Here is a 288,358-nt window from a genome sequence, read left to right as displayed (position 1 = left end):
AAACAAACAAAAAAGGTTATTGGTGCCTTCACAAGCAGTTAGACAAGAACAGAAAATATGATCAGCAGAGCCCAAAGTACACAAACATCACACACACTTTCCAAAAATACACTAAATGACAATTATCACACAATGATCACACAAAAAGCGCTTGGAGAAGAGACATACCAGCTGCAGCCAGGCATTTGTGATCAACACTTGGTTCTTTTCATCCTGGAAGGGAACAGGAGGAGAGAGAGAGAATAATCAGCAGCAAGTAGACGTGGCTGTACACAGATAGTGAACGAAATGATTCCTCAGGGTGAGAGAAAATAAAAAAATAAATCCTGCATGTCTGGTAAACATGAGAGGAGATTATGAGAAGGATCAGCAATGAAGTCAAACTGCAACCCAGATGACTCAGAGCTGGTGTGCTCACTGAATGACAATGATGCACTCCAGTTTTTTTTTTTCTTGTAATGTAATGCAACAGAAGCCATGGTTTGGCATTTTTAACAATCCTGAGATCATAAATAATAAGTAAATGAAAAAAAGACAAATAAAAAATAGAGAAAACAACAATTTCACACATTGGAAATAGACAGTGACACTGAGCAGAAAGTATCTTCAACAAAACGATGAGTTTACAGCAGTTTACAGCAATTTCCATCAACGTCATGAAAACAAACTATAATACACAGATTCAGTGGCTCCAGCTGCACTTAATGATGTTTCACAAGGGTCAGTTCATGGTCAAATTGTCAAATTGAAGGAGGGGTGAGAGGAATGTAGACTGACAGAGAGAAAGAAGCTGAGCAGACAGAGACTGAGATTATTCATAAGACTGCGAAGACAAAAAGAACAAGGTCAGAAGCAGTGACACAAGAAAGATAAGAAAAAACCTGAGGGCATATTTAGAGTTTGTTTTGTAGAATCCTACATGACAGCGACAGGTTTTGCTCCTTGTTACACACTAGTTTGCCTTTGTGTCTGACGGGTTACCTCCCCCTTACCACTGAAAAGAAGCTTGACAGTTAGCGGGTCACAGCAGCATCTTCTTTTCTCTGTTTCTTCCTGGATTAGTCAGTTTTTGCTTTTATAGAATCACTTAAAGGATTTATCACGTTATCTTCTACCCATGACCAAAGCTGGAATAACACCACTAGTAAAACCCTTTGAAAACTTTTCCTTTAATGTTTCTGTGGTAAAATCAAATCATGAAATCAATTTTCTCACTTTGTTTCTTTCTATTTCTCATCGCGGCAGACCTAATCTATAGTACAGTTTTTTATCTTATCACAGAGTTTCATACTGTTCTCGCTTTTTTCATCCTGCTTTTTTCTGTCTCTCATGAATGAATTTCAGAGGTGGAACTTGAAAAATGTTACGTTGAGAGACAGTCACACAAGAGTGTGCTTAAACTTAACCTTAACTGTGCACAAGATAGTTGAATATCTGGTTTCATAATCCTTTACTAAGGGGCCAGGAGCCATATTATAGTTGTCAATCATGTTGTGAAACCCTCTCCTTATAGAATCAAATAGCTTATCCAAACAAAACTCATCAGAAAAACACTTGAACATACATCAGTGTGATAAGAACTACCTAAAATGACAGAAACCATCTTTGGGAAAAATGTATATGACGTATACTTTGATTTTTTTAATTTGCCCCATCCGCTAACATGGAGGGGGCAAGGTTTATGACGTATACTGCTGCCAGCCACCAGGGGGCGATGGAGATGTTTTACCCTCTATGGTTTTGCATCAACCTTTGGGGAGCTGTCATGTCATCCATTTTTATATAGAGTCTATGGGCTATATCAGACAGTTCTCATCTCAGGGCGTCCAATACCAACGTTTTCAGAAAAAGTGACAAAGCGTAGTTATTTGACGCTAAACGTACTCTTCAGCATGTGTGTGAGACGCTCTGGGGCGTCTCATAAAGACTGTAAGTGCTAGTACATTCATGCTGAAGGTGTTGACAGCCCCCCGAAGCCCTCTACCCTTACCAGTCCAATGTGCACAGCTGTAGGGTTAGCCTCCTTTGTGTTGCTGCGACGTAGCAAACGGTGGTGTTTCATACGGACACTGAATGTTACCTTAAGCGTAAAATAATTACACTTTGTCCCGCTGTCTGAAAGCGTCGGTAATGACTCACTGAGATGAGAACGTGTTGGCCTTTTAAATGCTTGGTAGTAAGGTAAAGTATGTACAATTTGTAGTTAATGGGAAAAAAACAGGTGCTTGAGTTTTAAAAAGACATATAGAGGATTCATTTGTTAATCTGTACTGTACTAAGTGATTGATAACAGCTTTTTCTAGAAATAAAGGCAGCATGTGTGGAGACCGTCATCAGCACTCATCCCTCTGCCTGTTAGTTACCATAAGTATAACTAATGAAAACTAATGCAGTCTAATACATCAGTTCCGCAATACATCCTCCCTTCTTGAAGGTTATAATGTTCCATTTTTGCTGAAACTGTTTTACAGAGGTCTTGATCCAACTTTATGATCATTTTGGATCCTTGTGGTTCTGGAATTGTATTGAGTTTTACTGAGATGTGCAGGGTGCGATTTGTGTCCCCTGAAGAGGAACTGTGGATTGATTGCAATGTTTAAAAAAGTTTTCTCCCACTGTTACTAAATAAATATGGAGCGATACATCACGATTCAGAGCTGCACGGAAGACACAGAAAATGCATGCTGTATTCAACTCTAAGGTGACTTGAGTGGGAAGTGAGTGATTTAAAAGCCGTCACTTTCAAGAGTGTCATTTAGTGAAACCCTATAGCTCAGTCTTCGAGCATGTTCACTGGTGTAACATGGACAGTGGGCTGCTTGTCATCATTGAAACAGATCATCAGACTGTGATGTTTATTGCAGCTTCAGTAATATCGACTGCCTTTACCTTTGACACACAGCTCCGCTGCTCGCCGCAGCAAATATCTTATGACTGTTGATAGGCTATTTTTCGCGACTTGTAACCATCAGATGCCTTGAGCGGGATATTGAACATGACAAAAGAGTAGTGATTACAGAAAGAGGGAGGCAGCTACATCCGAGCCAAAGTAACGCATTTTAAAATAAATGTGGGTGTTATAGTGGGTGTAACAGGGCTGATACTGCCTATGCAGCTGAGCGAAATAGAAAGAAAGAAAGGTCAGCCCCCCCCCCCGCAAATCGCACCCTGGAGATGTGTAATATTGTTTGTCCACCTTCATTGATTTAAGAGCACTGCACCATCTGTGCCTCTAATGAAAGGAGTGGTTGTTCATATCTCACTCATAGGATGAGTTCTTAAACATGATTTACCTAATAAAGCCCAATATTGATCCAGTTAAAGGTATTCTGTACATTTCATGCCACTATTATACTTCTACTCCATCACATTTCAGAGGCAAATCTGTATTTGTACTTTTTACTCCACTACACTAGTTATTTTTCAAGTTAAGACTTTACAAATTTATAAAATAAGCTACATTGCTAAAGACTAAAAAACTGCTTCCTCACCTTGTGACCCCTCAAAAAAGCAGTTGGGGTCCATGTCACATTTTAGATACTGTATCTAACAGTTCCCCAAAGAGTGATTTAAATAAATCTAAAAATGGTTTCATTTAACTAAATATTTAAAGCCCAGGGGTCTGCCTTTGAAGGCGCATTGCTATGCCTTTCTGGTGATCTGTGGAATAGCTTGAAACAAATTGCAGGATGCAAATGATGCCAACAACTTGCTTGCACGCAAACCTGCTCACATGAGCGCGCTCGCACGGATTCACTCTTGCTCTTGTGCACAATAAAAATAAAACAGGGTCACACTCTTTACATAGCTCCATAGTGCTTCTACTGTTGAAAAACTCCACAAGGTACCTTTAACTTTGACCAGATAATAACTTTTATGAAGTCTGGGGTTTTCATGTCCGGTAAAATTTTGCGTTTCTCTCAGTCCGGTTTCCTACCATTATCCTCTGATAAAAGGACTTTTTTGACATGGACAGTGATGCAATAAAAATTTTAAACATGGGATTTGGGATCACTTGTTTTTGCAGTCATATAATTGTCAGATTTTAAACACCTATACCTATACACCTATACAATTTTCATCATTACAAAGATGTATGATCAACTTCAAAAGGGACTCAAACTCTGTCATCAATGACGTGCAAAGCAAACTCCCTGCTCTTACTTCTTGTGAAGTGAAAATCGATTCCCGCCGCTCCTCACCACCTCCCTAACTCCCTCCACACTCCAATCTTATCTCCACCTGTCCTTTCTGATCTGTCCCTCTTTTAAACAGCCTCCTTTCTCCGCTTCTGAAATAGAACAGCCTCCCATTGTGTGCTTCACAAAGCAATATTTTTAAGTCCCTTTGGTGTGTGTGCGCACCATCGAGGTTGGAGTGTTGTGGCTTTGGTTTGGAGGTGGCTGTGTTTTCGCTCTAATTTGTGCCTGACCTTTCTTTCTTTCTATTTCGCTCAGCTGCATAGGCAGTATCAGCCCTGTTACACCCACTATAAACACCCTAATCGCTTCATTTCATCTCTTTTCTTTCAATCTCGATCAGAGGGTCAGTGTTTCAAATATACTGGATCAACAAAAAGTGAATACAAGAAATCCTGAAAACAGGAGTCATATCTCAGAATCATCTATCATGCTTCCTGCTCTTGGCTTCACTTTAGATTTTCATAAATTTCCTGAAAGACATATCTTTAACAGGCCATTGGGATATAAAGGATGAACAGGATGCCCTCTCGTTTTAATGGTTCAACAAATGCGATGGAATATCTGCTGCACCACAAGAGTCTGTGCAGACAGGGTGCAACGCAGCCTGGTTTAGCCAGAGCACAATGAGAAGTGTCTGTCTTCATATACTTTCTTGTGTTTATATTGATAGAATCAATATAAGCACATGCAGAGAACTGCCAGCTATATTGTGGAAAGCAGCATTTATTAAGAGGAATGTTTCTGAATCTTCACCAGCAAGGCTCATTACCAGTAACAATATGATCCCTATGCCAAAGCTCTTGATGTATACCTTTTGCTTCTTTGACTGTTTCTTTCATTCTTTTTTTCTATACTTACATGTTACTTACATGTAACCTTGGAGGTGGTACAAGAAGTATTTCAATCCTTTACTTAAAGGAAACATTTAGGGAAATATGCTTATTCGTTTTCTGGCAGTGAGTTAAGACCCATTCGGCCTGGATTTATTTCTCTAGAGATGGGGTGATTTTAACATTGCCTGGTCAGTGATTTTAATCTCGTCTTGAGCGTGGGTTAATGTGGGTAATTTTTCACCCCCACACCAGGAATACTTGCAGCTACAATTACATACTGAGTTTTTCATGTGGAAAGAGTTGCTTTTCCTTGCACTGCATTTTATCAGCTCAGTGTGAAATGAGACTTTTGCGTATAAATGTAAGTCGAAAATGTTTTTGATAATCTGAGAAGCATGTTAACTCCATTATATAGGCCTATTTGGAAACCAAGACAACAAAGGAAAGAAAGTTAAGCAGGAGGGCAAGACCTTGTAAGCTCATCAAATAGGCTTTTGTAATCTCAGCTACAGCTAGGCACTGGTATTCTCTTTTGGCTTTGTTTTGGCTTATCCCACCTCTGCCTGTACTGTTAATACTGTCTAAATGGAGCTATAGATGAGAAGATTATATATGTCTCATGAGAAGCTAGGGCCAGCAGCTGGTTAGCTTAGCCTAGCATGAGGACTGGAAAGAAGGGGAAACAGCTAGCCTGGGTCTATCCAAAGTTAACAAAATCTCAGACCAGTACCTCCTTTGTTTAATCTGTACGAAATGACAATGAAAAAGGGTACAGATGACAATTAGCCGTTTCATGGGGGGGTTGTTCTGGATTGTTTCTTGGCTCTAAGCAAGGGTGTCACTTTGTGTTGAAAAGTGGTGGGGACATAGAGGCTCAGATGAGGGTTGTGAAGAGACACAAGAAATCATGATACGTGATATTAGGTTCACGAGAACAAGAGGAAAAAATCCTTAAACAGTGTTTTAAAGATATCCTCAATGCCGAGATATATGAGTGAGGGTCTGGAAATTTTGATCATTAAACAGTTAATTTTCTGCATTCTGGTAAACATTTCTGCACCAGTTTATGGTGGAAATGTTTTTATTTATGTGAAAGGAAACACAAAATTAAGGTGGCAGGTGACATTTCAAATTATATAAATATAATAGAATATAATACAGTGCAGTTCACAGACATTCTGTGTTTCTTTCAGATGTTTCTCCTGTAGATCAACTTTTCTCATGTAATATCAGGCAACACGTATGTAGGCATGATTTAGTCTTTCCTCCTCTTTTGTCATGTTGTTGTTGTTGTTAAAGTTACTGATTGGTGCATGCACGTTAAAATAAAATACAAAAACAATTTAATGTAGGAATTTACTGAAGGGTTTTACAGGATTACTGGATTTTGTTACCTTTGGACAGAGCTAGGCTGGCTCTTTCATTCCATTTCCAGTCTTGGTGCTAAAATAAGAAAACCAGCTGCTGGCTGTTCCCTTATATATAATGAAAATATATAATACTCATAATGCCCTGTTTGTTTTTACTTTTATATTACATTATTGGATAATTATTACACCTGTATTAATGTGCAAGTAGCATTTTACTGTTGTAGTTGGTCTAGGTCAAGCTAATTTCATATATCATCATCATATATTTTGTATGTAAAATCTTCAACTATAAAGTAACCTGTAATTACAGCTGTCTAATAAATGACATAAAAATGTAATTCAGTATAAATATAAAGTGGCATGAAATAGAAATACTCAAATACAGTACATTCACCTCAGATTTGTACTTTTTCACATTTTACCACTGAACCTTGGTTTCTTTTCAAGCATCATAAGGCACATGGTAGCCCTTCCCATACTGGATGGTGACTGGTGTTAAGCTCGTCTGTCAGTCTGTCTGTGTATCTGTCATTATTCATGGTGATGAACCCAGTCTGTGAACATGAACCTGCCCCAGTTCCCTGGTTAGGGAGTTACCCAGGAGCAGATGGAGGAATCAAAGGCCACATTACACACGCATACACACGCACTGAACAAGCTTTACATTATTTACAACTGCCCAGTAAGCATCAATTCACATGGTCTTGCCAGTTTATCCATTATGTATCGAGTCAGTGAGCATTGTAGCATACACACACACACACGCACATACATTTAAATAACATGTTCAAAATCATATATTCAACAACTAGGCAATAATTTAAGACAGAACATTATTATTACATACATTAAAATCTCCTTCAAAAAAAGTTCTAAAAGGTGTTATGTGTTATGTTCTCTCTGAAGATCGTCTCGACTCAGCGTTTCCAGTCTGTTGTTTGCAATCTCTAAGAATACATTAAAATGTTGTTTCATATATGCTGTAGGAGACATGCCCATATTTATAATAGAATGGGAATCCTATATTATGGCCAGGCTTTTACCACCATGTAGTTATCATTAGAAGACATACATGTCTTGTGACAGGGCTGGCTCAGGGATGTGACGGGGTGTCGGCTTGGCTTTTTTGGATGAGTGCTCCGGCTGTGTGTTGGGGCTATCAGGCAAGAGGTTGTGTGTGGGCTGGAGAGTGGATAGGTGCATGAGGTACAGGAGGGAACACACAACAAAGCACAGGGCAAACACAGAAGGAATGAAACAGAAAATAGGATGTGACAGAAAATCTGCCCAAACCACAGAAGAGTCGGTTTAAGAGCGGAGGGTTTGACATGAAAAAGATTGAAGAGCAAACAGAGAAAGGGATGATTATGGCAACATTGAGGTAAATGGGGTTTCTGTGTGTTTCTTGGTATATTTGCATGTGGGCGTTTGTGGGTGCAAAATATGGGACACACAGATAAGAACTAACGTTTTTAACAAAGATTTTTTCTTAAGAAACCACTTTAAATGGGATACATGCCAAACAGTTGTATTGTGTCCAGGTTTTGGAGAGTTTACAGAAAGCGTTTACAGGAATAGTCTGACATTTTGAGAAATACACTTATTAGCTTCCTTGTCGAGAGTGTTAGTAGAACATTGAGATCACTCTTAAATCTGTATGGTAAATATAGCCAGTTAGCTTGACCTTAGCAGAAAGACTATTGAAACTGTGGGAAACAGCTACGCTGGTTCTGTCAAAAAGGTTAAAAATGCTCCTACCAACATTTCTAAATGCACTAATTAATACATTTTGGGTGACTGTATTGCACTCAGATAGTGCCACATGAAAGTAGAGGTATAAAAGCACCAAAGACGCACTGAGGGCGGATTGTCGACCTCCGGGAGTGTTCTGGGAAGAATTGTGACCAAGCGAGAATCTTCCAGTCTGAGACGTGAAGTCAACGCGGAAGTCCCTTAAACCTGCATTCTATTCAATGGCCAGCAGGGGGCGACTCTTCTGGTTGCAAAAAGAAGTCTAGTTCTATTAGAAATAATGGTAAAATGACCCTACTTCACTTTAGTAATGACTTTATGGTCTCAATCACTAGTTTCATGTCTTGTTCAACACAGCATGATGTTCATTTAGTAAATTATGGTCCCATTTAGAGGAAAATAGACCATAAAGCAGAGTATGCTTCAGGGCAGGATTGATAAGTTGTTATCATGGCGATCTGTCAATAAAGCTAGAATGACTCGTACCCACAGCACTGTGTAAATTTAACCAGCGCCGTTGAAAAAGCTTATTAGGAGTTGGCTGGCTCTGATGAGCACATTTAGTTTTAAGACTCAGCTCTGTTAAAATGACAGTTAACGTGAATTACAGATGAACCTAGCTAAGCAAGCTAGCTAGCTCCACACACGGGGGCTAGCTCCACCGTCTCGTCCAAATATGGTTACGTCTGGTGCCGCTGGTTGCAAAAACTCAACATGGCTGCGCCCTATTGGCCAAACCCGAGGCTTCAAAACGGCAGTCCACAAACCAACAAGTGACGTCACGATGACTACGTCCACTTCTTAAATGCAATCTATGATTGTGACCACATGGAACAGAAGTGTAAATGCAATTATGTTGTCAGTCCACATACATCTATGTGGAGAGAAATTTGACTTCTGCAAATAAAATCAAATGTTTGACAGCACATACAGGCAGTGTGTCCAGTATTGTACATGAACGTGCAACATGGGTGTGTAATCCATGTAGGAAAACATCAGTGGAAAGGCCCAGAGCTCAGAGGCGGTTCAGAAAGTTATTATACAGTCTATATGCAGCGTTAACCTCCGCTTAATGTTTTTAGTCTTCAGTACATATACTAAGCTAAACCAACCATCTTTTAGCTGTAGCTTCATGTTTAATGGACTGAAATGAAAGTGGTAATGATCTTCTCATCTAACTCTCAGCAGGAAGGCAAATAATATTTCCCAAAATGCTGAACTATTCCTTTAGAGGAGATGGCACATGGAAATAGCTGTGATTAGAATGGAAAAAAGGGTCAGAGAGGGAGAGAGAGTGAGGAGCAACTCAGAAGGAAAAAGAGGCAAAAATGTGAGAGGGCATATCTCAATACTGAGAATGAATTTTCTTGTTGAATGAAAGGAAGGACTCAGGGTCTGTCGTGCCAAGAAATGAAAAAGGATCAAGGGGAGAAACAAAGAACTTGCTCTTTCAAAGACGAATATTCTCACTTGGTTGGGTGCTGCCACTGGTGGAAAAACAGTCTTAAGTTCAGAGGAAGATGAAATACAGTAACCACAAGGCAAGTGCATTAGCATGCACCACAGTGACTGCAGATAAATCAGATTGAATGCCTTTAACAAACAAAACAAACATACCTGAAAAATATGCAATATGCAAAAAGTTTGACAAAAAGTGCTCAACTTAACTTTCACTTACTCACTCTCTGTGTTCCGTCTTGAAACATACTCTATACCCTCCTCTTGCCAAAACACACAGGCCCACACACTCACCACATCAATGATTTGTAGCAGTGTGAGGCCGAGTTCCACCACAATGGGTGCAGAGTCGTTTTGGACAGGCCTTTCCAGCCGATTGTAGTTCACCATCAGCTCACGGTACAGCTTTCTCTGGTACACACCGCCATGACAGCCTGGAGTAATAAAGGGAAAGGAACAATATCAGTGAGACAAAGGGAAGGATGAAGGACAGGAAGGAGTTGAAGGATAGGAGTCGTTTGGGGCCCTATACGCTCACCAGCAAGTTGCGGAGGAACTCCAATGGAACTCACGCTTTCTAGCAGCAACCTCTGCTGGGACCAGTCCAGACAATATTAATGGGGGTGATAGCACGCCTCATAGCTGGATGTAATTTTAAAACATCACAATTATCATCCACCGCTCAGTCAAGGTGACAACTCTGGAATAATTCAAGATGGAAAGTAATGGATTGACACTGACTATTGATTAAATATTGAATTTAAAATATTGATTAGCCAAGCATACTGGGCAATATGGACGCACATTTTTCAGTAAATAATAACCGTTCAAATAGGTATTCAGCCAAGCCAGAGTATAAACAGTATTAAAAATAAACAGTAAACAGGGGAAGCCAGTTTGAATGGGCCTGATAATATTTCTTACTCTAATAATTAAAAATGGTTGTCCCCTCATTTTTTTCTACTTCAAGCTCTCCAGATGGACGGAGCAAACTGTTTTAAAGGAGGGAGTTTGTAGTGGGAGCACAGTCAGATGTTACTGTGTGATAATGGCAAATGATTTACATGGCTCACAAGTCAGGTAGGTGGGCACCTTAGCAGAAGTTTGCTTGGGGCCCCAGGGAGGTCAGGACTGGCTCTGGCAGGTAGTCCAATTAACGTTACATTAACCACACAAGTCAATTTTTAATCATTTTAATATTTGCCGTCAATCAGTCTAGATACAATCTGGACATGCTAAAAAATGATTTGGGCCGGCAGTCTGAACAAGACCTGTGTGTAAGAAAACGTCCTACTTTGGTGCCCCCAGTGGTGCTACTGAAAAAGTCACTGCAACTGACAGCAATGTACGACCAGGGTACAACAAGATGAAAGGAACACATAATAATTCAAAATATGCTATAATCACAAACAAGTCTAAACACTGCGGCTTCAAGCTATCATCCTCTGAAACTGCAGACCAGATTCTTCTCCCACATAAAGGTGATACCAGCACAACATTCACAAAAGCTCCAGACTCCCTCATCCTTCAGTGTCTCATCTTAGCCAGAATTGAAAAGGTCTCAGACCACATCTCCCCAGTGACCCTTGTCCAAATTAGATGTTGTCTAAACATATTCCAGCAATTACCAAGTGACAGCCAAGATGTGAGTGCACCCACAATGACTGAGTGGATGACTAATTAGCAAATGAGACAAAAACAAAGACAGACAGCTCACTGTGTGTTTGTGTGTGAGGGTGTTGGCGAGTGTCAGATGGGGCACCCCTAAATCTTGGCACGACAGGGAATCTGCATAATGGGTGAAAGTGGCAACCAGCACAAGTGTTGAGAATCAATGGAGTGAAGCGAGCCCAGCCAAACCAAGCTGAATAGAGTTTAGCTCACCATTTCAGCGCCCTGGCACTGAGCCACATCTCTGAATGGGTTAATCTATAATAGTAAATTTAAAGTCAATCCACCTACATCCTGTGTTTCCATTGTTTGTAGAAAAATGATACATCCGGCATTTGTATTAAAACATTTTCTTGTCCTTTAAGTTGCAACACTCCATGCAAAAACCTCCTGTTCCTCCTGCACACGAGACAGAGGATGGCACAGTCAAGTGCAGTAAGTTCTGAACAATTTGTTTTCTGAGGTTCAAGCAGAGACACACACACAGGCATGGCAGGTTTATTTGTCTAGTACCTTTCAACACCAAGGCAATTCAAAGTGCTTTACATACAGAAAGGCCTTAAGAAAAGATTCAGTGTGAGCTACTAACAGGTACAGCAGACTGCACTAGATACATACAACATGTTGTTAGTTAGTTGTGATGACTTATTCCAGAGCGTCCTCAGGCAGTGGGTCTGTGTCATTAGACTGGGCTTTGGTTTGCATTAAGGCAGCTTTCCGAGAGCTACATGTTTATCCCCACAGTGTCCCATATCTGATGCTTTGTGTCAGTAGTTCAGTAGTTATGTAATGTCTCGCTTACTCACAACTTATTCTGTATGCCTCCTTCTTGTTAATGTGCTGAATGTTTGTATTTACACAGCGCCTTGCTGAGCATGTACAGTCTACTAATATATTGTACTAGTTGGCCCCTTATTTAACATCTAGATGAAAAGACTGGCCTATCAATACCTTTAGATGCTAGCAAAATTTACTTTGAAACAGTCACATTTAAAGCATAGCGTAACACTGAAAATCTTGTTTTTGTATGTAGGCATGATTTTGTCATGTTCAAAGGGAGAGAACGGAAAACTTGTTGTTGATATTGTTAAAGTTACTGATTGGTGCATGCATGTTTTTGGGTCATTTTTATAATCAGTAGCTTGTTTTTTTAGCTTAGGTTACTTTTTAGGACAATGCACATTTGTTTCTTCTATATTTTAGTTGTACTGCCTGTTTTCTTAATGTGCAAATAAACCTTTCTAAAGGCATATTAATTTTTTATTTAATTGCAAGCTATATTTCAGAATTTTCTTTTAACAAATTATGCAAACTCAGCCATTTCAAAAAGTGGTGGCAGCCTCCCCAGTGTAAATGACACCTATGGTCAGCATACCACAGCAACTGACCACACCCAACCACAAAACATCTGAAATGTTCAACCAGAGGGCAGTGAGACACTGCTTTTCTGCCTGGTGTTGAACTCATATTAATCTTATTTAGCTGAAAATATACAGATCAATATCACTTGACAAATTACAGCACAGAAACCATTACCATGTACAGAGGAAGCTAGATGTCACAACCATGCAAAGGGATGCTGTAGCATGATCTTTCTATCAAACATGTAGCCTCTTGTTTTGGCCCTTTTAGGTCAGGATGTTTTTTTGTGTTTTTCACATGTCACATTAAACCTGAAGGTGTTGTGTGGAACAGCCTTTGTTTCTGTTGTAAGACCAATCTTCTTTTCTTTTTGCAAGGTCAAGCCATGTAATGTGGCGTGTGTCTAAGATAAAGATTGCCAGGTTTCCTGCACAAAACTGCCAACAGGAATGTATAGGGTCTTCTGTAAGTCTTTTCTTTCTGTGACAACTTCACAACTTTACAATCATTTAGTTCGAAAAGTTACAGCAATATGGCTTTTATGTCTTCTGTAAAAAACTCTTACACAAAAAACTGGCCTTGCCTCGCTTGTTTTGTACATTCCATGCTGTTGCACAATAGGAATTCATATAGCATGGGAATGAATGGAGGCACAGACAGATGATTAAAATGATTCATTGGAACGAATGAAGAACATCAAAGCCTCAGTTCTCATGAAACGGCTGGGGAAAGTCCTGCTGATTGTTGTGAGGGATGAGAACAGATAGCTCATCACTTGTTCAACATGAGTTTCCTGCCCAAGTGTACTTGGCTGACAGTGTGACCTGTCACGTTAAAGGTGGTCACAGGGGTTTTAAGTAAGACCAGATTACTGTCTCCTTATGTTGTGTAGCCCTAAGGGTAACTATGGCAGTGTGCAAAATGTGTGGGAAAAAGTCACTCTTTCTGCACTCTGTGTGTGTGTGTGTGTGTGTGTGTGTGTGCGCAGCTGCAGCTAATGGATCGATCAATGAACAAAATACCCACTCACAATTTATGGATTCTCACATTTCATTCAAATACTCACTATTCCGTTATTGTGAAGGTCTTACAGTACACATGTAGTCATTATTTAGTCATTTTAGCTGTGATCTGAGATTCGTTTAGAAATGTGACTGGGGAAATGAATGAGCAACACTCTTCCCTGCCTCAAAACCTGTAACTCTGATGAGTCAAAGTTCTACCTCAATATGGCCTGTGGAGACTAGAGAATAGGTATTGGCATGTACTCTATATATACATGTAATGTATCTAGCTTTTTTTAGCTTCGTTTCTTATGCTGTTTATTTCATCCATTTTAAATAGCTCTTTATACTGTTTCTTGAAGGACGATGCTTAAAAGGCTGTTGTTGTCATGGGCAGCATGGACTGCGCTGTAAATCAACATAATGCTCACAGCACCATTACAAAAAAAAGAAAATCAATTGACCAAAAGTTCAAGTACTAAATATAACAGTCAGCATTGCATTTTTAAATCAGTCCAAATTTTCATGTCACAATGATTTCTACATGGAGACATCTGCACCTGAAATGCATGAAAACACAGTACAAAGTACAAATCTTCAGTGTCACTGAATTCACTTCAACTTCAAATACAACACACTGTTTTGTTTCAGGGAGGGCAGTGACTAGTAAGTCTCCATACTGCAATGTAGGGCTGCGATCAACAATTATTTTATTATTGATTATTCTGATTCTGATATTATTCTTTTCTCAATTAATCATTTGGTCTATAAAACATCAGAAAAATGTCCGTCACAGTGTCCGAGCTCAAGGTGATGTCATCAAGTGTATTGTTTTATCCGTCCAACAGTCCAAACCCCAAAGATATTTAATTTATCTAAAAGCAGAACAAAGAGTAACAGTAAAAATGTAAATCATGAAATGATTGCTAGAAAAAGCACTGAAATTATTAATCGATTATCAAAATAGGTGCAGATAAATTTCTTGTCTGTTTAATTGACTAATTGTTGCAGCTCTTCTGCAATACAACAACATAGTATTTTTCAACCACATTCAGCAGCACATTTCAGGGCCACTAAGCTTAGTACGGCAAAGATGCGCACCAAGTGTGCTCTTTTTTTAATTCTTAATGCTCATGCCTGCAGTGTATTTCAGTTGCAAATGTTTTTTTTTGTAGGGTTAGAAAATGTGACGCACTGTAGCAGAAGAGATAAGGTACCTTCACATTATACTTCTCTCTCCCTTTTACTTCAACCACATTTTTCCTGTTCAGATGCAATCTTCTGGCCATCTCTGCCAGACTTGCAAGTAAGTGTTCACCTTTGTTAAACTTGCTTATTTACCTGATTGGGCAATATAAATACTGAAATAAAACTGATACACTGTGTTTGGGAATGAAGACGTTATTAATATGTGCCATCGGCTTGTTTTATACAACACTGCACTGCCAGGCTATCATCATATCCCATAATTTGGGGGTATTTTCAGTGGACAGATGGCTAATGTGAGCCCACATTTAGACACTACCTGGACAAAGATCCATTTTCAAAAAGCCTTAAGATCTCATTTCACTTAACACAAGGCATTTCAAGCTCCACGTTAGGTCTTCTTCTCCCTATTTTTCCTGCAAAAAAACTCATCCTCCAAATATTCATCTTGCCTTCGGAGCTTCCCTCTGACATACAGAATTTTCTGTCCCACTCTTTCACGGCCAAACCACATTTTCACTTCTACCCTCTTTTGCATCTCCCAGATTGCAACAGTTTTTTTCCTCCAATTTTCAGCAATAAAACCAGCCCTCACTGATTTGCTACATGATCCACAACCTTAATATATACGCTGAACATACCAATACAAACAGAGCCCTAACAGCCTGAAGGCATCTATCAATTTCAAATGGCTACCATATATCTCTCTCATCGCATTAGTAACCTCTCGTATTTCCATTTCAGAGCCCACTGGGGGCCTTGTTCGATCCTCAGTCATTAAAGCTTAGTTGTATTGTATAGAAATAAAAAGTGCTTATTTTATTGCTGGGAGGCTGCGGCAGTAGACACTCAGGCAATTCACTTTATGAGTCGTTCACCCTTGAAAGTACTCGCTGCCCTCAAAATCATTTTTACAGACCTGATGTCCATGGTGTCAAAGACAATGACACTCACAGGTGTAACAAATCATTGAGGCAAAAGCTGCCGCAGATTAAGTATTACCAGGAATAAAATCAAATCTCAAGTGAAACAGTAAAACAAGTAAAATTCAAAAATCCCCTTTTTGCTTTATGGATCTATTTGACTGCTTGTAATTTGGGAATAGTCATGCAATTTCATAACAACAATCTTAGTCTATTAGGGTTATTTTCTCAAGAGCCACATTAGAATTTATACAACTGCTCTCACAAGCTGAGTGGGACTGACCAGTAAACTGATTTTGATGTTTCTGCAGAGTGCTCAGGTAATGTACAAAAAGATTCATTTTCAAAGTAAAACAGAAACATCTAAAGGTGAAACTGCCCACAAAAGCACCTTGTAGATCGGTAAGCATACCAACTCTTCCTCCCTCTACTCAGCTATGCCAAGTGATATTTATATCTGGAAATAAATTTTACCTATACTGTACATCTTTGATACACAAAGACAGAGACAGTGCTTATTTACTAGTTATTTACATGAATTATTTGCATCCACAAGGTGTTCCTACTGAAATAAAGCACATACTGAGTATACACTCACCTAAGGGATTATTAGGAACACCATACTAATACTGTGTTTGACCCCCTTTCGCCTTCAGAACTGCCTTAATTCTACGTGGCATTGGTTCAACAAGGTGCTGAAAGCATTCTTTAGAAATGTTGGCCCATATTGATGGATAGCATCTTGCAGTTGATGGAGATTTGTGGGATGCACATCCAGGGCACGAAGCTCCCGTTCCACCACATCCCAAAGATTCTCTATTGGGTTGAGATCTGGTGACTGTGGGGGCCATTTTAGTACAGTGAACTCATTGTCATGTTCAAGAAACCAATTTGAAATGATTCGAGCTTTGTGACATGGTGCATTATCCTGCTGGAAGTAGCCATCAGAGGAGGGGTACATGGTGGCCATAAAGGGATGGACATGGTCAGAAACAATGCTCAGGTAGGCCGTGGCATTTAAACGATGCCCAATTGGCACTAAGTGTGCCAAGAAAACATCCCCCACACCATTACACCACCACCACCAGCCTGCACAGTGGTAACAAGGCATGATGGATCCATGTTCTCATTCTGTTCACACCAAATTCTGACTCTACCATCTGAATGTCTCAACAGAAATCGAGACTCATCAGACCAGGCAACATTTTTCCAGTCTTCAACTGTCCAATTTTGGTGAGCTCTTGCAAATTGTAGCCTCTTTTTCCTATTTGTAGCGGAGATGAGTGGTACCCGGTGGGGTCTTCTGCTGTTGTAGCCCATCTGCCTCAAGGTTGTGCGTGTTGTGGCTTCACAAATGCTTTGCTGCATACCTCGGTTGTAACGAGTGGTTATTTCAGTCAAAGTTGCTCTTCTATCAGCTTGAATCAGTCGGCCCATTCTCCTCTGACCTCTAGCATCAACAAGGCATTTTCCTAATAATCCTTTAGGTGAGTGTACATTCCCTATTGACTAAAGGTAATTTGCATGTTTTTCTATGTGTAAATGTCGACAAGTTAACAGTGTGACCTACCATTCGTAGAACTATAGAATCAGTAAATGCTACACTGAAATCCAACCAACATTACAAATGCTGCATGAAACTAACCAGTTTACGCACACCTTCCATGAACTAAAGTTATAAAATGCAACATGGCACACCCATAGATTCCCTGTAGTATTCATGTCAAGGAAACTGTTTGAGTACAATAGAGAGCAGCTGTAGACAACTATACAAAATTATACACCCCTAAGCGAAATCCTAATCTGGGTTTTTCCCATCTTTTTGAGCACCATATTGGAGACTCCAAGAGCCAGAAGGAAACCCCTAACAGCTCGCTGCTCGCGGCAATATAACATTTGAGGACAGTAGGACAATGCCAGAGTAGAGTTGAGTCCATCTTTAATGTCACCAAGAGGCAGTTTGGTTTACAGACAGTGGTCAAAATGAATATCACAAGGAAGAACAATTCTGTAAATACCCAATAAATAAAAGACAGACATTTGAGTGAACGTAATGAAAACGAGAGACAACCCGCCATCAATATTAACAGGTACCAGGCACAGCTTGTTCAAAAGGCATGTAGTTGATGGGATAAAGCACAAAACCCCTGAGATAGTTTCCATTACTTACAGGTTGCAATGTGCAGTTTGCAATACACTTATATATATTGTTTTCATAGATAATGCATTTGGCTTACACATGATTACGTTTTCCTTTACGGATGTTCCCATCATTTTTCACATTAATTTATCCTTTACATTATCGTATTAGATGTGTTATTAAAGTGTTCATCTCGAATGTTTCTCCTTTCAAGATATGCCTAGCTAAAGAACATTACTAATAAGCGCTTGTTAGGGTCTAGGCTGCAATCTGATGAAGGAAACATTACCGGAAACTAGATACCATTCAACTCAAGAACATGACAACACTCAGAAGGACTATCCCACCACAGAGACAGATTAAATATTGATTAGCCTCAGGCACTCTGAACATCGAGGAGACTTGGCCAAATTTAAAATCGAATCACATTAAAGCAGCTGGTTCACAGATATCTGTCTAAGATCAATACATAACCAGAATCTGAGAAGCAAATGAGACAGTAGAACAGAATCTGATCGGGTCAACTTATTTTCCTCCAGAATATCAAACAAGGTCACTTCGCGGAAATATGTTTTAAGAAGCTTTTCGTCTGACTTAAGAGTGCATACAAACATTATTCTTAAATGCAGAGTGGTCTCATGCATCATGCAAGTTTTCCTTGTTACATATTTGCTTCACATTTACAAGAACGATACATTTATGCTGTGGTGCAGCATCATTTGTTTTTAAAAAGTTCCCTTAAAACTGCATTCATTGATTTTATGGCCACTTGTGGACACAACACGTACTATCATGTAATAAAGTTGTGATGACACCATATGTTAGCCAGCACATCCAGCAGGAGCAACATTATAATTCATTTGGAGTCATGTTTCTGGCCACCTGAAGAATGAAAGCCCAAAATTCACACTCTTTTTAGCTCTGTTTTTTCAACTTCTCCCTAGGGAATTACCTGGTACGCCTGGAGACGAGGTTGATTAGAATCATAAGACTGAACCAGTAAACAGTAAAGTTGCCGTCCCAAAAAACAAAACAATGAGCTGAAAGACACTAACACGCTCAGCAGAACCAATGGGAACTGCAAAGGGAATAATAATTTGTTCCAGAAACCCCTTCCACACAACACAAACACTTTCTTTCCTTATTAACATAAAACTATTGATTAGTGCATGGTGACTCCATTCATTTAACTCCACCCTTTAACTCTGGCTATAGAAGCTTGATTAAGGACAATATAAAAGGCCAACAAGCACATTAAAAGGGTTTTAATCAATCATCCACATTGTCATTAGGGCAATTAAGGCTGTTGAATAAACTTCAAACTGTTCAGCAGAAGGACATTTGTCTTAGTCACCCTGGACGCAGACCCATGAATCATTCAATTCCAGTTTGTCATTTGCATGCGTTTACATCATGGTTTACATTAATTGATATAGAATATTGTCTTCGAGGTGGTATTTTCAACACGGGTCATTCCTAATCAATAGCAGTAGCAGAAAATGATTTAGTTCACATTTACATATGAGCAAAATAATTTACAAAATTTAAACACGGGCTGGCAGGAACCAATTCAGGTATGTTTGAAACTAGGACACACATTTTACCAACTTTTCTGGAAAAGCAATTACACCCATGTTGGAGCCTTTACAACAATAAGAAAGAGTGTGCGTTTTGAGCCTGTCTTTCCTCCACTTTTATAATGAACAGTGAGGGTGTTATAGTCAGTGGTTTCCTGGGTTGTTTCAGAGGAAGAACTCTCATTAACAATCACTGCTGAAAACATCTGTGACAAGTCAACTGCAAATTCAGATAATCACAGTTCAGCGAGCAATGACAAGACTGTGTCCAGGCTACATTTAACACCCAGAGAAACTAATTGGAGGGACTGTGTCTGGAACAGAGGGTGGACATAACAATACAAACAGCTAATTATGTGAACATCAGGGAACACGTGACCTTGCACTTCTAGAAGAACTTGATCTAGTCGTAGAAATTCTTACCAATGTCTAGTGGGACGCCATATCACTCCTCAAGAAGGGAAGAACCATAAAAGAGGTAGAAATCTACTTGATACGTTGCACTCTGGAAATTTTCTTAGAAGGTTCAAAGATGTTTACATATGCTGATTAGGGATCACTGACATTTTGGTGTCTGTGAAATTTATTAAGCAGTGGGCCATAGGGACAACTACGCCTACTGCTGTAGCCGTTACACCATACACAGAGCACCTGCCTTTGTAATTGCAGTTTATTCACTTCAGGGTAGAGTCCTTTTTAATCTAAATGTTAGTGTCCAGTGTCATTCCTCTACAACCTGTTGGGAGAACATGTGAGGACAGTAACACGGGGAGGAGGCCTCTGTCTGCATGTGAAGCTTATTGATAAGGAAATAAACCCTGCTCCATTTAAGGGACACTTACAGTAACAACTCCAGGTAATATTCCTGGATGTGTAATGTGTCAAGACCTTCTCTTTCTTCTTCTTGTATACTTCAGTCAGACAGAGGGAAGGTAGTAGTCCCCCCAAAATAGGTTCTGTCAGTAAAAAATGACTGTGTAAGTAGAAAATATCATAATATATTTTTCATTCATATCCAGAATAGGTCTAGAATGTAAACCAGGGCTTCAAACATAGCTATTACAGAGATTTAACCTCCTCTCTAGCTCTGGTCGACTATAGTCACGCATTTATCAATCCGTTAGCTGCAGATTACACTGAAGGGATGAACCCATGAGCACAAATGTGTTTCATGCATCAGCACTGGGACGCAGTCCTTATTCTGGACCAGATGTTGTCGGACTATTAAAGAAGGCTCATTCGCGTGCGCGCACGTACACACAAACACCCACTGACCCACGCACTGCAAGCTTGCACATTTAAGTAATGCAGCAGCGTATTAAACTGTGGTGATCTTAAGGGATTCAGCAGCCTTTACACATATTATAACACAAGTAGGCTATAAATTGTTGTATAGCTGTAGTCACTTACCTATTAATTAAGTTGCCTTTCTGAAAGAACATTATAGGCTACTATATATTTCTTAAGGAACCTTTCAAACAAAACGATCTTGTTCGGGCAACCCCAGAACACGCATTTGCCAGTCTCCCGTCAAGCCAGATGTGCAGTCGAACTAGTATTAAGTGTGTCTTAACTGCAGCTTTCGTCTGTCTGACAAATGTAAATTATGCCAAGATGACAAAAAAAAAATAACGTCAAAGAAAAAGTGCCTGGCTGCATCTTTTTCTTTTGGTCTCTGCATCTTCTGACACACAGGAAACAGACTGAAGGCTCCGCCAGTGACCCACCTTGACAGCAGAATGTCGCCCACAGGTAAACACCAATCAATACAGATCCGGCACACTTCCGAGGCTCCATGGCAGCGGCGGAGCAGAACTCCGTCTGTCGTCCGCTGGGGATGTCAAACTTCGAGGGAGTGCAGCTTTGTCAGACTGCTGGTGCTCTCTCTCTCTCTCTCTCTCTCTCTCTCTCTCTCTCTGTGTAGCTGGAGCGCGCGCACACACACACCCGATGTCTGTCTGCTTGTGTTTGAGTCGACTGCCGCGTCAAAAGTCACTTCGGATCCTGCTCTCCTCCCTGCTCTCTGCGCTCAGCTGTATTTTATACACCGTCTGGAGTTTGTCCTCTGCGTGTTTCCTGTAGTCTCAGTGTGCGGTGACGATGACAGCCACCTGTCCGCTGGAGGGCTCCTGCGCAATTCTGTCAACTTCGTCAATGTTTTAGACTATACCCTCCAGTCACTTCTGGGCTCATCCTCATCTGCTGTAAGTGCGATGACTAAAGGAAACACGAACACGCACCATCTAAACACAAGATCAGAGGGCGACATGGCCCCGCCGTCCTCGACTTTGAAAAACTTTTCTTCCTAATGTTCAAATAAAATGAGTCCAAGCCTTGCTCAGCGCATGCTCAATAGTAGCATACATTTGATCAGCAGGATGTTGACGGCATCGCTGTTTCACGCCTCCCCTTCCAACCTAAAGTATGGGTACAGGGATCATGTGACTGCCTCATCCTTGTCCTCTTTCCCTCCTACAGGTGGGAAGGTTGAGATGAATGCTACTGAGCAACAATAAAGAATTTCCATTTCTTTTTATTAAAGCTCACAAATTAAAGAAAAGGTAGGAATTCCCCATCTCTTCATTTTTCATTGTGGAATCCTTCTAAAAGAAACCCCACTCAGTCTTGTCGCTCTTAAAGTATTCTCTTCATGTACCTTCTCTTAATCGCTTCCCTCATCTTCTCTCTGTCAGCAGCCTTCGCCTCTTGTGTGTCAGCCACTTTTACACAGCACACTCCTATTTTCATTACCCCGTTTTTCCTCATAATGGTGTTTCTATCCCTCCCTCGTTTCATCGTCCTCTTGCTTCATCCTGCCATGCTGTTTCTCCTCTCCACTCTCTATAATATCTACAGTCTCACCTGTAGTATCCTCAACTTTCTCCTCCAGTTACTGTATGTTCTACCAGCAGATAGAGACCTGTTTGAGTGTTGGTGTTCATCCATTGCTTTAAATGAAAAACAATGTATAACACCACAATTTCACAGTAACTGCACAGCCATTATGTAAAAAAAATAGACATGCAGGACAAGAGAAAACAACTAAAAAGGATTGTTTCAGCTATTTATGAGCTGTAAGGAAACCGCTGATGTAGGTCTTCATGCAAACCTGAAATAAGTTTATAGTCATTGATGGTAGTTTTTGGATGTATCCAAACACAGAGGCACATTCATTTAAATAATAACCGCTTGCTCAGAATATGTTAATGGTTCTACTAGCCTGCTAATCAGGTTCCCATGACTGCATGTGCATTAATGTCTTTCTCTAGCCTGTTGCATACTGTACATGGCATGAGAACAGATCATACTGTACATAAGCCATAAACCCCTGCAGGGGGCAGAGAAACTGTTGAGTTATTGGTATTGATCCCTACGACATTATAATCCTGTTCTCTGTGGTAACAATCTCGTCTCCCTCTTAATTTGGGTGCTTATCCTTACAAATTGTGGCATGTTAACGTATACTGCTTTTTCCTACATAAATTCCCTTGGAATTCTACCCTTGTGATTTCTAAACAGCTCAAACCTTATTTTAGTGTTACAAATATCAGCTGACATACTCTACATTTTACCACAAGGTCATTATGTTGCTATTTATAGAGAGCAGCGGCGCAGATGAGGAATTAAGTTCATAATTTCACGCACGCACCACTGAATTTGTTTTCCTATTCTGTCCAGTATGGTGAATTTTGGTGAATGTGGCCAGTTGTTAAAGCAAATCGCATCACATAATCACCTCTAATGAGACAGCCTGAGCTTCAGCGTGGTGCTGACAGCGGGGAAGGAAAACATCTTCAGGGCACACAGGCAGCACACCTTACATGAGACACGAGATGGAGTATTATTGTGAGTTTGTGTGGGTGCAGGTGTGCATGTTGGAGTCAGCGTGTGGCCTAATTAGTTTGTGTGGAGATGCTTCACTTGGTTAGTTGGTATGATGCACTGATGATCTGTTTCCCGATCTGTTAGCTTACTCATCTGCCACCCCTGTCTTATTTACATCATGTTCTTAATGTTCTTTCTCTCTTTTTGTCATCCTCCAAGTCACCCATTCACCGACTCTCACTTCCTCTAGTTTTCTCCTTTCTTTTACCCTCTACCCATCTGCCATACCCACCCAGTCCATGTTGATCTCCCTTTCTGTCCTCTCTCCTCCTCCTCAGGCTTCCATCTCTCTTCTTCCCCTCTGTTTCCTTTCTTCCACTTCTCTGTCCTGTTAGTCGTGCAGTTCTGCCTGTGAGCATCAGATACAGTGATGTCCTCAGACCATTACGAGAGAGCCCGCAGCGCTTCTCTTGCTCTCGCTATCTATCACTCTGCCTCTCCCATTCGCTTCAGCCTCAGTGTGTGCCCCCCCCCCCCCCCCCCCCCCTGCCTCCCTTCCTTGCCTTTCCGTCTCCCTTTGGCTTCAGTCTGGACACAGTGTTGTACATGTATGTAGAATGCCATCGGCTCATTAAATAAATATAGTTTTGGCAGAGCCTGCAGGGATTTGAGTTGGTGCTATGTGTGTGTATTTGTGAGTATGGGCTGTGCACCTGATTATTCACAGTGCAGTCCTGTGTATGTGTGTTGTCCCTCTAGTCCAACTAAAAGAGACCCCCACCCTTTTACCACACACAACACATTAACATATAGCATAGTAGCCCCCAAGCCCATGCCATAAATATCAAAAACACATCACAGCGTGTGATTTATTCTGAGGCTTATGCCATTGCATTATGTCTCAGCATACGTTGCCATGTTAAATCAAAATATACATGCATGTGAAGAGAAATGAACTGAATGCAGCTGCTGTCAAAGAAAGTATTAAAGCAAATGACAATGTGAAAACATTGTGACAATGTGAAAAGGGTCACTCACAGTGATGAACATACAGAGAATTATCACGTGACTCTGCAGCTCCTCTCAGCATTAAGAAACTTTATAGTGAGCGTCAGATCATTGTTTAGCTGTCGGGACCAAAACTGTACCATCACTCACAGTGTCAGGAGGCATCTGTTTTCGGTGAAAAAAGCTCTAAAAGCCCACTGTACTCTACCTGCTCAGCACCAAACAGCAGACAGATACTGTTAACCTCTAGCTGATAAACACAGTGGAGCATTTAGCAGCTAAAGAGCCAGTATTTCCCTTGGGAGTTAGTAGAAACCAAAAGCCGACCTGAAAGAGAGTGACTATTGGATTTTCGTTTACCAAATGTCCAGAAACACGGCTCCAAATGATTGATAGTGTTGCTTTGTACTTTAACTGCTGGATGTTTAAATAAGCAATATATGTTTGCCATATCAACTGAAAAGGTGATATGTCACTGTCGTGTTCACAGCTTATTTCCGCTGCCCCCAAGACCCAAAAACAGTAAAAACGTAATTACAGGTTTGAGAAAAAGAAGAAGCGAAAACCAATACTAGCTGCTTACAACAGTCCTCACACATCAGGATCAGGAGATTACATACAAGCAAGAAGACTATTAAAGGCCCCTCTTATTAAATAACTTTTTTACCTTGAAAGACTTGTTGGCAGAACAACAAAAGTAAGTCTAATGTTCACTCTCCTTTAAGCTCTGTTTTGGACTACACCAATTCCTGAGGGAAATATCATTGCTCTTAGATGGTGAAGCAGCTAAATGCTTCACCATGTAGTTGCTAACGTTGTCTCTCTGCTCTGTGGTACTGGGCCTGTAGCATACATTGCGTTTATCTGAGTTGTTTTTTTCTCATTTTTCTTCCCGCTGCTGTTGGAAATGTGGCCGATGAGAGTGGTGATAGTGAACCAGAACAGTAAAGTTATCTTACTTTTCAGTTAACTTTACACAAGCTAACTTCACTGTCCCTAAAAGCCAAAATAATGGGCTGAAAGATGCTTAAAATTCTGTAAAGCTGAGGGGAACCGCAGAGTTAGGTTATTCTTTGCTGATTTGTCTATACAACACCTTTCACATTGTTCGTGTCATTTTTTTTCTTTTTTTAATTATAAATAACGCTTTAAAATCCACTGTCCCAATGTGACCATATCTACCATAGCTACATACACAGAGTATGTGCTCTGTAGTCTTGTCTTAAAATCCTCAACCATTAAGATCGTCAGTGTACCTTATACAGTACAGCAAAGGCCAATCCTTCAGAAATCACTTCGTCTTTGGCTTTTATAACCATTTCTTTGCTAAATGAACAAACAAAGAAACTTTACCCATGTTTTCAATCAGACTGTACTCTCATGAAAGAAGATGTAAAAGGTACAATTCATGTTTAAATCGGGAAGTGTTTCCTTTGAAGGATCACACCTTTAAACGAGGAAGCTGAGGTGAGCTACAGAGCATGTTTTGTAGCACCTACAATAACCTTTTCACAATGTTGTAGTGCTACTGGCTGTCTGAGTCACGTAGTCAGAAAGTGACAAGGCTCTATTTCTCTCTCGCACACACACACAGTTTGTATGTGATATTTTAAGGGATAACACAGTCATCTCTTATTGCTTTGCTCCCTGGTAGTTCAATCAGTAATTGGATGTGTGACCAGCTCTTTCCCCATTTCCCCATGATGCACACCCCGGAGGTGCTTCATTAAGAATATATGTGAGACTGACCTTGTAAAGAATGTGTGTTTCAGCTTTTCCATGCAGATGAGCTTCACTTCACCGCGGTGATAACAGGTGTGAAGCAAAAAATGGAGTCTTACAAAGAAATTCCCGAGAGTGGACCCATACAAAAATGCACACTCTCTGAATGCTGCTCAGTCTGATCTTTCATTGTGCATTTCAAGCCTGTGTGTCTCTGTTAAGCAATGCCGTGACTTTAAATTGCAATACCTGACACATAAATGCAGGTCAGGCTGGATTCACTGGACTGTATAGGATTGAGTACAGACAGTTCACTCAGACGGATAGAACTGCCATACGGCATAAGGCAAATACTACAACTAAATATAAAAGAAGTGTATGTTGACTCCATACAGATCATAACTTGCTTGTGCCCTCAGATGTATATATGTATTACATCGGATAAGTACTTCTTGGTTTAATTATAAGTCACGCTGGCAGCATGGCTGTAGAGATGGCGATGTACAGTCTGTTGGTCAGTCCACCACCAGGCTAAAATATCTTACCAACTATTGGATTGACGGCCAGGAAGGTTTATACAGACATTCATGGCCCCCAGAGGAAAAATGCTACTGACCTTGGCAATTCCCTGACTTTTTATCCAGTGCCACCATGAGGTTCACATTTGTGGTTTTAAAGAAATGTCTCCTGAACTATTTGGATGAATTATCATGAAATTTGGTACAAATAAGATGGTGACCACAGTAAACATTATACCAGCTAAACACCTGCATGTTAACAATTTAACTTAAGTCACTACTGTGCCTTTGTAAAGCCACAGAGGTACTACAAGCACTTAGTCATGTTTTAATTATTAATTTATAAAACTACATTTGTCACATTACAAAATTACAATGGTTGCGTTCTTATTTAAAAAGAAGAAGTATTATGATTTTTATTAAGGTTAGGTTCAGCGTTTGGTGCAAGTGTAATGTTTCGTAATGGTTCACAGCTTTTTGCTCTGTTGATACAAATGACTGATTTTCTTTTTCATACAATTTAGTCTTATTAAATTATGAATTTCCCATCCGCACTAGAGAACATAAGTACACGAAATATGCTTTTGCTGGAAAGATGAGTTCCCTTTATAATATTTTGGCTGTCTCACATACGGTCACAGTTTTTTCTCCATCCACAGTTTATATATATATATATATATATATATATATATATATATATATATATATGTAGAATCCTTAGGGGTTCACACCCTCCTCTGTCATTGTCTGTCTGTGTCACACACACACACACACACCCAAACGCACACTGTGCCCTTCTCGTGCACTCTCATTATGTCTCACCCGGACGTAGACATACCTATGCACTCACAAACACATGCACACACACACACACACACACACACACACACACACACACACACACACACACACACACACACACACACACACACACACACAAACCTGTCTGCCAGAGTCAGATCTGTAGCTGTGAATAATAGAAGAGTGGGCTGAGGTCAGACTGTTCAAGTGCAGGGGAAACAGGGGGGAGGCTCTCACTTGAGCATGGCAGCCATTTTTAAGAAGTCAGAGAAAAAACTCATGCCACCCAAAAACTAGGCCAAAGCACAACACACTATGATATCAGAATCAGAAATAACGACGGAGCAACTGCATCCCAATACAATACTTGGTAGGTGACAAAAGCCTGAAGGCTAGACAAGCAAGTTACAGCAGCTAATAACAGTAAGGAAAATAAGTGAATGAGCCACTGTCTCCTGCTGTAATTACTGATGTGCCCTTTGATGATTAGGAGGGGTTGACAGTACAGAATAATACCACATTGCCACAAAATATGTTAAAAACTAGCAAAAATCTCAACATAAATTACAAATGATCAACTTAATATATATATTGTTGTATCTAATCTTGTTATACGGGTTAATATTCTAATGTCCCCTCTCCCTGTATGTCTGCACTGCTCTGTTAGATATGAATGACTGTAACCTTCTCCCATACAGCTATTTATCCAGGTTATTGCTGAGAATGAAGATACATTAGTATCTTGATCTAAAGTATTTGTTTAATCTTTCTAATATTTTCTACATACTATTTTATACTTTATTATTTTTGTTTATTATTATGCACCAAAATACCAAGGCAATTTCCTTGTATGTGTAAACCTACGTGGCAATAAAGCTGATTCTGATCACAACATCATAGTGCCTAAATACTGATCTGTGTCATGGCATCCCAATAGGTAATGTGTCTTTGTCTTGTTAATATCTTCTTATACCATGTTTGAAATAGTTTTTATCACCTAATTATTTCTGAGGCAGGTTACCTGATGCAAAACCAGCTGTTATGTAGCAGAAAAAAGATGATTGCTGCCGTTTAGTGGTGAAACTGTGTCATTACACCCAACAACTAATTGTCCACTCCATTTGGTCTACCCCATTGACCTCTGTTTCTCCTACTCACTTTGCATTGTGTGTTTCTTAGTAATTAACACATTTGTGGCTAATTGATTCAGAAATATGCATCATGTCAGCAAAACACCCCTACAAAATTTTCTGATGGTTTTGTGCTGAAAACAGTATTACCAAACACATTTGCAGCTAATCACATTAACACAAACAAATTGCCATGTCGTGAAACCTGCAGTCCTCAGCTCCCCTGGGGCCCTTGGGTAAATGCCCACTTTGCCTGGCTGTAAGCATCAGGTTAGTCCTGAAAAAAGGACCACACAATTGTTTTTTGTCAATCGGTTTTCTTTTAATTATCAGCACTTACAGTGGAGTACAGCTGGCTGGGCAATGTGGTGCATGTGACACACAAAATAACTGATATGTGATATTGTGCATGTTGTTGCATGTATAATTACAATGTTACAGTTATACAAACATGGTTATTCAAATTATACACGCTACTATAACCTGCTTATTGCTTTCACTCCTTTGCACTCCTGTACATGCACCTTTAAATGAAGGACAAGTTGCATCTAGAACATTACAGTTTCCAGTGATCATTGCAGGCTGCAAACCATACTGTGGGGAGGTAAACGTTTGTTTCCACAATATAAATATACTTGTGAATGTTTTATTGAGCTTTATCAATAAACCATAACCAAAGACAAACTGGAAACAAGAATGAGAACATTGGTGTGTGTGTGTGTGTGTGTGTATGTGTGTGTGTGTGTGTGTGGGTGTTCATCAAGGTGTGCTAAGGTACATCTGAACAGCAGGGGTGAAGATTAGGACAGTTCCCAGAATAGACACTGTGAGGAAGGCCCACAGGAAAATCCTGTCCAACACCTGAGCCACAAACTTCCAGTCTTGAACAACCTGAATGAAACAGAGAGGGATAGACAGACAGAGCAAGAAGAATAAACAACAAAGAAGAGTGAAAATCTGTCAGCCTCAAGCACTTTTGTCACAGTGAAAACATCCCTCATTCAGGACACAAGCACTACTTTGTATCAGTTTGATAAGCCATTATAGAGCAAATGAGACGGGGGTGAAATTTTAACAAGCAAGACGCTGTAACAGTGTAAGAAATTCAAAGAGGATGTAATACACATGCAATGACTTTCATCCCACGCCTTCCCTCATGTGCACACTCCCACACCTCTCGTATGAAGTGCTCCTTTTTGATGTGACGGCTGATGTAGCGAACTGAACTCGTGGCTTTCTCCAGCATGGCCAGCCAGGCTTGGTTCTCGTCCTCCTTCCCTGCGAAGGGGCCTCTCTGTTGGCCGCCACTGTGGCCAGGAACCCCCCTCCTCCCCACACCTCTGCGGGGCTTCAGCTCAGGGCTGTGCATCTCCATTTCTGGGTAGTGGTATCTGAGGAAGATAGAAACTAACTGTTTTATTTATTTGAATTATGTGTGTACTGGCGGACATTAAAGGAATAGTTAAAATTAAAAACAATTATTTGCTTTTTTGCAAAGAGTTAGATGAGAAGATTGATGCCACTGTCATGTCTGTGTGCTAAATATGAAGACCAGGAGACTAAGTGGCCAGCTCACGGGCCACTTACAGTCTCCTGGTTGTAACAAAATCCATCTACCAGCACATCAAAAGCTCATTAATTAACACATGATGTCTTGTTTGTTTCATTTTTTACCAATGACAGGGGGGGATTCCACTAATCAGAAGGTTGGCGGTTTGATCCCTGGCTCCTCTAGTCTGCATGTCAAACAGCCTTGAGCAGATTGCTTGTGTTAGGGGTTTAATGTTAGTTGTGTTCCGTCCATGAATGGGGTGAAAGTGACATGATCTGTAAAGTGGTTGGAAGCGTAGTAAGACACTATATAAGTGCAGTCCATTTTCCATTTAATGCATATGAAAACCGAAGTGTGAAAATGACTATTCGTCTTTTTTTTAAGGGTTATTTGTCAGACTATTTGTTGGCCACAACCAATAACATCATGTGGTCTCACAGGACCAGTAAAAATGGATAACATCCAGTTGGCCAGGACCAGTAACGTCTCTCAGTTGCCAGGCTAATTGCCTGCAACTGCTTAGATAGTTAATAGGCCAGATGTTTCCCTCCTGTCTCCGTTCATTATGCTAAAATAAGCTGATCTTCACCTCTAACTCTTGGAAAGCCAGCGAATAAGCATTTATCCCATATTGTCGACCCATTCCTTTAACTACAATTGATCTTAAATTACCTGTCAGTGTGCCCCCTCATACACAGCAGTCTTGGCAGTTTCTGAAGGAAGAGGCTCTTTACCCAGGGGGCCATGGGGTGGTAAGTAGCAGAGGACCGGTGGTGGACGTTAATGACAAAGACGGTGACGATGATGGAGAAAGTGACAAAGATCATGATGAAGAGCAGGTATTCTCCGATCAGCGGGATCACCTAGAGACAGAGAAATGGTTAATGAATCAGTTAACTGCTTACTTTCACCTTTGAATACCTATTACCTCAGAAACTCAGGATTAGAAATTTATGCTGACATTTTTTTTTTTATCAAATCAACCACTCAAAATATTAAACCATACACATTGTCTGCTTCTTAAAGAGCCACTCCACCAATTTTTCCACATAGAGTTCAGTTTGCTCTTCACAGGGAGCGCTACTCAGCCTGTGAAAACAGTTGTATAATGTTTACTGTGGCTCTGGAGAGAACTTTCTAAAGTTTGTGCCCCTTTTAAAGTATTCATTTTTATTAGATAAGATTTTAAGAAAGGGACACCTGATGAGAGACAGAAGAGGGGAAAGGCCAGGGTGACAAGTTAAGCAAAGGGCCACAAAAGTTTACTACCATGATCTAAATAACTAAATAAACAAGACCAAAAGCAGGTAGAACAGTGCTTTGAGCTAAATGCTAACGTCATCATATATCACATGGCCACAATAACATGCTGATAACATGCTGATGTTACGGTAACATTTTGGTAATATTTACCAGCACTAAACACAAAGTACAGCTCAGCTGGAATGTCATTCGTTTTGCAGGTAAGTAGGCTATTGGGAAAATTAATTAAATTTGAAGTTAATGGATCACCAACGTGATTTGAAATGATCCTGCAAAGACCATAAATGTTAGTAGCAAATTTCACAGCAATCCATTTAATAGTTTCCAAGATTATATCTTGTGGTGGTACAAGAGGAAAAGTTTGAGGATCACCAAAGTCAGTTAATCCTCCTAATTAGCGGGTCACACACAATGCATGATGTTCAGCAATTTTTATATTGGATTGTGGGCTAATTTAAATTTGATTTCTTCTACATTGAGTATAAAATAATCCACAGTAGTGAATATGAAATAGTGGAGTATACAGTATAGTAAAAATTCTGTCTTTTTTTGGTCTGCTTTTTCTGTTTGAGCTCTGTATTGCACTGAGATGTATTTGATGTCTACAGCTTGTTAATTGAGTTGACATGCAGTTTAAGCTGCAGGTAATTGAGAAGGCTGTGGTTGTGATCTATGTTAATTAGGGCATACTGCAATTAAGATTACAATTAGGATAACTGAACACAGGAAAAAGCAGGATAGATTTACAAAGTGCAGCCCAGTAGAACCTTAAAAATGAACGGGCTTTGGCTTTAATGCCCTCAGGAAACCCACCTTTGAGGATGAAGGGATGATTTCTTCTATGACCAGGAGGAACACAGTGAGTGACACTAGCACAGATGTGGAAAGTGACAGTTTCTCTCCTTCGTCTGATGGCAAATAAAAAACCAGCACAGTCAGAAAGGAGAGGCCGAGGCATGGGATGATGAGGAAGAGGGTGTAGAACAAGGGTAATCTCTTGAGGATGAAGGAGTAGGTGACAAACGGGTACCAGTACATCTCATCCCTCCTACTTCCCCTTACTCCTGTGGCATTGAGGATCTCCCATTCGCCGTTATCGAAGAAGTCTTTACGGTCTACATAGTGATCCACCAGGACCAGGTCCACCATGTTTCCATCGTAAGTCCAGGAGCCGAACTTCATGGAGCAGTTCTGTCGGTCAAAGGGGAAGAATGTGACATCCATGGTGCAGGCGGACTTGTAGCTGGCAGGTGGAGTCCATGTTATGGTACCATCCCAGCGCACAATGGCTTTGGTCATCAAGGAACCCTCAAAGCGACCATCCGCACTGGGAGAAGATAAGAAAGAAAAGGAGAGGTGGTAAGAAGACCAGGCGAGGTAAAACGTACAGTGTGAAAAAGTACAGTGGGGAAGAATCAGGTGGATGAGACATCAATAAAGGAAAATTTATGTAGTTTACAAATGCATAAGAGTTACCAGGCACTGCCTCATAAAGTGCTACTGATGTGTGCAGAGTGCTGCATAACTCACTTTTCATACAGGACGATGTCAGGCAGCCATATAGTCTCTGAAGGCACTCTGATGGAGGTAATTCCTCCGTAGTCGTCTGGGTTCCACTTCAACTTCACGTCAATCCACTCCTTTAAATAAATAACAACACATGATAAGTTACCCACTATAATACATTAGGCCTACATTTTAGTACGATCCTGTGATGCAGTTGTGCAAACCATTAGATTTTGAAAAGCTTAGTAAGTGCAGCTTGTCTATTTCAGCACCATGGACAACACCGGACTGCTAACTGAACAAAGCCCATGGAAACTACATTTTCATTGAAACGTTGTCACGAGTTTGCTTGTTCCTTTTGGCCATGGCCATGTTGTGTTGTGTTAAAAGAATCAGTCCCAAATCAATCCAGAATGAAATGAATCCAGATGTATTGATTGATGTGTGAAATATTTATTTGTCCTAAAATATTTTATTTATGCCTTTTACAGTTATATTTAGATAATATAGAACAGGGCCTGTATTTATCAAATGTCTATGAATTACACTTAAGAATGACAGAAAAAAAAGATGAAGACTGAACTGAAAGTGAAGAATAAGACACATTTAGCAAGCAACTTACTCCTATGTAAGTATAATGTAGGAGGAACATATAACAGGAGTAGCCTGAGCAGGAGTAGCCAATCAGAGACAAAGATGTTTTCATATGCTTAACAATCCTTACATTTTACTCTTTATATTATTCTACAAAATGTAAAATTAACAAATTGTCTGGATCAAGATTTATAATATGTAGAAGGGATTGTTAAATAGGGGTTAATGCTAGGAAATTAGCTGAAATGAAGATAAAAAACAAACAAACAAAGAAATGCAAATAGTATGCTAAAACTGTCCTAATTTGAATTATACATATTACTTCAGTTAACATATAAATCATCATGACCAAAGATGATATTTTGAGCTCTTTAAATAAAAATCCAACATTTAACTTTTCGCAGTTTAATAAATATTATTAATATATCTTCATATTGCACGTCTTAAAATATTTACATTACATTTATAAGCTCTACTTGAATAGTCCTTCAGTAAAATCTTACTAAACCATAATTTTTTAATATAGGCTACAGTAGCACATTGCAGCTAATGAATCACGCTCTATCAAACTGTGTTAAAATGAAGTTATCATAGCCTAACCCCTCTACTTATGGAGAACCAAAATGTTGCACAGGACCAGTGTGTAGGATTTAGTGGCATCTAGCAGTGAGGTTACAGATTGCAACCAACTGATAACCCTTCCCGTCCTGTTCCAAGTGTGTAGGAGAACCTACTGTGCCCGCTACACTGTTTGTTTTGTCCATTCTCCATGAAAGAGGACCCACTCCCTCTGTACATATAAAGGGCTCATTCTAAGGTAACAAAAACACAACAATTCTTATTTTCATGTGACTATACACAAATGAATAGTATAATATTGCCAATATCCCCCTAAATCTTACACACTGGTCCTTTAAGAATTCATGCATGTGGTAAAATGGTAATGTTAATTTTTACCTGCCAGAGCCAGACATTTGTAGTCATCAGTTGATTCTTTTCATCCTGCAGGAAGACAGGGAAGAAGTTTGGTTTGCTATTTATACATCTTAGTGGTTCTCACTGTGAACGATAAGAGAGGCTAATGAGGGGGTGAGGAGTGAACCAGAAGCTGGAGACAAAAAGTTGAGTGGGTTGAAAGAAACTACTTAAAAGTAGTTAGAACGGAAGATTTTCTTTTCAAAGTGGGTTAATTGCTTCTCTTATTTGCCACTAAGAAAGCACATTGAACAGCTCAGGGGTTAAGTTTCTTGCCTGAGGGTAAATCCACACCATTTAACGAGCTAGAAAAGCACAAGTTACTCTTCAGTGACCACTATCACTGGCAATACTAATACAGGTACTTCTGCCTAATAAGAAGTATTGACACATACTTACACAACAAAAGAAAGAGGCATGGAGAGATGGGGATAGAAAGGATTATGACCAGGAGGATAAAGACAGTAATGAATTACTGGAAGTCAGAAAGGTTTTCAATGTAAACTTTCGAGTTTCTGTGCAGTAAAAGCCTTGCAGAAACATGAAAAGTAAAATTAGAGAAAATTTATGGAATAGATTGTGTTGTTTGTGTGCTCTCGAGAGGCGCAGAGGTAAACCTGATTGCATACCCATCCTCTCTGAACAGAAATTGATCTCAAGTGTGATTTTATAAATCACAGTAGTTTAGTTAGAAAACCACAAGATGGCACTCTTCTAAATGTTATTTTCTGCATGGCAGAAGTACGAACATCAAATGCTGATGCAGTCAAAATGTGGCCCTCTGTGGAGTTGTGGGAGCAGCTTTGTGTAGGTGTATGTGTGTGTCCTTGTGTAAATAATAAATGAAAGATGGTTCCTCTCAGCCCGATGCCCTCATTACTACCTCTGCTGCTCTGAAAGACCACTTTGGACCTCTCTTTTAACCTTTCTTCCTCTATCTTCTTTTCACTCTCTCTTCCTGTATTTGCCCCTTTAAATCCCTCAGCTCCTTACCCTCCTCCTCATTTATCTTTAAACGTCTGTCCTCAGTGTAGCTTCTGTACTATAATTCCTCTGATGACCTCTCATAATAGCCGACTTTTCCATCTTTTACACTCCTAAACTGCCTTTGTATTTGTCCTTATTGGCCCTGGTTACCTTTTATCATTTCTGAAATTGTAACCTTCTGCCCCGTCCTAAACAGATGAAGCCACCTGTGAACAATCTCTACCAAATTCTTTTCATTCTTTCCAAATTCTATTCCCTTGCTATCCTCTTTCTTCTTTCAAAATAATCTTGTACTCTATATTCTCATGCGCCTTAGTGATAGCGAGTTCCACTTCCTCCCCTCCTTCCTCCTTTTCTTCATTTCCTCTCGTTTCAAAACATAACCCCCCAATCCTCAGAACACTTTAACAGGATTTTATTAGAATCAGAATCAGAATCAGCTGTATTGCTAGGTATGTGTACATATACGAGGAATTGGACTCAGGATTGTACATTGCTCATGACAGCTGTTATTTAGCTTTTCAGCATAGCATCTCTTTGCAGCTTTGATCTCTTGAGTCAGCATGTTCCTGGCCTGGTTGTACAAGACTCTGTCCCCACTTCTGAAGGCCTCCTCTTTGGTGTGACGAAGCTGCCTGAGTTTCACTGTGAACCAGGGTTATTGGTTGTTGTATGTGCGGAAAACTGATGTAAGATGTCACAGTGTCAGTTAGTTCGTCCAGGTTTGTGGCTGCAGCCTCAAAAACACTCCAGTCAGTGCAGTCAAAGCAGGCCTGTACCTCCAGCTTTGACTCATTGGTCCATCTTTTCACAGTCTTTACAACAGGTTTAGCAGATTTCAGTTTCAGAAAGTCCTAAGGCTGCACGGGGAACAGAGTGATAGGCGTCCTTTAATGTTGTGTAGCAGTGGTCCAGTGTGTTAGTGTCTCTGGTGGGACACTTAATATGCTGTCTGTACTTTGGAAGTTCATGGCTGAGGTTTGCTTTGTTAAAGTCCCCAAGAACAATGAGCAGGTAGTCTGGGTGTTTTTTCTCCACGTTAGTTATCTGGTCAGCCAGGTGTATGTATTAACCATGTTATATAAGGAATTTTAATTTCTGCGAGCTAAGAGCTTTCTTAACAGGTATACCCAACGTGTGCTGGGTTGGTCCTGGAAGCATTAGAGCCTCTATGTCTGTTTCCACTTTGCTCAAGGGTGCTCAGGTTGGGATCACAGCAGAGACCATTTAAAATACCCTCATCTATCTAATATTAATATAATATATAATGTATGGTAAGGAGCTACTATTGAGGACATTGAGGTCATGTACTCAGGTTTTTTTTGTTGTGAATCTGTGGGCTTTAACAATGTCTTGTAGCCAGCCTGATTTGATTGGTTTTCCTTCTTTCATTCTTAATCTGTCAATATAACAATATGATAATAATAATATAGGATCCACAGAGGATACCATCTCCACTGCCCTTCACTCAGCCTTCACACACCTTGAAAATAACAACAGCTACACAAGAATGCTGTTGGTTGATTTCAGTTCAGCATTCAACACAACCTCCCCCAAGTACCACACTCTGCGACTGGATATTGGACTCACAAACAGACCTGAGACAGTTAAATGTCAACAAAACCAACGAGCTGATGGTTGATTTTAGGAAAAAAGGAGGCAAAGACAAACACCCCTGTCTTCATCAGCATCACAGATGATAAATGGACTATCTTCTGACCACTCAAAGGGCTTTACAGTACATGACACATTCATCCCATTGACACCCATCATTTTAACGAAATAAGCTGCCACGCAAGGTGCCAACTACACATCAGAATGGAACTTACATTCACACATACTGATGGCAATTTGGGGTTTAGTATCTTGCCCAAGGAAACACTGTACCTTCGTCCCAGAGAACCTGTCACGGTCATCTCACATCTAAGAAAAGAAAGCTCAGAAATGACTCTACATCTTAAGGAAACTTGAGAAGGCAACCCTCCTGTGCCAAATTCTTGTTACAGAGGTGCAATAGAAAGCATCCTGACTGGGATGTGTACTGTGGGGGAAATTTCTTAGTGGGCTTAATTCATGAAACAGGTGAGGTACGGCTTATGTACAGGTATTCCAGATTTTCCAGCCATAGTTGTTACTCCTTGCCAGCGTGAAAACAGCTGAGAATCTTATATGTTTACAGAACTGTCTCCACAGATAAAAATGCAAATGCAAGAGAGCATTATATTTCAGTGTGACGTAGGTAATGCACTGGAATCTGAACATCCATCAGATTTAGACCAGTTAATCAGCAGATAGGCTGTTTCTTAAAGACAGCCTTGTAAGGAAGGAAACTACAGGAAAGGCAGTGAAATATATTTTGCAGACCAAACAAAACGTTTCGTCAGATTTGTTTTGTTTTCAATAGACTCAGAGAACTTCTCACATTATTTCCACAACATGTCTGGCCCAGGACAGGAGGGCTCTGCAGCGGGGGATTAAAGCTGCTCAGAAGATCATTGGTACCCATCTACTGGGGATCAGGGAGATCGGTGAGGTGAGATGCTTTGGTCTAGAAGTATAGATACCCATCCCTGCTACAGCCCTGTTCACCCTGCTGGTCTGTCAAGAGATACAGAAGTGACCGCTGTCGTACCACCAGACTTAAGAGCAGCTTCTCTCCGCAGGCTGAGACATTTAAATTCATCAACCTCACTCCATCAAAATTAGTAGTTCTTTTGTTATGTTTTGCTCCGTGTTGTTTGTGTCGCATAAAGGGACTACAAATGTAAATTTCATTGTCCAACCTTTTGTTGTAAAATGAACCCCTTGAACCCTTGAACAAAGGAGGTATTTATGCAGGTGTTTGTGTTCTTGAGTGTACCAGGTGTTGTTTCCTCACCACATCAACCAGCTGTGAGATCTTGAGTCCAAAGCGTACAGTGATGGTGTCATTGGCGTGCTGGACAGGCCGCACCCACTTCTGGTAACCCCTGAAAAGGTTCCTCAGTAAGGAATCCTCCATCTCAGCCAGCGACACAAAGTCTTCCTGAGCTGGAAGGAGCCAGAGAAGAAAGTAGTGATGAGGACAAAGGAGAAATGTAGTTAGTTAGAAGAGTTTAGTTTGGTATACTGTTCATGAGAATGTAGATATTGTTAGAGATATTTCTTAGGTGGCTTAATGATGTAATAGGGAAATGGAGGGCCAGGTATAGCTTGGAGTCATTAGCTGACCCCACAAGTGTTCACTGATTTTCCTAGTTTTGTCTCTCACCTAACTGTCCTTGTTAGGGAGACAACAGTTAGACTGATAAGGCAGACAGTAGCTCAGGTGTCTGGCAAGCAGATATCGTGTTCTTTGGGAATCTTGCAAGGTTGGGTTGTACAAGAATGTTTACAAGAACTTACTGGCTCCAAAGATTAGAGTACAACTCATTGATGGTAATATATTCCAATAGTAGAAGGATAGCATTGTAGTCTAAACATCAGATAGATTTGTTGTTCAGGTAAAGGTGACCTAATAGGAAAATATACATGGGGGAAGACAAAAACACAAAAGGGACAAAAAGACTTTATCCTTCAGATTTGGCATTGGCATTTGATGTGTTCACATTTTGTGTGTGCAAGCACTGTATCTCCTCGGACAGGCTCAATAAACCATGCTACTTCTTCATCACACCTGAATCTGGCTCACAATATAACTTCAACCGATATGATCATAAGTATTGCTGAAATTAGTAAATTAACAATACACTAATCTGCTTTGGCAACAATTTTGATCATTGATTAATATAAAGGAAAAAAAACTAGATGCGTGTCTACACAGTTTCAGTCACGTTTCAGTCATTCATTTCACACGCATCAAATGGAAAAGACATGCTTTTCCTTTAATGCAGCCGTCTCCACCACCTGTGTAACAGCTTGCACTTTACGAGCATATACATATAAATGTTGATAATCCATCAAATGGTTGTTGAGATATTTAAGTCTGGACCAAAGTGGTGGACTTACTGACTGACACACATACATTGCCATCGCTACAGCCCTGCTAAATATTTGAGGACGCTACCTTCACTCAACTGTGACTGGCAACTGTGATGGGCATTTATCTCTATTTTCAAGAAAAAGAAATCTTATTTGCAGCCCTAATTATTTAGCTCACATGCATGAAATATTCATGTGCACAGACAGATACAAAATAGACCCTCTTCCTCAGTCATACATGGACAAAGTGAACCACCTCTCCAGAGCCTCAAAAGCAAGTGGAAAGAAAAGTAAGGGCCTACACATCATACACGCACACTGTCAACCCTGGACTGACAGCTGGTCATGACTGAGCGAATGCATCTGAACTCCCAAGGCAAAACGATCACGCTGACATGACCACCTCAGACAGAACAATTGCCAGGGGAGATGAGCTGAGCTTAGAGTGCTTTGTGCAGCCAGGCACAGGACATAATAGTCAGTTGATAAGTTGACAATGAAGGAACAGTGCTTCATTTACACACACCAGCCACCATATAAGTGCAGACAGCTCGGAGATATCAGGTATCTTATGTAGACAGTTACAGAAAATACACTGCAATGTTTTGCAGTTATAGAGCAAAAAATGTATGATGTATAATTTAGATGGGTTCAACTTAACTCCTAAGTTGAAAACACACAATCAGACAATACATACGTCTAGAAGTCAGACTGTTCAGAGACTCTTCTATGGCTGAGATGGCTTGATGAACTGAGAGCCAGTGTGCTCATCAAGAGCAATATGTCCTGTCGAATTGTCCTTGAGTCAGACACTGAACCGCTTCCCTGTTACTCATTGTAACTCACTCTAAAGGACGCAGATCAGATGACAGCAGCATTTGCTGGACGCTCAGAGCATTATGTGGTATTTGTACTTGAGCTGCAGAACAGAGCCTCCCACAGTAACTCGGTGGCTCTATCAGCTCAGTGCTCTGAGCACTCTACTGCATTAGAGGAGGATATTTGGCACTGCCAATGGCAGCGTTGGAACAGAGGCAGAGGCTGATAGACAGAAATGAGAAGTTTGAATCAGCAGCCCCTCAAACAAGGGGGATGGAGCAGAGGAATGGAGAGAGCTGATAAGGGAAGGAGTGAGACAGAGTGACCCCGAGCAATTCCCTTCAGTGTCTGAGAGACACAGAATGAGGGGGCAGGGTCGAAGTTGGTAGAGAAGAAGAATTAACTGGGGCAAAGGGAATGAGAACAGACAGCAAAACAGATTTCAACATTTTCAACACAAGGCCCTTCTAATCCCTAATCCACCATGCTACATATATTACTTAATATGATACTTAATCTTGGTACTTGATTTAGATTTAAATGTATATTAGTTGTAGTCAAATTTTTAAGTTTAATGTCTTCTAAGCATTTGAGGTTTTCGCCATCTTTGTTGTGTACAGTTACCATGGTTAGAAGTGTTGCTCTTGTCTATTGTGAGGTTTGTGGAAAAAAAGTATTGTTTACTTGTTCACATACAGTCCATGATAACTCTGCTCTGCACAGGGCTGGACTGGGACAAAAAATCGACCCTGGCATTTTTGGTCCAGGCGGCCCGCTAAAATCGGTCAGACACCCCTTACCAATACACCATCTTTCCATTTAAGGGCTCAGATTAAGGGTGTGATGAAACACCAGCCCATGAGATATAACATTGTACAAGATTGGGCCATAACAACAAGACAAGAATAGATTTTAATAGGAATACTATTTAGGAATAAAAATGTATTGATTAAATAGTTTATAGGGGGGTCTGGAGGCATTAAATACTTAATTTCCTGCATTCTGGGGACATTTTCTGCACCAGGGAAGCACAAAATTCAGGTGGCAGGTGACAATTCAGAATATAAAAATATAATATAATATAATGCAGTAATCAGTAGCTTATATTGTTGTTTTTAGCCTAAGTAACTTTTTTTGGACAACACAGTTTTCTTGTATATTTATATTGGATTACAGGCTTACTGTGCAAATAAACCTTTTTCAACGCATTTTAACGCAAGAAACAGAGAGCAGTCATATTTTATTTTATTTTTTATTTTTATTTTTTCTCCCACCCCTATTGGCTGTTAGGGTTCTTGCCTGCCTGTTGCTGGGGTTGGTGCGGCATGGTCGTGGCGTCCAACTCTCACTAACAACTACATTCTTTAACAGGCTTATGCGCACACACATGTACACACACACACACACACACACACATTCACCCACACGCACACAGACACATACAGTCTCACACATAGACACAAACAAATTTAGGTTGTCCCTGGTAGAATTATTCTTGATGCTATTCTTTCGGTTACTTATTTAAATTAAATGTTATTATTCCAGCTCTCATGGCTTTGCTGTGTTGCTTATTTGTGTCTGACTGTTTCTTGTTTTCATTTCTCTCTTAGTTGTCTTACTATGTCAGCTGTTTATTATTATATAATAATCAACCAACCAGACCAGCCGGACCAAATGCCCCAGGAAGAGAGCCGGAATAAGCGCTAAACTAACCCAGCTTGGATGAATTAGCTGACATTATCCACTCAAGACAGTATTTTGTAATTTGTCCGCGTTAGCATGCAAGCAAAAGCATGTGTTAGTCCTTCTCTCAATACTTTCTGACTCCTATCTGTCTGTGGCATTCAGCCCCAAGCCCATCTGTTCCAACTGTTCATACATATATACCACCATTTTTTAAAAGTTTCAGTAATTTCCTACAAAGAGCTGTGCACTGTAGTTTTTTAGCAAACATTAGTCAAACAGGAGTAAATTGTGGATTTTTTGGGGACTATTTTCAGCAGCGGATTTGGCGCTCTAGCAAATATTTACTGTGGCAGGACGGTATAAGTGGGACTGAGTCAAACTAAACTAAGTAGTGCCCATACACAAACATTTCTTACTAGTAGAATCCATTCATTGCTGGTTTTGGTTTTTGTTCACAGTTTCTTCTAGGTATTAAAACCAACATGGTTGAGGTAAGACTATCTACAGTTTTCATTCTAGAAATTGCTAAGAAGATTGGGGTCTTAGGTTTGATGTTATACTTGCTGTTATGGTAAAAGACTGGTGAACGAATAAAGCCAGTGAAATCAGGCCTGTGTGCATTGTGAGGAAAAAACTCAGAAAGTGCAATCTTGTCTCCAGTCTCCTCCTGTATCATTTTGTGTGTGTTGGATACTGAAGTTAAAGTACACCTCGTGTTCAGCCTTAGACAGATTACATCCCATTGCATCAGATCCCCTGTAAAGCACTCAGTTTGTAAAGGCTTGAGACGGGACGTCAGTACACTCAGTCAGCTGAATCCTTCCCTCTACAGGAAGCAGCTCTGTCTCAAGATCCTCATCAACACAAAACACAGGAGCCAGGAGGAGTCAAACACTGCAGGGATGGATTCCCCTAAAAGAGCCCACTCCCTCCTTTATATAGAAGCTGACTGACTCTGTGTGCACGTGCATGTGCATGTGCGTGTCTATGTGCGTGTGTGTGTGTGTGTGTATGTGTGGTTGACTGAGCAGAGGTGAAGGGGAGAGTATTGATTAGAATGTACAGCCTGATGGTTGGGGGGATGGGGTTGATTCTCTGTAGGGAACTTGTGATGTAGCATCTCCGTGCTTGTTTGAGAGTGTGTGTATGTTTGTGTGTAGCAATATATTTTCTATGAAAAGGACATAAAGTCTGTGTGTGTGTGTGTGTGTGTGTGTTTGTGTGTGAAAGAGAGAAACTACAGTTTGCCGATGGCTGATACAGATATAGGGGGATTGAGAGTTGAAACAAACACCCAGCCTCCTCCTTAGTCTAAAACACCCCATGGGCGACAGAGTGGTATGATCACGCTAACATTGCCACCATCTGTTCACTGTGAAACCACAGCGGGATATACCACTGAGAGGGGTAAAATAATGATAGTGAAAACAGTGGGGATCCCATTTTTTCTCCACACACTACAACAAGTGAAAGACAGTTTAACTTTGTGTTTTGGCTTTTTCTCAATGCAGCTGTTACTGCTTTTCAAGGAGATTCTTTCAGACAACTGGGAAAGGGGACATTTTTGAGGGCAAGAATAAAGAGAAGGAGGAAAGCTGCAAAATCTGAGTAGCATTAGTGCTCTAGTTTACCTGCAATGCAACAGGCAGGTACCTCTGGATAGACTTTTCACAATTGTTAACTACATGAGTCAATGCCCTTGAGGACTGTACTGTTTGTAAGCGTACATGCCAGCACATATTGACTGACCATCACATGACCAGAAGTGACCACGTGTGCAATAATACTGTACACTTTCCACCAAACGAATAGTCCATATAGAAACTGTCGTCAGTAAGGTATGTGGGTTATGCAGAGTAATAGGGACATTATTTTTGGAAAGACTTTCTTAAACACTGTGAGTGCCACAAGGAAAATTTCATTCATCTCCACTGAGTTCACAGCAGATATGCCGGGGAAGAATATCTCAAAACCTGGCTAGATAAAACCCATGATGTCTGCATGGCCCTAGAGATAAGTGAGAAAATATGAGGTTGTTTTTGTAATGTGGGTGAACCGAGCCTTTCAAATCCAAGCATGACATGGCATGCTAACCTGTTTCCAATTGGTGACATTAATCCAAGCTCCTTTGCAGGAAGCTCAGTGTCAGTTTAAAATGTGATTCCTCATGAGCTTAACTGTTGACTGACACTGGGACAAATAATTGGTCACTCAAGGTGGATTCATCAGATTAATCATCTTCATCAGCATCTCTCTCCTTCTGTCTTTTGCTCTCTAACTGGCACCCCCCCCCCCCTTTCTCTCACACACACAGCATAAATTTACATCAAGAAAGATTTACAGCATGTACTGCCAAGAGCTGTTCCATCTCAAGATTAGAGTGGTGTAAATGCTTTACAGTAAGCTGATATCAACATATTCTAACACACAGACAGGGGTGTAGCGCAAGTTTCTGGACCCTGTACATAAGTTTTCTATATGCGGCATGGTGGTCCACTGGATAGCACTGTGGCCTCACAGCCAAAATATTGCGGGTTCAAACTCTGGTCGTACCAGCCTTTCTGTGTGGAGGTTGCATGTGTGGCTTTGCTCCGGTTTCCCCCACCATTAAAAACATGTTAGTCAGTGCTATTGACCAGACACTGATAAACATCTGGAGTTGGTCCCTGGGTGCTGCACAGTGGCCGCCCACTGCTCCCTTGAGGTTAAATGTAGAGAATGAATTTTGCAACATGTATGTGACAATAAAGTAAAGTATCAGTATCACTGCTATTCATCTATAGCAGTGATACTCCTCACCAGAGGGCCCTGCCCTGAATACTCAGTCTAGCTACTTTTTTATAAGAAAACATATAAGTCAAAGATTATGTAAGGGCATTATTTCCCCAATAATTTAAACGTTTATTTGATTTTTTATTGTCCCATAGTCTTCTAAGTCACACATCCCCAGGGGGGCGCTGCGCTCCCATTCTTTAATAAATCATGGACGTGCTCATCTCACCTGACCCCATCGTTTTGTCCTGCTGTCTCCCGCACGCGTAGAAGTGCATTCACATCTATAAACACAATATTCCCGCTTCTTTATAAAACTCTTTTCCCATCAAGAAAAACATGACGGGCCGTGCTGGCTAATTAGTCCGTTAGATAAACGAGACAGTAACGGGGTGGGATTCTGTGTTTTGATCGATCCCAAATCCTCAACAAGGTTTAAATGTAAATGTTTCTGCAGTAAATTTACCCTTTGTTTTTGACAAATAAGATGCTACCCGGAAAACAAATAAGATGCGCAGCTTCAGCAGTTTAAAGACGAATGTGTTTCCTGATTCTTACCTTGCATAGTAGCCTTCCCGAGAGCGAGGCAGAACCACAGCACCGCAACCGCAAACTTCATGCTCTCTCTCAGCATCAACAACACCGACTGGATCTATCCACAGTGACGATCAAATCATTTTACAGTTCACACATCCCTGCAGGGTGCACCACTTCATCAGCCGAGTGGGACCTCCGGAGTATCACCGCTGTGATGTCCAGTTTAAAAAAATGAAGGACAGCCGCCGGTTGTGTGCTTCCCAATGTGGGGCAGCAGCAGCAGCAGCAGCGTGTGTGGTTTTCCCCCCAAACCCTTTCTCCTATTTTGTCGCCTGTTCTGTTTCCCAGCAGTCTCTTCTCGTGCGTGTGTGTGTGTGTGTGTGTGTGTGTGTGTGTGTGTGTGTGTGTGTTTGTGCGTGTCCCGGTGCAGAGATGGATGCTGCTGGAGCGGAGCCGAGCTGAGGGCGGGACAGAGGAGGACTGGCCCGTCAGAGGATGGAGGGAGGACACGGACTGGGGAGGACAGATAAGGTCCACATCCAGAAGGAAATCAATCGATAGATTTATAGATTGAAATCGCTTTAGAGTGGGATCTTTTTGCTGCCAGAAAGGAGAAATCATTACCATGAACAAAAACTAGCCTATTTATATGTAGAGATGTACTGCTTTAAAACGGACTGGAAAAATCGTGAACCAATAATCTAAGCCAGACAGGAAAAGTGGTGCTCAAAACACATGACATGACATCAGTCTTCATCAAGGGTCCAACTCAAGTTAGCCTAGTGCACAAAAGTTCATACACAGCCCTGAACTACCACTTTATATGAGTAACACTCAAAGATGTCATGAAGTTTAGTTGAATTAGTTTATGATAAATAGCTTAAGATCATCTTTCAGGAAGCAATGACCTGTAAGTTTCTTCTCAGAAGCCCGTCACACTGTTTTATAGGCAGTGCGTCAGCAAATAATCGTAAATCACAAGAGTGCAATTTGAGGCCTCATTTATTCAGACACACACTTTCCATGCCATGCCATGCCATGCCTTAATCTCTTTATCGTCACAGGGCTGAGGCCCTAAGCACAAAGAATGTTTCAAGCAAAACTGAATCCATACTAATGATATAAGGACACTCTGGAGTTAAAAACAGATCCTAGATGTCTGGAACAATACACTGTGCCACGTCACATCCCGAGACCAAATTTGATCAGAGCCCATAACGCAGGGCTATGTGGGCATCATAGACCTTGATTATAACCTGATTCCAGTACAAATGAACCAACAAGACTGCAGGTGGTTGTGCTATTGTTTTATGTATGTTGTTATTCCAAAGCTATCACCTTTCACAGATAAAAGGTAAAGTGGCGAGGGCGAGCACTTACTGTAGCACAATCTATCTAATTACCTGCTGTACAAGCAAAGCGAGGGATGTCATCTAGGTATCGATCTTACAGAGAGTTTCCGTACACCATTCCACGAGAAACTGAGAAATATCTCCTCTGGTTCAATTCAGTTACGAGTCAACAGTGTTGTAAGAGAGAGAAAATAGCACCCACGTGAATATAATCAGGCTCCACAATAGGCTTAGCTGTTTTATTTGCCTCCCATGTAATATAAAATGCTCTGTGTCACTGTGTAAAAGACATCTAGCAGAGAAGAGATAGAGTGTGAAGACTGGTAGTGATTTATGGAGGAGCAAAGGGCCAGCAGCCGGAGCAGAGAGCTGGGATTCATTTGCTTTGTGTCATTTATTCAGGCAATCAAATAAGCAGTTAGTTGACTCGTAAGGAACTCGTGGTGAGCTGGTGAAGGAAATGGGCTCTTGCTCTCTCTCTCTCTCTCTCTCTCTCTCTCTCGTAATTCATTTTGAGCTAACTGCAGCTGGAAGAAGAACTGCAAGGTGAATTGTTCTGCACCCCGCAAATATACACAAACATAACAAACAAATGCATGGGCTGCATGCTTGAAAACCTGCCACTTGTCTGCATACGTTGGCTTTGTGTATCTCATTAAATACTGTCTTACTCAGGCACCTGATCGCAGCTCTGCTATTGCCAAGACTTGTCCACAGGGGGAACCTAGCCTATCTGCCTCACACACGTACAGAGACAAACACACACACACACACACACACACACACACACACACACACACACACACAGACACATTCACCCACACGCACACAGACACATACAGTCTCACACATAGACACAAACAAATTTAGGTTGTCCCTGGTAGAATTATTCTTGATGCTATTCTTTCTGTTACTCATTTAAATTAAATGTTATTATTCCAGCTCTCATGGCTTTGCTGTGTTGCTTATTTGTGTCTGACTGTTTCTTGTTTTCATTTCTCTCTTAGTTGTCTTACTATGTCAGCTGTTTATTATTATATAATAATCAACCAACCAGACCAGCCGGACCAAATGCCCCAGGAAGAGAGCCGGAATAATCCATCCATCAAGTAGGAACAACATCCCTGCTTATTTAACACCCAAACAAACTCTGCCACTTCTGTGTCAGTGCACACAAACTGACAGTGAGTGCTTCAGCAGTCTTGGTATCCAGTGATTCTGGACAGTCTTTAAATTGCTACTACTTCAGTAATTAGTCTTATTCCACTTCCTATCCATGTTAATTAAGAAAATGAGAATTCACATTAAGGCCATCAGGGCTTAGGGCAGGTCTGGGGAGAAATATGTGTTTAATTATAAAAGAAATGTGAAAAGCCCCCAAAAGTATTTTGGTACACAAGACATGTTTGTCTTTCTTCCTTTCTTTCTTTCTTTTCTCTTCCTTAATATTTGCTGTGTTCCCCTCAATTTGTATCTTTTTGACAAGGAGTTTGTTGGAGTACTCATTTACTGTAGAATGGCAGCTGCACCTCTCAGCTAACCTTAATAGAATACACCTGACTGCCCACACCCAACTACCCACCCATACACAAACACACACATACACACAAACAAACTAACAACAAATGTATTCATGCTCTCTTTCAAACTGCGGTTGTTCCCACCAATACAGCATGTAATAGTCATGCTCCACTGTGTGCTCAGTGACCTTTTCCATCCCAACAGAGAAGTAAAGTTAAGCCATGGTTGAAATAGGAGAATTTGCCTGTGGCTATGTACATGTGTGTTTTTCCTTCCTATTGCATTGTTGGCTGGTATGCAAAGGTAAAAAACATAAAATACAAAATGCATAAAAGCATAAGAGACCATATAACTAAAAAAAAGCTAAAAGCTAGTCTAAAGAGGTGGGTTTTGATAAGTGATTTGAAAGAGTCCAGGTCACCACATTCTCTGATGTGTGTGGGTTAGGAGCTCCAGAGGGAGGGAGGTGCAATGATGAAAGCTCTGTCACCCCAGGTATAGTGCTCGGTCCTGAGTGGTGGGGAGAGGAGGTTTGTGTTGGAGGAGCGGAAGTTACGGAGGGGATTGTGGTGGTGGTGAAGGTCTGTGAGGTATGAAGTTACCTGGTTATGGAGGGCTTTGTGGGTGAGGAGGAGGATTTTCTACTGAATGCATTGAGGAACAGGAAGCCAGTGGAGATTCTGGAAGGAGGAGGTGATGTGGTCACGGGTGTGGGTGAGGTGGCGGGCAGCAGAGTTTAGGATTTATTGAGGTTTATTTAGGGCTTTGGCAGATAGAAGATGCTATGTAATAAAGGCGTGTTTTCAGCAGCAGAGAAGGTGATTGATGAGCGGAGACGGGAAATGTTTTTGAGGTGAAAGAAGGCAGTCCTACTGATATGGTTGATGTGGTGTTCAAAAGTGAGGTTGCTGTCAAAGATGACTCCGAGTTTGCGGATGTGTGGGGATGAAGACAGTGGAGTTGTTGATGGAGAGGCTGAAGTTGATGGTGTTTTTTGTGAGTGATGGGGCCGATGATGATGATGTCAGATTTATTGTAATTGAGTTGTAGGAAGTTTGTTTGCATCCAGGATTGTGTATCAGTGAAGCAATTGGTCAGTAAAGTTTCTATACTTAACTCTATCTTTATGAGAACCAACTTCAGTTCAAACCCCTCACAACAAGAAAAGAGAGGCCATTTTGAATTAGGACTCATATAAATTAAAGGGGAGATTCACCAATTTTACACAACAGAATGGGTTCACTCATGATGAATTGTACAATTCAGCATGAGGAAATAAAGCTTTGATGATGTCATTAGGGTTATATTGGCTGTAGTGTTAAAGGATATCAGAAGAGGAAATAAACGGAAAGTCTAAAACTGAGCGTCGACTTTGATATAAGTTACATCATTTCAATTTCCCTGAAACATTTAGCCTAATAAATCCCAAGACAACATGATCATATTCTGGGTTATTCAATAACGAACTTACAATCAGAATCAATAAATATAAATGCAGATAACATAAGTATTGTGCCAGTAGAAACGATCCTGTGCCACTGAGTAGGACATACAGTAACCTATAATTATTCATTTGCAGGAGTTTGTTAAAAAGGTAACAGCTAGAGAGAGAATCATGCTGCTCTGCACTGGTAACTGTGAGAGTTATCATTAGTACCAACACAGTGCACATGTGTGCAGACACAAACTCCATCAAAAGTCTCTACAGCTGTTAGAGCCAACTGACTGCTGATCCAGCTGTGTTGCGTCACGTGACGCTTCGGTTGAAAGGACGTCTCATGTCTCCTAAAAAATATTTCTTCTTTCCTTCTCTCCTGGCTTGGTTTCCATGTGTCTCTCCATGCATCCCCAGTGGGTGGGACTAAGACGCAAGGAAAAGACGCAAATGAGGGAAACGTTGATGCAATTAAGAGACTTGAGGAGCACCCAAGGTGTCACACGGGGAGGGTCTAATGAAAGATGATGTAGAATTGCATTATGGAAAATGCAAGATGAAGGGTTTCTGGAGCTTGAACCATAAAGGGGAATAAAAAACAGTAAATATCAGCCTCTGATGTGATTGTTTTTTAAAAAATTGGTCCCACGTAAGTCCTCTTACTTTATTGTAGTGACATAGGAAATTGCTAATCTACTCCTTGAAGGTTGAGATTAGGTACTCAAATGTTGTCATTTTAAAGTCCACATAAAGATAAATATAGGGATATATATAGGCCTTCATATGTTTTTGTGTGTGTGTGTGTGTGTGTCTGTATTTACTTAGCACAGTGAATGAAACATAGACATACTGGAAAGGCATGGTGTTGCGGTGCATTAGCCTGATAACTCCGAGACTGAATTTATGCATTGCTGTAAAAGCATATAAGCAGCTAAATTTCACACAAGATGATTTAAAGAAAGCTGACAAGATTGAGACTACGAATCCCTACAGCAAGAGCTAATACCTGGGACTTCAGCTGTCATCTGTGATACGGACGTTATGTCACGTTATTATCCTTCCCTCCCACTGTCCCTCCTTTTTATACCAATACTTCTTTATTTGTAAAACAGTTATTTCATCAGGAGGTTTCTTCATTTTCTTCCTCTTGAGATTCCTTTTTTCTCAATTATCTCAACAACAAATTTCACAGAGAAATACATATTCACACATTTGCCCGAGCGTCTGCCTTGTCTTTGCACACTTAAAACAAGCTTTCACTGGAACACAGGCAGGTGCAAAGCCTTTCCCCCCAGCAGTAATCCAGAATGGCTGAGTGACCAGCATCTCGAGCAAGGAACAGTGCGCTGGAGAATAAAGCTAAATCTTTCTCTCAGCCTGGTAATCTTAGACAGAGGCAATAGAGTGAGAGAGACAAAGGGTGGGAGATGGACAACAAAGGGATAGAGGACTACAGCCTAATTAAAAGTAAGCTGTGGATTTCAAAAAGAATTGTTTAGATCCAAAAGAAATGCAATCTTCATCGCTTGTACATTTTAATGCAGGTTAAAAGCGAATTTTCTGGTCTCAGACACTTAAACAGGAAATATACAACCCACAATGAGAATATTTAGAGGACAGAACAGAAATCACCACACTGCATGGACTGGATAGGTGAGTATGAAAACATGTTCTCAAACATGTAGCCTATACCGTTCTGTGGTGCTAATGGAAATTTCAAGGTGAAGAGCTCTCTCTATGCCGTGGTGCACGTATGTTTGCACATACATGCACGTGAAGACACAAACAGCATCTCAGATGCTTAAGAGGCTGAAAAGTGAGAAAGAGGACAAACAGATTTCAGTGCAAAATCATGCCTGAGAAAGATAAAATCAGAACACAGACAAAGTGGCAGACATAAAAAAAAGCAGGCAAAGAGACACAGAGGGTCGGGGAGATCGGAAACCACAATCCGTCGCTGATTATGACAAAGCAGTGAGTCTGATTTTCTGCCCCAGTTGCCGTGGCAGCCAGGAGCAGCTGCAGCGGCAGGGTAGCATTCGCTCTGCCGTTCCACTCCTCCATTCCCTGAGCCGGTCGATTATCAATGATATGGAAAAACAAGGAAGATCCTGCCGGGCCCGCTGCCCAGCACATGCTGGGGCCACAGAAGAGGAGGGTGGAAAGGGGAGGCATACACTGAGAGAATGGTTAGAGTGACAGAAGAGGACATATTGTTGGCTTTGTCAGTACACCAGTTCATGCTTACAGACATAACAAACAGATACAAAAAGGAATGGAAGAGAATCACACATGCACACATTTAGAAGGTAACTGTATCTACTCACATTAATTCCCTAGACACAAACATTAACTGCAGTGTTGGTCATGTAAGGGTTAAAAATACTGTGCATTGACAGATCTATCTTAAAAAGACATAACATCAACTTCCATTTTTACGCAGATGATTCACAAATCGACCGGCCCATGGAAAGAAAAGATGGTAGCTACCTCTTTAACAAGATTGTTTGACTGTTTTAATGATATTAAAGCCTGGATGGTCTTAAATTTTTAAGCTTCAAGGAGAGTAAAACTGACTCAGTGGCGCCTCTGATCACAAATAGACCTGGGCACCTTGGAACCTTATATTAAGTCTGTTATAACAAACTTCAGTGTTAAAGTGGTTTGTGATTTTAAAATGGAGAAGCAGATCAATTCTGTTGTGAAAGAAAGTTTCTTTCAACTTAGGCTTAGCTTCTCACTAAGCTAACACCATTTTTGTCCTTCACAGACTTCGAGAAGGTTATACATGCATTTATCACAACACGCCTTGAGTATTGTAATGCTGCTTTGTATGTAGGTGTTAGCCAGGCCTCCCTCTCTCGACTACAACTGGTTCAAAATGCTGCCGCTTGTCTCCTTACTGGAACTCGTAAGTGAGATCATATCACCCCTATTCCTGCCTCCCTTCACTGGCTCCCGGTTAATTTTAGGATTGATTTTAAGATTCTATTGTTTGTTTTTAAAGCCCTTCATGGACTAGCTCCAGTCTATATCACTGATCTATTGAAGCCACACACTCCTTCAAGGTCATTAAGGTCCGAGAACCAGTCGCTTCTTGTTGTCCCTAAAACACGGCTCAAGAACATAGGTGATCGAGCTTTCAGCCCCGAGACTGTGGAATAAATTGCCTCTTCATGTCAGACTGGCCCCCAGCATTCCAGTTTTCAAATCACGACTTTAAAATCATTTTTATTCCTTGGCCTTTAATCCAGCATGAGAGCTACTGTATATGTTGTATTTGTTTGGTGTTGTATTTTGTCTATTTATTGTTCCACGTCAATATACAGCACTTTGGGCAACCTGGTTGTTTTAAATGTGCTGTAGAAATTAAGTTGGATTGGATTGGACTGGAATATAACACAATAGCCTCTACATTTTTGTTGTGCGTACCAGTGCTAACTAACTTAAACCCTAACCTATCCTTAAGCCTAACCCTGAATCCTAATCCTAACCAAATACAAGTCTTAACCCCCAATTGCAGTGGTTTAACTTGTGGGGACCAGCTGCTTTTCACCAAATGGGAGCGACCAAGTCCACATAAGAAGGAGGCGGGGGTGGGTGGATGGGTCAAACACAGGACTCATCCAGGAGACTGCTCTTCATGTCCCATGTGAAACAAAAAGTCATGTGACGTAACTCAATTGTCTTAACTAATGTACTTATTTTATCCTGAACCATGAACTTTTCCTAAACCAAGCAGTGTTGGTGATTAAACCTAATCAAAACCTAGACGGTTTCACAAAGTTAACCACATGTTTATTATTGTTACCATGACGACAAAGGCAAATGACCCACACAGTGCACAAGTACACAGTGTTGGTCTGAAGGAAAGATGACTTGTAGAAAGGAAGTTATTAATAGTGAAAGTCGTCACTTCATTATCATTCATGTAACATCAGCTCTGCGGTGTGCAGTAACATGTCGAGAGCTGAAGTGACATTTCGTTTGTCTGAAGACAGCTACAGGACCTTTCAGTGAAACACAAACAAACTGGAGGGACAGGAGTTGGCATTAAGTAAAACCAAGTCTGTCATTTCCACTCTACCTCTCTGCCTCTTTTCTACTGAAGCTGCCAGAAAAATATTCTGATAGAGAGACAGAGATCTGACTCAGTGCAACTCAGTGTGTGCACTCGTGGATGCTGCGTACCTTGATGTATGCACCATCTGCACACATGGATGTACACACTCCTTTGTCTCCTCTACGACTGAAGTTGTCACAAAAATGTTCTGGCCTGCGAGTAAAAGGTATGACTCAATCAGACTCCTTCTCCCTTCCTTTTTTTTTCATTCCCTCCACTTACTGCATCACACACACACAAACAAACACATGCATACACTGCACATCCATCTCAGTGTATGCATGGTTATCCCCATGCACTCACTCACACACACACACACACACCTCGACACACCTACAAAGAAGTCTTCAAGTTAAGCCAGAAAGACTTTCAGATCTGACTCAGTGAGACTGTAGCGTTTCTCTGCCACCGTACAAATCTCTCTCTCTCCCTCTCTTTCTCTGCATCACACACACGGGCATGTACACACACACACACTGTGATCTACTCTATAATACCACCCAAGAACAGACCAGTTTCTGAAGCCCCTTTACTATCCTGGGGGGTATAATTGGAGCAGCTATCAAAGAATAATGATTCACCCAGCCTGCCTTAATATGGAATTTTCTTTTCTCTAATATGCTTACAAACACACACACACACACACACACACACACAGTACTTGTGGTATTACTGTATGCAGAATGAAAAGAAAAGAAACCAGTGGTCTGATTTGTAGCGATATCATACAAGTTTACCCACTATTACACTGTCTCCCACACTGGGAATTCAAGTTAAATATCAACACAAAAAATCTTTGTTCTCTTTATCTAACAGACAGGTTATGATGAATGCTTTTGGGAAAACAGACCTTGCTTTGTTTAAGTGTGCCTGGTAAATCTCAGCGGAGGAGATGATTGAAGCCAAAACTGTGTTGCAGAGACGCTAACGAATACTGTTTTTCATTACGTAGCTCTACTAGCAGACTGTGAATACAACACTTGTTCTGAAGTATAAAAAAGGAAGTAATGGTTCTCAAAGAGACAATGTGTTATTATAAAAACATATCTCTTGCCGCACACTCTTGTACTCTGAAGAGCTTTATCCAACGGGTCTATATTGAGATTTCTAATGAGTGAGTCATTAAAGATCCATTATGATGTCACTGCGCTCTCAGTAGCACTGCACTGAGTCATCATCAAGGACAATAGGCAGGATGAATATGTCATTGCATTTGTCTTAGAGAGCATCAGATCATACTGTAGGTCATGTGGATTCTCTGAAACATCTTGATGTAAGTGAAATCAAGCTATCTGGGAGAGCACTTTAATAAATGAGTAGCTTAGACGACTAAGTATCTTGATGTTAAACTGTTTGGATTTTTACTACTCACAACCCTTGTATGTTTATGTGCAATCAACGATTAAATTAAGTTGCTTCAGTGAATTTTCACTTACTGCAACCAATATTTCTGGGGGGTTGGTCAAATACATTTTCTTACAGTTCCAAAATGTTTCCATGTGTTGATTGTTTAGTTGTCTCTTGTTTTATGCCAAGTATAAGAACAAAAACACTATTTTAATGACTCATTTTGAAGTAAGGGCTATATTTCTGAATTTATCCACCCCAACCAGCACACAAAAACTAAACAAATTTCCCCTCTGGGATTAATATAGTATTTCTGAGTCTGATTCTGAAACTGCACTTGATCATTAGCTTGTGGGTCATAGTAGTTAATAGCAATAGCAATTCTGTATGAGGTGTGCCTTTGGATGTCAGTGTCATGTGTTAGGCTGGGTCCAGACTGAGGTGAGGACCCAAACGCAGACCACAGCAAGAAGGATACAGTTTAAACAAAAGATTTATTCAGCTACTTAAACAGGCTTACTCATGAGCACAGCAGGCAAAAGGTCCAAACAAAGGTATCTCCAAACAGACAGAGTAAAATCCAGAACAGGGCAGAGAAAACAATCCAAATGCAAGGAAGGGATCCATGAAACAAAGAAACAGGAAGGAACACTCAACATTAGACACAAGGACATGACAAAGACTGAAGACACAAGCAGGCATATATAAACACAGGGACTAACGAGCGGGGCGGGAGCAAAACAGGTGAAGGGGATCAGGACTAATGAGACAGAAGCAGGCAGAGAGACAGCAGGGGAAACAGACAGACACCAATAAGGCCATAGGGAAACTAAAAACCAGGAAGAAACAGAATATAAATAACTGAACCAGAACATAAGCAGACAGATCACTAATATACCAAAAAACTACAACTAACAGGGAAAACAGACTGAACTAAGATTAAACAGAACACAGAGCAAACATGGACAAAATACAGAAGTACACAGACAAGGTGTAGACACTAAGACACAAATAAAAATGCAGGACATTACTAGAATACGAGACCAGACAGATACTAAGAAAACTTAAACATGCGAATGAACAAATGACTAAACTTAGCTACAAAACCCTAAACATGACAAGATCAAATAAAGCTATAGAAACACAGAATCCAAAACCAAACCCATGAAAACTGATACCAAGTAAGCTAGGACATGTGAATGAATAAAATAAACAAGGCTACACAGAGTAACACAGAACCAAAAACAGACTAAAACAGCAAAGACATGATCACAAAACCACACTCCTAACAGTCAGGGGGAAATAGAAATAGAAATATGACTACTATAGCCATTTAAAAATACTGCTAACATGCTATACCTCATTTGTTTAATCATACACAAAAAAAGACAGGTTGTGGTTTACTGGGAGTTACGTTCTGTAACTATTTTTATGAACAGTGGCCAGGCGCAGTGACTTTCTGGAATCTATGCAGGTTAGGTCTAGGTTAGCTGTCCCCCTTTTCTTCCAGTCTTTAAACTAGCTGTGTTAATCAGCTGCTGGCTCTAGCTCCAGACTTGAGAGTGGTATCAATTGTTTCCCAAAATGTTGAACTAACTTTTAATAGATAGTTGTGTTTTATTTCCCTATGTTGCTTTTATGTTTAATGTAAAGCACTTTGAATTGCCTTGTTGAAATGTGCTATACAAATAAACTTGCCTAAACTTGCCTTCAATTAGGCTTGTATATTTGTAGTTTAGCCTTCATTTCTACCAGACATCATAACATTGCTCTCCCCACAGCAACATCGCTACAATCGAGTCTGACGGGAGACACAAGCAGGCAGAGAGGTTTGTGACATGGTATATTACCGTGTTATTATTATAAATAGAAAGGATAGTTTCACAGTTGCACAATTGCGAGAGCAGGACTTTGTGGGGGTCTCAAACTTTTCATGAAATCTGGAGATGCAGCCTCTTCCTTGTTAGTTCCATTGGCCTGTCTGGCTTGATGGCAGTAATGCTGAACTGCACAAAAGTACTACACACAAATCCACAAACAACACAAACATCCAGCCACTGTGCAAACTATATGTACTGTAGGAATACATTCTTAAAGAATCAACATTTCTCTGCTGCTCCAAAAAGACCCTTATAGTTTAGATATTGAACTGGAACCAGGTTCTTAACCCAACTGATTTGTCCCACCATCCTCTTGATGTTGTTGGATACACAGACGGAGATGGTGAAAGTCAAAGAGGTAGGTGGAGAAAAGAAAGCGTGTGGGTCTGCCTGTGGGAACCTGGGACACAAACTTGTATTTGATCCCAAGACAAGCACTCAACATGCCAGATTTTAATTCAGGGCATGTGAATATTTGATGACCCAAGAAAACACACGATAGAGCGGTAGATAGAGTTAGACAGTCTGAAAGGTAGTTAGACAACACTACTTTAGAAAGGCACACACGCAAAACAGATTTTTTCATTACATCTCATTCAGTGTTACTTTTATTCACAGCAAACCCTCCTTTGTTTCAAGATTCGATTTTTTCATGAGAACAAGCTGAATCACCTAATAAAGTTGTTTCAGTGACTGTGTTAGCCTATTCAGACCTCCAGCAACATTATCATGTTTGTATCATGTTGGACAGTAAACAACTCCATGCCTCAGTTTCTGTGGGCTTTAAATAGAGCGTGATTGGCTGTCGCCTTGTTGTCGCTTACACTGTGTTAGAGTACATTTGCACAAAGCCCAGGTTGCAGTGCTGGGCTACGTCCCATTCGCAACAAACTAGCTTTCTGTCATTATCCTAGTTTTTGAGTCTGTATGTTTAAGCAGCCCCTAAGTTCAGCATTCACTCTGTTTTAGCACTGTTTGGGTCTTTACCAACTGCTGAGGGAAATATCTGGTTCTTTAGCCTCTAAATGCTCCACTATGTCCAGCAGCTAGTGATTAACTGTGTCTGTCTACCATGTGGTACAGGACAGGTAGCCTGCTGCCACTGGAAACAAGGTTATTGCCAAATAACAAACCATAGAGCAGAACTCCAGAGTTAACTCCGAAGTAAAGTTTATCACTATTAGTGACCACTTACACCTTAGACATCATTTGACCCATTGTTCATATCAAAACATTATATAAACACTCAAAGATAAACACTTTAACTATTTAATTCCAAAGTGCCAGATATCTGATTTTTATCATGGAAATGATTTTATCCCCAAAAGTGTTACTTTGTTTTACATTATAAATTTACGCATATATATGTTGTAATGTTATATTTGGAAACAGCACCCAGTAAAATACCTTTTTGCTGTGAAATCACAACACCAACGACAGTATGCAGTGTTGTTGTACAGCTCCCTCCCACTGCTCTGTCTGAAGTGTGCCTGTGAGAGTTGTTCAGTTTAACATCGAACATTAAATCTTGTGATTTCCTGCCTCCGCCAGCCATCAAAGAAACGCCTCTCTGCTGCTGTGGACCGCATCTCTGTCTTTCTTCTTTCCCTCTACCTCTTCCTCCTCCAGTATCCCACAAGCAAACGGATTTCTCAGAAAGGCAAAGTCAGAAACGCCCTCATAAGAACAACTGAAAAAAGTAATGGATGGATTTCCACACATAAAAGCACCTTTTGTAAGTTGTGGCATCGATAATAAAGTCAGTGCACATGTTTAATACACGTGTCCTCCAACAGCAACACAAGGTTCGTAAAAAAAAAAAAAGAAAAGCTGAGACTTGTTGTATTTATATCTTGTCTGCATCAGGATCTTGTATGTATGTGTGTGTGTGTGTGTGTGCGCACGATTTTAGAGCAAATGATAAACTGTCTTTGTTTGCGAGTGGATATGAGTCTTAAATAAGCTTTCTGCATTTCTAGCCCCATCATAACTCCTAATACCACTTTATTCCAGTGTTCACAAAATGAAATCAACAATTCAAAATGAATTTAAAGCTGATGCTCAACTGTTTTCACTCCATGTCAGCCACTATATTAAAGTGAGCAATCTCTCAGAGTAATAGAGACTCAAATAACAACATTTGGGGCCATACGTTTGTAAACTTGTTTTATTACAATGTTAAGCTTAGGACATTTAACACAATTTTCAACATTGTCATCATCCATCTCATTCATTTGATCAAATATTCTTTCTTTTTTACCCTCTGCAGATACATCATAAATCCTTGGCAGCACAAAAAACGAATTATGTATATAAATATTCCACCAGCCAGCCTGAACCAATCACAAGGTTGCTTTTCTTCATCCGTTTTCACAACTTGGCTTTTCATAAAGTCATATGATTGAATATGCCAGTACAGAAGGGCAATTTTCTAGAGGGACTGAGATGTAAATTTGTATTACATATGGTAATGTTTCCTATTAGGATTGAGCTCCGTTCCTTTTTGCAAATCCCATGGAAAATAGAGCATGAATCACCCCATACAATGCAATTCCAATTCTGCTTGACATCCCAATTTCACTTGACCTCTGTTACTAAAAGCCTTCTATTGTAGACGGCACTATATAGTATTGTGTTATGCTACTCCATTAATGTTTTTCATTTCTCCATGTTTCTTCTGCCTTTAAGCATAGAGCTAAATTGTGAATCTAAATCAAATTGCATACTTGTGTACAAATTGTCAAATCAAGGGAGAGAGCACATAAAACCACTGCCAGTTGCAAATAATGGATTATTGATACTTTATGGCCAGATTACTTAATATCTACGTCACACAGTCCACAAAAGGGTGCTTTTTGGTTGACACTTGATTCTTTACAAGAAAATCAATTAATCACTGCTCAAAAAAAACTAAAAGGAGGTTCCTTTTTAAATCACCCAAGGTCAAACAAATATTTGTGTGTGTGTGCGCGCGCGCGTGCGTGTGTATGTGTATGTGTGTACTTGTATTAACCACGTGGTGGGGCCAAAAGTCTGATCCCCGTTTAGAAAGAAAAGGTGCTTACATGGTAAGCCATCAAATTTTAAGGCAAAAACTTGGTGAGGGTTGGGGTTGGACCAGTGCATGAGAGGCAGTCCCAGACGCTTCCCATTAAAAAGTGAACCAGTTAGCCAGACGTACATTTGCCAAACCAACCACTAAATCGTCGGTCTTACAAACCCCCCAAATACTGTATGGTCTCATTACTGTCCTCCTTTGGCCTGTGGTTGAAACAACTTCTCACAAACCAAACCACTCTCCAGAAGAAAACGTCAGCATTGGATGATTCTGCAAATCCAGGATTTCATTCTGTGGTGATGTTTTTTATTTGTTATTCCAGCACTGTGTGCGTGTGGAGCTGTTGGCTAGCCATCTGATGAAATAGGAACATTTTGGCATTAAAGTAATTTACTTCAGGATATGATACATCTGCTCAGTATATTTTAGTGTTAAGGAACATTGTATAACCTGGAATATGGGCCAAATAGATCCAAACTCTGCAGCTGTATATGGAAGTCCCGGGGCACGATTGATCTCATCTGGTAGAGCGCACACCCTATGTAGCCTACAAGACAAGAGTCCCTATTGTAGCAGCCCGGGTTCGAATCCTACCTGCGATCCTTAGCTGTGTGTTGCCCCCCCATCTCCCTCTCCATTGTTTCCCACCTCTATTCACTATCTTATCAATAAAGGTGAAAAATGCCCAAAATATGTTCAATATATTACTCTATACACTATATTCTGTACACACTTGTATCTTTTTCCTGTTTCATATTCAGGGTGTGATATGTATGTGGAGAAATTAGTAAATTAGTTATTCATGTCACAGTATAAATACTATTCAACACCTTTCTGAACCCCCTTCTCTGTGCAAAACTGTCAACAACTTTGCAACATCCCCACATGTCGCTGTCATTGCCCACTGAGGTCTCTCAGCAGTTAAAGATGAACACTGGGGTTTGTGCTGGATTAATTATCTGTAATGGAAGATGAGAGCAACCATCCTTGAAAGGGTCTGAGTCTAGCTTTTATTTTCACCACAACATGTAGGTCCTTTTCATATAATTTATTGGTTTTCAGACTAAAACGGCTATGCACATTGTTCTACATTTTTTAACATATCCAGGTTCCTGAAACTAATAAAACACATACAGTAAATAGGATGCTCAAAATATAGTGTGCATTAAGACATACTTATTCTAAATGTCCTGTTCATTTTGTTGCGATTCTTGTACGGATACCATACCAATATTTACATTGGTAAACTCTCTTTTCCACTGCTGCCCTTTATTAAAATGCTCTCTCTCTCTCTCTAAAAAAAATTGTTAAAGTGCAGTTCGCATGATTACAAGCCACAGGGGGCACCTTAGGATATTATGCTGTTGCCTTTCTCACCTCATATGAAGCCATTCATCTCCTCTGTGACTCTATGAGTCATGAGACACATTTTGCATGCTGAATATTTCTTTTTTTCATACCTATTGAGCCAACAAGGCTGCTCTCGTTTGATGCAGACTGTTGTGATGAACAATACATTTAATTTAAGAGCAAAATCTGTTATTTCTATCTGCAATGATTTTGGTTGTTTGACTTATGAACAAGCACTGAGTGTTGAATTATTTGTATGGAATTTGTATTGCCTAGGAAAGACTTTTTGCCAGTTCTTAATCCATCATCCACATTTTCACAAGTACCCTGTACACACAGGGAACCAAATAAACACCCTCACTTACAAATAATTACTGACAACAAGACCACACTGGGTCCTGAAACATTTCTTTAAGAGCCTTGTATTGTTATTATAATATTACTGTAACTGTTTGAAGGTTATATTTCTACGTGTCCATGCAGAATATAGAAAGGCCCTTTAATTTGGGTGTTTTATTAGGTCTATATCCCCTGGGCAACAGTTAGTTGTGTAATGCAGCATTTAGTCACACGCAGAATGTACACCACGTTCTCTTCTAGACCAGCCTTCATGTCCCTGTTAGCTGTCCCTGCTCTCTGGCACTGTTACTGCATCACTGAGGCCTCTCTAGCCTCTTTGTTTCACGCTTTGATGGCACCATAACTTACCATGGAAGAGATTATCCAGTGAGACAAACTGCTCTCTGATCTCTTCCATGTCTGTGTTTGTGTGTGTGCAGCCATGTCTCCCATAAATAATGTTCATACACAGCTATTCTGCATCAGAGATGTATGTTCAGCTCCAATGCAGGAGTTCTATGCGAAGTTACAAAAGAAAAAAAATACAAAATGTGTGAAGATCAGGTTGGTGGATGGCGTACTGTATGTTTGCTTTACAGTTCTCACCTTTCAGTGTCAGTCAAATACCACATCACATAATCTGTCCATGGCTGTATTCTACAAAGGGGTTCAAAAAGCAGCTGTTTATTAATATTTTTTCAAACGAGAATGTCTTCTGTTGTTAATTCACCATTCATTTGTTACACTTATGTAACTACTAATAATGTACAGTTTATTATTGTCAAGAAAAAGGGCTTTAAATTTGAGTTGTTACACAATTTTAGTGTTCTACCTGTCAACCATTTTGGCAACCAGTGATAACATGTTTGATTATGTATGGTGATGGTTGATTGAATCTGATTCCATGGGGTCAAAACATAGACTGTATATAAGAAGTGGACGTAGTCATCGTGAATTCACCTGTTGGTTTGTGGACTGCCGTTTCGATAGGATGCCATCATGTTGATTTTTTGCATCAAGTGGCACTGGACGTGACCATGTTTGGACGAGACGGTGGAGCTAACGGCCGTGTGTGGAGCTGGTTAGCTTGCTTAGCTAGCTGCATCTGTAATTCACGTTAACTGTCATTTTAACAGTGCTGACAATTTTGTCTGGTGAACAACAGGCTTAAAACTAAATGTACTCACCAGAGAAAGTGAACAGCCAACTCTTAAGCTTTTTCAAAGGCTCTGGTTAAATTTACACAGGGCCATGGGTACGAGCAGAGACACGCCACTCAATCACATCCTCAATACAACTCTATGGGGAAAGCCTGTAATGGCAAAGATGGCGGATATCCCGCCCCTTCTGCTAGAAAGCCAATCAACTGCTTTTAACAGCCAAAGCAGCAAACATATTATAGCAAATCGTGTGGTGCCACTGACGTATGGCTCGGTTTTCTGCGTCTGCACATGCGTGGTAGTAATGACGCAGGAAACGAGTCACTCTAGCCTGATTGACAGGTCGCCATGGTAACGATGTGTCAATCACGGATAATCCTGCCCTGAAGCATACTCTGTTTTATGGTCTATTTTCCTCTAAATGGGACCATAATTCACTAAATGGACATCATGCTGCATTGAAGAAGACTTGAAACCAGCGATTGAAACCATAAACTCATTAAGAAAGTGTTTACTGAGGGAATAAATCAGCTGAGAAGTAGGGTCATTTTACAATTATTTCTAAGGAACTGGACTTCTATTTGCAACCAGAAGAGTCGCCCCCTGCTGGCTGTTCAATATAATTCAGGTTTAAAGGACTTCCATATTGGCCTCAGGTCTCTGACCGGAAGCTTCCCACTTGGGTCAAAGCGATGGACTTTTATGCTAAAGCAAATTATACAGGAAGACATGTAAGAAGAAGGTCCACATAAACTAAATGTAAACATCAGCAGGTTTATATTGATCAGCAACTTCTAAGGCACAATCATACAATTTCAGACATTTCAATAGGTGAAAAACCGGAATAACAGAGAACAACAAGACCATGTGCATAAGGCTGAATCTATCAGCCTTAGGCTCCAGCAGGTGGGCCAAGAAGCTGAAAGGCTGCGAGACACCAAACAAGGCTTTAGGTACCCAGGTTGAGGTGCTTAAGGCTCGCCACCATGATGCAGAGCAAGATACTGCCTGTCAGGAGGAGAAGGTCAGTGAGCTCTCTACCAGGCTGCACACAGCGACAAAAGAGAAGATGTCTCTGTTGGGATGGGCAGAATATCTGACCAACTGGATCCACAAAATCAAGACTGAATCAACCGGCCTCAACCAACCTAGAGCCTGCCACTAAGTTCAAAGCTGGGGGAGAGGTCAGTCAGGCCCTCCAGAGAAAAACTGCCCAGCTGAAGGAGTCCCTCACAGTTTTACAGGCCCTCAACCTTGTGCCAGAGCCTGAATTCTGTTAACATGGTGACTTATGGATGGAAAAATTACTGTTTTAGGACTCTACACTATGGATCTATTATAAATACTCTACACCTGTCTATGACAACACAAAATAATGACGAATAATTAGTGTCTGAAATCTCTTTACTGCTTGTGAGCATCTATTATATAGGAAGTAGTGAATGAGTGATCATAATACATCTACAACGATTCAATAGAATTTAGATTAATGCCAGTGTTCAAAATTCAGCTTTTGTAGCTTGTTTAGTCACTGGTGTGAAGAAGACATGACGCTTAGCCTATTTACACCTGCAAAGAAACACACAGAAAGAGCGCGTTCTTGTATTAAGTTAGAAGACATGGTGGATATTTTAAAGTTCAATCAATGTTTCATTATGACCATACAATTGAATGGAACCCAGTGCGAATAGCCAACGTTTATGCTGGTGCTGATGGGGATCCTAATAAAAAAATAATTTTCCAATAAAGAAAAGTTACAAAGATGTTTGTGTATGCTGTCAGTTATAGTTGGTAGAAAGAAATTTTTGGAATCGGCAGACCTTTCAATAATCTGTAATTGGAATCAGCTAGGAAAAATGCAATTGGTGCATCTCTTACTAAAACTAACATGGCAACATTCCCCCCCCAGCTGTTAGATGAAATGTACACCCTTGCTTATGGACCTGGCTTTGTGCACGACATAACGTGTTCCTTCCCCAAACTGTTGTAAGTTCAAAGAAGACTATTGTTTAAATTATCATTGTATGTTCTGGCTTTTCCTCAATTGGAACTAAGGGGGGTATACACCAAAACATGACCCTCTGATACATAAACGTTATTATGTAGCAATGTCATGCATAGTGATGCATTTTATCTTAACCCTGGAATTATGTCTGAATAGCACTTAAATGTCCGGGTTTTAATTAGACGATGCAACTGGAGGCTTAATTACACCTCTGGTGGCTGCTTTTGTGCGTAATGGCAACAAAAATATCAGAGCAATTGTTTACGTGCGATGTCCTTCACAGGGAAGTGGCATTCTTTTAAAACCTCTACCAGCAAATGCTATTCAGCTTATCTGAAGAAATATTGCATTTATTTTAAGTTCAAAGACAGTTAGACAAAAGAAAGGCAAAGATCATTTGTACAAACATGTTTGCTCCCTTCAGTATTAGATTTCTGATGCATCATATAACCATAAAGGATGGGGATAAATGAAATGAAACAAATTAAGCAGTGCCCTCATAGTGCAGTAATCTGAGGGCAATGTATTAGTAGTCAAAGCAATAAATCTGTCATGCATGTTTCTTGCATGTTTACTCTTAATAGTAAACTTAATCATAAGAAGAGACAAGAAAATAAATATATATATATATATATATATAATAGCCATGGAATTAGATGATAGAATCCTCACATGAATTAATAAATGTAACGCTATTTCAGGAGCAACTAATCAAGTACCATTTAATCCAATATTTACCAGGCCAACCAATTACCTTCTAGAACATTAATCAGAAAGAACATTTATAAACACATGGTTTCTAATTACAAAAAGCACAGCCTGCCCTTATTTGTTAAAAGCACTGCCAAGTGCGGCAGAAATCTGAATTCTAATTGGAAATGACACAAAAAGCAGTGAGCGCGATTGACTCTAACGGTGAGCAGCTTGATGAATCAGCCTGGGTAGCGGGTGTGACAGTCATCAGTCAGCTTAATGGGGGCTGCAGGGTTGAGTCCAGTGTGGTAGAGAGTTTGAGTCATGTCTACTGAATGTGGGAAGTTCCCAGTTCGCTAACATCTGTTGGATGTTAATTCTCAGGTTCCTGTCCTGAAGGACTACTGGATGTGCCAAATTTTGATCCCAGACAGCATGTGAAATTTGTAGTAGTTACAAAAGCCGAAAACCAAACCACAGTAACTGCTCTGTATTGGTGGTCAGGCTGAAGTTACTATCTCTAACTTAACTTACTGTGACAAAACTATAATAAATAATATTATAAATAATAAAAATAAAATTTATTTTCTTGAACTTGTTCAAATAGTCGAGAAAGCTGAAAGAACATACTTTGTAGATACCATGTTTATCCAAAGGCAGGGTGCAGCCTTTTTTAGGAATTACATAAGTTCTATGGTAATAATTTTTAGATTAAAATAAGGCATAACAAACTTGTGTCTGTTACGCAGTCTACCAGCCAGTCTGAAAACTTTAAATAATTTTTCCTCAACTTCACTGTTTCTATATTACTGCTTTCTGAAAAAAGGCAAGAAGCAAAACCAGCACACCAAATAGCGCTTTAGGACTCAAAACTCTGAATGGTCAACTGAGAACTGAGAGTCAGCCACTTGTTCAGGATTGGTCGGCACAGGGTGGCATTTAACCCTGATCAGCTAGCAGTTACGAGACAAAGCCACAAAGAGGCTGGAGGAAGAGGCCCACGGTTCCCAGGACGCACACGGTCACAAACACCCAAAGGAAGATTCTATCGATCACCATGGCAACGTACTTCCAGTCATCTTCCACCTGTGAGCGACGGAGGGGACAAAACAAGAAGTGTGAGGAAAGTGTCAGTGGTGACAAATGAAAGATGAAAAGTGAAGAGAGTTTTTTTTTAAGCAGGCAGGGAAAGGTGCACGGTGAGGGGAAACGGTCGATTCAGAATTTCAGAGAGTGGGACGTTTGTGGGAGTCGATGGGGTGAGGTGAGTATTACACAGCAAGGATGGAGCGTAGGAAAGAAACAAAAAAACAGGATGAGATAAAAGAGTTGAACATTTCTTGTAAACCAACAGAAAATTGATACATAATGTACACAGGAGGAAATTACTATGATAATCACATTCAAACCACAGCATCAAAAGAAGCGACAGGCGTTTTGACAAAGCTGATTGAGCCACCAGCTTTGCATATCAAAGGCTGCTTCTCCCCTTTGGGAGATTTCACCCACTGTTTTTATAACTGGCAAAAAGAGGAGGGAGAGCTCTCAACTCAAATCTAAAATTGTTTGGTTCTCACTTATATTATTGTTAACTTATGGAGCAGGTTAGGATCTGCAACAGTTCTGCCAAGAATCATAGTATAGCTCCCCCAGGCCAACACTGCTCAGTGGTTTTTCATAATACCGTAAGCATCTAACAGACATGCTGTGTGTCTGCTTTCTATGAGCAGCTGTAGGTTTATATACAGTTTAGAAACAATTGGATATTATATCTTAAGGCTTTGTTAACTACAATTCCTAAAATGGTAAAGCTCAAATGGATTTACAGTAAGACTGCACAATGAGCATATATCTGTTTTTGGTGTTAAATTTAACACATACAGTCCAGTTACTAGGACTTTGTCTATAAGGGACTATACAATCAAGCTTGTCTTGTGTGATTTAGGACCCTTCAGTTGCTGCAGTTATGCAGTAGTGACTTTAAAAAAGAATTCAGATTAATAACAACTTGGGTTGTATTGTTTTGTAGTTATATAAGTATATATGTATTTCTATTGTTTATTATAACAGTATACTGAGCAAAATTATATCTGAGAACACTGCCATGAAAAGGGCCAATTATCTGACTGTTCCTACTAGATCTCAGAAAATCACACGGTGAGCACAATGTTATTATTACTGATAGGAATTATGTTCAAAAGACTCGGGAATAAACCGGGATTATCCTTATAGACGTAGCTTTGCGTATGTTTGTTTGTTGGAGGACATTTGAACAGCAGCGGCTCTTGATGAAAAGCTACATTTTACTCTTTTAGACACATTCAGAGTGATAAATTACAGTGAAAATAAGAATGACTTACCTCTTTGGCCTTGTTGCGACTCCTCATGTTCTCTGCGATGTACTTGACGCTCTCGATGGCCTGTTTGATCTCAGGTGACATCACAGAAAAGGCCACCACTGTGCTGATGCTCTGTGGACTCAGCTGACGTGTCATCTTCCCCGTGTCTGGTGTTTCTGGGGTCTCCTTCCCATGCTGACAGGGGCAAGGGCATTTCTTCCCAGTGCAGCCCTCCATGGATGAGAGCTTACTGTCCCCGAACTCCAGACAGTTGAGGGAGCCTCCTCCGACCTGCTGGGCATCACAACCACAGTTCGGATTAAGTTTCACATTGTGCTTCAACTCAAAGTCGACATGTTCAGAGAATAATTCATGTGAGATATTGGGATTTATTGGATACATCTCTGGGATCTTAGCAGTATAACTTTAACAAGGTGAATTCAAGGAGAGAGTTGTTCTTTCCAGTTTTTTGGGGAGTAAAACTTTTAATTAGAGTTCTTAGTGTTGATCATAAGGAATGTATTGGATCATACTGTATAGACATTGTTCATGAGAACACTCTTCTTTACCAGTAGAGAAAAGTTTTTTAGTGGATTCACCTGGCAGTACATGCAGGAAGCGAGTAGCTGCATCCCAAAGGGTTACAGCATTAAAGAGTAGATGAAGATGGAAGGCTGTTGTATGGTCCAACAAGCAAGCTATTGAATCGTTAGAAACTCGTTTTATTGTTGGAGGGGATCCAAGGTTTGATTCTCAGAAGGGAAAGTACTTTTTATACAGAAATATGTTTTGAGTATTACTATAGGAAACAGTTCAGTTACTTCACCTAGCCACTCTTCCATGCTATAACTGTCTGCTGGAGATGTAGCAAAATCAATGACGCTATGATGGCTCCCTGTCCCACAATGGAAACATACTGGGTAACATTTTTAGTAGTATATTGAGTTGTCTATCAGAGCTAAGAATCTGTTTTTGAGGGGGATAGGAAATTTAAGTCAAAACTACAGTGTACTAGTGAAATCTGGGTGCCTCTTCTCTCTAATTCTTCTCTCTTACTGAAGCACACCAGAACCAACAATATAAAGCAAAACAGAGTTTTAAAGTTTAGTTATATCTATTAATCAAACTTATCCCCAGACGGGGATGTCTTTCATTGGATAAGACCTCATTATGTTCAGTAACAACATTTTTCTTGTCCAAACCTGCGTGCTTTTCTTGATTACTATGATGTGTGCATGGCGAATGTGGTATGGTTATGCAAACAATCTATGGTTACCGTATGTGTAGGGTTACACAACTGAATCTCTTGGTTAAGGTTAAGAAATGTTTGTGGTTACAATTAAAGAATAAAGCATTAATTACAAGTTTATGATGCAACATGAACTCCTATCTTTGTATGAAAGTTGAACTCACTGCACACTTGCATGCTCATCCACTACCCCGACCTTTGCACCGTTACTTTTGATATCGCTACATAAAAGACACACTACGTCCTGCATGGTATCAATCGCAGGTATGGGACATAAATCGTGAGGTGCAGAATCATAAAATATGGATGTAATTCCCAGGTCTACAATGAATAGTTTGAGTTTTTACCTTGGTTGTTTGTCACCTTTTAAAAAGCAACCAATCAAGTCATCAGAATTCCTGCTGATATCCTGCAAAGTGGCGCATGTGGTGACGCATGATACACTTTACCTACAATGTGCTGTGTGTCCCACTCTGAGGTGAGCAAATCTCCTACCACTGATTATGAGCCTTAGGGATACTGAGAGCTTCACTTCCGTAATATTCAATAAGATACTGTTCAATTCAATTTTATTTATATAGCACCAATTCATAATGAAAGTTATCTCATTGCACTTTTAATACAGTACACTAAAAGTAGTGTAACCTAGGTTTTTTTGCTACTCCTCATCTTGTGTTGACCTTCCCCAGGTGGTGTAAACTAAATAACAGGTCCCAATATGACACCTGGGTCAGAGCCTTACTCAAGTGGACCAGATGTTTTGGGATGGGGACGCCTTACCTGTATCAAGCTATTCTTCCTTTTCTTCCCTCCTTTCCCTCCTCCGCCTCCTCCTCCCCCTCCAGCTCCTCCTGCCTCCCCACTGGTGTCCAACCCCCCAGCCTTGCTGTCTTCGTCAATCGGTCTCCGCATCAGCATAATCCTCGGCAGCACTTTAAGAAACACAGAGCGCACCCAACCCGGCATGGTGTGGGTCATTGGCGTGCGGTAGTGTACATTCAGCACGAACACAGTGATAACAATGCTGAGTGTGACGAAGATCATTGTGAAGAGCAGGTACTCTCCAATGAGCGGGATGACCAGTGACGTGGAGGGGATGGTCTCGGTGATAACGAGTAGAAACACAGTGAGGGAGAGCAGGACGGAGATACAGAGCGTGACCTTCTCTCCACAGTCAGACGGGAGATAGAAAACCAGCACTGTGAGGAAAGAGATGAGGAGGCAGGGGATGATGAGGTTGATGGTGTAGAAGAGTGGCAGGCGCCGGATGTAAAAGGAGTAGGTGATGTCTGGGTAGATCTCTTCACAGCAGTTGTACTTGATATCATGTTTGTAGCCTGGGGCATCAATGATTTCCCACTCGCCACTCTCCCAGAAGTCTTTCAAGTTCACCTAGGAGATGAATAATGATGTTAAAATCAAATTATGTAATAATTTAACACTACAACATTCAGGGTCAACTTACCATTCTTAAAAAGAATGTCAGTCAGTATGTTAGGACATCAGTATAGTTTTTTCTGATAAATATGAATTTGTAGAAAGGTGCAAATCAACTTTTTTCACCTGAATTTTATGTCCACATGCATCCACAATGTGTTGCTGCAAGAAGATGCTTATCACTGTAGCTTACAGTAAATAAGGCCCGTCTTGTGATGTCAAGAGCTCTTTACAGCTCAAAAAATTTTTGCACTCTCACGTGGTTGAGGCACTTGCGAGAGACCGATTTAAAAAAAATGGGTTAAGCTTAAAAAACACTGGATCTCACGATTCCCATAATGCAATCTCAATAACCTCTTTCATTGTGTCCTAAATACCCACCTCTTTTAAAACTCCTTCCCCCACTTTATTGCGTAGATATTTTTGTCAAATATTTGAAGTGTCAAGCCTTACTCAAAGTAACTAATGACATCACCGTGACATCATCAGGGTTATTTTCTCAGACTTTAGGGAGCTCCCTTCAGAACTACAGAAGACATTATAATACTGTCTTCACAGAATGAGTAGTGCTCTCCATTACAAGTAAACTAACCTTTTGTGTGTAAAACAGGTGGATTGCCCCTTAAAAGAAAGATCCCTACAGTAAACACACGCAGTATATAATCAGATGAGTGTAAGCAGTGCTTATCTTGAAAGTAGGAAAGAAATAAAACATGAAATAGATAAATAGTTGATAGTTACGCCAGACTTTGACACAGTCACAAACACTGACCTTAGACCCAATAAGTACCAGGTCAATCTTGGCTTTGTCATAAGTCCAGGAGCCAAACTTCATGGAGCAGTTCTGATAGTCAAAAGGGAAGTAAGTGATGTCCATTGGGCAGGAGGATTTGAAAATGGCTGGAGGAACCCAGGTGATGGTACCATCAAACTTCAGCAGAGCCTTGGTCTTATCCTCCACCAGGAAATCACCTACAGCACTGTATGTGACACGTGTGTGTGTGTGTGTAATCAAGCAGACATATTCCCATGGTAGAGAGAGGAGATATGATGCAAGCATATGTGGGTTTTAAATATGACACAAAAGATGAAGGAAAACAGAGAGATGTCAAACAATGAAAGGAAAGGCGAGGAGGAAATGAAAGCAAGAAACACAAGAGAGGGGAGAAGATAAAAAGGTGAGGTAAGGTAAGAAAGAAAGCATTAGGATTACAAGACAGAGGACAATGAAGCTATAATTGTGAAATACAAAATTGCCCGTGATTAACATTATGAGACTCTTGTAAGTAAAAAGAATTGAGACCGCAATTACGTGAATTGAAATTAAGAGACCATAGCACAGGACAAACTGACCCTGAACAAAAGACAATTACAGTATAGTCTGTTGCACGGTGTAGCAGCGAGAGGTATAAAAGACATTTGTGCTCTATGGAATCTAGCCTTTGATGTAATATTTTGACACACTAACAACAAATTCTCACTCCGACAAAATAGGGAGATTGTCAAGTGTCCCAACATGACATATAAGATCGTTTTCAAAACGACATATATGTCCGGACTGAAACCTTGGTAACCTGAGTGAAAGTCTGTAGTTTACGTGACACTTGACACATCCATCCATCCACCCCACCACCCTCAATACACAGCCTCTGTGACTTTTTATACTATGTCAACTGACTTTTTCTGAACGAAAAATATAAATATGGGTCGTACTAAATACAAACATTTTTCTGGTGAGGATTGGCATTATAACATCTATAGTTTTCTGTAGTTTTCAGTATTCAATAAACACATATTATTTATTTATTTATGTTCTTGCTGGAAACTACGGAAGCCCTAAGCAGCCATCCATTCAAATTATTATTTTTTTGTTTCCCATGATAATGGGATAATTTTCCTGTGATCTCGAGATAACAAACCATAGCTGAATACAGTGGTTGGCAGGTGTGTTTCTTCAGGATAATTTCAGAAGAATTTCCAAGGTCACTGATTAGCTGAGTTGGTAGAGTATAAGACATTGACTACCACTCTTTTGAGTGTTTTTTATCATCCTCTTCAACAAAGTTGTTATGAAGAGATTCAGGGGTATCCAATTTCGCAACGGCTATTTTAAAGGTTCTGAAAGGTTCAAGAAAATTATCCCATTATCACGGGAAAACGGAGTAAGAAAAATGTTTGATTGGATGGCCACTAAGGGCTTCCATAGCAAACAGCTGCTGCAACCTTGTTTCTAGCTGTTTGATAGAAACAAGGTTGATTAGAGCAGTGAGAGTGAACCAATACAATGGGCTTAAAGAAGCTGAAACACTCTGCAAAGCTGACGGGAACTGAAGAGTTTTGTGGTAATTCTCTGTGGGCTCATCACTATGGCTGAAATCTCATACATTTGATCCATTGCTAATATTAGAATATTAACTTGTGCAGCTTCAGGGTTAGAGAGAGATTGTGGTTTGGATTAAGAGAAACCAATGTTGGCAGTAAGTATGCAAACCAAGTCTTTGTTGTCAAAGTCAGACACTTTGTAAACAGAATCATTCACCTTGACCTCTCCTTAAGCAGGTAACTTTTCAGGAACAGGTAAACAGAGGAAGTTTTTGAACAAAGAACCAATGCTATCTTTTTTTCTGGTAAGGACAATCTCTATCAATGATTGCAGTTATAGTGAACAAGCAAATGTTAATGATGGTGACAATCTCACTTGTTGTAGAGCACAATGTCGGGTCTCCAGATCTTGTTTGATGGAACTCTAATGAACTCAATCCCGTCAAACTCTGACGGCATCCATCGCAGCTTGTAGTCATTCCAAATCTGAGAGAGAGGAAGAGAAAAACATTGTGAGCATACTGGGAAGTCAACCATGTTTTGTATTTTGCATTGTGCACTGCAGACAATATTAGTCACTGGAGACACCCGCCTTCATGGGAATATTTTGAAATACATATTTATACTGCAGGCAGAACTTCCTTTGATGTTTTACAGTGGAGCCAAATAAGGATATTGTTGCAAAATATGAAATTATAATAGACAGAAACATGAGTTTCACGGAGCATTTGAGTGCTTTCATTGCCTTTTCACTGAATATCAAGCAAACATGTATTTTTTTAATGCAATTCTTCCTGGTACAAAGGTCCAGTAAGCAAATTATGAGACATCTACAATAGTCACATCTGTATAAAGAACAGTCCAGAGAGAAGGGGTATATATGAGTAAATGACTCACTGACAAAAATAAAAGATGAGTGTGTTCACATTCTGTCAACATACCTGCGGGTAACATTTCATGAGCAGTAGATCCATTAGTCTTGGCTATTTGCATGTCATTCAAGATGAATTCATTCATTAGCAAGGCGGATTAATACCTGGGACCTGTTTAATTAACCACTTCATGCTACACTGGCTTTTTCATTTATCTATCCAGGGAGTTTACCATATGATTTGCTGGAGATGGAATTCCTGATAGGTCTAGGTTTGCGGCTTATTGTTTACAAAATGCAGATGATTCTACATTACTTTCTATGACCATGACATTCAAGCAATGCATTGAATGACTCTGTGACGAAGTGGGTTTGCTCACCACTTGTCCCATACAGGCCATGACCTTCTAGTTTATACATACTGTATATATTTATGTTTTTTGGTAATTTGCCATAGCTTGTGTAAAAGTGCACCACTATTCCAGGTTGTTTGTGTTTGTATTATGTTACAGGTGAGTGCAAAGCATATGATAAGTTAGAGTAAACACAGTCATAAGTTAGTTTCAGCTCAATTTTATTAGGTTGCAAGTTTAAACATGGTTTAATTGTTTTCCTGTGTTAATACTTACAATTGTTTGTTCCTTTGTTCCGTTCCACCATGCAGGATAATTGTTTGGGGAGGGGCTGGCCTAAGCATTTCCTGTTTTATAGGAATAGGGTGGTCATGGATGACATCACCGGGCCAAACCAAGTAGAGGGTTTTCTTTCTTTATAGGAATGTTTCTTTTGGTTGTTTTTGATTATTATGAATAAATGTGTGAATAACCCTGACCTGTTTTCTAGGCAGTGGGAGCAGAGTGAACTGATAACGAAGTTCCAAATATTAAGAGATTTCTAGATATAGATGTTGTGGAGTAGATCAACCTGCATCAGAATGGGATGGGCTGAAGCAGATGGGTGTGAATTGACCACCCTATATAAACAGGGGGGGGGGGAAAGGGGGTGAGGGTGTGCTGCTGTGAACATGTGCCTTGTGTTAGTGTTGCTACAAGTTTGATGCGTTATTTTTCTTTTGTTATTTTGGATTGAATTATCCATGGTCAATAAAATAATCACTTCTGCAAACATATGATGTTGGAGTCTGCCTACCTACCACCTTCCTAGCCACTCTGGCCAGGCTACACCACAGACGCACTAAAATATTAAGAATAATGAACATCTTAAAGACTCATTTATTATTTTTATTTATGGAGTGTAGTCTGAGTTTTTGGGGGAGCAATGGAGGACTTTTCCCATCATAATCAAATATTAGCTATAGGATGCAGATTTTGTTATATTTTCCAAACAGTAATTTCACATCTTTTAGCGCATATAATGTTCTATCATTATTGTTCCATTAAGCAGGTATTAAATTGGGGTACATCATTTCAAAGCCTTTATATTTTACCTTTCTCGGTTATAAATAGCGAAACAGGTTGTACCAATACTCGTATTTTAAGACCAACCAATCACAATTGTTGATCCCACCCCCAGAGGCTGATTGACAAGCAAGTGCCAATCTGAAATATGTACATGTGTCATGAAGTAAATAAAAGAGGCCTTCTTGTGGGAGTGAAAAGAAAAGAAAAAATCCTAAATAAAATAAAATAAAAGCAGCCATTCTGCAAAATGACTCTCGGAATTCATTTTTACATATATACTGAACAAAATTATGAACTCGACACTTTTGTTTTTGTCCCCATTCATCATGAGCTGAACTCAAAGATTTAAGACTTTCTCTATGTACACAAAAGGCCTATTTCTCTCAAATATTGTTCACAAATCTGTCAAAATCTGTGTTAGTGAGTACTTCTCCTTTTCCCAGATAATCCATCCACCTCACAGGTGTGGCATATCAAGATGCTGATTAGACAGCATGGGTATTGCACAGGTGTGCCTCAGGCTGGCCACAATCAAAGGCCACTCGAAAATGTTTAGTTCCACTGTATTGGGAGGGTCCGGGGAGGTCTGGACTCCAGTCAGTATCTGGTGTGATCGCCATTTGCAACACATCTCCTTCGCATAGAGCTGATCAGGTTGTTGATTGTGGCCTGTGGAATGTTGCTTATGGCTTATTGTAGAGAAATGAACATTCAATTAACGGGCAACAGCTCTTGTGGACATTCTTGCAGTCAGCATGCCAATTGCACGCGCCCTCAAAACTTGCGACATCTGTGGCATTGTGCTGTGTGATGGAACTGCACATTTTTGAGTGGCCTTTTATTGTGGCCAGCCTAAGGCACAACTGTGCAATACCCATGCTGTCTGACTACCATCTTGACGTGCCACACATGTGAGGTGGATGGATTATCTCGGCACAGGAGAAGTGCTCACTAGTATATAATTAATATACAGGATAAAGAACAGATATAGAAAAAATCATTTAAGAATCTTAAATTCTGCCTCTTCTGTGTTGCTAAGCATACTTCAGCCGATACATGTACAGCTTGGCGAAGATGACTTTACAAAGGCTGCCTGTAGTTGTACAGTATTTAGCATGCTCTAAAATTAAATTATCTTATCCCTTACATAAAAGTAGTCAATGGAGCTTGGTTACGAGGAGTATAAAGTGAACACATTTAGAAACACTGTATGCTGTTGCAAAAGGAATCCCCTGCAGTGTTACTGCAGAACAGATGCAATAAATTCATCAAGGGGGGCTTTCTAAAATGGCTACCACAGTAAACCCACTGGCAGCGAATCAAAGTCTTTATCAGTGACTGTGGTGTTGACACAGCTTCTCATTAGTGATGCCTTGTTATAAATAAACAGCTCAGCCATTACAAACAACAAATCAGCCTATATAGTCATTTCAATGTATTTTAATTGGAGAGCTCAGAGATCACAGTATCATTTTATCCACCAGGGAATCACATCAGCATCCAACAGCTGTTTGGCCATGTAGTGCAATTAGTCACTAGTTCACTTTAAAACGGCAATATCTACACGTTTATTACAAGTTGCAGCTTAAATTATACGTTTTTAAAACAGATTTAGTACAAGGGAAAGGATGAAAAAATAACTAAAAGGTATCAAAAAGTAGCAGTTTGGAGGACAGAGAGAAAATGTGTTATTTGGGAGAATAGCTGGCAGTGTGAGGTCAGGAGTTCAGGGTCTGTGGCTATAGATTTGCTGAGAGGCAGAGCGTGACTAACCATAATGCTAACATAGATCACAAACTGATTGCATTCAAGTGTCTATCTGACATATCTTTGTTTTCATGTTCACTTGCTCCCTCTCTTTTATTCCTTGTGTGTTTAACATTTCGGTGATGTATGACATTTACACACACCCAAACACACATGAACACACACGGAGAGAGAGGAATACACTGTGTCATCCCATATTGATGCCTCCTCAGTAGATATGTGCCAACATACCCCCCTCAGTCTTCACTCACCTCTATCTCTGTAAACCCCATGGGATTAAGTCAATGGAATTACTGATTCATGTTGTGTGTGATGTGTGTGTCTGTGTATGAATGTGTGTGTGTGGTGTGTGTGTACTTACATGTCTGAGCCATAGATTTGTTTCCATGATCTGATTCACCTCATCCTGCACAGACAAGGAAGGATGTTTGTTAGGCAGAAGAATGTTTGTTGTTGTGTGTGTGTGTGTGTGCATGTTAGAGGGCGCTACAATAAAATAATAAATGCATGCCATATGGAGTTTTAAAAGAAGAAATGGCCAGGAAACCAATCCATGCCGATTTTAAAAAGAAATGGACTTTGCCCTCTAATCTTTGTCCTCTAGAGCTGGAGTTGATTGACTGAAAAGGTCAACTGTGAGTATGTTAATAATAAATGGAGTGGTGCTCCTCTCTACCTCTCTCCATGAGCCTTGTTCAGTTTGATTTGCAGTCCTGAGATTTGGCCTGTGATACATCGGCACACACACGTGAATATACGTGCATAAACACACACATTGGGACACATTCATTCAGTGTACCCAGGCCCACCCATGCACATCCACATACTCACCTTTAGTTTAATCTCACCAAGCAGATATAGCTACATGTCAGTCCAGTGTGAAAAAGGCTCCTGCAGGCAATTTTTTCTTAATCTTAGGATTTCCATTCTGAGCTGAAAACCTCCTTTCACTAGGGGATGTGCAGCTACCCCTCCACCCCCCTCACCACCATCATCCTGCACCCACTTTAAACTTCACATTGCCAAAGCAAAACAGTAATGTATAACAACACTGTGGGACATTTTCAGAATCCGTGAAATTGAGCAGACTAAATAAAGACTGTATTCACTTTCGGCTTTCACTTCTGTTGTTCTGCAGCTTATCTTTTGATTTTCTGTATCAAAGGTAGGAAACATGATCAAGATGCTTGTAGGAAGACGTTTCAGTTCACACAGACTCTCACATACCATTGAGAGGATGCTATAAGTGAAACAATGTTTGGGTTACATTCACCATTGTTCATACACAAAACAAGACTTGTATGAAATGAATGCGCAAAGGTGCTTTAAACACCTTTGACATTATGTTGAACTGAGTCTTTACAAGCTTTGTGATTATGTTATGATTAGAATATCCACTCCTGTGTGTGTAATGGGTGTATAGCTTACAACTTTGACAAGCTGCGAGATGGAGACCTCAAACTCTACAGTGACGGGGTCAGAGACATTCTCCACTGGTCTGATGAACTGGTTATATCTTCGGAACAGTTTCCTGAACAGCCGGTCTTCTGCCTTGGATGGAAAGCAGTCTGAACAGACAGAAAGGGCACAGAGACAAAAAAAGAGAGGGGGCAGAATGAGGGATCAGTAACTAGATGAGTGTATGTGAATAGAACGAGAGGAAGAGACATAAAAGAAAAAGAAGTGATTGAAGAAAAACATGCAAAAACCAAGAAATCCAACTGTCTCCAAGAAGTCATAGATTTCTGAAACGCTAATACCGGCAGTGCTAATCAATCACAGAATCACAGTTATCATCCACAGGCCTCAAAGCCAATTCTAATCAACTTAAGTCATGCTACACATAACTTTAATATGGAACTGAGAGAAAAATAGACATGAGCCTCTTTCATATTTTTGAAGCATTTTGAGTTTGTGGATTACTGTTTTATGATATTTGATGAATCATCTATAAAGAAGTCTCTTTAGATTATAACTCCTCTGCTTAGATCTTGAGAGTTACTTTGAACAAAAGCTTTTCAGGGTGTTTCTTCGTGTGACTGGGCTGCTATAAATGGGCAGCCTCTGTCCACTCTAAATGTTACAGGTATGTCATATGGTAGGTAGATAGTCTGTTTTCTTAATTTCTTCTTCTTTCTTTCTTTTATTCTCACTGGGAATATGAAAAAGGGAGGACAAAGCAGCCTCGATTTAGTTCAGCAGATGTTAAACCCTTATTTAAGAAATCAAACCATAACCTCATCTATGCAAAATCAGCCTTTCTGATTTATTATATCAGTGAAACCACACGTATCACTTGTCTTCTTCCACTTGATCTTGATTCAGCTTTTCAACACTCTTTACAGCATGTTATCATATAACCAGTAAAGCCATGTTGGTATCCAGCATGCGTGGATCGATATGAATGTGTACTCTCCAATGAGCGTACGTCTACATTTTCCTCAGTTAGAGCTGTTATGCCTCAAGGCCGTGGCTAAATGCTTTGAGGAGAGTTTCAATCCAACATGGAAGCAGAGCATTTAGACCTATTTCAGTTAAATTGGCATCAAATATTATGCTTTTTGGCTTTTCCCTCTCCTTTAGTGAGTTATATATCTTTTTTGTGCATGTAAAGGTTTGCAAAGTGAAAAAGCCTAAAGTCCACCCCAAATGGAGTTACCATCTACCACAGAAAACACTGCTCGATTGTAGTCCAGCCTTAACTTCCGTAACCTATCTGCGTCACTATGTAGGGACGCAGATAGGTTACGGCTGCGCACGCTTTGTGTTTCAGCCTGCCCTACGTTATTGACGTGTTGTTAATTCATCCTTTTTGTGCTTCTACTACCTTCTTCACAGCACTCTGTGACCCGGTTTTTGTTAGTGTGGCACGCCCTTAAACCAAAATAATGTTAGATACCCTCCAGGCAGTCAACGGACATAAAGTTGTTACTGTGATGTAGAGACAATGCAGAGTTAAAACGTTACGTATGAACGATTAATTTGTTACAAATGAATAACTTACCACTGATATGTCTTGCTCCAGTCTAAGTTGCAAAGCTGGTCCGGGTTGTTCTGTGTTTTTGGATCAGACATTGTTGAAAATGTACGGCTGAACCAAAGCGACAGTTACAGAAGTCACTTTGCTTTGGATCACACCACCTTGCTTGTTAGGACCCTCTCTACTCTGTTTCTGATTGGCTAGTAGTCCTTACCTGGGTACTGCGCATGTGCAACTGCCAACAAAGATCAAATCTCGTCTCTTTTTTCTTTGCCTCTGGAGCTGTAGAGTCTGGATCTATGATTGCAAGCAACACACTGTGACTATGTTCCTGCTCGACACCTGCTGCTACTGCTATAATAATAATTATTATCATTTTTGCTACTGTTAATATTTTTTTATCAATATTTGCATTATTACCACTACCAATACTATGCATTACTATTATTTAACATCTCTACGTGGAACTTGCATTATCCTGATGTGTGTTCTCTTTTCCCACCCTGAGTATAGGTTCTGCTCGAGGTTTCTGCCCGTTAAAAGGGAGTTTTTACTTCCCATTGTTGCTAAGTGCTTCCTCATGGTGGGAATTGTTGGAACTGTGTAACTTATATTACAAAGAGTACGGTCTAGACCTGCTCTATATGAAAAGTACAATGAGATAACTTTATGAATTGGCGCTATGTAAATACATTGAATTGAACTGAAAAAAATGTTTAAATCAACTGCCTCAGTTCACTCCAAAGTGTCATTGATATTATAGAAAACCATTGTAACTGACCTGAATTCATGAATTAATTGACCACCGCTGCATTTCATCATGTAGGAGCAAACAAACTTTTGGTTGGATCACTTCAAAAGAACAAATTATTATTATTATTTAGGTAGCAATATGGGCAGGTGGTATATTACCATATCCAAGATATTCGAGAATAGAATTTCATTCAAGCACAAATAAAAATGTAATATCTAAAGGGAGATAAATCTCAATGACAAGCATGTCCTCTTCTCTTCTCCTGACTAATGGTAAATATAGATAGGTAGGTGTTGGCACAGGATTTGGGTTCATCCTGTATGACTACATAATTTATTATAATTTACCTAAAAATAGGTATGTCTTTGACTAGACTGCTGCTTAAGTGCTATATGCATAACCAAAATATGAAGGGTTTTATTTACTAATTATCCAGGAAGGAGCCTGGAAGGCCTGAGGCACAATATCAGCATGTCTACCGAATGGAAAATGCACTGCAAGCTATTTTAACATAGTGCAGAGGAGTTGTAGACTGACAGGAGATGAAGTGCTGAAATGTTTTCGAATCGAGTGGAAGGAACCACTCTACAACTGTTTCAAATTCACCATCCCATAGTTCAATCAAATTCATCCAAAAATCAGTTTAAAGTAACCCTTAACATTTCAATTAAACCAAACTATTACACCATATACAGTATCTCACAGAAGTGAGTACACCCTTCACATTTTTGTAAATATTTGATTATATCTTTTAATGTGATAACACTGAAGAAATGACACTATGCTACAATGTAGTGAGTGTACAGCTTGTATAACAGTGTAAATTTGCTGTCCCCAAAAAATTACACATCACACAGCCGTTAATGTCTAAACCACTGCAAACAATAGTGAGTACACCCCTAAGTGAAAATGTCCAAATTGGACCCAATTAGCCATTTTCCCTCCCCTGTGTCGTGTGACTCGTTAGTGTAAACAAGGTCTCAGGTGTGAATGGGCAGCAGGTGTGTTAAATTTGGTGTTATCGCTCTCACACTCCATCACAATGGTCACTGGAAGTTCAACATGGCACCTCAAAGAAGTCTCTGAGGATCCGAAAAAAAGAATGGTAGCTCTACATAAAGATGGCCTAGGCTATAAGAAGATTGCCAAGAACCTGAAACTGAGCTGCTGCACGGTCTCCAAGACCATACAGTTCAACAGGACAGGTTCCACTCAGAACAGGCCTCGCCATGGTCGACCAAAGAAGTTGAGTGCACGTGCTCAGCGTCATATCCAGAGGTGGTCTTTGGGAAATAGCCGTATGAGTGCTGCCAGCATTGCTGCAGAGGTTGAAGGGGTGGGGAGTCAGCCTGTCAGTGCTCAGGTCATACGCCTCACACTGCATCAAATTGGTCTGCATGGCTGTTGTCCCAGAAGGAAGCCTCTTCTAAAGATGATGCACAAGAAAGCCTGCAAACAGTTTGCTGAAGACAAGCAGACTCAGGACATGGACTACTGGAACCATGTCCTGTGGTCTGATGAGCTCAAGATAAACTTATTTGGTTCCGTTGGTGTCACGCGTGTGTGGCGGCAACCAGGTGAAGAGTACAAAGACAAGTGTGTCTTGCCTACTGTCAAGCATGGTGATGGGAGTATCAGGGTCTGGGGGTGCATGAGTGCATGAGTGTGACAAACTGAAACAGAGCATGGTCCCCTCCTTTCGGAGACTGGGCCGCAGGGCAGCAATGATAATGACCCCTAACACACCACCAAGATGACCTCTGCCTTGCTAAAGAAGCTGAGGGTAAAGGTGATGGACTGACCAAACATGTCTGCAGACCTAAACCCTATTGAGCATCTGTGGGGCATCCTCAAACAGAAGGTGGAGGAGCACAAGGTCTCTAACATTCACCAGCTCCGTGATGTCGTCATGGAGGAGTGGAAGAGGACTCCAGTGGCAACCTGTGAAGTTTTGGTGAACTCCATGCCCAAGAGGGTTAAGGCAGTGCTGGAAAATAATGGAGGCCACAAAATATTTGGGCCCAATTTGAAATTTTCACTTAGGGGTGTACTCACTTTTGTTGCCAGTGGTATAGGCATTATGGGCTGTGTGATTTTACACACATTTACACTGTTGTACAAGCTGCACAGTCACTACTTTACATTGTGGCAAAGTGCCATTTCTTAAGTGTTATCACAAATATTTACACAATTGTGAGTGGTGTACTCACTTTTGTGAGATAATGTATATGACATATAACAAGCTACATACTATCAGTTTTAATATTATTACTGTAGTGGTCAGTATTTTTTAACCAATAGCCATTTAGTTTATTTTTATTCAGCAACTGTCTCTTCACGAGGATTAAAATTACCTTCCTACATATGACCGATTGACAGGAAACTGTCAATCAGAGCTGTATTAAGCTACTGCTAATGCAAACCAAACATTTCCTGCTGCTGATGTTTCATATCAAAAGTATGCAACTAGCTAAACATGGGGGGGCTTTTATTGTGTGGCCGCCATAGGAAACGCAATGTATATGTCACCACAGTTGGAGGTGACCACAATTGTTAATCAAAGTGTATCTATACAAAAACTGTATTTTTATGTTTTGCATAGTTTGACTCAGATTACAGTGATTTAGTGAAAGTGCACTTTTACTAAGATAAACCAGTTGTTGTTCATGTATGCAGTTTTCAAAGTGAACCATATCAAGGCAGTGATTTAAAAGTTCCCCACAGTTTGCTGCCTTGAGGCGGCCAACTGAGTCACGACAGTTATCAGTCCTGCAGTTTGTGAAGATGATCACCAACTATTCCTTCCTCAAGACCCTCATTGCACTTAGAGTTGTCATGCAGAAACCCTGCTCGCTCCCCATCAACCTCTATATATATTTAAATCAATAACACATTGTTCTTTGCTGGGCAGTTGTTGGATGGAGTAGAGTGTGTAGGAGAGAGCTGGATTGGAGAGGGAACATGAAAAGGGACTAAGACAGCAAGCAAGAAAAAACACATCGAACACACAAAACCACAAAGACACAAAGCAGTAAGAAAAAGAACTTTCCAGAACTTGTGTCACCTCAAAGACACCAGCAGATTTTGCTTCTGTTGTTTAACTCTAAACTTTTTTTAAATACTAACTTCATTTGACTAAAACCAAAACTGAGTTTGGGATAGATGAGAGAAAAATCTCTTAATTAAAATGGACTTCACTCGAGAAGGCCTTGAAATCCTAATGATGAAACAGTGCTGACCCTATTACATCAAGATCCCTTCCTCAAAGGCAAGAGATAACCCTCTTCATGCAGACAACAATGACACCAGAATCCCAGCTGGTGCTGAACTCCCGGTGACAGCCCTCTGGAGAGAACGACAAGAGGAAGAGAGGAAAGGAGAGGAGAGGAGAGGAGAGGAGAGGAGAGGAGAGGAGAGGAGAGACGACAGACTGAAAGCAAAGCCTTCTTAAGATGTCAGTCAGCAGATTATGTGAATCCAAACTTCATAGCCTTCTGTCTGGTAGCTGCCTATGTGCTAATGCTATGCTAAATAGTTTAAAGGGAGGATGATACCAAACAGTTTGTGTAACGTTTGACAAAAAAAGGAAACATTCCAATGCACAATGTTGACAGCAGTATTTTTTGGATGAGCAGAAGCAATAGATTAGAATAGAATAGAAGGCAAATAGGTTGGAAGAAAGGTAATTTTAATTAAAAGATAAAGGAAAATAAGTGCAGAAATTAGATGGCCTAAAATGGACTGTCATGGTACTTCATACTTGTTAGTATAATTACAAAAGTCCACTGACTAAACCAGCTCTTTGATCAAAACAGGTCTCTACACTCATGCACTCACACACACATGCACACACAGTTAACATAGACAAATCCGTTACACATTGAGAATCATAAAAGAACCAATTATGACAGAAAATGAGACACAGGTTCTACCTACCTTTATCTGGATTAATCACATTTCTGTAATCTCTCTCCCTCACTCTCTCCCTCTAATGTCTACCAAAAATGTGTGTTTCATGATACACAAACCAAGATGTACTAAAGTGTGTAAAAATTTGTCTCTTGCCATCCACTACCACCAACTAAATAAATGTGAAAACATTTTATAGTTGGCATTTTGTCAAACCCCTCCCCCAAACAGCAATTGTCCAATCATAGCTTAGCAACCGTTGCCAGGCTTTCTCCATATGTTGAAACAGTGTATGTTGGGCTGTAAGAGAGATACCCTGCATTGGAGGAGTTTGGAAAGCAGCATCAGTATTTTTGCTTTTCCAAAATGCAATTCAGTGTAGCAAGCTAAAAGTAGCTATATTAGTTTGTGGGGTTATAAGTTATGTAAAAAGGAAAAATAAGCCCTGTTCATGAGGAGACGGGCAGTTTGTGATTACAGTGAAGTCAGCAGCTTGTACAGTTAATGTACTCAAATGTACAATATCAATTATTCAACACAATTTGCAGAATCTGTCAAAACCCACTTAGAAAGCTTGTTAGTTCAAATATAGATCCTGTGAGATACTTTATGAAAATAAAATAAAAGGAATATAGTCAAGAGATGACTGTCATTCAGGGCGATGATGGGGAGCGAAACAGGAGGGGAAGAGTGAATAAGTGGTGGACAAGAGGAGACCATTTTAAAGGGTGTTTGAAAAGATACTGTCAGAGAGCCATTTAGCCTCTATTCTCCCCTGAGCATCCAAATGCTTTTAAAGGAGAGAGAGAGAGAGACAAGGGTGAAAAAAAACACGTTTTTACATTTGCATCTTGATGATGTACGATGCTTATATTGTAAATACTGAATAAAGGAGTAGTTGCTTCGCTCTGAGCTGAAATTCTCTGCTCATACAGTTTGTTTTCCTTTTGTAACTATAAAACTGAGTTGGAACGAGCTGTAGTCCACTAACAGAGATTAAATGGGAGGAGAAGAGTAGAGAGAGGGAGAGGGGGACAGCAGAAAAGACGCATAAAACGGAGCACGATGAAATAGAAAGCTGATGACAACAGCAGAACCGGAGAGATTTGTGGGTGAGAAATGTTGTGGAATCAGGAAAGTGAGAGACAGGTGCAAAGAGCCAGAGAAGATAGGACTGTGTGTGTGTGTGTGTGTGTGTGTGTAAACGGAGTAGGAAAAGATGTGATGCCCATGACAGCAGAATGCTCTTTCTCATCACATCTACAACCGTGTCAAATCCGGCGAACAACTTTTTTCATTTTCCTACATTCTTTCTTTGTTTTCTTTCAGCGGATATAAACACTAATAAAGATCCAATAGTACAATTCAAAGCCTTACAACATTCACAGAAGCCTGCACATGTATCTGTGTGCTCACACATTTTCATCCGAAAAGAAAATGATTTCTTTTCACCTTCAGAAAGAGCAGATCAAATAGAAATAGCTCGTCTTTCCCTCAAAGCGCGTTCCCTAAGAAGTGGGTTACATGAATTTGAATATGTTTCATTGAAGAGAGTCATTCAACCTTTGTAGTTCAATATCTCAAAAGTTTCTAAATGTACATTTTGTGGTGATTCGGTGTAAATGAGACCCTAAAGTGGCCACATTCTTCTCTCTGGGGTTCAGGAAATGCCATGTTAACCTTGGAGAAGCCAGAGGGAGAAAAATTCGGCATCAACAAACTGTCTTTTTAGGGATAGTACACCTATCATGTTACATTAATTAGGAATTAGTGAAAAAGTGTAAAAAAGTGAAACCTGGGTTGGCATATGTGTTGCTTTGCTAATGATTGATGTGGAATGTGTTTTTGTGGAAATGAAGAAACACTTGCTCTGGTAAAACTGTGAAATCTAATGGAGCTGGTTGGGTGTTCATAAAAACAGGCAGATGATTGCAGCGCTGTGAAGCGAGCACTGCAGTGTGAGGTGTTCTCAATACATTAATCTGTGACTCAGTTTGTGTTTAGCCACGCCCCCTCTGCTCTATAAATGTTGCTGTGATATAAGCCTTGTTACTACACACTCACCACAGTTCACTGACCGGATCATCAGTCATGCATTCAGATACATTAGGAGAGCAGCCTCTATTTCAATAGAAGGTACAGCAAAGTGAACTACAGGCTGAGGTAACACATTAGTAGTAAAACAGTGAAACCACTGCAAACAGTATATACCGTATAGATGTATGTGTACATGCTATTTACTCTGTGTGTGTGTTCATGTATTTTGAAAGCAGGGGTCTATGTGCATCTGAGTTGGCATGTGTATGAGGCTACAATTGCAACTAAAAGTACGTTCGGCTTCGCCTTCCCCAACACTTAGCCCTGAAAAGGGATGTGATGTTACAGTTTTGATGTAGGTAATAAATATGTGTTGTATCAGAGGATTTCTAATCAGTCTTAAAGAACAATGCTACAGTTTGTTGTCTGGTGGTGAACTTAACATGGTGATTACACGCCTCTATAACAATCTCTAAACAAGGTACAAGGTTGTATAATGGAAATAAAGTTTGTAGTCCCTTCATGCTACACAAACAGCACTTAACAGATAATTAAAAGTATATTAAAATATGATAACATATCAAATAAATAAAAAAAAATAAAACAACATATAAAACAGTTATTTATATTTGTATAGGCTATACACAGGACTACAAATATACAGCCAGAACATTACGGAGTGCATTTTTTGAATTTGCATCAGGGGTGAATGTTAGCAGCAGCAACAAGAAGATAATATGGTTTTCATCGTCACATAAAAATGTCTGACATTTGTGAAACTGTGCCCATTTTGACCATATTTTAGCATCATGCATCACTGATGTAAAACACAGTGCATCACGGTGCATTTTTATTGGCTGACCCCGCTAACCTACACGGTCAAAGTTGAACACCTGTGAACTGAGCTGCTTGGAGGTCGTATCAAAACAGGAAGGGCAAGCTTAAATTTAGGTGTTGTTCAGGCTTCTTTGTAAGTGAATGGGAGACAGAGCTAATGTTGATGTAGTGGGGGCGTGACCATAACTTAAATCACTTAATTTGTGTGTAGAGTTGTGAATATGTATTTCAATCCGTAAATGTGACCTTGGATTTGTAAATGTCTTTAATTCAACTCAACTAAATATGTTTATGCTTTGCCAAATATGTTATGGATGAAACATAATAACTGCACTGCAAATTTTTTTTGTGAATTTGTGAATTTGTAAAATAATCTAATTTGTAAGCATACTCAAATTTAGAATTATGTAGATAGCTAACATTAGAAGGCGCCCCAGTAAATAGGATAAAAGTGTGAGCTGCTAAATGGTGTTTCATTGTTTTTAAAACAGAGAGAAAGATAAATTCTATTCTATACCAAACTTACTTACCAAAAAACTTACTCCCCAGGAGCAGTGTGTTTGAGTTGCCTATAAACTTCTGAAAATACAGAGAGTGAGTAAGAGAGAGAGAGAGAGAGAGAGAGAGAAAATAGAGAGAGCGAACACACACACACACACACACACACACACACACACACACACACACAGACACCTCCCAGCCAAGAGTGTCACGCATGGAATAAAGTATGTGTAGAGAGCCTGATAAACTATAAAATAGCCTATCTGCCACCTTAAATCAGATAGCTGCTATTTATGCCCTTGAAGCAAATGTTTATGTTACTGCTTTGAAATGCCGCCGCATAATTAAGCTACCGTCTCTGCATCTTTCCCACAGATTGGCTCCGGGTCACAGCCAGGCTCTCTGGAACAGCTGCGGTCAGTGATTAAGTCTCTGGGTGCATTTCGATAACGCCAAACCCTCCTTTCTTCTTCTTTCCCGTGCCTTTCCTCATTCTTTCCAGTAATCTTTCATTTTTCCTCCTCTGCCCCTGTCTTCCCTCCTGTTTTCCATCTTTCATTTCTCCCTCATTGCATTTCTTCCTTCCTTCCTTCCTTCCTTCCTTCCTTCCTTCCTTTCTTCCTCCCTTCTGCTCTTCCTTCTGTCTTTTTCCAATCAGTTTCAACTCACTGTCTACAGACAAAGCTGCTCCCTAGCCCTAATCTCAGCCATCAATATAACGATGATGTACATAATCCTAATGCTTACACAACCTGTAACCCTAAATATCCATTTTGAAAAGGTGAGGATCCATCAAAATAACCTTTAGACATACTTCCATCTTTTCACAGGGAGTACATGAACAAACACACTCATGACAAGTCAATACAACTTTTTTTTCAAACCATAATTGGGGAAAAACGAAATAAGGTTATCAGCTTTCCCCCGAAGAGGCACACTGCTATGAGAAAGGTTTTTATCTAATGCCTGCAGACGGCCAATCTCCCCTGACTGAAAACCCTCTGTCTGAATGAAGGCCCTGAAAATCCCGAAACACTCTCTCACCAGCCGCAAACAGGAAAACAGATCCTGTAAACAAATTCTAATCTGTTTTGGTTTCCTGAAATCACGACGCCCCTCAAAACAAAATTTGCATTCATCAAAATGCATTTGCCTTTTTTTCCCGGATTCTTCTGCATTTCATTGTGTTGGCCTAGTTAACACCGAGTTATAGATGAGGTTTATGACACGAACATGTCGAGAGAGAAAATAAATAAAATCAAAAGGCTGAAATAGACAGTTGGGCACCACATCATCAGACGTTTAAATGACGATTTTTCAGAATGATAATAAAACTGAAAAAAAGTTATGAGACTGTTTGTGGATGGCTGAGGAAGTTCTTTGGCTTTTCTGCACTAGACAGAAACTCCACTACACCGCTGCTGACGTCTCACAGCGGAATTCACAAGACAAACTTCTTGAAAAGCGTTTGACTGAACCATCAAGTTACCTGTCAGGGCACTGACGGGTACACCTCACACCTCGCCTACTCTTTTAAACCACACGATCAAAAATAGTTTCTATACCTGAAAGCACCACTCTACATTATACAAGCTTACCTCGGATAAATCCCACTTACCGTGCGCCATCAAACCCACGAGAACAAGCAGCAAAGTCCATCTCGCCGCCGGCTGCATCTTTCCACCGTGTCGTTTGGGGAGCCTTTTCACTTTTTGGGTTCAGTCGATGCGAGACAGAAATAATGTGAAATGGCATGAAAACGTGCGTCTCTCCCGTGATGTCTGTCTTGGTCTGCCGGTGCGCTCCTTCCTGATCTGATCCGAACTTGACTTCGCTCGTCCCTCCCCTATGAGCGCAGAGCTCCCCTCTGGCGCATCCATACGGACTCCACACAGGGAGGAAAAACCGCCCTAACACTTGCTCTGAAGGATGATAGGCGTAATTTGATGCCGTGGATAACAGGAAGAGAAAACAGATGTATAAATTCAAATTGGAGCCAAGCTAAATTCCGGATGAATGTTTAGCACCGGTGCCTAGTAACTAAAGGCAAGTGTTGCACTCACCATGGTGTAGTTTGTTTAGGCTTAAACAGAGCAAAGATCGAATAATAGATAGCCAGAACTTACACTGGGGAACATTCAAATGTCCCTTAATTTGTTTGTGGTTGAGCCAGAGAATCACAATAATAAAATAGGATAATATCTGACATAATAACATTTTGTCATCAGCAGTTTCCTCGCTTTTATACCCAGATCGTCAGCTGAGAGAGACCCGTTAGAAAGTTTCCCTTTGATGGTAAATGCAGGAGTGAATTCTTTCCTTCAGCACCACGGACAGCGCCGGCGAGTTTCACTGAGAGCTGTCCGTGGTGCTGAAGTGAGCTGCGCACTTGCATGTGTTGACTTTAGAGGGATATTTCATATAGTATTGACATTTGCACCATGTTTTGCCCCATGAGACTATTACATGTTGAAGTACCTCTTTTTGAAACACATCACTGTGTCCTGATGAGTTAAAGTACAACCGTTGCATTACTTCAGACAAAAAAAATCCAAGATTAGAGATAGATCGCTTAACATGCTGTGTCTTTCCCCAGCCACTAAACTGCAGCACTGCGCTGCGCTGATGAGGAAAGTTCAGCTGCTCCGAAACACCCTCATAGAGGAGCTGCTTGTGTTATGAGCTCCCCAGGTGTCTGTTTACCAGCCTACAGGTCGTGCTGATTGAGTTTAATTTTAGCCCGTGATTTTTGAGCACTGAGCATTAAGCATTTGAAGTAATCAAGGGAGTAATGCTTAGCTGAGCAGAACTGAACCGAACTGAAGGTGAACAAAACCTTCAGTGAACAAAACCTTCAGTGGTTAGTGGGGGACAACGACAACACTTGGAATCAATTTGGAACTCCTGCCATTGCAAGTTAATTGATTATTTCATTATTATTATTTAATTTACATTAAATACATTATGATACATCCCCTGGCATCAAAAATACATCAACAAATCAACCATTCAATACACCCACTAGAGACATGCTTGGTTTAATTTAATATCTTTTTAATTAGTTAATAAGATAATGAAACAATGCAATATAAGACTGGATGAAACAATTTCATAAATCATTTTACAGTTACAATTTTTGAGTGAAGCAGCAAAATGGATGGCGTTTTTCCTCAGGTGAAACTCTACCAGATGTGGCATGCGAGTTATATATCCTCTGAATATATGCACCATAGGTGTGTGTGTACACTGGTGCTTACACACACATGTCCACACACACACTTTGTGTCAGGACCACCTGTTCACCCTCAGGCCATATCACACAGGACAAATACGATCAACCTTCACAACAATGTCTGAGTGTTGTCACAACAATGAGCATCCTCTCATTTCAACACAAGTAGAATCATCAAAACATTGTGCATTTCTCCTTCTCTTCCTTATTTAGCCATTGGAAGGAGTATACAGAGTCTAATCCCTGCAGACAAGCGCTGCATGAAAAGGACAGATGAAGGGAAAACAGAATAAGCACAACGGGGATAATGTGCTTTTGCTGTTGCTGGTGTCGGCATCTGACAAGCGCTGAGCTCACAGTGTGGCGTCATGACACGCTTGTCTTCAGCAGCCTTATTAGTGAAGCAGTTTAGAGGAGGAACTAGGTGAGAATCAGTGTTTCTGCCAGGATTGTTTAGCGTGACGCACCATAGCCTGTCCTGCTGCTCTGCCATGGGCAATGTTTAATTCATGTTTTTCGTAAAAGCTGTATGCACTGAGTCCAAAAGCCATTAGTGTCATCCTCTTTTTTTTCTCCACAGCAACGTCGCTCCATTTTTACTTCCTATGCTCTCAGTCGTCGTCCCAACACTACACCAACTTTCAATCCCTCTTTATCCTCCTTTTAATACTGTTGTTTTACTAATTTTCCCCCTTACTTCCTAAATACATTTCTCCCCTTCTGTGCTTTCCATGACCCTTCCTCTTTCACCTCACATACCTCGAACATGCTTTCTCCCCATTGCACCTGCTCTCATTCTCACAGCGCACATTGGTGCCATCTTTCTGCCTCAAGCGAAACACAACACATAAAAATATCTCCTTCCATCGTTAGAACTTTTAGACCATCCTGAATTATTCACGTTCACATATCTGCACCACATCTCCTGACCCCGAGAAAAGTGCTTTTATTTTCAACCCCAAGTAATGAAATCTGGATGGCCTTTTTTATTCTCTCCGGCATGATCGCCTCACTGAGGTGGGTTTAATGGAGCGGAAGTGATCAGAGGCTGCTGGAAGCTTCCAGGAGAAAGGGAGGTGGCTATCATATCTCTCATATATGGCGAGAAAAGAAATAACAGTGGTGGTAGAGTAAAGAGGTCAGGGTTGCAACATGGACAGAGCGGAAGAGTGACTGTCTGAGAGATTCAGTGCTGCTCCATCCAGGAAATCACATCAATCAGAAAGAATCACCAAGCAACAGGCCACATGGTAATACAAGACATGCACTTAAGCAGTTGATTAAATAATGATATAAGCAGAAATTGAATACAGTTTTGACTGTCCGATTACTCTCTCTACTTTAGTGAAAAGCGACATGTGAACTGAAAGCTTTTGCTTTCTGAAGACAAAAAGTAGGTCAGGATATTTGCATTTTATCACATAATTGTTTATTTCCCAGTTTTTTAAATTTCCCCATCAATAGTGACTTGATCTCATGGTCTCTTTACACTGAAGTGATTCATTTATTTATTGTAGTTTATTGGGTACACCTTGCTACAGTTTATCCAGTGTAATCCAATGGAAAAATTGCACAGAACTGGGATTTTATGTGGGATAGAGGGAGTTAAATCAACACCTCTTGAGACAGTCTTGACAAAAACTGAATATACATTTTTTGTATGATTTTTGCAAGGCAGTTGTTTTGGATTGTAATTGGTGTAGATGTGTGTATAAACTAGTTAAATGTGTTGGACAACTCAGTTTGTTTCAGAGCTGGAGCCAATTGAACCAGATGTCATATTTAGCCTAGTATTAAACCGCAGGTCCTGTTAACCACTGATGTCGCATTTCATCCAAGACCTAAATTTGAAAGATTACAACTTTAAGAAGGACCTTACACACAAACATTTGGGATTTGGATTTATGAACAGCTGGTGCAACCTGTTATAGTTGAATAACGGTAAATAAACGCTATTTTTCTCAATGCGATGGTTATTTTAAACAAGTCGCTTTTCCAATGATCTTTCTCGCTAATGGATGCCTAAATTAAGTGTTTCATTCAATCAAAACTGAACTGGGTGGCTGCATTTCAAATGGCTAAGCAGGTCGACCATTGATTGTCCTCCTGTTCCATGTGTTGAATTGTCCTTGCGGAAGACAATGAACCCAGAGTGGCTGCAATATTTCTGTATGGGGAGCAAAACACCATATTAATGGAATAACCAGGGGTCACAAACCCTACATGCAACACATCTGATGTTATTTTAACCTGTTACAATGTGTTTTTTAATTTTTTGAAATTTTAAATTCAAAAAACAAACAAAAAAAAAAAATGGCTGTTTAATGCTTCACTGATGGCTTAATTGCAACCACTGAATAAACACACTATATATAAAGTATATATTCAGACCACAGTAAAGACTTTTTTTTATAAATTCCATTAACTTATCCGTTTGTGTCTACATAAAATGAAATGACGTCTGCCAAAAGAAGCAATCTTGTTCCTGAACGAAGGATAATCAGCTTAATGCAGACACACACATAGATAAATGCAGGTGGATGAGCACGTGCACACACCTACACACATCTGCTCATTTGTATGACTAAGGAAAGCAATAACTTGATTGACTCTGTTCATGTAGATCTATAGCTGCATAGCTCTATAGTGTGAGTGTACTATTATGTTGCTATTTCCACACTTTTGAGTGCAGCACACCTACATAGGGATGATAAACGTCAGCAGCAGGTTCCATATTTTACACTGGAGCAAAAAAAGTGACAATACACACAGAAACACACACGTGCTGGTTTTGCAAAACAAATTTCCCCAGGGACACTAAATGTCATACGTTCTGGTGCATGTAGTCCTAAAATTGGTTATCTATGCTTACTATAGTAGCAAATAATCAAAATGGGGACACCAGTTTTTGCATCTAATTATGTACAAAACTACTGAAATCTGCCCCCATATGTGGCACATAATAGTCTGCAGATGCACACGCACACACACTCATGCAAATCACTGAGCTCTGCAGGTCTCACTGTGAGGAGAATGCAAGTCAGGGATTGCAAACTGATCGGTATAAATCTGAAATAAGCGTGGCAGCTCACCACTCAGTGGCAATTCTTTGACTGTTACAGCTTGTGATAGCGAGGGATGGAGTATCTGACACTCATACGTACTTGAGCCACAGGCAGGAGGAATACTTAAACAAGTTCAAACCTCTGTTAGTACATCGTAAGTGCTGTCTAAGAGCATCGCCCTCATTATCGTCTGCAGAGCTGGATATCTTTTATTCATCGCTGTGGCGGCAGAAGGGGTTGGGGAGTATAATTAGAGACCAAATGTACTGTCAACACTGGGGATGTTTGTACATGGTTTAGATATCCGAAATGAACTGAAAAGCCAAACTTAAAACTTAGCTGCCAAGTACAGTGCATCAATGCTGCGCAGACTGTGAAATATCTGAAAAGATAGGCCTTTTCAATATTCATAGTTTGCTCATAGGACAGAAAAGTTGGGCATTCGTATTTCGTCTTGAATTTCTTACTCAGGACAGTGTTTCTGTGCTGGTGTCCTTTTTGGTCATCTTCAGCCAGCAAGCCGAACATACACACACACACACACACACACACACACACATGCAAGCTGACGAATCAAATATTGTGTGTTGCTGAAAGTGGGTTATCCTGTGGGACATGCTGACTTAAGCCATCATGCTTAGAAGGCGATATCTAGAGAAGCCACAAAGACACAGTGAAAACTCAAAAAGTACAATACTGCAGGGTCATCTGGGAGTGGCCTATTGCTGCACTGGCACAACTTTAGCTTGACTGTCTCTCTCTCTACTACTAGTTTTCACTGTGGACTGAAGAATAAACAATGTTGTGGTCTGTTTATTTTGCAGTTCCACACTGGTAACAGTTAAAGCTGTTAAATTTAACTTCACTAAATAGCGCAACACGCAGGTGGAGGAATACAAACACACAGGAATCCACGCTGAAGGCTGGTATCTGGCACACAGCCTGTCCCATGTTCTAACCTATTTGGGCGTGTAGCGTGAAAAAGGACAGATAATTGGGTTTATCACCGGCGTATTTTTAGTTCCCATTTCTCCACACGTAATTTACAAAAGACTGAAAAGGGGTGGGGGTGGGGGGGTAAGGCAGTGGAAGAGCAGAAATAGAGAGAGGAGGGGAATAAGGAGGAGGGGAAGGAGAGGAATGGAAGTTAATGAAGGGAAGCGAAACAAGGAACGGGCCACAGACTTGGAGGCTGGCACGTGTCCAGGTTCGGTGGAGTGTGTGTGAAGGAGCAGTAGTGTTTCCGCCCTCAGGCACCAGTGCGGGTAGACGGAGCATAACAAGCCCTCTGGATGATTTCAGGGGTGCCTGACAAACCCTGCTTATTTAGGAAAGCAACCTTTGGAAACTTCAGCAACACAGGGAGCGAGATTTCCCACCATGATGCAGACCTCTGTTAACACTGGCATGAGAATATAAATCTGATGGTTGTTGTGTGGCTTGAGGCATCATATCATGTTGATAAGTGAGATGAAGAAAGAGTTAAAAGTGAGTACTAAGAGATTATAAATAGTTAAATGTGAAGCTACAGGCAGTGGACAGGGGGAAAACAGCTAGCTCAGTTCAGTCCAAAGGTAATAAAAATCCCCATACCAGCACTTCTAAAGCTCACTAATTAACACGTTAACACAGCTAATCTGAACACAAGTCAAAATGTCCAATTGAGGAAACGACACGTTGTTGTTTTGCGAGAGGTTTATCTTTTAACAGAGCCAGGCTAGCTGTTTCCACTTCCACTCTTATGCTAAGTTAAACTAACCATCTCCAATCTCCAGGCTGTTGCCTCATATTTAACACAGACATGAGAGTGGTATCGATCTTCTCATCTCACTCTTGGCAGGAAGGCTAAAAAGCATATCCCTTAACCCCTTAGCGCCGATTGTCGCAAATTCGCATCACACCTCTTCCTTTCAGGCTGCAGCTGAGATAGCATTTGTATTCCCCAAATGCCCCAAGTGCATATTCGATACATACCTGGGAATCTTTTGCAAGCACTGGTTTCTCATTTATGTCTGCTAATTTGCATCATACCTGAATTTATATCTGTTCAGTGTTCTATAGACAAATAACAATTTCCACTTAATTTAACATCAACCTGAAAGCAAATGAAAACAGAAATAATTTTTACATTTTTTTATTGTAAATAAATTCAGGCATCAAGGGGTTAAAGTATTCTTTTAAGCCAGCTGAAACAATGTGTTCAAGGTATTCCTGAAAATTAAAACCAATCTGGTGATTGTTGCACAAGCTAAATGACCAGAGTCTACATCTGTGCACCAACTGATTTTTGTCCCTAAGCATTTCTATATTAAGCTGCTTATTTCTATTCATGACCCCTTCAGGTGATATTTGGCTTATACCAGGGATTTATTTTCCACAGAGCTAATCATTGAAATTTTCAGTCTTTTAAAGGATTTTGGGAAAATTCATGACAGCACATTGAATATTCACTGGGAACTATGGATAACACCACAGTTACTGTACCTTAACAAGTAGACAAAGGGCTCACTGTGTGCAAAAAAAAGCTGATCTGAAAAGCTGTGTTCACTTAGATTAATGCCGCTGTGGGTCAGCTCAGGTCACCTCTGCCAGCAGAGATCAGACGGGTGAGGGTGAGGGGTGGCTGTGGAGGGTGGCACGAAAAGGGGAGATGGAAAGAGATCAGTTAAAAAGCACTGTCCTGGAAAAGTGCTGCTCTGGGAAAAATTCACAGCAGGAAGCAGTGACTATTGTTAGCTTACTGCTGTAATTGGTTTGATAACACTTAAGCACATGATAAGTTAGCTCATATCACAGAAATACTGTAACACAATAATGCATGATTAATAATAATTAAAATTACATAGAAATGAATCATTAAAAAATGCTTTGAGCAGCAGTTCATCATTAAATGTTTTCTAAATGCGTAAGCTTCATAAATATTTATGGCAGCAGTTCCCAAACCTTTCAGACACACCCTCACAGCCCATCATGTTCCAAAATCTGTTTATTTGAACTGATTTTAAATGATTTACTTAATGAAAGTCGATTCTGTTAAAATATTTTTTCATACAATATAATTGTCATGTTTAGGTTGCTTTGGTCAAATTCGCATTTGTACTATCGTGGCAGAAGATGGATGTTTCAACCATTTATCCATTACTTTTAGATGACTCTTTGAAATGTTTAATTTAGCTATATATTGCATCCATTTATTACTTTTAAATAAGCATTTCATTTGTTTATCTGTTACTTTTGGCTATCCATTTTAACATTTTTTTCAATTTAAGCAAACCACTTCAACCAATTATGGATAAAACTACTAATCTTCTGTTTTTTATACACTCTCGGTTTTTACAGCTGCACATTTACGTAATACCATATTCAAAGTTTAATATAACATATGTTTTTGTCAACCTTATGGTAGTATTCATAGGTAAAATACTATACACATATTCAAGGGCACGCTATATACAGCCCCTTGGTATGTGTTTCTGATGTATTAGCTAAGTTGCACAGACCAACATTACATTATACAATCCAATTCTACAGTATGACAGCTGGCCTGCTCTGTTCTTTTGTGCCTTTCCCCCAAACACACCAACATCACATCTGTCACCTTTATGCTCCAGTCAACCTCATATTGATAGGTCGGGACACCTGGTAAATATCACACACACACACACACACACACACACACACACACACACACACAAACCAGAGGGGGCACAGTAAATATGGGTTTTGTCAATAGCTGTCCACCACAGTGGAGGCTCATAGTATTTTTGCTGATGTGCTGACTTCAGAATTCAGTGCTTCACTTTTGCTGAGATAAAGGATTTGGGCCAGTTAAATCTTATCATAGTCTATTATGTGTGTGCGTGGTCATTCAGCAGTAGTACATAAAAAGTAACAGTGTGCTCTGTCTTCAGAAGCTGCTGACAATTGAAAGGTGAAGTTATTTTCACCTGATATTACCTTTTTGACGGCAGACAAATTTGGGCACATGCACTTGCAAACACACACAGGCCTGCTATGGAACAAAAGCACATTAGTGCTGTCTAGCACATTTCCTCTTTTGTCAGACTGAGGAAGGAGGCTTTCTCGTACACGCACATGGACACACAACAAGCAGGATGTCCATTAACAGGATGTAACCCTGCATCTAGTTTCAACCTTTTTCCACTTCAGATAGATCCACTGACCGAGCAAAGGCTTAAAAGGGGTTTTAATTCTAGTGTGTGTGTGTATGTGTGTGTGCACTCTCACAAAAAAAAGTCCATGACATGTCACTGTGGTTTATTTTATCACTGATGAACAAATATAAAATTTTAAACAGCACAAATGCATGTTGTCTGAATATGTATTTCTCAGGCAGAGTAACACTTACTAATAAATTTGACATCACACGCAAAACACACACAGCTGCTTGAGTGCTGTCCTCTGATGCTGTTTGATCAACACATGAAGAAAACAAGTTTGGGAAAAGTTCAAAATGTATTTTGAATGTATTTGAGGTCATCCAGATAAAACACGTCACAAATGACATATTAGTGCCATTATATCAACTTTTAAAAGGAATAAAAATAATTATACTAGTTTCTGCTGACCTTGTCTGCCCCCTTCTGAGTAATGAACACCTCCTTTTATCCTGTACTGTCAGGACTCAGCTGAGTGTTTTCAGAATGTCACTTATCCCATCCGCAAAAGCAATTTAGCAATTTCTCCTCCACCAATAGTTTCTCCCCTCCTCTCTCTTACTGAGAGAGTGGTTCAACTAAATTTAACCTCAACTGCAGAACTCCTGCTGTCAGCGTTGCTCTGAGTAAGTCTGGCCAGACAGCTGAATTGTATAATACAGTACAGACCCGCTCTCGTGTATGACATGATGACACGGTCTAAAAGATTCTGAGCTTGTAAAATTATGTTTGTGGTTGTATATCACCTTTTGTGCTCCTTTCGAGAAACGTAAGAGAAATTCAATTTTGTGAATGTAAAAAAAAATAATGTTTGACCGACTTGTGGTTGTAGAGGCATTTGACATAAAGTCAATTTATTCTGAGTCATTCTGATTTCTTTTATATTTTACTTCAATTTTTCTTTTCAGTAACAAATAATGTGAGGCTATGCAGTCTTATTTTTAGTAAGTATTCTTTTTATAAAATTTTTATTAAGTTGGTGAATGTGGTCATTGAAAGAACAAACAAAAACAATGTAATCTCTCAATACTTCTGACTTTCCCTGTCTGTGGAGCGTACCCAATTGTTCAGACAACAACAATCACAAATATATAGTTTGATTTCCTAAAACAAAAAGCCCACTAATATTCTGAAACAGCAGGGTGCTGTATGTTACTCAAAAAGGAGTAATAGTGGATTTGTTGGGTACAATATTCGGCCACGGATGGATACACATGTGGTTCATAAGTGAATGTTTATGGCCATAGAACGGTAAAATAAAATACAGCTGCCAATGATTAATGGTAATAAAGGAACATGTCATCCAGTGCACCAATGTTGTTCACTGTGTTTTCAGACAACAATGGAGTTCTATGGAACAGAGGATATATCAGGCTTTTATCAGACTTTGACTACACAGGAAATACTTAGTAGTAGGATATTTTATTTTTTATTTTTAGTTTATTTTAATTTAGAGAGCTCGGAAATAAGGATGGCTTGTCATACATGTAGGTTCATCCACTGCATTGCTGCCTTGCTCAAACAGCGCTTAAAAAATGCGCCTTGAAAATTACAGCGCAACTTTCATCAATTGGGAAATAGTTGTCAGTATTGTAAGTTATAAGCAGACAGGATTTACTGGGCTGACTGGGCAAAACCACTGGTATGGTCCTTTAAATAAAGAAATTATGTCAGGAAAAACTGGGGAACATGTGACTGAGGGAATAGCACTGGCCAAACACATAGAATTCATAGGTTTTTATTCAACATGTAATAGAATATAGTCAGTGTCACATTTATTATTTATACGTAACCTGGTGCTGCTACAATTATTATATGATATTGGCACACAAACGAGAGAAAACAAGAGAATAACCAAGTAAGTGAGAGAAAGACAGAAAGAGAAAACAAGAAGAGAATACACATTCTTCAAAATAAGACAATGCATTAACAATTACAACACCTGTTGGGAAGTGGATCATGAAGATGAGGCACAAAGCTCCGAAACAGAATAAGAAAAGGACAGAGCATTTGAGATGACTCTTTAATATGTTTATGAAGAGAAAAGGTGGATAGGACAAAGTGTCCTCGCTTTGTTACTGTAAGCCTTGGTTTGAGAAGTGTAGAGAAAGGAGTAGTTGTGGTCTGTTGTACTGTGTCAACAGGAACTATTGGTATGTTGTCTTATTTTTCACATTAACAATGCTGCAGAGGAAAGCAGCCCTCATGGCCTTATAGAAGCTATAATGTGTAATGGACCTTTGTGCCTCCATTGCACTAGAGTCTTTAAAGAGCTCCAAATGTTTCATCAGCAGCACTGCCAGTCCAAAATGAAATAAAGACAACGAACCAGTATTTTTGCCTTGTGGTTTGTGGTTGTTCTTTACATCGGGAAAGTTAAATGCTGTGGAAGATAGTCAGCAGCTGTCTTGTACGCTATGTAAAAAAACTATCTTGGCTCAATGACAATGTCATTTTGTTAGAAGTAGATCAAGACTGACCTGCCTGTGATGATGGCAGAGCTTGGAGGGCAGCATAGTCCTTAAAAAATAGAGGCCATGCAGTAAAAATAAAAGTGTTCCAGTATGATTCTGTCTTCATTTGCGGTCCACTGTTGCAAACAAAACCAGTGTAGCTGGCTGCATTGATCAGGCTGTTTATATATCCAGCCAAGAAAGACAGATCAGAGCCTGATCTGGTGCAGCTCCTCACATGTACTTTCTTTGAGAGATGCTTTTCTACTATGTTCTTTCTCATGTCACATAAATCTTAGAAATCTCCAAACCTATGGAAAGAAAAACACAATATAGTAAATAGAAATACAAATGAAGACATACTGTATTCTGCAAAAATCACCTGGTGCACAGATGCTATGTTTTATTTAACTGGCAGTACCTGGGTTGTTTGAAATAAAGAGACATTTTGATGTAGTTAGCATGAGCAGAAATAACTACTAAAGTGTTAGCTATAGATTAGACAAGACGATTTTGCATAGTGATTCTGGTTCTCATAAAGTCATTTGATTGTTAGCAAACAGTTTGAGCGAGAACCCAAAAAATGTCAAAGCAATACTCGTCTCTTTTTTAATCAGATTTAGTTTGTCATTTATTATAATATTAATATTATTATATTTATGACAAGATATATTGTGATGCTACCATGCTGTATTTCAGTGTCCCCACTAATCTCCATCAACAGTCAGCCAACGTGTCATTTCTTCATCCACTCTGCTTGAAGCTTAAATGAATTGGCACAGATGTTGAGTGACTTGAATTCTGTTGTGTATAAATATAGGTCTAAGTGATACAGACATGTTGTTTTCCTTTTTTGCCAGCGGGTGAGTTTTAAATATTGCAAGAAGGAAAGGTTAGTGAAGAAGCATCCACCATGAGCTAATGAGATAGAAGTGTACACTGTTACAGCAGTTTGGGTGAACACTAGACCTTCAACTCTGAGGGTTGGAAAACCACTCTAGCCATTGTAATATTTTACAATTAAAAAAAAACTTAGATCCACTATATTGTAAATGCTATACACATCTGTAACTGGAAAAGTAAAACATTGTAGCAGGTCCAGGATATTTTTCGACAACCCTAATCCATAGTGATAGCCACCATGGCTGAACAGTGATTTGACCAGTTAGTTAGCTGGTAAAATCAAATACAATTTAAATGCTGAGCCTCTTTGTGTATAAGCATGGGGTCAAGTCATTTGTCAGATGTTTCTTAGACATGTAGATAACTGTTTTGGCCAGCTAAGAGATGTGTCGTGCTGCATTTTAACATCGTGTTTTAGAGTGTGTTTGTGTTTGTGTGTGTGTGTGTGTGTGTGTGTGTGTGTGAGACTCACTCTGTGTCATCAGCAGTGGGTGTGTTGTAGCTTTGGAACAGTGGTTGCATGAAGAGCCCCAGAGTTCCCACGACACACACCAGGATGAAGATCCACAGGAACAGACGGTCTATCACCATGGCTACGTACTTCCAGTCTTCTATGATCTGGAACCAAACCATCAAGTTTAGACTATTATTATGCCTGACTGATCAGATCATGACTATAAAGTGCGTGTAAGAGCAGACCCTCAGGGAAACACCTTGTTAAAACGTTAGTCTGCTCTAACATAAACTGTAGTCGTTAGCATGTCCGACTATCTAGCTTACTGTCCACATAGCATTACTTCAAAGGCCACGGAGCACATCATTAACTAACTACATTAGCTTGTCCAGAGAAGGTTAAAAATCAAGGGCAACAGGACTTGGTTGAAGATACTAGAAGACGTTTCGTCCCTCATCCAAGAGACTTGGTCAGTTTTGAATGACTAGTAGAGAAACCCAGATATTTAACCTTTGTGGAATCATTTGCCAAGATCATCGATACCAATGGCTTGTCGGGTTATAGATTATATTAAAAAAGCACATCCACAGTATTTCCCTACTGTGTGAAAGCCAGTCTTGGATGCTATCAGAGTTTAGAGTAATGTCTGAAGTCCTGTCCTGAAAGTTTAAACAAAAACATCCCCAACCAACATTACTTAAGATAGCCTTATAGTTGCTTAACACCAAAAGTCATTGTCTCCTTGTTATGTTAAACATACTATTTTAAAATACAAGCAAGCATGTAATCAAACTGTGTTTTTGATCTTAATGTCCCATTTCATACTTATGAGTCAAGGACTAACTAGCATTACACTACAATGAAAGAACAATGTTTTTCTTGAATTGCTACTTCATTTCAATGACTTCTACATGGATCAGCTGGTGAGAATATTGACGTTTTGCCCTGGACGTGTAACTTTAAGCTAAGTCTTTTAGCATGATGTCATGTATGTAGCCATAAAGTGCAAATTTAAGACCTATTTTATTGGAGACAATAAACTCATGGAGTTAAAGTCAATAAGCTAACATTAGCTTAATGTTAGGGGTAGCCAGAGTAACTACCGGCAGGGCTTAGCAAATGGTCAATTGCATTAATGATCAGAAGCAGTGCTTAATTAACCGCTGCTGTGACTATGAAACTTCAAGCACACCAAATGCATCATCTGGGTTTCACTTTAACTGCACTGCTGCCAGGATTGCCGAAAGGAAGATAATAAGCAGCTTGATGAATATTTGCCATGAGCAATTACAGCTGCAAAACTTTTTTGTAATATTTAATAAGTGCGGGAGTTTTGTGGAAGTTCAGGAGCCCAGGGCCACAAAATCTGGGGTTAGGGTTAGAGCTGAGTTCAGACAGTGTGTATTAGTATGAGAGTGTGCGCCGTGTTTTCTGAGGATATCTGATATTTTTAGAAATAAAAGAGATGATTGACAGGTTGGAATAATGTCACAGAAGGACAAAACAAATACCAAATGATTTAAGACATGGCATGTTCCATTTCTCATTTGGCCCTAATAACCTCTTCATTTTTTGAGCAAATCTCCTCATTCCTCCCTATTGCATCTTTGTCATCATCCATCTCTATAATCTGCTTTCATAGCTCATTCTGTTGCTCCAATAATATATTCTGTCCTTCCTTTCTATCATCCTTTGATCCCATCTCTTCCTGCTCATCATCACTTATCTATTTTTTTAACCTTGGCTTTATCTCCTCACCCCTTCATCGTCGTCTTCTGTCTTCATGTGTTCAGAGATGTATCTGACTCCATCTACTGCCTCCTCCAAATCCGCATCCCACTGAGCAGCCGAATGGCTCTGGAAGTCTGAAAACCCACCACCCCCATCAGGGATGTCGCCCACTTTCCAGCAAAACTTGTGTGCCAAGTCCTCATTCACGTAGATAGGGTCAGTGTCTGTCCGGATCCCACCGAGTCTGATGTTGGAGTACTGCATCTTCTCTGCGCCGGTCTGGGGATTGCTTTTCCCGACAGTACTCCGGTTGGCGTACTTCCGGCGGAGTTTATCGCGGACATTGGAAGAGCCTGGACGCCTCATGAGGAGGCAAGTGGGCAGGCGGACTAAGAAGAGGCGTTTGACCCAGTCGGGCATGTGGTGAGTGGATGGGGAGCGATGGTGCACATTGAGGACACAGACGGTGCTCACAATGGAGAATGTGACCAGTACCATGGTGAACATCAAGTATTTACCTTAGAGAGAGAAAAGATGCCACTATGAACAAATAAATATTGCTGATGCCAATCAGAAAATTGGGAAATATCTTACTGATTCATGAGAAAATATTTATTTTTAAATTAGGACTATAGGTCTGTCTGTAGCATAAGCCTTTTTCAAATAAAGCCGTGGTTCTCTGTGCAGGCACACTAAATAATGACCTTGGGCACTATTTTTAATGGTTTATATATTGCAGAAGCCCTCTCACTTTTTGCACATGCAAAACATGGAATTAACTGTAATGGCCATGTCACACATTTTCTCCGTTTTCTTGCACCTAAAAATAAACTTTAACATGAATCTTAAAGGGATAGTTCGGGAAGTGGAAAGTGTGTCTCTACAGTATGAGGTATTTATCCATAGTCAGTGTATTATTTGCAGCAAAGAAACAGAGAGTTATACCAGCCTGTAAGCTAAGCAATGTACTGCTGTGGAAATGGTCAACAGCAAAATGTATTTAGCTATCTAAAAGAAGGCCCACCCAAAAAAAAATCAGTATCGGTTTTAAAGTTTTCAGCACCTTGCTTAAATTTTCTTTGGAATGTTGAATACTGTATTACGCTACCAGAGAGAAACATGATGCCTGCTTGTATTTTTCCAGGCTGTTTAACAGTGGCTAGTTGCACTGACTCTAGGCATAAACACTCGTTCATAAGACCTAATCGTGTGTATGACTCGGGAGGAACGGGTTGGATCTTGGACTCTTGCGTTCACTCGTCACACGGCAGCTGCATGGGCTCCGTCAGCACAGGAAACAGAATTGATTAGTTGACGACTCTCAACTGTGGGTCTGTTTAAGTCGTTCATTTGTCACGTGACAGCTCGGCTAAAGGGCTGTGGTAAGCAGGCAGCACAGGAAACAGAATTGATTAGTTGACGACTCTCAACTGTTGGTCTGTTTAAGTCGTTCATTTGTCACGTGACAGCTCGGCTAAAGGGCTGTGGTAAGCAGGCAGCACAGGAAACAGAACTGATTAGTTCACGACTCTCAACTGTGGGTCTCTGGGTTTGAGTCGTTCATTTGTCACGTGACAGCTCCTACTGTGGAGCAGGAATGAACGACTCATTCACCGCTCAGATGGATCCTCAGTCTTTCGTTCACTCGGCAGGCTGAGTGACTACTAGAGCCAGAGAATGAGAGGCAGGTCAGCTGTCAGGTAACAGTAACTGTACTGACATTATATATCTATTATGTTAATTATGTTACATTTAATAAAGCATAACATTATTACAGCGCAGTGATGTTGTGCTAAGTTATAGTTTTAACACAGCTGCAGTAACTTTAGTCCTGCTAGTGTTTGACATTACAGCTAACAGCTGATGAGAGTTGTTCTGGGTCCACTTCAGAGCCCTGACAGAGTTCTACCTGGAGCCGAATTACCTCCAAGGTCGTCTCCTCTCCAAAACAAACAGACCCGGTCATTAAAACATTAAAACACAGCCACGCAGCAACGTTAGCGTTAGCTCAGTAAACAGCTAACAGATGATCCAGGTCTGGCAGAGAACGCAACGTAACTTTTCCTTTTTATTTACCAACAGAGCCGTGCTGTTGTTTCACAGCTCGTGACTGGTAAACAACCTGGACGTGTTTGAGAGCGATGTGCTCGTGTGTTTCTCTGTCTGCAGAATCCGGACCTGATGTGGCCCATTCTGCATCCAGACCTGCCAGACTGCTGCGTTTATATACTGTCTTAATATTTCTTTGTTCTTTGCTCTGTGCTGGAATTCTTTAAGAACTTGGTGGGTTGATCCAGATTATTATTAAATTGGTTGAATATCAAGCTTATTACTTCAATATATTTACTGCAAATCTGATATTAATATTTTACTCATGGATAGGGACGTTAGGCTGCTGTATGAATGAGCACTTTAGAGATAATGATAGTAATTATATACATAAGCCTTTATATGGCTGGTCTGGTTGTATACTACTCGGGAAAGATTGTGAAAATGTAAGGATTTAGCCGGAGTAGTGGTGATTACATATTGACAACATATTTCTGAGGTTTTTACATGGTTTGAATTTGGTTGTGAGCCCAGGGGGGTTGATATAATGATGATATACAGTAATCAAGAGGTGAATTTGTGCATTATACTTTGTCAATTAAAGCAAGCCAGGCAGCCTTCCGTGTTTGAGAACGGTACACAATAACCAGCCTAGTTCAAATGAACGAAATGAACAAAATGACTCAAAAAAAGATTAGTTCATTTTAATGAACGAGATTTGAATGAACGAAATATTCGAACTTGCCATCACTATTTGAGACAACTCCTCGTTTGCCGCAATCACTTCTCTGTAGAGGTTTATGTAAAACTAGTCAGGACCCGCCCTACTCTGCTTCTGATTGGCTAGTAGTCCTTCACTAGGTACTGCACATGTGCAACTCCCAACACAGATCAAATAGAAGTGAGATGCTTCACTCTGTAGCTAAAACAGAGCGTTCAAAACACGGGGTGAAAAGAGGTTGTGCAGCAGTGTGCAGTATGACCAAAATATAGTGTATTTTGAAAATTAAACAGTGTAACCAGTTCTGGTACAACCCCTAAATAAAACTATTAACCTGAAAATGAGCATAATATGACACTTTAAATTTTCTTTCATTCATTGTGTCTTGCATAAACTGCTGAAAGTCTGACCCAAGTTGCGCATGCGAAAATGTACTTACAAAGGAAATGTCTGTCTGCAAGCTGAAGTGCTGAAAATATTAAGCGCATAGCATACCCCTGAACTGATATAGATATTTTTGGTGGGCCTTCTTTTGGGTGGCTAAATTACATTTTGCTGCTGACCCAATCCACTGCAGTACATTGCTTTGCTTCTTTGCCAGCTCTTCTTTTCCTGCCGACCCCGAATTACTGCAGGTATTGACTATGGGTAAGTACCTCATACAGTCCTACTTCAGAAATTCCAAACTATCCCTTTAAAGAAAATGACATTTTGTGACCTTTTGGCTAATTTCTGGCTTCTGGCTCTATCCGAAGATAACTAAATCAACCAGATTATTTCTTACTTTGGAGCAGTGACTTCCTGGGGTTTCCGTTGGTTGCATGCCTCATGGTGATGATAAGACTCGAGGAAGTCACTATACCAGGCCAAAATAATCACGTACGTAACAGCACATAACCCCTAGTTACAGTCGTGTTTGCACTTCGGTTGTTGTACAGATTAAACAAATGAGCGTTAGTTGTGAGCTTTAGAGGTGCTAAAAAGCACACTTAGCTGCTGTTGGACAGAGCCAGGCTAGTTGTTTCCCCATTTCCAGTCTTTATGCTAAGCTAAGATAGCTGCTGGCTGTGGCTTAAACCGATATGAAAGTCTATGAATTGTCCTATCTAACAGTCAGTGTGAAAACAAATAAGCTTATTTCCCAAAATATCAAACTACAACTAACAATATCATCCCTACAAGTCTGCTGCTTGTCTACCACCAGACCCTGTTCTCGTGTAGTTGTGAATATTCAGGGAACAGAGTCGCAGAGCAACTCACTAATACTCCTCACACACGGTGTGAGAGGAGGGGGAGAGACACTGACTGAGATTACTCTGAGCAGCATGCATGGGAATACATTAGCCTACAATAAAATAGACTCTTTCTTATTTTTCATAGTTTTTTATGTTTTCTAATAGTTCTAATAACTCACTAGATCAGTAGTATTTTAGAAATAAAGTCTCTTGAGACTTAAAAAAGCATTGGACTCGTAGTTGAGAACGAGATCTGTTAACCGTTTGTGTGTCAAATACATTGACTAGATGCTGACAGACAGTGGTTATATTTTCATTTTTGGATCAAAATCATGAGTACCTGTCCCTAATAAATTCAACGTTTTCAAAGTTTCAAAGTTTTTTGTGTGTTATTTGTTCATTTTATATTTAGCAGAACTTAGCAGAGATCTCATTATATTTGTTTATCAAATTTATTTTACTCCTCCATTCCTAATGCATAACTCATATGTACGTAATGGATTAAGTCTACACACTGTGGCACGTGGACACACATAAACATGACTGACCTATGAGTGGCACTGCAAGAGAGGTGGGTGGCACTATCTTTGATATCAGCAGCAGGAACACAGTGAGTGCCAGCAGCACTGAGATACACAGCGTCATCTTCTCTCCACAGTCTGACGGCAAGTAGAACACCAGGATAGCCACAGATGTGATCAGCACACACGGGATGATCAGATTAATGGTGTAAAACAGTGGCTTCCTCTGGATCACAAAATCATAGGTGATATCCAGGTAGGTGATGTCATTGGGGTCCTCGTTTTTGCGTGCCGGAAGCGAGACGATGTCCCACTCTCCGCTTGGCGTGAAGTCATCACGGCTGGCAAAGTCGCTTGTGAGGATTAGATCCAATTCTGTGTGGTCGTAAGTCCAGGAGCGGAACTTAAGAGTGCAGTTCTGCTGGTCGAAGGGGAAGTTCTGCACCTCGATGGCGCAGGCCGATTTGTAGATGGCCGGGGGGAGCCAGAAGATGTCTCCTGTGTTGGAGACCACAGCATTGCAATAGAAGGAAACCTCGTACACGCCATCAGCACTGTGAGAGGTTGTTGGTGAGATGTAAGATTAGAAGGAGTATGCATTCACAGTCGACAATTACAATCAACACTTAAATAAGATATATTTAAAGTCAGCAAACTCTTGAGGCAACCTTTTCCCCTTCGTTGGAATGATAGCAATCAGACAAACCCAAACTCTCCTTCACGATAGGTTGAAGTGATATTTAAACCAGACACTGATTAAGCACCTACTAATCCTCTTCACCTCTGCAAAAGCAGACTTGGAAGAGAGAGAATGCAGAACATTTTAATTACAAAATCCCCATAGAAAAACATGCTTATTTTAGCTGCAGACACACAGGCAGTAAATGCACTTGCCTTTTTTATTACACTGATTTTAGAACAGCATAATAGAAGCAGATCACCTGAATCAAATACAGACAACCTGGCCTTCTTTTTGGTGGGGCAAGTACTTACTTGTTGTAGAGCACTATATCAGGAAGCCAGATGTGCTTGGATGGTATTCGTAGTTTCTTGATGCCTTCATACTTGTCTGGGTCCCATCTCAGCCTGTAGTCATTCCACTCCTGCAGAGAAGGCGTTCATAAACTCCCTTTTACTAACACAACAACATACAACAGTATATTGAACACCATATGTGTACCGCGCAGTTGGAATGATTATATTGTACCTGGAACAGCCACAAGTTGGTGGTCATAATCTGTTCTCTCTCATTCTGCAAGAAAACAGTAGTCAACTTATCATACAGTGAGCTTTATTTCCCTGACATTTCACATAGAAAATAGTTGGTTGAATTATTATGATGCTGTGTACTGGCAGTGGTTTCAGCAAGACACACTAAAGGTCAAACCCAAATATCAAAGCACAGATTTAGGAAGTGGACACAATTTTATTGTGCAGGAGTTTCACAGTGTCCACCCCGAGTAAATATGTGTGGTAAAAAAAAAAAGTTAAAGAACACACCACATTAGAATTAAAATTTATTTCAGAAGCCAAATATGTTTATGCAGTCTAGGGATAACAAGTAGAAAATTACTTTTACACTACAGTTCGTAATCTTACTCCGTTACTTTGACATTTGGGGGTTTTGTTTCTGTCCTGTATACATTTTTTTGTCAGAATTAGGATGTCACTGTCACTGATTAAATAGGTAATGTAGGAATAATGAGCATTTGTGCACACTCTCCCAAAGGTTTTCTGATACATGAATTTGTGCTTGTGTGTTTTTGTATAGATATACTTACTACACTGATGAGCTGAGACAGAGACACCTGTATGGAGATGGTGACCTGTTGGCTCTTATTGACAGCTGGTCTGATCAGTTTGTTGTAGCGCTCTGGACTCAACAGGTAGTTCACCAGCCGCTCCTCTGCATTCTCTGCCCTGCTGCCTACAGGCGATTCAGAACACAGACAGTGGGAAAACATTACATTTTGTAATGTTTTCAAGTATTATAAACCCTAGCATGCATCTCCATCTAAAATCTTCAATCCTTAATACAGAGACACTTGCATGAACTTGTGCTTGAAGTATTTGTCTATTAGAAAACCATAAACTCTGTCCTTATGTTTGTAGCAGTAGTGCTTCTCCTTTTCACATTGAAAGAGAGACACAATACAAATATGTCACCACATTATGGGTGTGCGTGTTGCAGCTCCAAGAGTGATATTCTCTCTATCACAGTATATTTTTTAGTTCAGTGTCATCATGAATGATGAAGAATGAACAAGTTAGCTGTAAATGAAAAATGAAGTTAATTTACCAAAGGGCAGGCTGAATCACATGTTCTCTGTAAGTGTGTGTGTGTGTTTCTTGCAGTCTCATGCTTTACTGCAGGGCATTAGAGCAAAAGAACAAACAAAAATCCAGTCATGCATCCATCCCTGTGAGAGGATCCCCGAAGCTTTCTCAGCCCTAAATGATTGGTTATGTAAAAGTGATTGTATGAATAAGTCAGAAGCAAAATGCTTTTGACCTGCTCTTCCACAGCCATTATGTCTACATTGTCAAACAAAGTGACAACAGCGCAGGGAGCGTTTAATTTCTGGAATGCTTCAACCCTTCTGTGCCACATGAATTGTCTGTTTATGTAAGATTACACGCAGGGAAGGCTGAGCACGGATGTTCCTTTCTTCAACAGCACCCTGCTGTTTCAAGTTTTCACGTCACAGTGAACGCCAAAGCCATTTGCAAGCAAGAGAGGCAAGGGAACCTATTACAATTTAATGGAACTTCAACTTTAACTTCAGAGAATACATTACTTGCCATCAAGTAAGAACCCGAATAGTCTCTTTGTGTGAGAGACCTTAAACTTCTAAGAAGCTATTTCATAATCAGAGGGCACAGTAACACTGCAACTGGAAAAATATGGAGACATTGTTGATATTGCACTGAAATTAGTTGTGGTATCATTTATTTTAAAATTATGTTATACTAATATACTAAAAATAAAACTTTGTAAAATGACATTGTTGGAGGAAGAGTTTGACATTTAGGGAAATTCACTTAGTTGCATAATTACTTAAAGTTAGAATTGAGAAGGGCAAAACCATTCTCTTGTCTGTATGGTAAATATGTAGCAGGAGCCAGGAGCTTAGCTTCGCATAAACACTGGAAACAGGGGTAAACAGCTAGCCTGGCTCTGTCTGAAGTTAACAAAATGTTACAATCCTGTCTTGAGTTTCTCTGAGTTTATTGTTTGGTCAGTTCAGTATCTGGAGCAGCCTGCCTGAGGAAATCAGGTCGGCTGAGTCAGTGAACTCTTTTAAGTCCCTTCTTAAAACATACTTTTATAAGAGAGCCTTTCCCGATTTTATTTGACTTTATTTTATCCCTTTTATTTTATTCTATTTTACTTATTTTATATGTATCTTAAATGTGTATTTTGGTCTTTTCAATGTTTTCTTGCTTGTATTGTTGTCTTTTGGGTATTGTATTGTTGTCTTTGCACTTGTTGAAGCGCTTTAGTCTGTGTTCCATGTCTTTGTTCCTAGTCCTGTGCCTTAGTTCATGCCTAGTGTTTACTTCTATCTAGGCTGTAAACGTCTGTGTTGTTTTGCCCATGTCTGCTCTTGGTTCTGTTTAATCCTTGCTTCAGACTGTGTTCCTTAGTTAGTGTTCCTCTGCCTGTTTGTCCACTAATACTTTGAGTTCCAGTTAATGTATGGTCTTGTGTTTTGCATCTGTAAGTGTCTCTCTGTTTTCCCCTGCTGTCTCTCTGCCTCGTTAGTCCTGGTGTGAACTGTTTGCTGTGTGTCTTCAGTCCTTGTCCGGTCATTGTAGCGTGTAGATGCTCTGTCTCATGTTGTGGTTGTAGCTTCTAATGCTCTGTCCTGTGATGTCCTCTGTCTGCCCATTTTCCCCCGCCAGTTCTTGGATGACCAGCTGGATTATTTGTTCGTTGGGATTGTTTATCTTACTTTGAATACCCTGGACTCGGCCACTCTGTTTGTAAGTGTGCTCACCTTTTGTTTAATAAAATCTTTTTGAACTGCACCTGCTTTGTTCCAGTATCCTGCGTTTGGGTCCTCCAACCCTTCTCGACCACACAATCCTGACACAAAATCCATCTACCAGCACCTATGAAGCTCACTAATTAACTAATAATCCTGAATAATGTTTTATGGGGGATTATATGACCTTTCTCCATCATCTCTTTATGTCTCATTTGACTGCCCTGCAATTGGTCCCAGCAAACAAACTTTGTTGAAATTTACTGGACAACATTTTTATGCATGCATGAGTAATTCCAGCTGAGGTAATAACAAATAAAAAAAATTTAAAAATCATTTATTTACAGTGCAAAATCACCATGCAGCATGGTCCCAATACCAACAAATACACAGGATCAAATACAAAAGAGTACAAATGTGAAGACACAAGAGAACACATGTGAGGGTAAAAACAGCAAGAATGAATAAATAATAAAGATAAAACAGGTACATTTGAAAACTTCAGATTGGGAGGATATATGATAGGACCCAACATAAATTCAAGAAGAGGCTAACCAATACTTAATACTTCATTGATTAAGCATTGCAGTCTTATAACATTATCACACACACTAGACAGTTTTTTTAAAATTGATGCAGCAGAACCAGAGATATCATCTTTTTTAGTCTATGCATTGTACTTCCTTGTCAAAACCTTGCACCCACATTACTCACAATGCAACTCAAACCCCTCTGGTTCAGTTGTAGATTCAGCTGTTATGCTATTAGCTGCTAATGTAGCCTCAAGCCTTCTGTAATCTCACTTCTCTCTAACCGGACTGAGAACAGAACAGATTTTTTTTTTTTTTTTCATTTTCAAACTTATCCAGCGCCAATCGAAGCTGACTCAAATGACATAACTTGTGGCAATTTATCAGACTTTGAACCGCTCTCTCTGGAGTTCCCCTTTAAGTGACAGTACACTCCCTTTAAAAAAGGGCACAGAAAATGTGGGAAAAAGCTCCCTTACTATAGTGTAAGTTCAGGGTGTGTGGACTGTAAAATAAAGCAGTCTCTCGTCCACCACTTTTACATAAGTACTGTGTAGCTTCCACTTAGTATTTCATTGGCATCCCATATGTAAAAAATGTTTACACTGTAATGTGCTGGTTGTATTCTTGATGTCTGAATGCAACATGGAATGACCCATTAAGATTAGTGTTTATAAGATTGGTGCTGGTGTATTTTTTAAATATTTTTAAAAGTTTTGTGACAGCTCCATTAAAATTTGGATGCTTTGACTGAGGAATGGTGCCAAACATCATTGCATTAGGCCTGGTCTTCTGTCTTCAGGCCTTACGGTTAATACAAACACTCACAACAACATGGAAAGACAGAGAGAAGTGCTCTGTGCCTTCTCGGTGTATTACATCATTTAAATAATTTAAGCCTAGATTTCAGGGTATGTTTGCCTTGATGGATGTTACAGAATAATGCTTGACTATGTTGCCTGCCATACCCGATCTTTGTTCTGTTGTTTTAGTAGAGCAGATATGAACATTGATGGCTCAGATTTTTTCCCCTGTCTAGTTAATATTTGTTTTTTTAAATCCCTATTTAAGCCTGTGAGCTAAAACTAAAGCCTAGCAAACAAGCTTATACAATTTCACGGGGAAAGGAAACACAAACCTGAATCAAGGTCAGGTCAATAAAGGAGGCTCTTCTTTTAGGACAGTGGTGGAGAAGTGTTCTGCCTAAAAGACAGGAGACGGTGCTTTCTTGGGGGTAGGTATAAAATAGTTCTCTGTAAATTATTCAAAAGCCCATCTGCTTTTACTTACAAGTATTTTATATTAGTATGAGTATGAACACTACAGTTTTAAAAACCTTGTCTTGAGGCAAAAGTTGGAGGAGTGCTGTGGTTACTTTTGATTCAAAGACAACAGACATACCAAATCAACCCTTTTTCAGCATACACATAGCTGTTCTGAGTTGGAGTCTCTTTCTTTAGTCATAATGGGCTGAGATTTATCATCAATGTCTACACCAACAATTTGTGGTGGTTCAGCTGTCACAGAATACAAATACAGTTACAGCAAATTGTTAATAATAACAACATAATAATGCTTTTCTAAGCAGCGTGAACTAAACACACACAAACACGTTTAAAACTGTATATGTTGCTATATATATATTTACAGAAACAATATGATGAAAATACAAAGCATAGTTAAGCAATGTTGTAGCTGCTATTAAGGGCACTGAGGTCATGTCCTTGATATTCTTTGTAGAAATTGGAAATCATTTACATTCTACAAATACACACACACTACACATGATGGGTTATTTACTTCTGATTGTGATCTTTTTGCACCACTATATTTCACATTTGGCTGTTTCTGTCGAACAAATAAAGTAATTTATAGGGGGGAAAAAGAAGGGGAATTTCACTGCCAGAGGTTGCTTTCCCTTGGAGAGTTTCAACTCATGACTTGAGTGATTTGAAAGTCCAGACCTCTGATAGATGATGAAAAGACAAGATGTGTCTTTGGTGGAGATAAACTAAGCCTTAGATAACATTTGTTAAGCTAATCAAGAATGTGTTATGATTGATTTATTATGTTCCTTTATTGTATCTTTTCACAAGAATAAAAGACTATAAAGGAATATTACTTGAAACAATTTAAAGCATGGCTACACTGAACCCCCACCTGTTTATTTTAAGCTAGCAGCTAGTGTAAAATCAGATGATTAGTATAGGTCAAAAAGGTAACAGTTCGTTTGGTCTGGCTGCTTGAAGATTTCTCGCTTTAAGAGTTCAGTAACCACTGACAACAAAGAAGAACTGGAAATATATAACACTGCATTTGATTAAAGTTACATTGTCTAGTGCAACCTTTCATGTGACCTGTACATTAAGATTCATTTACCTTTAGGTATGCTTGTTATAGTTATAGCTGCAACTTCTTGACTGTGTGTGTATGTGACTTATATCTTCATACTTTTGAAAGATGTTTGCATGACGGCGAAGTTGTGTGCACATCAGCACAATGGACAGCGTCTTAAGATCTTGTCAAAGCACAGAGACCGGTTAGAGCTCATAGAAAAGGCTACCACTGTACGTTTTGAGAAAACCCTTTTCTCAAAACAGTTTTTGCATATTAGGTCGCCTCACCTAAATATGCATCAAGGACATTTAAAGAATATAGAAGAACTCACTTGTGAGAGAGAGAATGGAGAGCAGGAGAACAGTGTTGGTAGTCATCTCCTTTCTGCTTCTCTTGACAAACTTGCAACTTTCTTATATTGTCCTCCAAACAAAACGTGCCTTGAATGTGAAAGGTAGAAATTTTCAGTCTTTATATTCCGTCGCGATACAGTAAGCCTTCTTTCTTAGATCCTCCTAATCTTCTCTGTGCCACACACCTGCACCCGTCTGGTGGTCTGTTGCTGGAATTTTGTTCAGCGCAAGAATATACGAAGAAACTTTGGCTAATATAATAAAGTGGCTATTTGTAGAAAATGTTTATTTGCCAAAGGCAACATGTTGGTCCTTTGTTTTATAGCCTATACTGCGAGAGGAGCTGGGCTGCCCATTGTGCGCCGCCACCTCAGCCACAAACCAGCCGCGGTGACATTTACACCGCTCTCGATCCAAATCCAACAATCCACTTCTTCTTCCGTGAATCAAACCACCAGCGCTCACCTGCATGCGGATAGCTGTCTTCCGATGAAGCGCAGACAAGTTCTAGTGCGTTAAGAAATTGGCGCAGCTGCTGAAAGTGCGGGGCGCGCAGACATGACGCTTGTTGTTCAACGGTTCCTCTGGGAAGCTACTTGCTGTTAAAGTCCATAAAGAGGCCAGGAAGGATTTTCCATGAAAGTCCGTGCTGTCCGGAAGAGAAGCCAGGAGAAGAAGCAGGGGGAGGTGTGTGTGTGCGCGCTCCTTGAGCTTGGAAAAGATTCACGTCACGGCCTGATGTGCAGCTGTCAGTCTGCTCTAGTCTAGATGGCCTCTTTTGTGCTTTGATAACCTACTTTTCATGGTGTCTTTCCGAGTGAACCGAAACTTGAGCAATCCAGAGAAGAAAACGCACGAAAGGTTACAGCACACAAATTTACACAAGAGCTTCTGTAAAAAGCGTGCGTTCGCTTAGGCTGGCTGATTGTTGAGGCACGTGTTTGCTCAAAGTGAGCTTAGTTTGAAGCATTGTGATCATGGCAATATTTTTTGATATAGCATAAGCAGACACCCATGTGGTGCCAGCTGTGAGCAGATGCTGTCATAATGAAAGAGGGGAGGGAGTGGAAGTGGGGTGGGAAGGATTTCCTTCCACTCAACTGTGGAGGGAAAAAACACTGAAAGTGGAATAATAATTTAAAAAAGTGCAAAATACAACATGTTATTTAAAAAGGCCAGTCAGGAGAAGAACTGCCAAAATGTCACTGAGCCAGACATCAGAATATGTCAGCTCCACAGGCACTGCCCCCTCGCTCTGTATTTTGACTTCCATGTGGGTTTATCTGGAGAAATAATCATTTTTATTTTTGGAGATACCCTCCGGATACTAATGACATAAATATGCTGCTTTGAATAATACTTTGTGTCTGATGTGTTTTTGCATCACTACATCATATCATGCAAGCCTCCTACTTCACTGAAGAGTCAGCGCTCTCTCTCTCTCTCTCTCTCTCTCTCTCTCTCTCTCTCTCTCTCTCTTTTCAATTAAATTCAATTGGCTTTATTGGCATGACGTTTTAGTTTTTACATGTTGCCAAAGCAGAAAGTCGCACGAACAATAAAATATAAAAAGTAAAATGAAATTAAACTAACAAAATCAGTTTTACATTGCATTTGTCATGCAGTAACATTCTCCTGCCAAGGAACAATTATTAAAATAATAACAACAATTAACAACAACAATAATAATAATAATAAATAATATCAGTCATTTTATACAAACAACAACAAATATTTAGTTTGTGGCATGAAAAGATGGATTTTGCTGGAATAATTCTGTTATAAGAAATCAGGAATTCAGGATATATTTGGAAAATGTTTTTCTCATAAAGTTTTGTATTTAGGTTTCAGGAATCCAGATCACACTTGTGTAAGTTGCATACTGGACCACCACTGGCTTCCAAACTAGTTCAGAATCAGAAGGAGCCTTATTGCTAAGTAGTGTTTTACACATACAAGGAATTTGTTTTGGTGTTAAGGTGCTACAGACATACAGCTGACATAAATAGATTTAGAAATATATAAATATGTAATGTTACAAACTCATACTCATATGTAAACGTATTTAACTGAGATTTAAGGTAATCACACCAATACGGCATTCTGCACCACGGTCAAACATCCAAGTGAAGTAACGGAGGCTTGCTTTTATACATCATGACAGGAGGATTTTTAACAGTTGGACTAGGAACACATGGCTGTGACTTACCATCACACTAAGAGGAGAGACATGTCCCAGGCCACTCTGCCGCAGAAGTCACAGGGAAGAGAGAGAAAGGCTCGGGTGTGAAAGCAATAAAGAGGAGAAGATATGAACAGACGGCACCTCTTTTAGACATTTCTGCTTGTCACTCATGAATAAAGCATTGCAGATTGAGTGGTTAACAGTAACAAGCATGGACTCTTCTTGGCAAGGGCAAGGTTCTTTAATGCTTTTTCTTATATATATATATATATATATATATATATATATATATATATATATATATATATATATATAGTGTGTACATATTTGTGTCAAATGTTTTCATAACACATTTTCATAATTTAATGTAAATCAATAGACACTTTTATTTCACTTCTCTTTTTGTGTGCATATCACCCAATCTCCTAAACCAAAAATAATGATGTTGAAACAAAATCTGATGAGATATTCACTGCTGTGCCATTATTCATGGGTTTAGCCTGTGCATAAATTCCTCACAGTCCATGTAATATAACTAACCCATTACTCCCTCACTCGGCCCAGTGGAGATTTCAGTCTGCCAATGGAAGTGTGTGTCGGATTCAGTCAAGTTAACTGGCACGAGCCCACCACAGCCTACAGCAATTCATCCTCCCCCTCTTACTCAAGTGCTCTGTCACTGCTTCTCTCACGCAGGCAGGTTCAGGCTACTATATAAAAGTGCCAAGATGACACCTGTCATATTTATTGTTAGGACAGACACACTGTGTTTGGTAGGACCAGTATATCAACATATTACACAGAGGAGGAGTGAAACCATTTGAGCGCTGTACTTGTTGGTTTTTAATCTTTATTTGTCCAGATATGGTCTGATGAGTGTGCATGTAGGAAATACTGCTGAGTCTGCAGTTAACATCCTCCCTTCCCATTCATAAACTAACATACACACATACACACACGCACACACTCACAACTGGGTGAGTGTACTGATGTTAGCCAATGAACAGCTCCAGTGGAGGATTGGCATTCTCTCAGCAGAAGCCTTGTCACAGACTGAATCTTTTCTAATGCATAGTTTCATTTGGCTTCATATGGAAGAGATAACCTCAGGTAGACACAAATCTATAAACCTTCCACCCGGTCCAAACCCACCACACGTACAGAAATACAAGACTCAAAAATAACCAAGGTGAAAAAAGAGAAATGAAAATTCCGCTATTCCAAACAGAAAGACAAGAGGTAGGTTAGAAAAGGAGTATTGCGGGAAAATACCATGGTATGTCGTATTTTATTTAATAATCAACTCTGAAACAAGCAGTCTATAAATAATTTTAATGCAGAAATGAATTACATGTCTGTGTTTGAAGATGGTACTCATGGAATTCCCATTACACTAAACTAAAAACTACTAGTTAGCTGCAGCTACTCTGACTAAACAAACGGAGTGACCTTCATCTCTAACCTAGTATGATTCAACTTAATCAGTACCAATGTCAGCCTGTCTCTTAAAGGGGCACTTCAGCAATTTAGTATCGCACTTAATTAAAATTGAGGGACGCGCCGGAGATAGCCTGAGTTTTAGTTCATACTATGAGTAAAGCTCTAAAATTGTGCAATCCTACATTTCCCATAAAGCAACTCAGTAGCATCCTTTCATTAGACCCACCCACAGTGCCTGATAAACACCCACATCTTTCAAATTCCACACCCCCAGTTTGGAACACATGCTTTCACTTATAGTTTTGTGGTCTCCAAGCCCAGGCTGAGATAAACACTGATGCTGTCACTGCAGCCCCCATTTACACCTGTTATTAAATTGATCTATATCTGGATACATTATCTGGATAATAATTCACAGCTGGTATCAAAATGTGTTCTCGTTATCACCACTGTGCCTGCCTGCCTGTGATAGGATCTCAATACGCAGATTGGTTAGGCCAGGACGTCATTCATTCTTCTTTTTGTGACGACGGAAGACTTGCTAGCTACTGCTACTTCTTGTAGCTTTTGCCAGCCTTGCTTAAGCTAGCAGGTAGAGGCAGAGTTAGGTGACCTTTCAACTAGCTGGTGGGATTTTTTTCTTAAGAATAAGGTTTTCACCGGGATACATTTAAAAGGCAAGTGTAAATGGGGTATATTACATCATCAGGGGTTATTTTCTACGGGTCCTCATTCGCAGGCTAATTAGCACTCCTAATGACCACTAAACTGACCTTTATCTGTAAACTAGCAGAATGGCACTTGAAGTTGGGGGGGGGGGCTCACTTCTTGCAGAAAAGATGAGCTATGATGAGATATTGCGGGGGCACTGAATGAACAGCACAGCAGCAGATAAATATGCAGCCCAGTCTGAGGAGGCTGAAGGTGGATCTGATGCATGAGGATAGAAATGACAGCAAGTAGGCAGGGAACAACCAAGTGTGTGCATCAAAGCACAATGTGTAAAAATAATCCAGTAGACAGAGTCATACGTGTTACGGCATATAGCAGGATGCTCTGAGTGCAAACCAGAAGCAACAACTTGGCACTGGTTGATGGTTTTCTATAATCACAGTAAGATCCTGAAAAGAAGTCACTATGGGTTCATGAGTACTAATGTGAAGGCTGCGGGCAGGGCAGAGGGATACGGGGAAAAGAGTCCATCTTCTTGAGAGTGGATCAGACAAGACATGTACACCTCAGCCTGAGGGCTGGGAAAGGAGACTGGATCTGAGTGTCACTGGAATAGTAATGGCTGTGATTGGGTGAAATAAATAATAATACTAAAAATAAATAAATAAAATGTGAGAAGCATATAGAGGAAAGGAATATGCCTGCAGAAATCCAGTGCTCTCCTCCACATACGTGTAGTCGTGCAGATCAAACAAACAAACATCTGACCCAAGAGCTTCAGTTCACTTGACCCTACAGCTGATGTTGTTTGTCATCATCAACACTTGCCAATCTGGGTGTTACGGTACAGTTGCAGGGTTCAGTTGCAATTGATACGTGTGAGGAAGGAATAACTGGTGACCTGCCAAACCTCACATGTTTGACCTGATTAAAATAAAATAAGTGAGGCAAATTTTGAGTTTATTTTGTAGCAACATGTAGTTCAGGACACTATCGTTATTGTAATAACACAACTCTAAAGAAAAAGAACTGATACAGACAAGCAGGCAAACGCACACACATTCACGCACATATGTACACAGCAGGGCAACAGGTGTAAAATGTCAGAGTCATCAAAGCCCCAGAGCTTTTACCCCGCAGTTAGTCCTCCTCCTGTGCTATTATGTCATCACATTAACCAAGGTTTGTTTGGGAGAGCATGTGCATCCAAATAAGGCTTCTTATGCAACACATGTGCATGTGTGAAACTCTCTGTGACCTTTCATGTGAGTGTCATTACTGTGGATGGAAAATGACGTGCGCATATAAAATGATACAAATCCTATGTGTTCATCAACCTACATTTATTTTATTTACAGTATGTAATGTGTGTATAGAACCTTTGGATTATATTCATTGCACAGGTTTATCCCTTTTTTAAGATGTAAAGGCAGTCTTCACATCTAATTGGTATCTGATTGAGTCACATTAAAAAGCTGTTCAAGAAGTAAAACTGGAATCACCTCACTTGAGGTAGCAGTGGATGGGATGTCTCTGAAAAGCAGGGAGGGAGAGAGACACAGAAATGTCCACAGGTCATCATATGAAGCCAATTTGTTTTAATTGCAAAGGCTAAAAGAATTTCTTTCTGGGACACACTTACTTTTAATTTGACAAATGATGCAACAAAATGTCCATTTGCATCTGATGAGATTTACAGTCATTCATTATTCCATGAAATTAATCCATTTTCTTTACTGGCATCTGACTTTACTGAGAGAGCAGTTCTCCTGATATTTTGGAAGTGTTTTTCACTGAGTTAAGGCAAATCAGCTGACTCCCGATGCAAACAACCACTTTACTGATACATCATGATGGCAGCCTGGATCTGTTTTAGGCAATCAGTCAAACATTCATTTCAAAATCATTTCAGTCCAACATCAGCTAATGACTCCGTTCAACCCCGGCACACTACGGGTGGAATTTTACCCACATATTCCTACAGATGCAGGTAAGATTAACAGTTTATAGTTCCTCTTTTATTAGCTGTTATATGCTTGAATTATAGTTTCTTAGCTCATTTACAGAAAACTCAATCCTGAAAAAAGATGAAAGGTATGTGTGGATGGCTGTTATAGTCTTCACCACTGGATGGCAATAGTAACCTAATGACTGAAATCAAAACAGTGGGTCCAATTAACGTTAAAGTTAAAGTAAATCTTAGTCTGGAGCCTGACATATTACCATCTGATACACAAATGAACAATGATGAAAAATGTTCAGACACTTTGTAGGTATGTGCATCAGCATCTCATTGCTTTCTATAACACTCCTGCTGACACATGTGACACAGTGGATGTTAATGGCCAGATCAACCTGTGCAAAAATGAACAGCAGGGCTCCTAATAACCCACCATCCCTTCCATTCTCTGTGCGATGTGTGCAGTATTACTATACTGGAATATTAAATGGCCCAGGGTTCAGCCATGCTTACACACAGTAAAGTGTAAATTTGTTACTAGAATTTGTTACTGGTCTGTTTATAGTGTGTATATATTGTGTTCTCTATACTGTAGCATGTGTCTGATTTTATTTTATTTTATCGGTAACACTTTATTTTAAGGTGCTTGTAATAAGCAGTAATTAACAGTTAATAAGTAGTAATTAAAAAATAATAAAACACTTATAAGACCTTATAAGATGCTTATAAACACAACTGTGTGTCTGTGTCATGCAGAAGTAACACAACGGAAGAGAATATTGTGTACATATAAATATATAAACTGACAACATAAAAATATACAACAACAAAGATCAACAATCAACAACAAATATGTGCGACGTGCCAGGTCTTTTGCCCGACACGAGATTAAACTGTATTTACGTGTGCCGAGACATTTGTATCGTGTGCCGAGACATTTGTATCATTTGCAAGGGGGGAGTGTCAGTAAGGGACCTGGGCCTTGTTAATGAGGCTAGTTGCAGACGGGAAGAAACTGTAGTTGTGGCGAGAGGTTTTGGTCCTGATGGACTCTCTCACTCCCCTCTTGTCTCCTGCAAGAGGGGAGAGTCTGAAATAGTTTGTGTCCGGGGTGGGAGGAGTCAGCTGCAATCTTTCCTGCTTGCCTCAGAGTCGTCAAGGTGTACAGGTCCAGAAGAGAAGGAAGATTGCAGCCAATCACCTTCTCTGCAGAGCGAATGATACGCTGCAGCCTGCCCTTGTCCCTGGCAGTGACAGCAGCGTACCAGATGGTGATGGAGGAGGTGAGGATGGACTCAATGATGGCGCTGTAGAAGTGCACCATCATTGTCTTTGGCAGGCTGAACTTCTTCAGCTGCCGCAGGAAGTACATCCTCTGCTGGGCCTTCTTGGTGAGGGAGGTGATGTTCAGCTCCCACTTGAGGTCCTGGGAGATGATGGTGCCCAGGAAGCGGAAGGAGTCCACAGTGGTGACTGGGGAGTCACACAGGATAATGGGGGAGGGTGGGGCTGGGCTCTTTCTGAAGCCCACGACCATCTCCACTGTCTTCAGAGCGTTGAGCTCCAGACTGTTCTGGCTGCACCAGGTCACCAGATGGTTGATCTCCCACTTGTAGGCGGACTCGTCCCCACCTGAGATGAGCCCAATGAGGGTGGTGTCGTCTGGAGGTGCAGCTGTTGGTGTACAGGGAGAAGAGAAGGGGGGAAAGAACGCAGCCTTGAGGGGAACCAGTACTGATGGTCCTGGAATCAGAGACATGTTTTCCCAGCTTCACGTGCTGCTTCCTGTCTGTCAGGAAGTCAGTGATCCACCTGCAGGTGGAGTCAGGAACGCTCAGCTGACAAACAGGATCCTGGCGTAAATTCCTGGGGAGTCCAGGTGCTGGAGGATGTAGTGAAGGGTCATGTTTACTGCATCATCTACAGACCTGTTGGCTCTGTAGGCGACCTGCAGGGGGTCCAGGAGAGGGTCTGTAATGGATTTTAGGTGGGACAACACAAGGAGTTCATAGGACTTCATAACCACAGAAGACAGAAGTCAGGGCGACGGGTCTGCGTTCGTTTAGTCGTTTAGTCGGACTAGTTTGTGTGGTGCAACCTGTTTTGGTGATGTATAAATCTGCACTAAACATGTAGGTTATACATGTTATAACGTGCTAAGTTTGAACTTAATTTGAATTGTTTTAGAAGTGAAAGCTGGAATTTGATATAGTTAAAAGTGAAATACTTATTTTGCTACTGAGACCAAAAACACATTGATGCACAGGCACAAGTAAATGTAAAGGTCACTTTTTCCCTATGATCTGAAGCTCACTACAAGCCTGTCAGTATTGCATCAAGGGGCAAGTGCAGTTCAAGTCCAATGTGTTTGGTGAGGTAATGTGCTACTTAAAACTAAGTTACACTCCATCTTCTTGAAGGACAAAGACTCTGAATTTATCATCGCCGGTTCTTTTCCTTCACCTGAACCTTGAGAATGGGAACATAAAAGAGCATAATGAGATGAGAGTGGGACCGCAGAGGACAACAGCGCACCCTATGTGAGGGAGAACATAATGTGAACAGCACTGCAGCAACAGTGTCTGCCATCCATCGGGCACAGGCCATAGTTTTCTTTTATGTCACATAGATAAATCAGTCAGGCACATCCGTTTACCCAAGTGTATTCGAATTTGCTCTTTTTAGGGAACCCACAGCCTGGGATATCAACAGAACAGATGCGTCAGTGTTTTAGTGCAACTTCTCAGCTATTATTTCTCCAACACATTTACACCACACAGGGTGGGTTTTTACATACTACCATAGTTACTGAACTGATGGACCGGGGAGATGTCAGAGAGGAATAACAGGAAGATATGAAAGTAATCTGTATGTGATATGCTCAGTCAGAGGGACAGTTGGAGGGTAGTGTTGCACCTTGCTAAAATATGTTTGAGGTATTATAAGGGCAAATTTGAGATAAAATGCTGTGACCACATAGAAAGCAGTATTTGAGGGTGATGGATGGGATTTACGTTTAATTTTTGTTTTAAATTTCTAAATAATTCTTAATTTACATGAATATTGTAAATATTGTACCTTTTGTTACTGCACTTTTTTTGTATGCTCTGTTTGACATTACTGTCACATATAAGGTTCTTACTGTGACTAGAAAAATACAGAAATGGCGAACAGTGACTGTGAGAAACCTGCAAACAGAAACAGTTGAAACTGGTGTTTGCGTTACATATGTTTAGTCTCAATGAGAAATCACGTAGAGAGACACAATTTTAGTTCTTCTGTCATGATGACACAGACGAACCCTGCTGGCTTTCTGCTACAAGATGCAGGACTTTCTTGGGGAGAGAAGCTTTGGAAAGGTGGCCAAGTGTGCGGACATTGTAACCGCCACAAAGGTGGCCATCAAAATTACCAAAGACAGGCCCTTTTTCACTAAACGAGCACAGGAAGATGTCGAGCACAAACTGTTTGTCCATCACTTAACAAAAACCTTCAAAAAAAGTGCTTACAATGTAATTTGTATTTAAGGTGACCAATCTAACCTTTTGTTTCTTCCACAGATTAAAATTCTCGAACAGCTGCAGGCTCTGGATCCAGACAAATGTAATCTTGTGAGATGGAATGGCTCGTTCTTCCATGAAGGTTCATTTGTCTGGAGTTCGAGCTTCTGGACCTGAATCTACATGATTCACCCACCTCAAGGCCACGGGAATCATGCATGCGCCATGTGTCCGATGCAGTTCAAGGGTCATGTGTGCAAAGTCTGTGGTACAGGCAACATACAGAAACTGGAGGGAAGAAAACATGTGGCAGAGATGCTGTGAGACACACAAGAAAAGTGCCAGAGCCAACATCAGTGATGTTTAGAACATAAAAGTTCAATATTGTTCTTGTCCTCTTTGCTCAAGGCACCGAAGGTCATGCTGGGTCTAGTCTTGATGGAGCCAATAGACATGTGGTCTTTTGATCTGGTTGCTATAGAACTTGCTCTGGGCTACCCGCTACTCCCCGGGGACCACGAATAAGACGGCAAAATAGTCTGCATTTGATCGTCAGTGGAGTGTATTTACAAGTGAACTAACAATATGCTCAAGTAAAACAAACTTGACGTGTGTGTGTGTGTGTCTCTCTAGATGAAATTCATTGCCAACACCCTGAGCCAGCCACCTGATTATCTGCTGACCTGTGGACAAAAAAGCATCCGGTTCTTTCATATTCAAGGCAGCTACAACCAGCAGAACTGTAGACTTAAGGTATCTATCTGTCTATCAATCCATCCATCCATCTCTTTGTAGTCTCCTGAGGAGTTTGCAGAACAGACTGGGCATCATTTCAGCGAAACCCGATGTGTTCACCTCAGGTCTCTGGAAGTCTTGGAGGAGGTAGGTGGTCTCTTTTGCTCAGTCAGTCATTATTGTAAAGTTATTAAAATCCAATCCAATCCACTTTATTTATATAGCACAATTTAAAAAACAACAAGGTTAACAAAGTGCTTTACAGAGATGAAATAAAATATGCTCATGATAAATAAAAACAAAACAAAACAAATAACACCAACACTGACAGCAACAACGAAGACCACAGCAGTCTCATGGTGAATTAAAATAAAAATATATTTTTAAACGAAATTTAAAGGTGTGGAGGTTGGGTGCCACTTTAATGTGAGGAGGTAAGTCATTCCACAGTTTGGGGGCAACTGCTGAAAAAGAGCGATCCCCCTGGTCTTCAGCCTGGTCCTTGGCACGTTCAGCCGCAGCTGATCAGCAGACCTCAGTGACCTTGGCGGGGTGTAATTGTGCAGGAGCTCAGAGATGTACTGAGGTGCCAACCCATTAAGTGACTTAAAAACAAACATTAAAATCTTAAAATGTATTCTAAAATGTACAGGGACCCAGTGGAGCGAGGCCAGAATGGGGGTAATGTGTTCGTGTTTCCGGGTTCCTGTTAAAAGACGAGCAGCTGCATTCTGGACTAACTGCAGGCGTGAGAGGGAGGTTTAGTTCAAGTGCATTACAGTAGTCCAAACGGGTCGAGATAAAAGCATGAATCACATGCTCAAGAAGATCAAAAGATAAAACAGGTTTAATTTTAGATAAAAATTATCATCATCATCAAAAACTGGATTTAACCACAGTGTTTATCTGCTTGTTAAGTTTAAAATCACTGTCAATTTTGATGCCTAAATTGGTGACTACTGGCTTTACGTATTGCTGTAGGGAACCAAGGTTTACGGGAGTGGAGTCACAAGCCAGGCTGGTTTTGTCTTTGTTTAAATTAAAAAAATTAAAGACATCCAGGCCTTAATATCCTTGAGACATTCAAGTAGAGCAGTCAGGGAACTGATTGCATTTCTTCTCAGGGGCAAGTAGATTTGCGAGTGGATAACTTTGATTAAAATTGATGTTTTTGAGGCTTGTTCATTGACTGCATGGCCATGATCACATAAGGTTATTTTTAAATTTCTTTTTTCCAGATGATGGTTTTTAGCAACATGGTCGAGAAGAACGATGTGCTAATCTTTGTGGACCTCTTAAAGAGGATGTTGCTGGTGGACAACAATGGGCAAATAATACCCCTGAGAGTGCTGGAGCACCCATTCTTCTCAGCGGTGCAGCACAATGACAGCAGCCAAAACAAGAACATTAAAAACCTGATGGCTGACATGAAGGAAGATGAGCCAGCCGTCCTCATAGGAGAAGAGTGTCCACAGTTCTGAACTTTGCAATGTCGCATCCAGGGCCGGGAGAGACAGTTTTCACTCATCAAGAAAATACGTCTGCAAAGCTGGAGGATGTAGAGGATAAAACAGCACATGCCCAGCATGGTTAGTCACATGTCTAAAGCCCTCACAGTCTCCTTGTATTTACAGTTTGCATTAAATGAACATGCTTTTTTTGTGGTTTTTCAAAGGTCTTAGTGGAGACCAGGAGTAAGGGCCGTGAAGTTCTTTATGAGGGTCAGAAAAGCATCTCATTCAGGTGCTACTGTGACGACAAAATGGTCTACATCATGATTCATCATTTATTATCTGTCATTGATTTTTACTTTTCATTGGTCAATAAATCTATTGACTAAAATCAAATGTTTTCATGATGTGTGGAGATAAGACAAAGTAAAACAGAACTTTTTGTAAAATAAAATGCACTTTGTAAAGTAAAATGCACTAATGCACAGCATGTAGTTTTTCTGCAAAACATGATGCAGGTTCAAAGACCTAGAGTTGCTCAGAATCACTCAAAGTTTTAACATGTATAGTTCCATGGCAATTGAGCAAAATAAGCTGCTGATGAGGACCATGTAATATGGTCAAAAGCTCCCTAATGAGTACTTAATGAACCTTGAGGTGTGACTGTTTTGTCAAACGACGCATGCATGTTTAGTTTCATAGATAGATAGATAATTATTTAGTCCTTGCGGAAATTCATTTTGTGTCATACAGCAAACGTCAGATCAACAATATCAACAGACCAACAACTAGACACCTGCTTTGCCAACACAAACATCCCCCAAATGTTAAGGTGCAGCTGTTCAATCATGTAACCAAGGTCTACAGTGATTACAAGTCTTTTTATTTCATTTGTTTCACATGTTTTACGCGCAGCCTGTGCATAGCCACGATTTAGCTCATAAACAGACCGGCTATTTGTAGCCCACTTTTAGTCAAAATGATTTTAAAAAATGAATAATAGTGGTTTTTGCCGTGGCAGCACATGGGATGGTTGATATCCCATTATTTTTGCAAAGTCAATAATATCTACAAGATAGAACAGTGCTGGTGACCCGGACTTGTGTCTCGCGCTGCAGTTAGCCTAATGTTGTTTTAATTTGTGTTTATTTTGTCGGATTTTAAACTCTTAAAACCAAGGAATTGTGTGTATGTATTTGTCGACACAATGACGACCTTGGCAAAACTTTTATTGGCACTTTTGTTCGTGGAACTCGTTCATTCGCAGCTACTGCGCACTCGGAGGCATTGATTTTTATTTTAGGAGATTTTAATCACTGTAAAATGGAACTGTCACTACCAGGTTTTCAACAATACGTTAAATGTGGCAGAATCCTTGATAAGTGCTATCTTAATGTGAAAAATGCCTACGTAAGCAGGGCTAAACCCCCGCTGTCAAACTCGAACCATAACATAGTCCATCTCATCCCCACTTACAGATCAGTTCTTAAGAGCAGTAAACCATATACCAAGTCTGTAAAGGTCTGGACTAGCGACAGCACTGAGTCCCTTAAAGGTTGCTTTCTTTAAACAGAATGGTGCATCTTTCACGAACTGGACGTAGATAAAGAGGCAGAGACTGTTAGGGATTACATAAAATTCTGTGTGGACAATGTTATACCTCAGAAAGAAATAACTGTATATCCTAACAACAAACCATACATAACTAAGGAGGTTAAAGATTGTATCAATAAACTGAAAATTGTGCAAACAGAACTTAATCACTTGCTCAGGGAAGCCAGAAGGAGACAAATAATTAATTGTACAGAGTTTTACAGAAATTAACTAAAAAAAAAAAAAAATGTGACCATGGGACACATAACTAATGACACCAGCTCAAAAATGCATCAGTACCCGCTGATGACCTGCAAAAAGCTAATGACCTGAATGACTTCTATCTGAGATTTGAATATCGGGACTTTTCCACTGTATTGAAGAATGCTTTAGAGACAATCTCTGTCACATACTGTAGGCTATGTTGTTGTTTTATCATGCAATACTAGAGAGTATTCTAAGATAAGGTATCACAGTCTGGTATGGAAACCTGACAGTACAGTCCAAATCACAGATCGCCGTCTGTTACAGACAGCCATGAAGATTATGGGGGTCAAAAACCATCCGTCCCTCCAGACAATTTATGAGCAGTCGTTTATCAGACAGGCAAAAAAAATAGTCTCTGATCGACCCACACATTTCATCCACAATTTCAGCTTTTACCCTCTGGTAGAAGATTTAGGATTCCTAAAAGCAGGCTAAACCGATATAAACACTCATATGTGCCTATGTCCATAAAGCTTATCAACACTAACATGTAGGCTGGCTGGGTTGGGCACTATGTCATTGTGCAATAAGTTGGCTATCGGGGTTATGCAATATGTTAGTTGTGTCACACACGGGCTGTTGGATTATTCAATATGTCATCATGTATGGCACAGATTATGTGTAATTTGTTCAATACATAGGCTATTGGGGTTGTGCAATATGTCATTTGTGCAATATGTAGGCTATTGGGTGTGCAATATGTCATTTGTGCAATATGTAGGCTATCGGGGTTGTGCAATAGCCTATGTCATTTGTGCAATACATAAGCTATTAGGGGTGTGCAATATCTCATTGTGCAAGGGTTGTGCTGCATTGCGGGGAATGCAGCCGACAGGGTTATTCAATCAAAATTGGCACTGGAAGAAGGAGTCAATGTGCTACTATATAGGGAACCGTCTAATGTATACAACAGCATGTGTTGTGTTGCATGAGAATATGTGTGAGAGATGTTTTATTTCTGAATTTTGTGTTGTCTTGTAAAGCTGCAGAACGGACCGAGTCCAAAAAAAATTTCCCTTCGGGGAAATAAAGTATATCTTATCTTATCTTATCTAACAATAAATATTACATTCACAGCACATAACTCTCTCAAAAGAATAAAAGCAGCTTTCCCAATTGTCTCTTTGGTTGTTCTAATGCAACATGATGGCTAAAACATGTGTCCTGTTCAAGTATCTTTATATTTTCCATGGAGATAAATGGGTCAGTAATAAATAAGGGCTTTTAACTTAAAAAGAAAAAAAACGTTATAAATGAAAAGAGAGTTTTTTTTTTTTTTACTTTCATTAGAATGGTAATTAGAAATATACTGTATGTTTTCATTTAAAATCATTTGTTGATAGTAGTCATGTCTTAACAAAACAGTGAACATAGTCAATTATGTTTACTTATATTCATATTCTTACATATTGAACAGTTATGGATCCCATTTACCCGAGAGACTGGCGCCACCTGAGAGACCCATCTGTTGCTCTTGCTGCATCAAGTAGTAGCTTAGATGAAGATCTAGATTTGGATGCAGCCAACCCATTTATTTTGTCATTATTTATGTTTATATTACCGCATGTTGTTAAAATTGTTTGTATTTTCATATATAAACTTTTGTATTTATAATAATATTGTACCAATAATTCCTTTACATTTTCATCATGTTGTATTATCTTAAGTTGTCTACGTTGTAATCCTTTTTCTTAATAAAATCTTTATATTTAATTTGTTTGGACAGATTACCATTTATGAGAATCTGTAGCCACTATTCTGTTGTCTATTAGAGGTAGATATGTAGTCACTCAAAAGCTGTGTATTTGGTCTATTCGTGGGCTATGGTTAGACGTCTATTAACTTTTCACTGACAGCCCAAATTCAACCTTGTTTTAGCCGAGAACCATTTTTACCATCTAATACACGTCTATATGTGGCCGTTCAATGATGGTCTGATTGATGACTAGATTATTTTTGGCCTATGGTTAGACGTCTACCAAACTTTCACTGACAGCCCAAATTCAGCCCTGTTTTAGCCTAGACGTCTGGGCTATGTTCAGACATCTTTTAACCGTGAAATTGCTTGATGGGTATTAACTACAGTATCTTAAGCAGTTTATTTTTATTATTCATTGACAATGTGAAATACCAGGTAATGGAACAAAAGGTTAGTTGCTTTCCACAAAGGAGCGATAGAAGAGGGCCAATCTGTCCATATTAAAAAGTATGTTTACGCATAAAATATAGACGCTGCATCCCTGTCTTATAAATAACATCTGAATTAAAATTCCATGACAGTTTAGCATCAATTATTGTTCCTAAGTATTTATAATCATCTATCATTTCAATACTCTCTCCTCCTTGTCAGCCTTCTGAAGTCAAAAATGATTTCTTTCGTTTTCTTGGCGGTAGCTGGTCTCCTCGTCATCTTAAAAAAACAAAAACAACGATTGCTGTATCGTCAGCAAATTTAATAGTAACATGCTCAGGTGTGTTGCTTCTACATTCATTTGTATAAAAGGTAAATAAGACTGGGGAATAGTGTTCCATTGTGGAGCTCCTGTGTTAGTAATAAAAGGAGAAGACACTGCCTTATTTATTCTGACACACTGTACTCGGTCAGTCAAAAAGGACTTTACCTATCTGATAATAATAATAATAATCATTATTTGTAGAGCACTTTTCAAAAACAAGTTACAAAATGCTTTAACAAGTGTAAAGACAATAATACCCAAAAGACAATAATACAAAAACAATACAAGATAAAAGCATGAAAACATTGAAAAGACTAAAATACACGTTTAAGATAAATATAAAATTAGTAAAATACAATAAAATGAAAGGGATAAAATAAAGTCAAATAAGATCGGGTATAGGCTCTCCTATAAAAGTATGTTTTAAGAAGGGACTTAAAAGAGTTTACTGACTCAGCTGACCTGATTTCCTCAGGCATGCTGTTCCAGAGCCTCGGGGCCCTGACAGCAAACGCTCTGTCCCCTTTAGTTTTCAGTCGAGACTCTGGAACAGACAACAGACCTCTGCCCGAGGATCTCAAGGTACGTGCTTGTGTGTATGGGACTAAAAGGTCAGAAATATAACAAGGCGAGAGGCCATGAAGAGCTTTAAAAGTGATCAATAAAATTTTAAAGTCAATTCTAAAACACACTGGGAGCCAGTGTAATGAAGCTAAAATAGGAGTAATGTGGTCATATTTCTTTGTTCTGGTTAAAAGCCTGGCAGCTGAGTTTTGGACAGTCTGGAGTCTATCAGTAGACTTTTAGGTAAAACAAGTGAAAAGGCTGTTGCAATAATCCAGGCGTGATGAGATGAAGGCGTGTAAAATGGTCTTGGTGTCCTTAAAAGTTAACATAGATCAAATTTTTGCTGTATTTCTAAGTTAATAAAAACATGATTAAACAAGTTTTGTGGTGTGCTGCTCGAAATTTAAATTACTATCAAACCAAACACCAAGGTTCTTTGCCACAGGCTTAATGTGATTTACTAGGGAACCAGCAAATGGCAGTATTTGTTTTGCCATCTGCTGGGACCCAATGACCAGGATTTCTGTTTTGTCTGAGTTCAGCTGGAGGAAATTATTTGACATCCATTTGTTAACTTCACAAAGGCAGTTGTTAAGTGAACTCAGCATTCCAGGGTCTGTGGATCTGACGGGCAAGTATATTTGTGTGTCATCAGCATAAATATGAAAAGAAATACCATGTTTATGGATAATATGTCCAAGGGGAAGCAGATACAAGGAAAACAAAATGGGTCCTAAGACCGACCCCTGAGGCACACCATATTTAACTGGACAGAATGAGGAGACATAGTTGTTTACAGACAAGCAAAACTTCCTATTTGACAGGTAGGATAAAAACCATTCTAGGGCAGTACCAGAGATCCCCACCCAGTGCCTCAGTCTGTCTAACATGATGTTGTGATCAATGGTGTCAAAAGCAGCGCTAAGGTCCAGGAGTACCAGGACTGAGCACATACCTTCATCAGCAGATATTAAAAGGTCATTGGTGACTTTAAGCAGGGCAGTCTAAGAGCTGTGGTACTTCCTGAAACCAGATTGAAACTTTTCAAATATTTTGTTATTTTCCAGCACAGTGAGCAGCTGTTTGGACACAATTCTTTCTAGAATCTTTGCAATAAAAGGCAGTTTTGAAATTGGTCTAAAATTATGTGGGAGGGAGGGATCTAAACCAGGTTTCTTTAAAAGTGGGTTCACGCAAGCCGTTTTAAAATAATCAGGGACACAACCAGTAGATAGGGAGCTGTTGAAAACAGAGATCAAATGGGGCCCAACAATCATTGAATGATGATGTGACCATTAACTCCTAACTGCATTAGTCTCTCTATCATAATATGGGGTCTGATGGTATTGAATGCAGATGAAAAATCTACAAAAAGAACACATACCTATTGCTTGGGCCGTTCAAGATGAGAATAAATATTATGCAGCATGTCTGAACACAGGGCTAAGTTGTTCCCTACACTCCTTCAGAACCCTACCAGTGATAAAAAATTTTACCCACCTCCTCTGCTGTTATAACCAAGGGCTGGCCATTATAGTCCAGATGTTGCCTAATCACATTACGTTCAGTGCAAAAATCAGATCAAAGATATCAAATCTAGCATAGAATGTATTTAGATCATTTGCAAAAGTCACATCATCTCCATTATTGCTAACATATCTTTTCTTCTCCTCCTTCCCTATCATTGTGCACACTCCCTGCCATGCCTACCTTAACTTGTCCATCATCTTCCCCTCTATCTTTAATGTATTTGTTGACAGTCGTTTATTAATTGCCTTATTTCCTTTTGTATAACTTTCATTTGGGACACCTCCCCCTGCTCAAAAGCTCGCCTCTTTTTTTCCCAGTGCTTCTTTAAGATCCCTATTTACCCATGGTTTATCATTTGGAAAAAACTTGATTGTTTTTTCTGGGATTATGTTGTCCACACAAAACTGTATATAATCTGTCACCACAGAGTGAAGTTCTTCCAGGTTCCTGCAAGTGTCAAAAAAGGTATTCCAAGTTGTACAGTCAAAACACCCTTTAAGACACTCCATTGACTCCTCCCCCACTTCTTAATAGTTTTTAGCTCAGGCTTGCTGGATTTGAGCCTCTGCTTGTAGTGGGGGACCAGGTGGACCACATTGTGATCGGAGCTCCCAAGAGGTGGTTTTGGATACTCCCTGTATGCGTCCTTGATATTTCCAAAGCACAAGTCAAGTGTCTGGCAAAAATGTCTTGTGGGACAATTAACGTATTGGTAGAAGGTAGGCAGTACATTTTTAATGGTGCAACCATTAAAATCCACGAGTACCAGCTTAGAGCCATCAGGTGCAATGTCTTCTAATTTAGCCATTGTGTCATATATAACTCCTGCCGCAGTTTTGAACAGTTTTTAACACTTTAATATTTATTGATGGAATCACACTGATCCTAAACTTCAACCAGAAATTAATTGTTTTTTTATATTAAACTTAAAGTATCAAAATATTCTTACATAACAATTATTTTGTACCCTCTGGGTAGTATTGTACATTCAGCTAAGATTTACCTTGTGTTGTCTGACACAGCTTCTAAAGTGTAATCTTGACTGTCACTGTAATGTTTTATATGATTTGTGAAGTATTGACTAATTATGTAAAATCAGAATAAAGGTGTGGTCAGGTAAAGGGCATTAAACATTAAATGTTTTGAAATAAACAGAAGAATCATTTCAACCTCTTGAAAAACTGCTTTACACCATAATGCAACAAATCACATCACACTTAGTGCTATCCAATGGAAACATGCAGGACAGTGAAGCACTGTGCATTTTCTCCTATTTATTGAGAAACAAGGGGACACTTCAGTACATCCAGTCCACTACAGTTATCTCTACGAAAGTACAATTAAATTTAAAAGGCACTACCAATAGGCTTATCTAAAGAAACATTTTCAAAATTAAAGTTCAAATATGTGACAGCAAATAAATGAAATAACAAAACAGTCATTATTGTCAATCTTCTTTACCGTGCTTCTGCACAAACATAAAGTGCAAATTGGGATAAATTTGATTCCAAATAAATTCAATAAAATAATTGCAACTAGCTTATTTAAAAGTATATTAAAAATACAGAAAATGCGATAGCAAACACATAAAATTAAAATAAATTAATGCCATAGAAAAACCTTCTAGTTTTTAACACTTGAGAATTATTTTTATTGTCAACAAATAAAGCAAATTAATTCATTAGTCAACCTGTTTATGCTGATAACACACTACATAAAATACTAAATGAGACAAATTTGATTCCAAACTAATCAAAATTAGCAAATCATTTGTTGAATAATTCTGTTATTTCATATATGATTACTTTATTATTTTAATCCCAGAAGTGCTGTATTACTTAGAAGTGCATTTACTGTCATCATTGAGGGAATGACTGTGGTCTCACTGAGTAAAGGTATTGACCACTGATGTCATTCTTTCAATGTAAGGTTTGACTACTGAGTGAAGGTTTGATTACTAGTATTTCATTCTTAAGACTTAAGGATTATATTCTGTGTGTTATTCACGAACTTGTGCCCTTTCAATGTGTCTACATGAGCAGAGAAACTGTTGAGGCAGAATATGCAAAACCAAGCTTCGCCTGACTGTGAACATGCAAATAAGCCAACGCTGCACATGCAAAATCTAGCTAGCAGGTGACAGGTACTGTCATCTAAAAAGAAGATAAGAAGAGGTAATGTAGCTAAAGCCTACTGAAGAATCTGATAGCATACAAAATAGCAGTAAAACACCTGCTGCAAGTCACGTACGCCAAGAATGAGATCATGGCACACTGTGAATGATGCAAACTGTAAGGAACCAGCTTTTGTAAGAGACATGGCATTGTAGGCCTGGGCGAAAAATCGATTGAATGAATTAATTCGAATTTTTTGTTGCGGGCGATTTAAAAAATAAGTAAATCGAGTTTTTGTGTAATAGCACATTTTTGGCTCCCCGGGGTTTCCGTAGTGTTCGTTTCCCATAGCGACAACATCATACACTAAACAGCAACAGCAAGCGACAAAATGGCTACCGGTGAGAGCGGGAAGTTTGTTCCCAAGAAAGGAATAAAGTCATCTGTTGTTTGGAACTGGTATGGGTTTGCTGCGACAGATGTGGAACAACAGACACCACGCTGCAACATTTGCCTAAAGCCTATCGCAGTGAAAGGCAGCAGCACCACAAACCTATTCCAACACCTGAAACAGAGACATCCAGCCGAATATGAAAATCTCTCCGCGATGAACAAAGCCGCACTGACCAACAAACCTTATTGCTTTCCTTAAGTAGGGGGGGAAATCGGAAAAAATCGTAAATTGAATTAAAGTAAATAAAATCGGAGATTTTATTTTTAGGCCATATCGCCCAGCCCTATGGCATTGCATACTCATGTTTGATGTGTTGAATCATGTTATTCATTTATCAATTATGTTATTCCTTTATTAATTCTTTTTAAAAAAGACAATTGGTTTTAATAGTGTCAAATTATGCCTGTATAACTTTAAATAATTCGGTGAGACTTACGTTGAAACATAATGGTGAATTTCTAGTCCAGTAATGTTAAAATATAAAGAAGGATAAATAATAATGATAATTATGTTGAATAATAGGTAACTTTGACATTAGTGAAAGGGTTACATTGGTAAAACAGTACATGTAAACGGCCACAAGATGGCAGCAAAGGATAAGAAATAGGAATTGACATTGGAATTCTTGTCAAGGTCAGTCATGTATCTGCTGCTGATTAGGGATGAAACGATTACTGGTTTAACGGTTAACCATGGTAAAATTCCCGAAGGTTATTATTATCGTACACATTTTAATTACCATGATAACCGGGTACGGTACAGCAAACACTGTCCAGCGTCTCCCAGAAGCAGGCGCGCATGTGCTGAGGGAAAGCTGATTGAAGAAAATAACCTTATACTGAACGCTGGGTGAGTTAACTTTTAGCTTTTGTTTCTCTCTCTGACTTGCTAACAGCGTGTACACTGAAGCTCTCAGTGTTAGCTGCTCTTTTAAAAACACCACAAGTTGCTCTGTTGCTGTGTGTGTCATGTGTCGGCAGTGTCTATTTGTTCACTGCACATGATAACACATTACGCAGTTCAGTCAACCAACCAGCATATCTAGAAACGCTACAGACTCCTCTGTATTTATGTCAGTTTTTGGCCTCACTGCAGTTACTATCTCTGTCTTATAAAGACTTACTTGTTTTCATGTAATTGTCCACGGGATCATTATATTATCTATATAATATAAAATAAAAACTCTTGATATTGCAGACTTTTTTTATTTATAAAAGGTATTTGCTGGCAATTGTATTTGTAGTTTTCAATATAAAAGTTGTTGAAATGGTTTCAGTGTGTGTATCAGTACATTTTAATATTTGGCACATTTTTACAATACCATGATAATAATGATAACCGTGATAATTTTGGTCACTATAATCGTGATATGAAATTTTCATACCATTTCATCCCTACTGCTGATGCTCAGACCCTGTTTATGCTGAGATGAGTACACAGCTGCTGTCTAGCTCACTAGAATTAGATCTGCATAAACTACAAAAAAGGATATGAATACGCAATAAATCACATTAACAAATAATTTTCAACAGGTTCATTCAGCAGTTAATTCAGTATAAAATGCAAACAATTTTGAAAATGTAATAGCAAATAATTAAAACAACAATTCAAAGAGAAAAAGTACATTTTTTGCACTCTCCAGTCTGCCCTGTTCATGCTGAGCTGAAGCTACATGTGCTTGATCTTCAGCTGCTTTCTTGGAGCAGTTGACTTTCTGCTGTGTCGAAGGACTTGGCTGCTGGTATGGACCTGGACTTGGGTCAACTCCATGTCCAATCTATGGCCGAAGGTGCAGATGAGATTTTTATAATCTATGTAAATAATTGCAGGTAGATGTGAGCTTCATTCCACTCACATACTCTGATAATATGCTACTAGAAACAATGTGACTTGTTCATTTGTCTATGATGTATCGGGTTAAAATGATCAAATATTTGCTGATGTTGCCTTCAATGCTGTAAAAACAAAAGGTAAATTAAAATTTCACCTCGCCATGTCCTGTCCTTGCTCGTCCATTTGCTCCAGTTCTTTTCTTGACAGATGCTCAACAACCGCCACACCAATGCAGTCGCTCACTAAGCTGACAGAAGTGTTGCAGCGATCTCTGAAAGACACCACAGGGCTGAGTGCATGTGCTTCTTCACACTGTGCTGTTTAATGTCAAGTGTTGTAATCACTGCCAAAACACAGCTTAAACTTACAGCAATGATTCTATGACCAACAAAAGGGAAGCGTCCCTCGCAGGAATCCCGACGACTGTCAAAATGAAGAGAGTGATGACTGTTCCTGTCGCTGGGATCCCGGCTTCTCCTACAGTGGACACTGCTACCACCACACTGCAGGGGAAAGACACAATACTTCTTCACTACCACGTTCTTGTCAAAGCCACCAGACTCCCTTGGCAAAAATAGTAATTTTACCTTGCAGAACATGACTTGGTCGAAGATACTGTATTATGGAATTGTAAGCCATGTCCAGATGTCATTTTAACCCACACTGGATAAATATGACCTGGATGACAGAACATTCACAGACAACCTTGGTATGCAGTTATAGTCATCAGGCGTCCTCTGTTTTCTGTTCTCTGTTTTGCTACAAGATCTTCTTGCATAAAAATGACAAAATGGCTACTTGAATGGTGTTTACACCACCTTCACACTTGAGGAAGTTAACTTGACTGACATTATACCTCAAATTAATTATAATATTCAGAAAAAAAATTCTATTATTTTTATTTACTATTAAATAGTTATTATGTAAGTAATGTTATTATTCACTTTTTATAACTTAAATTATTTGGTAAAAAGTATATATGGTTATACCACAACGACATTTTTGCCATCAAACTCTCAAAATTTATTAAAACCAGAAATTTTAGACTAGGTCCTCAAAAAAACAATGTAATTTATGAGTTTATTTTCAAATTGTAATTTTTGACTAAACCATATGGATAAATGCTCCGTACTTGTATAGTGCCTTTCTAGTCTTTTCGACCACTCAAAGCGCTTTTACACTACATCTGCATTCACCAGTCATACACATTCATACACTGAGCCTAAGTGCTCAAACGGAAACTAACATTCACACTCATTCATACACTGGCGGAACACCCGCCAGGGGTTCAGTATCTTGCCCAAGGACACTTCGACACGCAACCAGGGGGAGCCAGGGATTGAACCGCCGACCTTCTGATTAACGGCCAACCCTCTCTACCTCCTGAGCCACAGCCGCCCCTAAATAGAAAATAGTTTGTGCTAGGTCACTGACCCTAATCCAGCTGCGTGCCTCTCTTTGTGTGTGGCAACAACTTCTTGACCGCAGTGAAAATGTTGTTTTTGAAAGGCTAAACGCCAATAAATATGGCCACTGCACGCACGCGCACACACACCTGAGCAAATATACTGGAAATCAGCAGAACTTGTTGGCCTGACGGCGGCCTGTTGGAGTTTAATAGAAAGAGGAGCATCTGTGTTTTTGACGGTTTTAAATTCATACCGTTGGGAAATTTAAATAGAGTAGTAGTAGAGAGGGGAGAGGCGGGTTTGTCTCAGCAAGCAGCTCAGTTTACAAGAATTTGCCAAATTTAAGAGTAAACCGTACTGGCTTTACTCGTTGACGTGAGCTAAAAGAGCTTAAAGGATACGGAACAGATGCTGAGCTGGCCTTCATTCTGTTGGACTAGTAAGTAATCATTTATTAGCTGGCTTGCTATGTCTTGTGTTGTGCTTGCCTGAGGTTTGCCTGTGATAACAAAGTTGTTGACTCGAGCAAAATCAGCTAGAGGTTTAGCCACAAGCTATAAGTCTCGAGTTGATGTTAGCAAACTTACTAGATCACATACAGTGACATCTGTAAAGTTACTGTAAGTGCTCTTGCATCGGTTACTGTCTAGCTTTGGTGGCTAGCTCTCCACTCAAGTTTGAAGCAACATTATGCTGCTGCTGGTGGGGAGCGGCGCTGGTGGAGAGCCGGAGCCGGGCAAGCGGGCAACATTACCGGGCTCAGCAGCCTCTGACTTTGCTCCATGTGTAATTTTTGTGTGTATGAGGTCAGAGCTGACACACATTTTTATAAGACACCAAAACAGTATGGTTAATCATTTTTTACCACTTGAGCCCTGCTACGTAGCGATATAGCCTACCGATGCAGATGACTAAAGCCAGCTAGACAATGAGGTCATACATGAGTGATCAAAGACAAGACTAGCAGACAACAGCTAATTAATATGCACGCACGCCACCAACAGGGGGTCTACTACAGGTGGTCTACATGTAGTTATATACAGCATTGCGAATGAGTTACTTAACGTTACGGTACCTTGCCCTTAGACTTAATCTGTCAAAATGATGGACAGGCTTCTGATTTTTACATCATTGTTCATAAAATTCTGGATGCAACACCAGAGACTAAAAGCCAAAGCTGCTGCCGGACAAAGCAAAACAAACCGTGAAGAGCAGACGTGGATAAAGTTTCAATAGTGACACTACCATCAGCTACTTCCTCTCAGCTGACAACACAATACCGTACACCAACAATGACTGAGACATCAGCTCACTGAACCATGGAAAGAACCATATACTGAAATAATCGTGCCACTCTAAAATACAGTAAAGATAACATATTATCATTTTATAACTAAAATCAGTGTGCTACTTGCACAAAATTCAATAATCTTTATTTATTTGTAGAGCACTTTTCAAAAACAAGTTACAAAGTGCATTAACAAGTGTAAAGACAATAATACCCACGAGACAATAATACAAAAACAATACAAGATAAAAGCATGAAAAACATTGAAAAGACTAAAATACACATTTAAGATGAATATAAAATTAGTAAAATACAATAAAATAAAAGGGATAAAATAAAGTCAAATAAGATCGGGAAAGGCTCTCCTATAAAAGTATGTTTTAAGAAGGGACTTAAAAGAGTTCACGGACTCAGCCGACCTGATTTCCTTGGACAGGCTGTTCCAGAGCCTCGGGGCCCTGACAGCAAACGCTCTGTCCCCTTTAGTTTTCAGTCGAGACTCTGGAACAGACAACAGACCTCTGCCCGAGGATCTAAATTCAACCCCAGTTCTTACAGGGTACCCAGAAAGACCTTTTTAATACCACCTAGGATGAAATTAAATACCAACTTTACATCTGGATAATGGAAAATCTGTATGAATTTTAAGCCCGAGAAAATTATTTACATTATATTTAACACACTAAAGCTTTTTTGGGTGTGTTTGTACTTTGATAAAATGAATCAAAGATGTCACTTTGTGCTGAAAAGTGGTGGGGACATAAGGGTTCAGATTAGGGGTGTGACGATACACTTAGCTCACATGCACGATTTACAATATTGGGTTCATGAGAACAAGACAAGGAGATATTTCAACACTATTTTGATGAATTATATTGCTGAAATATAAAAATCGAGTGGTCTGGGGGTCCCCTAGAAAATTTTGAGCACTAAAACACTTAATTTCCTCTATTCTGGAGACATTTTCTGCACCAATTTATGGTAGAATTGTCTTTATTTATACAAAGTGATTCAGGTGACAATTCAAAGAATATAATATAAAGAATATAATGCAGTACTCAGCAGCTTGTTTTTTAGCTTAAGAAACTTTTTTGGAAATTGCACATTTGTTTCTTCTATCTTTAAATGGCATTGCATGTTTTCTTATTGTGCAAATAAACCTTTCTCAAAGTATTTTCATTTGTTTTTTTTTAACATTTCTTGTTGCAAGCCATTTTCAGAACATATTTAACAAATGCTTTAAACGAAGTGATGGAGACATGTCCCCAGTATCCACAGTGTAAATAACAACTACGAAATGAATACAATATTTGTGCACAAAGAACTCTTAAGGGGTGAAATGGATGTTTTCATTCGATCCTCGTCTTATAGGCTACACACCTGTCTCTCCGTTGCTGTTGTAACATTAACTGACCAGTAACCTGCAGCGGGTCTTCCAGCTCGCTGTTCCATTAGCGCTCGCCATAGCGTGACTGGCTTGCACTCCGACCCGCTTGTTGCGCAAACCTCAGCGGCACTGCTCTCAGCCTCAACTGCCAACTTGTCCATATCTCTGGCTTTCTGAATTTCAGACACTTGCCCATTCTCAGGCGAAGTTAGCTTGGTAGTAGCACGTCAGAGACAAACCAACAATCAGACACAGAGAAACATACCTACTGTAAGTTCTAAGTAAATTACATGATAAACTGGTTAGCTAGCTCACAACGATGTTTATCAGTTTGATGCTCTAACTTAACGAGGCGTGACAGTTTTTTAACAAGGCATGACAATGCACCTGCGCAAGCTCGGAGAATGACGTATGATTTATGGAATTACTATAGTCATACGTCACAACTAAGCAATTTTTGCAACTTTGAGCACAAAATTAAGCTATTTGGCAAAAAATATTTGGCAAACTATGTGGGTAATCAACATTGTAAGGAAGTGACTCAGAAAAATATGAAATATAGAAATGTCAAAATACACTAGATTTTAAGACCTTGGTAAACGAAATTTAATACTTTGTAAATTAAATTTAATACTTTTAAGGACTTATTTTTGGAATATGAAATTTAAGACTTTTTTAATACTTTTAAGAGCCCGCGCGTACCCTGTCTTAAAGGGATACTATGCGATTCTGTGGAGAGTTTGTTGATAAACAAACTCATGAACGTGCATTGCCATGGTAACCAGTCCTACTTTGCTGAAATATAGCAGAATCCACAGCGTCTGCTGTCCGAGAGCACGTTAGCTGTCTCAATAAGAGGGCATGTTTTAGCAACACTGTAGAAGTTGTGACAACATGCCTGTCAATATTTAAATATCTATTGAAGCAAAATACTTTTCTAAGCTTAAATCTAAGACAAGGAGTCTAGCTTATTTATCGGTAGGATTATCAAGAGGAACTTTAATAGTTACAATTAGTGAACAACCATCATCAAACGAACAATATGTGTAAGCACACAAACACAGCATCCAAAACACAACAGAATAAAAGACTAGCGAGTTATTTGAAATAGTTTGTACAAAAATACAGTGACTGATAAGAGCTGGGAAGCACAGGAGCGACTGTATATCTCCAGGGCCGAAGTCAATGCTTTCTTCACTCCTTACTCAACAGTTGGCAAGCAACACACGGGAGCTCCTCTTTGTCCTGAGAAGCTGCAGTCTTTATTCTATTCACTGGGGCACTGTTCACACACACGCTCTATTTGTCTTCCACCACACACATACTGACAGTTGCGGCTAAGCTAACAAAGCTAACCAGCTGGGATCATCACAAACATGACAACAGACAGACAAGACAGTAATACTGAACCTGTCGTTTATGTGGAACAGCAAAACTAACGTTACTGACCTGTCCAGCAGAAACAGAGCAACCTCAGCATCAGTTTTCATTCCTTTCAAATGTTGTAGATTTATCCAGCATTGAAACCCCTCACAGATGTTAACACAGGTCTTCCGCTTCCCTGGTCTTATCAGGCATGTGATTGGCAAAGGGCAAAAAAGCAAGGAAATATACAGAGACCCCCCACACCCCGATAAGGATGGATGGTAAAGCAGGACCCATACAATAACTTATTTGGCGGATGTGTTGCAGCGGGAATCAAAGACAAATGTCACTGCGCGTTTGCCACTTCTCTATAATAATAATAAAAAGACAGCAGCAAAGGTTGTTGCGTGTTTAAGAGCCAGTGGCCTAACTGTTAAAGAAACAGACAAAGTTTTTACATTTCAACTCTGGCAGAGTGTGGGCGTGTGCGTGAGACGAGAACGACCGCGCCAGTCTGAAAAGGCCTTATAAACCCTGTCACAACCATTCACAAGAAATTATTTTATAACTTGCCAAAACCTTTAACATAAGAACATAAAGACTTAAAAAGCAACCATTCATACAGCAAAGTGTATATAGGCTATATGATTGATCAATCGACAACAAAGTCAAAGTAAACATTAGACCTATAACAAGTAATAATCAAATCATACCCAATTTATCCGATGCTTATTAAGTTCAATTCAATTTTATTTATATAGCGCCAAATCACAACAACAGTTATCTCTGAGCACTTTTCATAAAAGAGCAGGTCTAGACCGTACTCTATGATGATATTTACAGAAAGCCAACAGTTCCCACCAAGAGCAAGCACTAGGCGACCGAGGCAAGGAAAAAATTCCTTTTAAGAGGCAGAAACCTGCAGAAACCTGCAGAAAGCTGCAGCGCGGTCGCGCATTCACGTCAGGGATGGTGTGTTCAGTAGGGCAGCCTTAATATGATTAGTAACTGTAATACTGTTTTGGAAATAGTAATCCGAATGGGCAGCTGAATGCAAACATACATCCTTGTTGATACTTGGAAAGGAAGAAAACTTTACACACGTCAGCCTGTAGATGTCACACGAAAAACAGAGAGCTACCTACCCATGAGGAAATATTCACCGAATTTAACAAAAAGTGTATTGGATAAGAATCGCTAAGCACCCCTTTAATGCCAAGAGCGAATGAGAAAATATGATTGTGACTTACCCAAGTGTAACTAACAAGCTCCAGTTCAGAGTGATGGTATTGAGTTGGGCGATGAAAACTGCCGCCGACACTTCATAAAGGGTTGTTCCGTCCATGTTGACGTTGATCCCAATCGGCAGCATGAAGCGCGTGATTCTTCTGTCAATCATGTTTACTTGCTCACAACATTTTTCAGTCTGCGGGGCCGCATACCTTTGAGACAAAGTCCATCGCTTGTTAGTTCTTAAAGATCTATATATTCTCTCTATCTACTAATCTAAATCATCTCTGATACTATTCTGTTCAAGATAGATAGAAAGATAAAAATTCTAATTGTCTTACCTACGCGAGATGAACAGGGTGTCCTGTAAGGCAGGCAAAATCCCCTTCATGAAAGGAAAGGGGTTTCGTCTCACACACAGGAGATAGATCAGTGGTAGAACTACTGCTCCATGGATGGCAAGCCTGAAAAAGAGCAAAACCTACACAATGAATACTGATTACACCAAACGAAATAACTGGCAACAGCAACTCCAGTTTGCATTCACAATGTCTCTGCAACAGTGCAAAAAGTGCGAAAAGAGAACACACCCACTAATGACCACTGCCGTGAATTTTACGAGTTTTAAGAGTGTCTGCCAGTTCTCCCCAACCTCAACAACATAGCTTGCAGTCATGAACAGCACTCCGACAGGCAAGAAGCTGGAAAAGAAACAAGAGAGTGAAAATTACACTTCATTGACCTTGTTGATGGAAAATGTGAAACAGTTTAAACAGTTACTATTACAGCACAGGTTGAAAAGAAACCAGCCAAGATTTTGACAGCGCAGGAGAAAAAAATTAATAAATGTTATAGGGAACGATGTTTACTAGTTTATAAAATATGTAAATCATTATAGATTCAAAATTTTTTTAAACACAGAAGTTGACATTTTCTTCCAGAACATATGTGCTGTTTCACCTTACCCTATTACCATTTTGACTACATGTCTGATGGCCTTGTTGAGGGCGATCAGGATATCCACGAAAAGTTTCCCTCTTTCTCCCATCCTCCTGAGGCCCCGTCCAAAAATAATAGACCAGACAATCAGACCCACACTATTGAGTCCTTCAATGTTTTTACCCACCAGACGAATTTCTGTTCTTTTCTGAAACAAGATGAGAAACTCAGGGAGAACGTCTGCAACTTTGTGTATCAGCAATTATCACTGTGAATGTAAACTTGACACAAAATTCTCCATAGTGACAAAAGGAAACATGTTTACCATTTCCAGGTTAGAATTGTCCGAATCTGCTTCAATTTCAACCTCCACTTTCCGAGTCTTGTACTAATGATAAGAGAAAAATCCTGAATATTACATTGTTTCCCTTCAGGGGCCATATATTGCATACCTGAGTAAAAAAAAAAACCTGTTGATAGGTAGCCCGAATCAGATTATTTGGCACCATGTTCCTATAAAGAGAGTAAAGAAAAACCAAATACATCTATCATCATGAACCTGACGACTAAAAATAGATTAATCAGCTTTTAAATGTTACAACAACATTAACATTAACATTACTTAATGTTGTACCACACCTCACATTTCTGCGTAAGAAAACACTGATGGATGCAATTCTAAAGGAATACACGTGTTTAAAATTATCTGATTAAATGGTCCAGCGTTTTCTGAAATGTTGGTATAGACTGACCTAAAAACCTTGCTGAGCTGGAAACTGTATCCTAAACATGTTGAGAAATTAGTAGTGGAAGAATCAGGATGGTCTGTCAGAATCTACACTTTCTCCTCACCTTACTAGATCCATCAAGGCATCGACTGTGTCGAAGGTTTCATCATCATCATCATCATGGTGTGTTGCAGCATTCTGACTGACCCCGGGCTTGATCAACATTGCCAATATTAATCCTACAACACATAACACAGGAAGCAAAAACATGTATTCATTAGCTGTTCCATATGGACTGAATACAAGACTATACAATCCAAAAAAGGTTAAAATCAAGGGCAGCTGGACTTGGTTGAAGATGCTAGAAGACATTTCGTCCCTCATCCAAAGGACTTCTTCATTTCTGACTGACTGGTAGGGAAACTAAGCTATTTAACCTCAGGGGGTTTGTTTGCCAGGATCGTCGATATCGTTAGTGTTCCTGGCTGTTGTAACGACAGTCGTTATTGTTGAAATTAACCCCTTGTAAACTAACTCCTTTTTAACTGCTGGATGATGAATGATATTAGCCGCTGCAGGGCTCCTGCTAGAGAGCACAGAGTCACTAGTGGTGGTTCAAACTTCTTTACTGATCGTTGCACGAAGTTAACATATTACAGGCAGTCACGCTGTAGGCCTACATGAGTAGTAATGGCAACAGTTTCTGCAATAAAACACAGAGAAAGGCTCCATAACCATCACACCAGTTAGATCCTTATTACAACTTTGGAGAAGTAACTGTTAATCACTTACAGAAATAAATGTACAACTATCACCATTCTGATTAAATAAAATAAAGATGTTCTCCGTTAGTGATAACATAGGCTGTGGCTTACATCAGCTAGGAGCATTAAACACATGGGAACTTTAGCTAGCTAGCCATGCAATCACATGGAGCAGAAAAAACAGGTAAACACACGACATTCAGCACACCTCTGCCAACAACAACTTAGCCAGAGGTTAATCTACCGTAACAACCACGGGTTACATATAGAGTCTGACTTACATCGTCTCTGACTGTTTTCAGGCAGCCGCTGTAATGGAACAAAACTTCGATGTCTTGTTACAGCTCCGCTATTTCTGCGTAACTTCCGCCACCAGTGTACACCAGATGAAACCACGGTATCCTATGACGCGACTTCTTTGTTCACCTGCATCCCCACCGTTGAAGCAGTAGAAACCATAAGGCAATGGCTAACACAAGAGCACACCCTGGACAACACAACTAGCCTCAGCCCTGACCAGATCTGCAAATTACTCGACCTCTGTCCAAACACCACCTATTTCCAGTACAACAAAGAATTCTACAGACAGAAGCATGGCTGTGCCATGGGTTCACTGGTATCCCCAATTGCGGCGAACATCTACATGGAAGAAGTGGAGAGCAAAGCCCTCAACTCCTTCAGAGGAACAGCACCGAGCCACTGGTACAGGTATGTGGACGATACCTGGGTCAAAATTAAAAGCCAGGAAGTACAAGCCTCCACAGAACACATCAACTCTGTGGACCGCAACATCAATTTCACACGAGAAGATGTCCACAACAACAGTTTGGCCTTCTTGGACTGCGCTGTACACATTGAAGGGGACAGGAGCCTGCAAATTGGTGTTTACAGAAAACCCACCCACACAGACCAATACCTACTCTTCAATTCCCACCACCCACTGGAGCATAAGCTAGGGGTCATGAGAACACTGCACCACAGATCGGAAAACATACCAACAAGTGCCCAAGCCAGAGAGAAGGAACAGAAACACCTGAAGGGGGCACTTACAGCCTGTGGATACCCTAAACGGACCTTTGTGAAAACAGCCACAAGATCCAGGAAGAACAAAACTACAGGGGATGAGGAAAAGAAGGTCAAACGCAACAACATTATGATTCCATACGTGTCTGGAGTATCAAATACAACATCCCTGTGTTTTTTATACCCAAGAACACGCTAAGACAGATGCTGGTACACCCCAAAGACCGCACCCCCAAGCACAAGAAAAGTAATCTAGTGTATGCAGTCCAATGCAGTGAGGAATGCACAGACCTGTATATAGGGGAGACTAAAGAACCACTAGACAAACGCATGGCTCAACACAGAAGGGCCAACTCCTCAGGTCAAGACTCAGCAGTTTACTTACATCTGAAGGACAGAGGACACTCGTTTGAGGACCACCAGGTGCACATTTTAGAAAGAGAAGATGGATGGTTTGAAAGAGGTGTCAAGGAAGCCATCTACACCCAGGTTGAGAAACCCTTGCTGAATAGAGGAGGGGGCTACGCCACCACTTACAATGCGGTCCTTTCATCACTTCCCAGGAAACTCCACAAACTTTCAGTCTTGGCCTCGGGTAGTCCTAACAACCATAACGACTGTCGTTACAACAGCCAGGAACACTAACAAACTAGCGGTATCGACAATCCTGGCAAACGAACCCACTGAGGTTAAATAGCTTAGTTTCCCTACCGGTCAGTCAGAACTGAAGAAGTCCTTTGGATGAGGGATGAAACGTCTTCTAGTATCTTCAACAAAGTCCAGTTACCCTTGATTTTAACCTTCTTTGGATAACCATGACCTAGATGACTGAGAACCTTCACAAACACTATACAATAGCTAGATAAAAATATCACACTACACTACAACTGTAAATGCAGAAACACATGACTTTTAGCATTGTGTCAGTGTAAAAGCTGTTAAGTAAATGCACCACTAACACTGGATTTCATGGCTCTACAAGAGGTAAACCCTGACATTATCACTCTGCAGCCCAACAGCATGAATGCCAAATTAAAAACTCCCTTTAGCTAAAATGAAAAAGCAAAACAAAACATGTAACCTCGTGAAAAAAACAAAACAATCTCTATGGATAGACTAGAGTTAGGGGAGAAAATGTTCGGATGTACATTGCTTTAGAATATTAAAAATATTTAAACTTAAAGCCCCCCATGGATTGGTCGTCTATTACTCTGAGCTGAGCTATTTTGTCCACAGTTAGAATACAACCATATACTTGATCTTCTGCATGTAAAGTTGACTTGTTATGAACTTTACTAAGAGGATAAATGGTAAACTGGAGAGATTAAAACAGAATCTGAGTTATTTCTGTTTATGTTGGCTATAAGAAACACAACATTGTATGTACATCACCACTACTTACAGGTGCTGGTCATATAATTAGAATATCATCAAAAAGTTTATTTATTTCAGTAATTCCATTCAAAAAGTGAAACTTGTATAATGTATACATTCATTCCACACAGACTGATATATTTCAGATGTTTATTTCATTTAATTGTGATGATTAAAACTGACAACTAATGAAAATCCCAAATTCAGTGCCTTTGGCACTGTGTGCAGGTGCCAAGTCCTGTTGGAAAATGAAATCTGAATCTCCATAAAGTTGGTCAGCAGCAGGAAGCATGAAGTGCTCTAAAACTTCCTGGTAGACGGCTACGTTGACCTTGGACCTCAGAAAACACAGGTGGACCAACACCAGCAGATGACATGGCGCCCCAAACCATCACTGACTGTGGAAAAATTTACACAGGACTTCAAGCAACGTGGATTCTGTGCCTCTCCTCTCTTCCTCCAGACTCTGGGACCTTGATTTCCAAAGGAAATGCAAAATTTACTTTCATCAGAGAACATAACTTTGGACCACTCAGCAGCAGTCCAGTCCCTTTTGTCTTTAGCCCAGGCGAGACGCTTCTGACGCTGGTTGGTGGTTCTTGAAGCACTGACTCCAGCTGCAGTCCACTCTTTGTGAATCTCCCCCACATTTTTGAATGGGTTTTGTTTCACAATCCTCTCCAGGGTGCGGTTATCCCTATTGCTTGTACACTTTTTTTCTACCACATCTTTTCCTTCCCTTCGCCTCTCTATTAATGTGCTTGGACACAGAGCTATGTGAACAGCCAGCCTCTTTAGCAATGACCTTTTGTGTCTTGCCCTCCTTGTGCAAGGTGTCAATGGTCGTCTTTTGGACAGCTGTCAAGTCAGCAGTCTTCCCCATGATTGTGTAGCCTACAGAACTAGAATGAGAGACCATTTAAAGGCCTTTGCAGGTGTTTTGAGTTAATTAGCTGATTAGAGTGTGGCACCAGGTGTCTTCAATATTGAACCTTTTCACAATATTCATATTTTCTGAGATGCTTTTGATTTTGGAGTTTTCATTAGTTGTCAGTTATAATCATCAAAGTTAAAAGGAATGAACACTTGAAATATATCAGTCTGTGTGGAATGAATGTATACATTATACAAGTTTAGTTTTTTGAATGGAATTACTGAAATAAATCAACTTTTTGATGATTATTCTAATTATATGACCAGCACCTGTACACGACAGCCTCATTTGGCTGACAATAAAATTAATCACATCTTATGCAGTTGCAATTATATATATTGACCAGATGCAGAGTGCATTAATGGTTAAACATGTTTTATATAAAACTATTGATCCATTCCTATAATTATAAATTGCAATTAACAATAACGCAAAAACCAGATTGGAACTTTTTGTGTGGATGCACCAAATAGGTATGGTCAAAATGAAACAACATTTAAAACTAGAAAAGACTCAAAAACAAACCAAACCTGTACAATTGTCAAGATTTTATTAATAAAAAATATTTTAAATAACATTTACTGGCTCTACATGAAAATACACACAGATCATTCTTTTAACTGAGTACAGTGACAGAACAAAATACTTTCTTGCAATGAGAGAAGTCACACCTCAAGCGTTGGCTGAGACATATTTGTTTACCAGATTAAATCTCTCTTTTAGAGATATGTTTTAGATATCTTACAAATAGACAAATGTGACCGAGGATAATATAAGTTGTAGGACTGATCTGGCTTTGCCTTCATTAATAAAGTTGAAAACCGCGAAACCAGACTTCTGTGCTGGTTTCACATTTATGTCCTGTGTTAAACTGTCAACCGACAAAGGCTGACTGCCTCATCCATCAATGAGGATCTTTTGGCCCAATCTCCTAAGCAAGGCAGGTGCAGTTGACTCCTTGAGGGCTGATGTGTATGCTGGGGAAAGGAAAAACATGTTTATAAAATATAACACACCATCACAGCAACCTCTCAGCTTCCATCGTGGTTGAAATGCAGAACTACCGAGAGAAACCTGTGGAAAAGGCAGATCATGCAGTTCACATGTGTGAAGAAATCCAGAAGTAAAGACAACATATAGGACATTTGTAATACCAAATTCTTCTTGTATTGTGAGCCAACACTGCTACCTTGTGACTAAAAAGTGGCATTAGCTTTTGTTTGCACTGAATATCTATGTGCACTGAATATCTATGTACATTAAATACTAGTTTCTGTTAATAAGGTACACCAAGCTAAAACTGTTGGCTATTTCAAAATAGAATCTTTACTCTACAGAATTAGCTGGGATTTACTTCAGTACAAATGTTGGTGTGATGCATTTCCATTTATATAATTATTCTCATTCTTTGCACAAACAAGACTGGATTATTTATCATGTTTAACCACAAACCGTATAAGGTATGTCGTAACTGGGTCCAGCGTGCTGTGTTAATGGATGTTCTGAACGTGGGTCACCATCACATCTCAGTTAGAGTGGAAGAAGCTGCAGTTGAGTACAGATGTTTAATAATGGCTGGCCTCCACAGATTCAGGTCCTTCTTTTCTGTAAAGAAGAAAATGTAATTATACCAAAAGCCGACTTAAACGGAACAACCACCAGCCCTGCCATGAGGTCGACCTGTACGAAGCTTATAATTTTCCTTCTCTGCTGATTTTCAGTCTAAGATGTGTTAAATAATATGTATGTATAATGTCTCTTCTTAGGTTTCAGTGTGTTGAGCTTTCAGGACCTCCATATTAATGAGCTGCTAGATGACAAAAACAAGCAGAGAAGCTACACACTTGTGGTGCCAATGTTCATTATTAAAAATTTACCAAAGGTTTTGATGCAGTATGTAAGTTTTCATCATCAGAGTAGCTATGACCTATGATTGTACAGCTGCTCTTGTCACATCTTTGCCTCCAGCTTGGCCAAAGCCATGAGTGGTCCTTTTATAAAACTAATTATCTTACAAATCTACAAAACTGAGTATACATTTAGATACAGGGATGGGGATCGAGACCCGGTTCCAAAATTTCTCAAAACCCGAAGATCAATAAGGTTGGAGCTTATCAATACTGCTCTCGAGACTTGCGGGTCCTATGATGTAACGTTATGTCTCGAGCGTCAATTTGGTTTGATTTTGCAACGCAATGGATAAGAAAATCATCAGTCTGCAGTCTCTGCCTGCTCTCTGTCGGCTCCTACACACACACACCCACGCAGCAGAGCGAGAGGCTGCGTCGTCGCGAGATAATACGGTGAGGATTAAGTTAGCTCCAAACTACTGTAACGTTAGTTGATGACAGCTACGCTCGTTACTGTACGTATGTGCAATAAAACCTTCGCAAGTAAAAATACAATACTTTATCATTACACCTGTCTGTAAGGTAATGTTAATGTAGAAATTGTTAATTTAATCATCTCTGTCCTCAGCATCTCATCCTGTATGTTTTATACAAGCACAGCTAACGCTAGCTTGGCATTAGCCAAATGTAAAAAAAAAAGCTAAATAGAAAGCTGACCATCTGGAGCACAGACTGGTCTGTAGTCTTAAAAACTCAGCTGCTGGCTGAGACAAACCAGCCGCTCCTCCTTCTACCTGGTAACGTTACCTGCAGGCAGCGAGAGAGGAGGAGGGACTGATACAGACTGATGTTATTCTTTCTAAACGTCACTCACTACTTGTGATGTCAGATAAAGTTATTGAGTTACTTTGCTGTTGTAAACATTAATGTTGCTGCTCTAGAAACAACATTTAGCTGTATTTAAAATATTAAATTAAAAACAACCAGGCAGTTAATTTGTACACTTCAATATATGTTTATTTATCACAAGTGATGTCTTGCAATATTTTCCTCATACCGTGCAGGCCTACCTCATGCCCACTGGGTCTGGTCTTACCAAATAACCATCACTAAATAATAGATAGTAAAGTATCGATAGTGGTATCGATAAAGAATCGTATCGTTAAGCAGTCTCAATAAGGGTATCAATATCAATAAAATTAACGATCCACATCCCTTTTTAGAAATATCACATTATACACTGAAACACACCTGAACACAGGAAGAACATGCAAACTCCACACAGAGAAGCCCATGGCTGTATTCAAACCTGCCTCGCGAATTGAAATTAATTAATTATTAGGATGTAATACTCACTCACAGACAGACAACACGCCATGTTAATTAATAAACGTTTTTACTTCGTCAACTAACATTAGTTCCCTAGTGTGAATAAATCATTTGAGACATTTCACAATGCACAACTCACCGCTGATGGCATCGCTTGTCAGCTTCAGACTTCTGATACCATTTCCTCCGCCAATGCATCGGTGAAACAGCCTTCAGTAAAATGCGTGTTGCAGACTGTATATAAGACGGTGGCAGGTGAAAGTGCGACGCGTTTTGTGTCATCTGTCCTCCAACACCGCATGCACAGATGCCATAATGAAAATGAACAGCACACTAAACCAAGAGGAGGAAACTAAAAATAGAATGAAGACCCTCTGTTAGCTAACCCTCTGCAATAACTACACCTGGCTAACTACAACTTAGTTAATTTAGCTAATGTTAACTAAACTAGAAAGACAAACCAACAATCAGACAGAGAGACATACCAAGTTTTGAGTGAATGAAAAAAGTTTAAAAGCAACATAGGGAAATTGAAAAAATACACATTAAAAAATAATAAAAGTTACAGTGCAATGTACAATCAGGGTTAAAAGCAATGGTAAAAAGCTAAAAACAAAGAAAAGAAAACAGGACAGTAAAAGTTACAGTGCAGTGTAAGTTATCAATCTACTAATTAAAGGCAGTGGTAAAAAGAAAAATCTTAAATATTTAATTAAAAGCAATGGTAAAAAGAAAAGACTTCGGTCTTAATTTAAAAGAACTGACAGTTTCAGCAGACCTGCAGTTATCTGGGAGTTTGTTCCAGATATACGGAGCATGATAACTGAACGCTGCTTCTCCTTGTTTAGATTTGACTCTGGGGACAGAAAGCAAACCTGACCCAGATGACCTGAGAGGTCTGGATGGTTCGTAACAAAGCAGAAGATCAGAAATGTACCATTTAGTGCTTTATAAACTAACAGCAGGATTTTGAAATCAATTCTTTGACATACAGGAAGCCAATGTAAAGACCTCAGAACTGGAGTGATGTGATCCACCTTTTTGGTCTTAGTGAGGACTCTGAATCAGCTGCAGCTGTCTGATGGATTTCTTAGGGAGCCCTGTAAGGACACTGTTACAGTAGTCGAGTCGACTGAAGATAAATGCATGAATAAGTTTTTCCAGGTCTTGCTGAGACATAAGTCCTTTAATTCGTGATATATTCTTCAGGTGATAGTAGGCTGACTTTTTAATTGTCTTAATGTGGCTCCTCAAATTGAGGTCTGAGTCCATGACTACACCAAGATTTCTGGCTTGATTTGTGGTTTTAATATTACAGATTGAAGTCGAGCGCTGACTTTCAATTGTTCCTCCCTGGCTCAAAAAACAATAACTTGAGTTTTATCTTTGCTCAATTGAAGAAAATTCTGGCACATCCAGCCGTTGACCTGCTCAATACAGTTACTCAGCACCAGTATGGGATCTTAGTCCCCTGGTGAAATGGTTCTGTAAAACTGTGTGTAATTATGGTAACATATTTTGTTGTTTTTCATAATCTGAGCCAGTGGCAGCATGTAAATGTAAAACAAAAGAGGCCCCAGAATGGAGCCTTGGGTCATTTTTGTCAGCTCAGATGTGTGTTTACCTATAGACACAAAGTAGTCCCTGTCCTTTAAGCAGGTTTCAAACCATTTTAGTACTGTGCCAGAAAGTCCAACCCAGTTTTCAAGTCTGTCTAGTAATATATTGTGGTCGACTGTGTCGAATGCAGCACTGAGATCCAATAATACTAAGACTGAAATTCTGCCACTGTCAGTGTTTAAATGGATGTCATTGAAGACCTTAACAAGAGCTGTCTCAGTGCTGTGGTGTGGTCGAAAACCTGACTGGAAGACATCAAAACAGTTATTTAGTGGCAAGAAAGCACTAAGCTGTTGAACAGCTTTTTCAATGATTTTACTTAAATATGGGAGATTTGATATGGGCCTATAATTAGTGACCTGTCTAGATTGCTCTTTTTTAAGAGTGGCTTAATGACTGCAGTTTTCAGGGCCTGTGGGAAAAAACCTGAGAGGAGAGAAATGTTGACAATTTGTAGTAGATCTGAGGCCATGCATTTAGAAACATTTTTGAAAATACCTGTTGGCAGAATATCAAGGAAACATGAAAAGGATTTCAGATGTTGTATTATGTCCTCCAGGTTTTTATGGTTAATAGAATCAAATTGTCTCATGCTATATGAATTGTTTTTAAGTGGACACAGGGACAAGACATATCCTGTTATTGGCATGGAGGCAGTGATTGCCTGAGTCATACGTCACCACCCCGTTTTAACAACTAAGCAACTTTGAGCACAAATTTTTTTGTAAATCTGTGACAAAATATTTGCCAAACTATGTGGGTAATCAACATTGTAAGGAAGTGACTCAGAAAAATATGAAATATCATAGAAATGTCAAAATACACTGGAGGGGGGCTTTAATGCATAATAATGTGCTTCAGGTCATACGTGTTCACTATGTGTTTGTATGAAGAAATACGCCAAATCTAATGTTGTCTAATATAACAGTCCTGCCCAACCCTACCGTCATTTAGTTTATAATGTTCAGTTTTTGTTTAAACTCTGAGGTGAGAGGTGTTGGTTCATCTTTAAAGTCATTTTGGAGGCTGTAGTTGTTAGACTGCATTGGGTTTAGCTACGTGTACCTATTAAACTGGTAACTAAGTTTATATTTCAAGTATGGTATTTCTCTTACCTGTAGTAACAGACAGAAGAGTGGTTGAGACAAAGTATACTGCTGCACGTACACAGATTTTTCTTGACGTGCCAACACTCTGAGTACAGATTTCTATTAAAAATAAAAACATGACTTGAGGTATTAAGACTGAAGGTGAGAGCATCAAGAAAATCATTTAGGAGTTTTCCATCACTGTAATGTGATGGAAAGTTATCTCATGTGAGGTTAGGTGTGTGTTTTTTTTTTTTTTTAATCTCTGAGAGGATTATTTCTTTAAATATTTGTAACTGGTATTCAACCCAAAATGTGAGAAATTGCTGTCAGCTATGTAAATGACTCGTATTATTACTTTTTGCATGCTGTGTCTAACATGTAGCCTAATGTAACAGTGAGAGATGCACCTGTGGCTTACCTATTATCACACCTGACACAATGAGAGGAACGGTAACCAAGTGAAGCATTCGAATGAGTATTTCTCCTGGAAAGGCTAGGTAGCTTTGGTCAAGGTCCGATAGATGGGCGTATGTCTTCAGAATTGTTCCCAAACCAACGCCTGTAAGACAGAAACACAGATAGATTTAAATAAATTTTATGACTTCAGTACAGGGTTTCAAATCACTGAAAACAGAGATGTAACAAAAGCATAACATAAACCAAAAAATAAGTTTAATGCCGCTGTGTAAAGCATAATATAACATGACAGAACTAAACTAAATGTCAAATACAGTTAGGGCTGGGGCGACTCGTCGACGTAGACGACGTAATCAATGCGTGCGTCGAAGCGTCGTCGATCGTGCGTCGAAGCGTCGTCGATCGTGCGTCGAAGCGTCGCTGCATCCGATGGGATTCCCCCGGAGAAGCTCCAGCTACAACACCGCGCCTTCAACCGTCTAAAGTTTGGGAGTATTTTAGACAGACACTCAACTATGTGCTGCTTCGTGAGCTCTGTGGATTGGAAATAGCTTCACTGCTAATACTTGGAAGCAGCATGAATACATGAAGCGAAAGTATCCCGGTGCTCTGACGGCAAATCGTGTTTACTTTCTGTCTCCACACAAGCACGACACATTATCAGCACGAGAACACATAGTCCATTAAAATGTGTGTATTTCTTCATCACCTTCATGTCAGAAGTAATTTCTGCCCCGCTGCTGTCATGGTAACGTAACATTACACCGTGTGTCATCTGACGTTTCATATTTTCTGTTTATTTAACAACCACGTATGAGCAATATTGACATAAATCTATGTCAGAAACATTAAACGTAAAGTAGTCCAATTAATGATTAATGATATTGTTATTATCATCACAACACATCAGTGGCGTGGAAATTTGATTCATTTTAAGATATGCTACTATTGTCATTATTCTAATGTTCTTCATCAGGATGATTGAATAAAATATGGATTTATTGATTAGACATGTTTTTGATACTTATTTTGGATAAATTGGTATGTTAATAATAGGCAACATTTTTTTCTTTAGAATACACAAAATTAGTCGTTCAACTAATCGAAAAAATAATCTTTAAATTAACTGACTTGTAAAATGATCGTTATGTACAGCCCTAAATAGGGTACAATGAATCATAATTAATCATTTGATTATTTATGTTGTCACAAGTGCAGATACTGACCTTCATATTATCAGCTGAATACATGTGAAAATTCCAAGCTAGCTTATTTTGTCTAAACAAAGGTCAAAAAGAAATTTCAAAATGGCAGGTTCTCCCCTATTAAATATCACACACCTGTATCATATATGCAAAATTTCATGTCTGTAGAAAAATGTTTTTTGTCACTGATAATCACATTAGTTTTGGATTGTTTAATGTGGCCCCTCTGTGTGCAGAGATAAATGAAGCTGTCTAAAGTTAGAGTTAAGAGTTAAAGTTTTGCTATGGCAACCAGCAGCGCTTGTAGAAGCTGCTTCCAACATCGCTACACTTTTGTTTTTTTATCTGTTTTTTTTCTGCCTTTATTGCCAAAACATGTGTTATCTCTACAGTCATTGGAAGATGAAGATGGGGTTTGTGGATTAAAGAGCAGCAGACTACGATCTGCCCGGCCCAAACAACCGGACCAGGCACCACGCTGGGTGCAGTAATCCCTCAGAGGAGAGGAAAGAGAGCCAGGAGAGGAGCCATGCTGGCCCAGCTTTTTCCCAAATGTCAGACTGTTTATTGTGAAAATGAAACTTTCATACTATCATCTGGTTGCTGCTGTTTACATTCACCCCATGCAAATTTAAAAAATGCGTTATACTTGTCTGTAAATATGTATATAAATAATTATAAAACGGGTAGGGGTAGCTCAAATCAAGCAATCTGATTGGTTCATAGTAGTAATCAGCATATACAACGGGTATGACGTTGAATTCCTTCGCACAGATCCATATCATTCCGCGACAAACAGGTTTTCGAGTTATAATCTGAGCTTTGTGGGGGTCTCTCGCTCCATTTACACCTGGTATTAAAATGCGATCCGATACAGATCTGATTTCGCATTTTGCAGATGCATTTTACTGGCAGAGATAAATAAATAAATCAATAAATAATGATCCAGTGTGAGATAGATAGAGAGAGACAGAGATAAATCATTGCTTATTATGTGATTCAACATGAAAACGCACAAACACACACACACACACACCTACTACTTGCCCCGGATGTATGCGATATTGCAACAATGTTTAAGTTTCAATAGCCTGTTCAAAAGACTATTGCTCAAGGAGACGCAATTCCGCCCTTTGTGATAGGTATGATATTCAAGTATTATTTTACGAAGCTGAAGTTAGCTTCCAATTCGGCAGTTAAGGGGAAAGTTAACTTACGCTGCTGAGCGACCGATTCTATTAATTAGAAACTTTATCCTCTGTGGAATAATCTAGCCCAGATCTGAGAGCTCTAGGTATGGTAGTTTTGGATCTGGACCTGTCTAATGTGTTCTACACATGAATAAAAGCAGATAAGTCATCCTTTAAAGCATTTTAAAGAGATGGTATTATGCTTTTTGGCTTTTCCCCTCTCCTTTATTGAGTTACATATCTTTTTTGTGCATGTAACAGGTTTGCAAAGTGAAAAGTCCAGCCCAAAGGGAGTTCCCATCTCCCACAGAAAGCTCTGCTCTGAACCGCTTGAAAACAGCTCGTTTGTAGTCCAGCCCTTCACTTCCTTGACTTGTGACGTCACAATGAAAACGCGTCATAAAGCTTGCCAAGTGGCTAGCGGGGTCAGGCACGCCCTTAAACCAAGCTAGTCTGAGTGGAGGCCCTTTGGCTCGACTCGCCTTTGTTTGGGTTTCCATTGTAGAAATGTTGTACTTGTACCTGCTTCCAGGTACTTTTTTTCTTATCAACTTACCTCCGTCGAGGTTCCAAGCGAGCTGAGGGATACTAAAATGTAACGTGAAAACATGACTGCTGACTGGTCAGAGAGAATATTCACTATTCACTGCATCATAATTGTGTGCACCAGACAGAGGCCAGCAACAGAATGTTTTACAGTTTTCGTATGTAATTTCATCGCTAAGTCCACTTCTGAGAAGTTTTGAGGTGAGAAATCAGCTGTGTAGATTTCGAATATTGACAGTTTTACGAGAAGTGATGGCGGAACAAAAATGCTTGAATATTTTCGGAGTTGAGGAGCTCCGCAAGTGGCTGCGGGTGATGCCTGTGCCGACCCGCGGGAGGAGCGTGTGAAGCCGGCCAGCCGCCCGCTCACAGAGCCCTCTGCTCCCGCCATCACACAGATCGCTGCAGCAACAACGGCAGAGGAAAACACAGCTAGAAGGTTTTCATACAGCTTATCTGCCTTTACATTCTGAGTAATGTTGAAACGTTTTAACCGTAGATATATTTTAATAGCTGGTGTGTGTGTCGCATTGAACATTACGACACGGCAGTTGTGTGTGGCATCGCTATGACAACAAGCTACGTTCTATCTGTGGGTACTATCTGCAACGGAAAACGGAGCAGGGCCGAGTAGAGTCAAGTCTATTTTTCTGCAACAGTTCAGCGTTTAGTCCTGATGGTAAGATGTGGAACAATGATGTTGTGTGGTTGTGGACTTGTGAGTAACTTTTACCATCTGCTAGGTTACGGTCAAAGTCTGAAGCGGCTTTGATTTGGATCATGCTAACTTGTTTCTTACGACCCGCCCTTCTCTGCTTCTGATTGGCTAGTAGTCCTTACATGGGAACTGCGTATGTGTAACTCCCAACAAAGATTTTGTATAAGTAAGATGCATCACTCTGTAGCTCAAGAGCGGAGCGTACAACACACAGAGTGAAAAGAGGAGCTGCAGCAATGTGCAGTATGAGAAAAATATGGTGTTTTTTGAAAATTAAACCATGTAAACCTGTTCTGGTACAACCCCTAATTAAGATTTTGAACCTGAAAATTAGCATAATACCACCTCTTTAACAAACTGAATAAAGGTTTCACAAATCTCAAGCTATGTTTGATTGAAACTTTAGCCTCTCTGTGACAATCTAGTCCGGATTTGAGAGCTCTAGGTGTAGTGGTTTTGGATCTGGCCCTGGTCTAATGTGGTCTACATGCAAAAAAAGCACATTAAGTATTTTCACAAATTGAGTAAAGGTTTCACAAATCTGAAAATATGTTTGATTGAAACTTCAGCCTCTTTGGGACAATCTAGTCCAGATTTGAGAGCTCTAGGTATGGTGGTTTTGGATCTGGACCTGGTCTAATGTGGTCTACACGTGAAAAAAGCAGATAAACGGGGTGGCGATGGCGCAATGGATAAGACTATGCCTTTGTTGTGAGAGACCTGGGTTCAATCCCCCACTGTGACCCATCCACCATTGTGTCTCCAGAGGCGTGCCACGTCTGACATGTATAGCAATTGGAAGTCACTTTGGATAAAAGCGTCAGCTTAATGAATAGATGTAAATCGGCCTTTAAAAATAAAAGTTACACAAATCTTAAACTATGTTTGATTGAAACTTTAGCCTCTCTGGGACAAGTCTCTGGGACTTTCTCTTAGGGCTGGACGATATGGCCAAAAACGTTATCACGATAAAAAGTTTCATATCTTTCGATATCGATAATTATCACGATAAGTACCAAATTGTTATTTCTTTCGAGTTTAAAAGCTGATTTTTTTTAACCTGATGGTTAATTGTGGTTCAAACTCTTCTTTATAGGCAACACTTGAGGCCAAACAGTGGGTAACTTCACAAATCTGAGGTAGAACATTCAAAACAATTAGGATAAAATCTTTGTCAACAAATATGCATGAGTAAAGGGGCGTCTGGAGGTAGAGTGGGTTGGCCGTTAATCGGAAGGTCGGCGGTTCAATCCCCGGCTTCCCCTGGTTGTGTGTCAAAGTGTCCTTGGGCAAGATACTGAACCCCGAATTGCCCCTGGCAGCTTCCACCAGTGTATGAATGTGTGTGAATGTTAGTTTCGGTTTGAGCACTTATGCTCAGTGTATGAATGTGTATGACTGGTGAATGCAGATGTAGTGTAAAAGCGCTGTGGTCGAAAAGACTAGAAAGGCGCTATACAAATACGGAGCATTTACATTTAAACATAAGTAAAAAAACACAAGTAAAAACTTTTTTCAGTTCTTTTTCCTCAACAAAATAAACATCTTAATAAATAATAATTCCTAATTATGTATGTTTCAAGTAAAATAAAAAATAAAATCCAACATTTACTGAACATTTATTATATTGTTATTGAAAAAAAATATATCCCATAATTATTGTTTTACTGTCCAGCCCTACTTTCTCTGCAGATGTAGTGAGCATTGCGTCTTCTTCACTCCCATGAATAACTCCCACACACCTAAGACATGTTTTAGCCTGTGTGTGTGTGTGTGGCTGTGACATGAGGTTACTTTCTGTGCACACATGTGAAACATGGTACAGTGCAGCCTGTTTGTAACGTTCAATTTGAATGGCAGAAAATTGGATATTTGCCACTGCCCCGGTCACGTGTCGGAGCCAAGTAAGCAGAAATAAAGGGCCTATTTCAGTCCCCAGCTGATCAATCTGCGCATTTCTAGCTGGAGAAGATGAGTTCCAGTCCAATAAGCTGTTAAACAAGCTACAAATAAGAAAGGTAATGTTATAATAACAGAGTGGGCTCATAGAAAAATAATCGGTTATGACCCCCCGTGACTTCCCCCAATGCTTTTTGAAATAAAGTCAAATTGCAGTAATTAAGTCTGTTAGCCTACTTTATTTTTTGCAATACTTGGCAACCGTTTTATAAAAGCAATAGCTCACTTCAGGCCGTGATATACGCATATTATATAATAGTTAACTGTGATATAATAAGCATATACCACGGCCTGTCGTGAGCTATTGCTCAACTGTATTGTTTTATTTTATATGTTACCATATTTTAATGTAGACCTACACTTACTTATATGTTGTGTGTGTAGCACGAGAGAACTACAAATTTCGTTTCTTTATGCAGCCTTGTGCTGTAACGTTATATTGACAAATAAACAACCTTGCAACTTGTAAGTTAAAGTTAACGTTAGTCAGCTAATTTAAACTAACGTTAGCTAGCTTGATTTAACAGTTAAGTTACCGTGAGCTAGACTGTTCTTCAGTTAGAGCAGGTAGCTAGCCTTACATTGTTTAAAATCACTTACCCAGGAGAACAGCGACTATGGTTGAGAAGGTTAACACATTGCTTTTCCTTTTAAAGAAACCTCGGGTTTTTTCTGCAGCAGCTTCTGGCGCAACCCTCCATTTCCGTGCAGTCTAAGTTAACCCTAGTTGAAAAAAAACACTTGTTAGCTTAACAGCTAACGCTAGCATGACCAAAGTTACTTGGCTAATTAAAATTATTCGATGAAACATTGTATTTTAACAGTAAGCACATGTTTAAAAGTAGATTGTATTGATAGTAAATTGTTTTGAATTCATACTCACAAGATTGACAAATAAAGTTCAGCAATGGTATCTTAATGTTATACTGTGGTGGAGCTGAGCCCCCTGCTTCAGTGTCTGTTATTATGTTGTTGTTCAAAGAAGATCTACAGCCCCTGGTAACGATGTGACAGAACGATCATGGGCCTCGTGGTGGAGTAGACCTACTGGAAAACCCTGGAATGCAAAGTTTAAAAAAAAATCAAATTAATTATTGTCATTACTAAATTAAAATAAAATATATAAATCGGTGGAGGTTGGACTTGCAATGAAATATGCTGTTTTTGGCATTTCATAATTGCATTATTCATAATTTAATTTAAATTATAAATAGGCCTACAGTTTACCTTGTGTTTTTTTTTCCCCCAATGTGTTTCTGATACCGGTTCATTCTGGTAAGATTTAATTCTTTTCTTTTTAAAAACAAGATTTGATCTTCAAAAAATCTTTTTCAGAAATGGAGAATATAATATTCTCTTCAGCAGATACTCCACGCAAACCTCATTTCCCCATGGTTAAAGTATCACATAGTAGGCTACAGCATGTTGAGAAAAAAGAGCTGGGAGGTGGTTAGATTGTAGGCACTATATCACAGATTATTATTAGTTGTTTAAATGAGGTATAAACAGTTTATTAGTGACCAGGCAACCCTAATAACCACTACAGATTTATGTGTGCAGCTGTTGGCTGAATTAAGTTAAAAATAAAAACTCCAATACATGAGAGACAGAGATTAAGAGATGAAGGGAAAGAGACTGCTTATGCATAGGGACTAGAATTGTGTGTCTTGTGACTTTAGAAAGTAAACAGAATATCAGATCCGCTCATGGTAAATAAAAATAAATGAATAAATAATAGTCAGAGTTTTAATGTGTGTCCCACACTATCAACAGGCAGAATTGATAGAAGGCACACTGTAATGGGAATTATATTTTAATATAATTCTTTAAGCTTATTGTACTCTTATAGTTTCATAGTTTACTAATCTCTTATTATAATCATCATATTTTGTTTCATCAACAGTTGTTGAGAGCCATTGTCGGTGACTCAGCAAGAAAAGGGAGAAAGTTCACCTCAACATAATACAACTATATATTGATCATTGTGTAGTTGAACAGCTGTGTATCAAATAAAGGTCAAGTGTTGTAAAGTGTTGACCTGCTACAGCTGATGATTTCCATCTCTCGTCCGACACGTGGAGAATCCATCTGCAAATGTCCGTTTAATATTACCATAAATCTCAGAAAGAACTCTTCTTCTTAAATTTGCTTTATTTCAGACATTTCTACTACTGTGTGTGCAAAAAGGTGTAGTAGCTAAATAACAGACTTTCAGTGAGGGCAAACTGTTGGTGTGGTTTAAATGGGACAGCATTCCTGACAGGTAGTTGTCTATTCACTTCCCTCTGATTGTGATAAGATTATCCAGAGTCATCGTTGTCTGTCCTCCTATTGGCGCAGCAGCTACTCTGTTTGTCTTAAGGAAATGAATGGCAGGTTTTTGCCTCTAGACTGTCATGTCAAGTGTACTCTCAGAGACCTGTGCCACTGTGTGTGTGTGCGTGAGAAACTTAACTGAACAAAATTACATTTACATTTACTCATTTGGCAGACGCTTTTATCCAAAGCGACTTACATTTGAGAAACAAACAACAAGCATCAACAAAGCATCAAATACAGCACTAGATCTACAACTGACAATACATACTAGTAAGAGCAGCAATAAATACTAGTAAGAGCTCATAGCACATATCGCATCAATGGGGTAAATACCTAGGGAAAGAAGTGAGTTAACAAAAAATGTGTAATCAATACAATATAATTGTAAGGGGATAGAAGAAGAGCACAGGAAGGGCATGTTATAAAATATAACAGACAGGCCTATGAGACACTTAAGGGATGTTTTGAGGTAACAGATTGGGATGCACTCTGTGAGCCGCATGGAGAGGACATAGATGGGCTTACTGAGTGTATCACAGACTACATAAACTTCTGTGTGGACTGCACTGTCCCAACAAAGACTGTTCAGTGTTACCCAAACAACAAACCGTGGATAACAAAGGACATCAAGAACATCCTGAATGCAAAGAGGAGGGCTTTCAGTGACGGGAACAGGGAGGAGGTGAAGGCCATTCAGGGGGACCTGAAGGTGAAGATCAGGGAGGCTAAGGAGAAGTACAGGAGGAAGCTGGAGCTTAAACTCCAGCAGAACAACATGAGGAACATCACTGGCTTCAGACCGACTGGCAGCAGAAGAGCTGAAGGCAGCTTGGACAGGGCCAACAAACTTAATCTGTTCCTTAACAGAGTTGCTGCTATGGCTCCTACCCATCCCCCCACTAACTCAGCTGCTGCCTCACCTCCAACCCCACTACTCCCCCCTCCTCCTCATCACTGTCCCTCGCCCTCCTCCTGAGAGATCCCTACTCCCCTCTCCTCCGGCTCTCAGGTCAACAGCTCTCTCCAGCCTGACGACTCCTCCCACATCATGAAGACCCTGGAGAGACTGGTTCTGGAACAGCTGTGGCTCATGGTCAGCCCTCTCCTGGACCCCTTCCAGGACCCCCTCCAGTTCGCCTACCAGCCCCGACTGGGAGTTGAGGACAACATCATCTTCCTGCTCAACCGCACCTACGCCCACCTGGACAAGCCGGCGAGCACTGTGAGGGTCATGTTTTTTGACTTCTCCAGTGCTTTCAACACCATTCGGCCGGCCCTGCTGGGTGAGAAGCTGACAGTGATGCAGGTGGATGCCCCCCTTGTGTCCTGGATTGTTGACTACTGTATTGTTGAACACTGTGTGTCAGACAGCGTGGTCAGCAACACCGGGGCCCCGCAGGTGACTGTCCTCTCTCCCTTCCTCTTCACCATGTACACCACGGACTTCAACTACCACATGGAGTCCTGCCATCTTCAGAAGTTTTCTGATGATTCTGCTGTGGTTGGATGTATCAGCAAGGGTGATGAGGCTGAGTGCAGAGCTGTGGTGGGGGACTTTGTCACATGGTGTGAGCAGAAACATCTACAGCTCAACGTAACAAAGACTAAGGAGCTGGTTGTGGATATAAGGAGAGCCAAGGCACCAGTGACCCCTGTTTCCATCCAGGGGGTCCCTGTGGACATTGTGGAGGATTACAAATACCTGGGAATGCACTTGGACAATAAACTGGACTGGGCCAAGAACACTCAAGCCCTCTACAGCCGTCTCTATTTTCTGAGGAGGCTGAGGGCCTTTAACATCTGCAGGACGATGCTGAGGATGTTTTATGAGTCTGTGGTGGCCAGTGCGATCCTGTTTGCTGTTGCATGCTGGGGCAGCAGGCTGAGGTTAGCGGATGCTAACAGACTCAACAAACTGATCCGCAAGGCCAGTGACGTTGTGGGGGTGGAGCTGGACTCTCTGTCGGTGGTGTCAGAGAGGAGGATGGTGTCCAAACTACATGTCATCTTGGGCAATGTCTCCCACCCACTCCATGACTTGCTGCTCAAACCCAGGAGCACTTTCAGTGCAAGACTTATTCCCCCAAAATGCACCACAGGATGTCATTCCTGCCTGTGGCCATCAAACTTTATAACTCCGCCCTCTAAGTGTCTGACACATGGACACTTAGTTTTAAACTGGACAATATTATCTGTTTTGTGCAATAACACCTGCTTAAAATATAGTGCAATACTCTGCTGCTACTATTTGGTATTACTGTACACCATAACAATTCCTTAATTATGTAAATACTGTATCATAACAATTCCTTTAACTATGTAAATATTGTACATATCCACACTCCTTATATTATTTTATATACATATATTTATATACTTCTCTATATACCACTCTTTATTATACTGCTCAAAAAAATACAGGGAACACTAAAATAACACATCCTAGATCTGAATGAATGAAATAATCTCATTAAATACTCTTTTCTTTACATAGTTGAATGTGCTGACAACAAAATCACACAAAAATTATCAATGGAAATCAAATTTATCAACCCATGGAGTCCTGGATTTGGAGTCACACTCAAAATCAAAGTAGAAAACCACACTACAGGCCGATCCAACTTTGATGTAATGTCCTTAAAACAAGTCAAAATGAGGCTCAGTAGTGTGCGTGTATGAACTCCCTACAACGCCTGGGCATGCTCCTGATGAGGTGGCGGATGGTCTCCTGAGGGCTCTCCTCCCAGACCTAGACTAAAGCCAACTCCTGGACAGTCTGTGGTGCAACGTGGCGTTGGTGGATGGAGCGAGACATGATGTCCCAGATGGGCTCAATTGGATTCAGGTCTGGGGAACGGGCGGGCCGGTCCATAGCATCAATGCTTTCCTCTTGCAGGAACTGCTGACACACTCCAGCCACATGAGGTCTAGCATTGTCTTGCATTAGGAGGAACCCAGGGCCAACCGCACCAGCATATGGTCTCACAAGGGGTCTGAGGATCTCATCTCGGTACCTAATGGCAGTCAGGCTACCTCTGGCAAGCACATGGAGGGCTGTGCGGCCCCCCAAAGAAATGCCACCCCACACCATTACTGACCCACCGCCAGTAGGAGGATGCTGGAGGATGTTGCAGGCAGCAGAACGTTCTCCACGGCGTCTCCAGACTCTGCCATGTCTGTCACATGTGGTCAGTGTGAACCTGCTTTCATCTGTGAAGAGCACAGGGCGCCAGTGGCGAATTTGCCAATCTTGGTGTTTTCTGGCAAATGCCAAACATCCTGCACGGTGTTGGGCTGTAAGCACAAACCCCACCTGTGGACGTCGGGCCCTCATACCACCCTTATGGAGTCTGTTTCTGACCGTTTGAGCAGACACATGCACATTTGTGGCCTGCTGTAGGTCATTTTGCAGGGCTCTGGCAGTGCTCCTCCTGCTCCTCCTGCTCCTCCTTGCACAAAGGCGGAGGTAGCGGTCCTGCTGCTGGGTTGTTGCCCTCCTACGGCCTCCTCCACGTCTCCTGATGTACTGGCCTGTCTCCTGGTAGCGCCTCCATGCTCTGGACACTACGCTGACAGACACAGCAAACCTTCTTGCCACAGCTTGCATTGATGTGCCATCCTGGATGAGCTGCACTACCTGAGCCACTTGTGTGGGTTGTAGACTCCATCTCATGCTACCACTAGAGTGAAAGCATTGCCAGCATTCAAAAGTGACCAAAACATCAGCCAGGAAGCATAGGAACTGAGAAGTGGACTGTGGTCACCACCTGCATAACCACTCCTTTATTGGGGGTGTCTTGCTAATTGCCTATAATTTCCACCTGTTGTCTATTCCATTTGCACAACAGCATATGAAATTGATTGTCAATCAGTGTTGCTTCCTAAGTAGAGAGTTTGATTTCCCAGAAGTCTGATTGACTTGGAGTTACGTTCACTTTATTTTTTTGAGCAGTGTATATTCCTTTGCCCTTGTGCAATGTTTGCAACTGTAACACAGAATTTCCCTCCGGGGATCAATAAAGTATTTCTGATTCGGATTCTTGCACCATGTAAATAAATGTCACTCGGGTCATGTGAGCAGGTGCAACTCAAGGAGTATTAAATTTTTCAATTCAATTTTATTTATATAGCGCCAAATCACAACAACAGTTATCTCACAGCGCTTTTCATAAAAGAGCAGGTCTAGACCGTACTCTGTGATGTTATTTACAGAAGCCCAAAAAATTCCCACCAAGAGCAAGCACTAGACGACAGAGAGAGAGAGAGAGAGAGAGAGAGAGCGCCTACATAATATACACACAGCGGTACAGACAGTAAAGGTGATGTTGCTATAGACCGAATGAAAAATGGTACAGATATTTACAGTAATGTTTATGATAATAATCGTAATGTTAATATTATAACAACAATAGGACTAGTAACAATAGTTGTTGTAGCAGAGGGTGTTGAGCAGGAACACGGGGCAGCAGGTGACCCGCAACCACAGATCCAGACTCCACAGCTCCAGAGCCAGAAACACCTGCAGGAAGTGATAGGAGAGAGGAGAGGGACGAGAAAGCACAAGACTACCGGAAAGGGGAGAAGTTGTGTTAGTAACATGCAATAATGGGATGAGGTTGCATACAGAGGGAGAAAGTAGAGGAGAGAGGAGCTCAGTGCATCATGGGAAATCCCCCGGCAGTCTAGGCCTATAGCAGCATAACTAAGGGATGGTTCAGGACTCACCTGAACCAGCCCTAACTATAAGCTTTATCAAAGAGGAAAGTCTTAAGCCTACTCTTAAATGTGGAGATGGTGTCTGCCTCCTGAACCCAAACTGGTTCCAGTATGTCTCTTGGATTACAGAACTACACTGCCACCAAGAGGACTGTCCCAAAAACACAACTTCTGTCTTGTGGGCCTCAGTGGAGAAGGAATTCAACAAAATTACATTTTTAAAAGCTGAAAGAAAGGAAACGAGGAGTTGAGGAAAGAATAACTGGAAAACAATGTTGTAGAAGAGGATGTTATACATTTATTATTGAACCAGGGGTAAGGGATTTAAAAAAATCATTGCACTACTTAATAAAGTAATACTAGTAATAACTCTCATACAAAATGTACAAATGTTAAAAATTTCATCATCATCATAATAACAGGCCTTCAAATGATTTTGGTTACAGATATACATAATGAAACTACTATGACACCATTTTAATGACAGCTTCATAGAGTTAGGAAGAGGACAATATTCAAACAACCCAACAACTTGCATGGAAAAGATTAACAAAATGAACTGATAAGCACTAATCATACTGGTTGTGCCATTTTCTGAAAGACATAAATAGTGGGACTGAGGTAATTGCTAGTGTACCAAGCAAAAAAACAAAACAATCCTAAGACACAAACATGGATGCATACAGTCACAGATAACCTTTGATCCTAAAAAAAAAAAAAAAAAATGACAAAATGTGATTTCCCTCCATTGCCATGGATATTACAAAACGTTATACACTGAAGAAGAGTTGTAAAATGATCTTCCTGGACACTGGTGTGCATTTACTGGAAATCAAAACTCAGGTTTGAACAAATGTATTGGTCTGATGACACTAGATGAACACAAGCTGTACCTGGAGAAAATGAAGCTTTAGAAAAAGAATCTCAGCTGTAAGACACTGCAGGTGCCTGGCTGGACTTTCCAAGCCAAACGTCTATCCAGACAATCTCTCTAAGGCCTATGACAGGCTGCCATCTCAGCACAAAACACCAATTGTGATAAATAGTGATAAATTACATTAGAATACCTATTTTGTCCATGAAACATCCGAGTTCCACCATTGCATGCTGTCACAGGCCTTACAGAGATCAAGTATTATTAAGAAACATAGCCCCAAAACCTCTGGGCATACACAGATGTGCAGTGAGAAGAATATAAAAGAAACTGATATTTGGGAAACTGTAGGTACAGGAAATTGATGTAGAGAACATGCATGTTTTTAATGCATTCAAACGTTTGTTCTTACATCAGTGGTTTATTCAGAATGAAAAGTGTGCAGGTCTTAAATCTACATATTAAAGTGCTCAAGTGTCAAACCCATCGTCTGGTGAAACCGTAAATTTAGTTGCAGACTTTTAAATCTCTTCAAACTTGTTCCTTGTCCATGATAGAGAAAATGTTGCATCTGTATTTACCAACACTTACAGAAAGCTGCTTGGGTACCAAGACAGATACACAGTTATAGACACGTTTTCACAGGCCTCATTCCCATGTGAAAGCTAGTAAGAGCATGTATGAATGTTTTGGTGATGATTTTAATATATGTTTTGCATCCACCGTGTCGCATCTGTAAGATCCAGCTGTATTCACATAATGCGCCCTGGGGGAGAGCTTAGTGGATATCGAGAAAGATGAATAGACCTGATCGGTCTTTCAAAAGTCTCCAGCCTTTACTACGAACAGTGCAGATGGGCCAACATGGAGTGATGGAGTCAAACTTGTAGAGCTTGTAGAGAGGGGGGAAAAAGAAACATGACAAAAAAGCATTGCCAACTTCCCTGGAGGAGTTCTTTATCCTACACTATGATTTTTAACTTTGTTTTCTAAAATCTTGGCTGCAAAGGTCTCAAGCTACCTTCAGCCCCCAGTGAGTCTAAATCCATGTGGATTTGATTTGGGGGGGAATGGGTGGATCTATGCACTTTATCACATGAACTCACACACACCCCCCCAGAGAAAACAAAGTCTATTTTTTACTGTTCCAAAGTAGCTCACTCTTTGACACACAGTGTACAGTATCTTTGCCTTTACCCCCTACAGACTGCTCTCACGCCGAGGAATGCAAGAACACACATACATAAGTTAAAAAGACTGATACTGCCCACCGGCAATTATAATGCATCTAGTAAAAATGACAGCCTCTGCAAGCCAAGATGTGAATGCTTAATTATAACCATAATAACAATGAGATTAACATAAAATTGTTAGACTGCCAATTCTCCATAAATGTTTGTTAGTACAACTATACAGACGTTTTCCAAAGAAGTCTCTTTCTCTGTCCATCACCTTGAAGACTGAACAGGTCGCATCAGTTTGGAAGGGCTCATAATGAGTTTAAGACAGTACACATATCTATGTCCACCTGCACATGACACTGTATGTGTTTCAAAGGCCATTCATAGGAACCATGAGCAGAAGGCAGAGAAGTAGGGGTGTAGTAGTTCAAAACAGAAGGCCCAGGAAGTCCAGCAACAAAGTGAGCTTGAGTCAGTAGAAAGTTGCTGATTCCAGGTGAGAATTACTGTTAAGTGTCCTGGGGGATATAGAGTGAAGAAAGAAGGAGCACTGGTCCCAGATATGTGGCAGAACATGTGAGTGCAGGAGTACGACAGAAGTAGAGAAGTTCACTGATTTGTTGGTGCATCCAAAAGGGAGTCAGGGATTGTGTGGGTATGGACTTTGTGAGGTCACTCAGAATCCCGCTGGACCTCAGAGGCGTCGGCTCGACAGATAGGACAGGTTCGGTTAGCCTGGAAGGAACACAAAATGAGGAGATGAGGGTTAAGTGGGTAAAAAGATCGATACTAGTAGATTTTTAAAAACAGCAATATTTTGAGGCAAAAATCCTTTTCCTGCAATGTAATCGCAGCAATTTACAGCTATCCAAATGGCTGAATGTCATTACTCACCTTAAGCCACTTGTCTACACACTTGGCGTGGAATTCGTGATTACAGGGCAAGACCCTTAGGAGCTGGCGAGACTCGAAGTCACACATACATACCACACACCTATAAGACAAAACAAGGTTGGTACCATTTAAAACAGTGTCTTGTACTAATTCCACCTCAAACCTGCAGTCAACCACAAGCAAGATTCCTCACACCGTGTACATTTTTAAAAAATCCAGAAAGGTACTCACAGTGTTTGCTCAGACTGATGGTTGTTGGGGTTGAACCTGTATGATGGAAGCTGTTCTATATCTGCCTTAGTTAGACCACGGGGCTTAGCCTCTCCTAGACGTTCTGCGAGGTTCAACAGGGCCTGAAGGTTTCACACAAAAAGGCAACGTTTAGATGACAAAGATCACCATGGAAACAGAGTACAAGAAACTGGCTGTATTAATCAACTGTTAAAGTTTTGTGGAAACTGACATGAAGCGACCGGATGTCATAGAAACGCTTTAATGCGTGTACCATTTTAAAAAAAATAAATAAAAAAAAAATAAAATCCTAATGTGTGTCATGTCATCACATTATTCTTGGCGCAACAATGTGTTTGTCCTACCTCATAGTTCTCCACCTCTCCTTCGTCCACATCCAGCTCTAGACTGATAGTGGGGGCCACATTTGGGGGCACAGGAAGCATGGACCTATAGGAGGTTGAAGACGAAGTAAGCAAAGTTTAGTAGAGTGCATTTGTGTCTCAATTCTATTGCAAATTTACCTGTACAGTACAAAGTTAAAAAACACCTACAGGAAGTAAGGCAGGAAGCTGGGGTGATAGGGTGACGGGGGTACAGCCTGCTGAGAGCGGTAACGCCGACTTGTGAATCGGCGAGGCATAAAGTGAGGATAGGGCTGTGAAAGAAGGGACAAAGAGAAAAAAAAATAAAAAAATCTATTTATTCCACCACAGGTAAAAGCAGAATTTTACTATAACCATATATTATAATCCAAACAGATGATTATGATATGTAATGACTGTACTCACCACTGTAAAGAGCTCCTGTGACAGAGGGTCATGGTGCGAGAGGAACTGGAGTGGTGTGGAGGGCGGCAGGGTGGAGGGAGGCTGGTGGTGATGGTGGTGGTGGTGATGGTGGGCGTAGCTAAAGCCTCCACCCACAGAAAGCTGCTCTCCCAGAAGCTCAACCTCATTTTCAATCCTCTGTAAGGGCTGCGGGGGGAAAAAAAAAGAAGAAAACCACAGTGTGTTATCAATCATGACAAATGCATCACGGGTGTTACGGTGGCACAGCAACTGGGCCAAAGTGTAGCAGCTTTGTAGGACACTTGAGGAAAATCAGGACAGTAAGATATGTTTGGTGGCTTTATTTTTGTTATTGGTTTAATGGAGCGATTAAAGTTGTATGTTGCATTTACTATGATAAGAGTAATTGCAAATGATATGAAAGACGTATTGTCTACATTGTGATGACCCATATGGAATTTAGTGTCCTCATAACATATTTCAACAAAAAAATATATATATATATTTTGTGACTTAATAGAAAGAGGTAATTACTGTTAATTTCACTAAGGTAGCACCGTCAGATAAGGTTTGAAATGTTTAAATAGACTGTTATGCAGCCTTTACAACCAGGAAAAAAACATCCATATCTTGTGATGGATAATATAATAATACGTATGGAATATGTATATACGCACAGGAAACATAATCCCAGAGAGATTAAAACAATTAACTCTATGAATTCTATCATTTGAAAGTGCATGATACAGTGTAGATGTCCCAACAGATACTCTAAACTGTTTAAGTAGTTTTGTCTACAAGAAATCACCTTTTTGAATGTTTTTGCTTGTGTCCACTGAATGTGCAACCAAGTTGCTCCCTTGGGCATAAAGTTAACTGACTATTTAAATCAGTTAAATTATATGACACCTATGTTAGGTGACTAGAAAAAAAACAAAATCGAATAATGGTTAATAATTAGCTAGTACTGACTGTCTGTGAAGTTGCAGATAGATAGACAGACAGACACAAACATTAATGACTTCCATGCCAAAGTCCTCGTGTTGTCATTATTTTTGGCACAGAATGATCTAAGTTAATATAGACAAATACATAAATCATTCACATACCGATCGAGGCTGTTGCGTCTGGAAAGGCAGGAACTGTCCGGGTGTGGGGAGGTGGGTTGGGTGATGAGAGAGGTGGGGTGGATGGGGAAGCAGGAACTGAGGGTCACTTGATAGCAGTGAGGGAAAGGCATAGGGCACCGGCAAATGTTGCATTGAACATGCCTGTAGCATCTGGGAAAGAGTGAATAAGAAAAGAGAGAAAGGAAAAAAAGACGAGAGAAAAGTTTTAACTGCATGTACTTTCACTGTGATTGTAGTGTGCCACATGTTGCCACAAGGTGGCAGCCACGACCTGGAAGATTAAGAAGCCCTTTCACAGAGGGAAATCTGCAGGTCTTTGCTACTTTTTTCCCCACTTGAGCACTTTGCTTTTCGTTTGGTTGAGCCACAGGAGAGGCTCTACAGCAAAAAGAGTGCGTTTTTTAATTAACAAACCAACCCACACATTCCTACAAACTGCACACTGCTGTGTTCTTCTCACCGGGTGGTAGTGCTGTCCAGTGCTGAAGACCATGCTGCAGGCGGGGACTTGTTGTGAGGAACAGGTAGGGGGAAGGTGCTGGCCGCTACACAAAGGCGCTGCAAGACCGTGTGGAGGCACTGGGGTCACTGTGTAGGAGACTGGTACACTCCCCTGCTGCAGCTGAGGAGAAAACACACCACAGTTAACATGCAGTCTCTCTCTCTCTCTCTCTCTCTCTCTCTCACACGTACACACAGCGGTCTCACGCATAGAGAGTATTTTGCAGACTCACCTGTTCATGCAAGTCCATGACCATGGCTCCTTGCTGCTGTTGCGTCACATGATGCTGTTGTTGCTGATGATGGTGGTGGTGGTGAGCAGCAGGATGCAGTAGTCGTGGGGACAAGGTGGGGGGGTGAAAAGCTCGGGGGTCCTCCAGACCTGCCCCTCCCCCTCCAGCTGGGGGAGGCTGACCATAGGCGCTAGGTGTGTGTGTTGGGTATGTCGGGTGTGTGGAGGGATGGAGGTTGCGGTGGTAGTTTTCATCCTGGAGCTCTGATGGCGACAGGCGAGGTGTGGGGCCCTGGGTGGAGGAGTGTTGATGGGGAGGCAAGTGACGGGTAGGTCTGGAGAGTCGACCGCGCTGTCTCCTTGCTGGCGGGCTGGAGGTGAAAGCAGAGGGTTAAGTTTTACATTTGGGACCTTGAGGTTTATTTGTCCCTGCCCCCCAACCAGTAGAGGTGGTGGAAAAAAAATAAAAAATAAAATCAATTCTTAGATACATTGCGATGCGGACGTGGAAGATTCTGACTCGAATAACAAATGTCAAAAAAAAATCTATTATTTAAATGTTAATTGATAACGTAATGTTGACGGAACACAAAAAGGTGGAACGGACTGTCTGTGGGGTGCACATTACAGAGACCAGTGTTCCTCCTGTATTCGGCACACCACCGCTGTAGAATGAATAACCACTCTACTTAAATGTCAGGCTGAGCGAATGAGAGAGAGCGAGCAGCAGAACATGACATGATGGTAAGTTACAGTCTGGTAGTAAATGTGCAGTGTAGATCAGTGTGTCCGTTAATAATAGGTTCCCCAACTGCTGGAAAAGTGAAGGTGGTTAGCGCTAGCAAACATCTCCCCTGGACAGCAGGTTTTTTGGCTGTTACGTAAAGCTAGCTAAATCGAGTACCAAAATCAGCCAACAATTGACTGTGACATTACAACCCAAACTCACGGCCCAACCGGGCGGAGAACAAATGCGCATGTATACATTTACAGCTGAGGATTGCGGATTACTTTTGATAGCCTTCAACTCAACAATCAATCATGATTTCAGTTAAATGCTAAAGTTGCTGTTACCTTGTCTGTGGTCCTCTTCGTGGACTGGATGATAGAACGAGTGCTTTCTGATTAGATGCAGTCATGCTGTTACAGTAGGCGATGTAAGTTTCGTTTTACAGCGGACAAACTGTAACATTACAGAGTTTTTTTCTTTTTACTTGAAATAATCCTGTACTTTGGACACTTTCTTCTTCATCCCTAGCCATTTTCTCTCTTCCTCCACTTTGCAACCAGCGGCATCATAATCACGTCATGTTCACACAGCGTAAGCGTGACGTGCAACAGTAATAAATGTCCGTGCGAAACAGTGTGCTATATAGTTATATGGATTAAATGAAGCATCGACTCAAAGAGTTTGTGTCAGTGCTTTAGTAATTGAATTAATTGATGAATCGTTTCAACTAATTATTTTTCTAATCAGCTAATTATATTTCAGTTTTCAGAAGAGTCTGACATCTGGTTATTAAAGAAATGAGGGACCATGGAGATGAGGTCAATAAAGAAAATTAGGGAGGCAAACTAGTCCTCTTAAGCTAATTAGGAGAAGTTCCTTTTGGATTTTAGTGCTCAAATTAAATGCTTAGTAATTATCCAGAGATCCTGTGTATAATAAAAGATTATGCATCAAGATGTATCGATAATCGTTTTATATTCAAATCGCAGCCCTCTGAATCGTAATCGTATCGAATCGTGAGACGCCAAAAGATTCCCGCCCCTACCACACAGTGGATCTAAGTTGTAGAAATCAACAAGCCACCTTACCTGCGTCTGTGCCGAGCAGGAGTGAGGCATCTCTCCTGGTGGTAGTGTGTGTGGGGGTGAGGTTGTCTCCGACTTGGGGGTCCTGACTCCCAGGGGCGGATGGGGGGAGATGGGGTGGATGGTGGGGGGGCAGATGAGGTTAGCTGTTCCAGGACAGACTGGCTGGACAGCCTCTGGCGCTTTGGACTGGGGCTTTCCTCACTCTGCGGAGGGAGGGGTGGAAAACGGAAGATGGGAAAGACGAAAGAAAAGAGTGGGAGAGAGGACGGGTATTGTAGTTAGTGACCCATAGAACTTGTATCAAATCAATTTCACCGTGTTTTACAGTCTCTCTGACCTATGGTCCATACCACTACGTAGACACTAAGTTCCTTTGTGACTCATGGTATTTCCTGTATGATCCAGAGTGTGTGTATGTGCCTATATGCAATTGTGTGCATATGTGTGTGAAAGCATATTACACCACCAGCGCTTTGAGGCCCTGAGGGTTCAGTCACTTCCTCTTGGAGTGAGGAAATGCAAAACGCAAGACAAGCACTCACAGGCCCTTGTGCAAATCTTAACAAACACGCCCTCAACTGGATAGCTTGACAAATACTTTCACATGGAGAGGGGAAAAAAAAGAAAACAACAAGAGACATAGTTGAGCATTTAGTCAGCCAGGTTTAAACTGACTAAGGAGTGTTTCAATCCCCATCAACTCATCTGTGAGTCATGTCGCTTACAGTCAAATAGTGACTCTCACATTTGGCACTTGGTGAGGCAAGAAGCTCATGTGTCACTTCTTAGTCATTCTCCCTTACGTGGACCTTAGCTGTGCTCTGAAGAACACAGTTCTTTAAAAGAGACACCACACACACAGTTACCGTCTCAACAATTTTTACCTGATCCCTGCTTGCACCGCCCCTCTTCGTGGGAGAGACACATTGTTAAAGTGTGATAAAAATGACTCAGCGGCTGTGACTTTTAACACACACACACACACACACACACACACACACACACACACAGCTCAGCAACCTTGAGAGCAGTGTGATAGCTAACAGGAAACAGCTGGAGAACAGGCTGGAGAAACACACAGTTATGGAAACGCCTGCAGACATGCGCAAATTCACATTCACACATGGGCAGCTGCCACTGTTTGAGTTCTACAGCCTATAAAAGAACAATACCTTCAGAAGCTCTTTGGAGGCTGACTCTGCTGTTGTAACCCTGAACAAATGTATTTTGACTGTAGGGCCACACACACTGTACACTCATGGCTCTATCGCTCACTAGCACTGAATGTGACCCGAGCTTGACCTGCTTATGGGAAAGGCACAATAACAATGACTTCAATTGACCAGAGCGGACTATATGATAGGAGAGGGCTGGAAAGAAGGAAGGGCAACGGAAGAAAAGGAAGTAGAGATCGAATAAGTGCACAAGACAGGCAGAGATGAAAGAGAGGTAAGGATTGGTAGAGCCCCAGGGAGCACCAGACCCTAAATGTCAGAACAAATTTAGGTCATAACAAGGGTTACACACCATGATTCTGAGTGTGCCCCTCTGTGTCTGCCTGTATTTTTATCTGCCGGTTAAATTACCATGCCTGAGCATTTGTGTCTAAGGCGACTGGCGCATCAGCATGCCTGTCCCACCCCTTCGAAGCTGTATTATATATGTTAACGCTCCTCTACCAGCCCTTTCCAGAATTTAAAGTACATTTTTTGTTCTCCCTTTCCTTTTGGAAGTAATAGTAAAATTTTTGCCCACTTTTGACTTGTGTGGTGGTGAAGGGGTTGGAATGACCCAAATATTTTCAAAAAGCCAATTTCAATAAATACACAATTGTTTCCCATTCATTCCCGTAAGTCAGTCTTTAATCAATTGGTCTATTGTTAAGGTTGAACAATTCTGATAGTCAAGGCTGTTACTAACTTACTTTTAGAAAGCAAACTTTCTTCAAAAATATGAAAACTTGTCAAACAAGGGTACCCATTAAAACCCATCTTGAGAAACACATAAATAGACATACTACCCTTATGTTATCTGAATAAACTGATGCTAGCTATCAAAGACATAAAATGTGCCGCTTCCACAGTGAAAAAGAGAAATCCTTGACATGTGGGAGGAGTCCTTCATTGCTTGGAAATTTTTAAAAAAGCCAATATTGTTTGGGATACTATTAATACCAAGAGTGAAGCAAAGAACTCTCAAGAAGGCCACTTAACTTTAGTCAGAGACAAAATACTTCATCAGATTCAAGTTAATTTTATTTATTTGTTTAATTTTCCACAACACAATAAAAAAAAAACTCCAATTCCATTTCAGAAGACTTGTGTATCATATTCAAAAAAAATATGATACACAGGATTTGTTGTGCACAGGCGTCATTTGTTAAAAAAATAAAAAGTTTTCTATGGGTTATTTTTTACGATGAAGTAATATGGAAAACACACTATGCCCATTTCTACACGAGATGGAGGGCACTGGTGATCCACCCCCACCAACAAACCTCTGTTCCTTTCAAAAACAAACCCCTCTCTTCCAACCAGACACCCTATAACCTCTCTACCAGCCGCGCCCCAGCACCAACACCCTAGGGACATCTACTGTGCCCATTTTCATATTTAAGCCAGCCTCTTTTACCCCAATCCTGACATATTCCCTCCGTACATACAACACTCCCTACCCCCCTCCCAATGAGATAAGCTGAACCCCTCTATAGTCCCCTCTTTCTCTACCGCCCTTGTTCCTCTGTCTGGCCTGTCCGAGACCCCGGCCTGAAATCTGAGGGGACAAGACAAGAAGTTGTTAAGCAGGGGACACCCCCCCCCCCCACTCTCCTTTGTCTGACACCACTCCCCTCCCACTAACGCGGGTAGACAGGCCCATCAAACTTTCATACTAATGGGCAATAGTCTGCATGTGTTAAGCCAGAGAGAGTGTGTGTGTGTGTGTGTGTGTGTGAGAGTGTGTGTGTGTGTGTGGACAACAATGTGCACAACAAGCACTCTGTTAAAACATAAGGCATATTGTACACACACACACACACACACACACACACACACACACACACACACCCCATGTTTCCTCTAAAGCCTGAAAAATAAGAGGGGGGAGGGGACAAAAAAAACAACAAAAAAAACCCCCACACACGCCGACTTTCAGAGGCCCAAAACACACATCGACAGACGAATAGTGACTCCCAGCACTGCCCAGAAACATTGTGAACTGCGCTGTGGCTGATATTACAGCACATTCTGCAGTGCTCACACTGTATAGAACACACACACACACACACACACACACACACCCCCCCCCCACACACACACCAGGCAGGGCAGAGAAGCACGAGTACAGACACACCCTACCACGTTCTATTTCACTATGTCCATGTTTGGAATATGTACGCATCCACTTCTGTGTGTCCACGCAAGTGGATGCGTACATATCGCTTTACTGTCACTGCTGAGAACCAAAATAAAGACAGGTCAACAGGGTGCACACACACACACACACACACTTTAGAAATACCACTGAGCTGAGGTTCCTCTTTTCCAGCATTCAGGGCTTAGAAATTGTGTATGAATGTGCACACAGAGCAAATATGGTCATTTGCTTTTACAGATTCATTAATATTTGTAGACATGCTTCCACTAACACTCAAACACTTCTCCCTCCCCCACTTATTCCCCCCCCCCCCCCAACAAGATTTCAAAGCCCATTTTGTTTCCTCTGCCACTGTTCCTCCCTTCCTCCCTCCTTCCCCTCACTCCAACCAAGTACCACAGCTGGAGGTGAAATCATTAGCAATACCCCCTCCCTTCCCTTTCTCCCTCCAAGCTTTCTGCAACACCTTCCTCAGCATCCTGCATCCCTTCTTCTCCTCCTTCACTGTTTTTTACTTCATCTGCCTGCTTTTTCCACAGGCCTTCACTTGTGATGAAGTACACCTATATACTCTGGTGGGTTTTAAATTATACTTGAACTACCCAAGTATGTTTTTTACAATATTGCCAGCATTGACATGGCAGTCTTGCTGAAATTACCAGCAATATCTTGTTGAAAATATACATACAGTTTCCAATGTGAATTTAAGTTTATAGTGAATGAAGAATAAGCACCCTCAATGGAAAAGGAAAACTTTACGATTAGTGCAGACATACAGATGAGGGGTGCATGGCTGTATCATCCAGTTATCAGCTGATAAACAGTCCTTTCAGTGAAATTAAAGAAAAACACAGTGGAGCAATGTGAACAACGATCCCATAAGGAATGTGCTTAAAAAAAACAAAACAAACAAGCACACTTTACATTTCTCATCCTTGTGGGGAATACTTGCCACAGGCTTATGCTGCTGAATGCGCTCTACACTTGCATGACGCGTACCGTAAACATACTTCAGCATTTGTGAAACATAAAGCAGAGTTGTGATTTGCAAACTGTGCTGTGCTTGAGTTTCTTAAAGTGGTACTACAGTCAAAAGTGTATACACAACAAACGAGGGGGCGACATTGTGAACATCAGCAAGTGTTTCTCTGAGCTAAAGTTGAAATTACTGAAAAAGACCGACTTTGGGTTTTTCACTAGTTATTTCAGCCCAAATTCCCTTTTATTCATTTGTTGGGTTTATGGTAAAACAGATGAATGTGAATACATTTCATGAAAATAAATCTCAATTTTACTTTATTGCTTTGAAGTTGTTTAAGATTCCCCCCCCAATGACAAAATTCTAAACAAGTGCAAATAATGCGAGGATCAGACTGTATTTGCACATCTATAGAACCAATTGGAAAGCAGCACTGAACAGCTGTGGTTCATACTGGTGCGTCTGTGGTAGACGTGTACTTCTAAAGAATGTTTTTAAATGTATTTTTTTTTTTTAAGGGATACTCCAAATGAATGAAAGTGAGGGTTACAAGAGTCCAAGAGAGAAATACATTCAATCATTTTACTGGCTACAACACAGCCTCCAACTCACTAATGATTTCACAGGGGGATCATGACACTCACCCACTGCACTCTGTATATAAGTCGTACACACTCACACACACACACACACACACACACACACGTTCCATGTATGCGTGTCAGACCATCACCCAGAGTCAGCAGAGAGAAGATGTCATTTAATACTGAGTCATAGATGATCATCTTATTCAGGCTGCACAACAGTGAGCAACTTAAAAACACGCCTACATTTCTGAAGTTGCTATGAACGTCAGCACTTAAAAAAAGATGTGTGGCTTACCTTATCACTCTCCTCTCCATATGCATGATCTGGGTGGCAGTGGTAGGACCCGCCGGAGGCTCCTAGACAGAGAAGGTAAAGGCAGAATATAACACAAGGTCATGCAGTGAGACATGTGCCTAAAGCTGTAAGCGTGTTGAGCGTGACAACATTTGATCGCCCTTACAGCCATTAAAATTTCTGTTTTGTTTTAGGTATAATGGCAACCAACTCATTAAGTCATCTTTCTACACTTTACTGTATGTACAGACAAGCACAGATCCTTACTCAAAGTCTGGTCATGCTCTGCATGAGTTTTAATGTACTCACACATGCTACTGTCTTAATTACTATTGTATTGTGTATTATTTTACAATACAATATGCAAATACGTGTTGGTAATACCCATTGTTGAAATTGATAGCACCATTATACGCAGGCACTGTGGGGAGACCCCTGTTTTTCTACATACAGTAAATTTAATCCTGTTGTTGTTATTGTTCCTGTGCAACCTGGATTTAATACACAACAGCAAAAAACAATGACAACATGTTTGTGAGAAGGAGTGCTGACCGTGTGTACAGCACAAAAGTGACTGGAACCCATATGGTATACCCTTGTCTCAGATCAGAGGCAGTAGATGTAGGTGCGCGCACACACACACACACACACACACACACACACAAAATAAAACACAGTAATCCTGGATTAGAGAAGCTTTCTGATGATACCGCCGCTTGCATCACAGCTAAGACTTTTACTCCTTTGTTTTTCCACAATCCTTTCATCTTTTTGTCTTTTCTATTTATTTTGGGATTTGTTTTTCCCTTTTTTATCCATGGGCACGTCTTTAGCTGGGGACGTCCTCACCACAGATGGTGGCAGTGGTATACACACCAAGGGTAAGCACTCCCAAGGGCACGCCAGACAAGGCTACCTTTACGATAGAGATGAAGAAAGCAAAAGTAGAAGGGATAGATGCAAAAAAGCCTTTTAAAAAGAGCATTTTTCACCTCTCGGCTGTTTGTTTGTGGGACTTTCACTGCTCACAACCTCCCTCTTTGAAGAAAAGCTGTGATTGACAACAAAGAAGAGGGGAAGAGAAAATAGAAGCAGGCAGAGTGAGGTTTTCACAACTGAATTCCTCAATCCTTAAAAAAAAGCATTTTATACTCCAATCCCTAGAGCAGGCATAATAAATGGATTGAAAAGGTGGAGGTAAGTAAAGCTTATATTAGTGAAGTGAAAACCGGCTAAAAGGCTATTTTTCACGGAGATGATTTGGGACCTAGTACCGGTGAATCATTCGCGGGACTCACCGGCTACATAGCTCTCTTCTGTAGGACACTCATTCAATGACCACAATAGGAAAAAATCCCTTCCTCCATCCCTGAATATCGTCTCACTTGCACATTGTCAGAGTCCGGTAAATTGAGTCAGAGACGAGTCATTCAGTTAGAGTCACTCTACAGAGCACAATGCAGACGCTACAGAACAGGTTTAAATGTTTCGATAAAGTCATATCCACTATCGGACTAACAGACTACACACAGCACAGTACACACAGTTTAGTCTCTACACTCAAGGAAAGTTGAATAGTAGGATGATAGATTGAATATGAAGTTTCTTCTCCTACATCTAGGAAGTTTTAGAAAATGCTGATATGGGTGATTTAATAAATATAAATGTTGACCTGTTACTATGAAAGACTTTCTCAGTAAGAGTTCATATACAGCACGAGGTCTTGTACACACACACACACACACACAGTCTAATTCTGTTTTCTTAACAGAAAAAAGCCAAAGCTGGACCTTGAGACAGCAGCACAGCTCAAGAAGCAGAACAGACACAGTGCATCACAGCACTGAGACCTGAAGACAAGAACCAGAGCAGGATTGTTTGCAGAAATACACTGCGACCAGTAGCTCAGCAGAATAAAAGAGAATTTGGGGCTTTAATTAAATAAAACCCTAATTGTCAATTTGAAACAATTTTTTTTTTTTTTGGTGAAAAAGATGGACGTAAAAGTCCATGATCTTGATTGTTCCATGTAAAGCATGCAGGTGCCTGAAGAAGAAAACAGGATGTCTTGGAAAGGGGGTGAAAGACAAGGGCAGAACAAAAGTGATGGGAGGTGAGGATGAAGAGCGAGCATAGGAAAGAAGCGGTCGAGGAAGAAGGTAAAGTACAGAAGCCGTACAGAAGGAGTGCACAAGGGTGGAAATGCACATCAAAGAGTAGGAACAGTGAGGAGTAAAGGGAGATGGGAAAAGATAAAGAGTGGTGGAAAAAAACCCAAGGAAGATGACTGGAGGGGGAGAGAGCAGTAGAGGGTGAGGGAGCAGGCAGGGAGGGGGTTGTGGCTTCCCCTCTTGACTGCTATTGATTTTCTGTAAGCCTCAGAGTGCATCAGCTATTTCTATCCATTTCCTCCACCTCTCCCTCCCTTTCTCACCCCCCCCCCCCGCACTCAGCTAAGACACCCTGCTCACACACCCTCCTCCTCCTCACACTCTCCATCACTTCATCACCATCCCTCCATGCCACCGATCTATTTTTCTATGTGCTGGCCTGTCTCTCTCTCCCTTATACTCCTGCTGCTTTATCTCATAGCATCCACATTTCCTTGCTTTCCCTATCGCACCGTCTCTGCCAGTGATCTACGTAACACTCTCTCTTGCAGTCTCTCTTTACCAAAGTACCTCTTCCTTTCTCATGTCAAAGCAGAAAAAAAAAAACAACAACACAGAAGTAAGTGGGTGAACAGAAAGGCTGGCTGGATAGATAAGATGATAGATAAGTGACAGGCTTACTTAAATCACCAGCTCAACAGTTACAAATGGGAAAATCGAAAAAACCTTGTTGACTGCTGCAGGACTTGTACCAGTTTACCTAACATATACACAAAGTAAAGGCAGTTTTAGCTGAGCATATGTGTAATGCAAAACGCACACACCTCTCACATCACCCCGCCTCCTGAACACATGCCACAGCACACTTCACACCCTCGCTCAAAGCAGTGTCAAGCAACAAGCTGGCATACAGTCTTAAAATAGGCGGGCATGCAACGCCTGCCCAGCCATTACCTGCCCAACGCTGCTTTTATATGGGAATGCTTCTGCCTCTCGCCCACTTCATTGTTCTATCTATTTATTGTTCTCTCCTTCCTCGTTATCTTTCTTATCATCTTCCTTTCTGTTCCCTTGCTGCTGCAGTCTTTGAGGTTGCTTCTCCACCCTGCACTTCTTCTCAAGTCACAAAACTGCTTCTACAAGATACTTGATCATGAAGTTACTTGTATAGTTGGCAGTACTGCTTTGGTCACAGGGAGAATGAACTGAAAAACAAAGAAACAAGCCCAGTATATGAAGTATATGAAATAAAATAATTGAGGCGCAACTGCATGTCCTTCCTTGATCAACAAATCACAGCTGGCAATTTCACACAGCACTGCAAATACATATGATGTGATGTTGAAATTTTGAAGGTGAGCATGGTATTTAATATCACGAGCCTGTGTGAGGTACAGCTACCCAGAAACCCTTTGTGTGCATCCCTTCACGTGGACATTTATATAACGTTTGCTGAAGCATGTTTTGGTTTTAACCCTTCTGCACAGCCCACACAGGCTGTTTGACCTGAGGTTTCATTATGGGGTTTATTATGTTATTATTAACAGCCTTTGAAAGAGCCAATACTGGTCATCAAATTGATGTCATTAGGATCAGCTGATTTGCTCATCACTTAGATTTTAAGAGACCCTGCAAAAAGATTTGCTTTGAGTAATAGTCCACTAGAAGGCAGTTTTCACATTCATTTGCTGAACATGAAAGTTTGTCTCTCACCTTAGATCTGAGTTTAAGAGGTATGTGTACAAGGATAATTTTGTGACATCATAACTACATTGGAAAATCAATAATAATCAAGTATGCAAACTGAAACCAATGCACGGAGAATGGACTTTTCAGTGAACATTGAGAAATATTTGCATATTCTTAGAATCAGGGGGTCCTGAATATATTCCTCCACTCGTGTTAAAGACCCTGTGTGTGGAGGATCGCAAAATTTCTCTTTGAGATTCACAGCAAAGTATCACAGACGTCTTTTGCGACTCCTAAAATGAACCCATTGCAACCTGTTGTGATATTTTTGGTCACAAAACAGAGGCTGTGCAGCAGGAGACGGTTGTTGATCCTAACACACTGGCTCACACTGAAGGCATACAAAACACTTGTACATCAAAAAAATTGTCCTTCAAAATTTTTTAATTTAGAAAAGAACTTTTACAAGTAGCTTATAGCATGGTATCCAGGCGCAATACACACAAGCATATCAATGAAAATACCTGCGGGACTGCATTGTGATTCACATACAGTTTTACTTCCAATAACAGCTCTAGAGTTTATAGCCTATTAGTAGATTAGAGCATTCCTGCTGGTTGATTTCATTTGTTTATGTCATCTACCTTTGCCATCTTCTTTTGTCAACTTCTTCTTAGCACAGGAAAAGAAAAAGGGTTGTACAGTGACATCAGTCTGTATGGATGCATGTGTTTCTGACAGTCCTGTTACAGCTCCCAGCCCACCCAGGCAGCAACTAAAGGCGTGTGCTCACAGACACAGTGAGTAGAGGGCCATAAACATGCACCAAGCTAACCACTCCTTCACACTCCTCACTCTCTCATCTGTCCTCACTGTCTCCCTCTCCTCCTTAGCCCCCAAAGGAAGATAGAAACCAGTTGAGTGTAGTGCTGAGAAAGTAATAATTCTCTTCTTCCATTATAAATCTAGATACTATCACCACAAACTTAACCATCAAACTCATTGGAACTACATTTTGAGGAGCTAAATGGAAATGTAGGCTACTTGTTCTGTGTCTTTGGGGCAACCAATGCACAATTTATAAACCCAGGATCAATGTCGGTATAGAAACTACCAAATAATGCACGCCAACATATTGATGCTTGTTGACAAATTTTGATTTCTTGTAGGGGTGTGACAATAAAATCGATACAGCAATATATTGGGCATTTTTCCATGATACTGTATCGATATTCCAGCCCATCATACCGATACATAATATTAATTTTATTTTTTTTATTTTTTTAAATAGCGCTTTGACGGTTAGCTCAATGCTAACATATAATGGGAATCTCTATTAACGTGCTAAAGGACATTAGCGGTTGAATTTGCATTTTATGTGCCCTTGTGTGATAATTTTTCATAGTTGCTCTGTAGTTTTATTTTTACAGACTGAGTAGAATTGCGCTGCTTTCTAACAGTTTGGATTTGCAGCAAATAAGTAGTCAACTTTTTCACGGGCATTTTGTATTAATAGTTAAATATTGTGACGCATCACTTTGTTGTCAAGCGATATATCGACTATCGCAGAATTGCTGTATCGTGACATTATCGTTATCGTGAGCCATGTATCGTATCGTGTGGTACGCTGCGATTCCCACCCCTAATTTCTTGGGTGAAACTAAATCTCTTTACATTCTGTGAATGTCCAGTAAAAACAGGAATATAGCTCCACCCAAAATATAAGTATTAAATACTCAACCCCTATAGACTTGAAAGGTGGCGGATATTTGGCATATTTGCAGAAAAAATAAAAAATAAAAATAGATAAACAAAGAAACATGTCATAGAAATATCTTACTGTAACTTCAACACATTCCTGCTTCGTGTTTGCATTCAAACACAGAATTGTTAACTCGTTACACTCACTACACATTTCCATCCTTAGTCTGACATTGCCTAAACTCAACCAGTCTAACCAATCACTACCACCTGAATCTAACGTCATTTTAAGCTGATGCGTAGCAATGCCTACTGGTTTTCCTAGGGTTTTAAGAGTGGAGCAGAATGAAGTTAAAACAAACTACGTTGTCGGGTGATATTATTATTATTATATGATATTATATAAAGTAAATTTGCAGCACATATTTCTTGTCTATGGCAGTCACTATTGTTTTAATTACTCCTCCTTGGTTCCTGTTGCCAACGGCAATAGTCACCCTGTTGCTCCGTCACACAGCGCTCATTGGATACTCGCTTCTTCAGAGGAACCGCCGTTTCATGTCATGATGCCAAACCACATTTAGTCAACTCGGTGGAGTTGAGTGTTGCCCCCTACTCTGCCTAAATTGGCTTATCCAAACAATAAACCCATCCTAATCCCAACTCTAACCACCGGAGGCAATGCCTACTAACCAATCAGAGAGACTTGTCGAAACTCTGGCCAGAAAACATTTTGCGTGTACAAAACAACCAAACTTCTTTACTACCTCACATGAACATCTACACAGACTTGCAGTGGGGTATCGGGGCCTTGCATAACAGTTACGACAGAGGTAGAATAGGACAACAAGAGGAGGAAATAGGGAAGGACATAGACCGGGGTTAACCTATGTTGAAATGCCAAGCAAAAGCTAAAGAAGCTGACAAACTGTTGAGACACAGTACTGCTACAAAAGCAACTGGAGGTTATAATGCAAGAGTGAGAGACCAAGACATGGTAAAATTGTTGGTATTCAAGGCTGATGAGAACAGACTCATCTTTAAGTTGGAAACGTGATGAAAGGGTTCAACAGCAGTATCACAGACACTAATAATACAAAAGGTAATATGAAGTTTCCAGTTCAGGCAGTGAGAAGGAACAAATCCAGCTTCCCCGAAGACATACGCATTCTGAACTACAAACCACTGGACTTTGAAACCACGGATTTGCACACATGACACAACCAAGCCACATCCGCTGGACATTCCTAGTTATATCAACAGGGATAGGAGGCTAACACGCAAACAGCAGGAGTAAACAACCCCTCCCTCCCTCCTCAACTCATTCAACATTCATTCATGCCTTTCTCACACATGCCTTTACCTACGCTCACAAATTTACTGCCTCTGGTCCTCTGTTTCAACAATCTATCCTCCCCTCTACTGTGCCTCAACTTGCTCCCAACCAATCATTTTCATCTTTCTCTTTCCAGAGACAGTATCCACGCCTCCTCCCAGGTTGCACACTCAGCAGCTGCCTGTGAAGCATGCTTCCTCCCTGTGCTTTGCTTACAATAATACTCATGACACCTCGTGTCAGCCCTATTCCATGAAATGTGTTCAAATCCTCCCTTTGCTGTTTCTTCTGTGCTCTCGTCTAATCATCTTTCCTTCCTCATCCTCTCTCTGCATCTGACCTTCCTAAAGCTCTATATGCACTATAATTCCTCCCTACGTTACTTCCTATAGTTGCCTAATCCAACCCACAACTTCTTTTAAAAAAAAGTGACTCTCCTCTCCCTCCCAGTTCAGTGCTTGCACTCTCACTGGCCTCCCTCTTCTACCCTCTCTATATTGACCTTACTTAAGGCTTTTAGTGACCTCTGGCATTCTCCCTCCCATTCCCTCCAAGTAGTACATGTTTTCCCCCCCTCAAACCAGATCAGGGCCAAACCTTGGATTTAAAGCTAATTTGAAGTCATTGGCCTCCACCCCAGGATCTTCTCTTGCTGACCAGAGCAACTGTTTGTTGTTTATTTGGAGTTTGTTGTTTATTTGGAGTGACAGAGTAGCAGACTTGGTCAGTCAAATCGAAAGAGTTTCTCTCCAAACCAAAGGGGGTTGCCCGGGCGACAAGACAAAGGAAAGTAAGAGGAGAAAAAAAAAAAAAAAAAAAAGACAGAGTGCATGTTTCCACTTCTGTTGCAGACCAAGGGATGGAGAGGATAGGAGTGGAGTGGAGAGGTAAAGGTAGAGTGGCAGGAGTGTCTGCCCCTCTGCTGCTTTGGGCAGTCCATTAAAACGATCCCTCCATTAGACAAATGTGGGGGAGGAGGCCAGAGAAAATGGACTGCAGGGGTACGGAAAAGGTTGACTGATCCAAAGGGGAGGGAGAAATTAATGTGACTAAGAGAGGACAGGCTGTGACAGAGGTGGGCTGGAATCAGGATAGGATATCAACGGCTACAGAGGATGTTTTTATCCACTTGGCCCAATCTGGCAGTGCAGTTTAAGTATTTGGTGAGCACTTTTGCTGAGCTACATTTTCTATGCTTCCCTTTTGCACCTCAAGCACCATGGGTCCTCAGGAGTCTTTTTACCTCGTAACAGATCATTTCCCAACATGGTAAGCAAAGTCACGTAAATGGTACATGAGATGGAACATAAAGAAAAACAGGAAACCAAAAATGTGAGCACTACAAACTGTATAAAACAAACATGAATGAACAAAGCACAATGGGGGAAAAGGAGGGGGAAAAGATATAAGACTACAAGGAGCAGAGAGAGGGGGGATTGAAGAGTGCAGGATATCATTAGCTTTCATGCCCAACGCAGGTGACTAGAACAGGAAGAATGGACTAAGTATCTCTCCCTCTCTCACACACTCTCCCAACAAACAGGACCCTTATGGGAATGGAAACAGGGTCTAATAAAAAGGTGTATAGTTTTGGGAAAGGTCCAGCTAACCAGCTGCTTCACTTGTGTAAGAGAATAGTCAAGCATAAATTAGCCCAAGGCTTCTTCTGGCTAAGTTAACTATGTAAGTAGCATTCAAAAATGAAACAAATGCTATTTTATTTCAAAACAAAGCAACAGCTTTACTTTGGAAGCACTTCAAAGCTACTAAATGAAGCATATCCTTTGGTTTTGCACGTTTGCTACAGCCTGTATTCTTTCCAAATTACTGTTCTTTTGTGAGCAGTGCATTTCAGGTCTAACTGAAATTAATCCAGGTAATGATGGAGAGTCTATAGAATTTCTAGCCAGTGTCTACTCCTCTAGGTCGAAATCCATTTGGATGGAAATACAATACAGTCATTCTATCCATTGATTTGTGCTATCCTACATGTCATAGCTGAGCTTCGATGACAGAGTATGGGTCGTAGGTCGCAGCAGACCGATAAACTCTGACGATGACTGTTCACCTTCTGTGGTGATGCAGTGGAAGAACACAGTTTTGTGCTTTTTTTCATACAAATCAAATTAATTTCCCATTCAACCCTGGGCCTTATGCTGTTGGTCTGAGAGGAATGACAGGGTTATTAGTCTTTCAAGAGCATGTCAAGTTATCCCAACATGTAGAACCAGTATGCATAGTCAGTCTGCTCAGGGTCAAAGCATTCACTGGAAGGTTTTAGATAAACAACTACAAAAGAAAGTCCTCTTAAACTCATCCTTTCATTTAGACTTTCCATTTTGATTGTCAATAATTATAATAAAAATAAATAAATTTTAAAAAACACAGTCACGTGATTTATACATAAGGAAATTTAGAAATAGATAAAATCTCTCTTTAAGCCTTTCAATTTGTTTCAGGGAAAAATGCCACACACACACACACACTATATTCCCCAAAGCACCACATGAGACAACTACCAACCATGCATTTTCCTAACCGGAGAAGCCTGTTAGGTGTGTTGGAAGAAAAGCTTTCCCATAGCCTTGCTGAATGTGAAACTCTAGCTGTGCTGTTTCTATGTTGTGTGGTTCACTGCACTGCATTCGCTGTGTGAGAGTGCCCTCACATGTATCTTACACCCAGCACCAGTCCATACACACACTTGCTAAGTTTTGCTTTACAGTGAAGCACAAAAATCAAAGTATGGCTTATCCAGTTCCTAAAGACGGTATGTCTGCTATTATAGAGAGCATGGCCATTCTCTTTCATTTAACATGACATCCTATTTTGTAATTTAGCTGATTCTCTTGTCCAAAAGTACTACCTGTGGTGAGGATTTACTGTGCTATGATTTTAGTATGTGAATGAGACAATAAACCTGCATCTTCACCAATGTGTGCCACCTATCCACTGAGCTATACAATGCCATACTAAAACATGAGCATGAGTGCCAATTCTTTCTTACTTCTTGTCCATATCTTCTCATTTGCAGTCCACAAAGCCAAACCCCTGGCTTATCTAGCCATCATTTATACTTGACGTACCTGTGTGAGAGTCTTTGAAAAATGAACTAATTTAGACAAAAGATTAGCCAGTAGCCTACACACTGTAGGGCTTGTAACCTAGCTACATAAATATGTGTGTAGTTGACTAAAAGTAGACTTACCACAGTGCCTTGAGAAACACAGGTAACTAACTATGCACAGCAGTTCAATAAGCTTGAGTCTACCCCAGTCCATGCCACAAACTGCTGTTTCTCATTCACCTTCTGTATGTGCTCACTGTGCACCACATCCACACTGCAGCTCTGTGGCAAGCACAGAAAACACCCCCATCTAATTAGAATACAAAAAATGTGTTCACACATGCACAGACACTTTGTCATGCCATCCCCAGGACAGGCGCTCTAAAAACCTCCCCAGTGTATTAAACACCCCGACTTCTATCACTTTAACTTGGCGCTTATGTAAAGACAAAAGTCTACTAAATCGTGTGATTCTTCTACCGTTCTTGGTCGAGGGTACACCACCACATACACAGCCAGTGACAATAACAAAGTGGGGACATTTACCTGCCGCCGGTATGCGGTGCGCTCCGGGAACCGAAGACAGCCTCTGGATGCCGGGGGAGACGTTACTTCCTGGGGCTCGCGGCTGGTTCTCCGGGTGGTTGCCGTGAGCTCCAAGTGGTGCGCAACCGGTACCGTGCTGCTGCTGCTGCTGTGGATGTAGTTGCTGCTGCTGATGGTGGTGGTGATTAGATCCCATGACACCGCTGCCGGTAATTCCGTTACCATTCCCACCACCGTACTGTTGGTAATATCCAGACCGTGAACGCGATCGAGTCCTTGGGGGCTCCATGGCCATTTGGTGGGGGTGAAAAGGGTGGAAGAGAAAAGAGGAGGACGCGGCTGGGGACTGCGGCGGAGAGCCGTTGATGGACCCGGGCTGTACAAAGCCCCTAGCGCCGTTCTGGCTGTAACTATAGCCCACGAGTCCTCTGCCCCCCTCCGCGCCCCCGTACTCTGTTCGCTCCGCCGACTCCGCCGCCCCCGCCTCGTCGAATAAATCAGCCCCTTTAGGGACAGGCTCCGGGGTGGAGGGCAGCCGGGGGCAAACTCTAGGCTCCTGAGTCGGTGGCTGTCCAGCGGCTGCGATTGGCATTTCCTTTCGGGGGATTTCCTCTGTTTCTTTTTTTTTTTTTTTTCCTTCTCCCTTCTGCGTTTTCCCACTGGTTTCCTCTCACAGAAGAAGCCTTTTAGTCCGTCACTGTTTTAAAATACAAAGTTGGATAGTGGCTAACAGTTAAACTGAGCAGCTGGACACTATTTTGTTAGGCTGCAAATTAAAGCATTCACCAGATCATACAGGTTACACAAACGCCCAACGTTAACCACCTCTGCTCCTTTTGACAAGCATGGTGTGTGCTGTAACTTTGAGGTCGCTACTTCCCTCAAGTTTGTCAAAGTAACGTTAGCTATGAAACACGGCGTGATTCCCCAAACTGGTTCAACAACTACACAACGTTGTCTGTTCGAGATATCATCGAGGTCTCGTGTTTTTAATGACACACAACTGTGGCCAGGGGGTCGGTAAGTTACCGTAGGTAAATTAAAATGAAGCTACTTCCCACATGATTGTAAACGTTACCTCTCGCGGTGGCTCTCCGGCGACGTTTAGTTCAAAACAACCCGAGCACCGAGTAAGACCACGGTTAGCTCACAGGAGGCTAACAGAGTGGGGGGGCATGCTAACGTTAGTGCGCATGGCATACTGTGATAAACGGGTTATTACGCTTATTCTAATCGCACAACAACCGTGTTCGCATATCCGGTCGCTTTCTCATAACCGTATGTATCCCCAGAACTGAGTTTAAAGCGACTTTGCCCACTTTAACAATCATTTAAACTTATTTAGCCTGTCTGCGTAATGTCACTCGTTAGCTTGGCAAGCCAAACCAACCCCTCCTTCTCCACAGAACACAGAAAAAATCTCGTAGCTAGCCACCCACGCCTCGAATCCCTTTAAATGTCTTGGTTAATACTAACTCAAGGAAAGGGCTTTAACAAACTTACTCTGGGTATTTTCATTTGAGTTAGGGAGACCCGGTAATATTTCCCAACTGGAAAGGGGCAAACAAGCAAAGCGCACAGAGAAAGATAAAAAAAAAAAAAAGTGGTCAACCTAAAATTACAAAGAAAGAACCACGGCTAAAATTAACACGATCTTAAGGAATGACCCCGCCTCTGAGTCTGCCACAGAAACGCGGTCTAATTTCCCAGCTCAGAGTAGTTTTTATTTACAACAACTTACCTTCAATGTGCTCTCCTCGACTGTACTCCTGACTCGGATCTGTCGATAATATGGTGAGCTCTGCGTGTGAGTGTATGTGAATGTGTGTGTATGCGCCCTGTGTTCGCTTGGTGTCAGCGTGAAATGTGACAGACCGTCAACGCTTAAGTCGGATTTCACCAGGCCTGCCCAATCGATACCGGAAAACAGAAAGCGTCTGTAGTTGTTTCGAGCATACACACCTTCCCCACTCATTCACAGAGAACAAAGGAACACTAAACAATATTTAAAAGTGTTCAATATGATTTATTTTCAGTCGCTTTACGTCAGAACCACAAGTTCACTGGTAATTTGAAGGCGTTGGAGATCGGTAATCGATTATGTGCCCTGTTAAATCAGAAGCTGTGGATAGCAGAGAGGCAGGCAAAAGGGGGGCTTTAAATTATTTATTTACAAATACCAAGCCTACCCATTGCAGCTGTTTCCTCTAGACCCGAAAGTTCGCTTTAAAAAATAAGTCTTTGCTGTGTTTGCTAAAGTTGCATTACATTTTAAGGGGGCTAGGAAACAAGACAGGACGATAGAAAGAAAATAATGAGTTACAAACAGTAAATAAAATTGGTTTATTTTGCCCAAGTCTGAAATAAATTAGTCAAATTAAATCTTTACCATCAAGGCGAGTCAGGTTGTGTGGCCTTCAGACTAATAGAATAGGTTTGTTTGTGTGTCTTCACCCCTACATAAACCAACTGAGCTCCTTATTTTCTTACAATAGGCAATTTCTCGTATTTATCCAGTGATTGGTGAAGCTAGAGAGAGCATAACACTTTTCTATGAAAACATGTAAGGGCTGTTGTGCCAAAGGTCAAGGATAGGGCCTGTATATGAAACATTTCCAACATAAACTGGTGTAAATAACGTGTGGTGTTGATATTCCACGTATCCTATGTGGGTGTGTGAGGGGTGTGATAGATGGCATGTGAAGGGAAGCATGCATATGATGTCTGTCTGTCCTCTCTCTCTCTCTCTCACACACACACACACACACACACACACACACACACACACCTAAACCCATCCCAGTCCATCTCACCTTCCATACCCTATTCCCTTGGTCTTGTTCTCTCATTTCACACACACTCAATCCCAACCCATCAACACCACTCCTAATACACACATACATCCAACACACACACACACACACAAAATCTCTCCTCATTACACTCCCTTTCCCTACTTTGATGATATGCAAATATCCTTCCTTCACTCCTCCTCTCCTCCCTCCCTCTCTCCCGCAAGCAGCAAGCCTACACACACACACACACACACACACACACATACACACACACATCACACACACATCACACAGGCTAATGCGCTGTGGCAGCGTCCACAGACAGGCGGGGAGGATCAATTTTTCACCCAGTGTGCTACCGATATTCATAAGATAAGGCCAGAGAGGAGAGAGGGAGGAGAGAGAAAGGTGGGGGAAGGAAGGGGAGCAGCAGAGATGGTGATAAGGAAAATGGCGAGTGGGTGTAATGAAGGGGTGGGAGTTTCAAGAAAGGGTGTCCAGGAAAAAGGGGTGAGTAGGAAGCAAAATGTGAGAGGAAGGGAAAGAAGACTAGGGAGCAGTTATTAGGGAGGGTGAGCACGGGTGAGAAAGTAGAGAGGGTGGGGAAGTCTTGTGGGTGTGTGGGAGGGGTGAGGCAAGATGAGTAAGTGGGTTAGGGGTGGTAGGAAAGGGGGATGGGGTGTAGAGGGGCTCTGGGGGATGGGGTTGGGAATGGATGGGGTGGTAAGGGAAAACGAGGCATGGTGTGTGTGTGTGTGTGTGTGTGTGTGTGTGTGTGGGGTGGGGGGTGGAGGGGTATTTTGCTGACGTGCTCTCTTATTGGCTTGTTCAAACGCTGGGGGAGGGGCAGCCGCAAACCATACTCTCACCAGCTGTAGGAAAGAGCAGAGAAACAAAGAGAGAGAGAGAGTGGAGGGAGGGGGGCAGATATGTGTTTAATGTTGATATTCTGGTCTAATTAGATTCCCGTCTAAGTGGCGGAATGAATGGTGCTGATCAGATAGAAATGGGCGTCGTAGAAGAGGGAGCAGGCTTTGTTTGAGTTAGAGAATTCTGTTTTTAGTGCACACAAGGGGTTCTTGATCTATAATTTAATTTCACTTGAGAGACAGAGAGGAGCAAATTGCAAACACTGTCTCTTATGGATACATTCAAACTCACATTTATTCGTATTGTGTAGAAAAAGACAGAGTGTCTGCTGAATTTTATATGACACGTCATTGCTTTAATACTTCCAGCACTGCCTAATTGTTAGGCGGTGTATCTTTGAAGGTTACATGTGACAGTGAAGACATTTCAAATGATCCAAGTGGCTGAAATTTGTTAGTCTACATAAAAGTTTGCTATGAAAAAGAAAAACATATGGCTATGTACAGTATGATGCCTGCCTCGTCCATATGTATAAATGTAAAAATATTTGACTTTCTTTAAACATGTAAACAAAATTAAAGGGAGATTCAATTAAACAAACATGAACAGCATAGAAAAGGAAATACCATTCCAGCACACACAAGAAGGCAGATTGAGAGCCATGTGTTTGTGGAGCCCAGCTGAACCCCGCCTGCTAAACCAGTCCGCTGGCTGTGACAGACTGACAGGCAGGGTGGTGTGTTTGTTAGAAGAGAACAAGAGAAGAGAAACTGAGACAAAGAGGCAGAATGACCAAGGCAGACAGACACAAAAAAGAAAACAGAAAGGAAGGAGACAAATAGGAGAGACACAGAGCCACATACAAAGAGAAGAGAGGCGAGAGGGACGCATACTGTAGTTATACATGGAGAATGAGAGAGAGAGAGAGTAGAGGAAGCCAAGCTTTCTGTGGCTTAGCCAGACTGGAGCGGTGGGACTTGGCTGGCTGTGGACCCTTGGCTTCACTATTAAAGCAAGAGAGAAAAAAAAAATCACAGTCAAAAAATGAAAAGGGCAAAGAGCTATGCCAAAAATGCACAGGCAAGAAGCAACATATTAGGTTCTTTCCTTCTGCCGCCTCTCTGTTTCCCCAAGCAGATCTAAACAATAGGTGGGACCAGCCTCGAGAACTGAGAGCTATACACTCAGAACCCTCCTGAGTGACTGAGGTCAACGTTGGAAGTTTGAAACTGTGTATAATGAGCATATGATTTGCATAATACACAGTTACCCTTTTTTTTTTTTTATTTCCTCTTTAAGGTAGTCATCTTATCCTATGCAGTCTGACTGTTTCATGTACTGTATTTCTGTATCAGCCTGTTTCAAGTCTTCCTTGAAGCTATATGACACTGAATCAAATATTTAAACCCAAGATAGGCATGGTTGCATCATTTAATCAAATGGAAATATTGAAACGTGTTATGTATCATTGTATACATATTCAGGACCTGGTAAAACATCTCCATTAGAATATAATATAAAGTTCTGTGGGTTTGATTAATGTTTGTCAGAATGGCCTGAGTTTGTAATGACTGGGCCACCAGCAGGCCACTGTGCGTCACCACTTTATCACACTTTTAGCACTCTTGTTGAAACAAGATGAGTCTATAGCCGTGGACAGTTCTTCAAAGTTAGGCTAATTTAGTCTGAGGGGGCATGAATGTCTGTCCCAAAATGTAGGCCAATCCATCTGGTAGATGTTGAGACATTCCAATAAAAGCACTGGATAAAAAATCAGGGGATCAACAAGGTTAGTAGGATTCATCCTCTGGGGACCATGAATGTCTGAACAAAATAGTTGTTGACATATTTAGGTCTGGACCAAAATAGTGGACCGACCAATTGATCGACCAACTTGCCACTAGCTGATCTTAAAATGTATTCAAAATTCTAACCTTTACAATGTTTATTCTCTTTTGGAAAGCAGCTCTTGAAGTTATCACAAAAACAAATTTGTGGCATCACAAAACCAAATGGAAGCTAGAAGTTCAGTTCCCGGTTGTGATGTCAGTATCTGTTACATGTGTGCAAGTGTCGTGTTAGCCATTTGGAGGATTGGCGTTACACATCAGAGTGGCAGCAACACCTGTGTAATTCATACTGGCACAGGCACACACTCACACACACATAAACAAAGAACATTCTTCTACATTGGTTTCTGCTCAGGCCATACAAAACAACAAGATGTCCAATAATGCAATCTGACTGACCCAGCTACTCACAGCTACTAATGATGTAGTAATAGTTGCCATGCCATAATCATATCACTACGTAGAAGCATGAGGGGACTTATAGGCTTTACCAGATGAATAGTGAAAAACAAGGACTTATTTCCCTGACTTTTCCATCCGATGATACCATAAGTAGAGGATTATAGCTTTTAGATCGTCTGACTCCAGAAAGGTCGTCACAGAGGGGGATGTTTGTGGAAAACCAAACCCCAGAAATGGCTTGCCACACCATGGTGCACAGCACACCAAAATATCCAACCGGCTGTGCCAAAAGAGCACCAGAATGGCTTTGAAAGGCTTTGAAACAGTAAAGGGTGAGAGATTTTTTCTTTTTGGCTTGGTTAGAAAGGCTTAAGCAGTTTCCCTTTCTTTAACAATCTGACAATTCAAAAGAAGCAAGGAAAAAGATATTTTCACAATTGAAATTATCAGGGTAAAGGAAAGATGTTTCTTCTCTGTACCCCAAACAGGTACCGCAAAGTAAACCATGTGTTCCTTTGGTTATCTTCATCTGTCAAACGTTTGAAATGCTGCTTGATTTTGTTTGCCATATGTCTTGTACTGTGAGGCTAATTGTGTGTATGCAGCTGAGATGCAACCCCAAAAGCCATGTCATATTCTGGGCTTGGAGGAGAAAGGAGGGCGCCAAGAACTGAAACGTGATGACGAGTGGGTGTGTGTGCGTGTGTGGGGAAACAGGAAGCCTTCCAAAGGCTCCTTTTTTGCTGTGTGTGTGTCTGTGTATGAGTGTACTTTCATGTGTATGCACATGTGATCAAGAGTGCATTTATGTGTGGGAAGAAGGATTCCTTCCAGCCTCTTCCTGTGCTCCCCCCCACCACCCCCACCCCACATGCAATTTTCAAAGCCGGCGTCGGAGGGATTGGCCTCAGCAAGATCCAACCCACCAGAGGAGATGGAGGAGAGGAGCCAGTCTCTCTCTCTCTCTCTCTCTCTCTCTCTCTCTCTCTCTCTCTCCTCCAAGCTCTGTCTGTTTCCACCACTCACTGAATGTTACTATAAATCCTGTTCACACAAATACCCGCACACAAATATCTCTCTCCATCCAGTGTGTGTTAGTGTATCTCATATGACTTGGCAGAAGTGAACCGTGCATATGTGCGTGCCAGTGCGGGAACGTGTGTGTGAAGAGTTTTGGCAGTTTTCTCAACGCAGTCTTACCAAAAGATCCTCTGGGAAATGTGGTTTTAACGCCCCCTCTCTTCTCTCCTCTTGTTTCCTTTCTCTCTCCATTTCACTATTTACCTCGCCTCTCCATGCTCCGCTCCCTCTTTAATTTCTCCTTTTTCTTTCTTTCAGTTCCTTTACTTTTTTCTCTTAATCAACCTGTGGAAATCCTCCCTGCTTCTCCTTCTAGCTATTCCTTCTCACTCTAATGACTCCAGTCTATGCTTTTGTGTGTGTGTGTGTGTGTGTGTGTGTGTGTGTGTGTGTATACTCACTAGCTGTTCTCTATTAAAATTATGACATCATCATTTGCATAAAAAACATTGTAAGCAGTGCATGCATATAGGCTTCAGATTCAGGATGTAACTCTCCTAGCGCTGTCCACACACAATGAATGCTGATGGAGAGACATGATAGGTTATCCTGTAGGGATGGCTGGTCAGATGACAAAGCTACTTGGTATTCCATCCTTCTGCAAAGCATGACACACAGGAGAGGGGTGCTGGCAAATATGCAAATGATTAAATACTTCATATATTTCATAGCCTTCTGTAGTTCATCAGCAACAGAAATGATACGCAGATGTATTTGTGATGTGTGATGGCTGGGAGAATATACTTTCCATTTACCATCTTTCTTACTTTACCATCATAGGCTACTATACCTATAAATATTGTACTTTTTTACTCTTTCTGTGTTTACTTTTAGACGGTAAATAATGTAGGGAAGTACATGTAAATCATGTTAAGCTTCATTCAAGAAGTCCTTGTTTTCATCCAGTATAGTTGACATCTCTGCTTTGGCATAATTTACATCTACTTTCTAACATAATTTATCTAATCATTTCAGCTGTACTTGTATAACAAAACATCACATTCACAACTCTTCATATGTTTTGTGTGTAAAAAGCTTCATTTGTAAAGTAACTACTGAAGCTGTTAGATAAATGAAAAAGTAAAAATATTTCCCTTCAAAATGTAGTGGAGAAGAAGTAGAAAATGGAATGAAAAGTAAATGCTCAAATAACGTACAGGTACCTCAAATTGAACTTAATTACAGTACTTGAGTAAATGTATTTAGTTACTTTCCACAACTGCTTATCATAGTTTGCTTCTTTACTTCGGTGACATAGTCCGACCCACCGTGGACAGCTTTTTGAAGAAACGATCAAAGCATTTTTCTTCCTTTTCAGGCTTTCTACAACTTCTTCTTATAAGCAGTAGTACTCCCCAAGAACTGTAAACAGTAGTTTTGGAAACTACAAACCAGCTGCAACATAAAATGCTGTATAAAGGCCCACAGTACTGCATCCATAATAATAATAGAAAAATATAATGTAACACTGACATGGGTTATTTTTCATAATGAGCACTTTACTTTTCATACGCTGAGGACAGAATTTTGTATACTGGTGGTTTCCTTGTAATGGAGTATTTACACCTTGAGTTATAATTTGCTACTTTTACTTAAGTAAAATATCTGAATGGTTCTTCCACCAATGTATTTTCCTGCCTGCTACCATGCAGTCTTCAGTCCAAGCAAGAAACAAGTCCCACTGACATTGATAGGGATCGAACACACAGACTTTTGCCTGTATTCCACATTGACTTCAATCGCCTTGACGAAGTTCATCAGAGTTCGTCTTCTTTGTCCCTGCTGAGCTGAGGCTGGCTACTGTCTCCATCCTTGTCTCGCTCATCTCTCCTCACCTCTGTCCCTCCCCAAGTCTACTTCCATCACATATCCCAAAGGGAAAACTGCCTCCACACACACACACACACACACACACACACACACACACACACACACACACACACACACACTGTCTGTCCCTCAACCAACCCGACCTCACCCTGCCTCTCCCTCTGCTCTTTGGCTGCAGCCTCTTTATGTGATGTCATTGAGGAGAAGTACAGCCTTTTGGTGTGTGTGTGTGTGTGTGTGTGTGTGTGAGAGAGAGAGTATGAATGTGTGTAGGGTGTGTGTCTGTGTGAGTCAGTTAGCGGGGGGGGGGGGGGGGGGGGGGGATGTGTGTGAGTATGTGACAGGGAAAGAGAGAGAGAGAGGGTCGAAAGAAAGAAGGAAAGAAAGGCATAAGTGTCAGGTTTCCCTTTTCAATTCAGAGGCTCAACTCCTTGTTTTTAATCTAGAAAAGAGGGTGAAAACAGCAGGAAAGGGGAGAAGATGGCTGGGAATTTGAGCCGCTGACAGCTGTTTTTGTCCCTTCTCTCCTCACCCGTCTTTCTTTCTTTCTCTCTCCCTCTTTCTTTCTCTCTTTACAGTGTCATGGCTGGCTCGGTGAATATGCAACAGACTATGAAATGATACCTTTTTATATGCTTTATATCCGTTATCATATATAGACCTGATTAGAGATGCCGCCTGTCTCTTTTTTTTCTCCACTGATGATAGTATTTACTTCTCAAATCACAACCATTCTCTCTTCCTGTGACGTCTCACTCACCACATCCTGGTTTTGACTTGACAAGACGCAGACATATCTGCAGTTTAACGGTTTTCCTGTCAATTTTCAGTTTACACATCTATGCACACGTATGCTCTCATAGGATATCATCTCTCACTTCGCCAGCAAAAGCGCACGCATCCACCACTGTGTGATAAATAATTATATACCATCATGGTAGGCTACTGTCCAATCTGTGGGAAGCCCGTTTACTTTGGTGAGTCTGACCTCTTTAAATTATTTCACTCTAGATGTCTGTCTTCCTCTGTCTGGCTAGTGTTTTCTCTCTGTCATTTCCTCCTGATTTTTTTCCTCTCTAGCTCTCTCTCTCTCTTTCATTCTTTTACTTATTTCACCTGAATAGGAAAAAGTATTAATAAGAAAAGAAGCATTAATTTTTAAACATAACATTTTGCCATTACCACAGAACTCACAAAAAGGTAAGTCTATGGGATAAAAGAAAAGTAATGAACAGGTGAAAATATTGATAGTATTAATAATGGGCTTTTCTTACAGTGGCTATTATAACCTGCCAAACACAGCACAACTAAAGCTCATGGCTGCATTCCATTTAGATGTACCAGTGTTAAGGCCCTGTTATTGTGCACAATGACTCACAGGCACATCAGTAACATTATTACATCTTAGCTCTTCCTGCTCTGACAAGTCAAAATATCTGCTTTGAAAAAGGGGTTCAATACTCATTTTGACGTGCTACAAAGGTTGTAGGTGTACTTAAATATCTGTCCCTATTCCCGGTTTGGAGGGCAAAAAAATACCTTTCACACTTTCTTTCTTCCTTTCTTTCAAGCACATGCACACAAATGCACGCACACGTATCCATGATAACAACAGGATGTGGGTCTAGCCAAGCGAGCTTGCATGCTGCTCTCTGGGTTTCCTCCTCACCTTCTGTCTCATTTTGTCTCCCACACTCAACCCTAACTATTAAATGCACAGCAGCACATAAACCAACTATTTCAAATCGCTTTTGGTTGTTGTTTTACTGCTAGTTTTACTTTGTTATTCATGTAACAGCTAAGTTCAAATACTGTGATGTGACCTGGCCTACATACCTCTTTTCCTCACACTCTCTTGTCTATTTACACTGATGAAAGTAACTGTCTATATTCTGAGCACTTGAATCACTCAGTTTCTTGTAAATTAAACAACAAATATTGTTATGTGATTCTGTGTCTCACATTTCTGAGAATCCAGACATGAATAATGCAAAAGTCCTCAGATTTTTTTGGTTATATAACCATAACAAATATCCCACCCTGCCTCTGATTAACACAGTCTTTTTTCCCCTTTGGTGTAGGTGAGAAGAAGAGGTCCTTAGGGAGGGACTACCACCCTCTTTGTCTGAAGTGTCAAAAGTGCAACAGACAGCTCACAGCTGGGCAACATGCTGAGGTATAGGAGGACATGGATGAGGGAATATATGAGGAAAAATGTAGAAAGAAATTTGATTGAATGAATGAGTAGGATGAAGTAGTAGTAAATATGTCCTGCTGATTGTGTTTCAGTATGATGAGAAGCCATACTGTTCACACTGCTACCTGAAGATGTTTGGTCCAAGAGGTACTGCCTTGCCACTATGAAAGCGCACACACACACACACACACACACACACACACACACACACACACACACACACACACACACACACACACACACTCACACACTGGCACCCACATGCAATTTCTGAATCTGAGTCTTTTCTCTGTGTGAATCTTTCTTGACAGGTAACAGGTGACTGGTGTCGCCACGGCACAGTGCAGCTCCTTCACAGACTCCCGTTTGAGCCAAAATGGACAAACGCTGACATATGAAAGACCTGCTGGGTCTGTTTATTGAAAATGAATAAATACATATGAATGATAGACAGATTTATAAGAGCCTCTCTACTTGAGTTGAGGTGTTATCATTTATACCTCCACAAAATTAAATATTTATAAATGTGTGATGACCACTTTGTGCCACGTGATTGTTCACTTTTAAAATGTAAATTGATTTTGCTTGTAGAAAATTATAAGTCAGTATTAATAAACACCTCCCTGGGGGATGTCTCAGTCTCGTGGTTGACTCTGCAGACTTTGCAATCGGGAGGCCACATGCTCATATTTGGCTTTGCAGGGTGGATGTATTTGCTCCCAAACTAACTCTACTCTAATCACCGAAAACATATGTACATAAAAAAAGTCAGTGGAGCTATAGGGTTACCCCCCTCTCCCTCATCAAGCAGCCAGGGGAAAGGAGACGGAAGGAAGTAGGAATGGATGAGGGTGGTTGCTGTTGGCAGGATAAACCAGATCTTATGCCAGCAGAATCTGCTGGAATGGGTGCTACGGTGAGGCACACACACACACACACACACACACACACACACACACACACACACACACACACACACACACACACACACACACACACACACACACACACACACACACATGCATGCATTCATGCAGTGCCTTGACTGCTGCAAGGGCTTGTCACCCAGTGGTGGGTGAAGTACATACTGTAGGTTTGACACACACATATAGAAAGAGAGCCATGTGCTGATGTGCTTCTCTGTAACCTGTCATGTGTCACACAAGTGACATTTCAGGTGTGTGTCCTTGAAGGATAGAGAGACAGAAATAAAGGGTATGAAGAATAAAGGAAGCAGAGGCAGAAACAGTGTGTAGAAAGCTGATGGACAGAGGGAGAGAGGGCTGATGGGATTATTTTAACATCTAGCAAAGAGGTAGCAGAGGGATATCTGTGTGTCTCTACAGCCTGTCCGTCTCCCCCTCGTCCCCCCAGATCTCTCCTTCATCATCCCTCCTCTTCTATCCGTGCATCCACCACGCCCCCCTCCCTCCACTCCCTTTGCTCCCTCCGCTCCCTCTGCTCTCTCCTATCTCTATGTCTCCTTCACCCCCTACCTTGATAGATCACATGACTGCTGTAATACCAGCTGGCTGACTGCTCATTTGCATGTGTTTCAGCTACACTCCCTTATTATGGAGATTGGTGGTGGTGGAGGGGCCAAGGTATAGATAGGGGCTGAGGGTTAAGGGAGAGCGAGGAGACAGGAAGAGAGAGGGGAAAGTTAAACAGCGGAACAGAAAATGAGTCTAGCTGAGTTAAAGCATTAATCCACTGTCCATCCAACCAGAAGAATTGAGCTTAGGAAAATGTATCAATATCTTACCATAGGTGGCTGCAGGAAAAAGGCCCAGTTGTGGTGCAAACCTTGAGTTCAGGAATTACTCCTGTGCTGGCCATACATTAAGCATGATGATACTTGATGAGGAACAAGCCAAGTACAATTGGTCCATAAGGAGCAACAGTATTTTACATCAAAGAAAGTATCAATAAAGTATGTTTCTAAGGAAAAGTCATTTTGCAAAGCCCTGAACACTTTGCTCTAGTCTTCATTTCTGTATCTGTGTCGACATCTTGTGGCCATAAAAGTTACTGTTACATTTCAAAGGAAGGCAAGCAGTGACATGAATGAATGGACAGTGAAGGCATCAGCATACTTGTTTGCGAGTAGCCTATCTTTAACATTTTGAAGTGTGACGATTAATTCATTATCAAAATACTAGTGCTGTTTCTGTATCAGACGATTGCTTTTTAATTATTAAAGTTTAACCCATCAAGCAACACGTTAATTTGTGTTAAGATCTTCATAACGAAACCTACAAACATGTAGCTGAATGTAACCTAGAGTATTCAAATACCATGATTTCATTACTAATTCCATAAAGTCAAGACACAGGCAAAAACATGGTTTGTTCATGCACTGGTCAGTTTCCATATAGCCTAGGTTTTATTTCAGACCAGTGGAAAGAAAACTCCCAAATTAGACATTTAGTGATTTATTTTAGGCTACTACACTTGGTATACCAAGAGTTAGCATTATGCCTCATTTGCAAATTTAAACATAAAACATAAGAAAACTTGTAATACAAAAGTAATTGTCTTAATGTAGACCCCTAAGAGATCAAATGGTTATATTGTGAGATGATTTTTTTTTTTTTTGCCCTATGTGGCATCTTGCTGGATGGAATTTCACTTATTTATTTTCTCAATTCTCATTCTCTGGGCAAAAAATCTCCACTTCAGTAGCACTTACATTCATCAAAATTACCAGTTGTATTTCTTCTGAGGGTTTTTACAGAAGGGGTTGTTCATATATCATTCATAGCCTGATTTATATAACATTTTATTCCTAAAAACATGGCGACAGTATTTTCTGATTTGTGGAGTGATCAAAAGAGTTATCCAAAATTCCCTCTGTATAAACCTTGGATTCTAATATGTAAAAAAAAAAAAAAAAATGAAACAAGAATTTAAAACCTGGCTTTATCCAATATCCTTCTGCATAGATTTGCACTGATTTCTGTTCTGGAAATCTATGCAAATGTGTGCATATTTAATTCAATAATGCATCATTTGCAAATTTAAACATCCAATTTCAGAAAGCTTAATTGCCATAATTGCTTTAATATAAGTAATCAACTGGGGGAGTTTCATTGTGATAAGCTATGTATTAGTTAAAATGTTTACCCTATTCACCTGTATTGTCTGGTCTTAACTCTGCAGTGTAAAAGACTGATTGATTGTGATAAAGTGAAGTAAATGTAGCTGTGTAAATTAAGCTTAATATTGGGTCTTGTTCATTGTTTACAGTGTTTTCCAAAAAGAAGGGACAGACAGACAGAGAAAGCACTGAGATTTCTGTGCAAAGCTGCTTTTTTATACAGTCTATGGTTTCAAAGCAGGCCTACACATGATCCTAATTAAACAAAGCTAGTAGCCTATAACTACTTTTGTTATTTGTGTTTGTTGATTTAACTAGTATTTGGTTTATACCAGACCCTATATTAGATATAGTCTTCGCATATGAACTTGATATGTGTAATCTTGTTGTGAACTCTATGTTGCAGGGTGTTATTGTCTAGATGAAATTTAATCGAGAAATTGCAATCGTCTTCAAATTTGGGGAGTTCCTACTTCACTGGAGCACGTGAAGGCAACATTGACCAAAGGCGTTCTTTGGAGCATGTGGAGCGCATGCGTAGTGAGCTAAACAGGAAGCCACAGAGCTGACGAGTTTACGGATTATTGGTAAGCGAAAGCAGCTTGCTTTCAGACAATTTATTTGGGGTTTATGTACTCGTGGAAAGAGGGAACCCTTTTAATGCCAAAAATGGAAGGCTGACATGTTGTTCAATGTACATGTAATTGTATGTATTAAAAACTGAGCGACAATGATGTCAGAATGCGACCCGACAGAGACAGAGAGCAGCGAGCCCGCGCTGGACACCGGAGCTACAGCGGTGCCTGCTTCGGAGTGTAACTTTCACCCCTCAGACCGTCCAAAGGTGTTATTAGACAGGAACAGCTTAGGTTTGGGACTTGCGGTGAATCCTGGAGTTGCCGTCCGTATTTCGGACTCTTGTGAAAGCGTCTTGACAGAGCTGGAGACCGACGGCTCGGGCGAAGAGGCGCTGTTGTTACCGTGTCTAGCAGGAAGCTCGGCGTCCCCGCGGGGTGCACGAGAGAAGCGGAGCAGGCGGAACAGACACAGCTCTTCGTCGGATAAAGACACCTTGGCCTCCCCAGGTAATTGTTTTGAGATCAATGCCTTCGAGATCTGATTAGCGGCGGATAAATAGGCAGTTAGGTCAGGGAGCTCATGCTCAATCAGGATATGTCCTGACTCCTGAGGAATAAATGTTTTTTTGTCGCATATGGTTCACTATAAAAGTACACACTGATTACTGGTAACGTTAGGTGTGCAGATAACAGTGAATGCAACGTGGTCAAAACGGTGTTATGCAATCCCTCTGAGGAGTGTGAACCATTTCACTGTGGTTCCCCACTGGCAACCTGTTTGGGGCTCCTGGAGGGTCTTGGGCCTGATACGGGACCAATACGTTTGGTATTGATGGGATGAAGCAATAAGCGGTTGCCGCTTCACAGTAGAAAAGTAACTGATTTTCAAACAAACAGACAACTCTGCGAATGTTAAGAAAACTATCCATACATGTGTTGCATTGAAGGCATTTATCTTGTGTTTGCATGGAGTCTGTACCCTGTGAGTGTGTGTGTGTGTGTGTGTGTTTGTGTTTCAGTCAGCTGATGTAATCGCTGCAGGTTGTCATCCATGTTGATAATGATATGAGCTGGCACTTTCTCTTCGTGACCTTAACTCTACATGGAAGTCCTGCCACAAGTACAGTTAATCAATTGCAACACCCGTTTAATCACACTCTTATAATTGTATGAGTTTTAGTTTTTCTGTTAGTGCCTGCGTATTATTTTGTTTCTTATCTGTCTTAAATAATTCACAGCACTATATTTGTTTTGGACTATAAGAAGAAAAAGATGATGTAAGGGAAAACAAAGTAAAGGTGATCTAGTCACCATGGAAGCGGCACATTTTCTGACTTAACTGCTAACTGGTTTTAACACCTCTCACCCTCATACCGCCCACCTTTTTTTTTGCCCTTTCCCTGCAACATAACTTGGAGCATTTGTTTCCTTCTGTAGTCACCTCTGTTGGTCTTTATCTCTCTTTCTGTCTCTCTCTCTGCTGAGATCTATTGTTTGACCATGTTCTATTAGGGCCAGAAATCTGGGCCACAGATAGTCACACTGAGCCTAAAATCTCAGGTGTTAGGGTCCCATTTCCTGTGGCCTTTTAGAATAATGGTGTTATGGTCTAGGATTACAGCGCAGTTTTTATTCAGTGCATTAGGAGGCACAGATAGACCTGAGAACTGTAGTGTGTCGCTTTGTATGACATGTAATTTCATGCCAATCTCCATTGCAAATTCTCGTAGTTAAATTGGACCGTGCATATCTCACAGAACATCACCACAAGCATTGTGAGTCCAGCTAAAATTTGCATTTCAGCTTTTTGTTCACCTGTTCCTGCTACTGTTTTCTTTCACTGTCCATCGTCCGTGAATACTGTGAACAAAATGCATTTAATCTCGATACATTTGCATACGTTGAAATGTTTAATCATCTAACTGCCAAAGCACAGGATAAAGATTTTTAATGTGTATAAAGTAAAGCACTAATGAATCAAGGAAATGAGCTGCAATGCCTTCAACATAGAGCTGTGTAAAAAGTTCAGTGTGGCCACACATCTTAGCACTAACCCATTTGGGAGTGCAGTGTGTGACATCTCACACTCTGTGTATACTGCAGGTCAGCAGGTCTCTAGAGGGCTCTGAGTGAGCTGCACTCTGCTGTGACTGAGGTCTGTTGGGCCCAGTAACTGACCAAGAGCTCTGAGAGACAGATATTAAATATGCATAGGACCTCTGTGCAAGCAAACAGACAAACAAGCAAACACTCTGTAGTCCGATACAGTGCATGATGGTGATGAACAGGGGAGAGAGGAGGTATGCATGGGTATTATTTACCTTCACTCTGCTTGGCTTCTTGCGGAATGGGAATATTGGAAAGAGAGAGATTCCTGCCTCCTACCGTCACTAGTACACAGTGACATTGTTATACAATTTTATCAACAGTACAATCCAGTGCAAGTATACATCCATCATCAAGCAAGACAACTGAATAAATTCACAGATTTCATCTATTGTTGGAAATTAATTGAAGATCAAATATTGTGTCAACTGTGTTACTCGCAGAGAAGTTGTGAAGTATATCAAAGGCATCCAGCAGGTCTTTATCACTGTCTATCTTTAGGTCTGTGTTGACACAGTGTTATTTCCATATTAAAGTCAAGATGTTTTTAAATAACAGTCAGCTTCCCTGCAGACCACCAAAAAGTTACCTTGATGTCCACACCCCTTCAGTCACTGTACATCAACTACAAGGCCTCCCGGGGGGGTGGGGGGGGTATGCATTAACTTCATAGCTGAAGTTTATGCATATTTGGTTCATCAGGAGGGCTGGCAGTCGAGTCTTGAGGAAATTCGCTGTAAGAGGTCTGACCTGCTGGTGAAGTTTGTCCTGTTTACAGTGGATCTTAAAATATCGAGTGCTCTACTTTCAGGCTCCCCCTTAAGACATGGTTTTAATTATTTTATATCATAAACTTGGCCTAACAATTTCCAAATGGAACCGCACTTGATTAAAACAGTATAGTAGTATTGGTAGCAACTAATACTACTTTGAAGTGCACCTCATGCAAAGACCTTGAAAACATAAAAAATGCAGTAGTATGTGGTGAGAGAAAAATGAACAATACACGTAGGCACATATCATTCAACATGAGAACAAAAACAGCGTGGGTGGAAGTCCTTTAGAGGCCTCCTGTAAAATTCAAGCCTGTTTGATTGACAATGATAGGACATTTTAATGCATTTTGCCAGGTGTAGGTGGGCTACATGGCTAGCAAAACCCTGACCCGAATCTACTTTTTAAATAATCCAGGTCCCTGATGTCATATTTCTGTTCTGTCCTTCCTTCTGTTTAATTAGCTTCAAAGCTATCTTTCTATCCTTATCTCTCTGTGACAAATGGCATGTTAACTGTCCTCCTGTCTGTTTGTCCATTCTTCCTTCCCTCCTCCCTGTGTCTGTTCCTTCATCCCTTCTTGCATCCCACTGTGACTTTAGTGTGACTGCTACAGAGCATATGGAGCTCATGTCATAAGATTGGGCCGTCATCAAAGGAATATTTGGCACCCCATATCCATCAGAAAGCAGTGGCATCCAAAGAGTTATTTTAGATCTGCAAGGCAATAGCAAATGCCATTTTCCGGCAAGTGGCTGAGTCATTTAGCTCTGTCGCTTCACAACAAGAAGGTACTGGGTTTAAATCCACTCACCAACTGGACCCTTTTTGTGTGGAGTTTGCATGTTCTCTCTGTGCCTCTGTGGGTTTCATCCCACAATCCAAAGACTGCTGATTGGGTGACATAGTGATTCTAAATTGCCCGTGTGTGTGTGTTATAGACTAGCCACCTGTGCAGGTTGTAGCCCATCTCTCACCCAGTGTGTGCTGGGAACAGTTCCAGTCTCCCATGGATAAGCGGTTTAGAGACTAGATGGATGTCTCCAGTTTCACATACAAATTGCATGATATGACGTATAATGAGTAAAATGAGTATAGTGGGTAATTCTGACATGTAGATTCGCTTATAAGCATAGAAATATGCATTATTTAAAGATGATAAATGATTGTTATGATTTTCAGTTAATTGTGTACATACATTTAATGCATCTTATAAATTTGTTTTTTAGGGGCTTTCTAAAAAATGTATTCCCTTTTTTTTAACACTTTGTATAAAGCAATAGCGCATAAGATGGGTTTCACAAAGGTGACCTAGAAAAATATTATTCATTATTCATACACAAATTTAAAAGGGATTTACTTTAGTGGCAATCTGCTCCTTTTTTATGCTACGGCACAGGGGACAGGAGGACTGTTGCCATGTTTTCAGTAGTGAACCGTGATGAGATGGTAAGGGCGATGGGGGCAAGCTACAGTCATCTCTGATTGAGACTTCAGACTTTAAAATGATTCCTCCTGATTTCACTTTTTGCTTCTTAATCCTGTTCATGATGTACTTTCTACTTTACTATTCATAATCCCTTTAACATTTTGTTTCAGCATGCAATTTGTAGAAACGATACCAGGAATATTATAATTGTGTTGCAGTTACGAGTGTTCCTGTAATTGTTTGATGCAGTGATGCCGATGGTCTAGGAATGAAGGGTCTTTCCTGATTATGCTCTGAGGTTTGCTAAACTGTATTACCAACACATTTAAACTGCAACATTATGTTTTTTAATGCCATATTTTGATAGTGGCATAAAGATGCATTATCATTGTTCCATTCTTTGAGTAAAGCCATTGCTATTTTACTGTAGCAGAGTCTGATTGCCCACAATGTAAATATGAATATTAATCTGAACTTTTTCCCATTCTAGGTACCAACAGTGGGGACTTCAACCATTTCCCTGAGGATCCCGAGTTTGCAGATATCATCCAAAGGGCGGAACAAGCTATCGAAAATTCCTTCTTTCCAGAGAGGATTTCCCAGGGTTCCAGTGGGAGCTACTTTGTCAAAGACTCAAAAGGGGTGAGGAGGGAATGACACTGATAAATGCGGAGGGGAGGAGAGGACGGACCATGGATCATGGACTGAAAATAGCTTTAAAACATTTATCTTTTACTGTTTTTTTTTCCTATATTCCCATTTCCGGTTCAGATTCATCCAGCTAGTTTAGAAATGCTAGCTGGCCATTAAACGCGCTAGCTTTACGACATTCAGCTGACTGTAAGCTCCCTGTGAGGTGGTTCTGTGTTGCTGTCGAGCAGAGTCACGGAGCTAAAAGGAGTGAACAAGAGGTGAGGAGTTGCAAAGTTCACAGGAGGAGGACTCTACAGTGGAGACTCGCTCAATTATGCAGCCATTGATGCTCCGATTGATAACAGATAGGCAGCGTGCATGATGAGCATCACATTAACAAGTTTATTGTACGCTACAGGGAAAAGATATTGATCTCTAACTTGTTGGCGGCATCTCTGTCACTTCACATTTGTTTCTTATAACGTGTCTTAATGTGTGGTTCTTCAATCTTGTTCTTTAAAGGTCCCATAAAATTGCAATTGGCTATTTGTGTCGCAGTTATGCCCCTGTGTGTGCTGTGTTTTCCCACTGTTGCCGTGTGCCAAATGTATGTAAGGCATTTTTGATGTAACACTTTTTATCATTCTCTTTTTCTTCTACAGAAAATCATTGGTGTTTTCAAGCCAAAGTCAGAGGAACCTTACGGTCACCTGAACCCCAAATGGACCAAATATTTTCACAAGGTACACTGTGTCACATGTTTTATGTTTTTGTCTGAACAGTCTGAAGGAGTATAAGCAGACATGTCATAACACTCCAGTAAAAACAGGTTTCTCACGGTTTCATGGTTGCCCTCTAACTCTTTCCCTCTGTCATTAGCTGTGCTGTCCGTGTTGTTTCGGCCGAGGCTGCTTGTTGCCTAACCAGGGTTACCTTTCAGAGGCTGCCGCCTCACTGGTTGATACCAAGCTCGGTCTGGGGGTGGTGCCGAAAACAAAGGTGAGGGCTCCTAATGTTTATGCATGTTATTGTAAAGAATTACAATTTTCATCATGCCTCCACAATTTAAACTGAACAACTTAACTGAAATAAAACAAATTTCTGAATAAATGTATTGAAAGAGAATACTGAGTGAACACCTGAATGAACCTTGACATAGATTATGTTACATTCTAGCTGTAGGAGAAACTTTCCAGTGGAGGTTCACAAGGAGTAACTAAACCAGTGTTAACTGAGCATCTTCCTTTTTTTTATCAGGTGGTGTATCTGGCTAGTGAGACGTTCCACTACAGCGCCATCGACAGAGCCAAATCTAGGGGGAAGAAGTACGCCTTAGAGAAAGTCCCCAAGGTGGGACGACGCTTCCACAGAGTGGGCCTGCCACCCAAGGTAACAGTGGTAACAGTCTAATGTCACCAACCTTTAGCTGTTTTGTATGAGGAAACACTTCTCTTGTTAATTCCTGTGTGGTATATTAATGTTGTTGTATATACTGATATAATTGTAAAACTAACATATTTTTTGTTTTCAGCATATTTATGGTTTTGTGTTGTTTTTTTTCATGTTCGTATACATGGTCTGCTGTCACGTCATTATGTAATGAAAGAGTTGTTGTCTCAGTGAGTGGAGGGTTTAGAATAGCTGCTGAGGCAGGCCTGGCAGAAGGCTGTAAAAGGAACACTGTCTGTCTTTGTGTTCCCTGAAAAGACAGGTTTATTGAAATAAATAGGTCAGAGGAAGCATAAAGGGGCGCCCAGCAGCTCACCTGGTAGAGTCCTAGGTTCATTGAAATGCCAAAAAATAAACTTGGGAAAAAAAGAGAAGGCATACATGTCATCTTTGCTTTAAATTGTTTTATTTTCTAAACATTTAAGAGGGTTAGTGTATTCTTATCTCTTTCATAGTGTACCATATATTTAATCAAAAACATGTATAACAGTGTGTTGTGAGGCTGACTTCTTGATGATCTACAGCTTTGTAGATATTTGACGTTGTGAAAGGGTGGCTGAAAAAATGTGTTCAGGAAGTAGTATGAGGAACTTGGTTTCATATTTCAGCTGTCATGCATTGCTGACATATTGGCCTGTTGACATCACAATTTCATATTTTACATCACTGCACCAAATCATTACTATACTAGCAAACTGTCTACTATTTTCACAGTAACGCCGCAGTACGATTTATAATTTTTTTGTTGTGTGTATGTGATGTGTTCTGTGGTGTGTTTTTTTTCCAGGTGGGCTCATTTCAGCTGTTTGTGGAGGGTTACCGTGAAGCGGATTACTGGCTGAGGCGCTTTGAGGCAGAACCTCTGCCAGAGAACATCAGGAAGCAGCTGCAGTCACAGTTTGAGCGGCTGGTGGTGTTGGACTATGTCATCAGAAACACAGGTGAGGCCCCGTCTGTGTGGACATTTTAACACGGTGTGGTAGCCATTTACCGTCATTGTCACCGCTGTTCTTTCACACTTCATAGTTGCTTGTTGACATTGTCGGCATATTTGCATGTTCATTAGCGTGTTACATTGAATTTGCACTTGTCATCATGGCCAGTCATTTTGAAAGCTGTCTAACTGTGCTCTCTGGCCTCACCTTCGAATGAAAACCTCCTCTTACTCGACTCCATTTTCTCTTTGTCTTCCTGTTAAGATCGCGGGAATGACAACTGGTTGATCAAGTATGAGAAGCCAGGTGAAGGAGGAGAGGAACAAAAGGTGAGGTTAAATCCACACATACTTAAGTGTGCTGAGACTTCTAGAACATTTTTTGTCATGACTGAACTGCTGGCATGTGGATTCATTTTCCTCTTAGCACACAAAAAGTGTAAACAAACACACTCGGTCAGTCATTCACACACAGGACACACAGGGGCCCACATAGACAGACAATAGCTTTGATATTGCAGGTCTGGAACAAACCAGTGCCCCAGTGACTTTGCTGGTTGCAGCAACCAGAACGCTATCTGACTCCCTATCATCAATCATTATTTGCCATGTATTGATAAATGAGCAAAGGTTGCCATCTCTCTGTCCAATTAATCGGCTTTTGACAGTGATCAATAACAGGTCTGGTCATCAGTCATTAATCATTCAGTCACTTGATGGTGATGACTTCTCTAATCCTCTCTCCCCCTCTCTGCAGGATGAAGAGTGGCCAGAGAATAGTTCAGACTCCTGCATCAAGATTGCGGCAATCGACAATGGCCTGGCCTTCCCCTTTAAACACCCGGACGAATGGAGAGCCTGTATGTTGGTCTCTTTCCTTCCTCGCCTCTCTTCAGTCATGTCTTTACCACTTGCTGCCTCTGTCAAACCTTACTAATAGTGGTGTGAACAGCGGTCATCCTGGATTCTTCTTTTTTTGTTATTTAGTCTGTAAAATGGCAAATGGCCATCACAAGTTACCAGAGCATAACATAGAGAATTATTTATTTAAATAATTATAATGATAATAGCGTATATAGTAATACTTTTAATATGTGAAAGACAAGAAAGGAGTTTTAGATACTTGTTCTTTAAATTTCAAAGCTGTTCTCAATCAGGCTGATGATGGGTTAAAGAAATCTTTGACATCTTGGGAAATACGCTGAACAGAATTATAAATGCAACACTTTTGTTTTTGAGCTGAACTCAAAGATCTAAGACTTTCTCTATGTACACTAAAGGCCTATTTCTCTCAAATCTTGTTCACAAATCTGTCAAAATCTGTGTTAGTGAGCACTTGCCGAGATAATCCATCCACCTCACGTGTGGCATATGAAGATGCTGATCAGACAGCATGGGTATTGCACAGGTGTGCTTTAGGCTGGCCACAATAAAAGGCCACTTGAAAATGTGCAAAAACAGAAGTGTTGAGTTTATAATTTTGTTCAGCGTATATGCTTTCCTGCTTGAAACTTTGACGAGAATATCGATACCACTCTCACATCTGTACTGTAAATATAAAGATAGAGCCGCCAGCTCAGCATTAAGATCATATAACTCGACTGTGTGGACTCAGTTATAGACCCGTGACCCTTCTGACGAAGTGTACTGTTGTGTTGTCTCCCTCCATCAGACCCATTCCACTGGGCATGGCTCCCCCAGGCCAAGGTGGCCTTTTCCCAGGAGACCAGAGAACTGGTGCTATCCCGCCTCTCTGACATGAACTTTGTCCAGGACCTTTGTGAGGACCTCTATGAGATGTTCAAGGTATAAACCACCTCATACCTTTTATTTTTTTTCTGTCTCTCCTTTTCTCTGTTTACACACATTAAGATTCTTTAATAAACAAACAGCTGTTTGGCAGCAAAGTAACACGTGCACTTTTGGTGACACAGGACACCTGCTAACTGGAGTTATTCTTTTTCTCTTCAGACCGATAAAGGCTTTGACAAAACCATGTTTGAGAGACAGATGTCTGTAATGAGGGGACAGGTGAGTTTTTTTAAGAGTATTTCTGACTGTTGTTTAGTCTCTCTGCCTTTTCTGTGTCTCCTTTGTGTTCTTTCCTATTATATCCTACCTCGCTCTCCTTTCTCTCCTCCGTGCCCCACTTTCAGTCACATCTGTTGTTTGCTCTAACTGCACAACCACTCATCTCAACCTAAGTTCTCACCCTCCACCCTCTACACCCCTGCCTCCTTCTATTCTGCGCCTCACCTCTACCCCTGCTGTTCTTTTTCCTCTTTGGATTAATGACACTAAGTGTGTTAAAGCATAATGATTAAAGTGGGCAAAGAAACAGCTGATTGTACTTCCGTAGAACAAGTCTCTTTTTTGAGGTAGTTCTCTTAATTTACAGTGCCCAGTGTTTTGTCTGTTTAGGCACCATGATGCTGTCTTTTATTACCATTAGAGCTAAAACAATTCATTGAAACATTAGAAACCTTTTTGATTGATTCAGTATTGAAGTGATTTTTTTAAATAATTAGATAAACCTGGACTAGGCAATTTATTTCAGAAGCATTTTTTTTGTAATATTTGTTAAGATTCCGATAGCAATCGATAAATCAAATGCTCTGACACTTAAATGGAAAAAAGATCTGGTGTCTGAGGCTGTCACATGACTCTAATAAGCACCTTTGCACTACTTCACATGAACATGTGTTTTGGAGGAGTGGCTTTGAAGGGAGGCCTAAAGGGAGGGGCTGGGTTTTTTTCAGTTGGATACAAAATCTTGCTGTCTCTTGCTAGTTTCTCAAATGTTTCCAGCCCCAGCTTTAAATCTACAAAGTGACTGATGAGACTGAAGCCACAGACATTGACATGAACTGTTTTTAATGTGTAATGTGATCTTGTCTGGCTTCTATGCTTCTTTTGTTTAGTGAGCTGAAGACAAATTTACACCCTGGTGGACAATGAAGATATATTCTTTTCTACTGGCTTAATCCACGTTGCTTTAGATTTCATAGATGCTTAATCTCACAGACACTCTCAAATGCAACAGATGCACCAGTTCTCGGAATGAAATATAAACCGCTTGCATGGTTTCTCTATTTCATACATCAACAATCCTATTTGTCACCAGGTATTGAACCTGACCCAGGCGCTGAAGGACGGGAAGAGCCCCATCCAGTTGGTGCAGATGCCCCGGGTTGTAGTGGAGCGTAGCCGCTCAGGCGGCCAGGGACGTGTGGTCACACTTGGCAACGCCTTCACACAAACCTTCCACTGCAAGCGGCCCTTTTTCTCCTCCTGGTAGTCAGGGATGTGTGAGGAGTGGAGCTGAGGAGAGACTTCTGCCCTTTTTTGTCCTGAAGTCAGGAGGCGAGGGAGAAGATGTGAACATCACACTGGAGGCTGCTTATTTCCTTGGCAAGGAAAGAAATGAAGAGGAAGACATGGATGAGGAAAGTAAGATTAGGAATGTTTTGTGAAGGAAGTGGGTTTAGGACCATTCCTCATTTTGTGAGGAGAGAAGCATTGGAGCTGGAGCGATTGGCATACCAGTGTCTCTCAGAGACCTTGGGGCTGTTTGTGGTTACCATGGTGACTTGATTGGATAATCGGCCTTTCCACAGAGGTGGGCTTTGTTTATTGTTAGGAGGCAGAAAGGATTTTTTTTTTTTTCCAACCCACCCAAAGTACCTACTAAAGTCTCTTGCAAGGTCTAATAGTGGGGCTAATGGCCAAAGAACATGCACTTCCAAACCACAAAGTAACAGATCTGTGGTGGTGTTTGGGAATCTAAAGGACTGGTTTCACAGATCCAGACAGTCTTGTTCCTGGTCTGGGATAAAGTCTAAAGATTTTAGCTTTGCCTTGTAGGATTACTTATTAAAATAAAGATGTGCTCTTGCACTGCTGGAAGTGTTTGACTAGTGCTACACAACTGGGTCAAACCGCTCTTTACCCAGTGTTAGTTTTCAAAACCACATCTGGTGAACAAACACAAAGTCAGTGTCTTCAACTCTCACTACTGCCAAAATCTGTTTGTGGAAGGAAATTTTAAAAGCCTCAAGAAAAGTAATTGTTGAAACTTGAATATGAAACTTGGAGAAGGAGGACTAGTAATACACACATTGCTTGAATGTAATCTGTTTAGGATTTCTATACAGATTCTTGCTCCTAAGCATTTCAAAACGAGTGAATGCTGTCAAAAAAATAGACTTTTCCGGTAACAATGAATGTATTTGTTGTTTGACATGTATTTAATTGCTGGCAAGCAGCTTTCTCTTGAACCTCGTGGCATGGGGGATGGCACCTCATCCCTCCCCTTTACAATACAATATCTGAAGAGGAAAAACAAAACGGAAGGACAATATTTCAATGCTGTTGTGTTTTCTTATATATGCATCTTGAAATTTTTAATCCAACTCAATGATTGTATGAGAAAAGTTGTATATTTAACAGATGAAAAATAAAAATTGGGAAATTTGATTTTTGTTTTGGTCCATCGTATATGTTACAATTTCTCAGAAAAACGCTGGTGATCGCATAAGGAATACGATCATCATGAAATTCTGTCAGTCTGCTGAGAAAACAACATGGTACACAGAGTATTACAATTCTGGTATGGTTCTGGTATTTACTTGATAAGGTGTGTTCAGCAGAGCTAAGATAACTTGGGCGGGACTTGTTTACGTTTACGATTAACTGGTGATGGAAACAGCAATGCCTCAAGCCAAAGGCAGCTACTAATAACAGACCAACCTGGCGATACCTCCTGTATTGTGCTGTCTGTGTTAACTTTTTGAGGTAGGCACTAAGCTAATTTGCATGACATCTGAATATACAGTGAACCTCACCTATTTGATTAACATTTCAATGCTTCAGTGCATTATGGGTCTTTTCAGTTTGTTATACCCTCGGGATAAGTGTTTTTCCGCTTGGTATGCAACTAACAATTGTTTTCAGGATTGACTGTGTTTTTTTCTTCTATTCATCGAGTTATCACTTGGTCTATAGTGTTAGAAAAATTACCATCACAATTTCCCAGAGTCCAATTTGCTTTGGTCCTAACAATCAGAGATATTCAATTTACAATAAACTGAGTGAAGCAGCAAATCCTCACATTTGGGACGCTGAAACTAGTGAATGTTTGGCTATTTTTCTTGACAAACTGATGATCCAATGTGTTTGCAATTATCGACAGATTGATCAATTGTGTAATTGTTTCAGCCCTCTTGCATCCTATAGACAGGAAAATGGGGATTTGGGGGCCAATGCCTATATTATTTAGCATGGTTCACCACCAAGGTTATGCTGCTAATCAATAGCTTTAATAAGTAGTGATGCTATACCAACAACACAGCATTTCCCTGTCTTCCTTGAAATGGAGATCCACATTCTTGCAGTTCATGCTACAGGTTAGACTGATAATGGTTTTAATGGAGGCATTGATGAAGAGATGCTCTCTCTGCATGTGCAAAAAGAATACATACTTCCTCCACAGTATGCTCCTCCCCAGCAGTGACACGGAAATGGAGTAGTTTAAAAGTTTCACCGCACATACTCATCCGTTTAGACAAAGGCAGGACCCACACATACCGAGCGAGGTGCAGCACACATCTGGAGAGGAAATAAAATGTGGAAAAGTGTGGCAGCATGACCAGTGCCTGTCAGCAGTAGGAAGAAGGGGGGCACACAGCATAACACTGCCACCATGTGGAAAATGTTTCCCTGATGCTAAATTTAAGGCACAATTTGTAAAGGCGCAATTTAAATAAATTCAAAATGCTGTTTTTCAGTTTCAGACTGACTGAGAGGTAAAGTAATATTATACAGCAGCCTAACAAAAGCTATTTTTTCTGATGCAGAACACTGCTTGTTTACATCAGCAATATTTTAAGTAAATCTGTCCTATATTCTAAATAATAATTGGTTAAGAAACACACAAAATTCAGTGTTTCATGTGAATATAGCTTTTTCATGAATATAGCTCAAAAGGATTAAGATCACACAGTGGCAGGCTGTGGTAAAGAAAGGGGCTATTTTAAATTATTTGTTTGAATATGACCTATTTCCTACTTATTTAGCACACAAAAAACACCAGCTATAAAATGTAGCCTATTGCCTGCAGAGGGCATACTGAAACTGGAAAGCTGCAGCAACGATTAGCCTACTTATTTTGCCTGTAGATGGCATATCAACAATTTTACAACTGTGGGTGTAAACTGCTGGTGCTCTTAGATGCATCCCATTTGGTGCAGCTGGGGAAAAGCAAATGCGGTCGCCTTGCTCCTGCCAGGTTTTAATGTCGTGTGACATGGTGACATTATGCAGCACCAGCGAAAGTTGGACAACATTGTATAACCAGCATGCCTTATTTTAAGTCCAGCATGCATCACGTTAAGTCAGCACTGTGCAGCCCCGCATTAAGTCAAAGGCACCTACTACTATCTAACCAGTCTATTCTGATAATGACCGAACAGCTCCCCCTTGTGAAGAAGCTGCGACCTGCTAAAGTGAGTATAATATAACCTCAGGTCAAAAAAAGCCTGGTCGAGTCGAAGCAGTTACAGGTTTTTTTGTTCTTTTTTTTTTTTTTTTTTTTTTTTTTTTTACAAATCTGTAAATTGATTTCCTTTTTAAAAACATTTTTAAACATGTCTTGTAGAATCTCTTGTTCCATTTTATCTCCATGTTCAGTATGTCATTAATCAATTCAGTGCAAAATAATTGGCCTGAGGGCTGGATGAGGAAAAGACCCTAAACTCTTCATTGCTGAGAGGCCGCATTTAAATTGTGTTGTAATGTGTTTGTGTTGACACTAGATGGTGCGCATTATCTGTTTCATTTCATGAGTGGCACGCCGGCTTCAGTGCTGGACAAAACTAAGTGATGTGGGTCACAGGCCTGTCAAAATATGCAGGCAGCGATGACTCGCAATGTCCGGAGACAAAATATACAGACATCTTAGAACGCGAGATTCATATGCCTAATAAATTTTCAAACAGACCATAGCTCCGTGGAGTGAAGTAACCAGTAGAGCTACTTTTAATTATTTTGGACCTGAACACAAAGAAACAAGCTGTTGGATGTTTGGAGAGAAATATTTAATATGACGGCGTAAGGAATAAATCCATACCAACTTTCTGGCGCTGTTCAAATTCATCACAATGCAGTTACTTTTACTTGCAACGGTGTTTCTCTTTACGCACGACCTCACAGGAGCTGTGCGCTCTGACAAGTGCGCCTCCCGGTGCGATGTGGGGTCGTGTCCGAGCCCCAGTTGTCCCGACGGCTATGTCCCGGACAGATGTAACTGCTGCCTGGTGTGTTCCCCGCGCGAGGGAGACCCATGCGGCCGCAAAAACGACCTGCCCTGCGGGGATGGCTTGGAGTGCTCGCTGCTCGCTGCGAGGAGACGGCGAGGCTCCAAGGGGGTCTGCCGGTGTAAGATGGAGCATGAAGTGTGTGGAAGCGACGGGAAAACGTACGGTAATCTGTGCAAGATGAGAGCAGCCAGTCGTAAAGCTGAGCAGAAGGGGACACCCGCAGTTAGCCAAGCGCACAAAGGACCGTGTTCACTCCCAGGCGCAGGTAGGACCGCTTTGGGTGGTCATAGTGCTATAGTGTTTTTTTTTATTATCCACCTGATACAGTTGGGTAGATACTCAAAATAATATCTGGAAAACAGCTGTAACAATTAGTTGATTAACAATTAGTAGATTGTCAGAAAATTATAATTTTTCAAGCAAAATATTCTCTGATTTCAGCTTCCTCGGTATAAAGATTAGCTGCTTTTTTTCAGTTTAATATTATTGTCAACCGAAATGTTTAGGGTTTGACTGCTGGTCAGACAAAAAAAAGCACAATTTTTTTTTTCATTTATAATCAATTAAAAAAAAAACTAAATAATCGATGGATAAACTGCTAATGAAAAATAATCCTTAATTGCAGCGCTAATAATATATATATATATTTTTAACACACTTTGGGTAGAATTAGCATTGTACTTTTCAAAACTTTACTGGAAAATAAATGGCGAATCATAACAGATCATCCTGAATGTGATAACTAATTGTAAAATATTATTTATGTCTGCAGTACCAGGATATAAATAATAATGAAGAATAATTGTCTGACATTTATCTTTAATAGATTGTGTTTCAATTGATTTACAGTCCTGATTTTGAATTATGTGGTGGAGAGTTCAGTGTTTGTGTGTGTGTGTGTGTGTGTGTGTGTGTGTGTTTATGTTAATGCAGTGTGTTCTTCATGTCAGTATAGGTCGTCCCCTGGTCCATCCCAGCAGCCCTCGCTACAAGTTCAACTTCATTGCAGATGTGGTGGAGAAAATAGCACCTGCTGTGGTCCACATTGAACTGTTCATAAGGTGTGTGTGTGTGTGTGTTAAAGCTGTACTAGGAGGAGGGATTGTTGTGTAAAATACACACCACCAGGCTTAGCAGAACAAAAACAAACAACAGAGAAGTTTGTCCTTTCTCCCTTTAAATTGTAAATTCACTGTGGATTTAAATTATTAATGTGTCATTGTCTGGATACATACATGCATTGTGAACTTGAACTTTAAGAATTCACAAGTTGTGTTGTTCTCTCCTACATGCCTTCTGGGTAGTGAAGTCTTCAAATTCAAACCATTTGCTGCCAAACTGTTTAAGAGCTGCCTTTAAAAAAAAAAAAAAGATGTCATCTCCCTGTCTGCAGACATCCTCTATTTGGTCGCCATGTGCGTCTCTCCAGTGGCTCTGGTTTTATTGTGACCAACTCAGGGGTGATTGTGACCAACGCTCACGTGGTAACCACACCTGCCACGGCGTCTGGGAGGCCCCAGCTGCGCGTGCAGCTCCACGATGGCGACGCGTACGAGGCCGCCGTGAGAGACGTTGACAGGAAGGCAGACATCGCCACAATCAAGGTCAATCCTCAGGTGAGAGCATCCACACTGCACACAGGTTCATTTACAGATCATAATGACTTTCGTCACCCCTTTTCTCTTAATGTTAAGTAATGTTAAGATATTTTCTCCTCCCTTGACCCTTAGACAAAAACATTCTGCACTATTGCACAAGAACCCACATCCTGACACGTTTGTATGCCAAGTTCTGACAGTTTTCTGCTAGACATTCATAAGACACATGGGAATACTTTCATAAACAGCAGCTCTGTGACTCAGAGACGCAGCGCTGATGTGTGTATTCTCACACCCATATCTCAAATACTTGGACAGTTTTGTAAGCGTTAAACTACTCTGCATTCTTCCTTTCTCTCTCCATCTCCGTCTGTTTCCAAATATCTTTTACCCTTCATCCTTTGTGTTTTTCTCTCTGTACACCCAATATGTCTGACATGTCTATCACCTGCTGCTGTGCACATTGAACTGTTCATGTGTGTGTCCACGTGGGAACAGAAGAAGCTTCCTGTGCTGTCTCTGGGCCGTTCAGCTGATCTGAGACCAGGGGAATTTGTGGTGGCTATTGGCAGCCCTTTCGCCCTGCAGAACACCGTCACCACCGGCATCGTCAGCACCGCTCAGAGAGACGGCAAGGAGCTGGGCATCAAGGACTCAGACATGGACTACATCCAGACTGATGCTATTATTAATGTGAGCTCACACACACATATGCACGCCCACACACAGTTTATAGCCTGATGATTTATTTATACATGTAAATACAGATAGCAGTAACATTAACATTGCTTTTGTTGTATATGGATTTTTGTGCCATTGATGTAATTGTCTCTGTCTTGTGTTTCATTGTATCTGTGAGAAGTACGGAAATTCTGGAGGACCTCTTGTTAACTTGGTGAGTAGTGTTATGATACCTTATATGATTGTGGAGGATTATTCAGTGGGACTGTCAGAGGTCCACACTGTAATCTGTAGAAAGTATGGTGATATATTTTAAATACAGTTAAATGATAATCATTATTTTAATTATAAAAGAAACAAATCTAAATGAATTAGTTGAATTGACCCCAATATTATAAAACTCTGCTACCACACTGGGCTATAAATTTAAGTCTATAAATATTATCAGGCAAGTCATGTGCATACACCTGCAGAAAGAACTCCTACTGCTACACCTCCTCCTTCTATTACTACTGTGAGAATTTGTGATTTTGGATAGATTTGACTTAATAATAATACAAATAATAATGGCAAACTTTTTAATTGAAAAAAAAAAAGATGCTGAAATAAATGATTCATTGCATCAAACTGGAATGAATCCGAATCCCAAAAAATCCCAATAAACTGACAGGTGACATGTCACATGTTTGTGCGTGTGTGTTTTCTTTCAGAATGCCGATTACATCTGAAAAAGCACAAATATTTACACAAATGATTGTAAGATTTTGCAGCACTGCCTTTATACAGTGTATACACACAACTTTCCTTTAAATGATATTTGTATTAATAAAAATGATATTTTAGCCTCCAAATATTGACTGAATTTCACATATTTGCCTCAAATTTTGCCATATTTTTTGTCTTAGCTTTTTCTAAATATTGGCCTAAATGTATGCCAACACTAGGACAATATTTAGGATCCAGTCAATGGGAAAGTTTACTATGTACTGTGAATGTTTGTGTGTGTGTGTGTACTGTGAATTTTTGTGTGTGTGTGTGTATTGTGTACTTTCAGGATGGTGAGGTGATAGGCATCAACACGCTGAAAGTGACAGCAGGGATCTCCTTTGCTATACCCTCAGACAGAATCAGCCGCTTCCTCACAGAGTCACAGACCAAACACAGCAAAGGTCAGGGGTCTGAACTTGAACAGCACTTAGCTAGAAACAATTAGCAAATAGATTCGGCTTTTGTTGTTTGTTTGAGTTTGTAACACCTGTAGAAGTTCTTTGTATGAAGTGTTTATTTCACAGTAAATCCCACCCCAGTTGTTGTTTTTGTGACAGAAAAGACAAGACTGCAAAGAAGACTTGCAGAGGAACTGCAGTCTGATGCAGGTGAGAGCTGCTGATGTACAAGCATCTACTGTAATGGAGTTTCAATAATTGTTTCTATGTTTGAGGTTCTGTGCCGGCTTTCTCCAGATTAAGTTTATACTTTTCTGTTTTTAAATGGTGTCAGAAGTGAAGAGACATTTTTTAGGCATCAGGATGGTTACTATCACCAAAGGGTGAGTTGTAACATCCACACACACACACACACATTAGATTGTAAATTTCTATTTAAAAATTTTGATTTAGCATTTTGTTAAAAAGGCTCTTGTTAACCATTTTGTTCTACTAGTTTGTGTAACATCTGAAAAGAAGTCACTGTCATTAGTATCAGTATTAGTATTAATTTCATTAACATCAGTATTATTTTTATGTGTGTGTTTTAGTCTAGTAGCAGAGTTGAAACGTCAGATTGCAGACTTTCCTGAGGTCAGCAGTGGAGTGTTGGTGCAACAGGTCATAGCTGACACGCCAGCACAAAAGTATGTTCACACACACGTGCAAAAACCCGAGCACACACAAACACAGCACTGAAGAAACCTTGCCACGATTCATCAAAGTAGCCAAACTTTAAATGTGCTTGGCTTCATCAAATGGTTCCACGCTGTGATTTATTATTTGTGGACTATTAGAACATTTTTCAATAAATGATGATACACAAATGATGACTTGTGACATAACCTATGGCCAGTTATGTGTTTGGAATGTGTACATTTATGTTACAACTTGTGCCCCAGGCTCCCCTGTAGCAAATCATTGACTCCAGTTTCTTTCCTCTGTGTTTTTTTCAGAGGAGGAATTAAGGAAGGGGACATTATAGTCAAACTAAATGGACAACCAGTCCAGACCACTGAAGACATCCGTGAGGTGTTGCAACATGACCAGCCTCTCCTGCTTGAGATTCGCCGCGGCAATGATGACCTACTGTTCAACATCTACCCTCAAGTTATAGCACATTGAAGAACAGGACAGTTCATTTGTTTTAGGTGTGAACAAATGTTGGGCAGGACTCAGTATAGTGGCATTAAAATTCAATATGGCCATGGGCAACATACTGCAAGTAATTATGAACAAGCCATATATGGAAATATGAACTGATCTGTGTTTTCAGTTATGATTTCTGGTAAAATGAGAAAAATAAAACAGCATTTGCTGTCAGTGTTTACCAGTCTGATGATGTATATTTTCTTTGATGGATATTGATCAGTAGAATTTTTGGGGTGTTTTTGATCACACAGACTCTGCTCGATAAATACAGTAATTTATTACAATACTCAAAATACTGTAGAGGAAAATGTGTTGCACTACAGACTGTGTAAAGCTCAAAGAATTTCAGAATAAAAGCTTCCAAACAAGGAGCTGTACGCTGGTATGTATTGTTCTGTCCACTGCGTTCAGCAGCTGTCGTCCATCTGCACAGACGGCAGGCTCGACTCCTTTGTTTATGTCTTCCCATCCCTCGGCCTTGGAAAGACGTTCTCCTAATTTAAACAAACCTTAGCCCACACCTAGACACACAGAGTGCACACACTCACTCAAACATACTGAGCAAGGTCCAGTTCCTGGAAAAGTCACTTTTATCCTCTCCTGTTTTGGTAATGGAAATCCTCAGGCGTACAATCCTCTGAACCTTGAAGTTAAGGACAGAAATTCCTTGTGAGGCTGCTTTGTCTGTGTTTTAATCCAAATGGAGCCTGAAACTAATGACAAAACTCAGCTTGGCAGCATTTGCTTCAAAATAAAATAAAAAGCCATTATGTATAGTTATCCTGAACAAACTCTCTTCTTGGTGGCTTGACATGACACTATTCAAGGACACAATGACATTCCCAAAAAATTAATCCCATCAGATGTACACAGCTCATTAAGTGGAGACAGACAGACAATCCTTCCTGCTTATTTGAATGAAGACTGTGCCATGTGACTGCTGCGCCACTGTGAAAGACACAGACAAAAGGAAGATTGAACAAAGAGAAGAGAAAGGCATAAGAAAAAAAGGTGCAGAGAGACTAATAATAGAGACTGCCACAGTGGACAAATTCCTACCACATCACCCAGTGGGAGTCTTCCTTTAACATGTGCCCCTTTGATTCTTAACTACAAGCAGTGTGTGTCGCTGACCCAGTTTGAGTGTGTGTGGTGTTGTCTTGCCAAGATATATTGTCCACAGGAAAAACACATTCAAACAATGTCACTGAGACTAAATCAAAACATCTCCCATTTGTGTTCAACTACAAAGACTTCCTGTTTCTATGCTAGAATCAGAGGTATGTCTGCATCGAATACAGTGCATATACCATAAGGCCTTCATGTTTACATTGTGGATAAGTGCAACCCCCAGTGAATGTATCACCATGTAGGGGCCAAACGGAGTGAAGTCTGGATTAAATTAAACACAAATTATGATTCTCAAATAGACCGCTAGATGGCGTGTGCGGTATTTGCTCCTGACGTGGCAACTGATGCTCAGAATATGAGACCACTGGATAAGTGAGGTATAGCTACTGAAGCAGTCTATATATAGCTCTGGTTTCTAACTGGGTAATGTTGAAGCTAAAGTAGAGGGCACTGTTAAACATCTGAAACCACATGAAGGACTATTATGGATGTTACATTCACAAGAGTCTTGTAGTAATGTGTTGCAGACAAAGGTTTTGTAAACCCTGTCTCTGACACTATATACAAACCGAACATTTTAGTAACTTGAGTGTCTTTGGTGAAAGTTTTCTATAGTGCATACAACCGAGTGCTGCTCACTGGAAAATGGTGATGTGATTACCCTGTGGCATAACAAATAACACTTTTAGGAACACCATGCAATGATAGATTCGGTGCTGACGTGATCAGTACTGACCATATTCACCTAACTGGAATCTTAATTAACTATAATTTTTTACACTGATATCCAGCCATCACTGGAGATTTGGGAATTAGTTTATAGACTCTTATGAAGACTTTTGTATTACATATTTATGTTCTGTCTCTTATCTTTGCTAGTTAGGCATTTTACCTTTACCTGTTTTTATAGGTACATATGGAGGAGCTTTGTCAGGTCTGACAAATTAACCCAGATGATGGTATTTTAGGTCGGGCGTGGAGACTGCAGCTTTGTAAAACAGAAAGCCTGATTGATGAAGAAGGATTTGGGAAACTCAGAATGTGTAACTATAAGACTTATTGTTCATTTATGTGTTTATTAAGGAGGATTAGATCTCAAAGCAAATCCCTCAAGCCTTTTCTTCCAAATCTAACTGTACAAATGGTCTACTCCTTGGCATTGGTGTCTCTGATTGAACTACGGATGTATTTATTTTTTCCTTTACTTTGATTGTTGTACATTTAGTCATGACTATTCAGTGTTCAGAAATTCAGAAGTTCTTGTGATTTTAAATCAAGTTTTAAGGGGCTTTAAAAACTCAAACTGCTGTCTTTAATTCAATCTCGGTTTTATTTATCTGGCTTTTATGCATCCTTGTTTCTCATATCCACTTCTCATCTCCTATCTCTGTTTTCTTCTTCGCTGATTGTCACTGAACTAGCTTTTGATCCTTATTTTCATCCCAGTAATGCTTAAGGGGCCTACCCATGCTTTTAGCCCCGCTCTATGCCTGGAAAGAGGCTGGGTAGGGTCCAGGGACCTTTGAAATCCATGAAGGGCATCCATAGGGAATAATGGACTTGCAGCTAAGTCCCCTGTTTTAATTTGTTTATCAGTAAGAGATAAAGGCTGACAGACATTTATAGTAGGGCACAATTATAATGCTCTATATAATGTCAAACTGTGAGTCATCTGTGACCTCAGAACCTGATGACATTCTGAGTGCCATCACAGGCGCTTAATGGATGCTAAGCGTCATCTCTCTACTGTTTGCAAACAAATGCGCGCGCACACACACATACACACACATACACACAGTTTTATATGTCACCCAAATTAACCTCAGATGGAAGCTTATGTGCTGGCAATATCGAATAATAAAGAAAATTTACTCAAGTACTGTACTTGAGTAGAATTTTGGGGTAGAAGACATACTTTATTAATCCCACAAGGGGAAAATTCAATGTTCTCACTGTTATTAGTTATTGATTGCCTTCCAGATTCTGATTTTTATTACATAATATAATCAAAAAAGGAATTATGTGTTATTATAGATAAAGGTAGCAGTGTATAAAAAAATTTAAATTTGCTCTGCCTTTACTAGCTGCTTACACATAAATGCATCAATACTTATAAACCAGTAATAAAGCCAGCTCAAAAGACTATGTTCACAGTTAAGTTGTGAGTTGGAGAAACTTTAGTGACACAGACTGCATACTGGCATCTGGCATGGGAGCAGAGCTATAAACAGATTGGACTTAATTAAAAAAAACTGTTAAAACTGTGTCATTATAGTAGTACAGGACCTAACTACTTCCATCTGTCTGGAATCCAACTCTCACCGTATGACTCACCACCTTACTGACCAAAACTACTGCAGGCAACTTAGTGTAAGAAGAGAGAAGAGAATCTTTGAGCAGACATTTGGAGAGAAAATAAAACAGTCTTTCAACCCATCACACATACAGACGCCCACGCAGCCTTAGCATACTGTACAATACAGCTAAAGGCAACATCTCTCCCACGATGAGGCTCCACAACTGGACAATTAGTCCTGGAAAAACACAAGTAGATCCATGTGTTGTTGTGTTGAGTATTCTGCCTGGGATCTAAATTGTGCCTTCAACTCCACAAATGTGATATAATAGATAATGGTACATTCAAGTGCAGAAGCTGCACATGAGGATAGTCTGCATATATCCTTGTGCTGGCTAGGACACAGAATAATTCATTTTCCAAAGTTACCACATAGTTTTTGAAGGTTTAATGAGGGCTGGAATTCCAGGCATTCCTGGCCAAGTTAGTTTTTACTGAGTTTGTCTCTGGAAATACTCTGTTTATCCACATATCATTTCAAAGTTGTTGTTTTTTTGTCCCTTCAGTCCATCCAAACAGCTTTCTGTCAAAAAGAAAGAAAAGGGTAATTATACAAAAAATGTTTTTACTTTCTGTTGCTCATACATAGAACATGCACGCATGTGCCAACACAGGTGCTGAGAGATATTTTCCACACTTTTTCAGCCCCTCTCCCTGTCTATTTCATCTTTCTTTGTATTTTTTTGTACTTTTAGTTTCTTGATTAGTCTTTTTTTCTCAAGATGAGGCCTTTTTTCTCAAGATGAGGCCTCTAGGACTAACATTAATTCATCACTGGCAGACTGTGTAGAGGACACTGTGCCCTTTTGACTTGTCATTTCTCATTTCTGGGTGTGAATATGGTTGACGTTAAATCCCTTGGTAGGTAGTGGAGTGGTTTAATATTGCAATGTTACTAAATATTCTCTTGCTGCCACATGCCCAGGACCTAACAGCTGACAGACACAGTTAGCGACTAGTTGGTGATCATGCACCATCTATCAGCTAAAGAAGAGCCAGATATTCCTTTCAGGATTTGGTGAAGACCAAATCAAACATTTTTATTTTATTTATTTATTTAAACAGGAAAAGATTAAGAGCAATCAGGCCTGACTCAGTATAGAACTGATTTTCAGCAGGTTCCTGTTCTGCAGAACATGAATACCTCAAACACAACAAAACTCCAAGACCGTACAATAACAAACACACAGCAATAAGCACACAAACTACGATAGTAAAACAAGCTTCAACAGGAGGCCATAAAGCTATCTCAGTGTTCACAGATATACCTGTCCATCAGATGGCAAGCAAAAGTTTGTTTAAATAGTCTTATTGATGTTATAGATCTGATGTGCTGTGGAGTCTCATTCCAGGCTCTAGTGAGCAAATTAAAGAAAGATTTCTGTCCATAGCAGTTTCTAAAAGCTGGTATAGGGAGAAGTCCATTTGCAACAGATCTCGTAGTGCGTTCGGGCCTTGAGCTGAGTTTGGGAGCCAGGGCAGTCAATCCTGCAGTAGTGTGTCTATTTAAGATCTGATAAAAAAGGTTCAAACCATGGCTTATTCTATAGTTCTGAAATGTCAGGGCATTACTCAAAGATAGTGCAACACAGTGGTGAGTCCAGCCTGGAAGCCTGTTGTGAATCTTATAGGCTCTATTATAGAGTCTCGCTACAGGTTCAAGGATCTCATTTGTTGTGAGTGACCGAATAGGTAAACTATATGACAGAGTGGACAATGTAATGGCATGAAGATATGTTTTAGAAACAGAATGCAGTAAATATGGTCTAATTTTACTATAAACAAATAACTTTTGGTTTAACTTAAAATTTGGACATGGTCACGATAAGTAAGATGTGAGTCAAGAGAGACTCCCATATACTTTTCAGATACAACTGAAAGTTTTTGATTAGAAAAGGTGATGAAATTTGATATAGACAGTTGTTTCCTAGATGAATAAAAATACATACATTCTGTTTTCTTAGTATTAAGTGTTAAATGGTTATCCTGGAGCCAATCATGTAAATGCTGTAGGTCTGAGTTAAGTTTGTAATTTATTGTATCAATATCTGAGCCAGACAAAAAAATGACAGTGACATCAGCATATAACAAAGTACTAGAAACATCAAACACGTTAGGAAGATCATTAATGTACATAAGGAAAAGTAAAGGACCTAAGATGCTGCCCTGTGGAACTCCCATAGAACACACTCGTGACTGTCATGACTTTAAATGTTGTTACAGTGCTAATTACACTACTACTTACAGTACTAATGCTGCTTTGTAATGGCTCTTTGATAACATGTTGGCCAATCTTACATGTCAGTGTCATGTTTGCAGCTCATCTTCGACACGCACAACTGGCCACAAAAATTGAAGGTTCATTAGCAGTTCAATATTTTGGAAAATACCCATTTTTGCTTTCTTGCTGAGAGTTAGATGACAAGATCAATACCACTCTCGTATCTGTGCATTAACAATGCAGGTAGAGCCAGAAGATGATTAGCTTGGCTTAGCATTAGGACTGGAAGCAAGGGGAAACAGCTAGCCTGGCCCCCTTCAAAGTTTTGAATCTGAGTAATTATGATTTCTCTCATTTGTTTCATTGGAATGACAAGTTGTGGTTTTACATAAAGTTACATGCTGTAACTATTAATTTGTGACCAACGGCCAGGAGCAGTGACTTCCTGGACTCAAATAATTAACTTAATGTAATGTAATGTGAAACCACGAATTATCATTTTTACATGTCTGTTTGCGTGCAGATTAACATGTTAAAAAGTGTGCTTGAGAGGTATTAGTGGATTCTTTGGAGAGAGTCAGGCTAGCTTTTTCCCCCTGCTTTCATGCTAGGCTAGGCTGACAACCTGCTGTAGCTCAATACTTGCAGTACACCGACATGAAAGTGGTATCAATCAATCTTAGCAAAAAAGCGAATAAGCGCACTTCCCAAACTATTTCATTGGGATTAAAGTGTTTCTGTCATGGTCTGAGCAAAACTGTTGGGTAAATCTCTTTCAAAAAGAAACAGAAGCCAGTGCTTTGCTGTGGTTATACACAAATTCCTTAGAACTGGATGGCTTCAGATACACCCAGCTGAGGAAATGAGACAAACACCCACATATGTGCGCGCACGCACACACACAAACCATCACACAGTAAAGTGAGACGAGAAATTCTTTTGTCAGGGCTCCAGTGATAGCTAAATCCTGTGAGCCCTTCCTCAACTCCCTCTTTCTGGCAGACTGCTGACTCATGCTTCCTACTCCTCTATCTCTGTTTGTCTGTCTCTGTGTCTCTCTTTCTATAAATCCAGCCTGCAGCCTTTTCTCTCTACTCCTCTTCTTTCTCAGGCATTTTGAGGGGATTTTGAATAATTTAGCTGCAAGTGTTGGTTAAGTTCATGGATTGTGGAAGTGTTTATATGTGTAACTAGTCTTAATCACCCGGCCCTCCTGCCTTTGCGGTTTATTTAGTGTTTGAATAAACAAAGTAATTGCCTCATACTGTTGCTGTAAAGTTAAGTCTCTAAGACTCATAATGAGAATAATGCTTGCTATGATAGAGGCCCAGTATTTTGTGGGCAAATTTGGCACTGACATGGAAACCACCATTTTATTTTAGTTGAAAAAAGATTCCTTTGTTTTAAATATTTAGCTTGTTGTTGGTTATGTCTTACTCAATATTTGTTTGTTTACCCCAACAGCCTTTGCTGTCACCACCATCAGAGGTGGTGGATGGCGCCCAGTGCCAGGTTTCATATACCTTGTTGGCTACAAACAGTTTGCAAATAATGCAGCATGCAAGTATTTTTTCCTCCTCATTTTAAAAGCAGCAAAAGGCGACGTCTGGAACACACATTTGTGAAAATAAACAAGCCAGCCAAGGAAAGCAGACACTGTAATCTTGAATAACTGCAAAGTAGAGAACCATATGTTGTCTAATGGCCTGAGTGGGGGCCAGAATTGTCTTATCTAAAAACAAGAAGCTCCCCACTGGATTGCCAAGTCCAAAATGTCCAAGGCTTAAATCCAAAGGATGCAAGTTAACTACAAGAACATGGCCTATGGACTTTAACCTCTGCATATCTAAAGTGTGAAAGTTCGGACCATTTGAATTTCGCAGAAACAAACACAACACTGTTTTTGATTTAATGATAATATATTTTGTTTTCCCCACTAGTAGGATGTTGATTGGTTGGTTGGTCCATCAGACACTCTGTCTGTGAACAGTTTGGTCAAAAGAAAGATATCTTTACAAATACTGGCCAGATTGCAGTGATGGAGTCAAACAAGACCAATTCAATTAAAGTAAAAATACTTCGTCCCTCAAGGATGCCGTTTGAGGTAAGCGAGTCTGCAAACACAACTACACACCAACAGTTAATTTACACATGTATTTTTTGTTTTAATTGTTAACGAGTGCAAAAAGTGGCTCTTTACAACATCCCACACTTGCACACTCATTCCCCCGGCCAGACTCCCATACATTTAGCACATGACTGAGAGTGAGATAAAGCGGGAGAGAGAGGCAGGGAGGGAAAGCAAGAGTGACAAAGAGCATAGATGAACGTGAGTGTATGTGTGCGTCTGGACATGTGAGTGTCTGTACGAATTAATGTTTGTGCGCGGATCCTCGGCTCTGTAGCTCACAGGGCTAAGACCTATCTCTACATCCAGACTCCCGTTCTATAGAAACCCTCACGCGTGATATTTGTTTCCATTCTTTTTATTTTTTCTTCCTCTTGTCATCTTCTCATCTTTATTCACACATCTTATTCTTCTCTCATCACCATCATCACTGGACAGGTATTACACTGCAGGGGCTTGCTGCCATCACCACCACAACAAAATGTTCCGCCTTTCAAGTGTAGTATTGAATTGACTGGAGCAGACAGATCGGGGTTAGTGCTGCCAAAAAGGTGTGATTCTCTACTCTCAGTCACTAAGAGCCCTTTAGTAGCCCTGAAGAACTGCACCCAGGGATGTGGCCTCTTGAGGATGTATTCAAATGTGAATTCTGGTTTAAAATAAACATCTTCATCACAAAAACAGCACACACACCCAGCATATACACAGAGTCATAGAGCCAGGGGCAGTGGCTTAGGGGCAAGTCGTACGATCCTGCTAACTGGACTTCTTAAGTGCTTCTGCAATCAGCATTCTGTTGCTTGCATAACACCCTCTCGGGCCCTGGAAACCCAGAGAAAACATGTGACCACTAAGAGGGTTCCTTCTGGCTGAGGGGTGATTTCTCATTCCCTCTCTTCCTCATTCTCTCCCTCTTTTTGCCTCTCTTTTTCTCCTTCTTAGAAGCAAACATTTTTTTTTCTTTATGGCAAAAGAGCCATTAAGTTCCACTGAGGATAGCAAAATGAAAAAAAGAAGAAAAGGGCAGCACACTGTTAAAAAAATAATTGTGAAAAAACAGAAATATTCCGGCAGCTGGGGTGCCAGAAAAATACCGTAAAATAACAGTAAATAACCCACTCGTAAAATACGGTAATATTCCATAATGACAATACAGTCTGTAACTTTAATTTTACATAAAATCTTTTGCAATTTTTGGGGCTTTTATTGTTTAACTAAGAACATATACACCTGTAAAAACAATTAAATTACTTTTAAATATAGTTGAACTGCTAAAATTTATAGTAGAGTGTTGCTTTTAATTGATTTTTATATAATTTCACATAAAAATCTTGTTAATGTAATCAATATATATTGTAAAAAGAATGATACAATACAATACCTGCAAATACTAGATTTTCCTTTTAAAAAAACGTCAAAATACTGGTAATCAGGTGTGTGTGTGTTCATTGGACTTTTGGACCATTCTCCTAGAAGCGCATTTGTGAGGTCAGGGACAGATGTTGGATAAGAAGGCCTGGCTCGCAGTCTCCGCTCTAATTCATCCCAAAGGTGTTCTGTCGGGTTGGGCTTAGGACTGTGCAGACCAGTCAAGTTCTCCACACCAAACTCGCTCATCCATGTCTTTATAGACCTTGCTTTGTGTACTGGTGCGCAGTCATGTTGGAACAGGAAGGGACCATTCCCAAACTGTTTCCACAAAGCTGGGAGCATGAAATTGTCCAAAATGTTTTGGTATGCTGAAGCATTAACTGTTCCTTTCACTGGAACTAAGGGGCCAAGCCCAACTCCTGAACCCCCCCCCCCCCCCCCCCCCCTCCCACCAAACTTTATGCACTTGGCACAACGCAGTCAGACCAGTACCCTTCTCTTGGCAGCCGCCAAACCCAGACTTATCCTTAGTTGACCTTGGAATATTTAGTAGTAAGGAAATACACAAATGGACTTACTGCACAGGTACCAAGCTTGAATTCACTGAGCTCCTGAGAGCGACCCATTCTTTCACAAATGTTTGTAGAAGCAGTCCACATGTTTAGGTGCTTGATTTTATGCACCTGTGGCCATGGAAGTGATTAGAACATCTGAATTCAATGATTCGGAAGGGGTGTCCCAATACTTTTGCAATATAGTGTATACCGTCAGATCACACGGTCCTATTTATCAATGCAGTTATATTGTAAATCAAACGCTGTAAAGCTTTTTGGATGTAAGGAACGGCAAGCTAGTGTAGATCATCTGCCTTTTGCTTATTACTCACACTTAATGGAAGAGCTGGTGGTGGAGGGGGAGTAGTTATCTATCATTTTTGCAGCCATGTAGCCACCAGACTTGAATTCTTCCCCAATTCTGTGGAGAGGGCTAAGGACTGACACATTTTTCAAGAATTTGGTCACCATGCCAATTATTAAGGGAAACTTACTTAATGTCTTGCAGACCTTGGATAGATATACTGTTGATTTTGTTTGCCATTGTTTATGTTTTCCAATTGAGCTAAAGAACCCAAGTGGTTTCTTTAGGTCATCCAGAGGTGTTGTTGTGCAAAGTCAGTCAAATCTGAAAATGTACTTTTGGCTTGCATACCAAAAACTTGCAAACAAATGTCTATGAAGATTCTCAGTTATCCAGGTCATAGTTATCCAACGAAGGTTAAAATGAAGGGCAATTGGACTTGGTTGAAGCTACTGGAAGATGTTTCGTCCCTTATCCAAAGGACTTCTTCAGTTCTGACTGACTGGCAGGGAAACTCAGCTATTTAACCTCAGTGGGGTCGTTGGCCTGGGTCATCGATACCGCTGGTTCGTTAGTGTTCCTTGTTGCTGTGACGACAGTCGTTACAGTCGTTAAGACTACCTGTGGCCAAGACTGAACGACCATCGTTGGTATCTTCACCTGAGGCCAATAGGTTACGTTTGTTGAGTTTCCTGGGAAGTGATGAAAGGACAGCATTGTAAGTGGGGGATAAGTGGTGGCGTAGACCCCCTCCCCTGTTCAATGACGGCTTCTCAACCCTGGTGTAGATGGCTTCCTTGACACCTCTTTCAAACCATCCATCTTCTCTGTCTAAAATGTGCACCTGGTGGTCCTCAAACGAGTGTCCTCTGTCCTTCAGATGTAAGTAGACTGCAGAGTCTTGACCTGAGGAGTTGGCCCTTCTGTGTTGAGCCATGCGTTTGTGTAGTGGTTGTTTAGTCTCCCCAATATACAGGTCTGTGCATTCCTCACTGCATTGGACCGCATACACTAGATTGCTTTTCTTGTGTTTGGGTGTGCGGTCTTTGGGGTGTACCAGCATCTGTCTTAGTGTGTTCTTGGGTTTAAAAAACACAGGGATGTTATGTTTGTTAAAAATCCTCCTGAGTTTCTCTGATACTCCAGACACGTATGGAATCACAATGTTGTTGCATTTGACCTTCTTTTCCTCCTCCCCTGTAGTTTTGTTCTTCTTGGATTTTGTGGCTGTCTTCACAAAAGTCCATTTAGGGTATCCACAGGCTGTATATTGGGGAGACTAAACAACCACTACACAAACGCATGGCTCAACACAGAAGGGCCAACTCCTCAGGTCAAGACTCTGCAGTCTACTTACATCTGAAGGACAGAGGACACTCGTTTGAGGACCACCAGGTGCACATTTTAGACAGAGAAGATGGATGGTTTGAAAAAGGTGTCAAGGAAGCCATCTACACCAGGGTTGAGAAGCCGTCATTGAACAGGGGAGGGGGTCTACACCACCACTTATCCCCCACTTACAATGCTGTCCTTTCATCACTTCCCAGGAAACTCAACAAACGTAACCTATTGGCCTCAGGTGAAGATACCAACGATGGTCGTTCAGTCTTGGCCACAGGTAGTCTTAACGACTGTAACGACTGTCGTCACAGCAACAAGGAACACTAACGAACCAGCGGTATCGATGACCCTGGCAAACGACCCCACTGAGGTTAAATAGCTGAGTTTCCCTGCCAGTCAGTCAGAACTGAAGAAGTCCTTTGGATAAGGGACGAAACGTCTTCCAGTAGCTTCAACCAAGTCCAGTTGCCCTTCATTTTAACCTTCGTTGCAAACAAATGGATTTATTTGGACTGCCAAGAAAAACTTCACATTCGCACTTGTCTTTCTACTTGCATATATTTGCATCTTTTTTGTATACCAACTTAATTTAGAAATGTTGGACTTACCCAACTCCCGTGCACACAGTTGTGCACTGCCTTGCAAGGCCAGGTGGACCAAATTCAGCAATCAGCTGTAGCACTCCTGGGGCAGAACTAGAGGACAGAAAAGGAACAAGGATGCATAGCACAGAGAAACACATACAGCCGTAACAACATTTACCAGATACAAAAACTGGCTTTAGAAAGTCATAAAATATCATATTGAAACCAGGGAAGAAGTCTTTGGATTGTGCATTAAGTTCACTGTATGTAAAACCACCATTTTCCCCTCTCCTTTGCCTTTCATGTCTCTGTACAGTCCTATCAAAGCAAAATGAGAAATAAGAAATACTTTCCAATTACTTTACATTCAGATTGCACTTTAATCTTGGAGCTGTGTCTAACAGTATCCAAAATATTCTTTATGTTGACCCAATTAGGTTTCTAATGAATAGATCTGAAAATGTCGTCAATAAGGTAAATAATCAAAATAATGTTGTTTCAGGAGAACAAATATTTACTCTGAAATGGTTGACTTGTGTGGCTTATTTGTTGTGAGCATGGAACTGAATAAATGGTCTATAAATAGTATCAGTTGTGGGAATTTGTATTGTGGTGGTACTTTAAAAGGTCTGTGGGGTGGTGATGGTGCAATGGATAAGACACATGCCTTTGGTGTGAGAGACCGGGGTGCACTCTCCTACTGTGACCCATCCACCATTGTGTCCCTGAGCAAGACACTTAACCCCTAGTTGCTCCAGAGGCGTGCCACCTCAATTGTAAGTCGCTTTGGATAAAACTAAAACTCTTAGAAAGTATCTGTAAAATGGCATTAAAATAAATTTTTCATCACAAACCAGTAATTTTACAAGTTTTCTTTTTTAACACCATTAAAAGGTGTGAACTGTAATTTTACCTCTTTGGGGCAATTATCCATCCATCGTCAACCGCTTATCCTGCGTACAGGGTCGTGGGGGGCTGGAGCCAATCCCAGCTGACATCGGGCGATTTGGGGCAATTATATACTATGTTAATCTAACTTGTAATCTAAGAATTATAATAAAAGTCAAAAGCTGTGAAATTACAGTAATTGTGGCTGTTTTCAATGATCAAAACTGTGTTTCGACAGTTTAACAATACTTGTAGACACTATATACTGATTAAAATAACATTTATTCAATGTTTTTGTTTTCCAAATATCCATAATTAAAGGAAATACTTGTCAATTAACAAGAAAATCTATGTCAAGTTACAGAACAAATGTTTTTTGTTACGGTTAACTGTTACTAATTGTACCAAGTTTAAGAAATGTTTTTACAGTATTAAACTTAAATTTAACCCTTTTTTCTTTTAAATAAGAAAAATAATATTTGTGAAAATACGGGAAATTCCTGAATGTATTGTAACAGTTTGTTTACGTGAAAAACCCAAAAAGTTTCCTTAAGATAACAGAAATGTTATGATTATTCACAGCTATGGGTTTTTCATGTTATTTTACATTAGACATGTAAATTCACAGTTTATTTTTGTAAATTTTTGAAATTTTCATGTATTTCAAAAATACAGGAAAATCAGTGAAATAAAAAGGAATAAAAATTTTTTTATAGTGCATATTATTTCACTGTAAATGTGGTCTTCTCCAAACCCCTTAATGATTGAATATAAATGGAGCCATTGGGGACAGCAGGGATAAACAACATCTTAGGAGCTGCCGGGAAGAAAAGCAGCTTCAGACCCATAGATAAACATACTATATTATGTGTACATACTGAGGAAAACTTTGCCCACGCAGTCACACACACTAGCTCACTCATGCTTGCATGCGTGCAGAGGTGAAAACTATGGAAGATTTAAAATGCCTAAATAAAAACTAATCAAACATACAGTAAAATTAAATTTAAAAAAAACAATGAAAAACAATCTAATCAAATCTTCAGTTATCAAAGAATTACGCTAAATGTTTGTCCTTTTAAAAGATGTTTTATTCAATTATGACACAGTAAATACATACTGTACATAAAAAGGAAATAGCCTACACAAACAATGTGCATTTTATTTCACTTTCTATTCTATTATATACACTACTTCTTTGTTTGGTTTCTTTTTGAGTAGGCTCTTAAATCTTCAATAGGAAATACATACCTGAATGTGCAAATATCACTTCAGATCATTTCCACCAGCTTGTTATTGTGATAGATTTTGTATTATCATTATTTGTATTTAACCCCATTAGCATTATAGTTTAGAAGGTGTATAGAAATAATTTCACACCTAAAATAGACTAGAGCTGCCTTTAAGACATTCTGGGAAGGCAAATGTAGACATCATCCATTTTTTTTATCCTTCCTGCACACATCCTTCCTCCCCCTTAATCCTTTTTTCTTTCCAGCCTCAGGTCCCGTCCTTCCTCTCACACTTCTCGTACTCTTTCTTCTCATCAACCTGCATTTGTAATTTAGATGATGCCTTAAACAGTGTCTGATATTTTCAAGAACTGTATTTAAATGAACATGGCAAGGCAAATGTTTCTTACAGGCATTTTAGGGGAGATCAACACAAATCAGCGCTGAAAAAGACGAAGTTCAAAGAGTTACAGAGCCACCAGAGATTTGGTGTTGCTATGGAAATGGGTAGTTCTCTCTCTCTCTGTGTGTGTGTGTGTGTGTGTGTGTGTGTGTGGCTACATGTGTGTGCATCACCCGATGTTTTTGCAGGGGGTGGACTAAATCTGTCACTGTGGTCGCAGTTTAACTGTGGCTATGTGCTCACGCTGATCTACTGTAAGGGTTTTTAAAGGAAATATGCTGTATGTCAAAGGGAAGATCCAAAGAATAACTCTCTCTCACACACACAAATGCACACACACACACACACACACATCACGAATTTATAATATTTCTCAATTTTTAGGCAGTGCCAGTGTCAAACATATTCCCACAGCCGTCACTCAGGGCTTTTTTCAGGCAAAAGCACAATGTCATATTTTAGGGGAGAAATGTGAAATTTTAGTGCAAGTACCATGACATCCCCATCTCCGATATAAACTCCTGCTTGTATGAGTATTGTTCAAGCGTCACATGAGCCAGCTACCGACTACACGTGCAGGGCGCACGGAATTGCCAGCCGAGAGAGGAGGTGCTGGAGAGTGCGCATGATCGAGCGTAAACGCACAGCACTTGGATATCTGAAGTCATCATTTCTTTTCACGGCATTTTGCGTTGGACTAAACCGCAGGAGGGTAATCACTGGAGAAATAAAAACAGCACCGACACAAATTTAATCACTGGATAGCTTAAGCAACTTTAAATGGTTTTAATAAGACGCTCCCGCCACTGACTTAGAGACTTGTTTGGGTATTTCAGCACTGGACAGCTCTCTCCTACTTGTCTCGTGCTCACAAGCGCACTTCTGGCACGTGCGCTGGGGAAACTGCCATCCGTCACAGCTGGTGGGGGGCACGAGCAGACAGCATGGCGGACACTCCGCAGCATCATCCCCGCAACTGCTGCTAACGCAGATCCTCGAGAGATGAGCATTCCGGAGTTCCTACTGGAATTGGCCATTGTGGTGATAGCTGTTGTCTCGTTGTTGACAAACTTGTCAGTGCTTCTATGTTTCACCCAGAGCTCCGACTTAAGATCCCACGTACCAGGCATCTTCATCCTAAACCTCTGCTTCTCCAACATCCTCCTCACTATCATCAACATGCCCGCCACGTTTCTCGGTGTGACCAAAAGTGCAAAGCCCTTCGGGGACTTGTTCTGTCAATCTGTCAGTTTTGCTGAGACTTTTCTCACCACTAATGCCATGCTGAGCATGGCCGCGCTGAGCATGGACAGGTGGGTGGCTGTGGTGTTTCCCCTGAGTTACTCCAGCAAGATGCGCTACAGGGACGCTTTTCTGATCGTGGCGTACTCCTGGCTGCAATCTCTCACCTTTTCTCTGGTCCAGCTGCTGATGGACTGGGGAGGTTACAGCCACACTTACGCTTCGTGCACTGTTCACCTGGATGTGGAGGAGAGGTCGCAGCTGGCCGCCTATGCGACCTTCACCGCGCTGTTCCACTGTAGCAGCTTTGCGCTCTCCCTCCTCGTTCTGTGCTTCGCCTACCTGAAAGTTCTGAGAGTGGCCAGGTCCCACTGCAAGAGGATAGATGTAATTACAGTGCAGACTCTGCTTCTGCTGGTTGATATTCACCCCGGGTAAGTAGGCCAAGTGGATAAAACTTTGAGGCTGATATAGATGTTTGCAGTCTGACTTGTTTCAACAGAGAAAACCGTCGACTTATTTTTATATAGGGCTGTTCTGTAATGCTAATTATTTACATTATTAATTGTGTAAGATGTCATGGGACACCTGAATCAGTCTCTCTCTCTCTCTGCATCTGCCCTTCAGTGTGAAGGAGAGGTGTCTAGCTGAACAGAAGAAGAGGAGGCAGCGTGCTGCTAAAAAAATTTGCATCTTCATAGGTTCCTTTATCTTCTGCTTTTCACCCTATGTTATAACAAGGTAACACCCTGCTCTGTAGCTTACTCTTTTGTTATTACAGGTTGTATGCCAGTTGGTTAACGTTCCATAGAACTTGTTTGTATTTAGATGCTTTTACAATAATGGCCCTAACATTTCCTGTGTCTGATGTGCCGATGATAGAATAATGGGTTTATTAATTATGTCCTTTTTGTACATCTTACAGTTTTACTGTGGTATAACAATTAAGGCAGAGTGACTAGACACAATATCCTGAACAAATGCAACAGAAATTGGCTTATATATTCAGTATAGTGACTTCTGCTTGTATTTCTCCTGCAGGTTGGTGGAGTTGTTGCCCTCTGTGCACATCCCCCGGTATTGGGGCATCACCGCCAAATGTCTGTCCTATTCCAAGACCTCCAGCGACCCATTTGTCTACTGTCTGCTGCGCCAGCAGTACAGGAAGGTCCTGGTTAGTACCATCAGTCGGGTTCTAAGAAAGGATAAATACTTGCTGTCTGTCCACAGCACGAGCAGCATGCTGGACACCACAGAAGACAACTGTATTGCCAGAATTACCTGAGCTTGATGTGCAAATATTTGAATGATTCAACACCTGCATACCTTCTGCAGGAAGGTCAGAGGTCAGGGTCTCTGAAGAGCAGCAGCCCTGCAGAAGGGAGTCTTGCTCAAGGACACTTTAACACATGGGTGGACCACAGGCTCCTTAAAGCCATGGTGTTCTCCGCTGGGAGAACTGTGAAGGACATGAAACAATGTACGTTCAATGAGACTGCACACTGTGCCAAAGGCCTTTTCAGACTCTACAGACTGTTGTTTCCACAGGGCTGGTCAGTTCACCTGCTGAGGCATTGCCAAGAACACACCACATAAAGCCCACAATACTATGTTTATTACTATGATCAGTGAAAATGTACAGTTGAAGTAACATTTGTAATTGTTATGACATGGTCTTCATGTTTCAGTAAAAAAATTGGTTAATATTCATTCTGCTGACAGTTTTAAAGCTAATATTAAAGTTTAGTGTAATGCGTGACATTTTAATAAAATAGTTGAAAAATAGGTGTGAGGATGTTAAGATTTTACAGCAGACACACAGTTAAAGAATAAACTCTACTGCCACAGACACACATGAGCCTACTGTATGAGTACAGCCTATGAGTGAAAAATCATTAGATTTTGCTAATACTGTGATACTGTAGGTATTTAAAACACCATGTCATCATGTCATATTTCAGATATTTTTTTCTTACTCCTTTAATGATCTGGTGAGCCCTCATATTTATCTTGGGACACAATAGGGGGTCCCGATCCCTATGTTTGGGACCACAGCTATACACACATTAATTCCTGCAATAGTCTAATAATAGATGATAATTCCAGGAATAAAACTGCAAGGACATCGAGGTTGGCAAGGTTTCACGGACTGATGCAGAGATCTATTCTTGCATTAAACTGGTGAACAGGCTCAGCAGCCCTATAATGTCAAACAAAACAGGCATGAACTTCCCTCACTCCCACTCCCACCCCCACAAGCCACGTTCTTCTTCATACCCTCCAGACACACACTTGTGCGCACACACACACACACACACACACACACACACACACACACACAGAGCTCTGTGTATATGGAAAGCCAAGCAGTTCAAAAATATGTTAATAACACAACCTACATTAATAATATGTACAAATAACTTAAAATGTTGTTAACACATTGATTTTTCACATGTTGACAACACATTTAAAATGGGTGATCTCAGACATCAATTTCACATATATGTCCACAACGGTTGTGTGTCATAAGTTCCAGTTGGCTGCTGAGCACTAGCATTTGACCATTTCTGGTTGCCTACCACTATTTTACAAGCTATGGGATCTGTTATTGCTTTGTCTTTTTTTTTGTATAGCCCATAAAATAAAAATATTACAATTGCAATTTAATAACTTAAATCATTTTTATCAAGTTAAATTTTATTGATAAATAAACACACGACAATGCCATTCTTTAAACTTTAGTTTTCCATCATTAAAAACATAAACAATTTGGGGAAAGGCTACAGTAGTGGTACTTTCTGAGTGCTGGTTTAGGAAACAGACCATTGTAATGAATATCTGTCTTTGGAAAACAACTTTTTTTGACAGACTGACAAGAATGTCTTAGTATTTTAACTAGGTGCTTGATCGGGCCCTGTTCACATAGTTTAAGATGCAATCCAACAGTCTAACAAGTTATTTTAATAAGTTGAAGGACACAAAACATACAACATTCAAACACAATTGTAAATGTGTTTTAATGAAAGCACCCACATTTTCTTCAGGTAGTATCTTCCCAACTGCTGTACTTACTGTTCATACACTATTTGCACTATTTAATGGTCAGTATAATATCAGAAGATATATGTATGTATGTTCTACATATTTATTGGAATTCAACTTTTACCAAAATATACATATATAATAATTTACAAAGAATGCAAACCCAGATTTGGGTAAGGGAAAAATGAGGACAATAGAGGAAATTACAAAGGGTTTCACAATATCAAGTGTGTGGATGTCCTAAAACTTTTATGCCGTTAAGATCGTCATGAATATCAAACAGATGCTGTATTAAAGGGAGAATAAGTTATTCTGCAGAAGGATTGTGGATATTTGAACCCAACTGCCAAACATATATATCCCTCCCCTCAGTGCTCCTTCCAAAGCTCCGCCCCCCAAATCTCAAATCTCTGAGTTTTCTCCAGTGTTACATTTACATTTACATTTATTAATTAACTGACGCTTTTATCCAAAGCGACTTACAATTGCTATACATGTCAGAGGTCGCACGCCTCTGGAGCAACTAGGGGTTAAGTGTCTTGCTCAGGGCCACAACGGTGGATGTCTCACAGTAGGAATTATCTATGCGCCATCACCACCCCGACAGTGTTGAAATGCCTTCACCCTTGCCTGGTCACTTTCTTCCCTGTTTGTATTCTTCAGACCTGTTCCTCTTCAGCTGTTTCTCAGCCATCTCTCCTTCTTCATAGTGCCTTGAGTCCAGCACAATTGAATGCGCTGGTGTATAGAAATCTCTATCCCAAGCACGCGGGAAAAAATTACATGTGCAGTGTGTGTACATAATGGGCACTATTGTTATTATTTGACAACATAAAATACAGCAGGTTAGTGCTGAATTCAGAGAATGCTGTGGTTCATATTACAGCCTAATAATTTAATGTCAGCAGCTGTTTGCAATGTTTTGTCACGATTATAGCAGCTGAATTGGTGTAATGATGATCATGTACGCACAAATCATCCACCGGCCCCCAACCCAACTAATTATTTTCTCAGATTTATCCCACCTCTACCAGTCCTTTTAACATTCCAAGTGATTTCTTTATTGGGTTGATGTATTTTCTTTAACGATTTGCTTTCATGATTAGAGAGGCTGCTGTCAACATTTTAAACATTTCCATGGGTGCATTAATGTCACATATTGTGGGACCTTTATGCTGCAAAACTAACTGTAGTTATAAACTTGACAGGACAGAAGAAACTCTGCAGAGGAAACAGAATTCAACTTTTAGCTTCTGAAAATTTTTAGATGCACTGATGGAGCTCAGGATTGATCAGGAGGACGGCTCCTTTACTCCAGACAGTTTCTCTGTGTGAACCTGGACTTTGTGTGAGACCTTATGGATGTAGAGAAGAATGCAAAATATTAATTAATGTTAGATTCTGACTAATCCTGTTGGCATATTGGGAGATTTAAATATCAAGTTATGCTGCTGTGCCCTATGTGTAAATGCGCACAGCGTCTCTCTTAATGGGGAGAAGCTTCACCACCCAGCCCAAAATTAAAAAAATGTATCTTCCAAAATTCTTCCCGAAACAGTGGTGCTCTCACTTATTGCACGCACAAGGTTTTCATGTGCTTCATGTATTTCCCCAAATATGAACACTGAGTGTGGAAATGTTTTTCAAGTTGAAATGAGGGAAACGACAGTGTAATCAGCTGCGCCCATATGGCTTTTATTTAAGTTGATTGTGTTATCAATGTTTTTTATTCGAAAGATTTTATTTATGCATACATATATATAAATACGGAGGTCCGGACCTCGGTGACTCTATACGACCATGCTTGTAACCACTCTGTGTTGAAGGAAAGTGTGTAAGTGCGTGCCCACACACAGACGTGTCATGTGTGCATTTTTACTGTGCAGCACCCCTAAGCAAAAATGTCTTCCCGCGCGCCTGCTCTCTCCCACTGCCCCCCTCCCACATCACTCCTGTGCAGGAGCGCCAAAGCCACCTGTTGCTTATTGGCTGGAACAATGTTTTATGGCAAGATCCACTGCACTTTTATTGTTTTCCATTTACAGAACCAGAGGTGTGAACCCAGCCATAGTGTGCTCGGCAGGTAGTGAATTATATCAGTGATTAATTAAGGTAGATGTTACATTTATTTAACTATGCCAAGGTGCAATAATGCTAAATTACCCATAATGATGCCAACTTTAATTTTAGTACATGATTGTAGCTACTGTTCACAAACCGCTAGACCTGGCCTGAGAGAGTCAGTGGATCTGATCTCCTGCAGCCAAACCCAGCAGTTCCTCACTCCCAGGACTTTGGAGCCCTACCATAGACTGTATATAAAAAGCTCTATATGTTGTGAAAAAAAGTGTCTTTTTGCTGAATTGCATCTTTGAATCTTGTTCAGTAAAATTGACTAATCTTTTTTTGAGTCATTTTCTTCATTTGAACTACGCTTGTTAGTGCAGCGCTGCAGCCCTCTAATGGGCAATGTAAGAAACAGCTCAGTACTCAAACAACGAAGGCTATCTGGTTCGCGTCAGTTGACAAAGTATAATGCACAAATTCACTTCCTGATTATTCTCTATCTTTCTATAAAGCCCCACAGGGCCACAACCAAATTCACCATGTAAACCATGTAAAAACTATATCATGTTGTCAATACTCAAAAGCCACTACTCCTGTTAAATCTGTCCATTTTTGCAATCTTCGTTCATTTTCCAAATCAAGAATTCAGACCAGCCATATATGTATATAATTATAATTACTATCATTAGGCTATATTTCTAAAGTGCTCTTTCATACAGTATCCTTACGTCCCTATCTATGAGTAAAATCTATATATTAACATCAGATTTGCTGATATTGATGATAAAATTGACACACTATATGAATAAACACACTATTATTAAAATTCAACAAATTTAATAATAATTTGGATAAAGCCATCAAGCTCTTAAAATAATTCCAGCACAGAGAAAGGAACAAAGAAATATAAGCACATAATATAAACGGAGTAGTTTGGTAGGTCTGGACACAGAATGGGCCCCATCAGGTCGGGATTCTGCAGACAGAGAGAAACACACATGAGCTCTCAAACACTGCCAGGTTGTTCACCGGTCAAGAGCTGTGGATTAACACCATTGGCTCTATTGATACATAAAAAGTAAAAGTTCAAATGAATGAAACGTTCCCTGACCGACACAACAATACTACACGTGCTAAAACAAGCTAAAGAGGTACCCAGTGCATGGAGGTCTTGACCTAGTGTGGCGCCCTGGGTATTTCAGTGGCTAAGGTTAGTTCTAGAAGCGTTATGGTAATACTTAAGATTGTTACCATCATTTTTGTTGTGTTTATTACTACTAAGCATGCTTTGTGTCACTGTTAATCTGGAGAAAACTCACCTGACTCACTTTAAGAAGCAGTAGAGCTATATTTATTCCCGCCAGCAGGCGGTAGTAGCGGCTTTGGTACTGGAGCGAGTGGCGCTATAATCCCGTTTTACAAGGAAGTTAGCCCAGTCGTAAATACAAGACAGTCAACAAAGCAGCAGATGAAGCTGATATATAAGACTGTCTTTGTGTTATATTTACAGGTGACAGAAGTGCACAAGCATCATACATGTTCATGTTAACTATGTTGTCAATTGTGGTGCCATGTTTTACTGTTTACAACGATGTTAATGTGAGAAAATGGGGCAGCTAACTGATGCTAGCTCCAGTAACTTCATGTTAGCCGACTACGGTGCGTTTGGTGAAGCACACTAGGTGTATCTTTTATGGAAACGGTAACATGAGTGACCTGAATTTACATTGTAGTGTTTTCATGCAGGATATAGATCGTTTATGTTTATGTGCTGATAGAAGCAGTCTTATTTGTAAACTGGCTGAACATTTAACTCTGTCTGTGATACTACTTTGTTGCTCACTGAACCTTTCATGTAAAGTAATAATTAATTTCATTCATTAATTTCATTTGTAATAAGCCTGTATACAGAACTGACTTCACTCCAAAAGTCGAACAGCGAGAGTGTGACTGAGTATGTTATAAGAGCAGAGACCGCCATTACGGCATTGAGAAACGCTGGTAGAGAGATATTAAGTGATGGACTGTTAGTAGCGATGATTTTGAAGGGCCTGCCAGAGTCATTCAAACCGTTTGCTATACATGTCACACAAAATGAGAAGGTGATGGCTTTTGCCGAATTTAAAACTAAGCTACGGAGCTATGAGGACACAGAGAAGATGCGCGCCATAGCATTAGTTGACAATTTCATGAAGGCGCGGGCGCAGCCGAGTGAAAAACCCGCTTTGGCAAGTTCAAGTGACCGGGGAGCCGGGAGTGTGCACATTACGTGCTTCAGATGTGGCCTGAGAGGACACAAAGCCAGAGAATGTCAACGCAAGAAGTGGTGCAGTCAGTGTAAGAGCAACACACATCGGGACGCAACCTGCAGAAGGAAACAGAGGCTAGATGACGCGCGGAAGGTTTCTGAAGAGGTGAGCGGCAAGGAGTATGCATTCCGGATGAGCGACGGGGACGTGGATATCCAGCTGGGGCGCGGTGTCAAGGCAACAGGTCTGATGGTGGATACAGGAGCAACTTCACACATCATCACAGATATAAAGAAATTTAATAAGTTCGACGAGAGTTTCCAGGCCGAGACACACTGCGTGGAGTTGGCTGACGGCACAAGGTGCACAGGAATTGCTGAACGCAGAGGAGATGCGGAGGTTTGCTTGATCGACAGCAGAGGCCGACGTCACAACACAACGCTGAAACAGGCGTTGTACATCCCCTCCTACCCGCAGGACATCTTTTCTGTAGAAGCAGCCACTTCCAGCGGAGCCACCGTAATCTTCAAGCAAGGGGAAGATCTTCTACAACATAAAGACGGTACAAAATTCCACATTCAAGTACAACAGACTTTACTACTTACACACAGCGGGTGATGAATGTGAACCAAAGTAAGGGGTGTTATGATATGCAGACATGGCATGAGATCTTGGGACACTGTAATTATGATGATATTCAAAAGTTACAAGGTGTTGTTGATGGCATGATGATTAAGGGTAAAACAGATAAACCTGTCCTTCACTGCGAAGTATGCACTCAAGGAAAGTTTATCCAAACCAGGAACAGAGAGCCTGATGTAAGAGCCAAAGCAGCTTTAGAGTTGGTGCACACAGATATAGCGGGACCTATAGACCCAGATACCAGAGATGGGCATAGGTTTGCGTTAGCATTCACTGATGATTATTCCAGTGCAGTGTTTGTCTACTTTCTGAAACATAAGAGTGACACAGTGCAAGCAACAGAGAAGTTTCTTGCTGACACAGCCCCATACGGGAAGGTAAAATGCATCAGATCTGACAATGGTACAGAGTTCATGGGGAAAAGTTACCAGGCATTACTCAACAAAAATGGGATAAGACATGAGACCTCAGCACCGTATTCACCACACCAAAATGGCACTGCTGAGCGAAATTGGCGCACCCTATTTGATATGGCGAGGTGTATGCTGATAGAGAGTGAGTTACCAAAGGAGTTATGGACCCATGCAGTACAAACAGCAGCTGTAGTGAGGAACAGATGCTTTAACAAGCGCACAAAACAGACACCTTACTTTGTGTTGACAGGAAAACAGCCTAACCTTTCCAGGATGCAAAAGTTTGGGTCAGTGTGTTTTGCCTATAAACAGGACAAGAGAAAACTGGACTCAAGGTGTGAGAAGGGAATTTTTGTCGGGTATGACAAAAATAGCCCAGCCTACATGGTCTACTATCCTGACAGTGGAAAAGTTCAGAAATACAGACTGGTGAAGTTTGTGACCAAAACAGTTTTGGATCGGCAGACACAAACTGTTTTGACTCCTGATGATGACGATTTTGAGGTCCAGAATAGGGCAAACAAGATCAGGCAAAATGCTAATGCGAGTCCGAGAAGTACTCAGGTTCCAGTGACTATGCCTGAGGAAAACAGCCAAACGCAGCCAGATGAGGCCAGAGATGGACCTAAAAGATACCCTCCTAGAGTGAGGAAGAAACCAAGTTATCTGTCCGAATATGTATCGGGTGGGGAGAGTGACGATCAGGTACTGACTAACATAGACTATTGTTACAGGTTAATGAGTAATATACCCCTAACATACAAGGAAGCCGTAACCTCATCTAACTCAAGTGAATGGGTCAATGCGATGAATGAAGAGATGCAGTCACTAAAAGAAAATGACACGTTTACTCTAACCAGCTTACCTAAGGGACAGGAAGCAGTGGGGGTAGATGGGTGTATGCAGTTAAAAACAATGTTGATGGATCTGACAAATACAAGGCGCGATATGTGGCCAAAGGATATAGTCAAAAGATGGGTGTAGACTATGAGGAGACTTTTTCTCCTACTGCTAACATGACGAGTATCAGAGTGTTAATGCAGAAAGCAGCACAGGAAAACCTGATTTTACATCAGATGGATGTCAAGACTGCCTACCTCCATGCACCAATAGACTGTGAGATTTACATGCAGCAACCAGAGGGTTATGAGGTCAAATCTAACACAAATGAGAAGTTGGTGTTTAGGCTGGAAAAGTCTCTATATGGACTAAAACAGTCGGGCAGAAATTGGAACAAGATGTTGCAATATCTAAGTGAAAATGACTTTGTGCAAAACCCTTCTGATCATTGTGTTTACACAAGGGAAACAGAAAATGAGAAAGTGATCATGATCATATGGGTTGATGATTTGATCATTGCTGCCAGTGATGAAAATCCACTGAAGGTTGTGAAGGAGATGCTCACAACAAAGTTCAAGATGAAAGACTTAGGTCAACTGCAACATTTTCTTGGTATCGATTTTGATCAAAGTGATAACTGTGTTACAATGTCACAGAAGAGATATGTGGAAAAAATACTTGAACGATTTGAGATGCAAGACTGTAAACCACGAGTGACACCATGTGAACAAAAACTTAACTATACTGATATGGCAGAGAAGATGACTGATGTCAAGAAATATAGAGAGGCAGTTGGCAGCCTACTTTATCTGACTACATGTACAAGACCAGATCTGAGTTTTGTAGTAAGTAAGCTGTCACAGTACTTTACTGAGCCAACAGAAGAGCAATGGACTACTGTGAAACATGTACTGAGATATCTGAAAGGCACAACTGGAAAAGAGTTGATTTACAGGAAATGTGATAATGAGAAACTGAGATTACATGCGTACAGTGATGCAGATTGGGCTGCTGATGTAACTGACAGACGAAGTACAACGGGTTATTGTGTAAGCCTAAATGAGAATGGTCCTTTGATGTGAATGATGGGAAAATAAGTTTGGACTATTGCCCAACAGACCAGATGGTAGCAGATGTGCTGACAAAGCCTGCAACAAGATTTAAGTTGAGTAAGTTTACAAAGTTTATGTTTGGAGATTAACCATGTATGGATTTACATGATGCTAGGTAGAGAACCTAATGATGTTTATTTTTGGTTGTTTAAGAGAAGAACAATGTGAGAGCAAGTGGGGGTGTTGACATAATAGAAACAAATGTGCTCTCAATGTGTTAACAAAGATCTTGTGCGATGAACAATGGCAACAACCAATAAGATGTGCTGTGATTGACATGTGATGTGACATGTGAAGTGTTTTTTTTTTAATCAATAAAGTTTTCCTCCTGAGTGAGAGTTCCAGCACGAGCGCTGATGCCCCACCGTGTTTTATTCCTCCGTCATTATTTATAGCTTAGTAATGGGTGTGCACGCCAGAACTGTTGAATAATCTAGCTCTGCTAACATAAACGTAAGACAGTCAACAAAGCAGCAGATGAAGCCGATATTCATTCAAGACTGTCTTTGTGTTATATTTACAGCAAAATAAACTGAAACTGGCACCTGAAACCACCATGTCTTCTTTTCGGGTGTAACACTAGCATCCATATGCCAGGAGTTATGAATGAGATATCTATCTGACCTAATTACAAACTCTAATTTCTTTCAATTGTCTCTTGATAAAATAATTTAAGCCTGCAATCCAAATATTTTTTTTATGCTACACAAAAAAGGACCATAGAGGAAAAGAAATGTTTGAATCCTGCTCAGCAGTCAATAGGAATTTTTATGACACTGTCCATTAAAACTGGAAAAGTGGTCAAATGGTCGCAAGTCAACGATCACATGTTGTGTTGTCACCAGTTAAGGTGTGAAAATTCAACATGTGTTAAGAGATGTAACCCGTATTTTTGAATTGCTTGGCTTGCCATATATGCAGTGAAATATGACCGGCCCTCCCTCGTATCCACAGCAGTGAGCCATAATCCTGGCGCGCCGAACTTTTTTCGGGTCAGGGATGCTCCGTGCAGACAAAGGAAGGCGGTTTCCGTGTTGTGGGTGGTAATTATCCAATCATCCAGCCTAGAGAACGGAAAGGTTGCAGCTTCAAACACACACTGCCACGTCACACCGCCGTTGTCAAGGAGCTTACTGCTGTCCAACATGCATTTGGAAGTTTTGGTGCTGTTTCTTTCCTTGACGAAAAGTTGTTGGTGCGCCCCGCAGCATACCTGTCAGCCAGGAGACGAGTTTTTAGGTAAGGTCACTTAAACTTATGGTTCATATATATAAATAAGCTTCTAAAGGCTACATAATTGCTGACGCGTAGGAAACAGAACTTATATACCCATTTGAATGAGCAATAATTACGAGTTAAAACAAAAAATTGATACTTCCGATGTCCCTATCAGCTGACAGAGCTGAGATGCAGACCTGTGACCGCATGACCTTCCTAATTTAAATATGAACATATGCTTTAATTTACATGCTGAACTTCAACGTAATCAGTTCGATTTTTTCTTAAGTCTCACTTAGGCTACATAGTCAAATTCTGTAGTAGGCCTGAAAGTGTCATACAAATTTGGACCATAATGCTGTAAACACATTGTCACATGCTGTTTTTTTAACCACATCAGCCCTGCCATCAACAGTTGTAAAACAAACTCTCTGCTGTGGCCTGTCTCTTGCTTTTGAAGATGTCACCTCCTAGCGATTTTATGTGTGGCCCACTAGTGTTTTCATGCTTCCTTATGTTTGTTGTTTGGCTTGTTTTCTCTCACAGGAAGATGCAGCAGCGTGTTTGAAGAAAAACGTAGGTGCTAAATAATTTCACATCTTGTGCAATTTAGCTGCTTATAATAAATCTTAGCTTATATATTGTGGCTTTTAAAGATCAGGTTTGAGGTACAGAAAGTGGTCAGAGCATTGTAAAATGACATGTCAGACCCTGTCAACCTGGAAAGTGGGTGAGTTTTTAATGCCATGACCTGACCTTCCGGCCTGGAATACCAAACTATTCAAAATACCAAATGCCAGTGCAAGATGCAACAGGCCTCCTTTCCAAATAGCCAGCCTCGAGGTCAGGGGAGGATTTATGCAGCTTCAAAAGTCCCATACTAAATTTTAACAGAACATAGTGTTTCTTTACTACTCTTAAAGATGTGACAGATACAGATTTTTCAGCACAAGCCCTAAAAACTCCCAAAATGTCTCTAGACCCAGCAATAACCTTATAATATCCAAATAAAAGCTTTGATTTAAGTTACCAGATTTCTCTGCCTTCTCTCTCCCACAGCTACCTGTACAGAGCTGAATCTGGGCTACTGTAATGATATGGAATACTCTAGGTGGGTCAAGGAGGTTCTGAGTCGAGGCAAACAGCACCTGCTAAAATATTTAACTATGCCTACATTTTAAGCTAATGCTGTTATTCTTTTGACTTCAATTGTCTTCATAAGTTCTTCACAGCTGACTGTGGTCATCATGTTTAACAATGTCTGTTAAAATGCTGCCACTCCAGAACCATGTTCCCCAACATCCTTGGCCACCGGAGTCGCTTGGAGGCAGAGTCAGGGGCAGAGTACCTCCTCTTGAGTGTCCTCCATGGCCTGCTCAACGGGGAGTGCTCCCCTGAGATACGTCTCGTAGGCTGCTCAGTACTAGCCTCCCCCTGCCAGGACGACAAGATGATCAAACCCTGCCGCAGCACATGCGAGGCATTAAGGAAGGACTGTATCCATGCTTTTGAAGCCATCGAAATGGCCTGGCCCTACTTCTTAGATTGTGACCGCTTCTTTGCCAGCGAACACGAGGGCTGCTTTGACCCACTGGCAGGGCTGAAAGGTAAAGGTCACACTGTTGTATTGTACTGTTTGGACTGATGTATATTAATGCCCTGTAAAAAAAAACCCTCATATTTCTCCTCTCCTTCCCCAAATCCTGGTATCCCTCCTCCAGCCAGACAGGAGCTTGAAATGTCCAGCCTCTCTCCTGAAGAACCCAGCACCATCATTCAGTTCACTTACACCTCCAACTCCCAGATGTACAGCTTACTGAAGAGAACAACTGCCAAGTGCTCCCATATCTCTAATGTCTACAGCATTGGACGAAGCACAGAAGGCAGGGATCTAATGGTTATTGAGTTCACTGACAACCCAGGACAGCATGAACTATGTGAGTAAGGAAGAGCAGTGTAAATGAATTGTGTGATAATGTTAGTATTGTGTTAGCCTTGTAATTACATTATTATTAATCTACATTCAGTTATTCCTGTTGTGTAACTAATTTCCTGTGTAAAGAATTACCACCTGTTTATTCTTAATCCCTCTGCCTACCTAGAATTACTATGCCAATCTTAAAACCTGCATTAACTAATTTTGGCCAGTGGAAACAAGCTGTAAACAAAATTTTGATGTCACCTTATAATGTTGATATGGTGATCCAGCAGATACTAATAACATGAGTATTCATTTGGAGTTTATGGAGACTTGGTGAATGTAAGTCTAATATTTACTCTCCTTTGAGCTCTATATTGGTCTCTTTAGCTAATGCTCCCCTGTGTTCATTAGCTATTGCGGTGATCCCAAATAGTTGAAGATTCGATGATTCCTTTTAAGGACCCTGATTTGGTTACTAATCTCACAATGGAATCTTTGCAGAGGTATTATGAAATAAGGATCATGCTATTTTGGCTATGTGGGAGTGCTGAGTGTCTGATTTTACATAGAACTACTGGTTTTCTCCCAATAAGTGAAGCTTTAAGCTTTAAATAAATAAAAAATTTTAGTGTGTGACTAAGTCTAAAATTGTAAATCTAAACCTTAAGGAAGGGGAGGACAGTGTGCATGTGTGGGCGTAGCGTGTGTGTGTGCGTGTGTGTGTGGGTTGTGTGTGGTAGAAGAGGAAAAGAGACAGAGCACCAGCTACACCGGTGTTGTGTCAAGTTGTGCGCGCACCTCACGGGACATTTGAATAATATATCACTATTGAGTAAGTTACAGTGACTAATGCGTAGAGACTGCAGCTCTGCAGTGTGTCAAGATGAAAGAGAAACTACTGTCTGTAGAGACCATAGCAGAGCTAAAAGAAGAGGGAATATTGGACAAACAGAACTTAAAATGAATTCTAATGTTGCTGCATGTCTGCTGGATTTGCCACAACAACTTTCAACTAAAGGGATAATATTTCAGTTTTGTGTCTATACCTTGCTCTGCTGCACCAAAGTGACCAAAGAACCCATGAATGCAGCTTTAACAATGTTTGCTTCTGTCTGTGAACTGTAGTGGAGCCAGAGATCAAGCTGGTAGGCAACATGCATGGCAACGAGGTGCTGGGCCGCCAGCTGCTCATCTACCTGGCCCAGTACCTATGTTCAGAGTACATTCTGGGGAACCAACGAATTCAGACCATCATCAACAACACCCGCATCCATATTCTGGCCTCCATGAATCCAGATGGCTATGAGCTGGCCGCCTCAGAGGTAGAAGATAGCAATGACCCGGAGCTCAGCAACCAGGAAGTAAATATTGTTAACAGACAAAAAGACAATCCGCCATTATCCGTTCTCAATGCGCTGTCTGTTTTCCTTCCGTTCAGCTTGAGGTGTAGAGGTGGAGGAATGAGGTACTCTGCTGAAGGTGTTTGAGCATTGATAATTCAGAGGATTTATACAGCGTTGGTTGTGGGTTGTGAAATGGGACACCATGGAGCAACATTATGACAATGTTGTAAACCGTATTTTTTGTGAACAAAAAAAAAGAACACATTTTGCTTTTACAATGATATGCTGTAGGATAAAGAACAACCGTTGCTCTGCTCTAAGATTGTAGCCACACCATATTCTCTGATCAAGACTTTCAGTACTCATGATTGTGGTGTAATTATGAAATCAGTAATTGAAAAATTTTGGTAGTAAGATATTATTTTACTTAAGAAGACTTTATGGCTCAATCCTGGTTCAGTATCTAAATTGGATGTAAGAAATTAGAGTACTCAAGCCTTACACCTTCTTTCACCCTATTTTCTACTAACTGGAGTATTTAACACTAATCACCACTTTGTTTGTTTGTTTAGCAATTTGTTGTGTATTTATTCACTAATGTCTCAGGCCGTGTGACTGTGCTTCTAACAAGCTCTGCATGTGTATATGTTGTGGACTGATCATTTGCATGTCATGCAGGTCACATTGTGAGGTTCACTATGAAGATCATTGTCCATGTACGTATGTAATGTGCAGTCAAAAAAGTACTGATATCTTCATGATAGGCATAACCCTACATACAGCTATACCCCAAGAGAGACATTTTATATGCATGGGTTTTATTCTGACAGACTTCCTGATTGCATCAGTTTTAGTGATTCACAATACATACGTGGCTGAAACATTAATGAAAGTGTGCAGCATGTTGTACCTTTCATTTATATAATCACATTTTAAATGTATTATTTAGGCCAAACTACCTCGACAGTATTTAAATTGCATCCATTATAGTAATGTTTAAATTATACTTAGTGTGTCCAGGAGTAAACTAAAACCTCAAACTGTTCCTATATTTTACTGTATATGGCAACATATACATATATGTTTATAAAATGTAAAAGAAAAAACATATGCAACAGTTTGCATAATCCAAAATCATTTTCATTGTTTGGATATATCATAGATCATATGCATTGCTCACCTCTGATAATAATGAATAACACTCTCCTCTTGTCATTCCATTTGCTATTTATTCTCATGACGGATATATGGTCTTGTCTTCATGTTAACAACATAATTAACAAAGATAGTCTAACAGGTTCCTTCTTGTACTTATAACTAATATTCATATAACTTGCCTAATATTTTCTTTCATCAGTCATCTAAATCATCAATGTTATCATCAATCTAAATAATGTCACACTTTCTGACACTTGTTAATTATCCTAGTTGTTTAAACCTAAATGTTTCAGGGTCACTTGTTGAATGGTTGGACCAATGGACGGACCAACGCCCAGAATATTGATCTCAACCGCAATTTTCCAGACCTCACCTCCATTTTCTACCGGAATCGCCGCAGCAGGCACTACCGCATTGACCACATCCCAATCCCTGACGCTTACTGGTTTGGCAAGGTAAGGGGATAGTTGGTATTAATCAGATTTATGGAGCATTGTCCTTATTAGGTTAGACAGTATTTCAGCCTGGATCCCAAAGCAATTCAATCTTTCCTTTGGGCTGTAGGTGGCACCAGAGACCTATGCAGTGATGAAGTGGATCAGGTCACTGCCTTTTGTTCAGTCTGCCAGCCTGCATGGAGGGGAGCTGGTGGTCTCCTATCCCTTTGACTTCTCTAGACACCCGCAGGAGGAGAGGATGTTCTCACCCACCCCAGATGAGCAGGTAGGGAGGGAGAATGGAGGTCTCAATTGGTGGACAAACATGTTTATGGTTGCTGCAGAAGCTGTGTTTAAAAGTGCAACTCGATTGACATATTCCCTCTCTCACCACACACTTAGTTTAATAATCTTCCATGCTCAGGTCCTCAAGCAGCTGGCTCGTACCTACGCAGATGCCCACGAGACCATGTCAAACAATGACACAGAGAGGTGTGGGGCCTCCTTTTACCGAAGTAGGGGCATCATCAACGGGGCATTGTGGTATAGTTTTGCTGGTGGTGAGATACAACACTTTTCCTACAACTACAACTACACAGGGAACCATGTGTACGCTTACATTGCTTGTGAGTGACTCATTGTGAACATGTCTCCTTGCAGGCATGTCAGATTTCAACTACTTGCATACTAATTGTCTTGAGATCACCGTGGAGCTTGGCTGTGACAAATACCCCTCAGAGTCCGAGCTTTACCCAGAATGGAAGAGGAATAAGGAAGCTCTGCTCAGTTTTCTGGAGTCTGTAAGTATTTGTTAGACAGGCTTCCTAACCAGAGAAAAAAATGACAGGTTTGTGTTAAAATGTATATTGACAATGTGTGAAATGATAAAATTGCTAGTAGAACTATTGTAGCTTTTAAAAGAAAAAAATATATATATTTATGATAGGTATGCGCCTTTAGGCATAGGAACTATACAGACTGTGAATAAACACTTTACCCAGAAAAAAAGTACTAGAAATGGAAATAATATGGCTTGTGTCCCTGAACAGGTCCATCGAGGGATAAAGGGGATAGTACAGGATGTTAATGGAAATGGAATAAAAGGTGCAACTATCTCTGTCAGGGGGATCAGGAAAGATGTCACCACAGGTAAACAATCCTACATGGCTACATCGTTTCCAGTCGGTATAACATTGATGTTAATTATCTGTTGCTGTTTATTGTTTGTTGTATTGCCAGTCGATCACCACATTGGTCCTGAAATATCTCAACAACCATTTCATAGATTACCATGAACCTTTGTACAGATATTCATGATGACAAATCCAAATGACTTTCCAATCAGCCGTAGCTGTACTTTGTGTTCAGTGCTAATCAGCAAATGTTAGCATGCTAACATGCTAACATTTGCTAATTAAAGTAGGCTATCTGCAGAACATCAGCATGGTAGAATTGTCATTGTGACTATGTTAGCATGCTAACATTAGGGTTTAGCTGAAAGCACCGCTGTGGCCAAGTTTTGCCTCACAGAGCCTCTAGTAGTACAGTAGTAGTATACTGAAGTAGTATGTAGTGAGGATGTAGTGTTTATATCCCTCTGTCTGCCAAGGCGGAAGCCGCCTGTGATGTGTTGCACTCCACTATCGCGAGACTTCAAGACAAGTACCCAGACGCATTCATTTTTATGTCTGGAGATTTCAATCATGTCAGTCTCTCCAAGACTTTGCCCACTTTTAAACAGTTGTTGAGTGCATAACCAGGGGTGATAAAACGCTGGATCTCTTGTATGCCAGTGTGAAAAATGCATATAAATGTACTGCACTGCCCCCTCTTGGGCGCTCAGATCATGACATACTACACCTCTCTCCCTCCTATACCCCCGCTGTGAAGAGGCTGCCTGTCACCATCAGAACATCTAAATGCCGGTATCCTGAAGCTGAGGAAGCTCTGAAGTGCTGTTTTGAGACTACAGACTGGGATGTGTTCTTTGAAGAGTATGGGGATGATATTGATGGCCTTACAGAATGCATTACCCATTACATCAATTTCTGCTATGATGACAATTCGCAATTCATTGCTTCCCTAATAACAAACCATGGATTACCAGCAGCTTGAAGGCTTTGCTAAATGAGAAGAGAAAGGCCTTCAGGGAAGGAGACAGGAATAAAATCAAAGAACTTCAAAGGGTACTGAAACAGGAGATTAAGGAGGGAAAAGAGGTGTATAGGCTGAAATTAGAACAACAGCTGCAGCAAGATGGAGTGAGGCAGGTGTGGGTTGGGATGCGGAAGATCACAGGCATGAAGCAGAAGGGCGATACACTGCCTGTCTGGCTGATGATATGAACAGATTCTTCAACAGATTTGATGGCCCTACATCACTCCAGCCTCCTCCACCTGGTCTGCTGACTACCACTGTTTCCGCTCCATCTCCTCCTACCCTACTCTTAAACACACCTATGAAACCACCTGCTTGTAGTTCCTTTTCTCCACCTCCTATCCCATTAGCAGCCCTGCCTATTATTCTATATCCAGCTCAGGTCAAAAGGATGCTGGACAGACTGAAGCCAAGGAAAGCAGTGGCACCTGATGATATCAGTTCAAGGCTATTGAAAACCTGCTCTGCAGAGCTATGTGGTAACACACTTCAACCTGAGTCTGCGTTTACAGAAGGTTCCAAGGCTGTGGCATCTTGCCTGGTCCCTGTTCCAAAGAAAAATCATCCAATCCACCATGATGATTACAGACCGGTAGCGCTCAACTCACATGTTATGAAGACGTTTGAGAGACTAGTCCTTCGCTACATCAGGACTAGTGTGTCAACTCAAATGGACCCTTTACAGTTTGCTTAACAACCCAACATCAGTGTTGATGATGCCCTCATTTATATGCTGCAGAGCGTGTATACCCACCTGGACACCCCTGATGCATCTGTGAGGATCACATTCTTTGACTTCTTTGCCTTCAATACCATTCAGCCTGGGCTGCTAGGGGAAAAGATGGGACGGATGAAGGTGGCTCCATCACTGGTCCTGTGGTGTTTGGGCTATCCATCCCTCAGACCACAGTATGTACGTCTGCAGAGCAGTGTCTCAAGCACTGTTCTTAGCAGCGCAGGGGTGCCACAAGGTACTGTCCTGGCTCCGTTCCTGTTTACCATCTACACAGCGGATTTTCAATACAACACCGACAGATGCTTCTTGCAGAAATTCTCAGATGACACCACAGTTGTTGGCCTTATAAGAGGAGGTGATGAGGAAGAGTACAGAGGAACATTCAACAAATTTGTACAATGGAGTGTGAACAATCATCTCCTTTTGAATACCACAAAAACCTACCAGCTTGATCTCTGGCTCCACTACAGTTGGAGGAGGATCCAACCAATACCTATTACCATCAGGGGCACTGAGGTGGAGCTGGTGACTAATCACAAGTACCTTGGTGTGCAGCTTGACAGTAAGCTGGACTGGAAGAGCCATATGGAGGCGGTGCACCGCAAGGGGCAAAACTGACTTTATTTTTTAAGGAGGCTAAGGTCATTCGATATATGTCAACCCTTGCTCCGCAGTGTCTATCAAACAGTGGTGGCCAGTGCTCCGTATTTTGCTGTGGCCTGTTGGGGAGACGGGGTCCGCACAGCAGGCAGAAACAGAGTGGACAAGCTCATCAAGAAGGCCGGCTCGGTGGTTGGGGCTGAACTAGAGACGGTTCAGCAAGTGGCAGAGGCCAGTACATTGAATAAACTAAGATCAATATTGATCAACCCTGCACACCCAATCCACCACCTCAAGGTGATAAACAGTAGCACCTTCAGTCAAAGACTGATGACACCAATGTGCAAGACGGAGCGGTATAGGAAGTCATTCATACCAGCTGCTATACGACTCTATAATGCACAAAAATTTAACTTATGGATATGTTCTGAGTGAATGTTTGGTATTGGGTCTGTCTTGATGCTGCTGTGACACTGTAATTTCCTGCAAAGGATTAATAAAGGTTAAACTTTATATGTGCAATCCCCTTTTGTTTCTCACACTTGTTCCTTTTACTGTGCTCTTCTTTCACTTCCTCTCTTCTTTCATTTGTTTGACTTCCTCTCTAATAAGTTGATTGTATTACCCTTATCTAACTTCCCTCTCTTCCCATCCCTCCAGCTGAAGATGGAGACTACTGGCGGCTGCTGAATCCTGGAACTCACATCCTGACAGCAACAGCCAAGGGTTACTCCAGAGTTAGTAAGAGGGTTCATCTGCCCCACAACATGAACAAGGCTGGACGTGTCGACTTTGTCTTGCAGAAGGTTGGATCTTGTGTTCATTATCATGTTTCACCAATGCTATTGAAACATCCTTTTTCAATCTTTCTTGCATGGTGCATGGTTAAGTTTAAAACATTTATCTGAAAATAAATTAATCTTATACAAGAACAAGAGATGTACTAGATTTAGCTACTAGCTTATTTCCATTTGCAGTCCCTGGGCAGGTAGACAAAAACACCAATACATCAAATTCACTTTATTTATTTAACCTTTATTTAACCAGGAAGTCCCTTGAGATTGAAATCTCTTTTCCGAGGGACACCTGGTCAAGACAGCACACCAGTTACAATTTAGATAGAAGTACAGCATAGTCAAAACAAACAAACAAGCATTGCACCTAAAGGAAAGGGACTAAGCCAGGTCACATTTCTCAGTTACGTGGCATTTTAACATGGCTTTAAATTCATTTAATGGGACTAGATCATTTAGATGTAGCAAGTTTGGCAAGATCAGGGAGCAAAGTAAGAGAAGGCTTTTTTCCCTATCTCAGTAAAATCCATTGTAAACTGGTAAGGGAGCCACTTGGTGGAACGGAGATGAAAACTGCTGGAATTCAGCTTCAGGTGATTACATAAATATGCCGGCAGTTTACCCAGCATGGCCTTGTATAGCAAAATATGCAAATTAAGTTGTCTACGTAGACTTAGACGATCAGCCTGCCAGTTTGCTGACGAGTACGGGAATCAGAGTTGGTTAAAAAGCGCAGAGCACTATGGTACACAGAATGACCAACTATAGAAACACATTGCATGCGCTCTCTCTGTAAGATAGTTTTTGAACCAATTAATTGCTGTGTTTCCTATTCCATTTTTACTTAATCTATTCATCAGTGGCTCATGATCAACATAGTCAAATGCTTTGGACAACTCAATTTATAATGTAATTTAATAGCAACAAAGTTCCTGTAACGGTGCTTTGCTGAGCTCTAATCAGTTAGAATGTTGTGCTCTGCCAAGTATTCTTTAAAGAGGTTGTATTATGCTCATTCTGAGATTCAAAATCTTATTTAGGGTTGTACCAAAACAGGTTTACATGGTTTAAATTTTCAAAAAACACCATATTTTTGTCATACTGCACATTGCCGCAGCACCTCTTTTCACCCACGCTTTGTTTTAGCTATGGGTGATACATCTTGTCTCTAAATGATCTTTGTTGGGAGTTGCACATGTGCAGTTCCCAGTTAAGGACTACTAGCCAATCAGAAGCAGAGAAGGGTGGGTCAGTCAGAAGCCGGTAAACACGGCTTCGGTTCAGCTGTAGGCTACATGTTGCTAACCAGCTTGGCAACATAGACTGGAGCAAAAGTTTCAGAGTGGTGATTTGTTAATCTGTAACAAATGTATCTTTCATCCATAAATTTATAACTGAGCTCTGTCTCTTCATCACAGTAACAACTTTATGTCCCTTGACTGTCTGGAGGGTAGCTAGTGTTTGGAAGAGAGAGGAGGTGTGTGCTACAGCTCAGTGTTTTTCCTCCTTTGTTTTTGAGGGCGTGTCGGAGTAGCCGCTTGGCGAGCATTATATGAGGTGCATTTAGCTTTCATCCCTGTGACGTCACATGGATGAAAGGGAAACGACCATAACTTGGGGATTAGATTTGTCTGCAGACTACAATTAAAAATGGATGCTATAGGCTTTGCTATAATTTCAGCTGCAACCTTTAATAAGAATGGTTCTAGGTTGTCTGGTCAAGATAATTTTTTTCGGGTCAATAGCTTTAAGAACAATACAGATATCCTCTTTTAAAGGAGACCTATAATGCTTTTCCTTATTTTATGACTTGTCCACAATGTTACAATGTTCATGTTAAACATGGCCAAAGCTTCAAATGAGGTTAAAGTATTTAAAAGAAATCCCTGTGAGCAAAAACCTCAGACTTGTTGAACACTCTGCTAGACGGATCCGGTGTTCCATATATGGTCATTTGCTCCGCACAGCAACGGCACAGCAACACAGCCGCCCAGCGACAACAACAGCCTGGTCATGGCCAATCAGAAGACAGTGGACTTTGAGAGGGGGGGCCTTAAAGTGACAGAAGCATCTACAGCTATTTTCAAACAGAGGCTGAAATGAAGGCTTACATGAAGAGTCAGTAAACAACCGAAAATTAGTTTTTTGAAATTTGAATCATGCAGAGCTACCATACAGGAGTCACAGAACTACAATATAGGACTTGGAGAGCAGTATAATAGGTCTCCTTTAAAATGGGTCTGAAAACAAAAGTTTCCGGTGGTGTTTCAGTGCTTGAGTTAGAGCAATGAGAACTTGATTTGGACTTTTGAAAATACAGCCAGCTGATACAAAGTGATTGTTAAAATGTCCAATTACATCAATTTTGTTTTTAATTTCAACTGAATTTACTGAATTTAATGTGTTCTGGGAGACCTGAAGAGGAATTGGAACCAGACAGACTTAATTTGCTGCTAATTAATTATTAAAAATAATTTAAAGGGGTTATTGAGATTGACAGATTTTTTAGATTATAATCTGATTTTGATGTTCTGTTCATGCTAGTACATTTATTTCTTTTTTCGTTTTCATAAACTTTTCAGTGAACCATTGGTTATTCCTCCCACTAATCCTAAATTTCTTTTAAGGAGCATGCTTATTACTGACACGGTTTGGTGTGGGTGAGGCAGGGTTGAGCTGGTTGGAGGACCCAAATGCAGGACGCAAGGCAAAGGAGGTACAGTTCAAGGGGTTTTAATAAACAAACAAAGGCGAGCACACTTACAAACTGAGTGGCTGATGACAGAGTCCAAAACAAAGTAATCCAAACGAGAAAACAAGAATCCAAAATAAGCAGGGAAACACGACAAGTAGGCTGGCAACACAAGGCAACACAAGGCAACACAAGGCAACACAAGGCAACACACTGTAACACTGGGTGACAATAAACAATGACCCAACAAGGACAAGACAGAAACACCAGGTATATACACAGGGACTAACGAGCAGGGCGGGAGCAACACAGGTGACAGACATGAGACTAACGAGGCAGGCAGAGAGAGAGACAGTGAGCAGAGGGAAACAGAGACTGACATGCAGGCAGAGTGACAACCGGGGGAACAGACGGAACACAGGTCACTGAACACAAAACAGACCAGAGTGAACACTTAACATGAACTAAGGTACAGGACTGGGAACAAGGACAAAGAAGGACACCAGAAACAAATGGCAAAAACTCAAACTCACAGGGAAAAACTACAACTCATGACAATTACAGCAGTCGGTGTATATTTATGTGGCATGTTTGTAAGAATGGCATCCAACAGTGTTGATTTGCTATGTGCTATATCTCTCGGGTTGATACGAGTTGGGGTGTCAATAAGTTGTGTGAGATTTAAAGAGTCAGATAGATCTTTAATATTTTCAGAGACAGGAGAGAGCCAATCCCAGTTAAGGTCACCCATTAGAATTACTTCGAAGTCATTAAGGTTGAGTAGTACATCATGAAGAGAGGAAATAGTTTCTTTTGTGGCGGAGGGTGGCCTGTAACACCCAACAATAGTGACGTGTGTGTCCTTGAATAAATTTACTTTCAATGCCAGTAGATCATATTATTTGACTTACTGACAATGTCACCGAGCTTAAAAATTTTGACTTAACATATATAACAACTCCGCCCCCCTTGCCTGAACAATCTGCTCTGAAAATATTATAGCCATCTATAGTAATTATATTATCTGTTAATGTGGATTTTAAGACCATGATGTCCATATCTGTTGCATCAACCCACAGTCTTAGCATGACCATTTTTGGAAGGAGAATTCTAACATTAACATGCATAATTCCAAGTCTGGGTCTGTTTTTGAAGTCGCATGGGGAATATATATTTTGTTGTGAGTCAGGCCCAGGATTTGGCTGTACGTCCTCAGATAACAGCAAAAGGAGTAAGACTATAGATTTGGTATTCACTGTGTGCTTTTCATCACAATCACTGGCTGACAAGTGTGATGAGAGTCCATATTGCACTGTAGAGTGGTTATTTAATGTATTCACTATTAGCAGGTGTAACAAAGGGCTCATTTGTGTTTCATGCTTGTAGAGTGTTTGTTGCTGAGCAGGATGGATAAGCTGGTGATAGCTGCATGCATCCTTAATTGGAGAGTGAGCTATTGGCAATGTCCTCACCCGGTTATGTCCATCAATAAATGGGGTTGGCCATGACTTAAATCCATCATTAAATGCTGTAAGTAATAAAAATAGTTAAAGATGCATTGTGCTTTCAGAAAACATAAATCACAGGCTAAACAAACAAAGGTTCTAAGGGCTCACTGCAGAGTTTTGTGAAACTTGTTGTAAAATCAATCCTGAGACGCTTCACAGGTGCAATGTGTTCACCAGCATGCAGCATCAGTTATCCTCACATAAAGTCATGTAAAAAATTCAAGACTTAGGCCAGATAAGAAAGCTTGAACTTTTACCAACATGTTTATTCTCAACAGAAATAGACACCACTTTGAGTATAAAAAGGTTCACCGGAGAGGGTCAGAGATCGATGGAAAACAGAGTCCCATTCTGTTACCAGAACAGAGAGTTGACATGAAACCATGTAACAACTGACTTTCAACTTCTTTTTGGACCTCCTTTTATAGCTCTGTTTCTCTGCATTACATAATCTCTTGGCTCCCTTTCCTACTACACCTGGATCTGGGAAATTCCCAGATATTTGGGTGTCTCTCTTCTTTTATTGTTTTCCAACCTTTCAGCATTTGGTGGATTTTTATTTAACTATGATTGTTGCTTTTTTGGCCTGGCTGCACTGCTCCCACTCTCTGTCCTTGGCATGCTTACTACTGATCATTATATTTCAACCATGACCTGACTTTGTGGAATAAACTGGGGTATTTTGTGCTGTGTGCTAGAGACAGGGTGAAGCACACACAGAGCTATAGAGTGTGATCTTAACTTTAGCTGTCTACATGGAAAATATTGTTGTATGTTTTGTAACTCAGTTTTCACATAAATCTGCTTCAAATCTGCCTCTACATCCGCATTGCTGTCTTACAGGGAGAGCAAGGTCAAGCTAAATCCAAGCTATTGTTGCACCACTGCCACCCAGGTGTGGGTGGATAAACCATACAAGCCATTTATCAGTAGTCAGGTGAAAAAGGCCATCCAGAAGACAGAGTAGGATTCAAATTCCCCTGGGTCATTCAACAGATCATTTAAAAATCAATTCAGCAGGCCAGTGGCAGTAATCCTTCTACTTTTAGGAGAGATTTAAGTATAACAAGATACTATACAAAGACACTAGATAAACCACGGGTTTCTCAGAAGAGATTACTTTCCTTGGTTAGGTTTTGCCAGGAACTATAAAAAAAGAGTAACTCTGCTCAAACACACAGACAAAGAACCAGGCTGGTGATGGCCGTCTTGGGTTGACTTAATACAAATAAAAGTTAAAAATAGCATAAAATACATAATTAATAAATCCAAACATACATACCAATTACATTGATTTCACACAACAGTATGCGATATATCAAGTCTTGTCAAATCAATGTTGACGAGTGGTTTCTTAAAATACATTTTTTGACATCACCGGAAAAATCTACATATTTTCAAAGTATTAGGGAGCTTGTTCCATTCCTTAATGGACAAAAAAAGGCAGATTGGGCAAAGGCAGAGTGCTTTTAGGGTTGGTCATTCATTATCCCGGCTCTCCATCTTCACCTTTCCCCTTGTCCTGCATCCAGGTTCCCGTGGAGCCCGATATTGACGACCACCTCTTCCCCACAGTAGACACATGGGATCGATTTGACCCCTACAACCAGTTTGAGCGCTACAGTGAGCCAGATGTAGGTGAGGGAGGGATAGAGCGGGAGGAGAAACCGTGGTGGTGGACCTACTTCTCCCAGTCTGGCATCTCACCTCCAAACTGGCTGCTGCGAAATGTCTAGATGGATTGCCGGACAATAGAGATCCCAGCATACCACTGGGAGACTGGTGATGGACAGTCCCACATCCAGCCCCACTGGTGCTCTCAGTAGGAGCTGTAACACAGAAATCAGCAGTACCTAAATAGGTTTCAATGCTTCCTGGAAGGATGTGAAAAGGTTTTTTTCCACAAGGCACAAATTTAATTCTGGCCTGTAAGCGGAGTTTTGGCCAGTATTGCTTTGCATCAGCATTTAACTTGTTTTAAATAAAAATTTAACCACTGGTAAGTAAATGAGCTTTGGTTGCTCAGTGGTCCACCTTTTAAAGATGTTCACTGTCATATAATGCTATGCACTTATTTGAAAATTGTGTTACAATTTCACATGTGACGGCAGCTGCACAAAATGTACAGTTTAAAAAATTTAGTTGGATCCAAATTCCATGCAAATTAGACTGTATTTGTTATTATTACATTCCACGGGTTGTTTCCCTACTGTATATGTTTAGCAACATCTTATGCATTATACAAATGATACTGTCAAAAATTTCTGGACCTGTAACAGCATCTCATACTGAGCACCACATTTAAACTTGGATTAGCAGCAATGCTGTGCTAATTGTGAACAGTAGTAATTCTTGCTTTGTTTGTTTTTCACAAGCATGGAAAATAAAGATTAAGTATTTGTGGCATATCTTCTTCCATTTTTTTCTTTAAAACGATTAAGAACTAGAATGGGCATTTACTAAAGTAAATGTGTGTGAGAGCTGTCAGCTGTTAGCTGTGACTGCTGCAGCCAATGCTGCTGCAAAGTACTGCTCCATCAGCAAGTTTTCAAATCCTAGAGTGCGACCTACAGGTAAAAGAATCTTTTGCCACAGACTACTTCAGTTAAAATATTAAAGCCGCAATCAGCATTGTACGGGCCATCGCATGTGTAGCACTTCAGACAGTGTTGTGTCTGCGCTGCAGATACCGCCAAGAGTCTCCAACTGTGGACCTCCACTGGTGGGTCACTCCCGCTGCAGACCTCCTCTGTCAGGACGGCTCCACTGTCAGGCTGGTTAGGACAGGAAATACACGCAAAGACAAAATAAAATTGTGCGATTTGACTGGAAACACATTCAAAAATTATAAATTTCAATCATGTAGACAATTAGACTATCGGGGAAGGGATTTTGTCGTTGATTTATATTTAATTAATTAGTTAACATTGTAACGTGAAATTAGCAGGCTATTTCCTTAAATATACCGTATTGATTTGAGCCTATTCTACTTAGCTCTTAACGTGCCAGTATAGCAACAAAGCCGACTAGATATCGCTTCAATCATTCAACTAACAGTATCTTTTTTTACAGGGAATATTATTTATTCTGTCAAAAGAGGATGTTAACTCAGCTAGCCACAATAATTCACAGAAAAATATATAATCGTTGATTAAGAGTGTAACTGCCTCTCTTCCAGTCTTGTTAAAACACACACACACACACACTTCTCATTCATAATTTCCCTTTGGAGAATAATATATACTATGGCATTTTACTGCTATCAGCTGAATTTAATAGGAAAAACTGGCGATAAATAAATAAATAAATAATAGCCTAAGCCCGGACAGACAGAGACTTCATTGCTCATTACACGGTCAACACTTTCACCAGATCTGTGTGATACTGCAACAAAGTTTAAGTTTCAAAAGCCTGAAATAAACCAACAAAGACTACTGCTCAAGGAGAGACCGCAAATCCGCCCTTCATGGTATCATTTTAATTATTCTTAATCATGATGTAATGACATTCATGCAGTGCGCAGCATATAGTTCATTTGGAAAACTTGTTTATTTTAGCCTGTTTATCTTATTAATGTAAATAATTGTTGTTGGTTGTTGGTAAATTAATTACTGACCCCACAGATGCAAAATGTTACTGCTTCCACAAGAGCTCAGACCCTCCTTATGGACCGTAACCACAACCTTGCTGGACTAAATGGACTACAGCTTGTGGACTATCAAACTGTAAAATCTGTAAAAATTAACACACATGTAATACAACATGTACACCTGTATCAGTAAGTTTGTAAATATCTACTTTTTAAAAATTAATGGAGACACAAAAGTTAGTAGCCTACTATAACACTTTTACTTTTTTCACATTATACACACAGATTACACAGTTTTGAAAGGAGTTGGAGCAGTGACTGATTTGCATTATCCTAAAAAAAAAAAGTCTGAGTGCATGGGTCTTGGCATGTTCCATCCAAATATCTACCACTGTCAATATTTGTAAATCTAAATAAGGATATGCCAACAGTGGCTGTGGTGAGCCCCCAAAGATCTATGGGAGGAGTATAGTGCCTTTCTAGTCTCTCCCTCCCATAGAAACTATGAACTCGTTATGAATCCTGAAGCTGCTTCAATCATATGTGTTGAAGCAGGAAGAGATTTAATCATGCAGGACAATGGCTAACTTTCTCCAGGAGAGGGATGGGAAACATTGTTGTAATAACGCTACATAAACGTCAATTCAACTAAGATGAATTCATACAGCCAGAAAAGTATTAAGTGTAAAAAAGCTACACTGAGCTGTCTAAACAAAATAGATCTATTTGCCTATGCCCTTGCTAAATGCTTTACAAAAAAATGTTTAATAAAGCCAAACACACAGTAGCTTCATACAGTCTACGAGTAGCTTGCGTTATCCAAAGGAGAAAAAAAAAGCTAATCCTACCATACCTTTGCCTATATAGAACGACAAATAACCTTACTTACACACATGTAACATTCTGTAATTTGTGTGATTTAGATGTACAGTATTGACAGCGGTAGCTATTTTGACGGCGAACACATATCAAGAGCAATGCATTCAGACTTAACTCAATGTTTTGGATAATGCTAACCAGTCACTTACCGTTGTCGCGATGTGTACAACAGTTTATTCATGGTGTAGAACACATTGAGAAAATTTTATTTAAATCACATGAGTATTACACAGAGCTTACTTCCTGTTGCCAGTTGCGCTATGACATTAACTGAATTGTGGCATGTAGATCTGTTGGGGACAGGACCATTATCAATAACATAAAGTGGCACTGATTTGAGCATGTGCAGCAAAGTTACAACAACCTTTTGTTTCATGGCAAAGCATGGTACTTTGCTGCCACACCAAGTATACACCGTTGAAGGAAAACTCATAAGCTTTACAACATAATATCATCAATGTGTGACTTTTTTAAGATAGTTTTGAAATAGAGATGGCCAACCTACAAAATGTGGTTCATCACAGCATAGAAGTAGTCACTCCCTTTTGCCAGTAGGTGGCTGTGACCATGATCATCACACCATGAAGCTTGGCGATATGACTTTGAGTGAATAATGGCATATGAATAATGTCATATGGATGGTAGGACTGTTCACACCTGTCAAATTTGGTAGAGATGTGAGCATGTTCACTTAAGTTATAACAACTTCCTGTTTCGTGGCGAATCGTTGATATTCCACTCCATGCCACGGGTACCCCGGGCAACCAAAACCACCATTTTTACAAGGTGTAATCATTGATGGGGTATGACTGCACAGCAAATAGTCAATCAGACTAATTCTTTATGAGGAGTTCACTAAGGTGCGGCATTAGCTGAGGTAGTGTGGGTGCATGGGTGCAGCCAACCCAGCTCCCTGGCTGGGTTCAGGGCCCCCTAAGTGGTCAATGAAGTTTAGGTCAGTTGATTGACGACCCAGATAAATGAAAACGCTATACTGATCAAATTCAGCAGCTCTTATCCAATGAAACAGTCCCTTCACTCCTTGTTTTAATGGTAACCCACTATAAGAATGACAATTACCAACAAAAAACACTATTCTAAGGAGAAATGTAATAATAAAAATAAATCATAAAGTAACATTTCTATTTCAAACAAATTGTAAACTTATTATTAGCAAATTTTAACAAAACTCCCTTCAACCTCAAGCATCATGGGAATTCTGAGGGACGGGCGTAGGCTGCTATGTATCACCCGGACTCACACTGGCTGCGTGTGCTCAGCGGTTTAGGTTTCTGCATCAACTTCCACTGGAAGCCTCTCAAAAGCATTTCAGCAGCGGAGTGTGTAGCCTGCCCCACGTTAATGACTTGTTTTTAATGTCCTTTTTGTGCTTATACTACATTCTTCACAGCTATCTGTGGCCCGCTTGTCTTGACGGGTGCATCTAGCAAGTAGGGAGCATTTCAGAATAAGAGCATTTTGCCTGCCAGATTTTGCTGACATGTTTAGATGTTGTTGATTTGGTAATTAGTGCTTGCTTTTTGTGCTTCTACTATGATTAAGTAGGCTACGTATGTAGTTAAATGGTTTCCTTTCTGATTTAACTGTGTTTATTGTTGATATACAATTGGAAGTCTGTACAGGGTATTTTATTTTGAATATTGAGCAGATTCTCTGTAGTTTCTGTGTCTGACTTCCTGCCCGGAGACAGGAAACAGAGAGGAAAGAGATGAGAAACAGAGAGGATACAGACAGGATACAGAGATGAAATAGACAGACGGATAGGAAATAGAGAGGAAACAGACAGAAAACAGAGGGGACACAGAATGGAAAAAGACAGGAAACCGAGAGGAACAGACCGACAGACAGGAAACAGGAAGGAGACAGACATACAGAGAGGAAACAGTGAATAAACAGACAGACATACAGAGAGGAAACAAAGTGGAAAAAGACAGTGTATCATACCACTTTTGTAATAATACAAATTATGAATATTAATAGTCAGAAAATATTAACTCATAAACCTTGAAAAGGGCACCACCGGAAATTCAGTTCGCCCATGGGTCTCTGGACCCCTGGGTATGGGTTTTAATTATTATATTCAATAGTGATCACTTAAGTTAATAATCACTCAATTATCTTAAAAATCGGGCGTAAAAAAGGGCGTAAATCCTCCGTGACAGTGACTTGGAATTAAACAATAAAGCTAACTTAAAGCTAACTTTAATCCTTAACAGACTATTTGACATCAACTCAACCACAAAATGCCTTGGTTTTGCCTTACTGCTTGTTGTTCCTCCAGCGGGTTGGTGCTCGGCGGCCTCACGCTGGCTGAGTTCCGTGCGTTCTCGGTTAGGACGGCTTAAAGCTGTCGGCCAGTTGCTTTCTCTGCCAGGGAATTGCTCCGGAGATCTGGCTTGGTCGGCTTATTGAAGAAAACTTGCAGTGGTAGGCTTTTAACCTTGGCTCGGGTTGTCGGTTTTATTGTCCTTTGTTACTGCTCGCGAAACGGACGCACGTGGCTAGGTCCGAACTTCGGTGGGAGCAGTATACGTTCACTCGACTACAATAAAGTTTAAAAGAACTTGGTCGTTCTTGAATTAATTGCGTGACTTAACGGTCTGATAACTTTTAACAAACAAAGAAAAAGAAAATATAAAGCAAGTAAGTTGCTGTAAACGAGGGAAAAGGCGAGGTCGCGGCGCTTCGCGGGTGTGGAAGGAATCTTCGCGGCAAGCCGGGCCGGACTTCTTAGGGCCATGTCCCCAGGGGCTTGGCTTTGTTCCCCTGTGGGCTTGTTTCCGGTTTCCTGAGAGACTGTCTTTTAACTTTTAATATATCTATTCTAAAATCTATTTGTGCGTATTGTAATCAAATACCTCTCCACAATGGAACCTTAGATGTCAAACAGTTATACCGTTCTTAGTTTTAAGCATTTGATGAAAAGGAAAACAATTGTCAGTAGTTAAACCTTAAAAGGGTTAACATTTCGTAGAGAACACATCTGATTAAGAAACTTAACTAGCTTCCTGGATAATATTGGCTGTTACACATTCTTACTTAAATATATATAAGCAAGTTATACGAACATGGCATCATATTATGAACAATAAAACAGTAAGATTAAACAGCAGAAGACAGGCAATGACGTAATACTTATTCGGTTATATATCATTTCTAAGTATAAGATGTCAGAAGGAGCTGGAAATAAAGCATTAGTTACAACATCACTTAAAAGAACGTCAGGGATCATTGCTGAAGATTAAAACACTGCAAAACTTAACTTATCTTATGGATTCTTCTTTTCAACAACAATAAAATGGTAATATAATTGCTCAAGATGGAAGTGGAAAGAACTATTAAGTAACTTGACAAAGATTATTTGCTTAAAACAATAAGGCAAGTTTATCAGGAGACTCAATTCTTGTCCCAATAAGAATGTGAGCTGTCCTCCTCTGGTGTTCTGGACTTTCTCACCAATTTACATCTGGTTTTGAAGATGAGAATATCCTTTGATGTGAGGTAATTAAACAAAGAGGAAGGCCAGTTGCCATGGTTACGCGTGGAGTTTAGGGTTTCCTGCCTTCCTTCCAAAAGAATTCTGATAGGCTGTTCAGGAGAAAGTTATTTTCTGGTTAGTGTTAGTATTTGTCATTTTAACAGTCAGGCACCGAGTCTTATCTCAGCTTCACCAGAGGTGGTAAGTTTTACGATCGAACTGCCCAAAACAGCACAGGGAAAGCAAACCTTTCACCCCCTCCTTTGGGGTCTCTTCCGCTGTCTCTTGAGGGTTGATATCTTAACCCCCCTCCTCTTTCTCTCAGGGAGAGAGAAAGAATTTGGGGTCTCCAAATTTATTTTATATAAAATGAACAAATCCACACTGGCTGATCACTACAACAGGAAACAGAAAAAAAACAGAGAGGAAGCAGTGAGGAAAAATAGAGGAAACAGACAGACAGTCAGGAAACAGAGAGGAAACAGATATGAAACAGACAGGAAACAGAGAGGGAAAAGACAGGAAAGACAGAGAAAACAGACAGGAAAGAGAGAGAGAACACACAGGAAACTGAGGGGAAACAGACAGACAGGAAACATAAACGAAATAGAGTAAAGAGACAGACGTTAAACAGACAGACAGACAGGAACCAGACAACAAACAGACATGAAACGGACAGACAGACAGGAAACAGAGAGGAAACAGAAAGGAAACAGACAGAAGGGAAACAGATAGACAGGTAACAGAGAGGAAACAGACAGACATGAAACAGAAAGGAAATAGAGAATAAAGAGACAGACATTAAACAGACAGGCAGGAAACAGACAGCAAACAGACATGAAACGGACAGACAGACACATAACAGAGAGGAAACAGACAGAAGGGAAACAGACAGACAGGAAACAGACAGGAAGACATGAAACAGAGAGGAAACAGATGGGAAACAGAGGGGAAACAGACAGATAAGAAACAGACAGGAAATAGATAGTAAAGAGCGGCTTGGGAAACCAACGTCCTAAACAAGTGATCTATCCAGGAAGATGTCACAATTTGATCATTTGTTGATAGAGAAGTGCATTTGCTTAAAAAAAGTTTTTCAGCTATCATTTTGGCATTTTAGTTAGTGCTTGCGTAGCTGAGAAAATATATAAAAATATACATCATCCACATTCTGAACAGGAAGGATGATTTAACAAGTTAAAGAGTTGGTGACAGGGGGAGACCTCAGGCTTTAGTTACATCAGGGAGTAAATGAGACACGACTATGACTTAGCTTACCTATCAATTAAGGTTCAGATCTGAAAAAAAAAAAAACTGAGCAAGATTTTGCCATTTTAGAGAGAAAAGGCATGTGGCTACATTTTGATGCCTTTTTGTGGTTATGGAGATGAATATGCAACTGGCAGCAGTTTACACAAAAAATTCTGGTCTACCAAATCCCTCTCTCTACACTCTAGCTAATCATGTGACACATAAAGTCTGCTAAAAGCTGTAAAACCCTTCACTTTGGAAGCATAGCTCGTAAACTACACATATTTTATTTAGCAAACACTAAATACAGGGGTTGAAAGATCAACATGTTTTCTGCAGCTTAAAGCTCAAATGGAGTCTGTAGCTGCATATATGCTGGAGAATTTAGCTCTTAAAGTTGATTAGGTTGGAAGAAAGTTGAGTCTCTGCTCCCATTGAAACACATTAAGTTTTTTCACATAAAAATATTAATATAAAATCAAACATTACAGATATCAGCAATGAAAGTAAAAGCACCCATCTCATGAAGCAGATGTAGATTTTGAAGTTGAAACGAAGATTCTAGGATAAACGTCGCAGGAGACGATAGACGCCGAAAATGTGTTTATATATAATAAATAAAGAATAAAGAGCGAAGATAAATATGTTTTAAAACGGGGACTGGTCTACACCTGGTCTACACCTCTCAGCTGTATGTCACAAGCTGGTGTTGTATGTGATCAGCAGAGGGCGCCAGAGATCATGTAATGACAGACTGTACGCCAACTACATTTTAAAATCAATGATGAGAGGAGCTCAGTGGTATGGTAAATGTTAAATAGGTTATTATTCATACTATGAATTCATACCTTAAGAGACACATTGAGGTTTTAATATTTTTTAACAGCGAAAATTTGTTTCATTTGTTGATTTTACAGTTTGCGGAAGTTAATTTTCAGGTGAAAGATAATTCGTTTTTATTGTTACATCTTGTGGAAGAACACATTTTTATGTTTCACAATAGGGCGGCCCAGGCAGGCGCTGTATCCGTATGTTTGCGCCACCACAGCTGCATCGGTGCGTTTGCTTTGTTCTGCTGATTTAAGTTGTTTTACTAACCAGCTCTGAGGGCAACAAGTTGAAATGAAACAAATACTCCTAGGTAGTTGGCACATTGCACCCGACAGTTCTGACGGTAAAAGATGTAGGCCTACTGACAGTAGGCGAAGTTACCGAAAGTAGTGCTAGGGTTCTTCTTGATTGACACAACTGACACGTCTTTCCCTCAGCAGTCAAAAGGTAAAGCATACGATACTCTGTCACAGAAGCAATATTTATGAAGGCAGTTCAACAGTCCATCCAAATTAATTAGAGCAGTGGCTCTAATTCTCGTACCAGTTAATGTAGCCTGTTCACCTATCACTCAGTGTGTAAAACTGTTTGGTGAATTTTGGTGAACAAACTATCTTGTCACAGGAGACATTTTTCTCGTCATAGTAGTAAAAGCTCAGGTGTAACAAGGTGAAACAACTTTAATTTAGGTGTACCAGTAAGCCATGTCAGTGATTCAGTATGCAGAATACCTGGCTTTGTAACTTAGACAGCTAAATGAACTATAGATTATGAACAGTAAAAGGGATACTTTTTCTGGAAAGTGATGTTACCACATTATAATTTTTTTTTTTTTTTGAAGTGTAGACAAAAATCTCTGAGATGGATGTCTCAAAACTTGGTCAAGTAAAACCAAAGTTGTTTGCATGGTTGGATCCCATACTGTTAGAGGTAAATGAAAAAATAGGGCTTTTTGTATTTTGGGTGAACTGTCCCTTTTTATCCTTTTTAGTAATTCAAGCAATTAAATGAGCAGCCTCTTGCCTCATTGTTTTTTCAAATTCTGTTACAAACTGCCAGGACTAACCAAGTACCAACTACCTGAGGCTGAAGGCATGTACATAAGATATGAGGTGCACTTTCTGACAACATTTTATACAGACCAAATTGCAGACAAATAAGGCTTCATGTATCACGATCATGTGCACCAGAATAGCATAATGATGACATAAAACTAATCCATGGTTGAACTAGAGTCTGTAGCATCCACCTATTTAGGTCTATCTAGCATAATCCATCTGCACCACCTGCATCCACCAGCTTACCCAATTGTCAGCTGGAGCAGAGAATGCACAGCAGTCCCTCAATAATATCTGCTGGGCACTGGATCGCGTGCAACCTCTCCTAACCTCACAGTCCATCTGCTATCAGTATCAATGGCGCACTGGCCTGGGCTTGAACTATGTAAGTGTATTAAGCCAGATCATGATTCATATCCATAGTCTATCTCATAATTAGGTTTATTTTATGGAGCCCTGCATAGTGGTGTCTATGTTATGCAATTCATGCAATTAACATGGAACATGGAAGTATTTATTGACCTTGTAGACTGGTCATATATACTCAGAGCATGTTTTATGATAGTGATGATGCTGCTGCTGCTGCTGCTGCTGCTGATAATAATAGCGGTAATGTGACTTTGCAGTTGGTGGGAAAAAATCCTTATTGTGAGCCCATATATCATCAAATCATGGAAGCCAAGACAAATAATGTGGGCCACACCAATAACTGTTGGACATTTCATAAGTGTTAATAAGAGTCTCATGTTGAAGGTCATAATGTTCCTAATACATCCCACAAAGCTCACAAATTGAAAGATTAACCATTTCACACTGAAGCCATGGTAATGTCCTTTGAATGCCTACATTAAGTTTGGGTCTGTGAACTGCTCTCTTTTTTACTATAAAAGCCAAACTGTGCAAGTCTTTACCTTTCAAACCCCAAAGCTCTGTGAGTGCCCACACCTTTTCTTTTGATCTATCACTTGATAAAAATTCACAGATTTACTCTTTTAAACCTTAGTATGTGCATTACTACTGGTTGGACCCTACATGAAAGAACGGCTTTGTGCCCATGGTGGAACAGTTTTGGTTATTTCACTTGAGCGATTTCTGTATGTGTTTTTGTCTTAACTTTTCTTACTGTCTAACGAAAAGTTGGTTGGTGTTTGTTGATGTTGCTAGGCCACTGTCAATCAAATTTGATCAAATCACACCCACAAATATATGATGAAGATGATAAACTTTGATTTGAGATGGGGTTTTTTTCAGCTTAAAATTCGAGTTCTTTAAATGCCTGCTCTATCTAGGTCTACCTGTACTTAGTCAAATAATGTCCATTCCTGGTAGTTCCATCTGCATTCTTACTGTTAACACTACCTCGTTATAACACAACAGGTTATAACAAATCACATGCTTTGTTTTATATGATCTCTGTATGTCATTATGATATTGTTAAAACCTGCTGCAACAGTGCATTCCTCCTCATCGTGTGAATAACAGAATATCATTTGCTGTGTTGGAGCTTGCTGATTGTAGCCTTCAGCCAAGCAGAATCTACACCATGAATGGGGTGGTTACTCTCTTTAGTATCTCTACGCACTCGATGAGATTTCCCAAATAAAATACAATTGAACTACATCTTAAAGAATGATAAATAAGTTCTCATAAAACTTCGTCTCCAAGGCATTCTGCAAAGCTTTAAGGAACCCTGTCTAATATTATAGTAAGGACAACAGTTATGATGCATTTGCAGATTTTCTTTTTGAAAAGTCCATTTTTGAATCACACTATTATTATCCTCTTTCCAAGGCAGTGTGTTCCCAGATGTCTACTCCTTATGTTCCTGGAATGAGTTTCCATCTGGCAGACTTCTACTGATCTCTCTCTCTCTCTCTCTCTCTCTCTCTTTCTCTCTCTCTCCCCAATGCACCATGTAGTCACTTTCAATCTGACTACATCAGTTTCTCTAACATAACCCATTTTAACACTCTGTACATATAATGCAAATGCCAAACCACTTTGCTCTGAACCTTCTCCATCTTTCTCTCCCTCCTTTCTCTCTCTGTTCCTGTCTGTGTCGGTCTGTCTTTCATTCCTGTAGCTATCTAGCTGCTATGCCCCAGGAGTGGAGGCCTGCTCAATGTGGCAGAGATGATTTGTTTGCTTTGCAATTATTTTCCGTCAGTGGAGACAAATGGATTCATACTGCATAGAAAAACCCACACAGACAGGGCCGGAGCGATGAATGCAGTGGAACAGATTAATATGTACTGCCCAAAGATAGAGATGGGGAACATACAGCAACAAGGGTAAAGAATAGATTTCTGTATAAAAAGCTCTATGGACAAAAAGGATCTGAGTAGCATATGGCTGCGCTGCATACTGAAATCTGTGGTAGTGAGTTAATTGTTGCATTCAAGAGCAAGTCAGTGTTGTGACATGACCTGTATCAGTCCAGTGGTCCCTACATACCATGAGCGATTTGGTGTTCAGTTCATCAAATTCATCTTTTTCTTACTGATCTAACAATGCAATGTTGCTACTGTTAGTCCATAAGTTCTTGGTGAGATGACGATGGTTTCATTTGTTTTCGCTACAGTATCCATCCGTCACAATGCCGCTTTCACATCATGTCAGATAGATTCCCATGTTCATGACTTGTGAGAGCTAATATCACTGGACCACTCGAGATGATGATTATAGAGCATGTTGTGTTTGGGACAAAAATACTGCTCATCGAAAATAACCAACGATATCCATAAACTTTGGGTTTAATTACCTTGAATGTGAGGCGTCCATTTTTGTTTACTTTTTCATGAACTTATATTTTATTAAGTGCAAAATTGAATATATCAAACTTTTACGTTATTATTATTATTATTATTTTTGCAATTTCCCAGTCACAATTAAAACTTTGATATTGATGTAAACGCTGTTTATATTGGAAAGTCAGAAACTGGTATTCAGGGTAACCCGATTGCAGCATTAGGTGACTTGAAGCACTTGGATAGGGACAGGTCTTGGTTAAATACTCAAAAATTCAATGCTGAGTTGAAGCACAAGAAAAGATGTGTTTACTTTTTCTGTGGTTATTTACTTAAAACCGTAAGCTTTCCCTAATCTTAACAAAAGTGTTTTAGTAGTCTAAAACTAAGCACACGGGAAATGTTTTGTATGCCATCATCCTGACCAGCACCTTATGACTTCTGTTTGGGAACTACACTGAAATAACAAAAAAAACCTGACTTTTGACAGTGTACATAAATCAGGTAGCAAGCATGCTTCATTAAATTTATGTTGTAAAACCATTCTTTAGGAGAAAGGGTTGGTTTAGCATATGTTCTCATCTGACTCGTTTAAAAATAATAAATGTTTCTGTTGATTGTCCCAATAAAAGAGGGTAAATGATAAATTATGAGAATACAGCTTGCAATTTCTCAAGCATAGTTTGAAATGGACTGACAAAATATGTAGTTAGAAGACAGACTGGAGGTGAAGGGTCTCCCCACTTGCCCCGAATGTGTGATGGACACAACTGGGCTGCAGACTTTTTCTGTCTCTGTTGAACTTTCAAACTATCCACGGTTAAAGAGATTAACCTTTTCCTCCCAGCTTGCGTCTCCTTGATTTTTCTTTCTTCTGCCTTCTGTCTTCCTTTCCTCTTTATGACCTTGTCTCCCCTTTTCCAATGTCTCTGTTGACTATCCCTTGTCCCGTCTCCCCCTCCTACCCTTGTCTCCCCATTCCCCTCCCCTCCCTCCCTTTATACGAAGGGCAGGTTCAGGGGTCACCAATTACTCAGAGAGGGCTGAGAAAGTTGTATAGGCTCTGCCCTCGGGGCTGCCATGTTGCATTATCATCAGGGAGATTGCAGGTACGCAGCAGCCACTGGCTGCCGGCACAACAACCACAATCTCAGCCCCAGCACCGGGCCATATAGTCTCCTCTAGGTTCAAACCCTCCTCATGCCTGAGTTGCTAGCTGGCTTCGAGTCAGCCCCCTCTCTTACTGAACTGCTGAGCAGAACTAATACTGTATGTCTAGACTTCCTGGGAACTCCTCTACTTGAGAATACATAGATGTACAGTATGTGTGCTTATTGTTTAGCTAACTTTTAACTGATAGGCTTATATTCTGTTCTGTGCTGCGACTTGAATGCTTTTTGTCCCGTCTTAAAGAAATTCTCATAATTTCATTGGCCATTTAATGCATTCAGAAGACAAGGCCACTGCTCTGAAAGAAAAAGACCCACAATGTGTTGTTTTAACAGGGTTATGTGCCAGACTATTTCTTTGCCGGAAGCGGCAACATCTTGAAATCTTGTTAAGGTAAGCAGTGACTCCAGGAAGTCGCTGCTCCTGGCCAAGAAATAAACTGAGATTATCCCAGCACATACAGTGTTTCCCACAGATTGACAGTGTAACTGTGGCAGGGGGGGTCGACTGTCACAGGTGCTATGCTGAATTTTGCATGCCTGCCAAGAATTGTAGGAAAATGCATTAAAGTTCTGCTTTTAAACGCTATAGTATTCTTTGTGGGGTTCATCAATAGTGATAAATGATCAGTATACATTTTATGTACATTAATCATTAATATATTAATACACTCAGTAAAAGTACCATTTCTTGAGATTCAGCAAAAACATGTGGTGTTAACCACGTTCAAACAGCGTCCTAAGGACCTTAAGAAGTGAATTGTATAATTAGGCAAAACAGATATTGTAGGCTACCTAACAAAATTCACGGCATATTCGGCACAACACCTGCGCTGCAAAACATCACTAGACCTCAGTAAGCTCACACAGTCTACCGTCAATTCACAGGCGGGTCTGTTGTCCGTGTTTGCGAGAGAGAGCGCTCTGCAGCGCTGCAATCAAGAACGATTTTAAAATGGGTCGCCAAATTTACTTGGGCGACTGTTAATCTGCCTGGGCCCAAGTAAAGCCTATGTATGGGAAACACTGACATATACAAGTAGAGTAGTCTATGATCATTGTTGGTCCTTTAAAGAGATGTGGATGGTGAAGATGTTTAGTTTAGCCCTCATCTTTGCTTCTGCTCAGCCTCCAGGCTGTGCACATTCAACAGCCAGGCAGCCCTTTGCACCACTTGGTTTATCTGCCTGCTTCAGCCACCTGGGTGACGCCTCTTAAAGAAAAAGAGAGAGATTGTAGGAGTCTTGATTCAGACATTTCAAAAGTGAAGACCTGATTCACATATCCTATCCAAAACCCATCAGAACCGATTTTCAGGCTCACAGAGCGGCCCAGCCCAGTGTTATTTAGGCTGGGGCCAACAGAAGCTGTGCAGCCAGTTGGAGTTGAAATGGCTCCTGAATAGAGAATCCCAGAGTCTGATTCAGTGTGCTCAGCCAAACCCTCGGTAATTGCAAAAACAGCACTTGGTCCACTAATAATGTGTGCGTGTCATCTCCAATCCCCAGTCCGCCTGTCTGTCCATGCCACAGAGGCAGCAATTACAGACTTGGGCCTGCCACTAGACGTGCACACAGTAAAGCCAGAGGAACAGTAGACTGTGTGTATGTGTGTGTGGGGGAGGTGATAGGTTAAGGGGTGCATGAGTAACTGAATGAGATGTATGTGTGTGCTTTTGTGTGTGAGGACACAGGAAAACTTTTGATAAACTTTCGGCTAAGCTCAATTTAAGAACAGACTCATATTTAGTCGGGCAGCCACAACTGTACTTTGATCACAAATTATCCCAAAGCCTGGAATTGTTAAGACTTTAATCTGTAGTTGGCAACTTATCAGTTTATAATGAACAGCTCCACAGTAAGTACTAGTTGAGTAAATGATCAGTAAATGATTAGAGGTCATTTGCTAAATCTACCAGTATTGCATACATATGCTTCTTGCTGCTGTCATGTTCATGTTTTTTCCAGTTCATGCTGCGGTTGCTGTATCTTGAAATAACATAAAAAATCAGATAGTATGAAAAAACCCTTGATAGAAAATGTTGTACCAGCATGAATTGAAACATACAGTGGCTTAGAAACTATTAATTTACCCATTTTCTCCTTGAAGTTGAAGTGTTTTTTTTTTTTTACTGTCTAACTAAGTGTGATAACTTAGACCTTGTGTGAGCAGCACACAGTTGGAAATCTCTCTGAGTCACTTCCTTTGCTAAACACTCTCATGGCTACCCATCCATGACTCCTACAATGGCCATCACGAGGATTTACTAAAACATTGACTGATCTTTCCTGTTATGCTGCTATTGTTTTATTTGATTTTCTCTGCAGAGGCATGACGAACTGGTGTCACGGCAGACAATAGAACAGAACCACAGTCTGACCCCAAAACTAATTTGCCAGCTTAAGCCCTTTTAACAAGTGGCAGTTTCACCAGTACTTAGTTTGCTTATCCCTCGTTCTGCTTTTCCTTTATTTGTTGTGATTTTCTTTTTTGTGCAAAGAGCCGGAAAGAGAAGAAGGGAAAAATAAAAATAAAAACATTTTAGGGCTTTTTTCTTTGTCTGCTTTCACATACTCCTCTCATATCCTCTGTGGCTTGCTTTTTGGGAAGTTTGAGTTGAGGCTTTATTTATGTTTTTTCAGTCAGATCATTTGCAACCATTAAATCTACAAGATAGGACAATCTAAATGCATGACTGTTCACCATACCAAATGAATAACCTTGATTTTCTTGTAAATACCTCATTGGTCTTTCTCATAAACATGATTTGTTAAACGACAGTATCTGCTTTTGATTTGGTTGGAGTGTTCTTGCCATAGCATTGTACCACAACAACCAGTGTCTGGTTGCTGAAGGGGTCAGAGGTCAGAGCAGAGTCGCCGTAAGCAGCAACAATGTGTGTGAAATTGGACACAGCTATGCACCATTTGTGTGTGATTATGTTGATTTCCTAGGGCAACTTCTGTCGGCACCTTTTACAGACACAACTTTGGAATCAGACTCAGTGATGTTAAATAGACTCTACATGAGTGTTTACCTTTTTCACTGTCCATTCACAGTGCTTCTGCTTGCAGAGATTAGTAGGGCTAGAATGGTATACAAAATTCACAATTTAATATTGGCTATAAGGTCACAATTCAGTATGTTGCAGTGGGGAAAACAAAATATTAAATTTAATGGAACTAAACAGTCTCGTGGGCTATTCATACTGTTAAAATAAAGGTCATCTGGATATGGTCAGTAAGTTATGCTCACCCAGCGGTACCATCACAAGTCAGTTCGTGTATTTGATGCAGCCATTTCCACAACATACATAGTCTGCATTGTCACGATGATCTTAAACCATTGTTGCCGTAATTTACTCCTAAACAGAGGATCTAAGTGATACAAGAGTTGAGTTCTCTTACATTAGTGGTTCACACCACATATGCCAAAATATAAACACAGCCCTGACATTATTTCCTTATCAAGTTGTATCTAATGTGTTAACAAAGAGTTGCCTATTTACACATCCATCTGACATGGCGCAACATTGCCATCCTATTGGACACCGGACTCCTTAACTCGAAAGTTCAGTCTCTCCTTAACTCTGTTTTCACCAACTCCTGAGATAAATATCTGTCTCTTTAGCACACTAGATGCTCCACTATGTTCACCATCCAGTTGCTAATCGTGTTTGTCTCGTGGCCGTCGTCAGGCTGTCACAGAGTTGAAGCAGAGCCCCTAGTCGATTCCCCACGATCAGTGACTTTTTTTCCTCAAAGCGCCTTTGTGATGTCCGTGTCCAGTGTAACATTTTTCTGGCCAGTAGATCAGAGTTTTACTGACCCCGGGGGGGAAAAAGAGAAAAATAACACTGTTACTTTATTAATGATTCATGTAATGATTTATTCAAACAACAAAGAACTGATTCATTATCTTATATCTTTATAACATTTGAACGATTTTAATATAGATTTTTTTATTTGATTTTCTCATGAATGTGCTATTTGCTTTTGCATATTATTTAAAAACACAAAGAGAGGAAGATACTTTGCAGATATTGATTGGCGTTTACAGTAGCCAATAGCGCTGCATGTGCGTTACAGCCCCACCCCGTCATGCAGACTGTGCGAACTGGTTCGAGCTCCCAGAGAGAGAGGCATGACCGAAAGAGGCCCGTCTGACTATAGGGAACACAGTGCCAAAGTGGTTTTCTTGCTTGATTTGGCTCTTGACTTAGTCAGCTGACTAATTTAAGGTGGTGGCTAATGCGCCCCAGACTCCCTTTAAAAAAATCCAAAAAAAGAGTTTTGTGAGTTGTTGAGGTAGGGGAAACGTCTCGGGTTACGTATGTAACCCTGGTTCCCCGAGAAGGGGAACGAGACACTGCGTCGGTTACGACACTATGGGAACGCCTCTAGGTGTAGCAGGTCTGAACGTGAATGAAATCTCTCCAATCCTATTGGTTTGTTGCTAGAACGGTATGATGTGACGGAATAACCGGAGGATTATAAAGCACACCTGTACACACTCATCATTAGCTTAAACTATGAAGCAGGCGCTTCAGGCGGGGAGAGAGGTGCAGCGGGCCGACGCAGTGTCTCGTTCCCCTTCTCGGGGAACCAGGGTTACATACGTAACCCGAGACGTTCCCCTTCGAGGGAACTCGAACTGCGTCGGTTACGACACTATGGGAACGAGATACCCACTAAACCGTGCCGAAAACCCCACCTGACCCAGTGTGCAATAAAGTGGCACGACTAAGAGGAGAGCGCACGAGTGCCAGGTGCCGAAGGAAGGTCAAGACTGTAAAACCGAATGAATGTGTGCGGATTGGCCCAGCCAGCCGCTAAACAAACATCCTGCAAAGAGGCCCCAGAAAGGAGGGCTCGAGAGGCCGCCATGCCTCTGGTAGAATGAGCCCTCACAGCCACAGGTGAAGGCAAACCGCGCAACTGATGAGCCAGGGAAATAGTCTGAACAATCCAGTTGCTAATAGTATGTTTGGATGCAGGGAGCCCAGCCCTGGGGGACCCAAAACACACTAGCAGCTGGTCAGCCTTCCTCCAATGGGAGGACCTCAGAGTGTAAATACTCAGTGCTCTGACAGGGCAGAGCAGATGAAGTCTCCCGTCCTCCGCCGTCACATGAGGTGGAGGATGAAATGCCTGCAGCACTGTGGACCCTGCCGCACAAGAAGGCACTTTAGGGATGTATCCTGGACGAGGGTGCAGGATAGCCCTAATATTCCCCAGGGCAAACTCCAGGCTTTGCGGGGAAACCGAAAGCGCTTGGAGTTCCCCCACCCTCCTCAGAGAGGTGATAGCAAGGAGAAAGGCCATCTTGAGGGTCAAGTGCTTAGTCTCAGCTGACTCCAGGGGTTCGAAGGGGGCCTCAGCCAACGCCCCAAGAACCACCGCAAGATCCCAAGTGGGAACCTTGGACCGGTCTCATCCTCCGGGCACCACGGAGGAAACGTACAACCAAGGGAAGTTTCCCCAAAGACCCCTCCCTCAGAGGGGTGTGGAAAGATGAAATAGCTGCCACGTACACCTTGAGGGTGGAAGGGGAAAGACCAGCAGAGAACCGGTCCTGGAGGAACT

General features: G+C 40.5%; 11 protein-coding genes across 16 annotated transcripts in view; 5 read left to right on the top strand and 6 right to left on the bottom strand.

The window, feature by feature from the left end:
• The window catches only part of chrna8 (cholinergic receptor, nicotinic, alpha 8), a 56,018-nt gene extending 34,082 nt beyond the window's left edge, over window positions 1-21,936 (bottom strand). Inside the window, exons 1-3 of the mRNA XM_038714325.1 lie at window positions 21,226-21,936; window positions 9,910-10,049; window positions 169-213 (exon numbers count right to left, since the gene is read on the bottom strand). Coding sequence (XP_038570253.1) covers window positions 169-213; window positions 9,910-10,049; window positions 21,226-21,295 — 255 coding nt within the window. The 5' untranslated portion in view covers window positions 21,296-21,936. The remainder of the gene's footprint in view (window positions 1-168; window positions 214-9,909; window positions 10,050-21,225) is intronic.
• A 6,877-nt stretch (window positions 21,937-28,813) lies between these two features.
• LOC119899672 (neuronal acetylcholine receptor subunit non-alpha-3-like) lies at window positions 28,814-45,591 on the bottom strand. The gene is made up of 8 exons (XM_038714323.1): window positions 45,175-45,591; window positions 38,258-38,409; window positions 34,375-34,419; window positions 32,848-32,957; window positions 32,131-32,644; window positions 30,727-30,917; window positions 29,677-29,893; window positions 28,814-29,393 (listed from the first exon to the last, which is right to left on the bottom strand). Exons 1-8 carry the CDS (start codon window positions 45,248-45,250, stop codon window positions 29,262-29,264), a joined length of 1,437 nt encoding a protein of 478 aa, XP_038570251.1. The 5' UTR covers window positions 45,251-45,591; the 3' UTR covers window positions 28,814-29,261.
• Window positions 45,592-65,041: 19,450 nt separating this feature from the next.
• On the bottom strand, window positions 65,042-89,751 carry chrna6 (cholinergic receptor, nicotinic, alpha 6). 2 transcript variants are annotated; one of them, XM_038714322.1, is made up of 8 exons: window positions 89,459-89,751; window positions 78,251-78,390; window positions 77,184-77,228; window positions 73,140-73,249; window positions 71,214-71,421; window positions 69,785-70,396; window positions 67,777-68,046; window positions 65,042-66,502 (listed from the first exon to the last, which is right to left on the bottom strand). In XM_038714322.1, the coding sequence occupies exons 1-8, from the start codon at window positions 89,514-89,516 to the stop codon at window positions 66,377-66,379; spliced, it is 1,569 nt and encodes a 522-aa protein (XP_038570250.1). In that variant the 5' UTR covers window positions 89,517-89,751; the 3' UTR covers window positions 65,042-66,376. The 2 variants fall into 2 exon arrangements, with proteins under 2 accessions (XP_038570250.1, XP_038570249.1); XM_038714321.1 differs by having other exon boundaries at window positions 67,777-68,049; window positions 89,459-89,750.
• A 10,286-nt stretch (window positions 89,752-100,037) lies between these two features.
• LOC119899669 (neuronal acetylcholine receptor subunit beta-2-like) lies at window positions 100,038-116,835 on the bottom strand. Its single transcript, XM_038714320.1, has 8 exons — window positions 115,570-116,835; window positions 110,164-110,309; window positions 109,590-109,634; window positions 109,376-109,485; window positions 108,410-108,936; window positions 103,884-104,374; window positions 102,144-102,289; window positions 100,038-101,079 (listed from the first exon to the last, which is right to left on the bottom strand). The coding sequence occupies exons 1-8, from the start codon at window positions 115,613-115,615 to the stop codon at window positions 101,064-101,066; spliced, it is 1,527 nt and encodes a 508-aa protein (XP_038570248.1). The 5' UTR covers window positions 115,616-116,835; the 3' UTR covers window positions 100,038-101,063.
• Window positions 116,836-137,882: 21,047 nt separating this feature from the next.
• LOC119899924 (excitatory amino acid transporter 3-like) lies at window positions 137,883-164,968 on the bottom strand. The gene is made up of 14 exons (XM_038714750.1): window positions 164,924-164,968; window positions 163,315-163,426; window positions 157,098-157,238; window positions 156,704-156,796; window positions 146,819-146,933; window positions 146,437-146,479; window positions 146,292-146,354; window positions 145,993-146,174; window positions 145,618-145,728; window positions 145,369-145,491; window positions 145,048-145,239; window positions 138,717-138,851; window positions 138,503-138,619; window positions 137,883-138,292 (listed from the first exon to the last, which is right to left on the bottom strand). The coding sequence occupies exons 1-14, from the start codon at window positions 164,966-164,968 to the stop codon at window positions 138,184-138,186; spliced, it is 1,581 nt and encodes a 526-aa protein (XP_038570678.1). The 3' UTR covers window positions 137,883-138,183.
• Window positions 164,969-170,024: 5,056 nt separating this feature from the next.
• rnf38 (ring finger protein 38) lies at window positions 170,025-194,980 on the bottom strand. Of its 2 annotated transcripts, none has more exons than XM_038714318.1 (13): window positions 194,829-194,980; window positions 193,088-193,784; window positions 182,638-182,699; window positions 177,402-177,604; window positions 175,585-175,954; window positions 175,311-175,472; window positions 174,830-175,000; window positions 173,721-173,906; window positions 173,484-173,587; window positions 173,295-173,379; window positions 172,930-173,051; window positions 172,699-172,798; window positions 170,025-172,539 (listed from the first exon to the last, which is right to left on the bottom strand). In XM_038714318.1, exons 2-13 carry the CDS (start codon window positions 193,677-193,679, stop codon window positions 172,477-172,479), a joined length of 2,220 nt encoding a protein of 739 aa, XP_038570246.1. In that variant the 5' UTR covers window positions 193,680-193,784; window positions 194,829-194,980; the 3' UTR covers window positions 170,025-172,476. The 2 variants fall into 2 exon arrangements, with proteins under 2 accessions (XP_038570246.1, XP_038570247.1); XM_038714319.1 differs by having other exon boundaries at window positions 193,088-194,699; window positions 194,829-194,943.
• Window positions 194,981-202,675: 7,695 nt separating this feature from the next.
• Window positions 202,676-204,742, top strand: zgc:195282 (uncharacterized protein LOC100192223 homolog). The gene is made up of 4 exons (XM_038714317.1): window positions 202,676-202,891; window positions 203,996-204,090; window positions 204,204-204,258; window positions 204,423-204,742. The coding sequence occupies exons 1-4, from the start codon at window positions 202,849-202,851 to the stop codon at window positions 204,431-204,433; spliced, it is 204 nt and encodes a 67-aa protein (XP_038570245.1). The 5' UTR covers window positions 202,676-202,848; the 3' UTR covers window positions 204,434-204,742.
• A 3,009-nt stretch (window positions 204,743-207,751) lies between these two features.
• On the top strand, window positions 207,752-219,590 carry pi4k2b (phosphatidylinositol 4-kinase type 2 beta). Its single transcript, XM_038714316.1, has 11 exons — window positions 207,752-208,296; window positions 212,589-212,740; window positions 213,394-213,474; window positions 213,611-213,730; window positions 213,989-214,120; window positions 214,968-215,121; window positions 215,380-215,444; window positions 215,872-215,974; window positions 216,787-216,920; window positions 217,086-217,145; window positions 218,239-219,590. Exons 1-11 carry the CDS (start codon window positions 207,942-207,944, stop codon window positions 218,410-218,412), a joined length of 1,530 nt encoding a protein of 509 aa, XP_038570244.1. The 5' UTR covers window positions 207,752-207,941; the 3' UTR covers window positions 218,413-219,590.
• Window positions 219,591-221,934: 2,344 nt separating this feature from the next.
• Window positions 221,935-227,437, top strand: htra3a (HtrA serine peptidase 3a). 3 transcript variants are annotated; one of them, XM_038714314.1, is made up of 10 exons: window positions 221,935-222,695; window positions 223,386-223,491; window positions 223,824-224,046; window positions 224,530-224,721; window positions 224,891-224,923; window positions 225,764-225,878; window positions 226,035-226,085; window positions 226,210-226,258; window positions 226,466-226,561; window positions 226,871-227,437. In XM_038714314.1, the coding sequence occupies exons 1-10, from the start codon at window positions 222,272-222,274 to the stop codon at window positions 227,037-227,039; spliced, it is 1,458 nt and encodes a 485-aa protein (XP_038570242.1). In that variant the 5' UTR covers window positions 221,935-222,271; the 3' UTR covers window positions 227,040-227,437. The 3 variants fall into 3 exon arrangements, with proteins under 3 accessions (XP_038570242.1, XP_038570243.1, XP_038570241.1); XM_038714315.1 differs by having other exon boundaries at window positions 224,527-224,721; window positions 226,213-226,258; XM_038714313.1 differs by having other exon boundaries at window positions 221,936-222,695; window positions 224,527-224,721.
• A 14,432-nt stretch (window positions 227,438-241,869) lies between these two features.
• Window positions 241,870-247,861, top strand: gpr78a (G protein-coupled receptor 78a). The gene is made up of 3 exons (XM_038714312.1): window positions 241,870-243,255; window positions 243,449-243,562; window positions 243,863-247,861. The coding sequence occupies exons 1-3, from the start codon at window positions 242,582-242,584 to the stop codon at window positions 244,104-244,106; spliced, it is 1,032 nt and encodes a 343-aa protein (XP_038570240.1). The 5' UTR covers window positions 241,870-242,581; the 3' UTR covers window positions 244,107-247,861.
• A 6,286-nt stretch (window positions 247,862-254,147) lies between these two features.
• cpz (carboxypeptidase Z) lies at window positions 254,148-270,156 on the top strand. Of its 2 annotated transcripts, none has more exons than XM_038714311.1 (13): window positions 254,148-254,425; window positions 254,951-254,980; window positions 255,464-255,515; window positions 255,689-256,011; window positions 256,126-256,341; window positions 257,451-257,647; window positions 259,120-259,281; window positions 259,391-259,549; window positions 259,688-259,823; window positions 259,924-260,063; window positions 260,313-260,412; window positions 263,417-263,562; window positions 269,283-270,156. In XM_038714311.1, exons 1-13 carry the CDS (start codon window positions 254,332-254,334, stop codon window positions 269,484-269,486), a joined length of 1,959 nt encoding a protein of 652 aa, XP_038570239.1. In that variant the 5' UTR covers window positions 254,148-254,331; the 3' UTR covers window positions 269,487-270,156. The 2 variants fall into 2 exon arrangements, with proteins under 2 accessions (XP_038570239.1, XP_038570238.1); XM_038714310.1 differs by having other exon boundaries at window positions 254,150-254,425; window positions 257,451-257,686.
• Window positions 270,157-288,358: the final 18,202 nt, after the last annotated feature.

Source organism: Micropterus salmoides, unplaced genomic scaffold (genome assembly GCF_014851395.1).
Source record: "Micropterus salmoides isolate LMB-PRFRI ecotype aquatic unplaced genomic scaffold, ASM1485139v1 Ms_hic_scaffold_12, whole genome shotgun sequence".
In the NCBI taxonomy this organism is placed as follows: domain Eukaryota; kingdom Metazoa; phylum Chordata; class Actinopteri; order Centrarchiformes; family Centrarchidae; genus Micropterus; species Micropterus salmoides.
Note: the sequence above shows the minus strand (reverse complement) of the source record. Positions and strands in the feature narration are given on the sequence as shown.

Bases quoted from the DNA above. Each gene is read 5' to 3' on its own strand.
- cpz (XM_038714310.1), top strand. From the start codon at position 254,332: ATGCATTTGGAAGTTTTGGTGCTGTTTCTTTCCTTGACGAAAAGTTGT. The intron at 254,981-255,463 runs GTAGGTGCTAAA...TCTCTCCCACAG, and splicing joins CAGCGTGTTTGAAGAAAAAC to CTACCTGTACAGAGCTGAAT. The intron at 259,824-259,923 runs GTGAGATACAAC...GTCTCCTTGCAG, and splicing joins GTGGTATAGTTTTGCTGGTG to GCATGTCAGATTTCAACTAC.
- LOC119899669 (XM_038714320.1), bottom strand. From the start codon at position 115,615: ATGACTACCAACACTGTTCTCCTGCTCTCCATTCTCTCTCTCACAA. The intron at 109,635-110,163 runs GTAAGTATATCT...GTTTTCTTGCAG, and splicing joins TGTCTCAGCTCATCAGTGTA to AATGAGAGAGAACAGATTAT. The intron at 108,937-109,375 runs GTAAGTACTTGC...AACCTCTCACAG, and splicing joins GATATAGTGCTCTACAACAA to TGCTGATGGCGTGTACGAGG.
- zgc:195282 (XM_038714317.1), top strand. From the start codon at position 202,849: ATGGTAGGCTACTGTCCAATCTGTGGGAAGCCCGTTTACTTTG. The intron at 202,892-203,995 runs GTGAGTCTGACC...CCTTTGGTGTAG, and splicing joins TGGGAAGCCCGTTTACTTTG to GTGAGAAGAAGAGGTCCTTA. The intron at 204,091-204,203 runs GTATAGGAGGAC...ATTGTGTTTCAG, and splicing joins CAGCTGGGCAACATGCTGAG to TATGATGAGAAGCCATACTG.
- rnf38 (XM_038714318.1), bottom strand. From the start codon at position 193,679: ATGCCAATCGCAGCCGCTGGACAGCCACCGACTCAGGAGCCTAGAGTT. The intron at 173,380-173,483 runs GTAGGTGTTTTT...AACCTCCTATAG, and splicing joins AGCTTCCTGCCTTACTTCCT to GTCCATGCTTCCTGTGCCCC. The intron at 173,052-173,294 runs GTAGGACAAACA...TGAAACCTTCAG, and splicing joins GAGAGGTGGAGAACTATGAG to GCCCTGTTGAACCTCGCAGA.
- htra3a (XM_038714313.1), top strand. From the start codon at position 222,272: ATGCAGTTACTTTTACTTGCAACGGTGTTTCTCTTTACGCACGACCTC. The intron at 225,879-226,034 runs GTCAGGGGTCTG...TTTTTGTGACAG, and splicing joins ACAGACCAAACACAGCAAAG to AAAAGACAAGACTGCAAAGA. The intron at 226,562-226,870 runs GTATGTTCACAC...TGTTTTTTTCAG, and splicing joins GCTGACACGCCAGCACAAAA to AGGAGGAATTAAGGAAGGGG.
- LOC119899924 (XM_038714750.1), bottom strand. From the start codon at position 164,968: ATGCTGTCCCATTTAAACCACACCAACAGTTTGCCCTCACTGAAA. The intron at 146,934-156,703 runs GTAAGAGAAATA...TATGTGTTGTAG, and splicing joins TCTTCTGTCTGTTACTACAG to GATTAATATTGGCAATGTTG. The intron at 146,480-146,818 runs GTGAGGAGAAAG...CTCTCTTTATAG, and splicing joins GCCTTGATGGATCTAGTAAG to GAACATGGTGCCAAATAATC.
- LOC119899672 (XM_038714323.1), bottom strand. From the start codon at position 45,250: ATGCTGAGAGAGAGCATGAAGTTTGCGGTTGCGGTGCTGTGGTTCTGC. The intron at 34,420-38,257 runs GTGAGGAAACAA...GTCTTCCTGCAG, and splicing joins TCTCACAGCTGGTTGATGTG to GATGAAAAGAATCAACTGAT. The intron at 32,645-32,847 runs GTGAGTTATGCA...ATCTTCTCCCAG, and splicing joins GACATCGTCCTGTATGAAAA to TGCGGATGGTCGCTTTGAGG.
- pi4k2b (XM_038714316.1), top strand. From the start codon at position 207,942: ATGATGTCAGAATGCGACCCGACAGAGACAGAGAGCAGCGAGCCCGCG. The intron at 213,731-213,988 runs GTGAGGGCTCCT...TTTTTTTATCAG, and splicing joins GGGTGGTGCCGAAAACAAAG to GTGGTGTATCTGGCTAGTGA. The intron at 215,122-215,379 runs GTGAGGCCCCGT...CTTCCTGTTAAG, and splicing joins CTATGTCATCAGAAACACAG to ATCGCGGGAATGACAACTGG.
- chrna6 (XM_038714321.1), bottom strand. From the start codon at position 89,516: ATGCAGCCGGCGGCGAGATGGACTTTGCTGCTTGTTCTCGTGGGTTTG. The intron at 78,391-89,458 runs GTAAGTGGGATT...CTGTCTGTTCAG, and splicing joins CGTGGGTTTGATGGCGCACG to ACTGCTTTCCATCCAAGGCA. The intron at 73,250-77,183 runs GTAAGTACACAC...CCTCTCTCTCAG, and splicing joins CAAATCTATGGCTCAGACAT to ATTTGGAATGACTACAAGCT.
- gpr78a (XM_038714312.1), top strand. From the start codon at position 242,582: ATGAGCATTCCGGAGTTCCTACTGGAATTGGCCATTGTGGTGATAGCT. The intron at 243,256-243,448 runs GTAAGTAGGCCA...TCTGCCCTTCAG, and splicing joins CTGGTTGATATTCACCCCGG to TGTGAAGGAGAGGTGTCTAG. The intron at 243,563-243,862 runs GTAACACCCTGC...TTTCTCCTGCAG, and splicing joins TCACCCTATGTTATAACAAG to GTTGGTGGAGTTGTTGCCCT.